Raw genomic sequence first — 288,358 nt, 5'->3', positions numbered from 1 at the left:
TTGAATAGTTAGCAGTGTGTGTGTGAGACGTGAGTTGTGGCTGTTAATTCTTCTATAGTTTTGAGTGTGCGAGGGTGAGGTTAAGCATATGAATTGAGTAGTGATTGATAAATATTGTTGCGAGTGGGTGATGGGGTGGTGTGAATTCAATAGTTGATGAGGCTAGTGCTGCAGCTGTTAGGAGAAGCCATTTGACGATTGATCCTACCTGGACAACTCTTGTCAGTTCATTGAACTGTTTCTGGCACTGCATCCAGGCGCATGGAGCCACACTCCTGGCATTCACGCAACAATCATTAAAATCAGTAGGCAGCATGAATTTAATCTGCTGCCTGCATCGCTATGAATGGGCGTGGATTAACCGCATACCGCACTGCCTGCTCACGTTTTCATGGGTTATTCAATGTAACCCTCATGGTCTCTGCTTCAATCACTAACTCTGGCAGTGCATTCCACAGCCTCACAGCCCTTTGTGTAAAAAACATTTCTCCTGCTCTCTCTACTGAACCTCTTACATTTAATTTTACACCTATATCTCCTTGTTGCAGACTCAACCACTGGAAATATTGTTTCTATTTAGTCTGTCCCATCCTTTCACAATTTAAAACACCTCTATCAAATCACCTGGTAATATCTTCTGCTCTAATGAAAACAGTGCCAGTCTTTCTTCATATTTCTATTTCCTCATAACAGGCAGCATCCTGGTGAATTTGCACTGTGCACTCACTATTGCATCAACATCCTTCCTACAATGTGGAGCTCAAAACTCACACAGTACTGTAACTGTGGTCTTACTATGTATGGTTTTAGATAGATTCACCATTAAATCTCAACTTTTATATCCTATACTTCTTGCCATAAAACCCTTTATTCCATTAGCTTTTTTTAATGTCCTTATCTATTTGAGGTGCTGCTTTTAATGTCTTGTGAACTTAAATCCTCAAATCCCTCTGTTCTTCCATATCACCCAGCTTTCCCCCATTCAAAGTATTTACTTTTTTAAAACCAAAAAGTACTGCCTCACTTTTACTGATATTGAATTCCATCTGCCACTTTTATGCTCCTTCTACTGTCTTATCAATGTTCCCTTGCAGCTTCCTTTGGTCCTCAGAATTATTTACTATGCTATTTTACTCAGAATCTATTTTACTATCGTCTGTAAATTTGGACGCAACGCTCTTAGCCCCTTATCCAAATTATTGATGTACACAGTGAACAGAAGCAATTCCAGATGTGGGATCTTGTGGGACATTGCTACCCACTTCCAACCACTCTGAGCAACTGTCCTTAACTCCTACTCTCTATTTCCTCCCTTCTAACTAGTTTTTAATCCAATTTGCTACCCTTCCCCTAATTACATACCCCTTAGTCATCTCCAATAATCTCCTGTGTGGTATCTTTTCAAAGGCTTTCTGAAAGTCCGTGTACACCAAATCCACTGCCGTTTCCCCATCCATCATATCTGTCACCTACTCAAAGAATTGGATTAAATTTGTCAACTGCAATCTTCCTTTCTGAAATCCATGTTGGTCGCATCTAATTATTTTCTCTTCATATAGATATTTATTAATTTCATCTTTAAATAAAGATTCCAAAATTTTCTCTACCACAAATATTAAACTAACTGGCCTGTAATTACATGGGTTAACTCTGTATTTTTTTTGAAAATGGGTGTTACATTGGCCACTCTCCAATCCTCTGGCACATATTCACTCTCAATAGAACTTGAAATATATGGTGCCACCACTATTTTTTACCTCATTCCCCTCAGGATCATTGGATTTATCCCATCCAGTCCTGGTAGTTTGTCCTCCTTTATCTTAACTAACTTCTCTAATATTCTCTTTTTATTCATTATAATGTCTCTCATTTAGTTTTTACCCAATTTAGAATTTACCTGCTTCCCAATATCCTTTCCTTTTGTAAAGACTGAATCAAAGTACTTAGTTAACTATCCCCATCAAGTTCTGCTTATCCTCGACTAAACTATCCTCTCCTCTCAGGGCCCTCACCTCACACTTAACAATTCTCTTTTCACTGATATACTTGTAGAATACTTTGCTGCTTTTAATATCCTTGCTTTCCTTATCCCTTTCTTAACCTCTTATTTTCTTGTATTCTGTTTTATTTTATCATACTTTTAGGCCCCATATGGCCTCTTCTTTATTTTAAGTTTCTTTCTAATCTCTTTATTTATCCACAGCATTCTGAAATTTGAAGCAGTCACTTTTTAAAAAAATAGTATATTTTTATTCTTCAATTTTGCAATCAGTTTTTTAAAAATATCCTATCGTTCATCTTCTGTGCCAGTATCTCCTTCCACCTCACTTTCGCTAGCTCACTCATCTTTCTAAAATCTGCCCTATTCCAATCTGGTGCCCTTGTTTTTGTGCTAACTTCTTCCCTTTCTATTTGGATCACAAACATTATCACAGATCACTACTCCCGAGGAGTCTAGTAATGCCTCTCCCCTGGTAGGCATATATATATACTTATTGAGAAATGTACACATTTTAACATTATTGTAATTATAATTGAAATGTCAATTTATCTATAAAAGCACCCAGAATTGAGTGCTTAAATAATTATTGCAAAATAAGTATGTAAGTTCAACTTAACTATTTGTATGAGGCTTCTGCAGAATTCCAGTCTAGACATCTCTGTAATGACATCTTATCACCAGCAGGCTGGAATTCCCTAGGCTGCACTTTTGATTTTTCTCATGGAATTGGAGCATTTATGTATTCAGAGGGGATGATGCAGCCATTTCAGAGTTTCCATATACTTTGCAGGATGTACAGGCTGTTCAATAATCGTCACTAGCACACAGAAGTATAAAATGTGACATTTGATGCAGTGGCACGTTTTAGGGTATTTTATAGAATAATAGACCACCAAATAGTAGGGAGATGGAGGAGCAAATCTGCAAGCAAATTTCATAAAGATGTAAAAGCAATAGAGTAATGATGACGGGGGACTTAAATTATCCTAATATAGATTGGGGAACAAACAGTGTAAAGGGCAAGGAGGGAGAGGAATTTCTGAAATGTGTACAGGAGAACTTTCTTCATAGAATCATCGAAAGTTACAGCACAGAAGGAGACCATTCGGCCCATCGTGTCGGTGCCGGCCGAAAAAGAGCTACCCAGCTTAATCCCACTTTCCAGCACTTGATCCATAGCCCTCTAGGTTACGGCACTTCAATTGCACATCCAAGTACTTTTTAAATGAGTTGAGGGTTTCTGCCTCTATCGCCTTTTCAGGCAGTGAGTTCCAGATCCCCACCACCTTCTGGGTGAAAAAAATTTCTCCTCAGCTCCCCTCTAATCCTTCTACCAAACACTTTAAATCTATGACCCCAGTCACTGACCCTCTGCTAACGTCACAGTAAAGGAGAAGGGGGTGAAGAAATGAAATTGGATAAAAATAGATGAAGAAGAGGTCCTTAAAAGGTTGGTAGTGCTCAAAGTAGAAAAGTAACCCAGTCCAGATGTATCCTAGGTTGCTGAGAGAAGTACAGTTGGATATAGCAGAAGCTCTGGCCATGATCCTTCAATCCTCCTTGGGTAAAGGAGCCAGGGGACTAGAGGATTGGAGATATTACAACCTTTATTCAAAAAAGGGGAGAGGGATAAACCTGGTAATCGCAGGCCAGTCAGCCTAATATCAGTGGTGGGGAAACTTCCAGAATCCATAATCCATGACAAAACTATTTGTCACTTGGAAAAACATGGGTTAATAAATGACAGCCAACATGGATTTGTTAAAGGCAAATCATGTCTGGCAAACTTGATTGAGCTCTATGATGTAATAACAGAGAGGGATGATAGTGCAGTTGTTTTGTGTATGGACTTTCAAAATAAAGTGATAAAGTGTCACCAAAATTGAAGCTCATGGGATTAAAGGGGCAATGGCAACAGGGATACGAAATTGGCTAAGAGGCAGAAAACAGAGAGTAGTGGTGAATGCTTGTTTTTCAGACTGGAGGGAAGTATACTGTGGTGTCTTCTAGGGGTCAGTATTTGATATATATTGATAACCTGGACTTAGGTATACGGGGCATAATTTCAAAGTTTGCAGATGACACAAAACTTGGAAATGTGGTTATCAGTGAAGAGGATAGTAGTATAATTCAGGAGGACAGAGGCAAACTAATGCAATTTAATGCAGAGGAGCGTGAAGTGATGCATTATAGGAGGAAGAATGAGGAGCGGCAATAAAAACAAAATGGTACAATTGTAAAGGGGGTGCAGGAACAGAGAGACCTGGGGGTTTTACATACAGTAATCTTTGAAGGCGGCAGGACAAGTTCAGCAAACTGTTAAAAAGCATACGGGATCTTTGGCTTTATAGATAGAAGCATAGAGTACAAAAGCAAGGACGTTATGCTAAACCTTAATAAATCACTGATTAGGCCTCAGCTAGAGTAATGTGTCCAATTTTGGGCACCACACTTTTAGAGTTCTTCTTAGCGCAGGGAAGATTAAGGGTAGATTTAATAGAGATGTTAAAAATTCTGAGGAGGATTGATAGAGTAAATAAGGAGAAACTGTTTCCACTGGCAGGGGGGTCAGTAACCAGAGGACACAGATTTAAGATAATTAGCAAAAGGATCAGAGGAGAGATGAGGAGAATTTTTTTTATGCAACGAGTTGTTATGGTCTGGAATGCACTGCTTGAAAGGGTGGTAGAACAGATTCAATAGCAGCTTTCAAAAGATTACTGAATATTTACTTGAAAAGGAAAAAATTGCAGGGCTATGGGGAAAGTGCAGGGAAGTGGTACTAATTGGATAGCTTTTTTAAAGAGCTGGTACAGGAACGATGGACCGAATGGCCTTCTGCTGTGCTATATGATTCTATATAACATCACCAACTGCATGTCAGGCAGCAGACAAATTAATACCTCACTAGTACTGAGTGTTAAAATGTTGATGAAATTCCTCCCACAATAAGAAAAATAATGATTGTCTCAGAAATAATAGAATTTATTTTAAGTGACCTGTTAACTTCATATTGTCTCACGCATGTTAGCTTCTTAATATCTATCTGAAACTTTTTCAAAACATCATGGTCTGTATCTCAACTAAACATTACACAGACTTTGGACATGCTGTCAGTACTCTCAACCAACACAGGTCAAAGTTCTTGGTTGTTACACCAAACTGGGTCTTGAAAGTGACAAATTTGAAATTAGTAAATGGGATAGTATTTAGAAAAGCTGGATTTCAATTTAATGTTTCTTATGTAGCAGAAAGTACAACACAGTTGTATCTTTCATCAAAGTATTCCTGTCCATGTAAATGTTTTGCATCAGTTTCTCTTTATTACAATTTGATTCATTGCCAATTTTAAAATTTCAAGCCGAAAACCATTCAAAATCAGAAGATACTACATGGACTTCTTTTTTAATCTACCCTTTTTATGTAAACTGTCTATTGGCTGTACAGTGTCTTACCAGAAGTAAAATATTTAAATATTTCAGGTGGCACCACCAATCTTTGGAATTGGCAGTTCTGGTGAAGGGTTACACCGAAAAATATTAACTTTTCTCCCTTTCAAATACTGATTGACCTGATATGCATTTCCTGTTTCAGTTTTCCAACATTTGTAGATTTTCGTTTCTTTTCTCGCGTTTCACTGCATCCGCAGAAATGGCAGATCAAGTTTTCTGGGTGCAGGACCCACCCTCACAACAATAACGCACAACAATAACTATTATAATGTCTCGAGTATAATAAACTATTTCAAGATGTTTCATAGTGGCAAAAAAAGAACTTGACACTGAGCAGTGATGGGAGAACGGCTCGGGATGATGACCAAAGGCAAGGTCAAAGAGATAGATTTTAAGGAGGTTATTGAAGGAGGGGAGAGAAGTAGCAAAGTGGAAGGGTCTGGTACTAGCATTCCATGGAGTGGGGCCGACACAGCTGAAGGCTGTATTGCCAAGGTTGGGATTGGGATGCAAAGAAGGCCATGGTCGGAAGAATGGAGGACCGATGGAGCTTGCAGAAGTAGGGAGAGTCTAGACCAAAGAAGGACTCATAAATAAAGGTAAGGACTTCGAAATTGAAATTTTGGGGATGGAGAGCCACGGAAGGTTGGCAAGGCCACAGTGATAGGGGAGCAGATTTAGTGCAGCATAAGATTCAGCTGGTGGAGTTTTGGACTAGTTGCAATTTTTTTGTACTCATTCATAGGCTGTGGGTGTTGCTGGCAAGGCCAGCATTTATTGCCCATCCCTAATTGCCCTTGAGAAGGTGCCCTCTTGAACCGCTTCAGTCCGTGTGATGAAGGTTCTCCCACAGTATTGTTTGGAAGGGAGTTCCAGGATTTTGAATCAACGACAATGAAGGAACAGCGATATACTTCCAAGTCAGAATGGTATGTGACTTAGAGGGGAATGTGCAGGTGATGCGCCTGCTGCTCTTGTCCTTTTAGGTGGTAGAGGTCCCGAGTTTGGGAGGTGCTGTCGAAGAAGCCTTGGTGAGTTGCTGCAGTGCATCTTGTAGATGGTACACGCTGCAGTAACAGTGCGCCGGTGGTGGAGGGAGTGAATGTTTAGGGTGGTGGAAGGGGTGCCAATCAAGCGGGCTGCTTTGTCCTGGATGGTGTCGAGCTTCTTGAGTGTTGTTGGAGTTGCACTCATCCAGGCAAGTGGAGAGTATTCCATCACACTCCTAACTTGTAGATGGTTGAAAGGCTTTGGGGGTCAGGAGGTGAGTCACTCGCCGCAGAATACCCAGCCTCTGACCTGCTCTTGAAGCCACAGTATTTATGTGGCTGGTCCAGTTTAGTTTCTGGTCAATGGTGACCCCCCCGGATGTTAATGGTGGGAGTTTCGGCGATGGTAATGCCGTTGAATGTCAAGGGAAGGTGGTTAGACTCTCTCTTGTTGGACATGGTCATTGCCTGGCACTTGTCTGGCACAAATATTACTTGCCACTTATCAGCCCAACCTGGATGTTGTCCACGTCTTGTTGCATATGGGCACGGACTGCTTCATTATCTGAGGGGTTGCGAATGGAACTGAACACTGTGCAATCATCAACGAACATCCCCACTTCTGACCTTATGATGGAGGGCAGGTCATTGATGAAGCAACTGTAGATGGTTGGGCCTAGGACACTGCCCTGAGGAACTCCTGCAGCAATGTCTTGGGGCTGAGATGATTGGCTTCCAACAACCATTACCATCTTCCTTTGTGCTAGGTTTGACTCCAGCTACTGGAGAGTTTTCTCCCTGATTCCCATTGACTTCAATTTTACTAGGGCTCCTTGATGCCACACTCAGTCAAACGCTGCCTTGATATCAAGGGCAGTCACTCTCACCTCACTTCTGGAATTCAGTTCTTTTGTCCATGTTTGGACCAAGGCTGTAATGAGGTCTGGAGCCAAGTAGTCCTGGCGGAACCCAAACTGAGCATCGATGAGCAGGTTATTGGTGAGTAAGTGCCACTTGATAGCACTGTCAACGGCACCTTCCATCACTTTGCTGATGATTGAGAGTAGACTGATGGGGCGGTAATTGGCCGGATTGGATTTGTCCGACTTTTTGTGGACAGGACATAACTGGTCAATTTCCACTTTGTTGGGTAGATGCCAGTGTTGTGGCTGTGCTGGAACAGCTTGGCTAGAGGCGCGGCTAGTTCTGAAGCACAAGTCTTCAGCACTACAGCCAGGATGTTGTTGGGGCCCATAACCTTTGCTGTATCCAGTGCACTCAACCATTTCTTGATATCACGTGGAGTGAATCGAATTGGCTGAAGACTGGCTTCTGTGATGCACAAGGACTGTGCGGTGATCACTCCTGCCAATACTGTCATGGACAGATGCATCTGCGACAGGTAAATTGGTGAGGACGAGGTCAAGTATGTTTTTCCCTCTTGTTGGTTCTCTCACCACCTGCTGCAGGCCCAGTCTGGCAGCTATGTCCTTCAGGACTCAGCCAGTTGTCGTGCTACCAAGCCACCCTTAGGTGATGACATTGAAGTCCCCCACCCAGTGTACATTCTGTGCCCTTGCTACCCTCAGTGTTTCCTCCAAGTGGTGCTCAACATGGAGGAGTACTGATTCATCAGCTGAGGGAGGGCGGTAGGTGGTAATCAGCAGGAGGTTTCCTTGCCCATGTTTGACCTGATGCCATGAGATTTCATGGGGTCCAGAGTCAATGTAGAGGACTCCCAGGGCTCGAATTTAGGGTCGGGTTTCCGGCGGGTTACCAGCGGGGTGGCCCCGAAAATCCCGATCTCCGGTCACGTGACCGGATCGCGACGAAATCCCGGCCACTTCCGGGTACCGCGCTGACGTGCGGGGCTGCGCGCGCAAGCCCCGCTGGTGGGAATCCCGCAGGCAATTAAAGCCAGCGGGGTTCCACTTGAGAGTACTTAACTTGCTCGTTGTGGTCAGTTAATGAGCTGAAGCAGCTGTCAAAAGAGGAAGTGTGGGATTTTAGGTTCAAGGCAGTGAGTTTCCCACACTGGGGGAAACAGTCTCCCTCCAACCAGGCGTGTTGCAGCCAGCAGCCTGTGGCAGGTGCCAAGGTGCGCTCCACGGGGGAGAGCCCTCACCCACGCAGGAGGCCACCGCGTCACATAGGGCAACCCCTGCCCTCTACCACCCCCCGCCAAGCCAGAGGACAGACCGACACAAAACCGCAGCCCCAGTCCGAGGAACCACACACCTACCCTGCACAACCCCTCAGACCAACACCTGCCAGTTGGGTGGTGTGTGGACACCCTCGGAGGACGAAGAGCATGACCAGCACCAGCAGCCTCGCAGTCCACACCGTCCGCCGCAGAGACGTGGATCCCCCCAACACGGTGTTGTTGCACGCCCACCTGCACAGCAGGAGGGAGGGCTACCGCAGAGAGAGACGCGTCGCAGAGGGCACTACCCTCGCCACAGGGTCCACAGACCGAGGCGCAGCTCCCCGGACCTCTCCGAGCAGCAGTGCACAGGGAGGCGCAGATTCGCTCGACATGTAGTCGTGGAGATCTGCAGCCTCTTTCATGCCGAGCTGCTCCTGGCTGGCCCCAGCACCAACTGCTTACCTGTCGCTGGCAAAGTCACCACTGCCCTCCACACCTTCTCCTCCGCATCCTTCCAGGGTGCAGCCGGCTACACCGCTGATGTCTCTCAGTCGTATGTGCGGACGAGCCCTGCAAATACACCTGCACCTACTCTGCAGTAACACGATGGGTGGCATCAGTGGTGGGTCCTCATAGTGATACCCAGGAGCGGGCATTATTGGACACAACGGACAGGATTCGCGGAGACATGGCAGTGGTGGTGTCAATATAATGTGTGCTGTTTGTTGCTCTGAAATTCAATATGGGTAACACCCATGACAAACCCTCAGACACCCTTGTGCACCCCCTTCATGCTGACGAGACGTTTGCCTTACGCTGCCTACTGCACATATGTGATGCATGCCCTGTGGCTGCAGCACAGGTGGTGGCAGGTTGAGTGAGGCTGGCCGTGAGGGAGATGCACGAGAGGGTGAGTATGGGATGGAGCCATGAGATTGTATGAGGATTGGGTTGCGTGTTAGTGGCAGGATTAGTACTGGCGAGGTGAGTAGGTGGAGGTAAGATGAGGACGGGGTGTGAGTGGGTATGAAGGGTGATGTGACAGAATAGTGTTGGCAGTGCCGAAGGAGATTTGGGGTGGGGGCAGTGTTGTGGCAGACGGAGTGTAGGGGAAAGACTTCGTGTTCTCACTGTGGCGGACCTACTGCGGTCATTGCAGCGCCTCCTGCACTGTATGCAGGTGGGCGATATGTTGGTGGCGCAGGTGACCCCCTCTGCCACCTCGAGCCAGGCCTTCTTGGTGGCAGAGGCAGGCCGCTTCCTCCCGCCCGCCGGGGGGAAGATCTGTGTCCTCCCCCTCCTCCTCACCCCATCTGATGATACCTGGGGTGAGGCATCATTAAACTGGGAGCAGCCTTCCCCCTGGGCTGCTCCATGCTGCAATTTGTTCTATTGGTTGCAGCATCTGTCAGTGGAGGACTGCCCCTTTAACTAGAGAGCCTCCAGCTGACAGATCGTACTGCGCATGCGCAGCCCGACCGACGCGGACCCCGGAGGAGCAGGTAATTGATTCCTATTAGTGTGTTGCCTGCTACGATCGCATGGGCAACCCACTAATTTCGCCGTCCGCGTTTTCGACGCTCCCGGAGGACCACCCGCTGGGAACCAGCAGGCCTGCTAAATTCGAGCCCCCAGGGCCACTCCCTCCTGACTGTATACCACTGTGCCACCAACTCTGGTGGGTCTGTTATGCCGCTGAGACAGGACATATCCAGGGATGGTGATGGAGGAGTCTGGGACTCTGTCATACTATGTCAGGCTGTTACTTGACTCGTCTGTGGGACAGCTCTCCCAATTTTGGTACAAGTCCCCAGAGGTTAGTGAGGAGGACGTTGCAGGGTTTGGCTTGCCTTTGCCTTTGTCGTGTCCAGTGCCTTGTGGTCCGTCCGGTTTTATTCTTATTATGACTTTTTCAAGCGGGATTGTACAACTGAGTGGCTTGCTGGGCCATTTCAGAGGGCGATTAAGAATCAACCACATTGTTGTGGGTCTGGAGTCACATATAGGCCAGACCAGGTGAGGATAGCAGGTTTCCTGATACTAGCTTTTTATTCCAGATTTTATTTAATTAACTGAATTTAAATTCCCTATCTGCCGTGGCAGGATTTGAACTCATGAACCTGGATTATTAGTTTAGGTCCCTGGATTACTCATCCAGTAACAAAGCCACTATGCTACCGTACCCAGTAATTTGCAAAGGGTAGAACTAAGGGGGCCGGTAAGAAGAGCATTGAAGTAACCTGGAGGTGGCAAAGTATTTCAGCAGCAGTAGGTTAATTGGGGACAGAGGCAGCGATGTTGCTGAGGTGGTAAGGTAGGTAGGATGGGGGGAGTTTAAAGATTAGCTCAGTTTCAAATTGGTCATTGAGCTTCCATAGCGCCAAATTCAGCCTGAGTGAGCAGCCAGGGAGAGGAATGGAGTCAGGGGTTAAGCTGTGGAGTTTTTGGTGAAAGCCAAACAGGATGGATTTGGTCTTGCCAATATTGAGTTATGCAAGATCTTGCTTATCTGGTACTTGATGTTGGCTGAAGAGTCAGACAGCACAGTGGTGGGTGTTAAAGGTGATGGCAATTGTTGCATAAACCCCAAAAAACAGCCTCCACTTATTAGTTTCCTGTAAAGAAGGCTCATTTATAGTTTTGCTGGCTGTATCTGTGTGTGGGTAGACTCAGTTGTGTTAACACAATAAGAATGGCAGAAAAATAGAATTTTGTGGTGAGATCGAAAATCTAATTAAATTATGGTCTCCTTTTGGTAAGTTTTCGTAATTTTTTAAAAAATATTTTTCTTTTTCTGGTAGGGGGAAGTTGGGAGATGTAATTCTGTGTTCATTAAGCTGAAATATATCAATCCTGGGAAATGGAAAATGTTTCCTTTTTTCTTAAGCCAGCATCAGCCTCAAGGACTCTCAGGTCAGGCACATCAAGCAGTTGTACAGTGAAGCTCCCTGCACTCTACCTCACAAGTACACTCCCTACTTCTCAAGGAAGTGTTCCCATAGCAGTCATCACTGTAGCCACTAAGTCAGCTTGCTAAATTAGCAATTCTTATTATGTGCAGTTTTGAGCTGTGGTCTCAACCCTCATGAACAGGTGGGTTGGGGGCAGGTGGGAGGTGAAGAACATAGCTTCTTGGTTTGCGACCGCAATCCGGCTCCAATGAGCCCACTACCGGGTTTAATGTGGGTGCATGTGAAGAACATGCTCGCCGAGGTCGCGTCCCCAATAAGTGCTGCCAGGCAGGTCGTTAGCGAGGCAATTAACATCGTTAGGAGACGTCAGGTAGCTTTTTTTTAAATTGAATTTAACCGAACTTCAAAAAATATTTTTCTTTTTCTGGTAGGGGGAAGTTGGGAGATGTAATTCTGTGTTCATTAAGCTGAAATATATCAATCCTGGGAAATGGAAAATGTTTCCTTTTTTCTTAAGCCATCATCAGCCTCAAGGACTCTCTAACCTCTCTAGTGTGGATTTCCCGGGGCTTCTGAATCTCGCCGGTGAAAACAGGCGAGAAGGGCGGGATCATCAAGTGAGTGCCTTTATTGCACTACTTTTGGACCAAGAGGAGCAGGAGAGTTTCCTCCCGGCCCAACAAGCTTGCCTACTGTGATCAGACACCTGCGATCAACCGACTCTTGCCCCCACCAATGTACAAGTTCACTCCCTACCTCCGATCACCTATTCTTCCACCGACCCGATCACCAACTCTTCCACAGACCCGATCACCAACTCTACCTCCGACCCGATCACCGACTCTTCCACCAACCCGATCACCAACTCTTCCACCGACCCGATCACCAACTCTACCTCCGACCCGATCACCAACTCTTCCACTGACCCGATCACCAACTCTACCTCCGACCCGATCACCGACTCTTCCACCAACCCGATCACCAACTCTTCCACCGACATGATCACCAACTCTACCTCCGACCCGATCACCGACTCTTCCACCAACCCGATCACCAACTCTTCCACCGACCCGATCACCAACTCTACCTCCGACCCGATCACCGACTCTTCCACCAACCCGATCACCAACTCTTCCACTGACCCGATCACCAACTCTTCCACTGACCCGATCACCAACTCTACCTCCGACCCGATCAGCGACTCTTCCACCAACCCGATCACCAACTCTTCATCCAACCTGATCACCAAATCTTCCACCGACCTGATCACCAACTCTTCCACTGACCCGATCACCAACTCTTCATCCAACCTGATCACCAAATCTTCCACCGACCTGATCACCAACTCTACCTCCGACCCGGTCTCCAACTCTTCCACCGACCCGATCACCAGCTCTTCCTCGGACCCGATCACCAACTCTTCCATCGACCCGATCACCAACTCTTCAATGACCCGATCACCAGCTCTTCCACCGACCCGATCACCGACTCTTCCACCGACCCGATCACCAACTCTTCCACCGACCCGATCACCAACTCCTCCTCCGACCCGGTCTCCAACTCTTCCACCGACCCGATCACCAGCTCTTCCTCGGACCCGATCACCAACTCTTCCATCGACCCGATCACCAACTCTTCAATGACCCGATCACCAGCTCTTCCACCGACCCGATCACCGACTCTTCCACCGACCCGATCACCAACTCTTCCACCGACCCGATCACCAACTCTTCCACTGACCCGATCACCAGCTCTTCCACTGACCCGATCACCAGCTCTTCCACTGACCCGATCACCAACTCTTCCACTGACCCGATCACCAGCTCTTCCACCGACCCGATCACCAACTCTTCCACCGACCCGATCACCAGCACTTCCACCGACCCGATCACCAACTCTTCCACCGACCCGATCACCAGCACTTCCACCGACCCGATAACCAACTCTTCCACCGACCCGATCACCAACTCTTCCACCGACCCGATCACCAGCTCTTCCACCGACCCGATCACCAGCTCTTCCACCGACCCGATCACCAGCTCTTCCACCGATCCGATCACCAACTCTTCCACCGACCCGATCACCAGCTCTTCCACCGACCCGATCACCAGCTCTTCCACCGACCCAATCACCAACTCTTCCACCGACCCGATCACCAACTCTTCCACTGACCCGATCACCAGCTCTTCCACCGACCCGATAACCAACTCTTCCACCGACCCGATCACCAGCTCTTCCACCGACCCGATCACCAGCTCTTCCACTGACCCGATCTCCAACTCTTCCATTGACCTGATCTCCAACTCTTCCACGGACCCGATCTCCAACTCTTCCACGGACCCGATCTCCAACTCTTCCACGGATCCAATCTCCAACTCTTCCATCGACCCAATCATCAACTCTTCCTCATACCCAATCACCAACTCTTCCACTGACCGAATCTCCAACTCTTCCTCCGACCCAATCACCAACTCTGCTCCCGAGCTGATCACTCACCACCCCCCCCCCCCGATCTTCTCCCCCGATGTCGTCCATTCCCCCTCCCCTCCCCCGCTGATGTCCTCCATGGCCCCCTCCCCACCGATCTTCTCCACGGTCCCCCACCCTCTCCCGGTGTCCTCCATAGCTACTCAGCCTCCCCCCCACCCAATCTTCTCCACGGACCTCCCTCCGAACGTTTCCACACACCCTCCCCCGATCTTCTCCTCAGCCCCCTCTATCTTCTCCATGGACCTCCCCACCCCCCTCATGTCCTTCAAGGCCCAGGATCTCTCCCTCCCTCCCTTCCTCCTCTCCGATACCAGGCTGCAGCATGCTATCACAGCCTTCTTGCTCAACAGCCAGCCAGCCAGCCTGTCAATCAGGTTGTCTGCCGGGCATGAAACCTGTAAGTAAATTAGGTCACGTTCACAGATTCTGACCAGCCAACTTTACTTCCAGGTTTCGCATCTGACTACCTTACCACCCCCCCGCTGACACTCTCCTCCCGGCTCCATGTAAAAATCAAAATCATGCCCCTTCTTACTAGAAACCAGATCGAGACTGCTCCAAAGTCATTTCACTTAGTCCTTTGTGAGAGAGGAGAGATTTATCTCATCAGTCTGGGCTGGATTCAGAGACAGGTTCTACAAGCGGGAGCACAGTGGTTGAACCTGATGTGCCATCAAATCCATAACTACTTTTAAAGTTATTGTGGTTTGATGGCCTAATTTGTCATCTAAAATAAGTAGGAACATAGCAGTAAGTTGGAGAGTGTGAATTTATGAATCCAGCAAATTTCTTTGCCATTATTGAATTTTTGAAGCTAATTTGGGTTTGCATTGTTCATTGCTGAACATAACAGGGTGACAGACTTCTTTGTTCTGCCATTTTTGTCCTTTCCCTAATTCATTGTTCTCTTGTTGCCTTCTGTCATTTTCTTTTTCTCAGTCTTCTGGCGCATTTCTGTGCTGATTTTCATTGTTTCCTACCTTTGCTGATCTCTCCCACTTCTGTTCTAGTTTTACCTGTCTTCCCATCTGCCTCCTTCGCTGCTATTATTTTTTCCCCGACTATATTTTATAATCCTCATTTTCTCCATGTTTCACTTTCCTCAGTACCTCAGTTTATACAAGTTTCTGCCCTTTTCCTGCTACCTCCCACACAATTCCTCGTCTCTGCCTTCCTGCTCAAATATTTGTGAAAGTGCAAAAACAAAATACATATGGGAAAAGTAAAATGAAATAAATTAAAATGGAGCACAAAATAAAATGGTGAAATAATTCATGCACAAAACAAAAAAAGAAAAATTTAAAATGGAATATTGCAAAGAGGAGAATAAAATGTGAACATATAAAATGTATAAAATGAATTTTAAAAATAAGGATCAGAATGCAAGAGAAAAAATTAAAGATAAAATGGAGAAATTATATATACAGATTTCATAAGGAAACTAGTAAAATAAATCTATTGACTGAATACTTAAAAAAAGACAAAGAGCAATCAGTTCCTTTTTTAATTTGCATGCTAGTGTGTGACAGTATGGGTATAGTTACATGTACCAGCTGTTATGTGTACGTGCATGTTGGTGTGCATATTTATATAGGTAACATCTGCATGCTGCATTGTGTACTTACTATTGTGTATACTTCTGAGGTCAGTGCCTTTATACCAGTATGTGTTGGATGTTTGTCAGAATGTTCTGTATGATCTTGCTGACAAGACAGTGTGTGCAGAATAGTTTTATACTAGTTCTTGAAACAGATGGTCAGACTGACTGTACATTTTATAAAGAGGCAAGGTACTGGAATTGAGATGATCTTGCTAGAACTGATGAATTTTTGTGATGCAGTTTTATAGTTGTGACCATTTTTGTATGTGGATTTTCATTGTTGCCTTGTAGAAAGAGAAGAGTCTGTAACATCACAGCTGGCATGTGCCAATTAATGAATTAAGCATGCCAGTGCACTTAAAAGCACTGCTGAGAGTGAGACGTGTTTAAAGGGAAGTCAGCAAGTAGAAGATAGAAGGAAAATAAGATTTCTTATGATACATTTCAACTTTCTGGGACAGTTCAGGAGACAGCGAATGGTATGCTGCAGAAAGAGACTGTTAATCAACCACATTGGTTCTTGAAAACAGAACATTTGATAAGAATGAATCTGGGAAAGGGCAGATTACATAATCATAGAATGTTACAGCACAGACACACCATTTGATTCATCAAATCTGTGCCAGGGGTGTTTCTCCACATGAACCACATACTCTAAACCCGCTCTTCCCCCCTTAACCTTTAATATTCTTCTTTTTCAAGCAACTATCTAATTCCCTTCTAAAAATAATTATGCACTCTGCTTCAACAATGATTTGTGAAAAGGAATTCCACATCCTAACCTCCCTCTGTATAATTCCTTGGTAACATCAAATGAATCTACAATTCCACTGTTTTTATATGAAAAATTTGCAGAGCTATGAGGAAAGAGCAGAGGCGTGGGACTAATTGGATAGCTCTTTCAAAGATACAGGCGCAATGGGTCAAATGGCCCCCTTCTGTGCTGCATGATTCTATATACTTCCTACAAAGTGATGCCCTAAACTGCACACACTTCCCCAACTACAGTATAACTAAGGTCTTGTATAAGTTCAATATTACCTCTTTACTTTTGTATTCTATGCCTGTACATATAAAACCCAAGGATTCCGTTTGTTTTTGTCACATTTAATGAACTGTGTATCTGTATACTGAGGACGCTCAGCTCTACTCCTTTTAAAATCTCACCATTTAAGTTATATTTTCTTTTCCTCTTAGTACTTCCAAAATATACTACTTTCACATTTTTTGACATTGAACTGCATCTACCACCTGTTTGCTCATCCCACAAGCCTATCTGTGTCCTTTTTCAGTCTTTCATAGTCTTCATCATAATTTGTCATCCTTCCAATTTGGTGTCATCAGCAAATGTCAATATTGTTTCATCACTCCTAAATCCAGATGCATATAACAAATAAGATTTGCCCCAGCGCAGAGCTCTGTGAAACATCACATCTTTCCAGTCAAAACTTTTTTACCCAAAGAGTGGTAAGAATGTGGAATGCGCTACCACAAGGGGTAGTTGAGGCAAATAACATTGATACATTTAAGGGGAAGCTAGACAAGCACATGAAGGAGAAAGGAATAGAAGGGTCTGCTGATAGGGTTAGATGAAGTAGGGAGGGAGGAGGTTCGTATGGAGCATAAACACCGGCATAGACCAGTTGGGCCAAATGGCCTGTTTCTGTGCTATAGTTTCAATGTAACTTGATGTAAAACACTTCTTTTTATCCCTGCCCGTTGCATCGTCAACCATCGCTTTATCCATGTAGCCTTATTACCCTCACTTCCAAGTAGCGTCGTCTTTGGTATATATTTCTTACTTGGTAACTTTTTTAATGCTTTTTGAAAATTCATATAAACCACATCCACTCATTTCCTTTATCTGTTATTTCTATAAAGAATGCCATAAGACTTGCTAAACTTATCCTGCCTTTTAAAAATCCATGCTGATTAGCCCTCATTAACTCATGTTTCTCTAAGTGCTTAAGAATTTCAATCTATATTAACTGAAGTGTAACTGAAGTAACTGTATATAACTGAAGTAATATACTGAATAACTAAAGTAAGACTAACTGGTCTATGATTTACTGTCTTATCCTTGCTTCCTTTTTTGAAGGGGGAAGTCATATTTGTCACCTTCCAATGCTCTGCACAATTTTCCTTTCCAACGAATTTTGGCAAATTATAATCAAAGCCTCCCCTAATTCTTCACAAGTTTTCCTCAGGATCCTTGAATGCCAACCATCAGATCCCAGTGATTTGTCCATTTTAAGTTTGAGTAACTTCTTTAGTACCATCTTTCTTCCACCTTTTCTGTGAAAGCTGAGGCATAATGATTATTTAGTATTTCTACCATTCCTTTCCTCTCTTAGCAGCCCTGGGCCTACCCTTACCCCAACACCTACACCTACTCCCACCCCTACCTCTACACCTACCCTACCAATAGCATGACTATCCTCTTACTACTGATGTGGCTATAGGGAGTTTTTTTATTGCTTTCTATGCTGTTTGCCCCATCTGACATTAAAAATTCCATGGCACTATTCGAAGAAGAGCAGCGGAGTTCTCATGGTGTCCTGACCAATATTCATCTGTCAATCAACATCAATAAAACAGATTATGTGGTCATGTATCTCATTTCTATTTGAGGGACGTTGCTGTGTGCAATTTGGCAGCTGCCTTTCCCTATATTACAAGAGTAATTACACTTCAAAAGTACTTCATTGGCTGTAAAGTGCTTTGGGATGTCCAGAGGTCATGAAAAGTGCTATATAAATGCAAGGCCCTTCCTTTCCTTTCGGGATACCACCAAAGTTGAAATGAATTGGAAAGAAGACCAAGTAAATTAAGAGTAATGGTTAGATGATACCAATCTTGGATTTTAAAAGTCTGTAGATTACAGGAAATGAAGAAGGAGGGAGGTAATGAGTTTCAGAATTTAAGGTCCTGGAAAAGTAGTTAGAGTACGAGATAGTGCAATGAGTCTTGATTTCAACACAGTGAGGGTGCAAGGAGGAGAAAGTTCATATAGAATGTAGGAGGAAGAAAAGAAGAAAGTTCAAAAAAGAGCTAGATGAATATCTGAAAAAGATGGGATAGAATATCTAGTATAGATATAGGTAATCAGTATGGTTCCAGTCCAGTTGGGACAGTTACTTGTGGAATGCAACAGGTTGTTGTTAACTGACATAAATTGTGATATTGTCTTGATATATTTTTTGCATGATTAACTGTAGGGCTCAGAGAGAAATTTCACAGTTTTCTCATAAAGTTGACCTGTGGTTATTCACTTTTCTCAGGGGATTAAATAGCTGCAGCAAAGACATCAGAGAATAAATTGTGTGCAATTTGTTGGAGGGAATGGTCTCAATGGGTTGAATGGCTTTCTTTTATTCCCTACTTTAAATGTAGTGACAGGAAACAGCAGAATGTAAATAAAGGTGAGTGCAAAGGAAAATACCTATCTATATATAGATGCAATATCTGGAAAAGATTTTTAGAAGACACGCCTGGTGGCTAGAATCTCTAATATAATATAACGGATAGCTAAAATGTATTAATCTTAATAATAAGGTAACATATATATTCAGAAGAAATGCTTTTTTTTTCTTGTCTCTATTAAAACTGTTATAGCTTGTGGGCAGTCTTTAACACTGTATCATGCAATGGATCATTGTCCTGAGTGACATTGATTATGCTAAGGTGCCACTTAAAACATAAACCCATTATTAGACAGGGCCACCTCTTTTTGGATGGAGGGATTTTAGGTCCCAAGTACAGAATAAAACAGGACAATAGAATTTCTCTTACAATCTATAGATCAACAGAAGCATATTCAAAGGTTAATTCCTTGACTCAGACTAGATTCGTTTTCAGGCAAGTTTAAAATATTTTAATTTCTTTGATACAATTAATAAAAAGAATGAACACGTTAAAAATAACTTGACATTTTTTCTCTGTATTTCAGGCACCGTACCCTTGCTTTTCTTGTGTCTGTGATGAAAGTATCATGGCCATTGCAAGTTGAAATGGCCTAATACAATTGAGACTTTTCTATATTTTTTCCTCTGGCCAGAGGCTTTTTGTTCTTTCTTGTAGGGCCCTAGCTTAGTTTTCTCATTTCTACTGCTCATCAATACAAAACTGATTTGACGCTGAGCTGTATAATAATAAGCCTTTCACCAGCCAGGCCTGACACTTGCCTTGTAATTAAGGCCTTGATAGTTGTGTTGATGGGAAATGAAAGAAAATGGCCTTGTTCTCATTCCAGAGAATGATTGCTGGTTCTGGTACTCACCTGAATTCGACCCATTCTGCATTGTGAACATGATTGCTGAAGTGTGAGTAATTGCAGTACAGGCAGATGACATTTTCACAAAGCATACTCCCCACTATTCCAAAGGGAATTTGCAGAATATTTGTCTGTGAAGCTCATCAAACATGTATTTAAAAATGCCTGTTTAAAAAGAGGGGGAAAATCGCAGACAAATGCTAACATTTTCTCCCTAACCTGTACTTGAAAAACACTAATCCATTGGTGTCATTTTAATATTTTTTCTCCTAAAGAAAAATCAGTGATAATGCTTGTAAGTAATATCACCAAATACAATTCCTACAATGTTTCTATCAGGTAGATGCTACATATTTTATAAAACACCTTTGAGTGGAAATGAAAATAAAATTAAAATGCATTTACTGGTCCTGGATAATTGACAATCTGGAATATTAAAGCAGCTGTTCAGGAAAAGAGTTTGAGGGAGGGAGCATAGCAAACTGCTTCCATTCCCGTAGCCCTGTCCTAACTTTCGTTAAGCCTCGATTCTAAGAAGATGGTGCTGAAATAAACAATGCCTGTCAGATCACAGATGCAGTTCCAGTGTTTGGCTGCGGCTGCTGGCCAAGGTGCTGAAAAGAAAATGTATGCTTGTATTAGGGAAGCAGTGTTTGTAGCAGCTGCAGCCGGCAAAAATAAATGAGATAAAACTTGAGTGCAGTTCTATTTTAATGTAGATTTGAAACATATTTTCCCCAAAATTTGCAAACATTTTGACAGAAGCAGCCAGTTTTGGGGGTTGCCTCTTCTGAAATCATTGTATGGTAGATAGGCAGATGGATAGTCTTGTGTGCACTTTGAACAAGGGAATAATGCTGAGATTTTACAGGAAGTATTGACTAAGTATGTAAGTAACAAAATGTGAAATTCAAAGTAGAAACCTTGAAAGTGTAAGCCTTCTAAACTTAAATATTTATTTGTGGAATCTAAAATACTAGATGTTTTTGTTAAAAAAAAATCACTATATAGTGTACTGGATACTTAGTTGCCTATTTTGTATTGTATCAAGCAGGGTTAAATAATATTTAGAAGCAAATTTGTTTCTTTCAAATCTGCAGTGGTGCTTTTCGAGCTATTAGGAGATTTATGGTAGAGCAGCTCTCCTGTGGTTGCTGATTTTAGCTGATTATAAACACCGTGCCAGGCCCCCAAGGGTCCCTTCATTTTCCTGACACACTTGACTGCTGCCCCATTAACACTTCGTCTGTTATTGCAATATACCAATTTTAATTAGTATCATTGAATTTGGAGCTTGACGTGAAAATAATGCCGTATATATTTTTTTGTTACGAAAATGATGTGACTACTTTTGCTACCATTCCTTTTTACTGGAAACAAAAGAAGTATATACACTATATATATATATTTTTTTTTTTATATTCCTTTCTGTTTGTTTTTTAACGTTATTTCCCTGATTTAGATGTTATCTTCTCACATTTTCCATAGAAAATGAATGCAGAAGAAAACTGGTGAATCGGCAGACGTGGACTCACAGCTGCTGTGACAGGCTCAGAAGAGCAAAGTGTGGACCAAAGAAAAATCACGCCACCAAACGACTTCAGGTACAGAACCATCAAATGAAAGCTCTATATGGAGACTTTGAACAGTTGAGTTTTCCTCATCTTCTTCAGCCTTTTCCTTGCATTTTTAAAAAAAATGATTGCTAACCGCTGTGATATTATCTGCTTGCTCTTTCATGAGTATTCACAGGCAGTAAAGGATCTGTATTATTTTTGCATTCACTGTCACCAGATGATTCATGGGTAAAAGGCCCCATTTGCAGTTCGATTAGATGATGCATATGCTGTTCTAGTTGCTAAAAATCACACTCCTAAGTAGAATGAGCCTTTACAGAATCATGCAGCACTTGATAAGAAAGGAGGCTAGATAAATTGTAAAGCCAGAACGAGATGGGAAGGGGATAAATCATACGCCTATCTATCTAGGCTGTTTTTTAATCAACAGTGATTGTACAATGATGGACTGGCTGCTTTCAGATGTAGTCGGCATTCAAAGAGCTATTTAATTTTTAAGCTATTTTTCAGATGCAGATTTTTGGTTCTAGGTTCTATAATTATTTTCAGTTATAGTTTTATAGAAATTTGAAGATTGTACCTTCTGAATAATGAAGTGCCTAATGCAGAGTCTATTTAAATGGATGAAGATTATAAGAGAAAATAAAAATGAGAACAAAAGAAAATCCAAAAATAATGACGTTCACATGAAACCAGCAGCTAAGTGGTTAACAGAAATCGCACACTTATGCATGAAAAAACAATGTAGTGTTTCTGTTGGTAGACAGGAAAATCCCAAGCACTGCTGCTTAGCAGGGCAGTTGCACAGACATCCTTGCAATGTAAATAATGTCTGTAATATTAAAACATTACCAAATTCCATTGAAAAGAGGGTAGGGAAAAAGGGACATGCGTTACGAATAAATTAGCTATTATAACTTAGAATGTCAAGACTATCATCATACTTCTTTACTTATAGGATGGGTTTAGTATTGTTTACCATGCAGTGCAACAAAAATGTTTTTGTAGTGTATTTTGCACATTTTTCACTGGTCTCTCCCTCTCCCCGTTTGCTGCTGTCTGCTTCTTTTGAAGAAAGCTGCACAGGCAAGGATGGAAGTGATATTAATGTTGAAGTGCCTGATGTACTAAGAATGGCAGCTTATTGTTCTATTTTTCAGGTGGTGTATCCCAGACTCTTGAGTATTTGCATTGCATACAATTTGAACCGTTGTCAACAGATCCTCTGATGGGTAATTTGGTAAATGCACCATTTTGATGTGGTACTTAGCTGTGTAGACAAGTAAAGCCCAAGGTTCATGACTGCAGTGAGAGCACTACACCAACCCTGCATTCAGGAGAGGGAAATTGGGCAGGCTCTTTGCTCTTGACTGCTATCCAGCAATGCCTGCTGGAAATGCCTGCTGGTGCCAGCTGGTGCAAAAGATGGGCACAGCTATGTCGGACACTAGGATCAAGTAATCACCCAGCACTCACTTTCTCCACTCACATGTGAAGAAACAAGAGGTTTTATAGGACCGCAGTTGCCTGTGGAACTATATTTCAGCATGAGTTGTAGCATTAAAGATAAACAGAAAAATAATGGAGAGAAAAAAAAGAACTATTTAGAGTAAAAAAGAAAAACGAAACAATACAAACTTATATCTGACATTGATAGGTCAGGTCCCCTCAAAGGTTCGTTGTACCAAATACCACCCTTTGCTGTTACATAGTGGGGAAGAAGAAATGATCGTAGAACTTGTAATGCATTTGTGACACCCCCTTGTAATGCATTTGTGACACCCCCTGGAAGAAATGCAACTGAAATTCTGGTGCACCGATGTGAACGCATGGCAGAAATGGATTCAAAATGGACAATGAATATTTATTTGGCAGCGCGAACCTGCATTTTTCATCACTAAATAGAATGGCCCAAGGCAAAGCAAGGCTCAGTGCATCAGTGTGGGTGCTAATACATTGCTGAAGAATGACATTCCGCCATGTGTTGGTTTATTTTACTGTTTTAAAAATTTATTTCTCCCCTTTTTTACTCCTCTTACTTAGTTTCCATGGCCCAGCCCCCTTCCTTTGGTGGGTGGCTGACTCCCAGGCCATTACAAATGGTGCTCCTTATCCTGGTGTGATAGGTGTGCATGAGTAACCTTAGGTTAATGCCTGTCTGATTCTTACTCTCCCTCTGTGGAGAAACACGCGCCTTCTGCTCAGCACCTTCTTACTGATCAGGAGTTAACCTTTTGGTGACCCTGTGCCCTAACATTCCGTCACACTGCTTTCCCTCTTTGTTTAGTGTCTGAAATATCCCTATATTTTATTTTTTGCTAAGGGCAATTGTTATGCTTTGACTGTTGCCCCAGATGTGATCAGCCAACTCAGTACAGACCAGAGAATCAACCTGGGACCCTGCTGTACTACATGGCTCGGTACCAGGTCACACAGTGCACTTACTGACTAAGTCATCAAGGAGTCTCTTTTAAAAAAAATTAAATCATATGCAATGCAAATATATTAGTTTTCAAGAAGCATAGAGTATTGTGCTATTTTTAAGCTTATCTCCTTGCTTGGACAATTGGAGCTTTCAAGACTGAGATAGATACATTTTTGTTAGGTAAGGGTATCAAGGGATATGGAGTTGAGGTGCAGATCAGCCATGATCTAATTGAATGGCGGAGCAGGCCTGAGGGGCTGAATGGCCTACTCCTGTTCCTAATGTTCTTATGTTGCTTAGGCACTTGAGGTCATGCACCATCCATGGCAACTGCAGCAATCAGACAATCTGCTCCCAAGCCTCTGCTAATGCCACTCTTTGTTCTGCTGCTAGGTGATGCGTAAGAATGAGCCAGCCATCGTTCAGCCTTTAATTGTCTCCTTATCACTGAGAAAATTCTTGGCTTCTACTCAGTGTTTCCCACACAACGGAGCCGATTTTGTTTTCATTATCACCCCATTTATTGGTGGGAATGGAAAGGTAGCAAGACCAAAATCATTGTGTAGTACTCACCGTTCCATTCCTGCTGATGTCTGGCACACCATATCTTTGAAGCGGGCAGGGAAATAATCTCCGAGTGCTGTTGCCATAAATGGGTGGAAACCTCAATAATCTCTGCAAATGGGAGTCCTATGACATACTTAGCATGCTTGCAATTTTAGTGTTCCAATGGGCAGCAAGCAAGCTGATCCAGTGGAACTCTACATAGAAAGGCCTAACCAGCGGTCCTTAAAGAGACGGTGGGAGACAGCTCTGAAAATGCTCCAGGTATGTTCTTTTAATGATTTTTGTGGGTTCTGAAGGAGTTCCTCCTGGCTCTACAAAAATCGTTCTGCATGCTGCTGGACTCTCAGTGGCCCTCCCCTGTGATCGCATACTGCTGGTTTGGCTCCACGGAGATGTTGCTGGATTCCCTGTGCCCCAACTCCTCCCTAATTAGCGAGCCGTTTGTCAATGCTATGTCCATCACCTGCCCAATGAGCAGAGTCACATAAAAAGAGACCATTATATGTCTAAAATTAGGAATTACTTGAGTGCGGAGGGAGAAACTAGCAGACACTGAGCCTCAGCTTCTCCGAGGCTAAGTGAGCAGTTAACGGGTGACATTGACTGCTTTGAATGGTGTCTGCCACAAAGGGAACTACGGTGCGCTACATTGATGCTGCAATACCATGTCATTAAAATATATTTTTAACAAATTAATACTAGAGTTGGTGCTATTGTAGCATAGCGTCTGATAACATGGGGTGTTATATTGGATAACCCCCAAAACCGGGCGTGGGGGTTGCGGTGTGTGATTAACCCGTGCCCGGTCGTTGAGATGCACGCAGCACATAACATTCGTGGTGATTTCTATGATTGCTGCGTGCAGCCAGCCCTACCTGCGCTGTTGAGTGGCTGCTCACCTGCAGGGGGCCCAGATATCACGAGTGGCTAGCACCACTTAAAGGCAGCTTGCACCTCTTAAAGGGAAGGTGCATTGTGGCTGCAGGAAGTGGTGGAAGTCAATTGGGAAGTGAATCTGTGCTGCAATATAGTGCAGCGTGGTGATGATGGGAACTCTGGAACTTTTAATGAGCAACAACTGGGCTGCTCAACGTTTGCAGGACTCTGATATTTCCAAAATATAAGATAAGGGTCTGCACGGAGTCTGAACGAAGATCAGAAATTGAGCATGTAAAACACAGATGCAGGTCCCGTCCCTATGTTTACAAACTGTTGAACTATTTTAAAACATTGAATAAAGGTTGCGCACTACTAAATCCCACGTCCTCCAAACTGCACGCCAGACCTCATCAATCTGCCGATCTGAATTTGTACCAGGCCTGGGAGAGAACGTGCACCAAGGTTCTCTGATGATGCACTAGAGACCTTGGTGGAAGAGGTAGACAGAAGGAAGGACACCCTAAATCCGCAGTGGGAACAAGAGGCCCTCCAGACATACGCTCCTGAGGCAGTGGGAGGCAGTAGGGGATGAAGTCATTGCCAGGCGCATAGCACCATGAACATGGATGCAGTGCAGGAAGAAGTTCAATGCTTTGACACGAGTGGTCAAGGTGAGTGAGGTCAACTGTCAAGTGGCATCTCCTACCAATTGCACCAGTAGCCTCATCCACGACTTCTCGCACTACACCTCCCATCACCCACCTACCAACAAATTCTTTCAATCAGTACTCAACTCTTCAAATCAGATGCTTCAGCTCACACTCATACATTTGATTGAGTTTTTTGAAGGGGTAACCAAGAAGATAGATGAGGGCTGTGCAGTAGACGTGGTCTACATGGACTTCAGCAAAGCATTTGACAAGGTACCGCATGGTAGGTTGTTACATAAGGTTAAATCTCATGGGATCCAAGGTGAGGTAGCCAATTGGATACAAAATTGGCTTGACGACAGAAGACAGAGGGTGGTTGTCGAGGGTTGTTTTTCAAACTGGATGCCTGTGTCCAGCGGTGTGCCTCAGGGATCGGTGCTGGGTCCGCTGTTATTTGTTATTTATATTAATGATTTGGATGAGAATTTAGGAGGCATGGTTAGTAAGTTTGCAGATGACACCAAGATTGGTGGCATTGTGGACAGTGAAGAAGGTTATCTAGGATTGCAACGGGATCTTGATAAATTGGGCCAGTGGGCCGATGAATGGCAGATGGAGTTTAATTTAGATAAATGTGAGGTGATGCATTTTGGTAGATCGAATCGGGCCAGGACCTACTCCGTTAATGGTAGGGCGTTGGGGAGAGTTATAGAACAAAGAGATCTAGGAGTACAGATTCATAGCTCCTTGAAAGTGGAGTCACAGGTGGATAGGGTGGTGAAGAAGGCATTCAGCATGCTTGGTTTCATTGGTCAGAACATTGAATGCAGGAGTTGGGATGTCTTGTTGAAGTTGTACAGGGCATTGGTGAGGCCACACTTGAAGTACTGTGTACAGTTCTGGTCACCCTATTATAGAAAGGATATTATTAAACTAGAAAGAGTGCAGAAAAGATTTACTAGGATGCTACCGGGACTTGATGGTTTGACTTACAGGGAGAGGTTAGACAGACTGGGACTTTATTCCCTGGAGAGTAGGAGGTTAAGGGGTGATCTTATAGAAGTCTATAAAATAATGAGGGGCATAGATAAGGTCGATAGTCAAAATCTTTTCCCAAAGGTAGGGGAGTCTATAACGAGGGGGCACAGATTTAAGGTGAGAGGGGAGAGATACAAAAGGATCCAGAGGGGCAATTTTTTCACTCAAAGGGTGGTGAGTGTCTGGAACGAGCTGCCAGAGGCAGTAGTAGAGGCGGGTACAATTTTGTCTTTTAAAAAGCATTTGGACAGTTACATGGGGAAGATGGGTATCGAGGGATATGGGCCAAGTGCAGGCAATTGGGACTAGCTTAGTGGTATAAACTGGGCGACATGGACATGTTGGGCCGAAGGGCCTGTTTCCATGTTGTAACTTCTATGATTCTATGATTCTATGATTACCACTGTTGCAAGCCGCACACCCACAGGTCACACGCTCTGGCAGCTAATCAACCATGACAGCCACACCACCCAAACATCTTGCAGGGCACTCACCAACACACGTCCCACTTTCTTGCAGGAGAAGGTGGTGCATAACAGGAGGCAGCAAGTGGCAGTGGCTCCATGGAACATGAACCTGCTGTCTTCTTTCAGGATGACAGCATTCCTGTCCCATCCCTGCCACTCTGCCAGTGCCCTTGCTGTTGCCTTTCAGCTAGCCAGTCCACTCCTTGTAGAGTATTGAAACTTTATTATAAGAACAGAGGAAGATAGAAACAGGAGTAGGCCATTTAGCCCCTCAAGCCTGTTCCGCCATTCAGTGAGATCATGGTTGATCTGTGACCTATCCATATACCCGCCGTAGCCTCATATCCCTTAGTACCTTTGGTTAACAAAAATCTATCAATCTCCGATTTAAAATTAACAATTGAGCGAGCATCAACTGCCATTGCGGAAGAGCCTTCCAATCTTCCACCACCCTTTGCGTGTAGAAGCGTTTTCTAACTTCACTCCTGCAAGTCCTGGCTTTAATTTTTAGGCTATGTCCTCTAGTCCCAGTATTCAAGTATAGGAGACCTCCAAAAACAGGTACAAATGCATCAGTAGCCAGAAGAAATAATCCAGCAATTAACCAGTAAATCCTGCATGATCCCTTTAAATAGCACTGGGATGGGGGGGTCTTCCATGCTGTTTATGACCTGTTCAGCTGTGGGAGGTTAAGGCGGTGCATTGTCTGGAGAGCTGAGTCCAAAAATCGCATCTGTCCCTTTAAATCAGCATCACACACTGATCTACCGTATATTCTCCCTACTTTAAATGCTGCTGGCAGTCATCTGCGCATGCACAAATGCCTTTACCAAAATGGTGTCCGGCGCATGTCACACTACAAGGCGCACATTCCGGACTACATTTTGGGTCCTTAGGAGGCCGTGTAGCGCCTACAAATCAGGCGCTACGCAGCCCAATTTATAGCCCATGATCTTTTATTTGAAAAGCAAGGATTAATACATGCAAGTATTTAAACAGTAATTATCAAAGAGCAAGGAATTATATTACTCCGTTGTCCTCTGGGTAGAGATTGTAACTTTGTCACTGCCTCGAATCCTGCCTACTTTCTTCTCGCTGAGCTGTCTGGAGCTGTCTGGCTGGAGCGTTGAGTTCCAAAATCGCATCTGTCCCTTTAAATCAGCATTGTACACTGCATGTTCTCCCTACTTTACATGGTGCCAGCGTTCGTTATCTGTGCATGTGCAAATGCCTTTAGCAATATGGCGTCCGGCGCATGTCATGCTAGAAGTGTGCGCGAGCATCGCGAATGCTATTTTAGGTCCTTAGGAGTCTGCGTAGCGCCTACACAACTGGCCCTACGTCGCCCAATTTAGACCCCATGGAATTTTGAAATATTATCGAAGTCCAAGAAGCTTTTTAAAAAAATAAGCCTTAGGGCTTGCCCATTGTTTGCATGGGCGTTCAAACTTCCATTGGAGCAAGCACTAACATGACCAGCAGAGCAGAACTTATAATTTTTGTGCTTCCATCTCATTTGCATGAATTAACAGTGACACATTGTAGGTTGAGGGGAGACTCGTCCCCTATGTTCTAAATGGTAGAAAAAGACAGTAAAGACCAACAACAAAGTATTTTAATCAAAAATGCTAATTGTAAAGGTTAATTTCAGTGGTTAGAGGTCCAATTCATTGGTACAGAAACATTTGCATAATAGAGTGAAGGAAAGTAATTTTCCCCAAATGACTTCCTTATTTCAGGTAGTCTTTCTAGGCAATTCCACATTGAAAGAGAAGAGAAATCTGACAGAGGCTGAACCTGAGCATCTCTAATGCACCTCTCAGTGACCAGTTAAAGAATGGCTTTGGCTGCTTTAAATGGTATCTGCCACAATGTGACTTAAAGAGGATGAAAGAAAAGAAAATGTTAACAAACTTTGAGAGTGGGAAATATTGGTTATTTCTCAAACGCCATAATGTACCATGAATGGAGACTTTCCAAGTAATTCTATGGGGACATTTGTGACTTTGTGCAATAGTATAAAACGGGTGACAGCGAATCAGCAGCCTGTTTTACATCTCTCTTGATTTTAATGGAAATAAATATCGGGAGAGATGTAAAATGGGCTGCCGATTCGCTATCACCCATTTTACACTATTGCACAAAGCCAAAATCTACCCCTATATGTTCTAAATTAAGCCCAAACCTAAGGGATTCTTCAAAACATTCAGCATTGTTGCAATAAAATGCATTAAACAGGCATTAAATCAACTTTGTATGTTTGAGGAAAGGGGGACAGGTAGAAGAACATTCTAGATGTTGTGGAAGTATACAATTGCCTAGAATTTCTCCTGATCTCCCAACATAACATCGGTGGATGATTGGTAGAAACACTGGAGAAACAGCGAAAACCCCACCGAAATTCTACCCCAATAACTCTTAGTTATGCCTTGAACAAGCAGATATAGGTCATCTCATTTATAGTAGAGACATTTCAATCTGCAACAGTGTTTGAGTTTCTGGGGATTCCCTATAAATCTTTAAAATCATAAAATTATTAAAAATAGCTTTCTTATTGAAACTATGCTTTTCTTCTCTGCATCCTTATTTGCTGTTCTGCATTTGTTCGTTCTCAAAAATTTGAGCCACAAAGCAGTTTCTTCCTATTATAATTATGTGTCAATTATGAAGCAGATATATAAAAACTAAAGTCTGCTGTTTTAGTGGTTCTGTAGCTTATAATTCACAAAACATAATTTGATGAATGGAATAGTTATTACCTAGCTTTTGGTTACCAAAACTGTTGAAAAAATATCACACTTGATTTTTGTTAATGTTGAGTGGGAAGAAGGACTTGCTATGACCTATGTGTAATGTGATTAGCTTGTTGTCAAAGGTCATTGGCTTTCATTAATGTTTGCTACTGAGCACAGAAATCAGGAACTGGTTGAAACAAATTAGTTGTTGGTGAGCTAATCTTGAATACCATTCTTGGAAAGAACATGACGAAAGGGGTTTCTTTTGGAGTTGTAGCCATTTGGAAGAGAATGCAAGTGAGCTTCTTAAAAGTTGTCATTTTCACAGTTTATTTCATGGAGTAATCCTTTGAATTTTATCTCAAGGATAAAAGATTCATTGTGAATGATTGTAATTTAAAATGAATAGCCATTAACATGCTTACACTTGGTGTTGCTATATATACTAAACAATGTTATTCAGTGAGAAGTGTGTATATTTCTTCCTCATTCTGTATTCTACCAGGTTGTCAATGGGGAGAATCATTACAAATGCAGCCTCATCATAATGTTTTTGATGTAAGTCATGTTGCGACATTGGGATAGTACTCACTCGACCCTTCCACTGCTGCATATAGCTCCCCCAGGGTGTTTGCATCAGTTCTTTTCCATTTCCAGCAGTCAGGCACTCCTCTGTTTTTTCTGTACTCAAAGTTCATTTCAGCAGTTTATGCTTTGTCAAACTTCAAACAATGATTTCAGTGATGTAACTGCTTTTAAAAAAAAACATTTACTTATCTCCTTGAAGATTTTAAGTATCGTATGAAGTGCTTTACAGTGATTGATATCCACAACTACTATTCGTGATACTTGTCCTGCAAGCATGATATATCTGTGCTTGGGTTTCTCCATCTGAATCTGCTGGAACTAGCTGTAGAAGTGAAAATGATCCTTCAGGAATATATTCACTATAGGAGTGTGCCCTAGGCAACAGGAAAGTTGGCAACCCTGCCAGCACTGTTTAGCTCCATGCCACTGAGATACCAGTGTGGTCTGCTCCTTTGCCAGAGAAACACTGTTGGACAGAATAAGTATTCCTACTTCCATCAGAATGGAGCTGGGGGCTTTGCTCCATTGTGGAATCAGCCAGCACCACACAAAGATCAACCTTGATGCTGGCTAGCTCTGAGCAGGATGAGCATTATATAATTGGAAGCCAGTACTAGGGGAAGTAGAACTTCTTTTCTATGTCGTATACTTTTCTTCTCTTACTTAGGTTTTTCAATTGAGCTTTGAGCCTTCATATCGTTCCTTGACCAGGAATTGTGACTACCCCCACATGATTATTTCACATCACAAGGTCAAGGAGGTGTTGATCCTATGGCTGTCCCTTCAAGTTCCAATTGTCAGAAGTTCATGACTCAAGTTTTACCTTGATGAAGGATATTTTTTGAAAGTTGGCAGGGAGCATTGCTGTCCTGATCTTTGCTATTAACAGAGTTATTTGAAAATCACAAGCTTTCGGAGGCTTTCTCCTTCGTCAGGTGAGCAAGTGTCTTGCTCACCTGACAAAGGAGAAAGCCTCCGAAAGCTTGTGATTTTCAAATAAAACAGTTGGACTATAACCTGGTGTTGTAAGATTCCTTACATTTGTCAACCCCAGTCCATCACTGGCATCTCCACATCATTAACAGAGTTGGAGAACCTCCACTGATGGTTAAGATTGGGGAACTCATCCCACTTTCTCATCATGAAATGTCTGTATCAGGTACTAGAGGGTGGTTTCTCTCAAGTGTAAGGTTGCTGAGCTTGAGCACTAACTCTCTACACTCTGCAACATCTGGAAGGGCGAGGTACTTCTGGATCACTCATTCCAGAGGGTGGCTACCTACAGAGTCAGCAAATGGTCAAGAGAGACAAAAGTTTAGGGAGAGGACATGAGTGGGTGACCATCCACAGGGAGAGCAGGAATAGATAGAGGTTCAAGAAACCGCTAGGTTCCTGGAGCAGTCTAATAGCTACATGGTTTTGGATAGCCATGGGAAAGACAGCAGCAATGACTTCGGGAGATTATTCCTGATCAACACTGTCGCACGGAGACAGTGGCTACCCAAGGGGTAGAGGGGAAAGTTATGAAGGAAAAGACAAAGATATTTGGAGTCAGGGATTCTATAATTAAAGGCATAGACAGCATGCTTTTCAGCTGTGACTGTGAATCCCACTGGTTTGACCTACCTGGTGCTACAGTGAGAGATGTCACACAATGGCCAACAAACTTCTGGCCAGGGAATGTGACCAGTCGTGGTCCTTCGTGTTAATTGTATCTATATGATTTATATCAGTAAGTGTTAATTGTATTCAGGTGATGCGTATCAATTGAGGACTCTCTTATAACCATTTATATGAGAGCTTATGTGGTGTGGTGTGTGTGATGTTGATCTCTGTGAATAAAGGCTTGGAAGCAACTGAAGACCAGGCTCTAGTATTCTATCCTTTACCACATGGCTATCCAATTTATAACACTTCATATGGAATCAATGACATAGGCAAGAGTAGGTTGAAGGTCCTGCAGTCAGATTTTCAGGAGCTAGGTGCTGGATTAAAGAAAAGGACCAATCTCTGGATTACTAGCAGTCGCACATACTGGACAATATAGGCCACATAGGATTAGACAGGTAAACGTGTGGCTAGAGATGTGATGTAGGAGGGAAGGGTTTAGATTTTTGGAACATTGGATGAGTTTTGGGAGAGGGGAAGCTGTACAAACAGGAGCTGAAGTGCACTGACAACAATCTACTGGTGGAGAGGGTAAGTAGAACAAATGGGATGGATTTAAGCTAGTATGGCAGGAGGAGGGACATTTAAAGGTCAACAAACAGACAGCATAGAATTGAACCACTCTACCATGTTCAAAGTAGCTGAATTTAGAACAGCTTAAGAATAAAAGCAGACTAAGAAAGGAGGAGAGATCAGGAGGAGTAGGAAGGACTGCATCAAGGAGCGGAGGTACATTTCTTAAAATGTTGCATATAACTGCAGGGAGCATTAAGAATGCATTAGGCAATATGGACCTCTGTGCTACGAGGATTATAATTATTCTAGGTATTACAGAGTCATGGCTAAATAAGGATGCAGAGGTGGGCGGGAGGAGAGAACGTGTCAAATGATATAGATTGATCTTTAACAATAGATAGGATAGGCCAGGAGTGTTTTTTTTATATAGAAGAACATATGAAGTTAAGGGAAATAATTAAATCTGGATTTAATATGGATAAGGTAGGCATTATGGATTGAGGTAAGGGATAATAAGGGGAACGAGCTAATTATTGGTTACTAAGTCAGAGTGAGGCTATGGATGCTGAACTGTACAAACAAATTAGGAAGGTATGTTTGAGCGTGAATATGATTGTTGCGGGGGGTATTAATCTACCGGGAGTTAACTATGAAGACTCCAGTGGGAGCAGAACAAAATAAGGGATTTAGTTTTGGGACTTAGTCATGGACTGCTTTTTGACCAAGATGGTTAATAAGGAACACATGAGGAGGAAAGAATCTCTGGATCCTTTTCTGTATAACAAACCAGAGATAATTGAACAGGTTTAGGTTTTGGGATCATTACACAATTGAATTTAGCGTAAGGCTCACAATGGATAAGAAAATACAATAAAGGACGTGAATTTATTCAGGGTTCCTCCCACGCCATCATTGTAAGGATGCTCAGTTGTTAAGTATATTCAAGGCTGAGGTCGATAGATTTTTGGACACTGAGGGAATCAAGGGATATGGGGATCAGGTGGGAAAGTGGAGTTGAGATAGAAGATCAGCCATGATCTTATTGAATGGCGGAGCAAGCTCAAGGGGCCGTACGGCTTACTCCTGCTCTTATTTCTTATGTTCTTATGTAACTTCAGCGGTCATTTGGTGGAAACCATGTTTACATGGTTAAACGGGATTTCCACTTAACTTCCACCAGAGTTATGGCTACAGAACAGTGAATACGTTGAGGAAATTTACCTTCAAGGACTCTTAACTTTAAGAAGGTGAAAATGAGGAAGCATCTAATGGAACTGGACCGGAATAGATTGTTAGAGGGGCAAAGCTTGGAGCAGAAGTGGTCATGCCAAGAGCTGAGTCAGAGTAACTATGGACTGCCTTAAGGATCAAAGCTGGGATCTTTGCTATTCATGTTGTATATCAATATTGTCAAAATTTGCTGGAGGGTATGCTTCCCTCCACTTTTTCAGAGTGGAGGGAACTATACAGTGGTGTTCCCCAGGGGTCAGTATTAGGGCCACTGCTCTTTTTGATATACATTAATGACCTGAACTTGGGTATAGAGGGTATAATTTCAAAATTTGCAGATGTCACAAAACTCAGAAATGTAGTAAAAAATGTGGAGGATAGTAACAGACTTCAGGAGGACATAGACAGATTGGTGAAATGGGCTGACACATGGCAGATGAAATTTAAGGCAGTGAAGTGTGAAGTGGTACATTTTCATACGAAGAATGAGGAAAGGCAATATAAACTAAATGGTACAATTTTAAAGGGAGTGCAGGAATAGAGAGACCTGGAGGTATATGTACACAAATCTTTGACCATGGCAGGACGAGTTGAGAAGGCTGTTAAGAAAGCCTATGAGATCCTAAGGTTTATTAATAGAGGCGTAGAGTACAAAAGCAAGGAAGTTATGGTAAACTTTTATAAAACACTGGTTAGGCCTCAGCTGGAGTATTGTGTTCAATTCTGGGCGCCACACTTTAGGAAGAATGTCAAGGCGTTAGAGAGGGTGCAGAAGAGATTTACTAGAATGATTCCAGGGATGAGAGATTGGAGAAGCTGGGTTGCTCCCTTTAGAGCAGAGACGATTAAGAGGAGATTTGATAGAGGTGTTCAAAATCATGAACGGTTTTGATAGAGTGAATAAGGAAAAACTGTTCCCAGTGGCAGAAGGGTCGGTAACAAGAGGACACGGATTTAAGGTGATCGGCAAAAGAAGTAGAGGCGACATGAGGAAACATTTTTTTACGCAGTGAGTTGTTATGATCTGGAATGCACTGCCTGAAAGGGTGGTGGAGACAGGTTCAATAGTAACTTGCAAAAGAAAATTGGATAAATACTTGAAGGGAAAAAATTTACAGGGCTATGGGGAAAGAGCAGGGGATTGGGACTAATTGGATAGCTCTTTTTGAAAGAGCCGGCACAGGCACAATGAGCTGAATGGCCTCCTTCTGTGCTGTACCATACAATGATACCAAGGTGTGAGGCATTGCAATTAATCAAGAGCAGGCTGATCAGGCACAGAAGGGTCTAGATAGATTGAAAAGTTGTGTGGTGAATGGTGAATTAAATTCAATTACGACAAGTGCCAAGTTGATTCTCCAGGATGAGAATAAGGAAGCAGAATAAGAATTGGGCCTCTAAATTCCAGAGACCTTCTAGTGGGGCACTTCAGCTGCAGCTTTGGGATCCAGATACGCTAAGTTCTGGTGTGTGTTGCCAGTATGCAAGGGGCCTTTATAGGGGTGGAACATTGGTCTACCTTTTACAAGGACACCCTGTGGGGGGGAACGCAAAGTGTTTTCTGGGAGAACCTGGCGCTGGACTGTTCAGCCTGTGGGATAAGGCGGGCACATGAGCTGTGTCCTTAGTGGTGAGGGAACCAGCCAGCTCCATGCAAACTCCCAGCATTCTCTGGAGAAGTAAGTGTCAGGATCGCAGCCTGTGGAATTTTGGGGCCTGGACCTATAAACTGAATGGTGTTAATCTACAGGATACAGCACAAAATAAATGATTTGTCAGTGTTGGTGGATAGATTTTAAACTATCTGCCCAGTGTGTGGCAGCAGTGAATAAGGTAAATAGGATCTTGGGCTCTATCACCCAAGAAGTGGAACACAAATCATAGGATGTGATACCGAGCCTATCCAAGCCATTGATTTGTCCACTTCTGGGGTATTTTGTGCAGCTCTGGTCTCCATATTACATGAAGGACATCATGGCATTGGAAAAAGTGCAGCAACGGTCCATCCATCTGATACCTGCCAACAGACACCTGAGTCACAAGGAGATAGTACAGAAACTGAGTTTGTTTACACTAGAGAAGACTGAGAGGTGATTTTTTTGAGATATTCAAGAGCCTTAATAGTAGCAACAAGTTGAACTCTGAGAAACTGTTTACCGTTTAACGATAACGTTGATAACGAGGTGGCATGGGATGAAGCTCAGCGGAAAAAAAGTGAATGGACAGAGTAGATATAACTATTTCTCACAGAGGGTGGTGAATGTTTAGACTGGAATGCCCAGGTGGTGCCTGGAGAGCCCTGTCCCAGTGATTTTCCTCAGCTTTGTGGGGTTTGCCATGCCTTGTGGACTGCTGCAGGGAGAGTGTGGCAAAGCCAAGGCCAACAATAATCTTTGGAAACTAGAATTGATGGCGTATACAGGGGTCTGCAGAGTCAACTGCTGTGGTGGACTCAAGTGTCCACCTTTCAAATACACGGAAATAATCCTATCTAGAGCAAGAACACCATACCATCAGACAAGGAGTTCACCAAGCTGTACTCTTGTGCCATAGAATCTTTGTCCAAGGAACTCAGCAAAGGCAGATTGCCTGCCATCAAATTGAGCAGGGTTTTTACAGTAAATGCTGCAGTGAATATATGGTCTGCTGCCAGGGGCATTCTAGATAGTTGTCATTTTTGGCTTTGAGGTTCCCTGTAAATCTGAAAAACAAGATTTTAGAGATGGTCATTGGCAGAAAGTCATTTTGGTAACCAGCCAGATGAACTCTTAAACTCTACAAGAGTCGTTAAATATCAAAGCTATCCAAAGGATAACTCCAAGAGTAAGGTCAAACACTCATAATCATAATCATTTCAGGACACATTTCAGGCCCACAAAGCATCAAATTAGGGGTTCAAGCATACAAGGGCTGGAGATAGCCAATATGGTGCATGGGAAAATCTGTGCTCCTAATGTCCTTGTCTAGTAAGAAAAAAACAAATTTGCATTAATATTCTGCCTTATTAAGTCCTCATAATGTCTCAAAGTTCTTCACAACCAATATATTACTTTTGAAGTGCAGTCACTGTAATTATGTCGGCAAATGCAGCAGCTAATTATGCACAGCAAGATTCCAACAAAAGCAAATGAGATGCATAACCAGATAATATGGTGGTGCTGGGTGAGGGAGGAACCTTTTCTTGGACATCCAGAGAACTCCCTGTTCTTCTTCAAAGTTGTACCATGTGCTATTTTATGTCCACCGGAATACGTTAGCAGAACCTTGGTTTAATGTCTCATCCAAAAGATGACATCTCCAGCAATGCAGAATTCCCCCAGTGCTGTACCAAATTAATGATTGGTTTCCTTTAGAGACCTATATTGGTGGGAAGGGAAACTACCATGGATCTATTATTTCCATTTTAATTTAAGATGCCAAAAACTCAAATTACTGCAGGGGTTACTCCCCTGCTGGCTCAGCAGGTGACTGCACATGTAGTGTGGCACTGGGCCATACAGACCAGGAAGGTCCTAGATTCAACCACTGATCTGTACTGAACTTGCAGATGTCAGCCAAGGCAGGAATGGTGGCACAGCAATTAATATTGCTGCCCTAGGCTAGAAAGGATAAAAATCACCCAAGGGTCAAATTCTTGGTCGCTATCCAATGATCCATGTGACTGTTAGTTGAGGACAGGATTGCCTGCCAAAAGTTAGTGCTTCGGCTCATACACAAAGGATTTGGACAAAGTGCTGGGGGATTGCATCAGTTTGATTCACCATCTTTAGGGCAGTAGATACAATGGAAAACAAAATGGAGAGATTTTTGGCAGCAGCCCGTTTGGGTGCAATAAAAGAGGTACCAATAAGCCAAAAAGTTAGGGGTATGAACACTGAACAAACTTCTCAGAAAGAAGAAGTTTAAATTGTTCAAGCAGTCAGCTAGCTGGCTGTAATAGAAGTAAAGGATGCTTACTTTCATGTAATAGTTTGGCCATTGCACAGGAACTTCTTGAGGCTGAAAGAAACAGAAGTAACCCTAGGGAAGTGCCTTGCTGCAGTGAAGGAGGAGAGAGTTCTATGGGTGCCACCCAACATCATCAGTGTAACAAATGGCTTACAGTGACTGCATCCATAATGTTTCTCCCTGTTGGTAATCTAAGTTTACTCATTTGGTGTGTGGAAGCTAGTTCATTTGAACAACGAGGATTATCCTAGAAAAGTGTGTATTCTTTTACACACAAAATGATTAAATCAAAATCAGAGATTGTTATGCAGTGCACAATGCCACAGCTGTAATGTACAAATGTGGATTAGATGTTGCTTTATTTTTGAAAATGAATACTCTATGGTAATTTTTTATTCCGTAACGTAACTGTTAGCAATGCAGCAAACATTGTTTTGTATTTCACAGTTACAAAAAAATATGCCTTTCAGTGATTGGTATGCAGACAGCCAGTGTGAGGTTATGTGGTTCAGCTGGTGACCTTTGACACATGGAGAATGTAAGGCTGTATGTAATGTGTGTTTTTTCCCCCACTTGGCATACGTGCTTTGCATGGTGTGATGTGGCTGTCAAGCCAGTGGTCAATTTGCAACTTCCTCATTGGTTAAGCATTTACGTCTGTGTTTTTCTCCTGCACGATCGGTAATTTTCTAATTTCATCTTTCACCAATCATATTCCCAATTTCAATTTTCCCCCCAATTACTTTCCAATAAAAAAATCCTCCAAGATGTAGCTGTTATACCAGCTGATCACCCAGTATATATCACTAAAAATAACATTTATCACATAACATAGATATTTTAAAAAACTACTTTCCTAGAAACTGTAGGGGTTGGTGGTGGTGTGTCAGCTTCAACTCTGACTACTGAGCGGTTCGAATCGCTCCCACTCCCTGGGTTCTAGACCTTGGACTTATTTGGGGGTTGTGACAAAGTGCAGCAGACAACTGGTTTTGGTGCAAGAAACTTTGATCGTTATTCAAGAGAGAAAATACAACACAACAATCTTAACACTCTAATAAAATGGGGAACACTTCAGTACACACGAGGGAAATTACAGTAGAAAGATACCTCACCCCTCCCAATCCCACTATCCTAGCCAAGTTGGACTCCAAAGGACCAGATATAATGTTCACCAAACAAATCCTTGACAGTAATTCACCCAGAGGTAAGTCAGAAATAGATTGTAGAGTGGAAACTTTGCGGATCTTCGGTTTTCTCCCGAGTTGATTTTCTTTGGTCGCGGTGGCCCAATATTACCCGGTTGGTTGGTGGTAATATTCGGTTGGTTGTTTCGTAAGGCCCTTGTTGCCGTGAGGTGTCTGATGGTCGCTGGGGCTGTTGCTCTGGTTTCTTCTTGTGTGTCGGCCTGCTTCTAGAGCTGCTGACCTTCTCTGTTGAACTGCTTTCCTGTTGCCCTTTCGCCTTGTTGAACTGTCGTCTCTCGAGCTGTCGAACTCCTAGCTGAACTGAACTGCTTTGCCCTTGCAGGTCTGGCTGACCGATTCTCTCATGTAGGGTTCGTTGGTTTCGCTGGAAGCTGCTCTCCTTCCAGAGACAGGCAGAACAGGAGAAGCAGAACACCAGAGCCAGCAAGAGCCAGAGAGAGAGAGGTTTCGAGTTTCCACTTCTCTATCCCTCTCTTACAATGGTCTTCGTCACTTAAAAAAAAAGGCACTTCATGCCTGTTTAAACAGTTCTTAAGAATCTTTGATGGCTTTTGATGGTTTTTCATCATGTTGCAATTGCTTTTCTTGATTTGACATTGTTAATTCCGATTTGTAGAGCTTGCCACACAAGGCTTCCTTTTGTATCCAACGTCCTAGGTGTTGATCGGTTTTGCTTTAAAACAAAGACATGGCCCCACCATGTCTGGAGCAGTTGCCTCTTTCAATGGTCTACTGCCTTTTGAATTAGTGCTGAGTTTGACCACCTGCTGTAGGTTTTGCATTAAAACAGAGACATGTCTGAAGCAGTAATTCTCCCACATTCCACTGTGTGTGTTGTTGATTCGTCTGGTGACCTCTCACCTATCCTTCCATCTTAGGATTTTAGTCAATGGCCAAAGTTTTCCATACTCAGGGAAAAGGTGAATTCCCAGAATTCTTACAGTCGCCCCTACGAGGAAGCGAGTCCCTTAAAGGACGTGGATTCCTTGAAAATTACTTTTCCCTGGTTGATGCTTCCTGGTGCGACGGTGTGTGAGTTGGCCCAATATTTTATCACCCTGAAATGGTTAGAAAAGTGTCCAAAGTCCTTTTCTTTAGGGTTTTTCTCCGAGTTTTGGGGGATCTGTGAATTTTGAGAATCTTATAAAACTAGTTTCAACAATTTGTACCTCCTCACCCTGCTGGGTGCCTGAACATCCTGGACTCTGGATAAACCATCCTCTGCATGCTCCACAATTGTAAACAATTTTACAACATCAAGTTATAGTCCAACAATTTTATTTGAAATTCACAAGCTTTCGGAGGCTTCCTCCTTCCTCAGGTGAATGTTGTGGAAATGAAATCCTCGAATCCTTCGCATTTATAAATCACAGAACAATGTCTGGTGATTACAGATAGTCTTTACAACTGCCCGTTGCCACGGCAATCACAGTGTGCAGACAGAGAGGTGTTACCTAAAAGGCCACCGAATATACAAACCACCAAAAAAAAAGAGAGAGAGGCAGAAACAAACATAGAAAAGACAGCAAATGACCCGTTATATTAAAAACAGATAACATTTGTTCGCTGGTGGGGTTACGTGTAGCGTGACATGAACCCAAGATCCCGGTTGAGGCCGTCCTCATGGGTGCGGAACTTGGCTATCAATTTCTGCTCGACGATTTTGCGTTGTCGTGTGTCTCGAAGGCTGCCTTGGAGTATGCTTACCCGAAGGTCGGTGGCTGAATGTCTTTGACTGCTGAAGTGTTCCCCAACTGGGAGGGAACCCTCCTGTCTGGCGATTGTTGTGCGGTGTCCGTTCATCCGTTGTCGCAGTGTCTGCATGGTCTCGCCAATGTACCATGCTCTGGGGCATCCTTTCCTGCAACGTATGAGGTAGACAACGTTGGCCGAGTCACAGGAGTATGAACCATACACCTGGTGGGTGGTGTCCTCTCGTGTGATGGTGGTATCTGTGTCGATGATCTGGCATGTCTTGCAGAGGTTACCGTGGCAGGGTTGTGTGGTGTCGTGGATGCTGTTCTCCTGAAAGCTGGGTAATTTACTGCGAACGATGTTCTGTTTGAGGTTGGGTGGCTGTTTAAAGGCGAGTAGTGGAGGTGTGGGGATGGCCATAGCGAGGTGTTCGTCGTCATTGATGACATGTTGAAGGCTGCGGAGAACATGGCGTAGTTTCTCCGCTCCGGGGAAGTACTGGACGACGAAGGGTACTCTGTTGGTTGCGTCCCGTGTTAGTCTTCTGAGGAGGTCTATGCGATTTTTCGCTGTGGCCCGTCGGAACTGTCGATCGATGAGTCGAGCGTCATATCCCGTTCTTACTAGGGCATCTTTCAGTGTCTGTAGGTGTCCATTGCGTTCCTCCTCGTCTGAGCAGACCCTGTGTATTCGCAGGGCCTGTCCATAGGGGATGGCCTCTTTGACGTGGTTAGGGTGGAAGCTGGAAAAGTGGAGCATCGTGAGGTTGTCCGTGGGCTTGCGGTAGAGTGAGGTGCTGAGGTGCCCGTCTTTGATGGAGATTCGTGTGTCCAAGAAAGAAACCGATTCTGAGGAGTAGTCCATGGTGAGCTTGATGGTGGGATGGAACTTGTTGATGTTATCGTGTAGTCTCTTTAGTGATTCCTCGCCGTGGGTCCATAGAAAGAAAATGTCGTCGATGTATCTGGTGTATAGTGTTGGTTGGAGGTCCTGTGCAGTGAAGAAGTCCTGCTCGAACTTGTGCATGAAAATGTTGGCGTATTGGGGTGCGAATTTGGTCCCCATGGCTGTTCCGTGTGTTTGGGTAAAGAACTGGTTATTGAAGGTGAAGATATTGTGATCCAGGATGAAGTGGATGAGTTGTAGGATGGCATCTGGAGATTGGCTGTTGTTGGTGTTGAGTATTGATGCTGTCGCAGTGATGCCGTCATCGTGGGGGATACTGGTGTAGAGTGCCGAGACGTCCATCGTGGTGAGAAGTGTTCCTGGTTCAACTGGTCCGTGGGTACTGAGTTTTTGTAGGATGCTTCACAATGAGTAAGCTCGCCAATGTAATCAAACAGAATGCACATGCACAGGGGTACATCTCCAAGGTAAAGATTTCAGTTCCCGGGTTCCACCACTCAGAACTCCCTATGATTGTGGCCCAGCCATTCACTGGTGGGGACAAAGGGAAAGCAGGAAACAAATAATGAGAGCAAGCTGTAATGGAACACGATAAAAATTATGGTTGGCTGTTAGAAGCCCCACCAGGTTATTCTATCCTGTTTTTAATTTAATTAGGAAAGAGTCTGAGAGGGAAGGAGATGTTACAAATGGAAAGCCATGTGGTGAAGGATAGAATATTAAAGCCTGGTCTTTAGTTATTTCCAAGCCTTTAATCATAGAGATTCTCCTACACACACCACACCCTAGATAAGCTCTGCTATAAAAAGGATACAAGAGTTCCCAATTGATACCCACCACCTGAATACAATTAACATTCATTGATATAAATCATACAATTAACAGGAGAGCAGCAGAAAGTTAGATAGATAGAGGCTGAGAAGATGAGTAGAGACAAGAACTGAACATGCAGAATGCTAGGGATTAGAGAATAGATAAAAACTAAAGCGAGAGAGAAAATATTACAGAAACTCCAGAGAGATAGAAGGAGATACCTTGAGAAAGAGACAGAACTTAGAACATAAACTGTAGAGAGAGAGGGAGAAGAAGATTGGGGAGAAAGAAGATAGTTTTGAAAAAGCATGGGGGGCAGAATCAAGAATAGAAAAAAAGACCCAGGTAAAAGAGGAGAAAATTTTACAGAAATTGTAGAGAGAGAGAGAGAATCAGATATCCAGGAAATGAGGGAAGAAAATATTTCAGAAATTGTAACAATAGAGAAAGAAGAAAGGAGAAAAAATGTAGAAACCAGTTAGAATGTAGAAATCAGACATTTTTTTTATTGACCTGGTATGATTCCTCACTTCCTTCACCCCACCATTGGGGGCTGTGTCTTCAGCAGTCTAGGCCCTATGTTTTGGAATTCCCTCCCTAAAGTCCTCCACATTTCTACCTCCCTATCCTCCTTTAAGACCTTAAATCTACCTCCTTGACCAAGCTATTGGTCACCTCTCCAAATATCTCCTTCCTTGGATCAGCATTCATTTTTTTACTGTATATCTTGAAGTGCATTGGGAAGTTTTCTACATTAAAAGCACTATATAAATGCAAGTTATTGTTATAGATAATAATGCAGCTCCACTACTTTGTGGGGCTCAGTAACTCCTTCAGGTTAGTTTCCCCCAGTGATCTCAATAGCAAATATAAAGTAAAATATATTTTTTTTAATATCAGCAGAAATGTATAGAAAATCAAAAGAATGCAATGATATTTTTGTTGTTTTGTTAAAATGTGTACTGATGGTGACATTCATTCTTCAGCTGTGTTGCTAGCTGAGGATATCAGCAATTATATTTTTTTTAAAAATGCAAATGCCGAAAATCTGAAATAAATGCTGGAAATAGACAGCAGGTCTGTCAGCATCTGAAAGAGAAGACATAGGTTCACTTTTGGGCAAATCCTTTGTCAGGCTGCTGTGCACATTTGTTTCAAAGAATTAGGCAAATTGTGACAAGTGGATCTCTGAACATGGCAATGGTAAAAGTCAGACACCTGCCCTTGTATGTCTGTGGTATTTAAATCAAGGAACTGGTGCCAAGTTTTGCTGTGTCATTTACGTGTACAATACATTTTCCTAAATTGAGAAAATTACCTTCATGGGATAGATAGGTTTAGTCTGCACAATTTTTTATGTAAGGAATCTTACAACACCAGGTTATAGTCCAACTCCACATCATTTTTTTTATGATTGCTTTCCTATTGAATGCTCGTCTTTCACTTGTCTTGGTCATTATTTTCGTGGCAATATTATTGACACGATTGGTGACATTGATCAAATGGCTGGTTTTTCAAACTGAATCTTTTATTTAAAATAGGTGACTAGAAGGGCTATGTCAGTACATTTTCATTATATCTGTCGGCTATGTGGTTTGGTGCAAGAATGGCGTTTGTGAGAAAAGTTAAGCTTGACTGCCTTAAAGAGGGGCAAGCCTGCAAGATCATATTGCATTTGCATATCAGATCCAAATAGCCAAATCCAGTGTTTTCCTTACAGTGAAATTTACAGGAGGATCAAATATGTTGAATCAGTTGATCGTATTCTGTAGGGGCAGTATGTCCTTTCTACTTATTCTGAAATGTATCTGTCAACTTAATACAAAAAAATTCTCCATTTCCTTTAATATAACACAGCATCTGCTTAGATTAAAGTTGGCTGCAGTTTTTAGTTCGGTGGAGTACGCTATATTTTGATTGACAGCTTTCATTGATAGTTTTTATCCAAAAAATCTTTAAACCAGAATAAATAGCATATTACATTTACATTCTAGTAAACCATAAGTATGTTGTTGGATTTATTTGTTTACAAAGATGTACCCTGTATTTAACCATCAAGGGTTTGATTCTAAATGTGTGTGAAGCTGGAAGGGAATGAAAATGATTTGACTTTGATCTGAATGATGGTTCGAGATGGATGGAGTGAATGGCCTTTCCTTCTTATTTTATGGTTGTATATTCTCAAGGGCAGTTGAATCTTAATCAGGAAACTTTGCTTCCTAACCTGGAACTGGAACGTTCTTGCGTCAGTTCACTTCACCTGTCCTCTCTTTTCCAGAAGACAGAGACGTGTGCTAGGTATGGTTCCATCAGTCCTTCAGTATCTCACACAAATAGCCTTTCTTCATGTGTGAATCTAAATAGTGAGTGTTGGCAGGCTTTTCAACCACAGAAAGCATCAGGGCGAAGCCTGATGCTCTCCTCATCCAGCATCCCCACATGCACACTGGCCTCCTGGCTGCTTTTCCCCTCCCTAGTTCAGGGCTACTCAGACTAATCTTAGCATCTCACCATTAGCTTGACCAAGATCAACCAACTCAATACAGATAAATTACTCGTGTCAAACCTGGGACTTTCTTGTCTATATTTCTTAGTGATATACCACATGGTGCATTTACTCACTTGACCATCAGTGGAATCCAGTTAATGAAAATGCAGTAAAATAATATGAAAATCTTATCACAAATTGTCTAATTACAGCACTTTTCTTTAGCAATTGTTTTGATCTAAATTAACATTTGGAATTCACTTAAAATAGTATGTTATTCTGCTTGCAAAAAAGTAAAACTTCTGTGCAACAGTATACAATCAGGAAAAGTTTCTTAAAATACATCTAACATAGGATTGAATTGCTGTGGCAACACTGCACGGCTGTGCATTGGCCTCATTTCACAATGGAAACAGAAATGTGTTGCATGCAAATAATGCATCAGATTCTTCTTCTGTGGTGTATGAGACTTGTATTGCAGCACTGAGAAGAGCATAAAATGATTTTAATGCAGCACCAAGTGTACATGCACATTTAGTTGTTAACTTGGGATGTCTCAGCATTGCCCCTGTCCTAGCCTTTATAACAGTTAGCAGCATCCAGCTCCGAAGGTATATTTACTTACGTACTTCAGCCTATCCCTGACTCATCAGTCAAGGGTTCTCAACGGGCATTGTGCCTGTCAAATTTTTTTAAAGAACAGCTCTGGCTTCTCCAACCGTGGGAGGAAATGACCTCATTATTCTTACTGTTTGATAGGAGAGAATTTCCTCCCTGGTGACCTGTAATTTCAGTATGCTGCTGTGCAAGGATGCTGGAATCTCACATAACTCATTATATTTGTTTCAATCCAACTACACAATGGGCATTTCCACCTCAAAATAAAATGCCAGTTTGAGGCTTTTTTCCCCCTTTTTCTTTGCTCGTTGAAAGAACAGATCATTCATTATTTTTTTCATAGGGAAATTAACTTTATTTGAAAGAGGCAAATTCTTGTGGTTTACTAGTCCTTTTATTTCTCCTGCCTGGAGCCATATGCTTCTGTGTTATGAAGAAATACAGTTTAGAATAATTGCACCTGGGATGCCATTCCTTTGCCTTCACCCAGTCCATTCTGGGTAAGATTCCCACAGTCACTGAACATGACTCCCATCTACTCTGATGTTTTGCTGTAAAGCTTTTCTCTTTTTTTATCCCCATTATTTTTTTTATTTGCCCTTGTCAAGATGAGGGACTTTAGTGCAGGATATTGGAACACTTTTTGCATCCAGTGTTGACATCGAGCGCGGGCACAGCATTGGTTAGATGTAGCGTACCCTGCACTCTGCTGTAGCAGCGGGCATTAAACATGCTTCAGAGCAGCACCCCTGCTGCAACAGTGTGACATTTTCATTCTGCACACCAGCTATTCATGAAGTCTTCTTGTGTAATTGCCAGTCTTTTACTAAATTGGTGCCAAATTATGGATAGTTTTGTGCTGCTGAGTGATGCTGACTAGGAACTGGATTTAGAATAGGCAAATTACTTTGACCCTTACAGCCAACAGAAAGAGGAGACTTCAATCTCACGGAAGTCTGGACTGGATTCAAATATAGATCCCAGAAGGCAGTGTTGTAATCGAGGCTGCAGCTACATAAATTGATATTTTTGAATAAAGAAAAAGAGCACATAGTATGTAAGAAATAACATTAGTTAACACTTTTTAAAAGCCTAAAATTGCCAATTCATGCTGAAATTTTACATGTTAAAATGTAAGTTTTTTTTGCTGTTTCTCGGTTGTTGCACTCTAAATGTTCCCTTCACTTTTTATTTTTCCTTTTTTTCTAATTGCAGGTCATCCGATGCTTCTATGACTTGTGAGGCTTTTTTTTCTAAAAAAAACTGGAACTATTTTAGAATCTGAGCTGCCTATTGGCAAGACTGGATGGAACCCAATCTTGCAAGACCTCTACTCAAATGGTCCCCTGAGGGATGGGGGTGGGGGTGCGTGGGGATCAGTACAAAGAGATATTATTGGGTGGTGGATGTCAGTCTAAGTAACGCTAAAAAAAAATCATAGGTGAAGCGCAAAAGAGGCATTGATAGTGAATTGGAGTGCATCCAGTGAACACTTTGCACTCATGTTCCACGCTAACCTTGGGCTCATGCCAAAGCTTGGGCAAACAGATCCTCCCTGGTGATGATCTGTCTCCTGGTCTTGCAGATGCTCATCGACTGGTTAATGTTTTAAGGGAAGCCTTTCCCCTCGGCGGCTGTACTTGCAGGCCAGGTTCTAATTGTAAACTATTAGCCAGATTACCTGATTAGTAGCAAAACTCTGTCCCATTATCCCATTGTGCAAAAGGATTTGGCAATATAAGTACTTTGGCTGTTTCTCGAAACTAGAACCTTTTTTATTGTTTCTAAAGGATTCAGAGATTCAAATGCAAGGGGTGAACAAAAAGAAGCTTTAATGGTCTCCAGGTAGAAATTCAGTATGCATTTGCAATTTTTACCAAAAAAAGTGTCCACCAATTATATTTATAATATTTTGCTGCTTTAGTTTTAAAAGGTACATCTTTGAATCAAATAGGCAGATAGAAAATCAACAGTTACATTGATTTATTGCATCACTAGAAAAATTAACCATAATGAAGGAGAAGTGCAATGTTACATGCTGGATTCCTCTACAATGCAGTAGTATGGTTCAGATACACTTGGCAGAATTTGTGAGTATATAGTTGAAAAGGTTCACCTTTTAAATAGAGCTGAGTAACCCTTTGAGATATCAATTTCTAACTAGGAGACTGGAAGCACCTATCCTAATTAATCATATTGCAATCAACATCATGGTTCTCTTGAGTGAGAAAAATTAACCCTGAAAAATTTAGCAACGTGAAGAAAAAATGTTGCATTAGCAACATCAAAAAAATCAATTGTTTTGTTTTTTTCAAACATGGACTGAACTTTTCTTTATCATTATAAATAAAAAAGAGGCATTCAAATCCTAAATGCATTAGTTTTCTGTATCAAAATATATAAGGAAGCAGGGAGAGGCTTGTTAATAAATCCTGTGGCACACTTTGACATGCTGTGTATTGAAGGTCTGTGTGTGCTGGATAAGGACACTGAATGCCTACTAATCTGTTTTCAGATGGAGGCGGATGCAGACCAGAAGCGTCACCGCACACGCTCTAAAGGTATCAGAGGTAAGGCTATTGGCTCAGTAAATCAGTCAAACCCCTGCTCAGGGTGACCTTCATCCACCAGAGCCTCTTTGCTTGTCTCATCCTGACTGTAGTTTTCATGGCAACTTACTGGCTGTAATATATGAAGAACCAGGTAATTATAAGAGATGATAAATCTGTGTTGTTTTCATTTCTCCCCAGTCCCCATAGAACCAGTAATCCAAGAACTGTTCAGGTGAGTGCTCATTGCAAAAAGAAAACTTTTCACCACATTAGCAATTTTGAAATTTCATGCCTTTTAATGGATAAAGCATGTTGTCACTTGTATTGGTGGTCGGCTCATGCTGGCTGCGCTGAAGAAATTAATTCTCCTGGGACTTGCTAATGAAAAATCCAGTATTCGGCTTCTTCTCTCCCTTTCTTACTCTATCCCTCCCACACATACACCCACAGATGTGCACACATGCGCATGTATGCACATATAAACCAGTGTCAGTGACAATTATCACAATCAAGCTTTTCTCTTTTTTTTAGTTGTCCAACTCCTGGCTGTGATGGCACAGGCCATGTTAGTGGAAAATACGCAAGGCACCGAAGGTAATTTGTGCACTTCTATTTAATTATTTTCTTTCTGAATGCTGGAGTGAGGCAAGTGCAATTAAAGTATGATGTCTGAGCTCAGGCTGTGAATGTTCTAACTATGCTGTAAAGGTTTATTTTACTTTTATAATGATGGGTAGCCCCACAAGTATGTGTGAATATCCTGACACTTTGAAGACTATCTTCGACAAAAGGAACACAGCTGAATGTCTGATATAAACTGTGAAACAGAATATTAGGAAGAACATTGCCTGCAGTAGAGGGAAAGTTCATTTAAGTAAATCATGAGGATTTTGTAATGGACACAAACTGTTTATTTTAACAATTTAAGCATCAAAACAGCAATGGAACTAAAGTGATAATTACTTTGAAAATACAAATGTACAACATTATTATGGGCACATACCAAATTTACAGAGGTTATTGGAATCCTATCTCATCTAATCTCAGATTTCAACAATTGTGTTATGGTTTGATCCAAAATTGTAACAGAAATGTGCAACAGAAATCACTAAGATTGCTTCATTGACAGAACTGGAAGCAACATTTGTTTTGGAAAGTGTAATGTTTCAGATATTGAGGTGTTGTGACATTATGCCATGGTCACTTGTTATGTTTTGTACTGCACACACTCATCAGCCTTTGCGATGCAGTAAAGACTGTATGCTATGCCCAACATATATAACTACCTTTTGGGAAAGAACAGTCCATCTTGCACTTGGCCTGTAACATGAAGAAGACATTATTATGACTTTGAGTAGGGCAAATGTGCATAAATATATAATGGTAGGGAATCCTGTTTCTGCTTTAAACCACTGATAACACATCAGGGTGAAAATTCTGAGGCTGTTTTTTTATGAAATATACAGCAAAAAAATGCAAGATACTATTCCACTGACTATCAAAAATAGCCTTTTCAAACAAAACCCCATCCTCCCTTTGAGAGATTTTTAGCCTCATGTCTGTTTGAATATTTTCTTTTGTGAATTAATGAGTGAAACATGTACAATGTAAACATTCTGAACGGTTTGATAAAATAGTTTGGTAGTTACAAAGTAAGACTCAATATTGGTAAGATTTTTTGACGAAAACAGGTGCAGAGACTGTGGCCCTTGTTTTCCTCTCCTCCTCTCCTGCCCAAGTGTAAGTTGGATGGTGCACTTTTCATAAGAGCTCAACTTGGCCTCAGCTGAACAACACCACCAACAACTTGCATTTATATAGCACCTTTAACATAGTAAAATGTCCCTAGGCACTTCACAGATGCGATTATCAAACAAAATTTGACACCGAGCCACATAGAAACATTAGGACGGGTGACCAAAAGCTTGGTCAAAGAGGTAGGTTTTAAGGCACGTCTTAAAGGAGAAGAAAGAGGCAGAGAGGTTTAGAGAGGCAATTCCAGAGCTTATAGCTTAGGCAGCTGAAGGCACGGCCGTCAATGGTGGAGTAATGAAAATCAGGGATGCGCAAGAGGCCAGAATTGGAGTAGCGCAGGTTGATTGAGGTCAAGTCCTCGGTCTGGGGAGATCATTGGCACGAGCCTGAGTCCAATACCATGGTGCAGCACATTGGTACAGCAAGGTAGTGTCCCTCTGGAATGACCCATGAAAACATACTTCAGTCATCGTACCCAGCATACTCTAATGATACTGATGATTTAATATTGATACTGATACTATGGGGTCGATTTTACCCCAACGGGAAAGGGGCATCCGATCAGTTAAAATCGCCTCTGAAAACTTACCTCCTTGTTCCCACTCCATTCCCGCCCACCACCTCTTTAACTTGGCCCTTTTTTTTGACGGCTGAGGCATCCGCCTGACTTGGGGAGCCTCGTTAATAGATGCAAATCAGGATCCTATGATGTCATTAGGACCCTGATGGCATTTTAACCGCTGACTGAACGGAATGCCCAATGGGATCCTCACCCACTCCCACCCACGAGATCCTGCCATAACCCCCTCTGTGACTTACCTGAATGCCAGCGGGTGGCCTTTGGACTGCCTGATCTTTGCCTGATGGCAGCCAGCCGGCTTCCTCTTTACACCCATTTTGGCTGGGCAGCTGGCCGGAGCGGGGCGGTGGGGGGGGATGTAAATAAGTCCTGGGAATTAAAATAGCCCGGGCCTCAAGAAGATGACATTGTCGGGGGGGGAGGGGGGGAAATGTAACGCTCGTCTCACCCGCCCAAAACCTGCTTCCAGTTAAAATCCCCCTTTATGTATTTTAAAGGTGCATTCTGAGCTAGGATTGCCATCTTTTGCCAAGTACAAAACTGGATAAAGGGTGGGTTTGGGAGTAGGGTCAGTGGTGTAGCTTAGGGAAATACTTTTGTTTAATTCTCTTAAGGCAGATTATTTCAAGTATTGTGTGGCATCAGTGTTCATTTGCTGCAGAGTGTACATGTATTTCAGTACAGATTATCTTTCTCTTACACTCTGTTTTGCAGGAAATCCTAGCTCGTGCCTCTTTGCCAGCTCTTTGTTTAGAACCTGCAGATTTAGATTTAGCACCTCTGGCTCCTTATTATTTAGTATATTTGTAATATGTTTTCTATTAATATTTGTACTTAGTTGAAGTATTAATTTCTATATATATTTGGAAGTTTCCCCTGGTGATTAGTTAAAGTATAAGGTACTTATTTGGGCTTTTGCTCTCTCTGCTTAGAATTTCTTTTATACTGTGATCGCTAGGACCAGCTTCTCCCTCAGTACTGCTGGCACTAAACATCATTTCAAGGCCTTAGTGGTTTTGCAGTTGCAGCAAGTCTGAATAAGTCCACAATTTTTATATTTTACTGCAAACGCCACAAAACTGGACAAAAAAAAAATCCAACAAGAACTGAGACCCTGGATATTCCTGCCCAGTTTACGTTAGCAATAACAACTGAACAGTCTACTCAAAAAATGGACTGTCTAGGCAAAAAACAATTAGGTGACAACTCTAAATGCAATGGGACCTTGAGCTGGTGGAAGCATTTTAAGAAGAACAAGGAGAAGAACTTTCATTTATATAGCACCTTTCAAGACCCTCAGGACATCCCAAAATATTTTTGAAGCGTAGTCAGTGTTATATTATGGGGAAACGAGGCAGCCAATTTGTGCAGAGCAAGGTCCCACAAAGAGCAATGTGATAACGATCAGATGTTTAAGTGATGTTCATTGAAGGATAAATATTGGCCAGGACACAGGGAGAACTCTCCAGCTCTTCTTCGAATAGTGCCATGGGATCTTTTACATCCACCTGAGAGGGCAGATAGGCCTCAGTTTAACATCTCATCCGATAGATGGCACTTCTGACAGTGCAGCACTCTCTCAGTACTGCGCTGAAGTGTCAGCCTGGATTATGTGTTCAAGTCTCTGGTGTGGGACCTGAACCCATGACCTTCTAACTCAGAGGCGAGAGTGCTACCACTGAGCCACGGCCGACACTTTTGGGGGTGAATTTCAACTTCGGCAGAGGCACAAAACGGATGGTAGAGGATTAGCTGCCCATTATAACTCCCGCCTGATTTCCATTGAATTCAATAGAAAGAAAAATCGAGCAGAGTGCGTTATGGGTGGTTACTGCCTATTTTGTGCCCATGTTTCAGTTGAATTTCACCCCTTTGCCTCATGCTTTAATTCTCTCTCTCGCTCTCTCTATTCAGGCAGTATAATCATGTTCAGGGACACTGTTTTATGGTGACTGAATAAGTCAAATTCTAGTTTTATTACATGGGATTCTGGGATATTTAACAGTGTTTTGGGGATCACATCTGTGATTCTGTCTATTTATAATTAGGCCCATTGGTTAACGTTGACTGAATAAGTCAAATTCCATTTTTATTACATTAGATTACAGGATTTTCCATATTTTATGATCATGTTGTTTCACTTGTATTAAACCACTGCTTTCTTTAAATGGCACATTGGTTCCTGTGCTGCAGGGACTGGGAGGAGGAGAAGGGTTGTTGCCCATAAAGGGCAGTCAGACAGTATTGAATAATGGAGATTTGCACATCGACAAATATTCTGGAGCTTTGCTTGATTGCCAAAGAGATCAGAGAGTATTTACGCAGAACTTTCCTTTAGGAGCTTAATTGGGTGGGCAGAGTCAACGATAGGGCAGACTGTACATGGTCTGTGAAAGAAGTAGGCTTAATGGACTGAATGGCATTTTCTCATTCCATATTTTCTTATATTCTTAAGTAAGCAACTTATTTGAGTCTCAGTCATCATTTGAGTTTTTACTGAGTTTTACTGGAAGAGGTAAAACTCTAATTATCCCAGCCGTTTTGCCGTATGAAAGTTGACTATTGTAAAGACCATCACAGTTTTGTATCTACTGCCTGATGTCAGTATTAAGCATTCTTAACTCAGGTAGACTAGGTCAGAGGCATCTACCATTGCCTCATTGCTCTCTTGCGATTAACTTTATTCTTTTAGTTGGAACTCTAGTTCTTATGGTTCTAACAGTCATGTAAAAGAGAAAATATTTTAATTCGCTCTAAATTGTTTTGAACTGAAAGCCAGGTCTCCAGAGATGTAGGGTAGCGACAAAGGCAACAGCTTTACTTCACTGCACCTTCTACCCTTGCAGTTATTGCACCATTACTAATCTTTGGCAAATAAGGTAGTGTTTGTTCAAATAAGAATGAACATTAGCAAAAATGGTTGAAATGAAATGCCTGCACTATTTATTTTGTTTACAGTTCAGTCACTGAACACAACAGTCTGACATATTTGATATTCTGTAATATCAGTTATTCTTGGCATTTAGGGTAAAGAAATTAATATATTCAGTTCCTAAACTCAAAGCAGCTTGCTTGTATTCTTTAAACATAGGTTTAGCCAAGAGGAATTTTATTAGTTGTAAAAAAGTGCTTTTTTGTATTTGTCTACTGTGTTGGCAAGCTGATTGTATAGTGCATTGATTGGAACTTTTTTCATTTCATGTAGTTTTGTTATTGTGCTGGAAGTAACTAGAACTTATAATGCCCTTCAATTAGCATTTTGAGTGCGACCCTTCATTGGGCTCTGACGAAGGGTGAAACCTGAAACTTTAACCGATCTTTCTCTTCCAGATGTTGACCTGCCAGTTTCAACATTTTCTGTTTTTATGTCAGATTTCCAGAAACCACACTTTTTTTCTCTGTGTCTGCTGTAAATAATGATTAGTCTGTCTTACTGATACTAAGGGAGCCTTTATAAAAAGAATACATGTTGGAGTAGTTAATTTATCCACATAAAATATTATTTCATATTTGAATATCATTCCAATGGCCTTTCTAGTTCTTTATTAATCCCAACAGTTTATTTTTTATTTTTTTTTTAGTTTTTGTCAGAGCGTTCCATTAACAATGAGGGTTGCAGCTCTGTGTGATTTCATGTACGGTATTTGTGTCGATAAAAATATGTCTTTCAAGTTCTTTGTTCCTATTTCTGTAAGTATTAGCAATGGCAATTCTTAATATGTTTATGCCAAAAACATATTTCAAGTGAGCAGTTTGAAAAAAATTTTAAAAAATATGACCAAAAATACATTTAGTTACTCAAAATCTTATGATTCCAAAGCTTTTCAGAGATGGTTAATCTGAATGTGTTTTGCTCTTCTAAAGTGTTTCCTGTCTTATGCAATAATAATTTATTACTTCCCAACATCGACTATGTATTTTTGGCAATCTATGAAAATCAGATTTTATAAATAGTTCCTCATAAAGCCACGAGACTGAATAACCCAGAGTATATATAAAAATGGCCATTGCTCTCTCTTGATAACAAATTATTGAATCTTCTCTGGCCTATTTTGCTGTATTTTATTTAAATTTTTTTTTCATTTTGTGTACCTTTTCACCCACCAGTTTGATTGCCATGGCTGCTGCAGTGGGTGAATAATTGCCTGTCTTAGCAGGAGCATGTTCTGGAGCTAAAGTCGAGTGCTTTCTTCGTGATGTATGCCTCATTTGGATTCAGCCGACAGCCTAGGGGCTGTATTATTCATGCCTTGACAGATAGCACTCACTAAAAGCATTGGACTAGGGCCAGGTACTGGCAGGGAGATTCTGGAACATTGCACCTTACTACTCAGAGTATCATCTACAAAAGGAAAGCTGCTTCATTTCCATAGCTACGTTAGCATGATAAAAATATAGAAATCCAATTTGCATTCAGCAAATAAAGTACAAAATTGTGGGCTTTTTTTGCAGCATGCATGGATTAAGATTTTTAACAAAATTTTCTACATTTAATTGCAAGGCTTATGTTTAATTAGTAAGTCACCACAAGTGAAAAATGAAGATTCACATGAATGCATATAACACAATGCAGTGACACTGAATTCACTAATTAATGTATGGCTGCTGTACAGCAGAATGCACTGTGGGATATTTATTAGAAATGCAATGCTTGAAGTAGGGCTGGCTTTAAGTATCTCTTTTCCTCCCCCGATTTTTCTATACCACATTAATGTATTTCTGCATCTGCTTGAGTTTATCTTTCAGGCATAGACTGGAGATTTCTCTTTAATGCTTGTAAGCATCCCTAAAACAACTGCATTTTTAAAAAACTCACTTCATGAGGACTAAAGTTTGCAGTCTAATTAGGAATGAAGAGGATTCTGAACACGCTGCGCATCCAGTAACATTCCGCATGTTATAAAATGCATGACTTCATTAATGCTGTTTTTGCCACCACAATACTCTTTCCTTCGTACTTGTATTTGCTGGTCTAACCCTGTAGCTGCAACAGTGGTTCAGCTGTTTCCTTTCAACCTAGCGTTAAGCATTTTTTAAAAATTCTCCCCTCCTCCCCTACCCCTCACTTAGTTTCTCCTCTCCTTTCCTAAAGCAATGATTTATTTTGGGGCACGATTCCACAGGCTCCAGCATGCTAGTCCTCACCCAAGTGTCCATCCTTCATGCACAATCTCCGCCACTGAACATAGGCAGACAAAATAGGGCATCACAGACCCTGGCTTCTGTTTACACTCTCACATTTCCAGTCAGGGTCACTGGACGGTGATCAGGAGCAGGAACCCTGACTGTCTTTTCCCCCATCCTTAGCCCAGCACCAGTGAGGCCAATTGTAGTGCCTCACCACTGCCCTAGCTGAGATCCACGATAACTAAGCACAGACCAGGGATCGAACTTGGACTTTCCTAGTCTGTATGACTCAGTACCGTGCTGGATAGTGGCTTCATTTAAATTTTTATATTCTGGAGTTTAAATGTTTGGGAGAAGGAGCCTGTTTATTTACTGATGAGGTTCCTGTAATTGATCAACCATAGCATCAGTTGATTTTATTTCTAGTTTACTGCACTGATTAAAATCTGGTAAAATTTATCACAGTATCTATTATAAAATGTAAGCCTTATCTGTACAAGCAGGAAGTGTGGAACTCCTTACCTCTCTATGTTTCTTTCCTCCTACAATCTACAGGCTTTTAAAACCCAAGGTTGGCATCAACTAATTCCCGATTTATCATTTTTTTTCACTCTTTTTTCAACTTTGCTGACACCTACATGATCGACCTTAGTCCTTTATCTTGGTTTCTCAATTCATACTCTATAATTGCAATAATGCCCATTCAACCTGTGTACCCAAGGAATATTTTCAAGATAAAAGATGTGAATAAACAAAGGCTGCCTGCCTATTATCTCTCTCAGACACATACCTATATATAAAAATGCACACTTCCTACCCATGACACTTTGTTGATTGGCTGAGTTTTCGTATTTGTAAAATAGAAACACATTTTTCTCACTGTGTTAATTATTTATATTTTCGACCCTCTAGTTGCACATTCTTGGCTATGACACCATGGGCCACCTACCCCCGGGGTCTGTGCATGCACAAATCACACAGAAATTTATTTATGGCACATTCCACTTTCTTTCCAGTTTAATTCAGCTGGAAACAAAAATCGGTCAATGTGTAAAACAGGTGGCCGATCCACTACCACCCATTTTAAAGCGAAAATTCACCCGAAAGTGCTTTAGTTTTTTGTGGTGGTTGAACATTTGTTTTTTTCCTGCTGCTCAACCACCTCCATTTCCCCACCCAACGCCCCCCCCCCCCCCCACCGAAACAGCATGGCCACTGACTCACCATGAGGATTTCCGTGGAAGAGTCTTCCATCTAGCATGTGACGGTCATACTCCAGAGGGTAGATTTGAACTTTCACCACTGAGTGATAAACTGAAATAGTGGATTAGCTACCTATTATACACTCCACCCCGATTTTCCTTTCCATTGAAATCTTTGGAAAGAAAATTCCGGTGGGATGTATAATGGGTCGCTGATCCGCTATCAGCAGGTCACTGCCCGGCGTTGAAAGTTAAAATCTACCCCTAGAAGTTATACTTTGTTACAGATGTGAAGAAAGAAAAAGAAAGCCAGGCGTTATATCCTGGGTTCTTTTGACCCAAAGCCTGAAATTTACTGACCTCTAATTGACCTCTGGATTTTACAAGCAGCTACAATTCCTTGGAATCTCAGAGAGAACGAGTAGTGGGCGTAAAGGGACAGGCCAAGTTAGCAGTTAAACATCGCACCATGCTCCAGACCCAAGACTACTAGGGTTGCCAATCCTCCAGGATTGTCCTGGAGTCTCCAGGAATGAACGATTAATCTCCAGGACACTGCTGTGAGCAACTCGGGAGAAAATTCATAGGGTAATTTAAAAAAAAATGTTTCTTTTTTAATTTTCTTTGAACACTTTTGTTTACTAGTTATAAAATATTGGTAGATGGGAAAAAAGGCTGTTTGACTGACAGTCAAGAATCATCCAAACTGGTAATGAAGAGTCTGTTCACTTTCCAATTAACATGGGAAGGCAGTGTCCTGTGAGGATAGAAGTGTCAGGTGACCAATGGTGGGAGTGTAGGGGTAAGGCCATTGGAGGTGGGAAGTCATGTGATTAAACCTCCAGGAATACATCCAACCAGAAATGGCAACCCTAAAGACTACCAATGAGCAACGCAAAGGGAGATCCACCATTTCCATAAAAATACTTCATCTTTTTTCTTAAATTATTGTTTAGTCTTCTGTAAGGTATGAATACTAGAAATATGAAATAAAAGTCAAAGTGTTGAAATGCATAACAAATCCATCAGTATAGAACTGATCAACATTTTGGGTGGGACATTTCATCGGAAGATTTTACTGTAATTTAATTCATACCTTATTAATAATTGGAACTCAGTTTGCCTATTAAATAGTATTGACTAGAGAAGTTTATGGAAAATGAAACAAGAAACGGCTGCTCAATCAGTTGAGTGCTTTGATTCCCGATCAAAAGGTCATTTGCTCAAGTCCCAGGGCCTCTGTCACTCACCCTTGTGTACATCAGTTGGTTGAGCCTTGTCAGGTATTGGCTTGGGGGAAGGGGTGAACGGGTGGTGGTAGATGGTGCATTACACAGAAGCAAAGCCTTCAATCTCAGTGAAGGACAAGAGAGGAGGAAAAACTGGCACGATCTACCTTGCATCATTTAAATCATGCCTCTTGTTAGCTGATCACAAACAGCATTATCAGCCACTGCTAGAAAAGCTGCAGCCCAGACTGTTCCACCCTTTCAGCTGGAGGAAATGTCTGCCAATGAGAAGGCTACGATGAGGTGTTATTGGGAATTAAACCAAAAAAGGGATGAATTACTTTGCTGCATGATGCTGTTATTTTAGTACAGTCCTTCAGCGCTGACTTTAAAGGTGGCATTATTTGGGACACATAATTGAATGAAATATGGTAAATTTAAATTAAACAAAATGCCTGTAATGATTTCTCTGCTTTCTTTTTACTGTAATACCTCTTACAGATAGCTACTGAAAAATGATAATAACAGGGGTTTTGCAAGTTTAATGACAAACAAAAGGAAATGTAGCCTGGAAATTATACTCTGTAATATTATGCTTGATGCATTTGTATGAATTTCCCTTGTCCTCTTTTAACAGAGCCTTTAACTTGTTCTGTTAAAATATGGACAGAAATTTGAGATGAACATGCCAAGTACTCGCACAATAATATTGCAGAGTAATTTCCAATCTTATATGCCAAACATAGTTTGTAGTCTATTTGCTTGAAGCATTTCAGAAAATAAAATCAACACAGATTCTTCAACGAGAAAGATCAGGATTATGATCAGATCACTAAATAAAAAGAAATTCCAGACATTTTTAGCCTTTAAAGTCTACAGATATAAGGGTGTTCAACTGTAGCAAATGAACAAATGTTCAGCTCATTGAAATAAACATTGCCCATAGTTTTGAATGAGATTCAAAATATTCACCAGCAACTTTGGATGATTAAATGATGATCATTCAGATAAATTCAAACTTCACATTCAAAAGTTCCAAACTTGATTTTTCTTTGAATCTGAATGCAAATTTCAAATTCTAATAAGGCTGAATTGTGAGTGACTGCCACAAGACCATCAGGAATCTGACACATATCCCCTGCCCATACGAGACCCGCTAGGTTAGACATAGACCCCCTCTCATTTCTTACCTACCCACACAGACAAACTAGACTGGCCATGAAAACATTCACAAAACACTTGATTAAAAAAAGAACCATCATAGATCACAAAGTAGCATTTTAGTGTCCTAAGGTAGTAAAATATAGATTTGCTCCCATGATTTCCACAATGTGATAAGTTCCCATTGTCATCCAGGTCATCTGAGTGAAGTGCTGAAATGGAGGCGAGAAGCTTCCCAAAGGAGAGGGACTAAGAATCAGTGTTAACATGTGCCACTCTAGTGCACCATCTAGTGGCCAAGTATATATTGACCAGCACAGGCAAAGTCTTGGGACGAGCGCTCCAGCCTAACCTGTTTTGTCAAGAAATGATGCACACTGGTGGGAGGATAGAAAGAGAAGAAAAAAATAACAAAAAAATATCAATGTTGTCTAATTGCAAGCAGACATAAAGATAATTTGAAACAGAACATGATGCTACCACTCTGTGCATATACAGTTTGTTTTTAAAGTGTGATTATATTTGATGATCTAAAATGAGCAAAATTTGTTTTCTTTAGTGTTTAATTCACATGACAGTAAAACAAAAGAGCACTGGTTCAAACAAGTCTACAGGAGATCTAGTGCTGGTGCTAGGAAGTTCTTCACACAGAGAGTGCTCAACACTAAACATGGACTTCTGGGCAGGGTAGAGGAGGGAAAACCCTGAATCATTTAAGAAATTTGAATAATTGGTTCGAGTGTTTTCCAAAATAGGTTACATTTTCTATATTCAGCCATGCAACATCACAGATATTGGGCTGCTTACCAGTGGTGCAGTTCTCCATATTAAAATGTACCTAAAGCCATTGTCTATTTATAGGAACTGCTCACTGAAGAGCAGTTCAGATTCGCTTGATCTTGGAATGACTTAACACATACATTAGCTGATGCAAAACACACAGAAGAAATTCCCAACAAGTGATACTAAAATTGGCCACATGTAAAATACTGACAATAGCTTAACTCTGGAGACATATAGTGCCAGAAATGTAATAGTTTTAATCATGATTTTAATTAAAGAAATCATTTACAGGCTAAAAGATTTGATTGATTAATAACAATGCAATAGACCTCTGAAAGCTTTTGAAGTACCCTGTGGATTGTATTTATAAAACTGTAGGCAAGCCAAAAATTATGTAAATTAAGAAATATATTTGCTTTCCAAAAACATTTTTTTTAAAAAAGGAACTAACATGTTTAATAGTTCAGAACATGCACACAGTATGAACAGAAGATACTTGGAGACAAATCACTGAATATAGAATTTATGTTCTGAGTGAAGGAAGAATATAATTACATGTGAAAGAATACAGAAGTGAGCAACAAAGGTGATTCCAGGCATCAAAATTTAAGCTATGAGGAAATTGGGTTTGTTTCCTTTGGGTTAAGAAATTGGGTTTGTTTCCTTTGGGTTAAGGAAATTGGGTTTGTTTCCTTTGGGTTACGGAAATTGGGTTTGTTTCCTTTGGGTTACGGAAATTGGGTTTGTTTCCTTTGGGTTACGGAAATTGGGTTTGTTTCCTTTGGGTTACGGAAATTGGGTTTGTTTCCTTTGGGTTACGGAAATTGGGTTTGTTTCCTTTGGAAAAGAGGAGACCTTGAAGTGTTCTAATTGATGTTTTCAAGATTGTGAAGGTGATTGACAATGTTGATCCGGGAAAGTTGTTCATTGTGGCAAAGACTCCAACTATCAGCGGCAAAGTTTATAAATAAGGAAGCATAAGTAAAAAAGAAGCAATAATGGAGCTGTTTCAGCCAGAGGATCATAGAATTGTGGAATGAGTTACCAGAGAAGGCAATAGAAGTGAACATTGACATTGAAATGGTTCCAAGAGGTATTTATAGAGAGAAAAGATTGAGGAATATGGTGAGAAAGTGAATAAATTGGATAGATCTTTGAAAAAGGGAGGGGCTTGTTGGGCTTAATGGCCTTTTCTTCCCCTGAAAATCCTTATGTGCCTATGAATGAAGTGAACCATATAACTAACTGATGGCTCAGGGAAGAGTGACTTGAAAACTGTTCCTATATTTTTATATGTAGGGAGGCTCTTCTAAAAGTTCTGTAATTTTGGTCAGGGTACAAGAAAAAGTTTGTTGTCTTTTGGGCGATTACCCTGAGACCTCTAACCTCTGACTTCTCTCACTCCATTGAATCCTTGCTCGTTTCTCCATTTTATCGACGCTACTATGGTTCTTCCCCTTCTGACCTTTTTTCTCTAGTTCCTCTTAAGCTGCAGATAAGCCATGACCTATGCTCTCCCTGCTCCCAGCATCCTCATTATTTCAAAATATAAGTCTCTTCGCAATGTCTCTGATTCAAATTCTTTCCCAAAGCTGTGTAACTCCTTATCTCCCTCGGTCTTTCTTTCCTGTTACAATCTTCAGGCTTCTAAAACCTAAACTTGGCGTCACCACTTCCTGATTTACTTTAACTGTTTTACTCTTTCCAACCTTGGTGGTATCCTGAGTTTTGACCTTTCAATTTGGTTTCTCAGATACAATAAATCATGCTCCTGTGGGCTATGAAGTGCATTTTATTTACACCATTTGTGACAAAATATGAGGATAGAATATTTTCTTTTATGATTAGATTAATTATAAACATGGAAGACACTTTAATACTTCTGGTCTCCATATTAAAAAAGAATATAGAGGCACGGGAGAAGGTGCAAAAAAGATTTACAAGGATGATACCAGAACTGAGATTTTATAACTATCAGGAAGGACTGAACAGGCTGGAGCTCTTTTCTCTAGAAAAGAGAAGGCTGAGGGGTGACCTAATAGAGGTCTTTAAAATTATGAAGGGGTTTTATATGGTATATGTAAAGCAGATGTTTCCACTTGTAGGATAGTTCAAAACTAGAGGTCAGAAATATAAGATAGTCACTAACAAATCCATTAAGGAATTAAGGAGAAGCTTCTTTACCCAGAGAATGGTTAGAATGTGGAACTTGCGACCACATGGAGTAGTTGACGTGAATAGCATAGATGCGTTTAAGAGGAAGCTAGAGAAACACATGAGGGAGAAAAGAATAGAAGGATATGCTGATAGGGTTAGATGAAGTCGAGTAACAGGAGGCTCGTGTGGAGCATAAACACCAGCATAGACCAGTTGGGCCGAATGGCCTGTTTCTGTGCTGTAAATTCTATGTTATACCTCCTATATCTCTTGCTCTTTATCCCTAGGATTTTCTCTACCATCTTGATCATTCCATTAGCAAAAATTAAAGTTAAAAAATATAGTCAGGTGTGGTCTCACTAATAATTTATTATTGAGCTAGTTTAAATTTCCAGTTATTAGTATTTTATTTGGAGCAAGATGTAAATAAATGTTATTAGGGTTACAGTCTGGCCAGAGCAAAAACCGCCAGGTTTGGAGGCATGCTCCACAATCTGATTCCTTATCAAATCGCCAATTTAAAAATAAATTTATACTAATGGTCCTAAAGAGTCATGGATAGAAATTTGCAATAAGACTGTGGCAATGATTAAAATATGCTACTTTTGGACCATTAGCTGAGGCAATTGTAAGGATTAAGTGTAGTCAACGATTGGTCCCAGTCCCTATGCTTGGTTAAGTTATGCAAATGAAAGACCATTGAATAACAGAATTGCATTCAATGATCTGTATCCCCACATGAATTGCATAGAAATAGATGGAGTGACAGATTGATGGTAGTGTCACAAGGGAATCTTATATTGAGAGATTCAGAAGGTTTCAGAAGCCACAAACTTTCAGAATCGTCCTTACCTCTTGATGGAATGACTATTTTTAGCTTATATTTGTGTTAATGTTTTATTTTATTACCATGAAATGAGGTTGCTACTGGTTGTTGTCTCTGTGAGTTTAGTATGTGGTAACATTCCTATTAGGATTAGAAAGATTGGGACAGTGATGTGGATTTAAGGATTAACAGCTGTTGGTGATGATTACTTTGAAAGGTAATGGTATCACACACAAGGCATTATCAAGTAACAATACAGCAGTGTTCAGCAGAATAGTGGAGAATAACAACACAGTGCATGTTATGTTGAAGTATTCTATAGGGGTGTGAATGACAATTTACTGGCCAGTAACATAATAATTCGCTATAGTGAAGTATCATCAAATGACCTTATCTGTGAGGCACATTCCTTAATTCATTTAAAACTTGCAAATAAGCCCCTAAGGAATAAATACAGTATGCAATATATGAAACCTTGCACTGCACTATCACTTCATCAGATTGATCTGTTTAGAATTAGATTGTCCTTTTGAGTTTGGAAAAAATATTTTCGTGAAACTCAGATACAATTTAGAAGAAAAAAATGCTTCACTGGGTGTGTGTACTTGGTTAATTTGGAAATTCATGTGTCTATTGACCAACATACAATTATATGTACTTGATCAGTACATTTATAAATGATACACTAAGAATATCTTCAATCAGTTAAAAAATGTCTTTGGAGACCATACATTTTTCCTACAGTGCTTCAAGTCTTTAAGGACAAACTGTAATAGTGGTCAGTGCTATTATTTAGGGAAAAAAGTCATATTAGAATGAAGGCCTAACTATGTGTTTCATTTGGATGAAAATTGGTACATCCGCCTGTTTTAGAGAAAGACCGTTAAAGAAGATGCCATCTTGTAACAATTGGAAGTTATAACATTTAACAGTTGAAAAATTCTTAACCAAGCATATAAGCATTGATTGAATGTGTGAAGTTGAAAACAAAAGGGCAAAATCTGAAAGTCTTAGATTTGATTATGAAAAAAATCCAGGCTGAATTCTACAGATTAATTTGTATTTTGGGAAAATAAATATAATGTCCCAGAATTTGCTGGAGCGAGGCATCTTGTGGTGTGCCCCGTGAGTTGGATTTTTTTTCCCTCACCCTTCAGCTCGAAAAATTTTTGCGCCACTAATTGCTGGAAGTGTGAGCTAATAATGGCGAGGCAAGGTCAATGGGCCATCTGGGACCTCGGTGAACAATGGGACCAACGGTGTATCTCCTTAATCTATGAAATTTAAGGATCAAAGAAACAGGAATGACAGGGAAGGAAATAGGGAGAATTAGAGTCAAATTAGATGCAGAAAGAGAAATAAAAAAGAGGGAAAGAAATATTGGATTAAGAGAGAGGAGAAAATAGTCAGAAAGGAAAAATAAGAAAAAAAAAATTAAATTTAAAATTTAAGAAGCCTTTAGGAACAATTTACTACCTGCAGGAGTGAGACTCCACAGTTTCAGTTGTTCCCTTTCTGGGCACTCCGAAGTTGAGTGGCATTGCAGGAACATAAATCTCATCATTAAAAGGGTCCTTGCGTCAAATACCAGCCCTAAGTTACTTTGACAAATTTAATTTGTATTTGTGGTGCAAATGCAGCAATTTCTTAATACTCATGGGGAAATTGACGGCAAGATCTCGTATTTGTGAGGCTAATGATGGGGCGGTGCAAATCGTCCAGCAATTTGTGGCGATTTGCAATTCACAGCGTATCTCTTCCTCGCCACAAATTGCTGGGTTTTTTACACACTAATAATGGTGAGCGCCATGAACGTGCCTTTATTTCCCCAGCAAATTCTGGGCCATTGCATTCAAAGAAGATTTTGTGGTCTACTTTTATGGTTTTCCAATGTTACATTAATGCAATATCTTTCCGTAATTAAATAAATTTATAGTGTTACATTGTTTGAAATTAAGCATTTGAACAACTAGGAGTCAGGAAAACAAAAAGGTTAAGCGGGATAATTAAGAGATTGCAATGCTGATTTTTAAGGCTAGCACATCTACCTCCAAGTAGACATTCAATTGTAGACAACTGAGTTGAACACTCAGGGGAGGGAGAATGTCAAATAAAACTCCTCACAAATTTTCAATCAAAGCCAATTATGTTAACCTTAGAGGCAGATGTCAAATGTGCGTCCATGCACATTTTTAATTAGGAATAAAATAATTAAGTTAAGCAGGACATTTGAAGGTCAGCTCGCTGATCATTTTTTAGTATATTGTTTAATTCAGGGATAACACTCCACTTTTGCTGGAAAGGAGAGAAAGTAAAATTAACAAGAATGTTTAGAGGCAGTGTGCTGAGAGGTAGTTATTTTTATAAGCCAGTCATACTGTGTCAACGTGAGACAGTTTTAGCTTTGCATCAATGCAAAATGTAAAATGAAGTTTTGGTGCAATTTCCCACAAATTGAATTTTGGCAAGTAAGATTAGGTTGTCATGCCTTCGGCTTCATTTCAGCTGTAACATAACTACAACTGGCACAAAGCAAGGAGAGTTAAATTCGATAACCCCTGATTCCGGGCGCGGGAGGTTGTGGTGTGCGATTAACCCGCGCCCGGTTGTTGCGATGCAGGCAGCACGTGAGATTTGTGCTGCCTGGTCATTTACATGATTCCGGCGCGAGCAGCCAGGCGTGGCTGCGCTGTTGAGTGGCTTTCACTAGAAGGGGGGCCCCAATATCGCGTGAGTGGCTCGCACCTCTTAAAGGCAGCCTGCACCTCTTATTTGCAAAATATAAGATATCAGTCCGCACAAAGGCTGAACGGAGATCAGACATCGCTCACGTAAAATACAGATGCAGGTCCTGTCCCTATGTTTACCAACTGTTGAATTATGTTAAAATATTGAATAAAGGTTGCGCACTACTAAATCCCACATCCTCCAATCTGCACTCCAGACCTCACCAATCTGCCGATCTGAGTTTGTACCAGGCCTGCGAGAGAGCGGCACCAAGGTTTTCTGCTGATGCTTTAGAGGCCTTGGTGCAAGAGGTGAACAGAAGGAGCGGCATCCTATATCTGCGGTGGGGTAGTTGGGGGAGGCAAGAGGCCCTCCAGACATATGCTTAAGAGGCAGTAGGGGATGAAGTCAATGCCAGGCGCATAGCACCACGAACATGGATGCAGTGCAGGAAGAAATTCAATGCTTTGACAGGAGTGGTCAAGGTGAGTGAGGTCAACTGTCAAGTGGCATCTCCCACCAACTGCACCACTAGCCGCATCCACTGCTCCACGCATTACACCCCACATCACCCACATACTAACAAACTCTTTCAATCAGTACTCAACTCTTCCAGTCAGATGCTTCCTCTCACCCTCACACATTACCACTGTTACAAGCCGCACACTCACAACTCACAGATCTCACACACTGGCAGCTATTCAATCATGACAGGCACATCACCCAAACATCCTGCAGGACACTCACTGACGCACGTCCCGCTTTCTTGCAGAAGAAGGTGGCGCATAACAGGAGGCAGCAAGTGGCAGTGGCATTTAGCCCCTTGAGTCTGTTCTGCCATTCAATGAGATCATGGTTGATCTGTGACCTAACTCCATATATCTGCCTTAGCCCCATATCCCTTAATACCGTTGGTTAACAAAAATCTATCAATCTCAGATTTAAAATTAACAATTGAGCTAGCATCAACTGCCATTTGCAGAAGAGCGTTCCAAACTTCTACCACCCTTTGCGTGTAGAAGCGTTTCTTAACTTCACTTCTGCAAGTCCTGGCTCTAATTTTTAGGCTATGTCCCCTAGTCCTAGTATTCAAGTATAGGAGACCTCCAAAAACAGGTCAAATGCATCAGCAGCCAGAAGCAATAATCCAGCAACCAACCTGTAAGTCCAGCATGGTCCCTTTAATAGCCGTCTATGACATTTTCAGCTGTTCATGGTTAAGACAGTGCGTTGGCTGAAGCTTTGAGTTCCAAAATCTTATCTGTCCCTTTAAATCAGCGTTGCACACTGATCTAACGCACATTCTCCTTACTTTACATGGTACCGGAGTTCGTTACCTGCACGTACGCAAATGCCTTGACCAAAATGGCGTCAGGCGCACCTCACGCTAGAAGCGTGAAGGAGGCTGCATAGGACCTAACAAAAAACGGGCGATACGCTGCTGAATTTATAGCTCTTCATTTTTGATTCTTTTAATGTTAACATTAAAATTTAACAGGCATTTGGATACTGGTTTTCCTGGCCTGAGAGTGATGAATAGCCCTCAATATAATTTAGCATTGATGGTGCTCATTACTCTAATCGGGTACTAGTGTCAAACAGATACCAGTCCTGTAACGATATCCATAGTGCTGCAATCTGAACTGCTTTTTGGGGAGGGGGGAGGGGGGAGGGAGGAAGTTGTTGAGCCAATAAAGATATGAAAATCTCTTTCTTACAGTGCGTTCCTCCCCTGCTGCTGCAAATAATTTTAAAAATCAAAATATTTTGATCATTGATACCATTTTGCAGATTTTTTACCACCTCAGAACCTAGGATCAGATAAACAAGTTAAATGTATGTTTTGGCTTTTCCTATCACATAAGCTAAGCTCTTGCATCACGATATTGCTCAGCTATTTGTATATTCAAAACAAGATCAAATGCAGAATTTAACCATTTTGATTTTTATTTTGGATGTTTTATTTAAAATTTTCCAGCAGATGTTAAACAAGCTGTATATTTATCACATTGGATGGGAATTCCTCAGAACTGCTCCTGCTCTGCCGCCATAACTTTGCCGGAAGTGTAGCGGTAACCCTATTTACAGCGGAGCTGAAGCAACTCTTGAGAAATTTCCCGGCCATTGAGTTGGATATAATTTGTTGGTACAATTTTATGTTTATTAGGTTTAAAAAATCCCAGTAGAAGCTGCCAGGGAGCTTCAATTAAATGTATTAAAACGAAAAGTGTATTAAGTTTAAGCAGCAGTACGACATGGTGACTTGTTAACGTCAACAATGAGTGCTTGACTCCTGACCAGGAGGTTGTAGGTTTCACCTCTCACTGATATTTAAGTGCTTTTCGGGTTAGTTATGCTAGTTCATTACCAAACCCCTCGGTGGAATGCTTTGTGCAAATGTAGCATTTCATCTTTTTTGTTGGAGGGGGTGAGGGAAAATTTAGCAATGAACCATCTTGCCCTCATCTTGATTAGCTCATACTCCATGGTGCTTGGAGGTTAATTTCAGCGGCATCTACAACCCAGATTGTCGCATGTCCTTATGAAATAGTGAGTGGTCTCAAACTAGAGAAGGCAGGAGAGGGTAAAAACTGCACTGCCACATGAATTATGAATAGACATTTTAAAATGACTGTTTGAGAAGAGCTTACTTTGCAGAAACTTAATTGACATTTTTTTTAGGGAAAGATATACCAAATAAACACACTTTTAGGCCTGGTTACCAAGTTTTGATGAGTAATAAACAATTTCAGACTTTCAATCTGTCTAAAGTTCTTTGAAAATTGGCCAAATGTTTCTGCCACCTGCTAAAACTGGTCTCTTGCTGGATTTTCCATCTGCAGAGAAAGGCTTTACAGGGCAACAGCAAACAATCTAAGGCTGTAGGGACTGTGTTTGGGACCCTTGATTAAGGTAAGATCTCCACGAACTCTTAAGAGCTGGGGATAGTAGAATATCTAATCTGTTTCGATTTAATGGAATTTAAACTTTCCCTTCAAAGCGACCACTTTATGTCATGAACACAACAGGTGAACTATGGTGCTTCTGTTGGTTCCTTCTGCTTGGACAGTTGAACCCAATTTTGTAGTAAACCTCAGACTGCTAAATAGCTCTGCTTTTCAGTGAATTTTGTACTCACCAAAGAAAGGGATATTGGTGCTGGGAAACAGAAAATTTATTTTTCAGTTTTTCCATCCAATGCAAGGATCAAGCACTCTTGGGTCAGGTTACACACAGGTTAAAGCTTGTACAAATAATAGCTGAGCCTAGGATTCAAACTGAGACCTCTTGTGCTCTACTGTCAGAGCTGCTGGGCTCCTAATCAATTTCTATTTAATATTTTTAACCATTTGTTTGAGAATCATGTTAAGGAGTGTCCACTTGATAAAGCTACTTGCTTGTATCTGTGTTCAGATTAATTGATCAACTTCTTACTGAGTTTGTCACTCTGCAAACATTTGTATTGATTAATAAAATAGATAGTTCAGAAACAAAAAGCCTGTTCCTGGCATTATTTTTAAGGAAGTAAATAATTGGATTGAAAGTGCCTATCAAGGCATCTTGAAGTCCAAACTGTAGAACTCCTTACCTTTCCCCAGTTTTCCAATCCTCGTGCCTTTTAAAAAACCATTGTCACTTAGCCGCTATTTCTTGATTTATTAAGTCTCTCCTGATCTTTTCAGTCTTGGTGGTGCCATGTAAAGAAAGAAAGAACTGGCATTTATATAGCATCTTTCACAACCTCAGGATGGCCCAAAGCACTTTACAGTCAATGACGTACTTTTTGCAGTGTGGTCACTGTTGTAAATGTAGGGAAACGTGGCAGCCAATTTACACATTGCAAACAGCAATGAGATAATGACCAAATAATTTATTTTAGTGATGTTAGTTGAGGGATAAATATTGGCCAGGACACTGGGGGAAGTGAAGTAGGTGAATAAACAGGTTAAGTGATTGGGCAAGAAGGTGGCAGATGGAGTATAATGTGGGGAAATGTGAGGTTATTCACTTTGCTAAGAAGAATAGAAAAACAGAATATTTTTTAAATGGTGAGAAACTATTAAACGTTGGTGCTCAGAGGGATTCGGGTGTCCCTGTGCACGAAACACTGAAAGTTAACATGCAGGTACAGCAAGCAATTAGGAAGGCAAATGGTGTGTTGGCCTTTATTGCAAGGGAGTTGAAGTACAAGAGTAAGGAAGTCTTGTTGCAATTGTACGCTTTGGTGAGACCACACCTGTACAGTTTTGGTCTCCTTACCTAAGGAAGGATATTCTTGCCTTAGAGGCAGTGCAACAAAGGTTCACCAGATTGATTCCTGGGATGAGAGGGTTGTCCTACGAGGAGAGATTGAGTAGAATGGACCTATATTCTCTGGAGTTAGAAGAATGAGAGGTGATCTCATTGAAACGTATGAAATTCTTAGAGGGCTTGACAGGGTAGATGCTGAGAGGCTGTTTCCCCTGGCTGGAGAGACTAGAATGAAGGGGCATAGTCTCAGGATAAGGGGTCAACCATTTAAGACTGAGATGAGGAGAAATTTCTTCACTCAGAGGGTTATGAATCTTTGGAATTCTCTTCTCCAGAGGTCTGTGGATGCTTAGTCGTTGAGTATATTCAAGACTGAGATCGATAGATTTTTGGACTCTAGGGAAATCAAGGGATTTGGGGATCGGGCGGGAAAGTGGAGTTGAGGTCGAAGAACATCTTATTGAATGGCGGAGCAAGATGGAGGGGCCGTATGGCCTATTTCTTATGTTCTTATGAGAACTCCCTAACTCTTCTTCGAGTAGAGCCGTGGGATCTTTTACATCCACCTGAAATGGCAGATTGTTGGTTTAACTTCTCATCTGAAAGACGGCTCCTCCAACAGTGCAGCACTCCCTAAGTCCTGCACTGAACCGTTAGCCTAGATTATGTGCTAAGGTCTCTGGAGTGGGACTTGAACCGACAACCTTCTGCCTCAGAGGCAAGACGGCTACCATTGAGCCAAGGCTGACACCTTTACTGTGGTCTTGGTCTTTCCACAAGGTTTCTCAAAAAAAACCAAAGATTTATAAACCAACTTTTAACTGGAAACATCTGCAAAATTGGCCGATTGAAGGAGGGATGGTAATGGTTGAACAGAACTAAAAGATTAAAATGGAATTGTAACTGTTGAAGAGAGATTTTTGAGGGAAGTCGAGAAGCGGGGGTGGGTACGGTGCATGCAGAGTCTAAGGACGTCCAGGCCTGGCTTATCTTAACGGCCGGTCATTTATATAAATGCTCCTGGAGTCCCGTCTGAACTCAGCCAGGTCCACTACCTGGCCGGCGGGCAGGAGTGGGAATTCAGTGGCAGGAGGCCACAGCTAAGGACCCCTGGGAACGGTCCACAGCAGTCACTTGAGGGGAAACAGACTCTGGAGGTGATGGGGGTGGGGGCCTTTTAGGTCAATACTTTTCCGACACTTGAATTGAAAGATAGACCTCTATGGGAAATAGAATGTTTTAAACCTATATAAGAAGCATTTACAGACACTTTAACACACTGGTATAAATGAAACAAAAATGAAGAGCGCTTTGAACTCTCTTACATTGCAAGAAGGCAAAATACCACTATGAAATGTGCAGAGTGTCTATTGACATCACTGAGTCAGCCAATAAGTTGGAGGTGGAGTGGGACTTACAGCAGCCTCACAGCAAACAGTCTATTTTACAGTAAACAAAATCTATTTACTCAGCAAATAGCAAACACGGTCTATTTAAACAGCGTACTACAGCAGACAGTCTATTTACTCAGCAAACAGAGTATATTTAAAACGAGAACCTATGAACTGCAGCAAGCAGAACTCATGGCCAAAACTACAGCAACGTCTCTCGATAAAAGCAGGATTATTTCTCCAGCAAAATGCAGTGAGTGGAGGATAGTTACATAATACAAATTATGTGCGTAAAATCAATCCCAGTCACTTACAGCAGCACAGTCTCCAGGTGTGATTGATGGGGGAATTACCCAGTCATCTCCATTCTGGCCGGGAATAGTGGTGTCACTATATGCAGCCTAAATACATTTTTTAAAAACGTGTTGACCTACACACGTACTAGATTGAGAATATTCCTGTTTAGTGAGAGGCAAGTGTGCGTGCACAGAACTCCATCCTCAATGCTGACTATATTTTAATGTTAACAAAGCTGATGAAACAGTGGGCTCTCCATTAATGTTAAAGAGGTTAAAAGGAAGTTTAAAATGTTCCCAGGCAGCCCAGTGATCATCTAGGAACTTTTTAATCTTTTTCACTGGACCCTCAAAGAGAGAGCTTCTGACTGATTTGTTAAATCCAATTAGTGTAAGTTCACTCACAAGTTATACTACCTAGTTTGTACTGATGTGAAACCAATACCAAAACTGGCCTATTAGTGTTGACTGTCTTATCATATGTAATTTGTTTCTCCACAACAAATAATATTGGTGTTCTAAATATAACTTGTTACTATAAACATTTTTCCTGTTGCACTAATGTTTCCGCTTCCTCGTTCTAGTGTTTATGGATGTCCATTGGCTAAAAAGCGAAAAATACAGGACAAGCAACCCAGTGAACCAGCTCCTAAGAGAAAACCGTTTCTGGTGAGAACAGACAACTCTTCTGTAGATGAGTGCTATGAGACTGATGGTACAGAGGAGCTGGATGAGAAAGATGATGAATACTCTGATGAAAATGATGATCAGGAGGAAGATGAAGAGGAGGAAGAGGATGTAGAAGCAGAAGAGGAAGACGAGGACGAATTAGAAGAGGAAGAAGAGGAGGATGAAGAGTATGAAGAAGATCAGAGTCATGAACAAGGTATGAATTACATTGCAGATAAACGGATTGAAACAACTATTGAATACTGCTCGGTGTTTAAACATCAAAGCAAAGATTTTCCCAGTTTGTATTCAGTTGATTTCATTTTTAGCCTGCGTTATTTGAAGATTAGTAGAGACAAATATGGCAGCTTGACTTTATTTTCAGCATTTGTATAAATTTACTGATCTCATATTCCCCGTGGTGAGCTGTGTTCGCAAGAAGCTCGGGTTGGTGATAGGGACACAAAACTGTAGCCCAGATTCATTGTGATTAATGAAGTGACCCTCTTATTATTAAATGTATTGTGAATCAGCATAAACTTGTTTTTAACACGTGATGAATTTCATTATCTGATCATGAGGCCTCATAAAAGCCACCTCTTATTCCTACATGCCAATCACGATGGGATTTTTAAAAATCTTTATTCCATGACAGGCCAATTAGTTCAAAACTTTGTCACCCAAGTAACTTTGTTAAACCTGTGAATATTCACTTGGAAACAGTAGTAATTACTATATTGTTGGGAACCAAGTGATTATTCATGTGTTAATACTGCAATTCTAACAGTAACCATGTGAGTTCAAAGAGGTATTTATTTTAATTATACAATAATTATAATCTGTATTACAAATGGATTTGAATTAGTTTTGATTTTCTGCACCCAGATGGTTGTTTAGGGCATTATTTGCTTTTATAAAAAGTAAAAATATTTTTCCTAATTAAAGATAACTGTAATAACTTCCTGTAAAGCCAGCCATTTTAATTGTTAGACTACAGTTACATTAGTCCATGAGTTAGGTTTCAGTATTGTGAGTCAGAATAAATTTATTTTTAACAGATATGATGAATTCCCATGACTTGATCATGGAGTCTTCACAAAGACACCAGTTATTCCTGCATGCCAATCATTGTGGCACCTCTCTTTTATCATTGTTCCATCACAGGCCAATAGGACTGATACTAAACTGTAGGCTGTATTGATGGTTCTATTATTAATATTCAATTACCTAGAAGAAATGGTTTATACTATGCATGCATTTATTAGTAATTATGCTCATTGTTGTTTGATAAAAGATGCATACATTTAAAATTAAACCAAGGCATTCCTGAAGACTCAGTCGATAAATGCGCCATATGATGTGGTACTGAGCCGTACGTGAAGATACCAGGTTTTATCCCTGGTCTTTGTTGATTTAGATGATCTCAGCCAGGGCAGCAGTGGGCCACAACAATTGGCCTCAGTGTTTGTTAGCTATGACAGAAGAAAAAAGGAATCACCCAGAAAAACAAAATTAGAGTTTCCACTCTTGATGGCTAGTGCTGGAACATGTGCAGAGTTTGGAGGTTCACTGAGGACAAAATTGGGTGACGCCCCCTCGTCGTAAAATAGCTTGCTGACATTCAGGCCGTGAAATTCTGTGGAGGGTCTCCTGGTGGAACCCCTGGCCAAATAGTGTAAACGGCCATTTTCAGCGTTTACGTCGTTTCTTTGGGGGTTCGTCCGGTCTCCTGCCAAAGTGATGATGGGAAATCGGAAGAACCCCCATGGAATTCTAGGGCATCGCTGTCTATGCATGAAAAATGGTCACACGTGCAAGATACCAGAGCTGTGCCTGTGCCTGTGGAACCATACTGCCACTTGAGTCATTGCCTTTAGGTGAACAGGGGGAAAATTGAGAGAGAAAAAAATTTAATGACAATAAACCATACCCATTGAATAATTTCATCTATGGGTGAAAAACAATAATTAAGCTTTGCTTTCTTGTTTTCCATTAGAAGACCTTCAAGAAGAATCTGATAATATCAGGAGAAACCAGGACATTGAGAAAGATGATAACAACAATGATGAATATGACAATTATGATGAGCTTGTTGCAAAATCATTATTAAACCTGGGCAAAATAGCTGAAGATGCAGCATTTAGGGCTATGACAGAGTCTGAAATGAGTGACAGCACGGCGCGTGGCCTGGAGGACGATAGTGACACTAACGGGAGCAGGGGTAGAAAAACAAATAAAAGTGACTCCTGCCAGCTGAGTTTGGATGTTGACAGTGATGTTGTTAGGGAAACAGTGGACTCCCTTAAACTACTGGCACAAGGACATGGTGTGGTACTTTCAGACAATGCAAGTGTTAGGGGTCGCATAGATGGTTTAATACAGAATGAAATTAGAAATGTGAACTTAGGATCATGCAAGTCCACCAATGATGGTATGGAAAAGACTGTTGATGAAAGTGATGAGGCTGTTTGCCTGAGCAGCCTTGAGTGCCTAAGGAACCAATGTTTTGACTTGGCTAGGAAGCTAAGTGAGAGTCAGCATGAGGAAAGAAACCAGCAACATCATTTTAGTGATTGTCAACAGAACAGACCTGATGATGACATCACAAGAAGGATGTCAGATCGGAACTATTCAGATATGGTTAACCTGATGAAGCTTGAAGAACAGCTTAGTCCCCGCTCTAGAGCTTTTTCTTCTGGTGTTAAGGAAGAAGAATCACATGACAGAGATGATGACACTGGCTCAGTCAAATCTGACCGGTCTGAGGAGGTGTTTGATATGACCAAGGGAAACTTGACTCTGTTAGAAAAGGCCATTGCACTGGAAACAGAGAGGGCAAAGGCGATGAGAGAAAAAATGGCAATGGAAGCTGCAAAGAGAGACTCTTCAGATCAAATTCCAAGGCATCATGTCGGAGATGAGAAGAAGTCTAGATCCTCTGATGGTCATGTTAAAAAGCCATACTACCCTAAAGGTACAACTTCTGCCTGTTTCTAACATATAAAGTAATCATCTGTTGAGAGCTATTGATTCGGCAACCTTGCCTTTAAAACTAAAGTTGCCAGATAACAATTGAACAGTATCAGAATGACTGATAACAAAAGAAAGGAGCATTGACTGCACATTAATATGTTAACATTGTGAGTTAATGGAAACCATTTACCATGCAAGGTAAAAACCGGTCCAGGGCTAGATCAATAGGTATCTATTTTAAAGTCACATTCCACTTCAATTGATTTCAACCTTTTGCAAATTGTGGCCAGGTATTATATACCGTGAGGACATACTACACAAAAAGGTGAAAACAAAACATTTAGGGGGTGACTTTCCACAGGGGTTCTCCTGCTCATCTGCCATGATTTTGGCAGAAGAGCGGCGGAAACCCCAGAAAAACGGCATATACAGTGTTTGCACCATTTTACCGCAGTTCTTCTGCCGAAGTTACGGCAGACGAGCCGGAGAACCTCAGCAGAAATTCAACCTTTAGTTTCAACATTTACTAAATGCAAACAGAAATTCATTACAGCTGAGTAACTATTTTATTACTGTGGTCTTATTACAATAATTTCACATTAATATTGTTTTGTGATTTTTGCACATAATCAGATATTAAATTATTTGCATTCTTTTTCCAGTATTTGCTTGCCAATTAACTGGTCTCTTGGGATGAACCTACTTGACACACAGTCACACAATAACATATTTAAGATCTCACAAATATAGCATAATTTGCCTATGATGTACCCAGCTATAGAATGTCTAATGGAATTGTATGATGTTAGATGGACTTGATTTCATGAGTGCTTATTGTATAAAGTCACCCAAAATAAATCAGTGGGTTCATTCAGTCTTAGAATTTAAACCTAAATGGTGTGTTTATATATGGTTTTGATGCTTTAGCTCGTAGACTGTCAGGTGGTCTGAGCAAGTTTCAGCCGCCCTGGGCTGGTCAATTTTTAATGCTTTTCAGCCTTCACAATGATGCTGAAACAAGGCCTAACATTACAATATTAAGTTATTCAAATGTAAGGAATAATTTTATGACTATAATAACTATAGAATTAAAATTACTTCTGCTTGCCCATGTTCTCTTTTCCTCCTTTCTGTCTTCTTGTCTTTCCTCTCTTCCACTTTTACTAACTATTAATTCCATTCTACTTTTTAATTTTTTTTTACATTTGCTTTGTTTTAAGTGCCTCCAAAGGTCCTATAACCCATTTTGGAGATGAGTACAACTTTGGAAAGTTTGCCCTCTAATTGGCTGAAAATCAGCTACCGAGGATAATTTTCAACCAATCAGGAGCATCAAATAGAGACTTGTTCCTCCAGGGTAATTCATCTTGTCCATGGCAGTGCAATTGAAAAGAAAGAAAGAACTTGCACATATATGGTGCCTTTCACGACCTCAGGTAGTCCCAGAGTGCTTTACATCCAATGAATTGCTTCTAGTCAATATAACATATCCAAAGCATAGGAGGGGAATATGTAATGGAACTGATAGGAGGAAGCATGTCATACATTGCTGCTTCTCAGTGAGACAAATGATAAAGAAAATTTTAAACAATTGAAATATATAACAACACTGGCAAAGGAATGAAATATGAAGCATGTTCCACTTCTAAATTTTTCTTTCCAATTTGTTTCTAATCTTTTAGTCCTTTTATACAGTCTCAATTCCCATTTTTGGAAAACAAACAAAAAAACTTGAACAAAAATATTTAAATATCCACGAGTTTTTCAAAAGAATACTGTAGACAAATTACAACGGTAGAAAATAAGGCTAAGTGATCCATTACCTAAATGGAAGTTAGGAAAGCATGTTTTTATGCAGAACCTGTAAGGATAAAATATCCAGAAGGTTCCTGGGTAAGATGGGCTACGTCCTAGAATCCACAAAGAATTAAAGAAGAAAATTCATGGGATTTGAGCCGAGATTTTCTGCTGGGGTGAAATTCTAAGTGGAAGTCGGACAATGTGTAATTTGTGCTCACCTGATGTGAAGTGGGCTAACCCACCGCAGTTTCAGGGTTAGCCTAATTGAAATAATGGCAGTGAGCTTCAGGCATCAGGAACACTACTGATTAGTAATTTACTTGTTGAGGAGCCTGCAGCAGCTTAAAGGAGCAGTCATCTAAAAAAAATAGCTGGAGAGCACATCAGCAAGGTTACTGGCAAAGTAATGTCTGTCAGAACTGCAAGAGGGCAGAAAGCCCCTAGGTTGACAGAAGGATCTGGAAATGCTGCTGGATGAAGTCATACAGAGGAAGGAGGCACTATTTGGAGCAGTGATACAGGCCCTCTAGATGAATGGCTCAGAGGCAGTTGGAAGAGAATGAGTGCCAATGCTAATATCCCATGAATGGCAACTCAGTGCAGGAAAAAGTTTAACAACCTTACCAGGTCAAGCAAGGTAGGAGGATCAATTCACACCTTCTAAGATTACACTAAGATTAAGCATATCTATGTTAAAGTGCTTGAATTGCATTCCATCAGTGCCCATGAGATAGCATGGGGCTTTTTACATCCCCAGCCTTCACCTGAAAGTTTTCTTTCACTCACAGCCTTACATGCAGTCACCATACCAAAAGCATCATGTGGAATCTAATTGTTTGTTGCAAGCACCTGTCATTACAACCACAATGGGCTGCATGCTAACATTTGGATTTTACTGCATGTCATGGTAATCGAAGGTAATTCTTATCTTGTGCATTCTTTTTTAAGGAGAAGACAGCCCATAACGCCAGAGAGAGAACTGCACCAGGTGATGAACCCCAAACCTCTTCCCTCTCAGCCCCTATGACGAAAAAGCTCTCCAAATCCTGGGTAGTGAGGCAGTAGACGGTATCAGAGATGGGGAAGTAGAATGGCAAGTGCCAGATGCAGGTTCATGATGACATTTTGCTTCTCTTCCTTCTCATCGTACTGCACTCTATTTTACTTGTAATAAAACAATATCGTGAAACCCTCATGTTACTCCTTCTACTAAAAATGACCTGTGAACTCTGCTCTTCAGCACCCATTCTAACATCTCTTCCTCTTTTCCTCCTCCAGATTTGCCAGAAGAAACAGAACCAGGCTCCTGTGGATCCAGGTCCTGCCAGAACACGTCATCGCTCACTCTCCCTTGCACACATACTCCCTCAGGAAAATTAGAGAGTGATCCAGAGAGCAGTGCACTGGATGACACACAGGGCAAGAGCAGCTAGTGGTTGATCATGAGGAGGAACATGTTAATGACTGGACGGTCAAGATATGACACCCCTTGGCTGGAGAGCCTGGGGTCCTACTTTTAAAAGAAGAATGCTTGCAGACCATCAAACATATGGAGGCACTGGTAGCCATGTTAAACAGTACACTGCAGATGGGTTACATAGAGAAGTCCACTAAACCACATATGCAGTACAATGTTAGATGGCTTTGCAGCATTGCAGTCCATCCTAGATTGTGGCAGCTCCACGGATATCTGCAGCAGAGGCCCCCAAGGCAGAGCTATGAAAGCAGTCTGTGCTTCATCTATTGATAGGCCTGGATGCCAGATTTAAGAGGGCTGTCTCTTCTGGCATCAAAAGGATTGGGGTTGGGTTGCTAACAAGCATCACACAGGGCTTCACTGATCTCATTGGTACCATTAGGTCTGTTTTCCCCCAGATCAATGGCCATGCAGAGACAGTGCCCAGTATCAGTGGCATGGCAGGAATGGGTACATGGTAGTGCTGTCTCTCTAGATGTCAGTACATGTGAGTTCCTAAGCCAGCACCCTCCAGTGCTTGCACAAGTGGTTGAAAGGACACAGAGCCAGGCTGCCTGTGCGATAGCACGAAGCACAGCCTGCAGTAGGTCAGTCTGTGGACTTAGCTACCAAGAGATGAGGACATCTCAGGCCCAAGAGGTTCTTAATGGAACATGGCAGCCAGCCACCTCCTGTGTTCCAGTCACTCATGTAGGACCGAGGAAAAGCACAAGGTTAGGCTTGAGAGTTCACACGCCACACTCTGGCACCAATAGGAAGTATGGTGGTAAGAAGCACTGATCCACAGTTATTGTTCGATATTCCGGGACTTTGCTCTGCTGCGAGAAGTGTAGCGGAACGGGATTTGCAGCTGCCTGCAGCAAAGGATGTTGACCCTGTCATAAATCCTGGGTTTATGAGGTCATTTAAATAGTTAGGTCAGGTGGCCCACAACTGTAGAGATGCTCCAGAGATCACCACCTCTAAGAAGTGACTAGAAATTGGAGCCTCACCTTGCTGCTTTGATTAGGGGAACAAGCAGCCAACAAAGAAATTTAAGGAAAAAAAATCCCTTCCCATCCAAAGTTTAAAATTGTGGTCACTCTTGCCTCAGCTGTTTGGGCCACTTAGCAGGCATGGCTTCCATTGGGCCTATTAGAGGTGCACTGGGCATAATTCCTGGAGTAGCTCAGGAATGCCTCAAACATGCCCCCAATGCTCTCAGTGAATTTAGAGAGGGCAGGTGGAAGACTCGCCTGCCCCCTCCCCCCTCCATCTAGAATTTGGGCTGCAGCATGCATTGGGCAGAAAGCAGGCAGATCCAGGTTCCACCTTACTTTTCCCACCAACCCCACCGGAATTTCAGGGTCGTTGTGCATGCAGACATTTTTCGGGGCAAGGTTTGGAAATTGCTTTCATTATGTAGTACAAATGGGAGTGGTGTGAGCTAATGCGTTTGGTGAAGGGACTGTGGATAATGGCATGTTAGTGGTGGGAAGGAGGAAGATGTACACAGCACTGTTAATGATGTAGCCAGATATGGTAGTCAATAGAAATTCTATGTGGCATAAAATACGTCCTTGAGGTATATTGGGTTGTCCTCCACATCCTCATCAATCTGCTTTTGTTTCTGCTCCTCTTCATGATCTCCTTACTTCCCATGGTGCCTTCGTCCGTTGGAGCCTCAAGAAGGAGCCCTCTTTGAAGGAAAAGTTGTGCAGCTTGCAGTACACCACCGCAATCCTTGGGACCCTACCTGGGGTATATTTCAGTATACTCCCAAATCAATCCAAGCACCTGAAGCACATCTTCAACATCCCAGTGATGTACTCAGTGATTACTCCGGTGGATAAATAGACTTCCTTATTGTGGTATCAATTGCTGTCCTGGGAATGTGTACATGCATCACATGGCTGTAGAGGATAGATTTCCAGGATCCACCCAGAGACTTGCCTTTCTGCATCAAAGAGCATTGGTACAGTTCCTTAAACTAAAAGCATCATAGAGCTCCTAGGGAATTAAGCATTCACTTGCATTGTGATTTGCTGCTGGTCGTAAACAATTGGACCCTTGAGAAAGTAAAATAATTCCCTGCTGACATAACGTTAGGCATTGATCAATGGAGCATGCAGGGTCGTGTGGATGGAATATATGCCTCCTTGGACCATGGAAAATCCTACCACTCTAAGATTGTAGTACTCTGTCGTGTTACTGTTGATTAGTCATGAGATGAAATTGCTAGCACTGGAGAACAACCTGTGAGTGGCTTAATACATCTGTGCACAGTTATTTGGCCAATATTACAGATGTCCCCAGTTGCAGCCTGGAATGACCCCGTAGCATAGAAATTAAGAGTGGTTGTGACCTTAGCCATTGGCAGAATGCTGCCAGTGGTGGAGTTGGGCTTAGGTCTCCTTGCAGCATGTGGCATAACACAGTGACGGCTTCCTTTGGAAAATGAACCCTCTCAGGCATTGCTGCTCGATCAAAGGCAGGTATGAATGCCTGTGTCTGGTTCAGGGGTACTAGTGAGTCAGTGCCATGTGCCTCTGGTGCAACCTCATCAGCCTAGCATCCCTCCAATGCTCATCCTCCTCTTCTTCCAAGAAGCTAAGATAGAGAGGAACTCCCAATAAAAAAGCTATTGGGGTAGATTTTTCTTTTCATTGCCCGGGCAGTAATCTGGCAGAGCAGATTGCTGGCCCTTTATAGAACCTACCCAATTTTTTTATAATGTGTTTTCATTCCCAGATCACTGCCCAGCCAGTGAAGATGAACATCCATCCCATTATGTGCTGTCTGAAATGGAGGTGGGAGTGATTGATAACCCCTCAGCAAATGGAATAAAAACAGTTGACAATTTGGTTTAAAAAAAGAGAAATAAACTTTTAACTGAACCTGTTAACATTATATCTAGGTCCTTAAATTCTCTTTCACCTTTTCTATGGCACCTAGCAACTCTCAACACATGCATAAAACTGGCAAGAATGTAAATCAGTGCATGAAAATGGAGTATATAATGTGACCACATTATTACTGTTTCATTTCCAGAGATAAAAAATGGTAGGCGCTCTGGTGGCTGTCAGAAATGAGGGCAGAAAATGGGCCAAGCACAAAAGTGGGTAAAGGTATCTTGTTATGGATCTCTGTCCCATTTCCCACTGCCACCTGCCCCAGTTAACATTGGGTGGTAGTCAACTAGTTATAAGAACTCTATAACTATTGGAGTAGTGCCTGATGCTTGGAGAATAATAACTGTAAATTCATTATTTAAAAGGAGTAGTGCATGACTCTGGTAATTCAGGCCAGTTAATCTAACGTCCATATTTGGAAACTGTTGCTGAATGCTATCTATGCATATTTAAAGAGCATGTGTCATAGGGAACAGCCAACATGGCTTTGGAAGTAATAGTTCATGTCTTATAAACCTATTGGAATTCATTGGGGAGGTAACTAAGCTAATTAATGAAGTACGGGTAGTTAACTTGGATTTTTAAAAGGTGCTTAACAAAGTTTCTTTTGTAAGCCTAGTATGCAAAACTAAGGCTCGTGGAATAGTTGACAACTTGATAGTTTGAGAAGTGACTTAGCAACAGGAGACAGGGGGTGATGACCAATGGGAAATGTTTTGCCTGAGAAAAAAGTTCCACAGTGTTCTGTTCTGGAACTTCTGCTGCTCACATTATTGTGAATAATGTAGAACAGGGGGATAGATTTTAACTCCAGGCATGGAATGGGTGAGCTGCACACACCCCTGTAGTGGCCCAATATCGGGTGGCCTGGATGCCGAGCCAGCCAGCAGACAGGTAGGCCTGTGCCACATGAAGGAGTATTCTTGTGCCGCTTGAAGGAGCACTCCTGCTCTTCCTGGCCACAAAAAAATATTCTGTACCTACTTTTTCTGCATCACCGCTCAGTACAACTGGACAGAGCATGCATGGTGCACTCTCCACCCAGTTGCCCCTCGAAATTGCGTCGCTGATTTGCATGCAGTAATGAGGCTGCCGTCTGTTTCAAGCGGGTGCCTGGGCTGCCCAGCAGTAGGCCCCACGAAAAATGTCAGTGTGCAGGATCGGAGCTATTTTAGTGCTGCTGCTGCCCTGTTTCCGCTGGGCCGGCTGAGTTAAAATTGGCCATAGGATGTCTTTAGAAGTATTATTGGATACGCTGATAACATGAAGCTGTGTGAGAGGGTAATTGAGTAAGTAGAAAGGAGATGGATTAACTTCAGAGAGACTTGGACTGATTTTGTAGATGAGCTGAGGTATGGCAGATGAATTTTAATGTGCATAAAGATAAGGTAATTCATGTAGGATCAGGTAACAACAAACATGTATATAAGATGAAAGGGTGCTATTTTAGATTCTATTTTGTGCATCCACTGGCAGAGACTAACAAGAAATAAGATTTGGGAGTGATCATTGATCATATCTTGAAAGCACTGCGTCAGAATGAGGAAGGTGTCAATAAGATAAATTGGCTAATGGGGTGCATGTGAATTATAGTTCCATTGTATAAATTAGTGGTGAGGCCAATACCTGGTCAATGGTGTAATGTTTTGGTGAGATGTATTCAGGCGCATTAGAAACAGCTCAAAGAAGAGTGACCAGGATGATTTCAGGCTTTAGGGCACTAAATCATGAATAAGGGCTGGAGAGACTAAAGTCCCAATTTTAAACTAGGGGCCAGTTTTTGGCAGGTGAGCAGCAGTGTGAGTGAGAAACGCACCTCTTGCTCCAGGTCCGTGATTGGGAAGGGGGAGGCCGAAGTTTTCTTTGTGGGGCCCGGAGGAGCAGGAGTGCTCCTCCGGGCCCCAGAAGGAAAGTTTAAAAACAAATTGAAACTTATCTTTTGGGGCCTCTACTGACTCCGACCCACTTCGCCACTTGGTTGGCCTGACAGGAAACTCACTGTTGCTCCCCACTCAGGCCCCCAAGTTAAAATTTCAGTCAGGCCCCGATAACGCCACGAAAGCAGGTGAAAATCTGAACCTGTCAGCTCCCGGCGGTTCTGGGGCAGGTAAGTAACTTGGGCAATTTTAACTGTCCACATGCCCGGATTCCTCCAGGTGGGTAGGTTAAATTTGCCCTCTAAATTTATGTTTCGTGGAGAAAAGATTAAGGAGAGTCATGGCATAGATCTTTAAAATAATCGACGATTGAAGTTATCAAGGCACTTAACATGGACAATGAATATAGAATCAGATGACACAAGTACAAAATTCACAAGCCTTGAAAAATTTCTGCGCCCCCTCGTCTGTCTTCCCAAGATAGTGGACATGTGGAGCGTGCTCCCAGTCAAGGTAGTTGATTCAGGGTTAATTGGTACCTTTAAAAAGGAGCTGGATCAATACCATTTAATAAGGGGATTGAAGCTGATAGCACCACTTGGAGTACTCTGTTGGCCAACATTCTTACCTCAATCAATAAGTCCAAAAATAAATTAACTGGTCATTCATCTCATTGCTGTTTCTAGGACCTTGCTGTATACAAAATGGTTACTGCATTCTCTTATATAACAATAACGAACATGCAAACATACAAACGTGTCGGACAGGAAAAGACCAACTGATCTATCCAGCCTGCCCCATACAGTCGTGATGTCTTATATATCATGATGCAGGCACTTCCTACCCATCAGGAGCTATGTAATCTCTTGGGAGAGGTGAAAAACCTGATTTAAAAACCCGGCCAATTAGAAGAAAAATTTGGAAAATTTCTCTCCAACCCCTTTAGTTCATCACAATGACCCTGCTTTATATTTCAACGTACCTATCTCTTGAACAAATTGATTTCCTCCCAGACAGAAACAGGTCCAGCTCTCTCTTGAAGGTGTACAATGAATCAGCGTTCACTGTACAAGCTGACAACCTGTTCCACAAGTCCACTATTCTCTAGGAAAATAAGAACCACCTGACATCGAACCTAGTTCTGCCCTTACGTAACTTGTAAGCATGACCCCTGGTCCTCCATCACCTATCCATTTGAAGTAAAATGACTACAATTCAAAAATAATTCATTGTCTGTGAAACATTTGTGATATCCTGATAGATATGACAAGGTATTATATAAATATAAGTTCTTTGTTTCTATAAGACATTGCTGAGACTTTTGGGGTGGGTGCCGCTCAACTTTCAGGTTTGGATCTCACTAACATTTTATCAGCAAGCTGCGGGCTCCAAGTGGATGCGGCTTTCCGGATTTGCTGACAAAATTGTCTGGCTACTCCAGCAGGCAGTGTAGGCCCCCCATGAGAACAGGCCAGCAGTGGGCTCCTGCTCCTCAAAGTCACATAAAAATCTTTAAAAAAAATATCTTATCTTTTGGAAGAGGCCTCCAGTGGTCCCCTTAAGCTGGACCTCTCAACGCCTGGAACATAGCAAAATAGGAACAGGAGTAGGATATTCCGGCCCTCGAGCCTATTCCACCATTCAGTTAGATCATGGCTGAGCTGTACTGGATATCCATTTGCCCGCCTTTGCTCAATATCCCTTGATGTTCTTACCGAACAACAATCCATCACTCACAAGTCTTGAAAATTTCAATTGATCCAGCAATCACAGCCTTTTGGGGAAGAGCGTTCCAGATTTTCACTCCTCTTTGTGTGAATATGTGCTTCCTGATTTCACTCCTAAACGGCCTAGCTCTAATTTTAAGATTATGCCCCCTTGTTCTGGATTCCCCCACCAGAGGAAATAGTTTCTTTGTGTCTACCCCATAGAATCCCTTTATCATTTTAAATACCTCAATTAGATCACCCTTCAACCTTCTAAACTCAAGGAATACAAGCCAAGTTTATCCAACTTATCTTCATAATTTAACCCTTTAAGCCCAAGTACAATTCTAGTGACCGTGCTGTACCCCTTCCTAGGCCAGTATATCTTTCCTGAGGATCAGTGCCCAAAACTGAATGCAGTACTTCAGATGGGAAGAAATGGGACTGTCATGCGCTGTGCACGCTTTGCCCATTTCTACTTGAAAGTTGCCAATCAGGGTCCTACAACAGGCTTAGGACCCCAATTTGCATATCTAAACAGCTTCTTTCCTGTTTTGGGTGGAATGTTGGGCACCCATTTAAAGGCCTGCCTAAAAGTTGTTTCAGGCTGCCAACTGGGTGTACAAGGTCCCCACCAGACTTTCAATTACCGGTCACCTGTTTTTCAGGCGAGAAACAGGAGGCCAGCAGTTGAAAGTCTCCCCCATTAGTTTTTATCCTCCATTTTAGTTTATGCCTCTCCTAGCAACATGTTTGCCTCAAAGTTTACTTCGAACAGATTACATGATACCAGACTTTCAATTACTGGAAAATGCTTAGAATTGTAGCACAGAAAGATGCTATTTTGGGTAAAGTTCTGACAATCGCAAAGTATAATTTACATTTGTTTTGTTTTTATTGTCTATTCATCTAAGTCCTCATAAATAGAATTTAGACTCTGATGTGGTTATCCTCTAACAGATCATTCCTTAATCTTTTTACACAAAATGTGTGCGTCTGATTCCTTTTCCGCTTTCACACCTAAAACAAAAATGATTTCAAAAGATATTGAGGCTGCTTTTAAAATTTACACCATTGGTCCCTGGCGTGAAGCGGCATCACCAGCGGTCCTTAAAGGGACCACTGCAGGCTGCTCCAAAAACAGCCAAAAGATTTTTGGTCCCTGTGTGACTGCCCCCCGCCCCGCCCCACACCCTCAAGGGACCGCCTCCCCACCCGTTCCGATTTCCCACCCTTCTTGTCTGATAAGCTAGCTCGGAGACCCCATTCGACGCTCACAGCTCACCCGCTGCATGCTAACCACTTTCACTTTCGGTGTGGCCGCTAAAGTAGCGGTCGCGGATTGGCGGCCTGTTATACCCACCTCGGTTTTCCTTTCCATTAACTTAATGGGCATATAACGAGCAGCCGATTCACAACCGCGATTTTACTGACACGCAAAAAGTGAAATTGGCCCTATGGTTCGGGTCTCTCACTGCTGCGGTCGTGCTGGTAGCGCGATCTCAACGCCGGTGGCTCGCCCGATTCCCGCAGCAAAACGAAAATTGTGCCCCATTATCTGTATTGTGATGCAAATTTATTTTATTCTGCCAAGGTCTTACGCAGTTTTCTGATTTTAAAAGAAGTTCTCTCATATTCACAGACTCGTCGAGGCCTGATAAGAAAGAAAGCAAGTGCCCCACACCAGGGTGTGATGGAACTGGACATGTCACAGGCCTTTACCCCCATCATCGCAGCTTGTCAGGCTGTCCACACAAGGACAGGGTTCCCCCAGAAAGTAAGTGAAAAAGAAGTTCAAAGTACAAGGTAAACAGATTTACAATTACTATCATATGTAACCTGCCATAGCTCCTGATGGACTGTCATTTTCTATCAGTTTTGGTGCAGTACTGACCTCTCTACTAATTACCAAAATGAACCATGTCATTTTATTATATTCCCTGATAAATTGCAGGAAATAAAATGCAGTAAATTATATATAGCTCAAATTTTGAACATGGTGAGGGGGTGATAGCAAATCGGCAGCTCTTTTCACACTGCATCCGATTGGAAAAGAAAAAAGAGATCGTCTTGCACTACTGGCAACGACCAGTTTTGCTCCCAATGTATTTTGTCTCTTGCGGTCATTAAATTTATAAATACCGTGCAACCGTAAAGAAAAAATTCAGATGAATGTTAAATGTGCAGCAATGCCAAAAGCTTTCAAAAACATTTATTTATGAGAAAAAAAACAGAATGGTCAAGTTAAAACATATATATTTTCCCCCCTTTCTCTATGTGATCTCTTCATGCCACGTGGCATCCTCTGTTAAGAAGGCAAATAAGTGAGCTGCTTATAGCGGCAGAACTTTCAATTTTGGTGGGGGCGTAAAACGGACATTAGTGGATCAGCCGCCCCTTATACACCCTGCCTGGTTTTCCTTTCCACTGAAGTCAGTGAAAAACAGAATCAGACGGGGTGTAGAACAGGCAGCTGATCTGTTACCGCCCGTTCAATGCCCCTGCCGGAGTTGAAAGTTCTGCCCTAGGAGTCTTGCCTGTGCCACTCCAAACTAGGGTGATCCTACTTCTAAATTTTCATCACTCCCTGTAGAGAAACAGTTTGGTCTCTTCCTTTGGGCGACCGGTGCACCCGCCTATTTCAGGCGCCAGGCCTCTTGACTTTGTAAATCAGGGTACTGTGATGTGGTTAGGACCCCGATTGCAATTTTCAGGGACACATGAGCAGAGCTGCCCGATCCAAAAACAGCCCTAAAAAGTTTCTGGGTTGTATTTAATGGAGCCTGGTGGAACATACTCCTCCTGGCTTCACAAAAATACAACGGTTTGTTGCTGGCCTGGGCTTGCCCCCCAACGTTCGTCTCCCCGCCTCCAGAATCAACCTGCAGGCTGAGGCAGTGTCCGAGCCGCCCGATATATGTGCCGGCCTGGAGCTGGCGAGCTGCAGCTGGACGCCAGTTCAGAACACGTAGCTCGCCAGCAGCATGGAAATCAGGCCCAGCCCTTCTAAATGGCTCGGGCCTCCCGCTGGTAGGAATGGACGGACGGCTTCTGTGCTCTACCGGCCTGCCACCCGAAAGTTAAAATCTACCCCAATGTCCATTCCTGATGGCAATTTCATGTATGAGCAGGTATCTTACCACTCAGCATCTCTTCCTGATGGCAATTTGTAGATAATGACAGGCACAAACCAGTATCCTACCACTCCATAATGCAGCATCCGGAGCACCAATAAGGCAGTGCCACCATGCTGCCATTAAAAGTTGAAAACAGAATAACAAAAGAGTAAAACTAGAAGCAAATAGAACGTAAGATCAGAGAAAAAACAGATACAAAAAATAGAGGAACAAAGTATAAAATTGAAAAACAGAAGATGAGAAATTAAAAATACAAAACCCTGCAATTAGAGAGTCAGTAATTTTATCACCAAGTGGCAGTACAAGTTTAGTTGTGTAATACTGCTATTTTATTCTAATGTGGGTTTAACATATACTGAAAATTTCCTCAGAGCTGCTTCTGCTCTGCTGAACTAACTTCGCCGGAAGTGTGCCGGAGACCCTGTTTATGCACGTGGCAGAACGGGAGCAGCTCCGAGGAAATCCCTGGCAATAGTAATAACATTACTGAACTAAAACAGCCAGTTCTTGGGGGTCTTTCACACTAACTTTAGCCTGGCTGTGATTTCCTTATATTTGAAAGAATTTACAACGCTTGAGATAGAACTCACTTTATTATTGCTACAGGAGCAAATAGGCAGTGTTTGGAGCTATTTGGACAATGTTTTTCCTTCCTGTAGGAGTAGTCTACACTAATCTGTGAGAAAGAGCAGAAAGAATGGGAGGAGGAGAACAAAGAGAAACCCATTTTCACATACCAGGATTTGGCATTATTGGAGGAACAGTATATAAAGAGTTTGAGGCTAACTAGAGAGATACTAACAGTTAAGTCAAATGCTGGCTCCAGATCTGGAAGTTTCCTTAGTGACTCCAACTACTGTGCCTATGGCTGTAAAAGCTACAGCAAATAGGGGCTGTTGGCCTAGTGCCTCTGGGATAACAAGGCGATAATTAGCCAGGTTTTCCACTCCTAAGTAGTGTCTAGTTATACCTGCTAGAAAGTGCACTTGCCCATCGGGGTGTAATGGGAAATGATAAGAGGTTGGCGATTACCTCATTAAATATAATTTCAATTCACAAAATCTCTCTTCTGCCAGCGACCTCAGTTCATCTTATTTTCTAGGTAGTTTTATTTTACTATTCTCAATTGACAACTAACTTCAGCTGCATAATATGTATGTATGTATTCATATAGTACAACCACATGGAATTAGGATCAAATTAGAATTAAACAAATTGAACTATATATAAAATGCTCCATAGTTTTATATGATATATACAGAGAGTGAGAGTAACCCATGACTTCTCTGTGTATTTCTTCTCTGCTGTGACCTTTGTGAATCTCCTGTGGAATTAGTGTCACTAGAGGAAGGAGTCACATTCATATGCTATGTTGGGATGTTGGAGGCATTAATGGAACTCTCTGATGTTTGTGCACTGGGGCAAGGACCATCTTAAATCATCTACATGGAGGGTGGGCAGTATCTTCAAAATGAATTACAAGGATTTGTAGCTTGGGCTGGCTAACATCACTGACCTAAGAACCAACACCCTGCCTATGATGTTCCAGTATTGAATTGGATACTCAATGCAGACATCCACCTGGCTGAAAGCAGACTGAATGACATCTTTTAACCTTACAGATGACTGTCGTCTCTCTCCATTTTGTAAGTCTTGTCCTCAGAGATGGTTGGAGAATTAATCCTGTGCCAGAAGTAACTATAATGGGAGAATTTCCCCATGTTGCTCAATCTAAGGATTGCGAAGAAATCAGTTCTAATTACTGTGTTGGTTGGCATTCCTTTTGTAGTTAACTGGACTGAAGCTAAATTCCAGCCTTCAGTATTCTCCAAAAGTTTAGAATTCGGAAACTGAATGACAACTGTACATATCCTTTTGCTGCTCCAGTGTTCTTTGCCTTGAGGATACATACCTTGGTCTCTGTACCCACCTTCTCTTCCATTTGGGCCTCAGGTTTGCAATCTATCCAATACACCAAATGGCTCTCTCCATTTCTCATTCCTCTACTGGTGTACAACATTCTTCACCACGTGGGCACTCGTATGTTAGTGAACCAACAGACTGTGTTGTTACAGGTGCCACAATATCTGTGCTGACACTTGCAAAAGTGGTATTAGTGCTTTGTGTAACAGTGTGTTTAGTGTATCTCCTTCAACTACAGATGGCTAGCTTATCTGCAGAGAGACAGAGGGGGTAAAAATCAACTTTGGCCGGTTCAAGGTTAAATCAGTGGAAAGGAAAATTGGACGGGATGTTTAACAGGCGGCCAATCCATTACCATCCATTTTGCGTCCTCACTGAAATTGAATTTACCCCCACAAAGTAGTAAATTGGACTGGATTGCGCCACCTATATAACCACATCAGACAGAAAGATGACTTAAGAGTGGCATTGATGGAGCCGTGAGAGCAGAGTGACTGTCCAACCTTTCAGTTGTGGAATTGTTGGGCAGGCAGAGTGTGGAAGTGATTGGATAAGAAAAATTAACCAGCGGTAAGGTAGATAAGTGAGAAGAAATCGGGGCGAGAAGGAGCTTAACTCACTCTTTATTATAAAACTGTTCAGAATTACATCACCTCATTTTCATTAAGTCCTTAGTTAGTTGTCCTGGTCCCTAAGGTATAGTGTGATAGCTATAGCATTCATTATGCATCAGTGTACTTGGCATCAAAGCCCTGTGCTATTTTATAAATATTTTAGCCCACGGCTTAGGCATTTATCCAACATGGTCATCTTTTAATGTATCAAACTTTCATGCATAAGCAAATATGACAAGTGAAATGCATCATGGAACATTGGGTATACAGTGAAGCTTGGGCGAGTATATGTTTGACTTTAACATAGTGCTGTTATTGTTATTAATGAAAGAAACAACTTCTCACACTAAAGTATAATATTTTCTGAAGAAAACAGCATAATGAATGTAAAATCCAAATGGAATGCTTGTTTCAGAAAGTTTGATTGCCTCGTGACACTTTTGAGATGTTCTGCACATTGTTGAACTGTGATTTATTAAAGAGGGTTGCTTGCCCTCAGGACCCCATTTAGGTTTAATTACAATATATAATTTTATTTATATTCTTGGTCATTTTAAATTCAAAGAAACATATGTGAGTGCTAATGGCCTCATTGGAGGAACACAATTGAAGAGTTACTTGGAATTGACTATGAAGAAACTTTAGTTGGTTGCACTTTCACCTCTGAGTATGGGTTCAAACCCAGTCCAGTACTTGAATACATAATCTAGACTGGCATTTCAGTGCAATACTGAGAGTGTGCCCCATCACCAGTGATGTTGTCTTTTAATTGAGATGTTAAACTGATGTCGCCTGTTGCTGGCTGTTTAGGTCAGGGGTACCCTAATCATCAATCCTAGGTCCCAAGCCCTGGCAATCTGGCCCTCGAAGCCCAAGCATCACAGTTGTGTTTGCACTGGTTTATCTTGTTTTGTGGGCCTTGAATTTCAGAAAGGGCTGCATAAAGAGCGGATGCACCATTGCTGGGTAAATCTTGAATCAGAGCATCAAAGGGTCAATTTTAACTCCTTTCACCTAGCAGGAATGGGACAGTAGTACCCCAAAAATTGCGGAGATACATTTACCTTCCCATTCCTGCCCAGGGGCCTCTGCATGGGTGGTCCAGACACTCATCTGTTTCAGGTGGGAGCCTAATTCTGATATGCTAATCGAGGTCATATGGCATACGTACATGATGCAATTTTGAGGTTCCAATGAGTGGAGCGTGTGCCATGTTGACTGGCTTTACTAGCGGCCCTTAAAGAGACCACTGCAGGTCGCTTCAGAACCTAGTAAGTTTCTGTTTTTTTAATGAATTTTGTGGGGCCAGAGGGAGCTTAACACCTGCTGCCGGTGGGCACTTAACACCCCCTCCCTTTCACCATGATTGCCTGCCGCTTCCCTTCAATTGTCCGTATGTCTTTAGCTCCTTGAATTTCATCTACACACAGTTTTCTGCTCCTGCCATTAGTGTGCTCTATGCACCTGTCCAAATCTGCACCTAGAGTGGCAAATAATTATGCAAGTTGCTGACCCTGGAGAACAGCTATTAGTACATTATGTACCACTCTGGTGAGATTTGCATCAGTTCTTAAGTATTTACATCAACAGATGGTATCAACCCTAGTTCCTCCTTTAAGGAAGTTTATCTGATGGTGTCTTCAGCACTAAAGTTTGTTCAACCCAAGGTGTTCGAAAAATCAAGAAGTAAACAAAGACGTTTCAGTTAGTTGTAATTCTTTGTAACTGTTTTATTTTTAAAAGAGGTTCCAACAGTGAAGTATTCCTCCCATGTTTAATCTGCTCTTAGTTTAAAAATACCATGCAAAGCAATAATATATTTTAGTGGCCTCATAATATATGCAGAAAAATGCACTGAATAAAATTCATGAAATGATGCTCTCTGTGGAGAAGATTTCCTCTGTGCATGAGGTGCATCAAAATCATAAAACTGTTTTTGTAAAGTGTCTGATTTTACTGCACCTAGCACACAAAGGAAATCTTCCCCTGTATGCATCAAAGCAACTTAAAACATCATTTAACTGTGCAGTATTTTTCTTCTACAAAAAATACAGCATCATTGAGATAATAATTGTATTATGATGTACTGCACTCAGCTTAAATCTATTCCCATACTCCTGAAAAAGCATTTTGATTGGTAACCTCCGTATTTACCCAATGTGGTTGCCATTTATTGAATGTTACCCTATTGCCCATCAATTTAACAACATTTATTACTGATTAATTTACATCTATTCCTATTTTGCTGTAATTATTATTCACAAACTCTGTACTAATAAATTAAAGGTAGTGATGTTGAGCTTTGTTGCCCATCTGTAGGTCCAAACAATGATTTTGCTGAAGCATTAATGGAAGATTCTAGAGCCAATAATTAATTTAACCTTGGCCAGTCAACCAAATAAACACTTTGCTGACAGTAGGTAATATATAGTGGTGGAGACAATTCAATGTATCAATAAACTTGAATCCTAATTATGCATAAGGCCATACAGGTCACCAAAATGCTCATCAGGCTACTGTTGCAGCAGTACACACAAGTTCAAAGGAATCTGTACCTTTTCTTTTAATCGTTCATGGGATGTGGGCGTCGCTGGCAAGGCCAGCATTTATTGCCCATCCCTAATTGCCCTTGCGAAGGTGGTGATGAGCCACCTTCTTGAACCGCTGCAGTCCGTGTGGTGAAGGTTCTCCCACAGTGCTCTTAGATAGGGGGTTCCAGGATTTTGACCCAGCGATGATGAAGGAACGGCAATATATTTCCAAGTCGGGATAGCGTGTGACTTGGAGGGGAACGTGCAGGTGGTGTTGTTCCCATGTGCCTGCTGCCCTTGTTCTTCGAGGTGGTAGAGGTTGTGGGTTTGGGAAGTGCTGTCGAAGAAGCCTTGGCGAGTTGCTGCAGTGCGTCCTGTAGATGGTACACACTGCAGCCACGGTGCGCCGGTGGTGAAGGGAGTGAATGTTTAGGGTGGTGGATAGGGTGCCAATCAAACAGGTTGCTTTGTCCTGGATGGTGTCGAGCTTCTTGAGTGTTGTTGGAGCAGCACTCATCCAGGCAAGTGGAGAGTATTCCATCACACTCCAGACTTGTGCCTTGTAGATGGTAGAAAGGCTTTGGGGAGTCAGGAGGTGAGTCACTCGCTGCAGAATACCCAGCCTCTGACCTGCTCTTGTAGCCACAGTATTTATGTGGCTGGTCCAGTTAAGTTTCTGGTCAATGGTGATCCCCAGGACGTTGATGGTGGGGGATTCGGTGATGGTAATGCCATTGAATGTCATGGGGAGGTGGTTAGACTCTCTCTTGTTGGAGATGGTCATTGCCTGGCACTTGTCTGGCGCAAATATTATTTGCCACTTATCAGCCCAAGCCTGGTATTGCTGCATGCGGGCACGGACTGATTCATTATCTGAGGGGTTGCGAATGGAACTGAACACTGCAATCATCAGCAAACATCCCATTTCTGACCTTATGATGGAGGGAGGGTCATTAATGAAGCAGCTGAAGATGGTTGGGCTTAGGACACTGCCCTGAGGAACTCCTGCAGCAATGTCCTGGGACTGAGACGATTGGCCTCCAATAATCACTACCATCTTCCTTTGTGCTAGGTATGACTCCAGCCACTGGAGAGTTTTCCCCTGATTCCCATTGACTTCAATTTTACTAGGGCTCCTTGGTGCCACACTCTGTCAAATGCTGCCTTGATGTCATAGGCAGTCACTCTTGCCTCACCTCTGGAATTCAGCTCTTTTGTCCATGTTTGGACCAAGGCTGTAATGAGGTCTGGAGCCGAGTGGTCCTGGTGGAACTCAAACTGAGCGTCGGTGAGCAGGTTATTGGTGAGTAAGCGCCGCTTGATAGCACTGTCGACAACACCTTCCATCACTTTGCTGATGATTGAGAGTAGACTGATGGGGCGGTAATTGGCTGGATTGAATTTATCCTGCTTTTTGTGGACAGGACATACCTGGGCAATTTTCCACATTGTCGGGTAGATGCCAATGTTGGAGCTGTACTTGAACAGTGGCTAGTTCTGGAGCACAATTCTCCAGCACTACAGCGGGAATGTTGTCAGGGCCCATAGCCTTTGCTTTATCCAGTGCACTCGGCCATTTCTTGATATCACATGAAGTGAATCGAATTGGCTGAAGACTGGCTTCTGTGATGGTGGGGATATCGGAAGGAGGCTGAGATGGATCATCCACTCGGCACTTCTGGCTGAAGATGATTGCAAACGCTTCAGCCTTGTCTTTTGCACTCACGTGCTGGGCTCTGCCATCATTGAGGATGGGGATTTTCACGGAACCTCCTCCTCCCGTTAGTTGTTTAATTATCCACCACTATTCACGACTGAATATGGCAGGGCTGCAGAGCTATTGTCGCATAGTGAGACCACACAGAAAAATCACACCTCTCAAATTGATAGTGATTGTAATAACTTTTTTGATTGGTTGTTATTAATCACTTCTCTTCAATTGGTCTGTAAAATACCATTAAGATGACCCAAGGATACCAATGAGGAGAATTGTGGAAGTGATACCTCATGAATGCCAATGTTGTCTTAATATCAGTGCCAAGCATGTTATAAGATGTTTGCCCCTCTTGGACATGTTCATTTGTCTTCTCCGTTGCCACTTTCATCTTCATCTTTTCCTGTATTCTAGTTTTGGGTTCTGCACTAACAGCCAATAAGTATTCTTTGCTTTCAGTGGACATTTCCAGTGCCTGCCCTGCATGTCATTGATCCATGGCATTGTCACATGCAGGTCCTATTTAGCCCTGAATCCATAGCCTAAAAGGTCACCTTATGATGTAGGACGTTTTCTGAAAGCAATACATTTGATCGTCCAGGGAACCTTAAAACAGTTTTGCAGGCTCAATTGTGTGCCATTTTCTCAAGTTCTGCAGCTCAGTACAGTGGTGCTGGGAGTCTTTTAGTAGGAAGTCTGGGACTTCTTCTATATTCTGAGGTTTGAGACTTCTACTGGCTCAGTACTAGTAAGGTATCTATTGCAGTGGGTCACTCATTTGCTTTTGCGTACAAGATGCAGACCCAAAGTGTTGACACCGGATTAGGTTTGACCATGGATTTAAAACTAAACTATTGAGAGGCGTGAAATTTCTCTTGACAATAATTTTAGGGATAACCAAAGTGAATATAGAAGGGAAGTTTTGACTTTTTCAGTTAGATTATCAACAGGGAGTTTTAATTCTAAAGTTAATACCCATAAAATCCAAGCAGATAAAAGATGCTTTCTCTGCTCGTAAATTGCAAGACTCTGTCTTCTGCTTTGGTGCAGCTTCCTGCCAAAAGCTCTGCATCATCAAGTGTCAACATTCAGCTGATTCCGCATCATGTTATGGTGTATAAATCCTTGCGTCCAGTCAGGTGTGTACTACAAGAACTAGAACTAGACACTATCTCAGGAAGGCAGTTCACTATTTGGACTACTTTACCCATCCATTTTATTATAAGGGAACAGCAATGCTGTAGGTGATATTGTCCATTATTGGTGTCTGTCACGATAGCAAGTTATTAACGACCTTGACTGTAATTCTCATGACTTGCATTCACTTTCAGTTAATCATCTTTTTTGTTTGGGTTTCCTCACACCATAGCTTTGACTCAGCCATCTTCTGTGGCTGGTGAATTCTTTGAGCAAACTCATCTACCTAACTTTTAAGTCCCAGCACATATTCTCCTTGTATGCAAACAGATTTGCAGCTGGCACTAGTATCCAGAGAAAGGATCAGCAAATTCTATCTTATGACAGATCAACCCTGCTTCATATAACACAGAGACAGCCCTTAATTGCTCCCAAAATAGAGTTCCAGTTCCATTTATCTCAGAAGATAAATTAGTTCCTTCCCTGCCCTCTCCCCCACATCTTATTCTTCAGAGATGGAGTGGCATTTTCATTACATGATGGCATTATAAGTTCAGAAAGCCAAGGGCTCCTGTAAACCAAGAGCCCTTGTGGAACTTTTACTGATTTCTAAACAAAGGGTGAAAAAGTGGCCAATCAACTGGCATGAAATGAAAATCTTTGGGAACAATTAAGGGTCATTCTCTCTATTCTATCAATATTTCTTGGATTAATCTCAAAGATATTAACATTCAAGGTATCTGTAAGCCCATCAAATGGAGCAATCCTTATATATTTACTATATTATTATTTAGCAGGTACTGCATGGCTTCATGCAGTACCTGAGTCCTGGAAAATCAGCCCTCAAACTCAGTCCTTTTTGTAGAAGTTACAACATGGAAACAGGCCCTTCGGCCCAACATGTCCATGCAGGTACTGCATGGCTTCATGCAGTACCTGAGTCCTGGAAAATCAGCCCTCAAACTCAGTCCTTTTTGTACGTATATCTTTTATTTGCTGGCATTTTTGAATTTTATGGGGCTGAGGATTTGAAAGAGGTTTTTTTCTCACACCAAAACTTACTAGTATCGATACTTGTCATAAATGCAAATTAATGGGAACATTCATTTAAACTTTATAGTTGTGCAATTATGTGGATCACAAAGATAAAAGCTTGGACACACCTGATTTAGATCTGTCTTGACTGTTTGTCAGTTCTGTACTTAATATAAATATTAGAAATCACCTGACAAGTCCAATCACTTCATGGGTGATGCAACTTTGTTATAACCTAGCAGTAGGTTTGAATGATGAAGAAAAATAATGTTTTTGCAGTGATTCAGTTACTAATGCACTGCTAAGCATGGAATTGAGCCATACAGACCCGGAAGGTCCCAGGTTTGGTCTGTGGTCTGTACTGAATTCACTGATCTCAGCTGGGGTAGTGCAAGGTGTGCTAACTTTTGGCCTTACAGTCACTATCTAGGCTCACACATGAAGAATTGCAACTTGAGTGAGTTACTGCAAGGCATCCATACTCACTGAACTGCAACCCTGCATTAGTTCCAGTTTTCAGAAGAGGAGAGGAGAAAGCAGGGGCAAAAAAGAACAATGGGGCAGGATTTCCACATGAGTTCACCGATCTCCTGCCGTAACTTCAGCGTAGGATCAATGGAAACCCTGGAGAAACGGCCATTTAAGACATTTCTCCCGGGTTTCTGCTGAAGTTGTGGTGAAATATCAGGAGAACCCTTGCAGAAATTACTGGTGTACTTATTTAATGGGATTCTCTTCATCCTTCGATTAGAAAGCATCCTCCATGCACCGTGCACCTGCCCAACAGGTTATATCTGACTCTTTATCATTGTTCATACTGTTCAAAGTTTTTGTACCCTGTCAATTTTTGTTTGGTAGTATATGCTGCTTTGCTTCTCCTGCAACAGAACCAGCAGTGCCCAGTAGAGGCACGCCTTTTAATATGGTGAAGGAGAGTCACACAACTAAAATTGTGACATCAAAAATGTTCAAAATATCTGTAAGGGGTGTTGCTTCTTTTTATTTTCCCTGTTGATAACCTGGGCTTATCCAAATGCCATGTTGATGTTGGAAGAATGAGAAAGGCCGTCATAGATAGCTATTAGGCATTAAGTGTCCTTGAAATGCTCATTAGTAGTCACCTTAGGGATGATATTGATCATAATTCCTTCCAATTTGATCTCACTATATTATTATATTATTTCACCTTGTTTCAAATGACAATTTGTATTTCCTGGCCCCTATGTTAGCTGATATTGTTAACGGCTCCCTCTCCTCAGATACTGTTCCCCTCCCCTTCAAATCTGCCAGCATCACCGCACCCCCCCCCCTCAAAAAACCCAACCTTGACCCCTCTGTCCTTGCAAACCTCCCTTTCCTCTCCAAAGTACTTGAATGTGTTGTCGCCTTACAAATCCGTGCTCATCTTTCCCACAACTCCATGTTTGAACCCCTCCAATCAGGTTTCCACCCTTCTCATAGCACTGAAATGGCCCTTATCAAAGTCACAAATGACATCCTATGTGATGTGACTGTGCTAATCTATCCCTCCTCATCCTTCTCAACCTGTCTGCAGTCTTTGACAAGGTTGACTACAACATCCTCCTCCGATGCTTCGCCTCTGTCGTCCAGCTGGGTGGGACTGCCCTCGCCTGATTCCACTCTTACCTATCCAGTCGTAGCCAGTGAATCACCTGCAATGACTTCTCTTCTCGTTCCTGCACTGTTACCTCTGGAGTCCGCCAGGGATCTATCCTTGGCCCCCTCCTATTTCTAATCTATCTGCTGTCCCTTGGCAACATCATCTGAAAACATGTCAGGTTTCATATATACGCTGACAACACCCAACTCTATCTCACCACCACTTCTCTCGATCCCTCCATTGCCTCGCTGCTTATCCGACATCCAGTACTGGATGAACAGAAATTTCCTTCAACTAAACATTGGGAAGCCCAAAGACAATGTCTTTGGTCCCCATCAAAACTCTGTTCCCTGGCCACCGACTCCATCCCTCTCCCTGGCCGCTGTCTGAGGCTGAAGCAGACCGTTCACAACCACCTTGGTGTCCTATTTGACCCTGAGATGAGCTTCCGACCACATATCCGCTCCATCACCAAGACCGCCTACTTCCACCTCCGTAACACCTCCCGCCTCCACCCCTTGCTTCAGCTCATCTGCTGTTGAAACCCTCATCCATGCCTTTCATAGAATCATAGAATCATAGAAGTTACAACATGGAAACAGGCCCTTCGGCCCAACATGTCCATGTCGCCCAGTTTATACCACTAAGCTAGTCTCAATTGCCTGCACTTGGCCCATATCCCTCTATACCCATCTTACCCATATAACTGTCCAAATGTTTGACTATTCCAATGCTCTTCTTGCTGACCTCCCATCTTCTACCCTCCATAAACTTGAGCTCATCCAAAACTCTGCTGTCCGTATCCTAACTCACACCAAGTCCCGTTCACCCATCACCCCTGTGCTCGCTGACCTACATTAGATCCCAAAAAGCCCTCAAATTTAAAATTCTCATCCTTGTTTTCAAATCGTTCCATGGCCTCGCACCTCCCTATCTTTATAATCTCCTCCAGCCCTACAACCCTCCGAGATCTCTGCACTCCTCCAGTTCTTGCTTCTTGCACACCCCGATTTTAATCGCTCCACCATTGGCAGCCGTGCCTTCAGCTGCCTAGGCCCTAATTCCTCCCTAAACCTTTCTGCCTCTCTACCTCTCTCTCCTCCTTTAAGACACTCCTTAAAACCTACCTCTTTGACCAAGCATTTGGTCACCCGTCCTGATATCTCCTTATGTGGCTCGGTGTCAAATTATGTTTGATAACGCTCCTGTGAAGTGCCTTGGGACTTTTTACCATGTTAAAGGCGCTATATAAATGCAAGTTGTTGTTGTTTAAAGTCATGCATTGTCCTTTTGCGTATGTATTCTGTGGCTCCATTCTGATTTATCTTTATCATAGCATAAATAAAATTGCTTCAATCTGACTTAACTTAATTAGGAATAACATTTTTGATAATGAATAACTACAGATGACTTCTGTCTTTCTGAATGTTTCAGCCTGATGCTGTTATTTTATGGCAAATAAAATATTTATTGGAAACCATAATGTGATCTTTCCTCTATTAAGATCATATGTAATCAAATAGCGTTGGAAGTCTGAACTTATTCCCTCTCTTGCCTGTGTTTTTCTTCTGTGGTCATTCTTTACTAATAGCTTCCAATCTTTTTTCTGTCAAGTTCTTGCCATGCATGAAAATGTGCTTAAGTGTCCTACACCAGGCTGCACTGGGCGAGGCCATGTAAATAGCAACAGGAATTCTCATAGAAGGTAAGCAAGGATTTTACTATACTATAGTAAGGGCTATATTCAATCATGGAAGGGCTATATTCATAGATTCAAAAATTAGCTACTTGTCATTCCCTGTCCCTCCAACTATGAGCACCATCAATAATCAATACTCTATATAACAGGAACACTTTGCTGAAAATACAGTTTGTTAATATTAGATAATAAGAAACTTGTAGGAATCTCAGGTTAATATTTTGTCAATTTCAGTATTGTTCAACTGAGCTATACGACTTCTCCCCACCTTGGAAATCAGTACTTAAGTCAATTGTCTCAATGCAGTTCACAGTATGGTGCACAGACATAATGGGCTCGATTTTACACGTAAATTGCGGGTGCATAGGTGGGGGGCTGCAAAAATTGCAGAAATGCAGAGCAGGTTCAGAAGCCGGCTCCAACTCGCCGACTTCTGAGTTCCCCACGGACGCACCTGTGTGCGTGCGGACATCCCGAATCTGGAAGTCCCGCCAACAATTAAAGCCAGCGGGACGATAGTTAAAGAGCCAAATGTACCTCGTTGAGGTACTTAAGACACTTTACTTGTGACGTATTAGTTAGTTAGAACGATTTTTAACTTACCTGGGCGGCTTTTCCACTGCTTCTGATTCACACCTGGTGAAACCAAGCATGAAGGGTCGGATCAGGCAAAAAGAAACAAAATAAATAAAAAAAACCATTACACAAAGTTAAAACACAAAATCAACCTACCTTTCCACCCAGCTCCGATGTCCGATGTCTCTCTCTCTCTCTCCGATCTCCCCCTCTTCATCCCCTCGATTTCCGCCCCGATCTTCCACTCTCCCCCCCGATCTTCTGTTCTCCCCCCCGATCTTCCGTTCTCCCCCCCCCGATCTTCCGCTCTTCCCCCCCCGATCTTCCGCTCTCCCCCCGCCCCCGATCTTCCGTTCTCCCCCCCACGATCTTCCGTTCTCCCCCCCACGATCTTCCGTTCTCCCCCCCACGATCTTCCGCTCTCCCCCCCCCCCCCCCCCCCGATCTTCCCCCCCACCCCGATCTTCCACTCTCTTCCCCCCCCCCCCCGATCTTCCCCTCTCCCTCCCTCCCCCCCCGGTCTTCCGTTCCAACGCCGGATGACGTCTCGCTCTCCCTCTTTCTCTCCGCCACCCTTCGCGTTGCAGCTCCTGTCGGCAGCCAACCTGTCAATCAGGCTGACTGCTGGGTGCGAAACCCGGAAAGAACTTTAATCGCCATCGATTATGTTGCGATCACGTTGGAAACGGTAAGTTTTGTTTATTCGGGTTTGCCACGCGCCCCTTCACCTCCCCCCACCGCTGCCAACCCGCCACCATTTCAAAATTGAGCCCAATATCTTGATGCTGTGTCTGTGAGGGAGGAAAAAGAATGGGAGCCATATTCCGTTCTCTCAAGTGGTAGATTATTGGAGTACTTTCAAACAAACCCAACATTTTTGCTGAATCGTGAATTCACTCACCTAGACTGCTTTAAAAGCATAAGAATGGAATGAGAAAAGAGCAGTTGGCCCATCAAGCTCACTTCTTCTACAGACCATGTACAGTCTATGCTGTCAAGGAATCTACCCTGGCCGCTTAACACTTGAGGTGCAGTTCTTCATGAGCACTCTCTGATTCCGGAAATAATCAAATAAAACTCCAGAATGCCGGTCCATTCTCACATCTCTACTACTGAACTCTGGCCTGTCACGCTTCACAGATAATGGTCCTCTCCCATCCCCCTCTCCTCCCCCCAAAAAGAACCCTGTAGTAGAAAACCATTGTGTCCTGCAGAGCATCTAATGCATGTTCATGAAATGGAAAGTGGAAACTATTCTATTTTCCATCAGCTTAATGAGTTCTAATTTTCTCACATCGGTCTCTGATTAGAATTTTCTTTTCATGCATATATTTAGTCAGCGCACAATAACTAAAATCACTACCTCACACTGTTTGACTGTGGACTTACATTTTGTTAAATCTTTTTCTCTTTCACCTCACTTTCTATCTAGATCTATTGGTTCCTAACCTGGCCAGCAATCTTCTAAAAATCCTTATTTTCAATTTTTGGACGATGAATAAAATATATTTACATTCAAAATAATGTTATCAGGCTGATTTTTCACAAAACCTAAGGTTAAGAACTTTACCAAAGATTATGAAAAACTCTTTAAGGTGTACTGGAAAAGACCTTGCATGTTAGAATAAAAAGCATTTTGGCCAAAAAATGCGTAGTGATCTATGTATATATGGAAGTACGGATTAGAAGCAAGTCTACATGGTTGCTTTCACATGCAATGCTTTTATTCGTATAGACTGAAGTGTATGGCTTGTTATTGTGTTGATCAAAAGCTGCACAGTTTAATTACCGTTTTTGCTTCTTTCCTGATATTTGCTACAGCTCAGAAGCAATCAGCCATTTGCTTTCAATTCCCTAATGCTTGGTCTTGAGCTACCATTCCTACTGCTGTATGAATGTTTAATTGTTTCTCTGTTCCTGCAGTCTCTCTGGATGTCCCATTGCTGCTGCAGAGAAGCTGGCTAAAGCTCAAGAAAAGCATCATGGCAATGAAGCAACAAAATCTAACCAGGGTTCAGATCGTGTATTAAGGTAGGAGAGACTTGTGTGCTAAATTCTGACAACTATGTTTAGCAGAGCTGTGTTTTCCTGCAAATAATAGAGCGCTACGTTATTGTAGTAAAGCTGAGCACCAATCCGAAGTAAATTATTTGTATTAATTCTTTTTGTCTTGGGACTTTTCCAACTTTTACAGAAAGCCATCGAGATATTGATACGCAGTACCTTTACTCACTTTACTAACCAGTTAGTTCACTCCAAATGTTTTGTGCTGGGCTGATTCATATTCAGGTTCTATAATAACTGTTTCAGAGAGGGATTGCACTGGTCACTATGTGTAGTGACATTGTTAATATAGTCTTGAAGATTTCTTCTGATCGGTATTTCTAGAGCAATCAGGAATGTGTTGAAAAAGGTGTTCCTGATTTCTCTAGAAATCTGAATCAGAGGAAATCTTCACAAACACATTTATGATGTTGCTACACTTAGCAACTAATACAATTCTTCCCCCAGTGTGAATCATATTTTGAATGTTATCAGTTATTTCAATCATTAAAGTGTAGAGCTGCTTTTAGACTATTGCATGCAGCCTCCTTTATCACGTAACATTTTCTAATGACATTGATGAATGCTAATCTTTAAAATGACTGGCTAAATACATCCAACCAACCATTAATGTGGAATAGATGATGTTGCCGTTGGTGGTGCTGAAATGTGCAGTCACAACCAATCAGGAAAAGTAGGGCTGCTAAAGCACTATTTTGATTGTTTAAACTCATGAACACTGGGTAGGGATAGTCAGCTATCCTTGTGAATTTTCCATTGAATTAATGACTTAGCTTGTAAGAAGAGGATCATGCGGGTATCTCACACTACTGATTGCAGATCATGTCGTGGAATTTTCGAAGACAGAAGTGAGGTTCTTTGACATATGGTTGTGTGTTTTATATTACAATATGCAAAGAAGATGTTTAGAACTGCAGTATTTACATTGGATCAGCATGATATCAAAAGATCAGAGATTCAAGCTTGATCTTTGTAGGCAGTGTGGGCCCTCGAATACAGTTCACTCTAAAAGCGATTTTACTTAGACCCACAAATGTCAAAATCTGAATGCAAGTTGGTCACTCGACCTGTGAACAGCAGAAAAATTTAATAAAATGGGGATAAAAATCCTATCTCTGCTTTAGAAAAACATTTTAAAAATATTTTTTCATAAGACTCAACCAACCAACAGAGTAAGGAATGGAAAGAGTTATGACATTCTGTGGAAAATTTGACTTTCAATGTATGCTTATCTCTAAAACCCTTAATCCCATTCCTAACCAGATATTTATCCAGGAACTTTTTGAAAAAATTCATCAACACAACATCGACTGCTTTTGGTTGTCACCTCCCCAGTAACGCAGCTGAAATTAAGAACTCATTATGGGATGTTTTCCACCTTTAAAAATCAGAGTGTCAATCTTGCCATGCTTTGCTTATTTTACTGACAATAAGTAGAAATGTTAGTTACATCATTTTTCATTTGGGTAAGTTTGTTGTATAGGATTTCATTAGCTTTTCAGGCAGAAACCTGGCCAGTCAGGACTCACCAGCAATAATGCCCATTTCATGCCTCTCAAGGTTTAACAGCCACTCAACTAGTCAAGTAATGGCCAAGTGCACTGATCCACCACTGGAGAGTTAAAAACTGAAGGAATTAAGCAAAGCAATGATTTTATACATTCTGATTCACTAACATGGCCATTTCCAGACTGATAGTATTTGCTCTTATGTCTGTAATCAATTTCTGGGTTTTGAAATCGGCAACAAAGAATAAACTACAATTCAAGTTTCTAAAATCAAATGCATTGTCTGATTGTGCAGTTTCTATTGAAAATTATATTTAAGTTCATTTCTTGGTTAGTTCTGGCCTTCTTTGCACCTGTAATGATTTATTTAAATATCCAAATTTTGAGTTTGTTGACTTCTCATGAAGGAATGAAAAATACAGTTGAGCAGCACTTTTCAACAGTTTACTACTCACCAGTTTGAAGTGCCCTTGAGCCGGGTGCTGTGAAGCTGAATAAATTGATGGTGAACACAGCACAGTAAGCTGTGTAAAACCTTGATAGTTGGTGAGGTGATTGCATAGTCTCCGGTGGAACCTGCACTCCCTGTCAGTTTTCTCCCAACACCAGGAATACTGAAACATTTACTGTAACAATTGCAGCAACATCCATGTTGAACATACACTCCGCCATGTATTTAGCTGCTCCATTGTTCAACTAGCTCCAACATAATGGTCAAGCTCATTTTGATTTTCCCCATGGAAATTACCGCATCTTTCTCTGAAAGGGCCTAACGAAAGTAGCAACAGATTTTTCAAAACAAGTTGTTACTAATTTCATTCCCCTGGGATAATTTTAACTTTCGGTGATGATGTGAAACAGGCGATATCGGAACGGTCACCCATTATACACCCCGCCTGATTTCCCCTTCCATTGACCTCAATAGAAAGGAAATCCAGGTAGGGAGTATAACGGGTGGCCAATCCAATATTGCCCATTTTACACTATTGCCAAAAGTTAAAATTACTCCCCCCCCACCCCCCGCCCCACTTACACACCATTTTTAGGCAAAAGACAAGAGTAGCACAAAATGGAAAAAACTGACAGCTTATCTCCCAGTTTCAATGCCTGTCTCTGCCTTTGTTGCAAATAAAGAGCAGGAAACATTTCACTTCAATATATAGAATTATACACAGAAGCGCACATCCCACCACTTTTTAACACCATATTGGGGCCCGAACATGAAACAGAAGTTATAGTCTGTACTGGGCAAGTAAATAGCATAATATGTGGTCATAAATGAAGAGGCCGATGTTTCCTTCTCAGTCATGTCAGAGTCTCAAAGATTTGGCTCAGGGGCTTTCTCAATGCCTTGCATCAGAAAATAAAAAATACAAAGCAACGGTTCATAATAGCAGAGACGTAAAAAAAGACAATTGTATGGGGGGAGAAAACTAGAAGGTAGACTGACCAAAAATGCAGAACTGTGTGTGACTTGCTCAACACGGAAATGGTTTGACTATGGCGATCTTATTGAAACATATAAGATTGTGAAGGGGCTTGATCGGGTGGATGCGGTGAGGATGTTCCCAAGGATGGGTGAAACTAGAACTAGGGGGCATGATCTTAGAATAAGGGGTTGCTCTTTCAAAACTGAGATGAGAGGAAACTTCTTCACTCAGAGGGTAGTCGGTCTGTGGAATTTGCTGCCCCAGGAAGCTGTGGAAGCTACATCATTAAATAAATTTAAAACAGAAATAGACAGTTTCCTAGAAGTAAAGGGAATTAGGGGTTATGGGGAGCAGGCAGGAAATTGGACATGAATTTAGATTTGAGGTTAGGATCAGATCAGCCATGATCTTATTAAATGGCGGAGCAGGCTCGAAGGGCCGATTGGCCTACTGCTGCTCCTATTTCTTATGTTCTTATGTTCTTATGGCAACAGCCTTCTTGGTTATCAATGAAAAGCAACAAAAGCTGCACCATATCAGCTACTTGGAGCAAAGAACAGTTTATCATGGAGTAAATTTTCATTATCACTGCCAGAACGGTAATCTGATGGAGCAGATTGGCAACCCATTGTAGAACCTGCCCAATTTTTATCCCATTTAATCAATGGGAAGAAAATCAGGAAGGTTCTACAGCATGCAGGTGATCCGCACTGCTAGATTACTGCCCGGGGTGAAGGTGAAAACTAACCCCCACATACGATTCCCTTGCCTTGCTATAAGTGATATATATTTTACAATATTATGAAAAATTGTATACATCAGAGACAGGTGGTGTTAATATTGTTGCTATCTCAAATATGTTATGCTACTTCAGAACTTGGGAACTGACTTTTAAATGCTGAATGCTCGCATTACTTTAGCTGAGACAGTAAGATCCCTAACAGATGTACATGGGGAAGGTTTTGGAGCCTCAGTGGGTTTCTAGTCAGGTTTTATAACTTTTTTTAAAATCTCAGTTATCTCAATTATTGTTGGACGTACTCAGCCATTCTCTAGAGGATGGGATTTTTATGCACTCGTCATGTTCAACCAGTGCTACGAGAATTTACAACAAGGAGGAGGAAGCTCCTATTAACCAGAAACACTACATAAAGCTGCTGATAACATTTTAGTTGAAATCTTGGCAAGGAAACTAGAAAGTGTCCTCCCAATATACTGAACCCAAAGTAAAATGAACTGAGCCTCATTTATTGCTGATTTAAAAATTGTCTCTCTCTTCGTTTAACTGTGTTTATGCTTCTTTTCCAGAGTTTAATTCTTTCTATTTCTCTCTTGGTTTTTCTTCTGGGTCCCACTCTTTTTTTCTTTCTCTCCGTATGGCTCTGTCTGTGGTGTCTGTATCTCTCTGTTTACAACTTTTCTCACTCTAAGTATCTCCTCTTTGTTTCCTGGCTCTTCCATATGTCTTTCAAACATGTCTTCACTGATGTACTCAATTTCTACATCTTAACTTTATATAGTCCAGGAAATGCAGCAAAATGAGAGGCAACACCTACTGGATTGGTGGTGGGTACCAGAATTGGGTAGGAAGAGGTGCTTCAACATTTGTGCAGCTGGGAGGGAATGGGCGCCATGATGGGAGGGACAGGGTGGCTGAGGCCAAAGGAGGTAAAGGGTTAGGGTTAGTGCATGAACGAAGGGGATGATAGCTTGTAATTGGGCCTGGGACTAATTGGGGTTCTGGGAATACTAAGGTTTGGGAGCCCTATTGCGCAGTGTGTAGAGAATGTCTCAAGTGTGGGAATACTTACGAGATAGGATATGAAGCCTTGGAGCACTTGGAAGGTCAGGCAGGGACTGGTACTTGGGAATCAGAAACACTTAAAGGGCGGGGGGAGGGGGGAATGACTGGGGACTGGGAGCACTCAAGATATTGGCGGTTTGGAGAAATGGGAGCCACCGGGATCAGGTGCATTTAGGTGAGTTTGAAGACTGGGAGCACTTGTGGACAAGATTTGGGACAATTTTGGCTGGAGTGCGGGAGCACTGGGAGGAAATGGGCTGTGGAAGCACTGGCGGGGGGGATCTGCAATGTGGTAATACTGAGCAGGAATGATGTCTTGCAACAGTGGGGGTCGCGAATGAGGCCTCGTGGCATTGAAGCAAGGCTGGGAGTTACTGACGGTTACTGTGTGAGGGAATTGAAGTACTTGAGGGGGACATGGGTACAGGTATGGGACCCCAGTACAGACCAAGTGCTGGCAGCATCCAAGAATGGTCACTGTACAAGCGTCACCCATGAGTACGTCAGAAGCACTGGGAATGGAGTGGGCCAAAAGTACCATTGGTGAATGTGGCAGAACTGCCGTACAGAACTATTGCCTGGAAGGGTGGCAGAGGTGCTGCAAGTTCTTGGAGCACAATTGAAGTTCTACCATCACCTCTCTTGAAAGAGCCAAGGGGACTGAGCTGGTAAAATTCCCCAGCCATAGATGGTGTGACTGAAAAACAGTATAATCAGCAGCTATAGTCATGCACATAGGCAGCCAATCTCCGCATCACCTCCTGAAGTCTTTGGAATTCATCTAAGGTTGGTTGATGGCTGGGTGTTGAGGACATATAGCTACTTCAATGCTTTGTGATGGAGGTCGGTTTGTGCTGCGTCACCTCTTCTCGATGTTGACATGTCTTAAATTTTCCAGTGAGCAGGAAGGAAGTGTGTCCCTGTTAACCTGTGAAGGAGCCCTGGCGATGAAACGGTTCCTGGGAGTTGTAGTCTGTTATATGGGAGGAATCCTACACACATGTAACTTGTAATTTTATATCAGCACTGTTACATGAGGCTTCCAAAAAGGAAGAGTAAGCTGACATTGAGGATATAGTGAAAAATGTGGGGATGGAACGGTTGTGCCCGGGGCCTATTTTGTTAAGTTGCCGGGCAGAGTGTCTCATGGTGTTTGTGGAAGTAGGGGAGAAAGTTACTGCAGGGAAGGTTTTTATTTTCTGAACTGTTCAATTTTTTGTGTTTAAGTTAATAGATTTTATTTTTAGGTGGGGTCATTTAGGAAGCAAAAAAAAATTGACATTTTATTGGTTGCCTTTGTGCTGCTTGCTAGTTTTCATGGCTTTTTAGCACTAAAATATTTATTGGTTACTGTTTATTGGTACATTTTTTGCAGCTTACCAATTGTTAATTGGTAGTTTTGCTGATTGTGATCATACTGAAGAATACCAGCTCTGATTGGCTGAAAAGCAACAAAGAACAACAAATCAGGAATTTTGGCCTACGGGAACTTTCCATATGTAATACTTGCATGTTTGATGGCCACTTTGCCCACATGATGTAGTGTGTTACTTTGACTATGAGGGAAACATGCTAGACACAAGACTTTTAATTCTACACTACTGCATCACCTGTGGTGTTGCACACAGGATTTAATAGTTTATAATGAAACTAGTTTATCATGTAATACAATGGCCCTAAATATCTGCAGGATCAGAGGCACAGTCCCAGTGTACATCAGCTAAGAGTGCAGCATAGTTCTAGAGAAACCGGGACTTGGGTATGCTGGGTCTCGATCCAGGTTGCTAATTTCCGACTGCCCTAAACATAGCCTATTACATCGGATGGGGTGGGGCCAGGAGAGGGAATTCCAACGCCAGGAATTTCCTCGGCCTTGGCCGCTCTATTGGCCAGCTACCTGGTTGTTGTTATGAATCCAGCATGCAAGTTGTTTGAGGGATGCAAGTGGGGCCTACATGATGGTCTGGGCCTTGGTCCTTCAGAACACCAATTGGGCAGCAAAAAAAAACTTTGCATAAGTGACCCCAAAAAGCGGCTTGCCTGCGCTGTTTCTTCCATTCTCCCCCACTATGGTGAGCGTCCAAGATACGCCCGTAGTGGTGTGGGCACGCATCACTTCAATGCAATTTAGATGACCCTGCTGTGACCCTAGATATTCTTGACAGGGTCAGAAGCGGAGACCACTAACGCTTGCCCCACAGCTCTTCCGCTGGTGGAATGGCTCCAAGGAATTTTGAACCCAATATATATTGTTCATCTCCTGTGATAATTGTTCACTGACAAAAGTAAAATGTCTATCTTTCTGTAACTGTCTCTCTGCTTTGTTCCTACTCTCTGTCCTTGTCTTCCTTTCTGATAACGGAGAAAGATAAGATTTCCAAGACAGATTCCCGAGGTACCCTAAAAATAATCTCTTTCCAGCATGAAAAGTTTTCTTTTATGGCTACCCTCTATTTCCTGGTGCATTCCAGGTATCTGTCATGCACTACATTCCCTATTCATGATTTTTTAACTTGCCTGTTAATATTCATTGTAGAACTATGCCAAATATGTTTTTTAAATCTCTCTCTCTCTCTGGTTGTCTCACACTTTTCTCATTGCTGTGTCTATTACTGTGTTGACACTTTTTTCTCATTGTTTGTCTCACTCATTCTGTAATATTCTTCCTCCTCGGTGTCCTCTCTCTCTCGTACATCACCAATATGGCTCACACACAAGTTCCTTTACTGACGTACACAATAAGGCTGATTTTATAAATGTGCAGCCCCAGAAAAGAGCTTCTCCCATTGCCTGCACGTATCGGGAAATTGTGGACCTACTGCCCACCATTTTCCGTCAAGTGGTTTTAATGGATGGAAAATTGTGGGAAACATACATGCAATTTCCTGATATGTGTGGCTGGCAGGTGGGGTTCCCTGCTGGTAATGCATATTCTAAAATTGGCCCTAATATCTCTCTGTTATATGGACTGCTCCTGAATGAGGGGACGTCTGATTCAGTTGGTAAGTACCAATGAGGAATGAGTATTAGCTTTCGATTCATTGATATTTAGTCAGTTGGACATTTGACTTTCATCACACAAGTCCTCGTTTCACTGATTATTGCCTACACATGCATGGTGCTTTGAGATGTGATGTCCCGAGATGTGATAGGCTGAAGTGTGATGTCTTTGAGAAGTGTGACACAATAGATGCATGATGGTTGCAAAACATTACTTGTATAGATTAATAATTCCCTGTTCAGTGCTAAATACAAAAGGGAATAAATTCCTCTTACTGCATAATTAGGAGTTAAATGAGTGAAATTTTTGCCCTTTTTGAATGCACTCTTAGAAACACGCAAGTTTACTTTGTGCATTCTTGAATATGTTAAAACTAGTGCACAACTGAATAACAGATCTAAACAGGCCTGCAATAATACTGCTCCGCTAACTAACCAGGCACTTAACCAGTAAAAGTAGTGTACTGTGGGGCAATCCGGCTGTGGAGCACGCAACTTATGGGCAACAAAGAAGAAAGCAGCAGGTGAAAAACAGATTCAGCAAAAACAATCTCCAAGTGATAATAGAAGGCGCGAGGATATGGAGCAGTTCTCTGTATGGTGCACAAGGCAAAGATGGGAGGCCATCGATCTGGATGTCAATGAGGGTCATGTACTTAGTAAGGCTGGAGAAATGTCCACAAGAACACGTCAGCCTTGAAGAAAAGTTCCAAGGTGAGAAATGAGGATAACCATGACTAATCATATGAGATACCATATATGTAGGAAGCCATTTTCTACTAATCAAAGTAAGTTGCAAATGTCAGGCGAATTTGCTCGAGTACCTTAGTATGCTTAATTCCAACTGATCTAGTAACCTGTTACAATTTCAACACAAAGGGAAGTAATGGTTGAGAACTAGTACACCAGGTCAAGAAGAATCAAATAAAAAGTTGCAGATGAAAAAGAATGAAGACAGACTATTATTATTCACATACAACTGATAAATAAAACAAATTCAGTCAACTCAAACGTTCTGTAGATAATGTACTTTACAATTAGGCAAGCTATGCATAAACCACTAAAACTATGTTGTAGTCTAAGATACCTAATACAACATTTCTGCTCATTCAATGCATTTTTCCTTCTTACAGAAAATGGCAGCATACAACAGAAGGCACTGAGCACAGGTAGGCAGTGGGTTTCAGCAGGTCAAACTCCTCATCCCAATAATGGAGGTCATTGGCTGGAAGGCAGTACATGGTCAGTCTAGCTCTGGTGCCAGCTGATCTCCCTGGCATCCCTCCTTTGATCTTTGTCTTCAAACATAAAAACCTGTGCTGTGGGAGCTTTGAAAACAAACCTCAAATTCATGGAAAAATGTTTTTTAAAAAGCCTGTGTACCTTTTAAGAGTTTTGCTACCCACAAGCGATAATGCTGCTGATTTTTAGTGACTACTTTCAATGGGTAGATTTACACAAGATGTAAGTCAGAATATGGCGCAATGCATATCATGAGTGGTGACCCAGCAAAATTGGTAAGTCCAGCTTTTTTGGTCTTTGCTTGCCCATTTAACACCCTTTGCAAGCTATGCAGTAGTACATTTTGGAAATGGCCAACCTCTCACGAGGGTTCAGCCTCATTATTTATTCAGTGACAAACTCCTATCCTAGACTAAGCCTGGTGCTGGGAGCTTGCTTAATGCAGAGTTTCCTTTGCAGCGGCAACTCTTAAAGGGATTTAACTGCTATTTAATCTAGTATTATTTTATTGGGCAGGCAGGGAATTGTAGGGTCAGAAACTTTGGCTCATTGGTAGTGTGCAGCACTGCCATTCCCCATTCACTAATGGAGCAGTGAAGGTGATCCTGCAGCAGGTGGAAGAAAGGAGAGTTGTCCTTTGGAGCAGAAGGGGTAAGCCATCTGCACAGTACAAAAGGGCCTCCAACGTACATTCAATCTCTGCCGTCACCAGCATGCAGAAGAACACAAGCAGATGAGGGACAAGTTTGTTAGACTCAGGAAAATTGCCACAGTAAGGCTACCCACCATTAGAATGCTGGCTGCAAGACACCACTCCAAAAAGAGCCTACATGACAATATCCTGAGCAGCATGGTGTTCTGCTGCAATCAGTGAGTGATTAAGGGGAGGAAAAATAATAGGAAAAAGATGGCACTAGCCCTGATCTTGGGAAATCACTTTTGTCTGAAAACACTTACAACCACTCCAGCCTTATCCCTCGCACTCAAGTGCTGGGCTGCACTAGCAGGAAGGTAAGACTTCACTTGCATTATTTTGTGCCTATGATCATGAAGGCCATAGGCTTTGGTGTAAGGACTCAGCTGACAATTTGAGTGGCAGCAATAATACCCAACACTTTGGGGAATATTGACTTGCAGAAAAAGTGCAATGTCCTCTCATGCTGTTGGTGGCATGCCATGGCAAAAATTATGAATGACCAACATGCCAGTCACCTGCATTGGTGCACTGCTGATTGACTGACTAGTCCCATATCCTCAGAGATGGCTTGGAGGGCTGTGAGCGTCTTCACTCCATAGGCAGAATCATCCCTGTGGTCAGTCTTGTGTAAGGTTCAGGCTCAAGGACACAGCATAACTCCATCACTGCCTCCCCATTGAAGTGCAGCCAGCAAAAGCAGATCTCCTTGGACATCTGCAGTTAGCTGTGCTTGGATCTGTAGACATTGCTGTTTAGTTGGCCCATTCACCCAAATCAATCAGAGAGAGAGGAATTTCCATCTTCTAAATTTTGGTAGCAACAACTGAAAGTTCACCTCTCAGACATTCAGAAAAGGAAAATTAAAACAAAAAAAAAATCCCAGTATACCTTTAAGATCTCAATCTATCAAAGGTCAAAATGTGCATTCCTATCATTGTCCATTTTATATTGGCTAGATCAGCACACAACACATTCCTGACAAAAAATTGGGGAAATGTAATCTTCAGGTAATTTGAATATATTTCAATAAATTTCAGTCTTTTAATGAAGCTCTTACACATTTCATGTGAGAACACAGTAGTGCGCATTTCAGATCCCAGTGGAAGATCACGCTCTGTGTATATCGGGCAGAGAGAGGGCAAAAAGGGTTGCTGTCTGATTCCTCGGCCTGTTATTGAAAATTCTGTCCTGGTAGGACTCAGCCCTTCAATTGGATAATCGGCCTGAGAATAACTTCTTGAAAAATGGAGCATATTTTGGAGACTGTCTTTATTATATTTTGATGGAAAGCTTTTAGGCCCAAGATCATACTTGACTAAAGAGTTTCAATGCTGAGTTATTTCTATAGCGGAGGTCGGAGTCTCAAGTGGCTCTTAGCATTTCCCTGCTCTGAAGGAGAGATCCTTCAAGTGATCAGGGATTTCCTGTTCTAAGCTTTTATTCTCAGAGGAATAAAGCTTTAAGAAGAATGGAAAAAGTTTCTGATTAATGATGGCAGACAGAAGAGACCAAGGCATCAGCGAACTAATTTTGGATATACTTTTGCTATTAATTTGCTAGTTGTGAGCAGAGCCTAAAAACATCCCAGAAAATCCCCTTGCTCATAATATCTGGCCTTGGTATAACCAAGAAGACAGTCAGCATAAAAGAAAATGGGGGTGATTAAATCTTGGATTAGACTAACACTTGTTTAGTCTTGGGAGAGATTCCAAAAAGCAAAGGGCCCAAAATTCCAAGTGTTTTGGTGCAAAAGTGGTGTAGTTCTGGTGTACGGAACCAGAATTTGGGGTGGAAGTCAGATACGCCAGAGTTACACCCATTCTAAAATATGTGTAAATTCCAGTCGAAGATAGCAGAAAATAAGGCTGCTCCCAAAGTGGTGCATGTATGCAAATAATAGGATAATGAGGACTAAGCAGTTTTCCAAAAGTTTTTTCGCTTCCACCAGAATTGCACCTGACTCAAGTTTGTAGAAAAGAGGGGTAAGTTACTTGCAATGACTTATCAAACCTGGAAGTGGTTGAGTTCACAGGTTCTGAGGCCTGGATTTTCCTCCACTCTTCTACCCCAAATAGCAATGGAAACAGCAAGAAAATGGGATGGTGAGGCTTACTGCCACATTCCCGCCGACCTTCATTTTCCTCCCTCCAGGGAGCTGACAGCTGCCAGTTATCCCTTCCCTCCAGGGCCTGGCAATCTGACCCATTTCCTTGCCTCTGCTTTTGCCCAGGGACTGCCTGCATAGAGGTGGCGGTAATCCCTGGGGCAGTGTCGGAATGCCTCCTTATGCCTCTTTTGGGGGCAGGGGGAAGAGGACCCCATAGTGGGCACCTCTCTCTCTCATTAGGACTCAGACCCTTACCATTTTCTGCCTCAACCAAAACTGCAGGTCCCTTCTTGATCTTCAGGGCTCTTCTGCCCCATTTAACTTGTCCTGCCTCTTTGGGCACTGCAGCAGCAGTCCCATTGCAAGACTGCTGGAATGTTCCTCAGGGGCAATGGTGTGCCCCTGCCTGCTGGTGGGAATCCTGCTGGGAGCCCGCTTTGCAAACTTAATGACTCCTGACTCAGGAAACTGGGCTGGGGTCATGGAAAGGTAGAGCAGCGGGCGGAAGTTCCACCCCAACACTCTTGGGGTAGGAATCGTAAAGTCCAGGCCTGAAAGTCTATAAACTTTGTCTAAAACATTAGCTTTGACTGAAGCGATTAGAAAAATCTTTTCTCAGCTCTGCTGCGAAGAAAGGATTCTGCAAACTGCCTCTCCGCATTTTCAGGCAGGAAAATTGATTGCTTCCCACCCTTGTGTCATGGGGCGTACAATGGGCATTCCTATATATCTCCATATAATGGAGCCAGAAGAGGAGCAGGAGGAAAATGAAAAGATAGAGAAATGTAGGATAACAAAGGAGAAGACCAACTAGGAAATATGCTTCCACCAGAGTTTACTACTATCCACTCTCTCAATGATGTTTCTGAAGAGATCTGCTTAAGGAGGCACAAGTTCAGTAAAGAGATATAGAAGGAACTCTGTCACCCGTTACAAACTGACCTCCAAACATCCTCTCAAATACAAAAAAACAAATACCAGAACATTGGTCTTCATATTACAATGCTAGTCGATCTCCTGAGAGGATGCACACAGGAAATCAGAGAACGTGGTCACTCTCTTACCTGTCTCTGATGTCTCATATTGGTGTTTTCTTTTGGTTCCATTTGTCTGTCTCATTCTCTTTCACTCTTTCCTTCTGCTTCTGTCCCCTAACTCTTCCATTTGCTTTCTCTCTGCCTTCTTCTGCTTATCTCTCTCTCTTCTTCTTTCCTTTCAGGTAGGAGGCGAAGGGGGGAATGGTGGGTGTAGTGACAAAAGGAGCCACCAATGGCTTCAGGCTACATTTGAGTGAGTGTTATGGGGAAAACATGGCCCTCAGTGCCTCCCTTCCTATCCCTTCTCTCAATCACTTGTACTTCCCCCACCCTCTCACTCCCCTTGTGTTCCCTGTCCCATGACCTTCCCACTTCCTACTTCCTTCCACCCTTTCGCTCCCATCACAAACCCTACCCATTTCCTCTGCTGTCACTTACCTCACCATTAACCCTCCACATACTCCTACTCTGCCCAAAGGCAGGTGGTGAGAGACTAGAAGCCCCCTAATCCTCAACCACTTCCTTCCTCCCCTCCCCCCTTTTTCTATTTGTTTTCCTCATAAAAGTTTTACTTGCTTTCAAAGCTCAACTTTAAAAAAAGTTCAGTAGGATGAGAGAAGAAACTGCATGTCTCTCTATTTTTCGTCATTCTCTGCTTCTCTCAACTCTTCCTTTCTCTCAATCCCTCTTTCTGAACCAATTTTTCTCAACTCCCCTCTCTCAACCTCCCATCTCTCAACCCCCTCTCACAATCCCCTCTCTTTCTCTACCATCTCTCTGCCCATCTCTCTTTCTCAACTCTCCTCTCCATTCCTTCTTCCTCTCTACCTTCCCTATTTGTTTCCGTTAAAAAAAAATTGGATTGAGGAAACTGATGCTGCACCTGTTTTACAAGTGTAAAACAGGCACCTCAGCAGCTAATATGTTAGGTGTCGTGTACGCGCATATTCCATGCCAGAAGCGCGTCACCTGCCATATTGGTAAAGGCTAGAGGTATTGGCATCCAGGGCCCATGCCTAAAACAGGTGTTAGGCTCTTTGCATATGCAACCAAAGGGCCTCATGTCTGTTTCAGGATTCCTTCCTGAAATTGGGCTGCCCTGAACACATTCGCCGCCGGGCCTGCTGCATTCAGAATAACCAGGTCTTAATGCGGCCTAACCAGCGGTCCATAAAGGGACCTTTGGAGGCCGCCACCATAAAGGCAAGTTTAAAAAAAATACAAAACTGAATGTGGAGCCTGGAGGACCAGGAGTGCTCCTCCTGGCTCCACAGCAGTCCCAAAGACTTTTGCTGGCCCCCTCCCGATTGACTCGCCTCCCCCGCACCCTGATCCCCTCCCCCGATTGCGCCTCTCCCCGATCGCCCCTCTCCCCTCCCCCCGATCGCCCATCTCCCCCTCCCCCTCCCCCCGATCGCCCATCTCCCCCTCCCCCTCCCCCCGATCGCCCATCTCCCCCTCCCCCTCCCCCTCCCCCTCCCCCCGATCGCCCATCTCCCCCTCCCCCCGATCGCCCATCTCCCCCTCCCCCCGGATCGCCTCCACCCCTCCCCCGATCGCTTCCCCTCCCCTCCCAGAACCCACCTGAGGGCCACTGCCAGCGACACAGCGGCCCAAAATCTAAATCCACTAGCCAGTGATCTGCCTGGGGATGTGCAGCAGTCGTCCGCAGCTCTCCGGTCTAATTTAAATTTAATACCCGTTCCCCGTGCGCAGTTTGGCAGGCTGCCGTTATCCAATTTCACCCCCAGTCTGCCTTTCTTTCTATTTGTACCTTTCTTTCTCTCCATCTCCATCTCTCTCTCTCTCTTTTCTCCCTCTGTCTTAAATGTGTCAAAAACAAGAACCTCTCTCTCACAGGTGTAACCCATTAGCACTGACCTTTTCTAACTGTCAACAAAAGCAGGTGGAGATAATTAGTTACCTTCTAAATCAACTAATTAGCACGAACAAAGATACTCTCTCTCACCTGCTCTCTCTCTCCTGCTTTCAACCCCTCTCCCTCCCACTGTCTCGTTTTCTCGCTCTCTCCCGCACAGAAATAAGATTTTATTGTATAATATCACAGATAGGTGACTAAGAAAGCAATTGTTTCGTCACCAATGTCGGTGCCGGTAGGGGTTATTTGGAAAGTACACTTATTGTCATGGTAACGTGATCAAATTGTGTTATGGTAGCTGCTCCTTGTCAATATATTTAATAAAGAAATTAATTCTCCAATATATCTTGCTTAGATTTGAATAAAATTATTAATAGGGGGAATGCATTGAGTGCCATACTTTAATAATTCCAGATCAAGGAAATGTATCATTGTGGCAGATAAAGAACACAGGAGCTTGTCGCTCTGGGGAGCAATGAGCTAGCTAACGTCGCTTCTGAAAATAACTGAATGATCTATGTGGAAAGGAAGTGTCAGAAAGCCTTGTGTAGAATTTTGAAGAGTTCTCACTAGGGCCATACACCTTCATGAGAGCTCGTGATATACTTTCAGTTTGTCCCTTTACCAGAATAAAACAACCATTCGCTATGGAGACGATGTTACAAGGAAGCTGCATTTGTAAGAATGGCTACATTATGGGAACTGCGAGTCTGAGTAGATCAAGCTCAAGTTTCTAGGGAGTTTGCTATGTTTAATGAAGCAAGACCATTTCCACAGCTTCACTTTTTGGATGATTACATTTGATTTTCCTCCATTTTCCCCCTGTATGAATTCTCACCATGCCACACACCTTTGTCATCCCAGGCTATTATTCAGGAACTTCATAGTCTATTTTCATTTCTCTCCTGCTTTGTGTCAACACTCTTTTTCTCTATTCCTGTTGAGAAATGACTGTGCAGTAAATGTGAGCTTAGTTCGCACAGTGTCACAGATTAACAGCTGCCTTCTTTCAAATAAGAAAATTTAGCTTTCTTTGCCTCTCTTCTTAGCTTATTTGATTTTAAAGCTGTTACCATACTGGTAGCCCTTGCTCAGCCATTTTCTGGTATCAGCCATGGCTCAATGGTAGCACACCTCGCCTCTGAATCAGAAGGTTGTGGATTGAAAATCGCAATCCAGAGACTTGAGTTTAAAGTCAATGTAAAAAAAAATTGAGCAGGGTGTAAAACAGGCGGCCGATTTACTATCGCCTGTTTTTCACCCACTGATAAAAGTTAAAATTACTCACAAGAAGTTTAATTTTAAATAAACCATCAGCCCCTTGTGTGTATCCTGTTCATTTTAATATGCTTGAAATACATTTTCAATCAGCTACGGTGTATTTTTAAATCTTTTTCAATAATTTTGGGAGACGTCGCATAATCTTGCTGTATGCGTCACCTTTCATTAAATCTGCAATAAGTGCATCTAAAATTGGTGAAAGGCTAAATAAAAATTAATGAAACTTAAACAATAATCTAATGCCTAATTTAACATATAAGTAGAAAACACACAGGGAACTGTTGATTCACAAATAAATTATCCCTGTAACTGTACTTATGAGTTATCTGCATGGCATCATTCCATAGTTTATTTTGCAGAGACCACCATTTCATAACAGATATCCTTTAAATAATAGACATCTACATTTATTACACTGAAGATATTAAGCTAATAACTCTATAATTTCCAGGACCATGCTTCTGAACTCATTTAAAAGTGAAATTATATTCAATATCTTCCAATTCACTGGTATCACCCCGTGTCTTGTACTTGCTGTTTTTACCCTGATTTTTGTTTCATACCCTCAGGTGCATTGCATCTGAGCTTGATCTATTATGAGCCTTCAAGTACTCCAGCTTCTTGTTTTCTTTTGCTCACATCAAGGTGAGGGATGCTACTGCCAGAGAAAGAGACATTTTTCACTTTTTGCATCCAGTGTCCGTGTCAAGAAATATCAGCTTAAGCAGGGAATGAATTAGATTGCTGCTCCAGCGTGATATTTACATTTTCAACATCTTGTGGCCTTGCTGAAACTGCCAATTAGTACCAAATTATGAGCAATGTAATGCTGCAGACTCATTCCCATGTTTTGAAACTGCACAGTTTGAAATGGCTCAAAAATCCTGACTGTACAAGTCCTAAGTAACAATGCAAAATTTACCATCTTCCCATTGTTTGTCCAAAGTGGGAAGAATTTTATTATCTTGCAACTCACGAAGCGATATCCCATTCTTGTTTGCACAGTATAGACCAAATGAGATTAATAAGTGCAGGAGCTGAATCTTTGTAAATAAAAAAAAAAAGTTTGTTATCCCTACTTACTGGGCAACATCATACTTGTTCCTTTTCAATATTTATCAGTGATGAACACAACAGATTTGTCCACCATTGTCCAATTGTCTGTGCACCTGTCTGAAGTCTGTAGGTGACTGCATGTCTTGCAGGTAGAAAGTTAACTAAAGAAAGAAATAAATCGCATTTATAAAGTGCCTTTCATGTCCTCCCAAAACGCTTTACAGCCAATTAAGTACTTTTTGAAATGTAGTCACTCTTTTTTTCATTCGTTCATGGGATGTGGGCGTCGCTGGCAAAGCCAGCGTTTATTGCCCATCCCGAATTGCCCTTGAGAAGGTGGTGGTGAGCCGCCTTCTTGAACCGCTGCAGTCCGTGTGGTGAAGGTTCCCCACAGTGCTGTTAGGTAGGGAGTTCCAGGATTTTGAGCCAGGGACGAGGTCAAGTGCAGCTACTCTCACCTCACCTCTGGTATTCAGCTCTTTTGTCCATGTTTGGACCAAGGCTGTAATGAGGTCTGGAGATGAGTGGTCCTGGTGGAACCCAAGCTGAGCATCAGTGAGCAGGTTATTGGTAAGTGCCACTTGATAGCACTTTCGACGACACTTTCCATCACTTCGCTGATGATTGAGAGTAGACTGATGGGGTGGTAATTAGCCGGATTGGATTTGTCCTGCTTTTTGTGGACGGGACATACCTGGGCAATTTTCCACATTGTCGGGTGGATGCCAGTGTTGTAGCTGTACTGGAACAGCTTGGCTAGAGACGCAGCTAGTTCTGGAGCACAAGTCATCAGCACTACAGCCGGGATGTTGTCGGGGCCCATAGCCTTTGCTGTATCCAGTGCACGCAGCCGTTTCTTGATATCACGTGGAGTGATTCGAATTGGCTGAAGACTGGCTCCTGTGATGGTGAGGATATTGGGAGGAGACCGAGATGGATCATCCACTTGGCACTTCTGGCTGAAGATGGTTGCAAACGCTTCAGCCTTGTCTTTTGCACTCATGTGCTGAACTCTGCCATCATTGAGGATGGGGATGTTTACAGAGCCTCCTCCTCCCATTAGTTGTTTAATTGTCCACCACCATTCACGACTGGATGTGGCAGTTCTGCAGAGCTTTGATCTGATCCGTTGGTTGTGGAATCTCTTAGCTCTGTCTATAGCATGTTCCTTCCACTTTTTAGCATGCATGTAGTCCTGTGTTGTAGCTTCACCAGGTTGGCACTTCATTTTTAGGCATGCTCTTTTACACTCCTCATTGAACCAGGGTTGATCCCCTAGCTTGTTGGTAATGGTAGAGTGAGAAATATGCCAGGCCATGAGCTTACAGATTGTGCTGGAATACAATTCTGCTGCTGCTGATGGCCCACAGTGCCTCATGGATACCCAATTTTGAGCTGCTAGATCTGTTCTGAATCTATCCAGTTTAGCACGGTGGTAGTGCCACACAACACGTTGTATGGTGTCCTTAGTGTGAAGATGGGACAGATGAATCTGCGACAGGTAGATTGGTGAGAATGAGGTCAAGTGGGTCTTTCCCTTGTGTTGGTTCGCTCACCGCCTGCTGCAGACCCATTCTGGCAGCTGTGTCCTTCAGAACTCAGCCAGCTCGGTCAGTAGTGGTGCTACTGAGCCACTCTTGGTGATGGACATTGAAGTCCCCCACCCAGAGTACATTCTGTGCCCTTGCTACTCTCAGTGCTTCCTGTAAGTGGTACTCAACATGGAGGAGGACTGATTCATCAGCTGAGGGAGTGTGGTAGGTGGTAATCAACAGGAGGTTTCCTTGCCCATTTGTGATCTGATGCCATGAGATTTCATGAGGTCTGGAGTCAATGTTGAAGACTCCCAGGGCCACTCCCTCTTGACTGTATACCACTGTACCGCCACCTCTAGGGGATCAGTCCTGCCAGTGGGATAGGACATACCCAGGGATGGTGATGGAAGAGTGTGGGACGTTGGCTGAAAGATATGATTCTGTCATACTATGTCAGGCTGTTGCTTGACTCATCTGTGGGACAGCACTCCCAATTTTGGCACAAGTCCCCAGATGTTAGTGAGGAGGACTTTGCAGGGTCGAACTGGGTTTGGTTTGCCTTTGCCTTTGTCGTGTCCGGTGCCTAGTGGTCCGGCCGGTTTTATTCTTATTGTGACTTTCTGTAGCAAGATTGTACAACTGAGTGGCTTGCTCGGCCATTTCAGCATTTCAGAGGGCGATTAAGAATCAACCACATTGCTGTGGGTTTGGAGTCACATATAGGTCAGACCGGGTAAGGACGGCAGGTTTCCTTCCCTAAAGGACATTAGTGAACCAGATGGGTTTTTATGACAATCCCGTAGTTTCGTGGCCACCTTTACTGATACTAGTTTTTTTTTAATTCCAGATTTTATTTAATTAATTGAATTTAAATTCCCCAGCTGCCATGGCGGGTTTGAACTCATGTCTCTGGATTATTAGTCCAGGCCTCTGGATTATTAATCCAGTAACATAACCACTATGCTACCGTACCCAGTGGTAATGTAGGAAACACGGCAGCCACTTTGCACATAGCAAGGTTCCACAAACAGCAATATGATAATCACCAGATATCTGTTTTTTAATTACATTGGTTGAGGGATAAATATTGGCCCTGCTCTTTTTTAAATCGTGAAATGGGATCTTTTATGTCCAGCTGAGAGGGCCTCGGTTTAACGTCTCACCCAAATGACGGCACCTAGAACAGTGCAACACTCCCTCGGTACTACACTGTAAGTGTCAGCCTAGATTATGTGCTCAAATCTGTGGAGTGGGGTTTGAACCCACAACCTTCTGGCTCAGAGGCAAGGGTGGTATCACTGAGCCACAGCTAACATCACTGCGATGTGGTATCCTATAAAGGTGATGTCACCAGCAAAGAGAACAATATCGAATAACGACTTAGACATTATTCAAGTTTAACAAATGAGCTGACAGTCCAATATTTGGTAAATCTAAACCTATGTCACTGGGCAGTCCAGTTTCAAGCACAATCAAACATGTATCAGTGGTAACAACAAAGAGTCTATTTGTGGTTGGAACCTTGCATTCTAGTTCACGCAACTGATTCCTGAAACACGTCTATTCTGCATCTAGTTACGTTCTTTATCAACCATATTTTTATTCCCAAAATCTGTACCATTGTATCAGCCTGGGAAGCCTCCTTGGCCTGCTGCTACTGATTTCCATGCTGGTTCTGGTGGGAATCCCCAATATAGGCTGGGGAGCCTGGCCCCCACATGTAAATTATCCTAGGATCTAAATACAGCCAGGGCTTGGGGCATCTCCGGGGTGGGTAAACGTTCTGCCCCATCAGAGAGGCCTCCAATTGTAAAGCCTAGGCCACTGTGTCTAACATGGTATAATGTTTCTACCCTTATAAAGCAACACACCCAATGACCTACCATGAGTAGTGCTTTGGGAGATCAGCTAGTTTGGATGAAACTTCTTTCATCATCCACCTCTTCCTTTTCAGTTTGGTGTAATCACAATCATTCTGCATCCCTAAAAAATGCAGGATTGAAGAAAAGGTATTGGTTATGCTGATCTAAATTCCAGCCATTTGGTGCACTGCCGGAAGTGCAGAGGGATGGAATTTCCAGTTCCTGCTTTGGCCCAGCCGTGACCCCATCCCACTGAACCTTCTCATGGCATGTCTGGTAGGATTCCCACAGAAGCCCAGGAAAGATCTCAGACATGCCTCAAAACTGCAGTCAGGTCACGGGGCTGGGTGGGTGGGTGCAAGAAGGACACACTAGTCCCTTAATAAGAATAATCTGTTCCAGCATTAAAGGGGCAGAAATCCTGGTCCCACACAAAATTATACTTATTTTCTTAAAATCACTCCAATTCCTGCAGAATAAATTCTCATTTGACTTCAAATCATTTATTAATTTTTTAGTTTTTCAATTTCCTGTCCATATCTCACGATAGTGACAGATTTAGCAGATCTTTAAACCCTGCTCTTTAAATTCAGTACTTGTTGAAATGTGGGATTTTAGGAATGCAAACCAATGGGTTGACTTTAACCTTATCTGCCTGGTGGGAATGGTGTGGGTGAGGGGAATATAGGAATTGCTAGACGGAAAAAAGACCAAGGTACATCTAGTTCGCCTTCGACCATCCTGGTAATCACAAGATACAATGATAATGGAGTTGCCAGGCAATGACCATCTACAACAAGAGAGTCTAACCACCTCCCCTTGACATTCAACGGCATTACCATCGCCGAATCCCCCACCATCAACATCCTGGGGGTCACCATTGACCAGAAACTTAACTGGACCAGCCATATAAATACTATGGCTACAAGAGCAGGTCAGAGGCTGGGTATTCTGCGGCGAGTGACTCACCTCCTGACTCCCCAAAGCCTTTCCACCATCTACAAGGCACAAGTCAGGAGTGTGATGGAATACTCTCCACTTGCTTGGATGAGTGCAGCTTCAACAACACTCAAGAAGCTCGACACCATCCAAGATAACGCAGCCCGCTTGATTGGCACCCCATCCACCACCCTAAACATTCACTCCCTTCACCACCGGCGCACAGTGGCTGCAGTGTGTACCATCCACAGGATGGCATTGCAGCAACTTGCCAAGGCTTCTTCGACAGCACCTCCCAAACCCGCGACATCTACCACCTAGAAGGACAAGAGCAGCAGGCACATGGGAACAACACCACCTGCACGTTCCCCTCCAAGTCACACACCATCCTGACTTGGAAATATATCGCCGTTCCTTCATTGTCGCTGGGTCAAAATCCTGGAACTCCCTTCCTAACAGCACTGTGGGAGAACCGTCACCACACAAACTGCAGCGGTTCAAGAAGGCGGCTCACCACCACCTTCTCAAGGGCAATTAGAGATGGGCAATAAATGCCGGCCTCGCCAGCGACGCCCACATCCCATGAACGAATAAAAAAAAATCAATCTCTATCAATTAGTCTACAGCTAATTGATTAATTGTTAAGATGGTGGAGGGGTTGCACCAAGCCCTGAAGCGTTAAAGCTCACCACCATCTTAACTTACCTCAGATCGGGCACGGGAGGGCCGCCCACCCCAGGAAGGCGAAGGGGCCTACTTTGCATTGAAAAGTTGGGGCCCGATTAAGTCATTGGCGCCACGACCCCACATAAACTTAAAATCATAGGAGGTCCGCACAAAACCAAACCAGCTAGCAGAGGCATTTAGGGGTCCATGTACAGAAATCACTAAAAGCTAGTGAACAGGTACATAAAATAATTAAAAGGCGAATGGGATGTTGGCCTTTATCTCAAGAGGGTTGGAATACAAAGGGGTGGAAGTTATGTTCGTTACATAGACCCCATCTGGAGTACTGTGTTCAGTTCTGGGCACTGCACCTCAGAAAGGATATATTGGCCTTAAAGGGGGTGCAGTACCATGCAGTGCAGATTCACGAGAATGATGCTGGGGCTAAAAGGGCTAAATTATGAGGACAGGTTGCATAGACTAAGCTTGCATTTCCTTGAATATAGAAGATTAAGGGGTGATCTAATTTATCTGTGTATCAAGTGCATGCACCTGCATATATTTTCTAAATGGAAGAAATTTCACCTATTTTAAAAATGTGTTATTGCCTAATCCAAAAGCTAGACATATGGATTCTAGCCCTGGAAACTTTGGCCCCGATATTTATTGGGAAACTGCGGAGAGTGCAGTAGCGCGGGGTAAATCCGGCAAGGCTGGGTTTCGCGGAGGTCCTGCCGAATTTAACGGCAGGAACTCATTGTAATTTTTTGCTTCCGTTTCCTGCCCGGAATCCGGCCAAATTGACGGGTTGGCTGGCTGCCGGGCGGGAATATCTGTGGCAGGATGTTGCAGCCGGGAAAATCTTGGAGGCGGTCCCCGGAAATCGTGAGGAGGGAGGGAGTGAGAGATCGGGGCTGGGAGGGGGTGGGGGTGGTGAGGGGAAGGGAGGCCATCGCTGGAGGAAGGGAACAAGAGATCGGGACTGGAGGGTGGGAGGTCAGCGATTGCAGCAGGGGGGAGGCCGAAGGTTTCCTTGAGGGGCAGGAGGGAGCACTCCTGCTCCTCTTGGCCCTTAGGGAGTGCTTTAAAAGGCAGTTATCTTCTTGAGCCGGCAGCTCCCGCCTCCCTTTAACTGCCAGGTTTCCTGAGCCCTGGGAAACCCACGCGGCAACTGTTAAATTTAAATCAGGCTCCCGATTGCAAACTCCTGTTTTTTAATTTTCGTATCCCCCCCCACCATCCTCTCCCGCCCATCATGGGGTAATGGGGGGGTTAATATCGAGGCCTTGATTTTTCCTGCAAGGGATTCCTAGCCGTTCCCTCCAGACCCCTATGCAGTCAATATGCATTATTACAATGACTGTCAAAGAACTTACAGCTCTCAATTGAAGGTTTCTAGACCTGGCCAGCAAATCAACCTGCCTCAAAATTGTGCTGGAAAATTCCCACTGGATTACTAAATTACATTGAAACAGATCTTCTCATTCAGACAGAAACCTGGGGCAAGATTTTAACATTGAAAAACGGGTGGGCTGGGAGCATTGAAAATCGCACCCATTTCAGACCTGCCCCCTACCCCCCTCCAAGCTGCCCATTTCCGGTTTTCACCAGAACGGGACGAGGGGTGGGCAACTAACCCACTCCTAGGAGGCCAGGTTGGTAACTAAAACCTTTCAAGGAGGCTGCGGTCCTCCATTTTTACAGATTTTGCAATTTCAATCCCCGGATGCCGGGATTCCCGGGCCTTCTCCTTCAAGCCACATGAGAGGAGGTGAGAAGGCCAAAAACGGCAGGAGGATGCCTTTCTGGCACAGCTTGTGGGCCCGGAGGAGCAGGAGTGCTTCCCCCAGGCCCAACAAGCCTACCTGCAGTGACCCCTCAATGATCGCAGACGCCCCCTCCCCATCCCCAATCTTCGACCCCCACCCCCCCCAATGATCATGGACCCCCCGATCTCCGCCCCCCCAACAATCGCAGACCCCCCCGATTACGACACCCCCCCCCCCAGTGACTGACTCCCCCCCCCCGTGACCCCCATGCCCATCAATGCCCCCATGCTTATTGGTGCTCCCGTGCCCACCCATGCCCTCTTTGACCCCCCCGCAAACCATATATTCAAAGACTTACCTGAAGTCTTACCTTTTCATGTCCTCTCCCTGGCTGCTCTCCCGTCCGACTGAGGCCAGCCTGTCAATCAGGCCGGCCAGTCGGACGGCAAACCGACAAAAATAAATAAAAGACGTCCTTACGTCAAAATCATAAACTTCCAGGTTTCCTGTCCGCAATTTGACCCCCCCCCCCCGCCCCGCCCCATTCCTGGCTCCGGGTCGAAATCGTGCCCCTGACATCTTTTGCAATATTTGGTCTCCATTTGTAATATCCCACAATTCAATTTAACAAGCAGAGCGATATCCTATCAAATCTTGCATATGTTTATATCCCTCAGTCAGGCAATACTGCACCTACATAGTGACAGTAAGGTCACTGCATTTTCATTCTAAAAATACATTAGGACTAATTTTTCTTTTAAAATTAAAATAATTTGTCTTAGAATCTTCATACCATCTATATGCCAGGTCTGAATTTCAGTTAAAAATCTGTTCTGTTTTAGATGAGTTCAGCTGTATCCTCTTGTTATACTCTCTAATGTTCAAAAATATCAGTATTGAATTATCTCAGCTTAGGTGCTCCCATTTGGCATTCAGGCCAGCAGTGATGCTGATCTTAGGGATTCCATAGAACCATTGAAATTCACAACCATGTGTGAAGCCAGGAATAAAAGTAAAAAACAGGTGGGTTAGGGGTGGGAGGCATTGAAAATTGCCACCATATCAGACCTGCCCTCAACCACATCCAACCCGCCAATTTTCGTTTTCACGGGGGTGGGACGAGCGGCGGGCGGCCAACCTGCTCCTGGGAGGTACGTCGGGCCTTAAAACTTTTCAAGGAAGCTTCAGGCCTCCATTTTTCACTAATTCCCAATTTCAACCCTGTGGGGCCGGGATTCCCGGGCCTTCTGGTTTACACCTCGTTATTGGAGGTGAGAAGGCCTGAGACTTACAGGTAAGTGCTTAGAAAGGCTTATAGGCCCGGAGGAGTAGGAGTGCTTCCCCCAGGCCCAGCAAACCTACCTGCACCGACCCCCCACCACCGCCCCCCTCCCCCCCCCCCCCCGATCGTGGACCCCTGACCCCAATCCTCCAACCCCGATCTGCCCCCTCAACGATTGCGGACCCCCGCGATGACCCCCGATCCTGCCCCCCCATGACTGCCCACCCGTGTCCCTTGCCCACCCGTGTCCCTTGCCCCCCCCGTATCCATACAAACAAAGTCTTACCTGCAGACTTACCTGAACACGTCCTCTCCTTGGCTGGTTTCCCATCCGACTGAGACCAGCCTGTCAATCAGGCCGGTCAGTCGCATGGGAAATCGACAAAAAAAAAATAAAAGACATCCTTATGTCAAAATCGTAAGGACGTCCGGGAAACCCGTACTAATGGGTTTCCTGACCTCAAATTGACCCCTCCACCCCCTTCCCGGCTCTGTTTTAAAATTGAGCCTATTGTGTCTGTGCACCTCTTTGCTAGAGCAATACAAAACTGATCCCACTGCCCCGTTCCCTCCCCATAGCCCTGTGTTTTCCTTTGCTTCAAATGTCTATTTATACTTACCTTCAAAGATGCAATGGACTCTGCCACCTTTCCCTCACTCCTGTGACAGTTTTAAATTGATGACCCCCTCATAACTGACTCCCCAGAGGAAGCAGTCTTTCCCTACTCATTCTATTAAAACCCTTCATAATTAAAAGCCTCTATTAGCCTTCTCAGTTCCAAGTATTTCAAGTCACTCCTCATACCCATAATTTCTAATTCCTGCTATTACCCTGGTATCTCCTCACTATACCCTCTTTTTGAGGGGTTACAGGAGTGAATTTCTGTAATAAGGCTCCTGTTAGACAGTTTATCGAATGCTTTCTGAAAAACTACTGCAACATTCTCTTTATCTATCGAATCAGTCACATCTTGAAAAAACTGTATTAAACATGTCAAACATGATTTGCCTCTAACAAATCCTTGCTGGCTGGCCTTGATTAACCCATGCATTTCTAAATATGCTCATTAATTTGTTCATGAATTGTGGTTTCTAGAAGTTTGCCCTTAACTAACCTTAACCTGATTGGTCTGTCGTTACCTGGCTATTACGTCTCTCCCTTTTTGAATGGATGTTTTTCAGTCGCCTGGCACAATTTGTAAAGTCTAAGGAATACACTTTTAGCATTAAAATTGCATAAGAAAGTTGATGTCACAGGATACTGCAACTTTGTAAGCCCTCTTCATCGCCCCTCCCCTCCCCTCCCCCAACACCCAACCCCCCAAAAATAGGTGCGAGGTCCAATTTCTACGCTGGTATGTCAAATTTATCAGAAATTACCATCTTAATCTGTGTAAATGAACCACAGATTAAGGCAGCAAATTCAGACCATTTCAAATGCAAATTAAATGATTAATTTAGTGGGCCAGGGTTAGAGGTTGGAAATTATGGCACAGTGCAGACACAGATGACTAAATTTCAGTGATGTGGAATACAACAAAATGAAGTGCAATCGGGAGGGGGCCAAGTAGGGGCCAGCGATGGTCTTCAGGACTGCTGTGGAGCCCGGAGGGGCAAGAGTGCTCCTTCCAGCTCCACATTCAGGTACGAATTTTTTTTAAACTTACCTTTTTGGTGGCAGCCTCCAACGGTCCCTTTAAAAACCGCTGCTTAGGCCTCATGTAGATTTGGTTATTCTGAATGTAGCAGGTCGGCGCCGACAGCGTTCAGGGCAACCCTATTTCGGGAAGGGAGCCTCAAACAGGCATGAGGCCCCGTATTTGGATATGCAAAGGGCCTAATGCCTGTTTCAGGTGAAGGCCCTGGGCGCCTACACTCTAGCCTTTACCAATATGGCTGGCAGCAAGGGATGTGTGCGTGCATGCCGCCTGCCATATTTGATGCTTAAGCGCCTGTTTTACGCCTGTAAAATGGGCACAGCGTCAACAAATTTCTAGGCCACAATGTTCATGTGACACTGTTCATGGGAAAAAAAAATTAGCTCTCTTCCTTGAAAGGATAATCTAGGCTGGCAGTCCAATGCAACGCAATGGGAGTGCTTCATTGTCAGTGGTACCATTATTTGGATGAAGCATTAATCTGAGGATCCATCTGTCTGTTTCAGTGATTCAGGTGGATGGTAAAGATCCCATGGCATTGGAGTTCTCTTAATAGCCTGGCCAACATTTCTCCTTCAACCAGCACCATATTTTATCCATATAGTATCAGCTATTGGAATTCAAAAATAATTCATTATGTGTGAAACCTTTCAAGACATTTCAACGTGATACAGTGCTATATAAATGCTAGTTTTGTTTTGTTTCTTGACTCTTTTTCTTCTTTCCCACTTGTGGGTCTATTGGAGTCCCTCTGTCTGCTTGTGTTGCACTCTTCTCTCTCTTTCTCTGTCTCTGTCTCTGTGCATGACTGTCAATTTTTTCATTGACATATCTGTCACAGTTTCTGTCTGACGCCTTTGATCATTCTTTATCCATCGCTCTTTCTATAAGTTTCTCTTTTATCTGTCTCCCCTCTCCTTTGTATGCCTCTCATACATGTTGCTTTACTAAATGTACTCAATTTATACGTCTTACTACTGTAAAGCCCAGAGTATGCAGGAAGATAGCAGCTGACGTGTAATGGAGTCAGATTGGGTCATGGGCACTCCAGCTCTGGGTGAGAACAGGCTGTGTAGTAGCTGTTGCAACATGCAGAGATGAAAGCAAAACATAGTTTTAGCCAGAAGGGAGTGGGGAACTGGGAAAAGGGTTCGTTCATGGGATGGAGTGGGTGGAGGCAGCAGGTGGCCGGCAGGGTGTGGCTGACTTGTGAAACATTTTGACTTCTGTCTTATCCTCTCAATTAATAGGTCTGAGAGTCCAGTTAGAGCAACTTTCATACTTTATTAAGCAATACGAGATTTAGTCTCTGCCTTATCTTATATTGATACATCAATCATAGTGAACACATAAGTGATATGTGTCGATACTACTTACATGTAGACAGCCCACTGGATGGAACCTTGGATGCCGTGAGCTTGAACTCCAGTGTCTCCAGTTCCAGCTGCCCACAGGCCACTAGGATACACTAATCTTTATACATTTGCTATAACACACCTAGTTTTGGTCACAAGATATGATGTAACCACAGCACCATTCTCTTTGTCTGAAAATGGTAAAAACCAGTTTTGTCCAGTCTTTCAGTACATCACTTGACCAGTCTAGCATGAATCCACTAGACAGCAGGCCCCATCTATTATTGAAGGTTTCTCTGCTCAGTACTTTCACTATACTTCTGTATCTATGATAACCCTGCTTAACTATTCTAAACTTTTATACTCCTAAAATTATGTGATACAATTTTCATCTAAGAGTCTATTGTCTACAGGAATACAGTTAAATACTTCTACACCAGCTGTCTTATCTTGCTCATCTGCAAAGAGATGTTTTAGACACATGCTGTACCTACTTTCCCTCTCTCTCTCTCACACACACACTCTAACTCATGCTGTACTCTTTATACTAGTTAACCCATGATGCTTTCTGCTCATGTCAAGTTATCCTAACTTAGTAATTTTCTATTATTATCCCTGAACCATACAGCTTGTGCTCATGTTAGGGTTTGGGAGCAGAGTGGGCAGTCTTGATCTTGGCAGCACTCCAAGGCTGGAAGCTGCCAGCATGGTAAAGGAAACTGGGAGTATCTGAAGGGTGGTCTTAACAGCACAATGTCATACTATTGTTAAAGCTCAGGGTGCACAGCAAGATAGCAGTCAATATGCCATGAGTTAGATTGAGTACTGAGAACTCCAGGGCTGGAAAGAAAGAACGTGCATTTACCTAATGCCTTTCACAACCTCAGGATGTCCCAAAGCTCTTCACAGCCAATTAAGTACTTTTTAAGTGCAGTTGCTGTTCAGCAGCCAAATTGCGCGCAACATGGTCCCACATACACCAATGAGATAAATGACCAGATTATCTGTTTTAATGATAATGGTCAAGGGATAACTATTGGCCGGGACACCGGGAGAAATCCCTTTCTCTTCTTCAAATAATGTCCACCTGAGAGGGCAGACAAGGCCTCGGTTTAACGTCTCATCTGAAAGACGGTGTAGATGAGGCTGTGGGCCACTCAAATACAGGGTACTGGAAAAACTCAGGCTAGGTTATGGTATTACTTGGAAAATGCTGGGGCCCAGCAGCACTGTGAAGAGGTTGTAACCTAGGAGTCCAGGGGACTGCCAGCACAGGAGAAGGCCGCTGTAGTCTGGTATTAATATGGAGGAAGCCTGTGGCCTAGCAGTACTTGGCGGTGGTGGTGGGGGGCGGGAGTATTAGGATCCAGCAGACACTGGAAAGAGTGTAATGGAGGATGGGATTTAATGAGAGTGGGGGGGAGAGGCTGGGACATTTGTCTGGCTTCCCCTTCTGTGCCGTAGTGAAATAAATAAAGCTGATAATTTTGTGCAGCTTGATTTTATTTTGACACCAGAGATTTCAGAAATAAATAAAGTAGCACAGTACAAACTCCCGACTTTATTTCTGAAAACTTTGCTGGTGAAATGAACAACCAAATAGATAAAATCAAGTATCATGAACTCGACTTTATTCATCGTTGCAGAGTGAGATTTTGGCAGGTGTAAAAATGGCAGCCCCCTAATTTCTACCGGCTGGAAACACCGGCTGCAGACTGAGATGGAGCATGCTCAGAGCCCCAGGAAACATCAGCAGGAAAACCTATTTAAGCAGTAGGGACCTAGTAGAACTCCAACCCCAGGCCTCAGAGAAAGGGGCAGGCCTGAGCCAAGGAAAGTTGTTTTAAGGATTGCTAAAATAAAATAAGAATGGCTGTTAACTGATTTATTTAAGAACTATTTATTTTTAATGTATTTATTATGATAATTCTTCAGACGGATATAATCAGTGACTCGAAAACGAACGTAGTCACCGAAAGTAGTAGGAGCAAAACGTTTTGAGCAATTTATTTGTTTTTTCTTTTATGGTACTTGCTTGTTCATGAATGGTAGGTTTGAAAAAAAAATGAAATGACTTGACTGGTTAGTTTTGTGGTAGTTGCTGGTTGTTAATTGGCAGCCTTTCCACCCAGCCTAGTAAACAGAAGTGGTTTTTGATCAGCTTATGTGTAGACATTTGGATATTTGAGCCAATCACCCCAGTTAGCTAAACAGGTGGTGCAGGATTATTTGTTTAATGGATACGTATCGCCTGTGACATGTGAGACTTTTGTGAGGTGTGATGCTGTGGACACGCATTGGGTGCAGGATTTTTCATTTTACAGCTGTATGTAACCCTTATTAATTACAAGTATGTGGTTTCCCATTTAACGTACAAATTAGAAAGCTCCAGCACACTGTATCTTCATTTACCACGGTGCAAGTCTCAATTTTAAAAATATTCTTCCGTATCATGCATTTTTATCTTGTGTATCCACTTGAATCCTGCTGAATTCCTGATGAAGAAAGCAGCTTGAATTTTGGAACTTGCAAAGTTCAAGATGTTGTACAACATTGTTGCAGTATTGACCTCAGTGTCCATTCAGAATAATGAAATGTAATGTAAATAATCTTATTAGCAATATTGGCCTGGAAATTGCTCATGAAATAACGGTGAGGCTAACAGGTATCACCGTTAGCGCAGGATGGACAGCTTGCCGGCTGAGTGAATGGACCAGCTCGAACTTGCTGCACTGCCCAGCTGGAAATGAACTAATCTCTCCATAAAAAAAGGTATACTGGGTTTTTTTCAGGTCTAAACTAACTTTTAACAGCGTGATAAGTATGAATGACCGGACATGAACATTATCTTTTAAAAATGTGGAGTCTCATTTCTCCCGATATTAATTGTTGTTGGACATTTTGTAAAAATAAATTTTAATTTATTAATTAAGTTTAAAATTTTATTTTTTTTACTCATTCTTTCTGTCTCTTTTATTTCTGTCTTTTAATCTTATTCGCTCTTTATTTTGCTTTCTCTAACTGATTTTATAATGAATTTACTAATCGATCCGTCACTTCCTGGTTCTTAGTCTGTGCGGCTTGTCAAGGATGCTTCAGGCTGATTGGTTGAGGGGAGAGGGAGATCCTTTCCCTGCTCTCACAGCTCAGAGAAGCCCAGGAAAGAATGCTGCAGTTGTTTAAGCTCACCACAGAAGGAAGTTGCCACCGGAAAGCCCGCAGATGCTTAGTAGGTGAGATTTAAATCTAATGAGTGGCAGGCATTGTTGGTTCGCTGCTCAGAGCAATTTCTGGGCCAATATATATATATATGCCAGCAATGTTCTTCAAAATTGAATTACATAATATATAAGTCATCAGTGCATTTTAAAAACTAATATATACTAAATTCTCTCCACCATGTAGAAAAGCAGCAAAATGTTGTCATTTGGCAAACTTAACTTGATGGTTCTGCCCCAACAAATGGCTTAGTTGCTGTTCAATATCCACCATCAGTGAGCCTTTATATTAAAAAAATCTGTCAAAAAAGGGAGTGGTAATTATTCTTAATACATTGTGAATACGTGAAATAAAAGCTAATTTTTGACCTTTTTTAGCATGCAGTCTGGAAAGCACAATTTTACTCTGATTTCTGTGATAACAGTATTATAACTGATGTGCAACCAGGCAGCCAATCAAAACTCATGTGTAATGATGGTGTCGAGTCACTCAATAACTAACAAAATAGCCACTTAACTGATATAAATAGTGCAGAGAAAGACACTCCAGCTGTGAAATGCCACTATTTTAAATGACCATGGAGCAAGAATGCAGCTGGCACAAAACCTGCTTGGCTGAGAGGCCCTGCAAATGGTACGAGGGCCTGCAGAAATATTATTTTCGGTGTGAAAGGTGAGCCCTATAATGAGCTGAGGATATAGAATGCATCTGAGGCAATCATGTAGGTGGTAAACATAGGTGTGTTTTCCAGTTGGTCTTATTGCCGGTGCTGGCAGGATCCAGGCGACTAGGGACTGGAAAATTGCATGGTTAATAGTCCAATCCAGTGCCTGCTGAAAATGCACCCCACAAATATTCCTAGTGGGGCTGTACATTGGTTTTAATCACTGCCATACCTTTTGAATGGGAGTCTTATTAAGCACGCATGAAGCATGCTAATAAAGGTAGATAAATCTCCGGGACCTGATGAAATGTATCCCAGGACGTTATGGGAGGTTAGGGAGGAAATTGCGGGTCCCCTAGCAGAGATATTTGAATCATCGACAGCTACAGGTGAGGTGCCTGAAGATTGGAGGGTAGCAAATGTTGTGCCTTTGTTTAAGAAGGGCGGCAGGGAAAAGCCTGGGAACTACAGACCGGTGAGCCTGACATCTGTAGTGGGTAAGTTGTTAGAGGGTATTCTGAGGGACAGGATCTACAGGCATTTGGAGAGGCAGGGACTGATTAGGAACAGTCAGCATGGTTTTGTGAGAGGAAAATCATGTCTCACGAATTTGATTGAGTTTTTTGAAGGGGTAACCAAGAAGATAGATGAGGGCTGTGCAGTAGACGTGGTCTACATGGACTTTAGCAAAGCCTTTGACAAGGTACCGCATGGTAGGTTGTTACATAAGGTTAAATCTCATGGGATCCAAGGTGAGGTAGCCAATTGGATACAAAATTGGCTTGACGACAGAAGACAGAGGGTGGTTGTAGAGGGTTGTTTTTCAAACTGGAGGCCTGTGTCCAGCGGTGTGCCTCAGGGATCGGTGCTGGGTCCGCTGTTATTTGTTATTTATATTAATGATTTGGATGAGAATTTAGGAGGCATGGTTAGTAAGTTTGCAGATGACACCAAGATTGGTGGCATTGAAGAAGGTTATCTAGGATTGCAGCGGGACCTTGATAAATTGGGCCAGTGGGCCGATGAATGGCAGATGGAGTTTAATTTAGATAAATGTGAGGTGATGCATTTTAGTAGATCGAATCGGGCCAGGACCTACTCCGTTAATGGTAGGGCGTTGGGGAGAGTTATAGAACAAAGAGATCTCGGAGTACAGGTTCATAGCTCCTTGAAAGTGGAGTCACAGGTGGATAGGGTGGTGAAGAAGGCATTCGGCATGCTTGGTTTCATTGGTCAGAACATTGAATACAGGAGTTGGGATGTCTTGTTGAAGTTGTACAGGACATTAGTAAGGCCACACTTGGAATACTGTGTACAGTTCTGGTCACCCTATTATAGAAAGGATATTATTAAACTAGAAAGAGTGCAGAAAAGATTTACTAGGATGCTACCGGGACTTGATGGTTTGACCTATAGGGAGAGGTTAGATAGACAGGGACTTTTTTCCCTGGAGAGTAGGAGGTTAAGGGGTGATCTTATAGAAGTCTATAAAATAATGAGGGGCATAGATAAGGTAGATAGTCAAAATCTTTTCCCAAAGGTAGGGGAGTCTATAACGAGGGAGCATAGATTTAAGGTGAGAGGGGAGAGATACAAAAGGGTCCAGAGGGGCAATTTTTTCACTCAAAGGGTGGTGAGTGTCTGGAACGAGCTGCCAGAGGCAGTAGTAGAGGCGGGTACAATTTTGTCTTTTAAAAAGCATTTGGACAGTTACATGGGTAAGATGGGTATAGAGGGATATGGGCCAAGTGCAGGCAATTGGGACTAGCTTAGTGGTATAAACTGGGCGACATGGACATGTTGGGCCGAAGGGCCTGTTTCCATGTTGTAACTTCTATGATTCTATGATTCTATGATTCTTTAGCAAACCTGTTTCACTTTCCAGTGTTTGGGTAGAAGTCCCACCTGACACCTTCTGACTGTTACAATAATGTGTGAAAAGGAAGTTACTTGAAATCCCAATTAAAGAGCAGGAGGAAAATGTTTTTAACAGCCTTTTTGAAATTTTCTTTTCCTTTTTTTCATTTAAGGTTTGCAGTCATTTTAAAAAAAAAATTCAGCTAATATTTTAAGCAATTTTCCTACGTCTTCTGAATCAGAACGTGGAGGAAATATTTCTACAATGAGAGAAGCAGCTGAATCATTGTTACCAATATCACAGGAAAATTGACCACAGAAATTCTTTTCAAGAATTCTGCAGAACAAGAATATCCTGTAAAGTGTCTTTGGCCTCCCACCATATCAATGTTTGAACCACCAAAGGGTGCACAATTGTATATAACTGGAAGAAGCTACACCAAGTTCAGTGCCCTTTGGTAAGTCACTGTTAGCTTACTGCTGAGGGGTGCTTGGAAAGCATTCCAGTCACAGTGTTTCATGCTTTGAATGGTACAAAAAGAAATAAGACATGAAAGGGAGATGAGAAGGCACCACAGCCGGATCAGCTGCTCTCACCGTGATTTCGTCAGCCATATCTGCAGGCTCCGGCACACCTACAACGGCAATAACCATGGGAAACTGGTTGAACAGGTTTCAGAACAGCACGAAGCCAGTTGGTGAGCTGCGCCATCTGTTGCAAGGACACCCGCAGCCAACCTGCGCCATAGGGTTGGCACTGCCAGTGGCAGGCAATGTTACCCATGTATTCAACTCTTCTGGCTTTCCTTCCTTCCAACCTAACCAATGCATTTCTGCACTACCAGCGCACCTTCTTCCCTCAGATCTATGAGACAACTGTATGATGCAATGGTCAGCATAACCAGCTATTTTATCTCCTTTCCCTCTGACTAGCAGTAGCTGCTCAATGTCACTGAACTTTTGTACTTCCCAAAGTACAAGGGGGCCGTTAAGGGTGATCAGTAGGTTTCTGGTCTTTCCCGACTACCACCACTTGCTCCTCACCTGTTCCTTGTGACTCCCCTGGGCCTTATCTTCGCAAGCTCGCTACCTTTTCAAGGTCAAGGATGTGTGCAGCTTGTGCTGGTGCTTGGAAACATTTTTGAGAAGGGTGCAGAATGCTATGAGGTCCTCTCTTGTCCTCTATCTTACTATCTTGACCAACATTGCTGATGGATTGCTTTATCAGATCTACAATAACAAAAAAGTGACTAACATTACAATGCTGTCTTCAAAAGACATTTTCCAGCAGAATCCATATTACACAATACTATTTGTATTGCTTGCATAGTTGCGTGCATGCATGGATGGGAGTGAGTGAGAAGGAGAGCAAGAAATAAGAACTGGATGTTAATCGTTCATGATTTTGAGGATACCTGTGGCTTCACCTTCTCTTATCCTCTCAATGCTCTTGTAGGCAAGGTTGCCCAGTTTGGCTTCCGAATCAAGGGAGTCAAGGGCTTATAATTTAAAGTCCACCTTCTGTTCGGGTCTGTTCGTTTGCATTAGGTACCATCTTGTTATGAAAGCAGAGAAGTAGTCTTGACATCTTATAAGTTGAAGGAGCACATGGATAGTGGCAGACATGCTGAAGCTGCAGTCCTTCATGATTGTTACTAAGTGACGATGCAGCAGGCAGCTAGGTTCTGTTACAGTGCTTTCCCCAATTTGGGGAATGCCTGGATCCAATAATTCCTTAAAACGATGCAGATGATGCAGAGGCAGATTGGGGGTTGTTTAAAGGATTAAATAAATTACACTTAAGCAATAGCGATTTTATATCTATTTTTCTATTGCTAGTATCACTTCAATATACAAGAGTGATATTGATATAGATGGTCAGTTTTTAAATGGCCTTCTATTTGTGCAGTGTTAAAATCCCTTCAAAGATGTGAGTATGGTGAGACTTGCAATTGTAATTTACAACTGTCCTTTGGGCATGCATTGCTACCAATGAAAGACCTTTAAGGTTGTGTGAGCTTGGCATGGGGCTATCATTAAATGTAGAACAGAATTCCTGCCAGCATTTTGTGGCATCCATAAATGTGCCATGTGGCTGGTAAATGGGACCGTTGGCATGGCAGCTTCTTTATCAGTTCCCAGGTTTTGCAGGTACTGTGCGCAGTATAGAGCCTGGCCCCACCTACTGCCAGGCATGCTGCTCTGTTGTCCTTTGGGAAGGGTTCCCTGGGATGGAAACAGAGCAACACTTCTCACATCCACTCATACAGCAGTATATCCACTTCATCAATCATCAATACAGAGCTTAAGTGCTGCTGTGTTCCATCACTTGTGCAATAAACGGTCACTGGGAATTTCTAGCCATTATTTTTACTTCAAACAACTTTTGGAAAAGCAAAATATCTGTGGCAAAATATTTCAAACCTTTTTTGAAAGACTAGGGGCTACAAATTGGGCCACTTAGCGCAGCCTTCGAAGGACCCAAAATGGCATCCAGGATGCACGCGCATGCTTCTAGCGTGAAGTGCGCCGGACGCCATCTTGGTAAAAGCGTTTGCGCACACGCAGATAATGAACGCCGGTACAATGTAAAGTAGGAAGAATTTGCGACAGATTTAAAGGGACAGATACAATTTTGGAACTCAACGCTCCTGCCAATGTACTGTCTTAACCTCGCACAGATCGTAAACAGCATGGAGGATCCCACACCAGCGCTATTTAAAAGGATCATGCAGGATTTACAGGTTAGTTGCTGGATTATTGCTTCTGGCTTCTGTTCCATTTGTACCTGTTTTTGGAGGTCTCCTATACTTGAATACTGGGACTAGGGGACATAGCCTAAAAATGAGAGCCAGGACTTGCAGGAGTGAAGTTAGGAAACTCTTCTACACGCAAAGGGTGGTAGAAGTTTGGAACGCTCTTTCGCAAACGGCAGTTGATGCTAGCTCAATTGTTAATTTTAAATCTGAGATTAATAGATTTTTGTTAACCAAAGGTATTAAGGGATGTGGGGCTAAGACGGGCATATGGAGTTAGGTCACAGATCACCCATGATCTTGTTGTATGGCAGAACAGGCTCGAGGGGCTAAATGGCCGACTCCTGTTCCTATCTGCCTATGCTCCTATAATAAAGTTTCAACATTCTACAGGGAGTGGGCTGGCTAGCTGGCAGGTAACAGCAAGGGCACTGGCAGAGTGGCAGAAGTGGGACAAGAATGCTGTCATCCTGAGAGAGGACAGCGGGTTTATGTTCCATGGAGCCGCTGCCACTTGCTGCTTCCTGTTATGTGCCACCTTTTCCTGCAAGAAAGTGGGACGTGTGCCGGTGAGTGTCCTGCAAGATGTTTGGGTGATGTGGCTGTCATGGTTGAATAGCTGCCAGTGTGTGACCTGTGAGTTGTGCGTGTACGGCTTGCAACAGTGGTAATGTGTGAGGGTGAGAGGAAGCATCTGATTGGAAGAGTTGAGTACTGATTGAGTTTGTTGGTATGTGGGTTATGGGGGTGTTTCGTGCGTGGAGCAGTGGATGCGGCTAGTGGTGCAGTTGGTAGGAGATGTTATTTGACAGTTGACCTCACTCACCTTGACCACTCGTATCAAAGCATTGAACTTCTTCCTGCATTGCATCCGTGTTCGTGGTGCTATGTGCCTGCCATTGACTTCGTTCCTGACTGTCTCCCACTGCCTCGGGAGCATCTGTCTGGAGGGCCTCTTGCCCCCCAGCGGATATAGGATGACCCTCCTTCTCTCCACCTCTTGCACCAATGCCTCTAGTGCATCATCAGGGAACCTTGGTGCATGCTCCCTCGTAGGCCTGGTACAAACTCAGATCGGCAGATTGATGAGGTCTGGCATGCAGATTGGAGGACGTGAAATTTACTAGTACGCAACCTTTATTCAATGTTTTAACATAACTCAACAGTTTGTAAACATAGGGATGGGACTTGCATCTGTGCTTTACGTGTGCGATGTCTGATCCCTGTTCAGACTCTGTGTGGACCTATATTTTGCAAGTAAGTGGTGCAGGCTGCCTTTAAGAGGTGCAGTCTTCCTTTAAGTAATGCCAACCACTCGCGCGATATCGGGGGCCCCCTACTGGTGAGCAGCCTTCGACATCGCAGCTAGGCCCAGCTACTCGCAGGAATCAGGTGAATGACCAGGCAGCACGAATGTTACCTGCTGCCTGCATCGCAATGACTGGGCACGGGTTAATCGTGCATTGCGACCCCCGCGCCTGGATTCAGGGGTTATCGAATTTAATCCCCTAGCACCTTTCTCCCACTTACTTATAAGTAGGCACATGCCTTGAAATGTTTCTATTTTCTTTATTAACAGCCCTTCAAAGGGCCAGTGTATGCTTTTGTCACACATAAAAGGATTTGCACAAGAAGGTGTCCGATCTGAAATGGTGAGATAAGATGATGAATACCTGAGCCTGTTATACACGGCTATAAGAACATAAGAAATAGGAGCAGATATAGGTCATACGGCCCCTCCAGCTATTCAATAAGATCATGGCTGATCTTCGCCCTCAACTCCACTTTCCCGCTCTATCCTCATATCCATTGATTCCCTTAGTGTCCAAAAATCTTTCGATCTCAGTCTTGAGTATACTCAACGACTGAGCATCCACAGCCCTCTGGGATAGAGAATTCCAAAGATTCACAACGCTCTGAGTGAAGAAAATTTTCCTCATCTCTGTCCTAAATGGCTGACCCCTTATCTCGAGACTATGTCCCCTAGTTCTAGAGCTCCAGCTAGGGGAAACAGTGTCTCAGCATCTACCCTGTCAAGCCCTCTAAGAATTGTATACGTTTCAATGAGATCACCTCTCATTCTTCTAAACTCCAGAGAATATAGGCCCATTCTACTCAATCTCTCCTCATAGGACAACCCTCTCATCCCAGGAATCAATCCAGTGAACCTTCGTTGCACCCCCTCTAAGGCAAGTATATCTTTGCTTAGGTAAGGAGACCAAGCTGTACACAGTACTCCAGATGTGGTCTCACCAGAGTCCTATATAATTGCAGCAAGATCTCCTTACTCTTATACTCCAACTCCCTTGCAATAAAGGCAAACATACCATTTGCCTTCCTAATTGCCTAGTGGAGTTGAGGTATCAAAGTAAGTTGCAGGTGACACATTTGATTGATTCGTTTCTCAAAGTACAAGGAGACTTAATAGTTATCCTGCATTTATCCAGTAACTTGCAACACAAAAGAAATTAATAATTATTCAGAAGTATTAGATCAGGCTACATAAAAGAAACATAGAAAATTGCCAGTAAAAACAGAAAATGCTGGAAACACTCAGCAAGTCAGGCAGCATCGATGGAGGGAGGAATATAGTTAACGTTACAGGTCAATGACCTTTCATCAGAAGTGGCGGATTGATCCAAAGTGGATGACCTCACATTTTCCCAACTTGAAATCCATCTGGCATAGTTTTTCCCCCTCACATAGTCTGTCCATATCCTTTTTTAACTTCCTGCTCCCATCTACACAAGTGACTGTGCTCCCTAACTTAGTGTCATTTGCAAATATGGATATACAACTCTCTATTGCTTCATCTAAGTCATTAATATATATAGTGAAAAGCTGAGGCCCCAGTACAGATCCCTGGGGAAAACTACTTGTCACATTCGCCAATCAGAGAACAAACTCTCTGTCTCCTATCTCCCAAAAAATTACCAACCCATATCACAAGGTTACCTCAAATTCCATGTGATCTCATTTTTGCCAATAATCTATTGTGCAGAACCTTATCAGATGCCTTTTGGAAGTCCATATAGACAACTTCCATAGAAACTCTCCTCCCCACTATTCTCGTGATCTCCTGACATAATTCAACTAGATTAGTCAGACATGACCTACCCTTCACAAATCCACAGCCAATATATAAAATATATTTTACATAAATAAAAACACAACACATCAAGTTAAAGATTTGTAGAGATTTTTAAGAACTCTTTCTAAAAGAAAACAATAGCCATAAGGGATATTAACCAAACGGATTTCGGAAAAATCCTTGAAGTCAAGCAGAAAGATTTCCAAATTCTTCAAATTTGGCTGAATATTTATTACATGGCCCTGAACAGGTCTCAAGGAAAGAACTCCTCAAACAGAACCTGTAGTTTCCTGCAGTGACTAATCTGCTTCTGCTGGCTCCTGGTTAATCACCATCCTGCTCCTGCTGTTGCAGGCTTATTGCTGTTCTGCATCCACAGTTATACTTATGCCTCTTTCTCTGGCATATTGTAGGACACCCCTGGACTGATCCAAACATTTGGCTCATTGTATAATAGGCCCAAATGTCTTTGTTGTGTTGTTCCTGCCTCTGGGATTTGTCTTATCATATACACTGTTTACTGAGTGCTGGGGAGTTGTGGTGTAATGTTATAACCATGTTTCAAGCATGTAACCCATGTCCCTGAGGGACCAACCATTCAACCTATTCTCACTCTAGAGAAGCTGCGAAGTCCATGATTCTCTTAAGCTAATATTGTGCCTAGTCCCTGGAAAATATGCATTGAATACGTAATCCTTTTTCTGTGGTTGCATGCCATTTTGAAGTTCGGAAAGTAAATCACCTTTCCTGTTGAAGAACGCATGGGATTTTGTACAGATGCTTGCATGACCAGATAGCTGCAGTAGTTGACACCCTATAGTACTGGAAATGCTGTACCTTTGGTACAAATGCTCTGGCTGTTGCTGCATCCAAGTGCTGAACTTATAATCATGAGCAGGTTAAAATATTAGATCTGTGACCTCTGTAATGTAGCAGTAATCCATGACCTGGCCAATCTTTGTGAAGTCCCATGCTGATGTAGCATAATAGCTGAGTGCTGTTGTCACTTCTACAGCTACTAGAACTGCAGTGCTGATGCTGCTTTTTGATTCCAGGAGATGACATTCACAAATGTCATCCCTGGTGAGGTGTAGCATCCTCACACAAGCTGAGATAGCTGAAATGCCTGCAGTAGACATGCTGACGGAGGTGGTAGCCGATGGCCCTTCTGTTATGGCTACTGATCTTCTCAGCCCTCCTTCTTCCTCTTCTTCCTTCTCTGACATGTCCAAAATTAGACTTGCTGCTGTATGCACTGAAACATGTTACTAGTTCTGTATTATAAAGTACATTTACAGGTGTCATGCTCCCAATGGAGTATGGGTCATAGAATTACTGTAACTCTAGGTTAGAAATTCCTCTTCTGGCCTACTTAGTACAGATCTGGGACAGGGCAGAACTTCCAGCCACACATGGATGTGCTGCTGACTATGTCCAGAATCCTGGGGTCTGGAAGCTGTGCTATTTTCAGCACTACTGGGTTGCCCGCCTCAACAAAGGATTGGAGGAATATCGCACCATAACTGCTGGTTGTGCTGGATGAAGATCTTTCAAAACAGTTCAAGCATATAATTTGGAAGCTGTCATAGGAAGCCACACAGTCCCCATGTCCATCAGGATCAGGTCCTGGCATGCTTCATGCAGGTTTACATAGCGTTGGGGGCAAGGAATGCGGAACTGACAGGGTTACTGGCAGATGGTATTGCATCAGTCCCATGACTTTCTGTGATATCCACACAGAAGAGGCGGTGGATGCAAAAAGCACGAGCCCCCACATCAGATGGAGTTTTGAAAAGGCCAAAAAAGGGGATGGATATTCAATGCAACAGCCTCCCTGCTGCCCCCCCCCCCACCCAATTCATCCCCTACCAGATAACTGTCTTGCTTCATTATGACCCAAGAATTTTGAGGCTCCTATCTCTAGCCCTTACTTCCTTGAAGCTCAACTCAGCACTGGAAGTGCAGGATTGGTGAACTTAGCATTATATCTCCTTGCTGGACCTCTGCTGGCACCCACGAATGGTGCCTTTTAATGGGTTCAATAACACGATCCGCATGCAAAGTGAAGTTTCAGGAATTTTACATGAATCACGTTAATTGCTGCTTAACAAGGACTCAACAAGCAAAACAACATGGTGCCAGATTTGTTGGTTAACTTGCACAGTAATTGTTTACGTGCAGGAGAAATTTCAAGAGAAGTGATAAAAGTGAATGCTATATTCATTAGTACTAATGCAGAACTGACTTCATTTCTAAAAGCAAATCCGCCTTCCTGAACGTTCTTTGCCACCCAGCATTAAGTCAGCATAAAGGGTCTATGCCTGAAGAAAATACAATAATTGTAAATGCACTGGTTGTAATCGTAAGCAGCAGAGCCTAGCGGGAGACCCAGAGCGGCAGAGGGGAAACAGTGGGGGAAACTCAAAATGTGACGTCATAGTGAGCGCAGAGTGAGGAGCAGTGGAACCAAGGAATTCGAGCTAATTGTTTAATTAATCATTTATCTTCAGTATTAAGAGCATAATATCATTTAGCGCCGAGGTTAAGTCAGTGTGAGTATTTAGTTTATTGGTGAGTATTTTAGAGGATTATGGTGGAAAATTCGCTGAGGGTCCGTTTTGGGCAGTGGTGTACAACCACCCCGTGCCCGACGGACTCTGCGCAGGCAGGACGCCAGTTTGGACCCAAGGGAGCACTTACCTGCAATCTGCCTTCCTTTCCAGGTCTTGCACGTGGAATCAATGCAATTTGCACTGTCCACCACCAGAGGGCACTCAATCTCTTAAAGGGAGGATGTTTCTTAGAAATCTCTTAAAGGTAGCTGGTACCTGTTATTTGCTGAAAATAACAGTCTACTGCCTGCATGGAGCCTGAACAGAGATCAGACATTGCATACCTAAAACACAGATGCAGATCCCATCCCTATGTTTACACACTGATGAGTTATGTTAAAACATTGAATAAAGGTTACGCACTACTAAATCCCACACCCTCCAATTTGCACACCAGACCGCACCAATCTGCTGATCTAAGTTGGTACCAGGCCTGCGAGAGTGCATGCACCAAGGTTCTCTGCTGATACACTAGAGACCTTGGGTGCAAGAGGTGGACAGAAGGAGGGACATCCTATATCCACAAGGGGTGGGGGCATGAGGCCCTCCAGACATATATCCAAAAGGCAGTGGGAGGCAGCGGGGGACGAAGTCAGTGCCAGGCGCACAACATCATGAGCATGGATGCAGTGCAGGAAGAAGTTCAATGCCTTGACATGAGTGGTCAAGGTGAGTGAGGTCAACTGTCAAGTGGCGTCTCCTACCAACTGCATCACGCACTACACCCCCCCATCCCCCACATACCAATAAACTCTTTCCATCAGTACTCAACTCTTTCAATCAGATGCTTCCTCTCACCCTTACACATTACCACTGTTTCAAGGCACCCACCTAAACTTACAGGCCAGTCACACTGGCAGCTACTCAACCATGACAGGCATATCACCCAGACACACGTCCCGCTTTCTTGCAGTAGAAGGTGGCACATATTAAGAGGCGGCAAGTGGCTGTGGCATTTAGCCCCTCGAGCCTATTCCACCATTCACTGAGATCATGGTGGACCTGTGACCTAACTCCATATACCCGTCTTAGCCCCATATCCCTTAATACCATTGGTTCACAGAAATCTATCAATCTCAGATTTAACATTCACAAGTGAGCTAGCATCAACTGCCGTCTGCAGAAGCGCGTTCCAATCTTCTCCCATCCTTTGCGTGTAGAAGCATTTCCTAACTTTACACCTGCACATCCTGGCTCTAAATGTTAGGTTATGTCCCCGCGTCCTAGTATTGAAGTCTAGGAGGCCTCCAAAAACAGTTACAAATGTCTCGGCAGCCAGAGGCAATAATCCAGCCATTAACCTGTAAATCCTGCATAGTCCCTTTAAATAGCTCCGGTGGGGGGTCCTCCAGGCACTCTAAAACACGTTCAGATAGTCGGAATTAAGACTGTGCATTGAGTTGAGCGTTAAGTCCCAAAATGGTGTCTATCACTTTAAATCAGTGTTGCACACTGATTGAAGCCATTTTCTCCCTACTTTACATGATTTCAGCATTTGTTATCTGAGCCTGCACTAACTCCTATACCAAGTTGGCGTCTGGCGCATGTCACACAGGAAACGTGTGTGTGCATCCAAGACGCCATCTTGGATGTCGGAGAGGCCGTGTAGCCCGGAAACAACGGGCGCTACACGGCCCAATTTAGCGCCCATTGTGTTTAGTGGTTGATAGTGTTATAAGTGATTAGAGTATTCGTGATTGTTTAGGTTTAAGGCTTTTTAACTAACAGTTTAAAAAGAGCGGGAAAACCAGAGCAGTTAAACAAACTGAGGGAAAAAAATCTCAAAAGTGACGTGATAGTCAGCACAGAGCAGGGAGCGGCAGAACCCGAGGAAATTAAACCAAGTTTGAGCACAGAGGTTGGGAAAGACACGGAGTGAACCTCTAACGGAGTGAACCTCTAACAGAGTGAGGGCATTCAGCTGGGAATTTGGTGGGTGTGGGAATTAGGTGCAGAGGGGGAAGGAGATGCTAAGTGATTTAAACTAAAGCACTATAGACTAAGACTGAGTAGAGCATAAAGGGAGCTGCACGAGGAATCAGAACAAGGCAAGGAGGAGCGCCGAGGATAAGTCGGTAAGTATTTAGTTCGTTGGTTAGTGTTTTTTAGTGGTTGGTTAGTGTTTTAGTGTCAGATAAACAGTAAAGTGCCTTACAACTAAACAAAGTTTAACTAACTGTTAGCTATCATAGCAGGACAGCTGGGGCCTGCTGCATTCACATCCTGTGTCATGTGGGAAGTCCAGAACACTTTGTGTGTCCTGGAAAACTACATGTGCAGGAAGTGCCACCAACTGCTCAAGCTCAGAGTTTCTGAGCTTGAGGGGCGGCTGGCGTCACTACAATGCATACGGAAAGCTGAGAGTTTCGTGAATAGCACATTTTAGGAGGTGGTCACCCATGCAACCACAGAGAGTTCAGCCGGAGAGGGAGTGGGTGACCACCAGACAGACTAGGAGGAACAGGCAGGCAGTGCAGGAGTCCCCTGGGAGTGTGGCACTTACAAACCGGTGTTCAGTGTTGAATGTCAGTGAGGGTGTTGACACCTCGGGGGAGTGCAGTCAGGAGCAAATCCACGGCACCGTGGGACACTCAGCTGCACAGGGAGGCAAAAGAAATGCAGTTGTTATAGGGGATTCGATAGTCAGGGGGATAGACGGGCGTTTCTGCAACCGCCGACGTGAGTCCCGCATGGTGTGTTGCCTCCCTAGTGCCAGGGTAAAGGACATCACCGAGAGGATGCAGAACGTTTTGAGGGGGGAAGGGGAGCAGCCAGAAGTCGTGGTCCATGTGGGAACCAATGACAGGAAGGAAAAGGGTCGAGGTCGTGCAGTCAGAGTTTCAGGATCTTGGGAGGAAGTTAAAAAGCAGGAACTGAAAGGTATTAACCTCTAGATTACTCCCAGTGCCACGCGCCTAGTGAGTATAGGAATAGTAGGATAAAACAGGTTAATGCGTGACTCGAGCAATGGTGCAGGAGGGAGGGCTTCAGACTCCTGGGGCATTGGGACCAGTTCTGGGGCAGGAGCGATCTGTTCAAGATGGACAGGTTGCACTTCAACAGAGCTGGGACCAATGTCCTCGCGGGGAGGTTAACTAGTGCTGTGGGGGAGGGTTTAAACTAATTTGGCAGGGGAATGGGCACCAGGAGGAAACATTTAGAGAGGAGAAACAAGGTGCACAGAGGACTAGGAGGGACAAGTAGCACTAGAGTAAAGAATAGTTCAGAAATAGTAGAGATCAGACAGGGGGCAAATGTGAGGCAGTCTGTGAGATTGGAGTGCAAGTGCATAAATGCACGTTGCGTGGTAAATAAGATTGTTGAGCTGCAGGCTCAAGTCACGACATGGGACAATGATATAGTGGCAATAACAGAGACCTAGCTCAAAGAAGGAGGGGATTGGGTACTTAATATTCCTGGCTACAGGGTATTCAGGAAAGATAGGTAAGGAAAGAAAGGAGTGGAGGGGGGTGGCAGTATTGATCAAAGAAACTATTATAGCACTGGAAAAAAATGGTGTAGATCTATTTGGTTAGAATTAAGGAACAATAGAGGAGCTACTACACTACTGGGTGTATTCTACAGGCCACCAAATAATGGGAAGAAGATAGAGGAGAACATTTTCAGGCAAATTACAGAAAGATGCAAGAACTATAGAGTAGTGATAATGGGGGACATCAATTATCCCACTATAGACTGGGACAGTAACAGTATAAAGGCCAAAGAGGGGGAAGAATTCCTGAAATGTGTTCAAGAGAACTTTCTTGATCAATGTGTTTCAAGCTTAACCAGGAAGGAAACAGTGCTGGATCTAGTTCTGGGGAATGAAGTGGAACAGGTGGAGTATGTTTCAGTTGGGGAGCATTTGGGGAACACTGATCGTAATAGCATTAGGTTTAGAGTAGTTTTGGAAAAGGACAAGGAACAATCAAATGTGAAAATGCTTAACTGGAAGAGGGCAAATTCCAGTGAGTTAAAAAGGGATCTTGCTCAGGTGGATTGGAATCAAAAATTGGTAGGCAAAACAGTAACTGAACAATGGGAGGCCTTCAAGGAGGAGTTGGTTCAGGTACAGAGTAGACACATCCCTATGAGGTGGAAAAGAAGGACATCCGAAGAGCTCCAAGTATGACTAAACACATAGAGATTAAAATGAAACAGAAAAATGAGGCTTATGATGAATAAAAGGTTCGTAATACAGTAGAGAACCAGGCTGAATACAGAAAGTACAGAGGGGATCTAAAAAAAGGGAAAAGGATGGGCAAAGAGAGAGTTTGAGAATCGATTAATAGCTAACCTAAAAGGGAACTCAAAAGTCTTTCATAAACATATAAATAATTGAAAGGTTGTCAAAGGAATCATGGGACTGATTAGAGACAAAAAAGGAGATGATCTTGTGGAGGCAGAGGGCATGGCTGGGTACTAGATAAATACTTTGCATCCGTCTTCACTAGAGAAGAGGATGCTGCCATTGTAGCAGTAAAGGTGGAGGTAGTTGCAATATTGGATAGGATAAAAATAAATAAAGAGGAGGTACATAAAAGATTGGCAGTACTCAAAGTAGAAAAGTCACCCATTCCAGATGGGATGCATCCTAGGTTACTGATAGAGGTAAGGATGGAAATTGCGGAGGCTTTGGCACAATCTTCCAATCCTCCTAGATATGGGGATGGAGCTGGAGGACTGGAGGATTGCAAATGTTACAGCCTGTTCAAAAAAGGCGAGAGGGATAAACCTGGCAATTACAGGCCAGTCAGCCTAACGTCGGTGGTGGGGAAACTTTAAGAGACAATAATCCGGGGCAAAATAAATTGGCCCTTGGAAAAGTCTGGGCTAATAAGTGAAAGTTGGCATGGATTTGTTAAAGGAAAATCGTGTTTGACTAACTTGATTGAGTTCTTTGATGAAGTAACAGAGAGGGTTGATGAAGGTAGTGCGGTTGATGTGTGTATGGACTTTCAAAAGGCATTTGATAAAGTACCATATAACAGACCTGATGGGAAAATTAAAGCCCATGGGATAAAAGGGACAGTTGCAGTGTGGATACAAAATTGAGTAGGGGGTAGAAAGCAGAGAGTAGTGGTGAACGGTTGTTTTTCAGACTGGAGGGAAGTATACAGTGGTGTTCCCCAGGGGTCAGTATTAGGACCACTGCTCTTTTTGATATATATTAATGACCTGGACTTGGGTATACAGGATATAATTTCAAAATTTGCAGATGACACAAAACTTGGAAATGTAGTAAACAATGTGGAGGAAAGTAACAGACATAGACAGACTGGTGAAATGGGCAGACACATGGCAGATGAAATTTAACACAGAGAAGTGTGAAGTGATGCTTTTTGGTAGGAAGAATGAGGAGAGGCAATATAAACTAAATGGTACAATTTTAAAGAGGGTGCAAGAACAGAGAGACCTGGGGGTTGCGCAGACACACATCTTTGAAGGTGGCAGGACAGGTTGAGAAGGCTGTTAAAAAAGCATGAGATCCTTGGCTTTATTAATAGAGACATAAAGTGCAAAAGCAAGAAAGTTATTCTAAACCTTTATAAAAGACTGGTTAGGCTTCAGCTGGAGTATTGAGTTCAATTCTGGGCACCACACTTTATGTAGGATGTCAAGGCCTTAGAGAGGGTGCAGAAGCGATTTACTAGAATGGTGCCAGGGATGAGTGACTTCAGTTATGTGGATAGACTGGAGAAGCTGGGGTTGTTCTCCTTAGAACAGAGACGGATACGGAGAGATTTGATAGAGGTGTTCAAAATCATGAACTGTTTTGACAGAGTAAATGTGGAGAAACTGTTTCCTGTGGCAGAAGGGTCAGTGACCAGAGGACACAGATTTAACGTGATCGGCAAAAGAGCCAGAGGCGACATGAGGAAACATTTTTTTACGCAGCCAGTTGTAATGATCTGGAATGCACTGCCTGAAAGGGTGGTGGAAGCAGATTCAATAGTAACTTTCAAAAGGGAATTGGATAAATACTTGAAGGGAAAAAATTTACAGGTCTATGGGAAAAGAGAGGGGGAGTGGGACTAATTGGATAGCTCTTTCAAAGACCCGACACAGGCATGATGGGCCAAATGGCCTCCTCCCATGCTGTACCTACTGTGATACTATGATATCAGAATAACATTTTTAAATATCAACCAACTGTAAATATGACCTGTCAGCTTGATCCATCACAAAAAATTAAAATAAAAGCATTAAGGATGTGTGTGGCTAGAACTTGCAATTGCCAAAGTTCATGTAAAATACTTAACAAACTCGGACTCTGTTTTTGCATAGTGTATAACCTGTTTAAAATAATCAGGTTATTGCTTGTGTAAAAATAGCAAGTATTAAGTCTCCATGCTTGAACTTTGCTGATCAGCAGTTCTACTGATTTTTCTGACAACTGTGCAATATTTCATATACAGATGACTAAAAAGGACTATAGTGACATAAACATATATCACAGTCTTGTATGCTATTTCTATTTTTAAGATTTGTACTGGTTATGAGGAGCAATTAGTCTTTACTGTAATTATGCCTTGAAATCTATCACTTTGACGCAACCCTCAGAACAATGGATTCTAAATAACTGAACATATTTGGTAACCAACAGGATTCCCTACAATTAGCCTACTGATTGCTCTGAATTTAGCCCTTGAAGTCTGGTTGCATCCATTATACCATTTAATATAACGAATGTCACACTGAAAATTTTAGAAGTCTCCATCTCCTGTTTTCATTTCTTCATCGTTCAGTATAGAGAGAAACACAATGGGGACGATTTCCACTTGGGGTTATTGGCGTTAACTGAGAGTATGGACCTCAAAGTGAGGTTGGTAGACTTACCGCTCCGTTGACACTGACGCTACAACCGCCATCACTTTGAGAGAGGCCTACCCCTGGGCGGCTGGAGTGTCTGCTTGTGGTAGGCTTCTTCCCCGCGCATATAGGGGTCCTAGTGACGTAGTTAGGACCCTGATTGCAATTTTAAGAGACACATGAGTGGAGCATGCGCCACATATGTGCCACCCATGTATGCTGCCGTTCCAATCAGGAAACAGCCAGAAATATTTAAAGAAATGTTTTTTTGTGGAGTCAGAAGGAGCCGGAGTGCTCCTTCCAGCATCACCCACCCCCCCACCCCCATCATCGAGGGCCTACTTGCGGGCCTCCATTAGCATTCCAGCCGACCAACATTCCTGAGTTGCATCAGGATGCTGGTTTGGCCTCCACAGCTCACTTGTCAAATTTAAATGAGGGCAGGGACCTCAAAATCACTGTGACCTCTTCACTGCTGGAATGGCCACCCAAAAGTCAAAATCGCCCCAAATTTTGTTATGAAGTGAAATTATGGCAGTTATAATAGAAGAGCATGGGGCACTGGATAATGCAGTGGGTTGGATATTGGTCTTTTGCATTTGGGACCAGAATTCAAATTCAGCCCACACTAATGGGATGAAAGTCTTCTCTGTCCACTGATCGTTTCGTGTCCTGTGTTAAATACGTCTCTACCCAGATCCTAATGGGCATGAGGCCATAGAACAAAAATGGCATTAATTGGCAATCTCACTTCGGATTACTGATATGGGAAAATGTTACACTAGCAGAATGGGTAGCTCTTCTGAAGTTGGAACTGAGGCGCACTGTTGCAGCAGAGCAGAGGAAACATCAAATCATGCTGTGCCTATTGCGTGATGTTGATACTGGGTACCCAAGATGATAGTGTTCCATTCCCCAGCATTAAAATTGCCTCACCTTGATAAGCACCAATTTCACACCAAAAAAATGTTTCCAAAATTAAAACCAGAAACCAGACTTTATGTTCATTTGAAAATAGTATGTAATTTATTATAACAGCAACATTCGTGGAAGAAAATCTGATGTCATTTTTTCTTAATTTTCTCCCCGTTACTCCTCAACCCACTGGATGATGCTGGAGCATGGTCCCATGAGTTCTTGGGTACATTACCCATTCTTCATATGTGACCCTTGACAGCGAGTGTTGACAAGGTATTTGCTGGGGGCATCACAGCTGAGCTCAGCCATGACCTCAGCCATCATCTATACACATGAAATTTCTAGGAGTGGGGAAGGCCACAGGATACCGATCAGGAGTGGAAACCCTGGCACATTTTTCTTCCCCCTAATTCTGGGGCACTGTGGCTAAGTGTTGCACCACAGTGTCACCACTGATGAGCTCAGCTAACTTAGAACAGATCGGTAGCTCAAACCTGGTTCTTTCCCGGCCTATGTAACTTAGAGCTGGACCGAGCAGTGCCCATTACATACTGAGCCACAAAAGAACTTTGTTTCTGATGACATATTTCACCATAAAAAATTTATCAGTGACTTTGAGCTGTATTGTAGATTTGAATTTGTGTTTCCGTTATTAAAATAATTTCGGTTAAAATAATGGCCCAGAATTTGCTGGGAAAATAACGGCAAGTTTAACGTGCTTGTGTAAATAATTCAGCAATTTGTGGTGAGGAAGAGATAGCCCATGAGTTGTGAATCGGCATAAATTGTTGGACGATTTGCGCCGCTCCACCATTAGCCTCGCAAAAACGGGATCTCGCCATCAATCTCCCCATGAATTTTAAGAAATTACTGGAATTGTGCGGTAAATATGAATTAAACTCGCCGCAGAAAGTTAGGGCTGGTATTTAACGACATAAGGGCCCTTTTAATGACATGATTTATGTTCTTGCAATGCCACTCAACCTCGGCCCAGAAAGGGAACAATTGAAACTGTGGAGTCTCTTTTAAATTTTTTTCTTACTTTTCTTTTCTGTTTCTTTTTTCTCTCTCTTAGTCCAATCTTTCTTTCCCGCTCTTTATTTCTCTTTCTGTACCTGATTTGACATTGAATTCACCCTCTCGAATTCACCATCCTTCTCAGTCCTTCTTCTGTTTCTTTCTCAATCCTTAAATCTCATTGATTAAGGAGATGCACTGTTGGTCCCGTCATTCACCAAGGCTCCAAATGTCCCGTTGCTCTTGCCGCGCCATTATCAGCTCGCACTTCCAGCAATTTGCAGCGCAAAAAATTTTCGAGCTGAAAGGTGAGGAAAAAAATCCAACTCACAGGGCACGCACCAGCAAATTCTGGCCTAACGTTGTGCCATCCAAAAAGTGCATAGAATCATGATTACGGGCTCAGTTCTTTCACTAATTATACATTGTTTAGATACTAGGGAAATGTGAAGACTATAGATTCAATTTTCTGCTCCAGGAGTCCCAGTCCGGAAACCCACCTGTCAGGAACACATATCAATAAGTCCCGCACGTGCAGCTCGTGATTTTCCATCCATTAGTTATGGACAGCAGATCACATGCCGCAGGTGCATAATTTCCCAATATGTGCTTGCAACAGGGGCAGTCCACACCGGGAGCACTGAAATAGAAAATTTTCTCTTATAATTTACACTGTAAATATCTTGTCTTGTGAACAAAGTGTAAATTCTTCCGTGACTATATAAGAAACACAGATCCTAGTAATTTACATATCTCTTTCATTTTAGGCCTATGTGTTTTGTTAAGCAGCTCGAGATCCCACAGTATGGCTACAGACACAATGTTTCCACCACCACACCTCGGTCTAACCTGGCAAAAGAGCTGGAGAAATATTCTAAGACTACATTTGAATATAACAACTACGACAACCAAGTTTTTGGAAAACGAGCTATTGCTCCCAAAGTTCAGACCAGGGATGCATCTCCCAAAGGGTATGACGGTAAGAAAAGTAATGCTTTTTAATATTTTTAATAACAGCAATAAATAATGTGTTTCACAATAACAAATTGTTTTTGATTACCAAAACGAAGCAGGCCTCTGTTTGCAGTTACATTCTGTTCGTGAGCATTACAGACAGTTCTGTCAGACTCAATACACTATACTTGGCTAAAAATACCTGTACACATAGCAACTCCTTTATGACCTTTCAAGCATAAATGAAACGGAAATTGTACATACTATTAAAACATAAAAGAGGTGAAATTGGACTTTGTTGTGCCCTTTTTCTGGGTGGAAAATGGATGCAAAGAGTTTCAATTTGGAAGGCCAGACCCCTGCACCTGAATAGGGTCGGAAACACATTCGATGCCATATTGGTACGGGCAACGTAGAGATGTCCCAGGTGGGCATCTAAAACAGGCATTAGGCCCCTTGAATATGCGAATTAGGAACCTAAACCCTGTTTTAGGACCCAAGGGGATATTGGTTTACATTGCACGCAGCAGGTAACAGGTCTGCCAGGATTACCAGGTCTACATGCGGTCTAAACAGCGCTCCTTTAAGGGACCGCTGGAGACCATTGCCAAAAAGGATACTTACCTGAATGTGGAGCCTGAAGGAGCATTCCTGCTCCTCCTAGCTCCATATTAAAACTGCAGACTGCTGCCGGCCACTGCTCGCCCCCTCTCCCGGTTTCCCACTAGTCCCGGACTCACCATAGGTTCTTGGCCCGCATCCCAGACGTCGATCTTGCTGCCTCCTCCCCACGACCGGCGAGCTGCCTCTGGAGACACAACTGGTACCTGCAGATCAGTGTTAATAAACAAATGAGCCCGGCAGACCAATCTGCTATGATCCTTCTGCTGGCCTCTTTAGGCGCGTGCAGTGTGCGTTACACCTATATTACACCCCGAATTGTGTATGGTCCAATTTCATGTGCCTTCTGCAACTTAGGATACTGAAGAAAAGCAATAATCGTGTAGAAAAGTTAAACAATTAAAAATATGAACTAATACTTGTGTATATGTCATATTTGGAAAACTTATCTTTTTTGTGATTGTATTATTATGTATTACATTATTATATAAATTAAGGAGACATCACCGAAATGTGACATTTAATAGTTTTCTGATAAGCAAACATCTTTCATTTCCGGAGGACTGTGTTATCCCAGGGACACCTGATGAAATTTGACAGCAAAAAAATGTAAGAAGGTGAACAGTGAAATGGATTTGTTGACAGCTTTCGTTTAGCCCTGGAGGAACAATACCTCTTCATAGTATAAAACTGCCAAAATATGAAATTCTTATCACTGAGACTAGAGTCAAATACAATGCAGAGTCTTTTCTGTCATGTGGTCATGATTACTTTGCCATAGCAGTCAGGTTGATGCTCATTGTGGCTGCTGGCTTCATGTATGAATCAGGTTTGATTCATTCTGAGAAGAGATTTGTATTAGAATTGTCCTGTTTCTTGAATAAATATTTACTCTTGTAAAGGAAACAAAGAACGTTGGCCAAGAGAGCAATTAAAGTGGGACAGGCTGGAGAATGGGCTGTACAACAATAAATTAGAAACAGAGAGCATAGATTTAGAAGACCCACTGACCGGGAGTGGCCTTTGCTAAATTCAGAGTTTTGTTAGGCCGGAGCAGTACGGTCCCATTGTATACTCTCTTTCTCCCAACAGAGATTGGATAAAAATGGAGACTGCACTCCCTCTGCTGCAATGGGCCTTGTACAGTCTCAATGATGTCTCATCTACTTTGGAGTTATCTAGTTCCCCTCTGTTTATGCCTATTACATCACAGTGCAGTATCCAGTGGGAGGTAACAGAGTCCCTCACATAAGAATGCTGAGGAAAGTTTCTATTTGTCATTAGAATAACAGCAATATATTTAGGAATATCACATTGTTAGGTTAAGTTTTCCTGAATCAGGTCAAAACATTAGGTGAAACCAATTGCGAGCAAATCTGTGCTGCTTTTTTCGGTATGAAATAAGAGGGAATTTCCACAATCAGAAACTTTGGCTTTAATTAGCAAAATAAATTTGGAAAAAACAAATAAAATACTTGAAATAACAAACACTTACTACAGTCTTTACAAAATACCATGCTAAAAGCAGCTGACGTGCATCACTAGCTCCATTCTTAGTACCTCCTCCCTGACGCATCTTCATTCAGCCATCTCTGTGTGATCTAGACGACTGCAGGTGCGCTCTGCATCGATGCTGCCTGTCGCAATGGAGAGAAGATGAAGCATACCCTGTGCCAAATGGAGAAAGCTGCCGCATGTATCACACCAGAACTGCAGTATGCCAACATTGACGTTTCCAGGTTTTTGTCAGGTTTAACCCTAATTTTGGAATTCATCCTTCTGGGTTGGGGGTGGGGGGGTTAATAATAATCAAATCAGAAGGATGCAGTTCACCAAGTAATCAAATGCCCTTTGAAACAAGACTTTATTACACTGCATTTTTTTCATTCAATTCGAGATAATACTATGTTAATTTACATTTTTAGTGAAAAATTAGAAATTCTCTTAATATTCTGAATCTTAAAGGAAGATCCCAAATAGGTGTTTTATCTTTGTTATGTTTAATAATACAACAGTGGAAACATACAATTATCAAATATGAATGTAAATTTTTGAGGTTGCCAGCATCCTGGATCAATGCTTTGGCTATGCCCATTTCATTGTCCTAGGGAGAGTGCCCAAGTCAATATGGACAGCTAGGAAACGAGGTCCAACATAGATATCAAACAAAGGTGGGAAGACCCGAAATGGCACATAAACATACCATGCCAAATCAGCCAAGCCCAGTGGAGGAGAATCATCTGCTCAGTAGGTTTACCCAGAAGAGGTTGAGGGCCAAGAGGGTCATGCACCCTCAGGTGCCAAGTGAGACTGGAAGAGTGATTTTAATACACGACAACACATAGCATCTGCATATTTCTGGCGTAACACCATTTTCTGACACATGTCCTCATTATGGATGGTGGTCTGAGACTCACATTTGTGCAATCAATAGGACTCTTGACAGTTGTAAAGCCTGCCATTTAATTGAAATCATAGTTGGCTTGCTGTTGCTCCTGCTGTGACCCAGGAATCTAGATACTGAGATGTGCTCGCCTGAGAGCATCTGTCAGCTAAGACATGCAGCATGACATGGATGGCTAACTGACTGAGGTTCCTTGCACTGCATGCTTATTAAACCTACACCTCCTGATGATTTGGGCACCTGTCCAATCCTGGAATATTACTGTGGTACACACCAATATGTCTGAAAGAGGGGTGTTGCTAACATTTCTCAATGCTGTTAGGTGAGCATTAAGGAAAGAAGGGTCACTTTTTGGAGAAGTTAATAAATATCAATACAATATGATTTCCACTAAATTACAGGAGCTTAAAGTTGCTATATTTGAAATTTTCACCAGATTGCAGCTTGCAGATCAGCAAGGTTTAGTAAGTGGCAGATAAAAAAACAGTTTGCATGTACCTGTTTCAGTTTGAACCCTTAATATTCATACACATCAAAACTTCTGCAGTTGAACACTATTTTCACAATTCTACAGTAGAGACCAACTCCTTTCCAGAATGGCTTCTACAAAAAAATTGCAAAAAATCCCAATTTGTGGATTTATGAATGCTTCATGAATAGGCTCCAGTTGCTATTTTAGTGCAAGAGTTGAAGCTTTTAGTGCAAAGGGTGTTTTTTTTAAATAATACAGCAATGACAAGGCAGCTAATAGATTAGCACAAGATTATCTGTGTATAGGATTGAATCAGATCAGTGGTTACAGGGAGGAAATGGGTAAAAGTAAAATGGGAAACTTCAAAACACAGAGCTGTCAATTTAAGAGGAGTTTTATAAGACTTTAGGGGAATGCTGTGCACAAGGCAAAGCAGCATAGGGCACGTTGGTGTTCATTAATAATGTAATAAGTCTTCCCGGTATATTCCGGGAGAGATTGAATCAGAAATGAAGTTATTACAGTCATGTGAAAAGAGGTGTAATGTTGAATCCGATTAATGTGGTATTTCTCTGTTTAAAAAAAAAATACATATTTGTGTGCAAAAGAAAATTGTAAGATGCAGACTGAGGTAGCGATAGGTACTTGGAAATACTGGATTTTCTTTCTCTTTGGCTAATGAGCAGTTGGAAATAGGTGAGTTGCTTGAATTGATCATAGTGATTTATAAGAAAAATACTGTAGTAGAAATAATTGAGATGGTGCTAAGGTGAACTGAGTAATGCTTGTTACACTGAAATAGTGGACTTTGCTTTTTCTAATGCATTTTGCACCTCCTTCCCTTTTATTTCAGCTTAGATGTTTAGAGTTGCAAGGAGGGTCTGCAAACAGAGGGGCTTTAAAAAGATTATTAGACTGGTTAAAACCAGGACAGTGATAAGACCACATAAAAATATATATCTGTGAGACACATATGCACTTGCCTGTTCCAATTTGTAGCATTTAGGGTGGGTTTAGCAAAGCCAGATTCAGTTTCAAGAATTTGAAGAAAAAGCGGCAAAGATTATTTGAAAATATTTGCTCTCCATTTCATCTTGTCGAATAATTATGGTTAGCTTTATAGTGCTATTGTTAGTTAAGATGTATTGAAAATGTTTATGTTGCTGGAAGATCTTCCATTGCATTGCTCACAGCTTGAGGTGTGTGCCTGGTGGAGCCAAGTGTGGGTGAATTGGGTCCACTTAGAGGCCAACACTGAGGGTTAGGGTGGCGGGGGTGGGGTGCAAGTTGAGCCTTGGAGTGGGGAGATAATTGGGGTAATTTTCACTCGAGAGCGTATCGGCCCGCCCGTTTTGGAACCCGTTCAATTTTCATCACATTGAAATCAATAGAAGTGAAAATCGGCTGGGTTTTATAATGGGCAAGAGACCCTCTACCGCTTTACCACCCAAGCGCTGAAGGGGAAAATTACCCCCAATGTGTCTGGATATTGATTGACAAAGAAAAAAAATTAAATAAAAAGAAAATTACGCCTGCAGTTGAATACCGTTGGAGCCAGTGCACGTGTAGAAGAGGTGTGGGCTCCTAAAATCAAAGTCTGAGGCTTTTGGAGACCCAGGTGTCTTTACCTCAGTACACTCTAAATGGAATTGCAGCTCTGGGTCAGAAATCTCTTCGCCAGTTTATTCCTTGAATCATATGATAATCTACTCATTTCAACTTTCACATTTAAAGGAATAGTACGATCAAAGACTTTATCAGACCAGGTGGATCATGTAGAAAATCCCATTTTGTTACAATGTTTTGATAGGGAGAAGATTGAAAATGAAGAGAAAGGTTTTGCAGAATATGGTTAGTGAATATCAAAAGTAAAAAAAAAACAATTAGAAAAGGGAAAAATATAGAGACTTAGGCAGTGAGGAAGAAGAAAATTGACACACAAGGTAGATTTTTTTTTTCTCACTGCTTGGCCTTGAAACATTGCCTGGGTTATACGCAGAGAGGAAAATTGAGCAGAAAGGAGCTCACAGCTGTAAAAGAGCATGCCCGATTTTCCTTCCATTTAAATTAATTGAAGAAAATATCGGGTGAGTTTCGTTACTGAAGTGTAACCGTCCCCATCCAATTTTCCTCTCTGCGGTCTGTCAAACCGATCCTTTACGTCGAAGGGTCGGTCATTTAAGACTGAGATGAAGAGGAATTTCTTCATTCAGAGGGTTGTGAATCTTTGGAATTCTCTACCCCAGAGGGCTGTGGATACTGAATCGTTGAGTATATTCAAGGCTGAGATCGATAGATTTTTGGATTCTAGGAGAATCAAGGGATATGGGGATTGGGCGGGAAAGTGGAGTTGATGTCGAAGATCAATCATGATCTGATTGAATGGCAGAGCAGGCTTGAGGAGCTGTATGGCCTACTCATGCTCCTATTTCTTATGTTCTTATGTAGCCAATAAAGACTCACTGGTCTTCCCATAACTTGTACCATTCCAAGGCCAAAAGGTGGCCTATTTCCAGATCTTTGTCAATGATAACAATTAGGAGGTATGCAAGAGTGGCACAGGGTGACTAGCCATCCAATTTTCCTCCCTCCCTGCCTGGCCTTCACTTGATGCCTCACAAAATGACATATTAGAGGCTGGGGACTCACCCTATGGGCAGTGCTACACTCTGTAGCATAGTGATACCCTGAGGAGCAACATGCCTCAACAGTATTCTATATGTTAAATATGTGGTTTCAAGTCCACAATTTGGGGAAATTGGGTGGCAACCGATTCGCGCGTAGCTGCTAACAGGACCAGAGACTGGGCCAAACCATTAATCGAAGCAAAATTTCAGTCTTCAAAAAGTGTGGCCCCAAATTTCCCTATAAGTTGGATAGGAATGCAGACTAATGCAAGGAAATTCAGGCAGGACCTGGAAATACCAGGTTCCAACCAAGGCTGGCAGTTTCTGAATGGCCTGGGCAGGAGGAACTTCCCCCTGCCCCAAATATGGCCCATGACATCGGAGAAGGTGGGACTGAGGGGATGGATTTCCCATGCAGGGAACATTTTTGGCCCCTGACTCCTTTCCACCCAGTGACCTGCACACCAGGAGGGATCCATCTTACAGATCTGCTAAGGAGCAGAAGTAGGGCCAACTGAGGTCTCCAGGCCAGGGTCCTGGTCTGGAACACACTTGAAATGGATCCAGATGGGCAGAAGTAGATCCCATTGAGGGAGGGGCATGAGGGTCCAGTCCCAGGAAACTGCCTGGGCTTTTGAAAACAAGCCAAATTTAAAAACAAATCAATCAGCCACCTTATGCAGGGGACTGAGGGAACATTCCATGGGGCCTGAGCTGTCCCTCCCCCTGCCCCCCCTCCCCCCACAAAGGCGGCCAGGCACACCAGTTATTCAGGCTGCATGCGGCAGACTGTGCTGGAGATGTAGCCATAATGGTGCATGTGCTTGCCAATGTCATGCAAATTAGATGCCCTCTTACTGACTCCACAAATTCCAGCAGGGTTAGCATTGGAGGGATTTCTGGGGCTTTGTCAGCCGTGGCTCAGTGATAGCACTCTCACTTCTGAGTCAGAAGATTGTAGGTTCAATTCCCACTCCAGAGACCTGAGCACATAATCTAGGCTGACACTTCAGCGCAGTACTGAGGGAGTGCTGTCTTTCGGAAGAGATGTTAAACTGAAGCCCTGTCTGCCCTCTCAGGTGGACTTAAAGGATCCCATGAAACTATTTTGAAGAAGAGCAAGGGAGTTCTCCTCAGTGTCCTGGCCAATATTTACCTGAAGGATTTCATTGGGATCCAGTAGACCGTCTTGAGCTATCTGGGACTCATTTCACAAGAAAAAATTCCAGAGTTGACATTATGCCATTCAGAATATTATGATAATACATCACTGTGATTATAGTAATACATCATGGATATAGTGGTGCTTCTTTAAAGTACAGTGTCCCCAAATGTACTTGGCAAGTTTTACACAATCTATGTGATTTGATGTTAATTGCATACTAAAGGGACAATGAAAGAACCATTTTAATGCTTACTTTTTTAGGAACCACAGACACATACAAGGACAGAGAAAAAGAGAGAGAAAACCACAGATGTACATAGTGATGGAAAGGTAGAGAGAGCTAGTGAGAACCACAGACATGCACATGGACAGAGAAATAGAGAGTGAGAGATTTACAGATCCACATGGACAGAGAAGGAGCAAGTCACAGACAAGCACAGGTACAGGGAAACAGAAAGAGAACCATAGATGCACACAGAGAGATAGAAAGGTGGAAAGAGAGAACTACAGGCACACACGAGAAGAGTGAAAGGAAAAACCACAGACACGCACAAAGAAAGAGATTGGAAACCTGTGACACACTCAGACAGAGAAAGAAGTACAGGCACATATAGGGACAGAATGAGAGAGAATCACCAAGAGTGGCTCGGTAGTACCACCACTGACCGAGCTGGTGAGTCCTGAAGGACATAGTCGTCAGACTGGGTCTGCTGCCGATGGTGAGCAAACCGACACAAGTGGAAAAACTTACTTGACCTCGTCCTCACCAATCTACCTGTTGCAGGTGCATCTGTCCATGAGAGTATTGGTAGGAGTGACCACCGCACAGTCCTTGTGGAGACGAAGTCCCGTCGATACACTGAGGACACCATCCAACGTAGTGTGTGGCACTACCACTGTGCTAAATGGAATAGATTCAGAACAGATCCAGCAGCTCAAAACTGGGCATCCATGAGGCGCTGTGGGTCATCAGCAGAATTGTATTCCAGCACAATCTGTAACCTCATGGCCCGGCATATTCCTCACTCTACCATTACCAACAAGCCAGGGGATCAACCCTGGTTCAATGAGGAGTGTAGAAAAGCATGCCAGGAGCAGCACCAGGCGTACCTAAAAATGAGGTGCCAAACTGGTGAAGCTACAACACAAGACTACATGCATGCTAAACAACGGAAGCAACATGCTATAGACAGAGCTAAGCGATTCCACAACCAACGGATGAGATCACAGCTCTGGAGTCCTGCCACATCCAGTCGTGAATGGTGGTAGACAATTAAACAACTAACGGGAGGAGGAGGCTCCGTGAACATCCCCATCCTCAATGATGGCAAAGTCCAGCTCGTAAGTGCAAAAATCAAGGCTGAGGCTTTTGCAACCACCTTCAGCCAGAAGTGCCGAGTGGATGATCCATCTCGGCCTCCTCCCGATATAACCACCATCACAGAAGCCAGTCTTCAGCCAATTCGATTCACTTCACGTGATATCAAGAAATGGTTAAGTGCACTGGATACAACAAAGGCTATGGGCCCCGACAACATCCCGGCTGTAGTGCTGAAGACTTGTGCTCCAGAACTAGCCGCGCCTCTAGCCAAGCTGTTCCAGTACAGCTACAACACTGGCATCTACCCAACAATGTGGAAAATTACCCAGGTATGTCCTGTCCACAAAAAGCAGGACAAATCCATTCCGGCCATCATCAATGACCTTCCATCCATCATAAGGTCCTTGAAGCAGCCCGCTAGCTTGGCACCCCATCCACCACCCTAAACATTCACTTCCTTCACCACTGAATGTCAAGGGGAGGTGGTTAGACTCTCGCTTGTTGGAGATGATCTTTGCCTGGCACTTGTCTGGCATAAATTTTACTTGCCATTTATCAGCCCAAGCTTGGATGTTGTCCAGGTCTTGCTGCATGCGGGCACGGACTGCTTCATTATCTGAGGTGTTGCGAATGGAAATGAACACTGTGCAATCATCAGCAAACATCCCCATTTCTGACCTTATGATGGAGGGAAGGTCATTGATGAAGCAGCTGAAGATGGTCGGGCCTAGGACACTGCCCTGAGGAACTCCTGCAGCAATGTCCTGGGGCTGAGATGATTGGCCTCCAACAACCATTACCATCTTCCTTTGTGCTAGGTATGATTCCAGCCACTGGAGAGTTTTCCTCCTGATTCCCATTGACTTCAATTTTACTCGGGCTCCTTGGTGCCACATTCGGTCAAATCCTGCCTTGATGTCAAGGGCAATCACTCTCACCTCACTCTGGAATTCAGCTCTTTTGTCCATGTTTGGACCAAGGCTGTAATGAGGTCTGGAGCCGAGTGGTCCTGGCAGAACCCAAACTGAGCATCGGTGAGCAGGTTATTGGTGAGTAAGTGCCGCTTGATAGCACTGTCGACGACACCTTCCATCACTTTGCTGATGATTGAGAGTAGACTGATGGGACGGTAATTGGCCGGTTAACAAAATGTAAAAATAAGTTAATTTTCCTCTACAGCTTCTGGATTTTGCTGCAATATAAATAAGTGTGCGCATTCTGAAAAGGAGATTTGAAGTGCCAGCCAAGTTTTAAAAATTAAGTTGAAAGTAATTTATGCTTTTTTGCTGGTCAACTAACTGCCAATTTTGGGTTTTACTGTGAAACAAAAGGCTAGAGACAGAGGAGTTTATTTTACCCCAGCTAACTGCAACCACTGCAAATGACACTTGTAGTCTCAGCTAAGCACCGCCAGGTGGGAATAATGCAGAGTATCTGAAACATTCACACCATGGATATCGTTGCTATCACTGGTTAATGACTCCTAGAGTAACTGGAGGATAAGGATGGTCTGGTCGTAAAGATGATCACAGCTATTACTTTTTACATGACTAGTACATTCCAGGTACCCATGGGATCTTTCATACATTAACCACAATCCTGTCCAGTGCTGTGTAAGAGATGTCACAGTACCTGAAGCATCAAGGTACAAACCAACAACAGCAGAGGATTGCACAATTTTATTTTCAAGTTCCCCATTGCATAGGTATCTTGGACTCTACCTCTGATGCCATTCATGTGCCTACCATAAATTCAGGGCTCAGTCATAGCACTCTTGCTACTGAACCAGAAGGTCATGGGTTCAAGCCCCACTCCAGAAACTTGAACACATAATCGAGGCTGACACTTCTGTGCAGTACTGAGTGCGTGCTGCACTGTCAGAAGTACTGTCGTTCAAATGAGTCACTAAACTGAGGCCCTGTCTGCCCTGTCAGATGGAGTACAAGATCCCATGGCACTTTTTAAAGAAAAGCAGGGGAGTTCTCCCAGTTTCCAAAAGCAGATCATCTGGTCATTTATTTCATTGCTGTTTATGGGCCCTTGCTTCGCGCAAATTGGCTGTCATGCTTCCCTACGTTACAACAGTGATTACGGACTAGATTTTGACTATCGGGTGGCTCATTACCATACCCCTGCTGAGCTGCAGGTGGAAAATGGTTGTCCTGGGGCAACCCGGAGGCCAGCCTAGGCCGGGGGTGGGGGGTGGGGGAGGAGACAAAGCCGATGCAACAGAAGCCAGGATTCTTTTTGTGCAGCCCAGATGAGCACTGCACCTCCTCCTGGCCCCACAAAAATAAATAAATAAGAACTTACCTTTGGGCTCCTCTTTGGCTGGAGTGCCAGCTAAAACTGGGTAAAGCGGACGTAGTTCTGTCCTTAAATGGCAACCGGGATTCTTTATACGAAACAGGTGGGCACTTCGGCTGCCCAGAGGTAAGCACTATTGAAGACGGCGGCGGCTGTAGCTCTATTGTAAACGGGACATAAACCATTTTCAGGCTGGGCAACCCAAGTTAAAATCTAACCCTGCACTTCAAAACAACTTTTGTTGTCCGTGAGATCATGAAAAGTGCTTTATAAATGCTAATTCTTTCTTTAATTTGCTGATTGTGCAAATGATGTGTGGAGCTGACAGAATTTCTGCATGTTAATGTTTGATTCCCAGGTGGGGATTGGGGTGTTAGTGGAGGCCATATTTCCTGGCTACTGCCTGTATAACAAGGTTACCCATTGAGAGTGGAGCCTCGCAAAATTATCCCTTATATTTATGTGATGTCAGAATTGTTACTTCAATCACTATAAGAACATAAGAGCATAAGAAATAGGAACAGGAGTAGGCCATCCGGCCCCTTGAGCCTGCTCCGCCATTCGACAAGATCATGGTTGATCTTCTACCTCAACACCATTTTCCTGCACTATCCCCATATCCCTTGATTCCTTTAATATCTTGAAATTTATCGAACTCTGTTTTGAATATACTCAATGACTGAGCCGCCACAGCCCTCCGGGGTAGAGAATTCCAAAGATTCACCACCCTCTGAGTGAAGAATTTTCTCCTCATCTCAGTCCTAAATGGCCTACCCTTTATTCTGAGACTGTGACCCCTGGTTCTAGATTCCCCAGCCAGGGGAAACATCTTCCTTGCATCTACCCTGTCGAGCCCTGTAAGAATTTTGTATGTTTCAACGAGATCACCTCTCATTCTTCTAAACTCTAGAGCATACAGGCCTAGTCTACTCATTCTCTCCGCATACGACAATCCCGCCATCACAGGAATCAGTCTGGTAAACCTTCGTTGCACTCCGTCTATGGCAAGTATATCCTTTCTTAGGTCAGGAGACCAAAATTGTACACAATACTCCAGGTGCAGTCTCACCAAGGCCCTATATAATTGCAGTAAGACATCTTTACTCCTGTACTCAAATCCTCTTGTAATAAAGGCCAACATATCATTTGCCTTCCTAATTGTTTGCTGCACCTGCATGTTAGCTTTCAGTGACTCATGTATAAGGACACTCAGGTCCCTTTGAACATCAACATTTCCCAATCTTTCACCATTTAAAAAATACTCTGCATTTCTGTTTTTCCTACCAAAGTGGATAACTTCACATTTTTCCATATTATATTCCATCTGCCATGTTCTTGCCCACTTAGTTAGCCTGTCTATATCCCCTTGAAGCCTCTTTGCATCCTCCTCACAACTCACATTCACACCCAATTTTGTGTCATCAGCAAACTTGCAAACATTACATTTGGTCCCCTCATCCAAATCATTGATATGGATTGTGAATAGTTGGGGCCCAAGCATCGATCCCTGCAATACCCCACTAGTCACAGTCTGCCAAACTGAAAAGACCCGTTTATTCCTACTCTCTGTTTTCTGTCTGTTAACCAATTCTCAATCCATGCCAGTATATTACCCCCAATTCCATGTGCTCTAACTTTGTTCACCAACCTCCTGTGTGAGACCTTATCGAAAGCCTTCTGAAAATCCAAATACACCACATCCACTGGTTCCTCCTTATCTATTCTACTAGTTACATCCTCAAAGAACTCCAGTAGGTTTGTCAAACATGATTACCCTTTCATAAATCCATGTTGACTCTGCCAAATCCTGTTATTATTTTCTAAGTGTCCTGTTATCACATTCTTTATGATCGATTCTTGCATTTTCCCTACTGCTGATGTCAGGCTAACAGGTCTGTAGTTCCCTGTTTTCTCTCTCTCTCCTTTCTTAAATAGTGGGGTTACATTTGCTACCCTCCAATCTGCAGGAACCGTTCCAGAATCTATCGAATTTTGGAAGATGACAACCAATGCATCCACTATCTCAGGTCCTTGGGATTTATTGACTTTCAGTCCCATTAATTTCTCTAATAATTTTTTTTACTAATACTAATTTGCTTCAGTTCCTTATTCTCGCCAGACCCTTGGTTCTCTAGTATTTCTGGGAGGTTCTCTAGTATTTCTGGGAGGTTTTCTTCCGTGAAGACAGACACAAAGTATTTGTTTAATTTCTCTGCAATTTTCTTGTAAATTCTCCCATCTCTATCTGTAAGGGACCCCCATTTGCCTTCGCCAGTCTTTTCCTTTTTAAATATCTGTAGAAGCTTTTACAGTCTGTTTTTATGTTTCTCGCTAGTTTACTCTCGTATTCTGTTTTCCCTTTCTTTATCAATTTCTTGGTCCTCCTTTGCTGAATTCTAAAATGCTCCCAATCACCAGGCTGACTGCTTTTTCTGGCAACTTTATTTGTCTCTCTCTTTGATTTAATACGATCTTTAATTTCTCTTGTTAGTCACCGTTGGACCACTTGGGTTTTTGTGCCTTAAAGAAATATATATTTGTTGTAAATTATATATTAATTCTTTAAATGCTAGCCATTGCCTGTCTACCATCGTACCTTTTAATGTAGTTCCCCAATCAACCACAGCCAACTTGCGCCTCATACCTTCGTGGTTTCCTTTGTTTAGATTTAAGACCCTAGTTTCAGATTGAACTACATCACTTTCAAACTTATGAAGAATTCTATAATATTATGGTCACTCTTCCCTAAAGGCTCCTTTACAACAAGATTATTAATTAGCCCTTTCTCATTGCACAATACTAGATCTAAAATAGCCTGTTCCCTATTTCGTTCCTCAACATACTGATCTAGAAAACCATCTTGTATACGTTCCAGGAATTCGTCCTCCACAGTATTAGTGCTAATTTGGTTTGCCCAATCTATATGTAGATTAAAGTCCCCCATGATTACTGTATAACCCTTGTTACATGCACTTCTAATTTCCTGCTTTAAGCCGTGCCCTGCACTAACACTACTGTTTGGTTGCCTATAAGCAACTCCCACCAATGTTTTCTGCCCATTGCTGTTTCTGAGCTCCACCCAAACTGATTCTACATCTTGATCTTCTGTGCCAAAATCCTTTCTCACTATTGTACTGATCTCATCCTTCATTAACAGCGTTACTTCACCTCCTTTTCCTTTTTGCCTGTCCTTTCTAAATGTTGAATATCCTTGAATATTCAGTTCCCAGCCTTGGTCACCCTGCAGCCACGCCTCTGTGATGGCAATTAGATCATACCCATTTACTTCTATTTGTGCCGTCAATTCATCTACCTTGTTGCGAATGCTGCATACATTCAGATAAAGTGCCTTTCATTTTGCCTTTTTAACATTTTTTCCTATTTTGACCTTATTTGCTGCTGGCCTTTGTTTCCGCTGCCTTCCAATTTCACTTACTTCTTTTCTGCCTTCCACTTCCAGCTTTGTTACTCCCACTTCTGAATCTCCTCTCAGGTTCCTATCCCTCTGCCAAGTTAATTTAAACCCTTCCCAACAGCTCTAGCAAACCTCCCCGCAAGGATATTGGTCGCGGACCTGCTGAGGTGCAACCCGTCCAGCTTGTACAGGTCCCACCTCCCCCAGAACCGGTCTCAATGCTCCAAGAATCTAAAGCCCTCCCTCCTGCACCATCTCTCCAGCCACGCATTCATCTGCTCTATCCTCCTATTTCTATATTCACTCGCGCGTGGCACTGGGAGTAATCTGGAGATTACTACCTTTGAGGTCCTGTTCGTTAATCTCTTTCCTAACTCCTTAAATTCTGCCTGCAGGACCTCATCCCTCTTTCTACCTATGTCGTTGGTACTGATATGGACCACGACCTCTGGCTGTTCACCCTCCCTGCCCAGAATGTTCTGCAGCCGTTCAGTGACATCCATGACCCTGGCACCAGGGAGGCAACATACCATCCTGGAATCACGATTGTGGCTGCAGAAACACCTGTCTGCTGCTCCCCTAACTATAGAATCCCCTATCACTATGCTGTCCTGACCTTTCTCCTCCACAACCCCCCCCCCCCACCACTCCCATACAGCTGAGCCACCCATGGTGCTGTGGTCTTGGCTTTGGCTGCACTCCACAGAGGAACCCTCTCCCGCACCTGTATTCAGAACTGAATACTGGTTAGAGAGTGAGTTGCCCTCAGGGGACTCATGCACTACCTGCCTGGTCCTCCTTGTCTATCTGGCGGTCACCCAGTCCCTCTCTGCCTGCACTTTCTTAAGCTGCGGGATGACCAACTCCTGAAACGTGCTATGTTGAAACTATGGACTGGCAACGTGGAATAGTCAACCAGATGGAACATAAGGTACACAGTGATGACATGAGGACCTGGATTGAACATCTGGTTATGAGTAAGCCTGATAAGCACCATTGGACTTGGATATCTAGAAGATCAGGGTAGGTGGCATGCTTCAAGCTGACCTGCATAAGCCTATCCACCAAGGCGGCTCACCAACACCTTTTCAAGGGCAATTATGGATGGGCAATAAATGCTGGCCTTGCCAGCGATGCCCACATCCCATGAACTAATAAAAGAAAATTGCTGAAGGCAGTTGCCCTTCATGTAGCTAATGGGGAAACTCTGAAATTTGGGATAACTACTGCTGGAAGGCATCACCTGGAGGCCAGAATCGTAACCCTAACTCATATCTCCATAGTTCAGGGTGTCCCATGATTGGGTTTTAAAGAGTAAGCACCTGCTGCTGAAACTCTGCAACTCAAACTGAAGGAAGCACCATTTGATGAGAAACGGTGTGTGCCCATGCTGTGGTGAGGTGGACAGTGGCAATGTACTCACATGTTTTATAGTGAATTGCACAAGCAGAAAAAGGGAGTGTATGACAGATGTCAGGTTGATAATACAAGTAAGAACTAGGCTGAATATAGAAAGTTCAGAGGGGAAGTGAAAAAGGAAATAAGAGGGGCAAAAAGAGAGTATGAGAAAAGACCGGCAACTAACATAAAAGAGAATCCAAAAGTCTTCTACAGGCATATAAATAATAAATGGGTAGTAAAAGGAGGGTTGGAGCCGATTAGGGAGTAAAAAGGAGAGCTACTCATGGAGGTAGAGGGCATGGCCGAGGTACTAAATGAGTACTTTGCATCTGTCTTTACCAAGGAAGAAGATACTACCAAAGTCACAGTAAAAGAGAAGGTAGTTGAGATACTGGATGGGCTAAAACTTGATAAAGAGGTGGTAACAGAAAGGCTAGCTGTACTTAAAGTAGATAAGTCACCTGGTCCAGATGGGATGCACCCTCTGCTGCTGAGGGAAATAAGGGTGGAAATTGCAGAGGTACTGGCCATAATCTTCCAAACATCCTTAGATACGGGGGTGGTGCCAGAGGACTGGAGAATTGCACCCTTGTTCAAAAAAGGGTGTAAGGATAAACCCAGCAACTACAGGCCAGTCAGTTTAACCTCAGTGATGGGGAAGCTTTTAGAAATGATAATCTGGGACAAAATTAACAGTAACTTGGACAAGTGTGGATTAATTAAGGAAAGCCAGCGCGGATTTGTTAAAGGCAAATCGTGTTTAACTAATTTGATTGAGTTTTTTGATGAGGTTGATGTGGAGTTTATGGACTTACAAAAGACGTTTGATAAAGTGCCAGATAATAGGCTTGTCAGCAAAGTTGAAGCCCGTGGAATAAAATGGGCAGTGTCAGCATGGATACGAAATTGGCTAAGAGACAGGAAACAGAGAGAAGTGGTGAACGGTTGTTTTTTGGATTGGAGGGATGTATATAGTGGTGTTCTCCTGGGGTCAGTACTAGGACCACTGCTTTTCTTGATATATACAAATGACTTGGACTTCGGTGTACAGGGCACAATTTCAAAATTCGCAGATGACACAAAACTTGGAAGTTTATTGAACAGTGAGGAGGATAGTGATAGACATCAAGAGGACATAGACAGGCTTGTGGAATGGGCAGACATGTGGCAGATGAAATTTAATGCAGAGAAGTGCGAAGTGATACATTTTGGTAGGAAGAATGAGGAGAGGAAATATAAACTAAAGGGTACAATTCTAAAGGGGGTGCAGGAACAGAGAGACCTGGGGGTATATGTACACAGGTTGTTGAAGGTGGCAGGGCAGGTTGAAAAGCGGTTTAAAAAACCATACGAGATCCTGGGCTTTATAAATAGAGGCATAGAATACAAAAGCAATGATGAACCTTTATAAAACACTGGTTCGGCCACAACTGGAGTATTGTGTCCAATTCTGGGCACTGCACTTTAGGAAGGATGTGAAGGCCTTAGAGAGGGTACAGAAAAGATTTACTGGAATGGTTCCAGGGATGAGGGACTTCAGTTATGTGGATAGACTGGAGAAGCTGGAATTGTTCTCCTTAGAGCAGAGAAGGTTGAGAGGAGATTTGATAGACATGTACAAAATCACGAGGGGTCTAGACAGAGTAGATAGAGAGAAACTGTTCCCATTGGAAGAAGGGATGAGAACCAGAGGACATAGATTTAAGGTGATTGGCAAAAGAACCAAAGGCGACTTGAGGAAAAACTTTTTTACGCAGCGAGTGGTTATGATCTGGAATTCACTGCCTGAAAGGGTGGTGGAGGCAGATTCAATCAGGGCTTTCAAAAGGGAATTGGATAAGTAGTTGAAGGGAAAAAATCTGCAGGGCTACGGGGAAAGGGCAGGGGAATGGGACTAACTGGATTGCTCTTGCAGGGAGCGCCACGAGCTCGATGGGCTGAATGGCCCCCTGTGCTGTAACCATTCTATGATTCTATGATCCTTATCTTGCTGCTGGTGAGGAACTCCTGGTACCTGCTGGCCAACTAAAGAGGATTCAAACCTGCCTTTGTCAGTTGTCTAATGAGTAACTAGTAACTCTGCTTCTTGGGTGAGTGGGGGTGGGGAGAGATAGGCAGGGTCACTTTGGGGCCGAGGTATCATCAAAGTGACATGCTCAGTGATAGAAGATTCAAACCAAGCCAATTCTCTGTTCCAGACTCAGTAATCTGATACTTAAGCTAGGCAGATCCACAGTACTCCAGGACACTGCGTGTGTGATTGGTCATTAAAGTCTATCTCTTTATTGGTACCTGGAGGAGTGGACCTGTCACTAGTAGTTGGGATTCTTTGGTAGGGTTGTCCTAGGTGGACACACAGCAGGAAGCATGTCCTCCATGCTGATAAGTTGCATGGTGTTATTTGATTAGTTAGCCGTACTCCTGCTTATAGTTGGGGGACCCTCGGCCTTGGTTCTCGACAATCTAAGCTTAATTTCTCTGAGCTTGGGTAAGTGAAGTGTGACTCTATGGAGAGAAGTGTGCACTCCATATTGGGTAAATAGACACTCTATCTGTGCAGATTTTGCAGTAGCTTGGTTTGGAGACTTAAGAGTGGTGATAGTTTTTTTCTGCATGTCAACACCCCGACGATCAAAAGAAAATGATAAATTCCTCCCTGCTGACATCTAGCAATCATATTTATATGCCTTTATACTTGTAGGTCATTTGGCATGTTAGTAGTGTGGCTATATTTTGGTTGTCTTTGTCAAATTAGACCCTGAATGCTGTGGACACGGATACAGAATTGACATTGTTGGCCATCTGCTGCCATGGTCTCTTCACCATCATTTGGGAAACCCCAAACAAAGAATGCTGTGAACCTATCCTTAGGCCTGCATAGCTTCATGCATAAACATGAGCTTGCAACTTGGGCATGAAGCCATAACTTTGCTGATTTGCATACTCCACAGCTGCACTGATAATATTTTTGCCTTTTAACCATTTCAATTGGTTGTTCAGCTGTTTGAGCAGTATAGCAGAGGTACCGATCAAAAGACAGACCTTAGGGTAATAAGTGATAAGCTTCTCAATCAGTATGAGGTAGCTATAAGGATTTTAGGTTATATTTCAAGACCATCAAGTTTAAAAGAAAGAGTATTATACTTAAGTTATATAAGGTTTTTATATGGCTGTTCTTGGAAAATTGTGTCCAGTTTCGGTCCCTACACATGACAAAGGGATCAAGGAAAAGGTGCAGAGGAAGGTGAATAGTATGATACCTAGCCTTAGGGATCTTAGTTATCAGGTTAGGCCTATTGGTGCAGAGAATATGTCTGCCTTCTTATGCCAACAGTGTTGAAACCAATTGGCACCCTCGCTGAGATCAGCAAATTCAGCATTGACTGGGAATCAGACCTAAGACCTTCTGGTCTACATTGCTTAGTACTACACCAGATTGTGCTTTTATCCATTGGCAATTGGAGGAGCTCATTTCAATGCTTCCTCGTGTTCTTCTAATATAATTTATGTTGCGGTAATGTATTTTGCGTTGGAAAATACCACACAATAACAAAAATATGATGGTATTGCAAAACCATCATTAGGTGCCTGGCAACGTTCTGACACATGGGTCTGCCCTGATGGTGATTCTCTATCTCTGGGATTGAATACTTGCACGGCTCTCTGTCAGGGATAGAGCGGTTTCTCTGCCACTAAGGATGCTGGGTAAAGAACTCCCCATTTCACAAAAGCCAGGAACTGCACCGGACAATATTACATCTCACTCCACATGAAAAACAGACACTTATTTGTGGTACCATAAGTAATGACCAACTGTTAGCCTGGCGTTGGGAGTCAGAACGAGGTTAAACCGCCTTAATTTTAAACAGAATCATTTCCTGCCTTTTCCACGGAGCTCATCACCAGCTATTGCTCGGTGCCATCACCTGCAGAGATCTGCAACTGGCCGGGAATTGGGGGCCCTGAAATCATTGGGGTGGGCCTGAAATCGCAAAGGGGGAGGGGGTGGTGGCGAAGCGGTCTGAAATCATGGACGGGGGGGGGCTCACATTGCAGGGTGGAGCTCAAAAGTTGCGGAGAGAGGGAGACTGGGGAATGGGGCTAGAGAGAGATGGAGACTAGGGAATGGGGGCTGGGTGAGAGAATGGTTTCTCTTCTTTGCCAGCTCATGGGTGACCTCCTGGTTCTTGGAACTCCTCACACAAAACAAAACCACAAATAAAGATTCGCGGCTACAGGGGATCCAACCTTTACAAGGTAAATCCAATGACATTTGTAGAAGTCATGTGATCAGGTCTGCAGGACATTAATCCCCCCCCCAATTTGGCTGGGATCCCCAGGCACCCCAGCCCTACAGCAACCACCTTGTCCTTTGCAGACTGCCAACATAGCAAATCCCAGGGTCATGACATCCCTCCCTCAATGGAAAAGGACCCCAGGATGGCAATGAACTGGGAAATCCAATGAACAGAAAATGAACTGAAATCACATCCTGCTAGCAGGGCTCCAGAATTAGGCACGATCTCAGGTGAGGGTGAAGAAAAGGAATGCTGCAGGAGATAAAGCCAATCCTGGGATATTTGGTTCATCCGGTTTACTGTACATACAATGACCATTTTGAAAATAGGGACTCCTGCAATTAAAGGACACCTGATGCAAGTCCCTTAGGTATCCCTAATTTACAGGTTTCACTGTATATCAATAATCAAGTCCAGGAACAAAAACCCAGCTCCACTCTTGCTAGATTTCCTGTGTTGTCACTTCTCCGAAGGATATTCTTGCTGCCTTTCATGAGCTGAGTTTTGTTAGCTACGAAGGGTAATCTTTCTAGTCTTTCTTGAGATTCCTGCTCCTACTTCTTTCTCTCATTTGGATGACCACATGCTTTATGCATTCTAGAAGGATAGTTTCCTCCATCACTTTACTTAATGTTCAACAGCTCCAGTTATCACATGCCACAGAAACCAAAGCCTATTATTATTGATAGCAAAGTTCTAATGTGTATTCTGTTATGCTTTATGAGGAATATATTGTGGATGTACTACTAAATAAAAGACAGGGAAAATAAAATCTGTTTGACCTGACGATGAACTGTAAGCAACCAACTAACATTTTGAAATTACTATTAATAGGGGCAGGCAGAAAGCTAATTTGGGATCAAGCATACCTGAAGCATTTCTATGTTACCTTGTCAGAAATAATGCTTCTGATGACAATTGTATAGTTTGAGATAATAACAAGAGCTTTAAATTAAACTGAACTGGCAGCTATGTCACTGGTCACCGAGTTTAGGGCAAGGTATTCTGACAGTTTTAGGAGAAGTTCTCTTCAAGCCAATTCTAAAAAGAGGACATGAAAATTAACCATCTAACAGCCCCTAGAGTTGCTAGCCATCATGTTGCTGCCAAAAGTGCAAATTCTAATAAAGAAATAATAGCTCTTGACTGCCAACCCTTGTCTATTGGAGAATGCTGGAGATTAATTAAATATATGCAACCCAGATATGCTATTAATTCCAGTTTCTGCCTTTTGTGCTCAATTATTCAAACTATTTATCAAGCTATTTAAAAGTGTTTTCAGTGATAAAGAACAAGAGAAGATTTATTTATTTTAGCTCTGACAGGTTTCCCAACTGCTCACGTAATATATGCTTTCATTTTATTCATAAGCAGAGTTGAAGAGCCGAGGTCCATAGTGCAGGGCACTATCAGGATTGAAAGAGTAGGAGAGAAGACTAGCTAAATCTAGTAGTGATTAGGTGAGGCCAAGTTTACGTTTGAATAGTCTGTAAATTGTAGGAGGAAGGGATGATTGAATTGAACTGCTCACTGACCGACCAGTGCGCATGAACTATTTGTGTGAATCGTTCCTACTGAATATTAATAGATAATGAAAATCTGACTATCATACTGAGTATCAGAAGATAAAGAAAATCTGATTGGTTTGTGAGCAAACTGTAATCCTTGGGACAGTCCCATGCAATTTTAAATTTCAAACTGATAACCATACGTATTTCACAACTGTTGTACTTAACAATGGCTATAGTGTACAGTAAGGTCAGTTCTGTTATAATAGGGGACCTCAAATTGATTAAAACATTTTGATCCACTATTGTCCTTTATAACCTCTTTGTCCCCTGTAGTAATATTAAAATATACCCAGAAGGTTGGCAACATCCATAATGGTTGACGTTTCTGTTGGATAAATGGCTCCATCGTTGGCACGAGACAAAGTGGGAACCATGTCACAGACTAAAGCATTAAATTGATGAGAGAGATGAAGGAAGGTGGTAATAATAGTGCTATGTGTTAATCAGAAAGTCATCATTGTTTATCAAATTTGTGCCAACTTCACTTGGTCTCTTAAATAGTTTTTAAACATTTTCCTTAAAATGCCGAAGACCTCAGTTGATCAAACAAAGACCCTTAAATGATTTGCGTAGGGAAATCCAAGTCATGTAGGATCATTCAGTCACAACGTCAACCATAGAGGTAATCACCTATCATCTCAACTCCTTCAAGAGTGGCCTTAGTGAAATAATGTAAATTATAAGCGACAAAAAGAGAAATGGTGACAATGACAACAGCTGATGATTGTGCTGTGTAAACTCAATTTACACAGCACAATGATGATTCAGATCACAATACCATCTCCACTATTTCTGCTTCAGGAAACTTAAAAATCAAAAGGTGTTTCTATTTTCAAATGGCAGTGAAAGACTCGGCTATCCTTCCACTGTTGTGCTATCAGAAAAGAGTCTTAAGGCCAATCAGTATTTCCTGTTCTATTCCAAATATACCCAGTGCATAAAACAGCTTACATTTCTCAGCTTCAACTTGTCTATTCTCAGTGGACTACTCATTTGGGGTCTTGAGTCAGTGGATTGAATGCTGACCATTGCTGAGTTTATTTTCTGAGAGACACAAGGACATTCAGTGATTTCAGTGCATAGAACCTTTCTGACACTCTGCTCTTGTAAATGCTAGTAGGAGTAGCTATCTTTTGGTTTGAGCTACTCTAATGATTCTAAGTTATACTGTTAGCTCCTTACTGATACACAGAAGAGAAGAGGACAAGGCAGCAAAACTGGTATACTTGACATTTTAATTGTGACAGCTGCAACAAAGGCAGTAAGAACAAATGGATGTAGGCAAATAGAGGAAGATTATTATAAATACAACTAAAGCAGCAGTACCGATTGTACTTTATGTCTTGCAAACAGTAGTAGTTTTTGAAAAATAATATTACAGTTGTGTCAACTGACAAATATGTATTTTTCTTCCCTCTGTCTGCTTTAGGCACCCCAGAGGAGGGGGGTCTAGTTGGGAAGGGGGGAGGGTTGGGGGAGGAAGAGGGCAGGGCTCTATTCAAATCAACCTTCAGGTTGAAGAGGGCAGGGCCCTATTCCAATTGACTTTCACTTTGCAATCAACTGTCAGCCACTGAATGTCAGTTGCTATTCTCCCATGAAAGAATTCCTGTCCATGTTCCCCTTGGGTGCCTAAAGCAGGCAGTGGGAAGAAAAATTCAGAGCTCAGCTTTGAGCTTTCCCTCTGGTGAGCTGTTTCCTGGGCCATCCTTTCCACCTGCACTTGCTCCTGAGCAAGTGCAGGTGGAACTGCTCACTTGTGCTCAGTGAATCACCTAGTGCAGATCCCTTTAACCCGCTATCTGTAGTACGTGGGGTGCCAATTTCTGTACTGGTGCTTGAAAGGGTGAGGGTACATCTTTGAGGGGACCCTCCTCTTCAATGCGGCTGCAGCAAGGCCTGAGACTAATGATGGACCTAGAAAGAGGTGAAAGGGACAAGGGTTAGCACATGATGGCAAGGGTAAGCAATAGTAGACAATTGGCAGCATTATGAACCAGGTTGTCATGCTGAGTGTGTGAGAGAGTTTTAAGTATAAAGAAAAAAGGAAGGGGAGAAGATTGGCAGTGGGTTGGTACTTTCCTTGTTGAAGGGTTTTGCAGACACATAAGGCAACTTAGCATAGTGCTCATGACAAGAGAAAGAAGCAGCTGGTGTGGGCAAGAGGGAGAAGTTGTTGTGAGGGCTGTGGCAGGTCCTGAGTCTGCAAGTACAAGCAGAAGGAGGTTCAGTGAAGTTTCCTGATCTGACTGGAGGAGAGGCATAGTATGGGGAGGGGGAGGAAGGATTTCTCATACTGGATCTAAAGTAGATTGGTGCAGGGCTGTGCAGAGAGTAAGAGAGATGTGAAAGGGAGTGTTACCTTAACAGTTCTGGTGAAGTTGTTAAATTTAATCCTGCATTGCTGCCATGTCCTGGCGATAATGTTCGTGGCATGTATTTGCTCTGCCACCTCTCTCCATTGCTGCTGAGAAATTTGCCTGAGCATCCAGCACCCATCATGAGGGAACAGGACCCCCTTTTTGCTGCTTATTTGCTCAATTAGCATCTCCTTAGCACCAACCGAACTTCGGGAGGTCCTGGTTGCAGTCATCTTGCCAGCAGATTCTGAAAAACCAGTGCCTGTACCCAGCGTATGAAAACTGCCCCTTCCCTTCAAGAGGAGCAGGCTGCCTTTAAATAGCAGCAGCCTGTCCGGATTTCCAATAGTCAAATTGGCAAGTTGACTATAGGGAGTGCAATTAAAACTTCCAGCTCGCTCCTTTCATTATAATCAAGCCCAACCGCAAAAATGGATCAGGCTTTCCGGCTGAAGTCATTGAGCGGGTGGAGAGGGCGCTCTGCCCACAGCCCACCCAATTCACGGGATATACGAAAATCGACCTCATGGGTAGGATGGGTATAGAGGGATATGGGCCAAGTGCAGGCAATTGGGACTAGCTTATTGGTATAAACTGGGCAACATGGACATGTTGGGCCGAAGGGCCTGTTTCCATGTTGTAAACTTCTATGATTCTATGATTCTATGGTCTCAATATGTACCACATTGTGCCATTCTCTTTGAAATATATGATCCTAGAAGAAAGAACATTCTGGAGCAAACCATGAGGCCAACAGTCCTAATACAGTTATAGTAATATTTGCTTTGGGGTAATGGGCTTTTCTTTATTCAAAAAGAAAAGAGCGGAGTTTTGAGTCATTCCATGTATTAAAAAAAACAAACGTAAGATAAAAAAGTCAATTAGAATAAAGAAAGAAAAAAAGATGATAACAAAGATGACAGGTCAGAATAACAGAAGTGAAAAAAAATTGAAAAAAACAGATATAAAAACAGATTTGGGTATATTGCCTTCTTTAGAAATAAATGTTGAAGTTCACTCAATTCTTTTTGTGAATGGACCTGCCCATCAGACTGAAGGGTTTGCCATCCTTCAGTTGGATTGTGCCTCACAGATTCAATATTCTGCCTGGTTGGAATGTCAATGAGCATGTACCTCCACTGGTCCTCATTTTCACAATTCTTATGCTGCTTAATAGCAACACTTCTGAACAGGCTGTAAATAGAACTGTACAGTTAGCAAATCACAGTGCGCATGCAGTGGCTGTTTGCAACAGTTGAAAACCCTGGTTTTCTGACTAAGATCCTTTTTGATGGCTTGCATGCCAAAAAAGATAATGTTTTTGTAAACAGTGGTGCCGTACTAGATTACTGAACGTATAACTCAAAACCCCAAAAGGCATGAAAGGCCATGAGGAAGAAATGCCGCGAATGTGGGTTAGCGATGGATTTTCAAAAGGCCTTCAATAAGGTACCGCGTAGTAGACTCATGACTAACGTCAGATCATGTGGAGTCAGGGCACAGGTAGTAGAATGAATAGCAAGTTGGCTACAAAATAGAAAACACAGAGTAGGGGTTAAGGGTATCTCCTCAGATTGACAAAAGATAAGAAGTGATGTTTCACAGGGATCGGTGCTGGGACCACTGTTGTTCACAATTTACATTAATGATTTGGATTTGGGAATTGGAAGTATAATTTCAAAATTTGCAGACACCACCAAATTCGGAGGTATACAAAGGAAGAATGCGTCAAAATGCAACAGGACATTAATAAACTTGCAGAATGGGCTCGTAATTGGCAAATGAATTTCAATATAGATAAGTGTGAGGTGGTGCATTTTGGTAGGAAGAATAAGGAGGCCACATACTGCTTGGATAATAAAAGTCTAAATGGGATAGAGGAGCAAAGGGATCTAAGGGTACACATATACAAATCACTAAAAGTAGCGACGCAGGTTAATAAGGTCATAAAAAAGACAAATCAGGCACTGGGGTTTGTTTATAGAGGGTCAGAATTGAAAAGCAGAGAAGTTATGTTAAACTTGTGTAGAACCTTGGTTAGACCACACTTGGAGTATTGTGCACAGTTCTGTTCTCCATTTTATAGAAATGATGTAGAGGCATTGGAGAGGGTGCATAAAATATTCACAAGAATGATACCAGAACTGAGATGATATACTTATCAGGAAAGGCTGAACAGGCTGGGGCTCTTTTCTCTGAAAAAGAGAAGGCTGAGGGGGTGACCTGACAGAGGTCTTTAAGATAATGATAGGGTTTGATAGGGTAGACGTAGATGAAAATGTTTCCACTTATGGGGGAGTCCAAAACTAGAGGTCATAACTATAAAATATTGCTAATAAATCCAATAGGGAATTCAGGAGAAACTTCTTTACCCAAAGAGTGGTAAGAATGTGGAACACACTGCCACAAGGAATAGTGAAGGCAAATAGCATAGGTGCATTTAAGGGGAAGCTAGATAAGCACATGAAGGAGAAAGGAATAGAAGGGTATACTGATAGGGGTAGATGAAGTAGGGAGGGAGTAGGCTCATGTGGAGCATAAACGCCGGCAGAGACCAGTTGGGCCGAATGGCCTGTTTCTGTGTTGTAGTTTCAATGTAACTCGTGTAATTACCAAGGCAATGCAGAGGTGGAACTGCAAACTCTGCAGCTATTTGCTGTACACTATTCACCAGCACCATTTGTAACTGCAGCTCATGATATTCAGTTCCTCCAAGGGTAACTGACATCCGTTGGTGGGGATGAATTTAAAGGCTTCCAAAATGCAAGCCGCACTGTCACCTGACGGTATGCTTCTGAGTGTGCCTGTTGATGAAAGGCCATCCAACAGCAGCCTCCAAGCTCAGGCAAAAAAGTGCAGTCAAATAGCCACGGTATCAATATGAGCTCTTTACCAGCACCAGACCCTGTGCAAGTTGCTTCTAGTCTGACTGCAAAAGCAAGGACCCAAGCACAGGAGACCCCTGGAACTGATGCAGGGACAAAGGAAGAAGGGGCCACTCTAGCCAAAGAGAACTCAAGAGTCTCTGGAACAATAGCAGGCCCCAATTTCTGGTCCCTTATCTAGGGAAACAGGTAGATCTGGACAAGTGACTCCATACCCACTAGTACATAGAAGTAAGCAACTCAGAGACAGTGGTAAGCATCCTAGGAAGACACATTGAAAAAGTAACACCTATGCAGTTTGGGGCAACATGCACATGAATACTACCGGAAAAAGATAAGATGAATAAAAATCCATTGTTTAATTAAATGCAGTATTCTGTAGTTATGTTACAAACAAAATGGAGTCAAACTTTACTGTTTCAAAGGAAGAAAAAATTATGGTCTTAAAAGCCACAAAAAAAAGTTATCTAGTCTGATACAAATGAAAAAATATAAGTTGTTTCAAACATTGGCAGGCCTTCTTGAAATGAAGTGAGCTACGATGCCTGGTAGATTTTTAGTGGCTTTTAAAGACCACTCCTAAAAGCGAGACCTGACTCACTACAGAGTGGAGTATGACTTTACACAAACACCATCTGTTGCTGTAGCGTTGCCCAGGGGTCAAACAGAAACCTTGTCACTGTAATTATCACATTGAATTGACACAGTCCCTTCGTGTTTTTCTAGTCTTCGTATAGCACAACGTTATGCACTCCATTCGACTGTGCAAATTAGGCTGCAAACCACAAAATTAAATTTATTATAAGTTAAAATAAATATTAGCAGAAAATTAATAAGGCAGATTTAATTTTATTACAGATGTTTAACTTATGCAAAATAATAATAAATACGCCACCCCTAACTCGGTGGTAATAGATCTGGGTCAGGGGCCCTAACATAACATGTATACATGAAGTTTTGTCTAACCACCATGGAGCCTCCAGCCTCTATCTTCATGGGCTCAGAAGAACTGAAGAGTCCTAACAAGCTGCTGAAATATCTCTCTCCAACTGCTGTCCATAAGCCTATCCCACGGAGACAGCTGGTGGGCCATCCCCTGCTGTGAAAAGCTCTGCTACTTCATGGCAGTTCTCACAGGCATCTAGACTATCAATCTACACTCTGAAATGCCACCTGGCCTGAACCACGCAATAGAGGCCAGACACAAATCTATTTTCACGTTACCAAGCATTTTACTCTGATCACTTTCATGAGAAAGCAAGTAGTTTGCGTTAAGTGGTATCTATTTGCTTTCTAATCAAAATGCAATGGGGGCTAAATTGGGCCGCGTAGCACCCGTTGTGTAGGCGCAACGCGGACTCCTAAGCTCTGAAAATGGCGTCCGAGACACTTCTGGTGTGATGTGTGCAGGAAGCCATCTTGGTAAAGGTGTTTGCGCACTTAACAAACGACGGCAGCAAGTAGAGTAGGGAGATTATGACGTTAATCAGTGTGCAACACTGATTTGAATCAGCTGGTACCATTTTTGATCTCCCCGTTCCAGCCAATGCACGGTCCTATCCTCGCACAGCTGAACAGGAGTTAAAGGGCATGAAGGACCCCCCCCCACCCCCGACCAGTGCTATTTATAGGGAGCATGCAGGAGTTACAGGTTAGTTGCTGGATTAGTGATTCTGGCTGATGGTCCAACTGTGGGTGTTTGTGGAAGTTTCCTATACTTCGAGAAAGTTGCAATATTCTATAGAGAATGGTCTGGCTGGTCGTGCAGGGGCATTTAAAATAGGGTGCTGAACAAGGTTGCTGCCAGACTTGGGTGGCCTGCTAGGGCTTCCTCTGGGAATCGAACATGACTGGGAGCATGTAGAGAGGCCACGCAGAGCTGGACAAGCTGCAAGGTGGACGAGGTGGTGCAGGGCACTCAGCAGGAGGCCATATCCAACAAGGGCCTTCAGTGACGACCATTGCATCCAACGGCTGCGGTTCACTAAAGACGTCGTGACTGAGATTTGTTAACTGCTGCAGCTCAGAGCACGGCAAGGGCAGCATTACCTGTGGCTATCAAGGTCACTGTGGTGCTTAATTTTTACTGCTCTGGCTTCTTTCAGGCTGCTGCTGGAGATATAAGCAACATCTCTCAGTTTGCAGTGCACTGCTGTATAAGGGAGGTCACTGAGGCTGTGTATGCAATGAGAAACAGATTCATCACATTCCCTCTTGAGAGAGACAAGCAGCAGAAGCGAGCACGAGAGTTTGCTCGCATTGCAGGCTTCCCCATGGTGCAGGGTGCCATTGACTGCACATATATTGCCATGCGTGCTCCACAACTGAACTCGGCCATATTCAAGAAGAGAAAAGGATTCCACTTCCTCAATGTGCAGCTGGTGTGCGACCACATGCAGTGCATCATGCAGGTCAATGCTCGCTATCCTGGCAGCAGTCATAATTCCTTCATTCTGCGGCAGTCCAACGTGCCACCTATATTTCAACCAGCACGGCAAGTCAAAGGCTGGCTACTGGGCGACAAGAGTTATCCCCACATGAAGTAGCTCATGACTCCGGTCGGGAACGCACGTACACGTGCACAGCAGGCATACAATGAGGGCCATGCTGCCACACGGAGCATCATCGAGCACACCATACGTGTCCTCAAGCAACGCTTCCGCTGACTGGACCAGTCTGGAGGAGCCCTGCAGTACTCGGCTGAGCGGGTATCAAGATTTGTCATTGTGTGCTGCATGCTGCACAACCTTGCCATTATGAGGGTAGAGCCCTTGTCACCGCCTATCCAGAGAGAACCTGAGATGGAGGAGGAAGAGGCGGAGGAGGAAGAGATGGAGGAGGAATTGGAGGAGGAGGAGTAGGAAGTGCAGCAGGAAGTGGAGGAAGAGGCAGGGAGGCAACAAGGTAGACACGCCCTGTCTGCGTGATCAGCTGATTAATAAGCAATACCAGTAACCTCAGCGACACCTCCCCATTCACCAACAGTCCCACACTCCTTCCCTTTCCTCTCGCACATGACCATCAAATCGTCCTCCTTATGATTACACATTGCTTCATTCCTCAGCTCATCGCAGAAATGAAAACCACCACCAAATGCAAATTCAAATCCAAATTTATAAATTAACACATATAATAATTCACACAAAATGAGACTCGTCACCCTTGTGCGTTCCTTTAGTGCCTGTTGTTCGTGTGCCTTTACCCATCCTACGAAGTGCTTCCCCAGTGGCTGGAGCACGGGTGGTGGAAGGCTGCTGGCCTTCAATTGAGGAGAGTGCAGACGGCCTTGGAGGATGACCTCGAGCAGTTCTGGGCCGGGAGGGCCCAGCTTCACACTGCACCATCTCAGCATGGGTTGCAGCAGTCTGGCCTGACTGGCTGACAGGCAATGGCAAGGGCACTGGTGGAGTGGCAGAGGTGGGAGCAGGAATGTTTTCATCCTGAGAGCGGACAGCAGGTTCGTGTTCTATGGCACCACTGCCACTCTCCCGGGGTAGCACCTCAGCAATCCTGATGATCTGCTGGAGAACAGATTGCTGGACTGTTGTGGCGCCCTAGAAGCCCCGTTCCACAGCGGAACCCAGAGCCACGATAGCAGCAGTCTGGGCTTGGATGGTAGATATTTGTGCTGTACCGGAAGCTGTGACATCGGTCGTCAGGCTCTGTATAATGCTGGGTTCCATAGGTGAGCTGATAGATGTGACCACCCATTCCATGTTGGAAAGGATGGGCTCCAAGCTCTGCATAAAGCCCTGCGCCAAGTTGGATCTGGACTCCTCCATGCCCCCTTGACATTGCACACAGGCATTGTGGCAGGCTTTCCATTGCACCAAACATTTGGTGTTGTACGCCCATCAGCCGTCTTCTGTAACTTGGCCCATCGAAGTCCTCATCTGACTCCTCTGCAGCAGAACGAGTGAGCGACCTCGCCCTCCCACAAGCTGGAACCTGTGGTATCCGTTCCCCCCCCTGCCCCGGCTCCTGCGCACTTGTGCTCAGTGTCTCACCACATGTAGATCCCTCCTCTATCCTAGCCTCTAACTGTACGCGCAGTGTCAGTATCTGAACTGGTGGTTGCGAGTGTAAGATCGAGCGACGGTGTGTTGGCATCATCATTGTTGTCTTCCTCTGCCTCCTGACTGTGCCGATTCCAGTTCTTTGGTATCTGAAATGACAAAGGGACACGGGTTGAGTTGTGGTGAGGGGAGAGGAGAAAGTAAGACGTGCGTGCTGACACCATCTGTAGCACGTGAGTCAGAAAAGATTGTGGGCTGAGGGAGAAGTGAGGAGCAAGAATAGGATTAGGTATGCAGAGACACTCATCATCGATCCCTCCAGCACCACCAGCAGCCACAGCCCACCCATGATCGACAGCACTGTCTCCTCCATGGGGGTGAGGATGTGTGGGCGTGCCTGTCCTCCCCCATGTCTTTCCTGCTGCCTGGTATTGTGCGCCACCTTCTCCTGCAAGAAAGAGGGAAGTGTGTCAGTGAGTGTCCTGCAAGATGATTTGGTGATGTGGCTGTCATGGTTGAATAGCTGCCAGTGTGTGTGACCTGTGAGCTGTGGCTTGTAAGAGTGGTAATGTGTGAGGGTGAGATGCAGCATCTGATTGGAAGAGTTGAGTACTGATGGAAACAGTTTGTTGGTAGGTGGGTTATGGGGGGGTGTAGTGTGTGGAGCAGCGGATGAGGCTAGTGGTGCAGTTGGTAGGATATGCCACTAGACAGTTGCAGTCACTCACCTTGACCACTCGTGTCACATGATTGAACTTCTTCCTGCACTGCATCTATGTGCATGGTGCAATGCTCCTGGCATTCACTTTGTGTGCCACTTCTTCCCACTGCCTCCTCAGCATGCATCTGGAGGGCCTCCTGCCCCACTGCGGACAAAGGATGCCCCTCCGCACGTCCACCTCTTGCACCAAGGCCTCTAGTGCGTTGTCCAAGAACCTTGGTGTATGCTCTCTAGCAGGTCCAGCCATTCTTCAGTGTATTCCAGAATAAAGTTAGTTGCCACACCAATTCCAGGTCGCCCTGCAGCCACAGTGCACCTCCCCTTTAAGAGGTGCAGGCTGCCTTTTAAATAGTGCTAGCCACTCCCGATATCAGGACCTCCTGCTGGTGCGTGCAGCCAATCAAAAGCACAAGTAGCACTGGCTGCACGCAGCAATTAATGCAATCACCAGGCAGTTCGAATGTTACGTGCTGCCTGCATCTCAACGACCGGGTGCAGGTTAATCACGCACTGTGATCCCAGCGCCTGTTTTCGGGGGTTAACCAATTTAACCCCCATGGTCTCCGTCCTGTTCTTTCACAATAGTGACTTCTAGCCACCCACAACAAATTTTGGATTTTACCCCCACCATAGGAACATTAAAATTACATCCAATAAATAGACTTTATGATTTGAAATGTGACAGAGCTTCCTATCTATCTCAACGTTAGCCTGTGTGGTCTCCAGCCACTGGTTCTTCATCATTGTCTTCATTATTCTGCTGCCCCTTCTCTTCCTGCTGCCCCTCCTCTTCCTACCCCTTATGCTGCTCCAATGTCAGGTCTCTGTCAAATGCAAAATGCAGAATAACCTTTGCACAGCAAGACCCTACCTGAGTTATCGAAACATCACAAGTTTTACTTTAGCACTCCAAAAACTTGCTCAATAGTACCCTCTTTCTGGTGCGAGTATTATCATATTGTGGCTTTCATTGAGCCTGGGGACTCAGCAATGGATTTGTCGACCATGGGGTAGTGCATATCTCTTGTTTCCCAGGTGACTACCTTCTACAAACATTTGGGTCACACTGGATTTCTCCAACACAAAGGTATCAGCAAATAAATTTTGGATCTAATCAGCCAAATATGAAAAGGGCTATTTAAAAATAAACTTGTTAATATGTCTGGGCTGTTTGCTGTATTATCCTGTATTAAAAAAATGGTGGAAACGGCTAAAAGTAGGGGATGTTGTTTCAAGTGAGGTCACGAAAACTACAGGATTGTAAAAGGCGCATCTGTGATTCTCTCTGAAGTTGTTTGGTTGCCAGCCATATTTGTGAGGGGATAAGTGGGAGCTAAGTGCAGCCAAATATAGCCAAAGTCAAAAAAGAATGTTGAATAAACAACAGTCCCGAATTTCCTTATGAATTAGGGTGAACTGGGGACGTTAGAGGTGCGGGTGGGGACTAGCAGGAGCAAAAATTGGGATTGGGACCCAGCTATGCTGCATTGGCATTTCTTGTGAAGCTGGAGGCAAACAGCTCTTGCATTAGCACCCCCCGCCCCCGCCCCCTGACTGGTGCAGCCTGATGTCAGGAATTGAGGCGGAATTGGTGAGATGAAATCACCTGCCAGAAATTCGACCTGTCCTGTTTCCGGTGCCCAGTGCCCTTGTACACCTGCAAGGGGCTGGTTTGGATCCTCTAATTTGGAAGCCCTCATTGTCTCATTCAAATGGCAGGGGTTAAGGGCAAAACAGCGGGAAGGCAGCCCACTCGAAAGGGGTGGATTTATATAAATGTTCTCCATCTTCTGGCAGACCTGCTGGCATTGAACCCTAGTCTAGGTCCCCCTCCCAGGGTACCCTAGTTACACTGATACTGACGTAGGCGCCTGCCTATTGCCCAACCCCAGGAATTCCAACTGGGTTAGACATGAAATTGACTATTTGGAAGTCCCATCCCAACATTGTTGTGGCAGCAAAGCAGGATCGTGGATTTTCAGACTCAAACTGTCCAGTCAAAAATCAGACAGGCGGCAGCTGCTTCTATTCAAAATAATTGAACAAACACGTTCCTGACATTGACAAGTGTTTAACAAGTCCTTAAGAAAGATTTTTTTTCACTCACCACTTCTGTTGATTACAGATCAGCATTTTACCATCAGCAGGAATTCACCTTTCGGCAGTAATGATGCAAGTTTTGAAGAAATTTATGAAAATGAAAACTTCCTTGCCAGTTTATGTACTGAACCTTTTTTTTGTTACAATTCATACCATGAGGAAAATATAGCCCATAATATGAGAAAAATAAAAGGGTTTGCAGGGAAGCCAGAAGAAGAAGTTATAGGAGAGGAATAACCACTCTTGCTGGGAGGGAACATGAAAAAGATAAGTTGTAAATGAGGAATGACCTCCCGCTTAGCGGAGGGCAAAAAGACAAAGGATTTGATGAGTGAGGAATGGCTTCACTTCTGAACTGGTACAGAAAAGGTTTGAGGAATTGCCTCCTGCTGTGGATAGAGAATAGCCTTGCCGGAAAGGGGGCAAGCAAAAGTTGAAAGACCTTGTGGGGGAGGAATTCCTTCCTTGTTGGGAGATTGCAAAAGTACAATTCAGTTCGCTTCCCATTGGATTTGACATGGAAAATAACAATTTTAATTGTTTGCTTCTGGCTGCCGGTTCAGTCGGCTTATGTCTGTTTGGATGAGACTGAACCAGCTATCTAAACTGAGGCCAGTTCTAATTTCCTCAGGTAACAATTGTACAAATAAACACAGCCAGTTAGCCTTTTACAAGATTCCTCTGTCCTTAAGGTCTGTCAAATACCACCTCCAGTCTATATATGTTTTTCGAAAAAAACAAATGTAAGGTAACACTACATGTGCTGAGTTACTTGCAATTTTGTATTCTGTAGAGCAACTAATTGGTACGTTGGGCTAGAAATTTGTTTCGGCCCGTTTTTGGGTGCAGAATGGTCGGCACACTGGAAGCCAGAGGAGGCCAGAGGCTTGACAGAAATTGGGCCTCAGGCCTCATTAAATATTTCCAGCGAACTGCAGATGCCAATCGGGCATCCAGAGGCAGCTCGTCGGTTTGAAGAGGACCAATTTGGGTCAGTTGTCTCACCAGCAGCAGCCCTGAGGTAAGTTCTGGGTGGAAGGAAGGAGTGGTGGGGGCTAGCACGGGCCAGCAGTGGCCGCCAATAGTGTTGTGGACCCAGGAATATCACTCCTGCTCCCCCCGGCTTCACATGAAGATAATTTTAAAAGAAAATACTTACCTTTTTGGTGGTGGCTTCCAATGGTTCATTTAAGGACCACTGGTTAGGCCACTGAAAAACCCAAAAACCTAAATAGAGCATGCCCGACACACTCCTACTCCTATTGAATTTTTGGGAGAGGTCCTGAATCAGGCGTTAGGCCCCTCGTTAGCATATGCCTATTTTAGGTGGCTGCTAGTAATGCCTGAATATCGCCCTTAGGTGGGGGGGGATTAGCACCAGGAAATTTATGCATTTTGCCCCCGTTCTGCGCCTGAAATAGGGCGGAAATGTGGTCCAATTTCTCTCCCATTGTCTTTTATACATAATTTTTGTTAGTGCATTAGTAAATTACAGAAAACGAAACTGTGATGCAGTTCTCAATATTTTCCTCTGCGTTTTTAAAAATTAATTAGTAAGCCTGTACTTTGCGAGCATGTTGATTAATTTACTAAAACTGATGCACGGAAGAAAATATTGGCAAGTATATGTATATATTAAAACATAACACCTGTCAGGGAATTTGCCACAAGGCTAGAACATGTTATGTTTTTAACACAATACTTGCCATCATTTTGGCCGTGATGTTATGCCTGGAAATATTAATATGGAACACTTAATAGGTTTGTCTGAAATCTCTTCCTCCACCATTTTATAGGAAATCATTCCCTTGTTTAAAATAAATGGGTTAAAGTCTTCACTAAGGTACTGAAGAGAGGAATTTTTAGATAAACATGTTAAGTGTTCATACATTAGTATCCAAAAATGCAATTTCAGGGCCTTTATGTTAAAAAGAAACAACTCAAAATCTCGCTGCTGACATTTGGTTAATGGAATAATTAGTGGCCATGTGTTCTCCTTATTGCTTGTTGTTACAGCGAAGCGTTTTTGCAAGAACTCCAGTTCAGCCAGCAGCACGACGAGCAGCTATGCTCCCAGCAGCAGCAGCAGCAGTATCAGCTGTGGGGGAGGCAGCAGTGCCAGCAGCACCTCAAGCAAGAGCAGCTTCGACTACACGCATGATATGGAGGCAGCACACATGGCTGCCACGGCCATTCTGAATTTGTCCACCAGGTGCCGAGAGATGCCACAGAACCTCTCGACCAAGCCTCAGGATCTATGTGCTAGGGTAAGCGATGTCCCTTTCAAAGGCCCTTTTTCAGCATGAATGGCAGACTATGGCTCCACCATCCATACAGATATGTCTGTACATGTATGCAGGCCTAAGCACAAAGAAAACTCAGATAACACCGATCAACATATAAAGCAGTGGCTTTATTGAACGGAATGGCAAGCAGTCTGGCTTAGTGTGAATATTGCATTTGATCCTGTGTTCTGTGAATCTGGGGTTGCAAAAGGGTTTTCAACTAAACTTTTTTTTTGGATAAGAATAGGCAAAAGCAGTTTTCACTCATATCCTTTTGTTTGGTCACGCCTATCCTTTTTCGGAGAGTGCAGCAATGGATAATTCCAATATGGGACTTAAATTTTTTTATTTTTGCTCATTGGGGTGGGGGCTGTCAGTACTGGTAATCTAAAGGTGTAACCGTACTGTCACTTGTGCATTGCCACGACTTCACTGTGGATGAAATAGGTGCTATCTCCTGCCACTTGGGCTTGGCTCCGCATGGAGTATAACTATAGTGCGGTGTCAAGTTCAGTTTAAAAAATGTTCATGACTTCCGGGTCCTTTATATATCTAAGCACTCTCAGAGTCTTTAAAATTTACGAGGCTGGAAATGGAGCTCCGCGCGTGCCAGTAAGCAGAGAGAACTCTCCTACTGCATCAGTTGGATTTACAGCCAGGCAGTATAAATAATGTGGTGCCAGCTATGATTCAGTATTGTAGCTACTGACCTGTGATTGGTAGCTACAGCTATAACGGCAGCCTAGCACTTTTCCATTTTTGTGTTTAGAGTCGGCATCTCTGAGATGCCTTAACCCCTGACCTCAGAAGAAGAACTCCTATTGCACCAGTGTGATTTTTTTCCATTTCTCACTCAAACCATTTTTATGACCTCTCTGACAGCTAATTTGTGCAATGGGCTCACACCCATTAAGTACTGGTTTGAGATTGACCAAAGTAATTTTTCACAGGGCCCTTATTAAAGCAGCAGAGAGAGACTATCATTCTATTAGTTCTAGAAGAGTCTGCACTGCACTATCCCGTCTGCCTGAAACACTATTTTTGAATAATCCTTCACTAGCATTACATAGACTTTACAGCACAGAATCAGGCCATTCGACCCATTACAATTAATTACTTCAAATCAGCTTTTTCCTTTTCATTTCTTGCAATCCCATTATCAAAGAAATGTGTTTTGTGCTTCTCTTCCAGCTGCATTAAAATAAAGGATTAAGGCATAGTTGATTATAAGAAAAAATAAACTGAAATAAAAAGCACAGCTCATACAGGAACATAAGAACAGGAAGGAGTAGGCCATTCAGCCCCTTGAGCCTGCTCTGCCATTCAATTAGATCATGGCTGATCCATTTTCCTGCCATATCCCTTCATACCCTTACCTAACAAAAATCTATCAATCTCAATCTTGAAAACTCCAATTGTCCCAGCATCCACTCCTTTTGGGGGAGGGAATTCCAGATTTCTACTACTCTTTGTGTCAAAAAGTGCTTGCTGACTTCCCTCCTAAATGGCCTAGCTCTAATCTTAAGATTATGTCCCCTCGTTCTTGATTCCCACACCAGAGGAAATAGTTTCTCGGTATCTACCCTATCGAATCCTTTAAACATCTTAAACACCTCGAACAGATCACCCCTCAATCTCCTATACTCAAGGGAACACAAGCCAAGTTTATGCAACCTGTCCACATAATTTAATCCTTTTAGCCCCGACATCATTCTGGTGAATCAGCGCTGCACCTCTCCAAGGCCAGTATATCTTTCTTGAGGTGTGGTGCCCAAAACTGAACGCAGTACTCCAGATGAGGTCTGACCAAGGCTCTATACAAATGAAATATAACTTCCTCCCCTTTATAATCCAGCCCCTTCGAGATAAAGGCCAATGTTCCATTAGACTTTTTGTACCTGTCTACTAGATTTAAATGATTTGTGTACTTGGACTCCCGAATTGCTTTGCTCCTCTACAGTTCCTAATTTCTCACCATTTAGAAATACTCTCATTTATCTTTCTTAGGTCCAAAGTGGATGACCTCACACTTGCCCATATTAAACACATCTGCCATATTTTGCCCACTCATCTAATCTGTCGCTGTCCCTTTGCAATTTCCTGCTCCCATCTGCACTACTTACTGACCCTCCTAATTTAGTGTTATCTGAAAACTCGGATATATAACTCTCTATTCCTTCATCCAAGTCATAAATAAATACTGTGAAAAGTTGAGGTCCCAGAACAGATTCCTGAGGAACACTACTTATCACAACCTGTGATTGAGTACATACCCTTTATCCCCAATCTCTGCCAACTAATGTTTCCTATATTACAACAGTGACTACACTTCAAAGTACTTCATTGGCTGTAAAGCCCTGAGGTCACAAAAGGCGCTATATAAATGCAAGTCTTTCTTTACTATCTCCCAACCAATTTCTAAGCCAAGTCAAAAGGCCACCTCTAATTCCTTGCGCTCTCATTTTTACCAATAATCTTTTGTGTGGAAATTTATTGACTGCCTTCTGTAAGTCCATACAGATAACATCCATTGACACTCCCTTGTCTATCTTATTAGTGGCATTAAGATGAAAGAGATTTGTAAAAGGTACCCATTGGAACTCTAGGTTCCCAAAAAAATAAACTGCCAACCAATGGACAAAGTGCCACAAGACTGAATGGTGAATGAATATGGAGTCAGGGGACAGATAGAAGAATGGATAGCAAGCTGGCTAAAAAACAGAAAACAGAGAGTAGGGGTAGCTTCTCAGACTGGTAAAAGGTGGGAGGTGATGTTCCACAGGGATCGGTGCTGGGACCACTGTTGTTCACAATTCACATTAACGATTTGGACTCGGAAATCGGAAGTACAATTTCAAAATTTGCAGACACCACCGAATTGGGAGGTGTAGTTAATACAAAGAAAGAATGCAACAAAATACAGGAAGACATAAATAATCTTGCAAAATGGGCATGTAAATGGCAAATGAATTTCAATACAGAAAAGTGTGAGGTGGTGCATTTTGGAAGGAAGAATAAGGAGGCCACAAACTGCTTGGATAATAAAAGTCTAAATGGGATAGAGGAGCAAAGGGATCTGGGGGTACAGATACACAAATCACTAAAAGTAACGACACAGGTTAATAAGGCCATTAAAAAAAGCAAACCAAGCACCAGGGTTTATTTCTAGAGGGTTAGAATTGAAAAGCAGAGAAGTTATGTTAAACTTGTATAAAACCTTGGTTAGACCACACTTGGAATACTGTGCACAGTTCTGGTCTCCATATTGTAGAAAGGATATAGACGCATTGGAGAAGGTGTAAAAAAGATTCACAAGGATGATACCAGAACTGAGAGGATATAGTTATCAGGAAAAGCTGAACTGGCTGGGGCTCTTTTCTCTGGAAAAGAGAAGGCTGAAGGGTGACCTTTTAGAGGTCTTTAAGATAATGAAAGGGTTTGATAGGATAAATGTAGAGAAAATGTTTCCACTTGTGGGGGTGTCTAAAACTAAAAGTCATAAATATATAATATAGTCGCTAATAAATCCAATAGGTAACTCAGGAGAAATTTCTTTACCAAAGAGTGGTAAGAATGTGGAATGCACTACCACAAGGAATAGTTGAGGCATTTAAGGGGAAGCTAGATAAGCATATGGGGGAGTAAGGAATAAAAGGATATGCTGATAGGGTTGGATGAAGAGGGGTGGGAGGAGGCTCGTGTGGAGCATAATCTGCGTAGACAAGTTGTGCCGAATGACCTGTTTCTGTGCTGTAGACTCGATGTAACTCGATGAGTATCCTAGTCCTAACTTAGTTGATTTATAATACCATTCAAAAAATGCATTATTATTATCCTTGATTTTCCCCCCAAAAATGGGTGTAATTTAGGTAAAGCCACCTGGAAATCAGATTAGAGAATCATTCTGCCAGTTCTCTGCCCCTTTAGTTTTCCACTTCGGTTTCCTTCTGGCGCAGTGATGCCCATAAGTTTAAGAGTTCAGATATGTTAATAAGGCTTCAATGACGTTTTCACATCCCTCATACAATTTCTTTGCATTCCCGCTAGAATAACATTTAATCAACACATCTGTGTAAAATGGGCATCCACAATTGCTAGGGACTGAGCTGTTGAAGGATTATTGCTAAAGAGCCCTGCCTGGAGACTGCAAGGAAAATTTACACGCCATTAGTTTTTTTTTCTCTTTTTCTTTTTGTTTCTCTTGCTTTCATTTAAAGCATCCAGTACTTGAAGTGCCTGAATACATCTGAGTGTATCCTGCAATACAGCCTGGCTAAAGTTTGAAGCACTGTGGTAGTGTGCTGCATGCTATGCAACGTGCCCTGCAAAGAGGCATCATCATGGAGGTCACAGAGGAAGAAGATCCTAAGTGCAGCAGAGGGACAAAAAAGAGGAACAGAAGCAGCATGAAAAGCTTGTGAAAGGGAACCAGATGCTAGTTGAGAGAACCACTTGGTATGCTCTTATTCATGACTATTAATGCAGTAGGCATTTTGAAATGTTCCCACTGCATTAACTGTCCCATTTACAGCTTCCCCATACCTTCCACAAATATTTGGCAACAATGCCTTAAGTCTTCCAAGCAAATCACAAATATCACATTCCTGCTACTTGATGAAACATGCTTGCAAATTCTTTCAAGAACACCCTTTATAAATATTCAGCTTCAGTACAACCAGATTTTTAATCCTATAACATACCGTGTGTGAGTGTCTAGTATTTGCTTCCCCTTGATGACAATTTACTCTAGTGCATCATCTAGGTGCTACCTGAGTCACTGGAGTACAGTAGAAGGATATGTTGATAGGGCGAGATGAAGTAAGATGGGAGAAGCCTCATGTGGAGCATAAACCCCAGCACAGACTTGTTGGGCCAAATGGCCTGTTCCTGTGTTATAAAATTCTATGTAAAGCCACGATAGAAGGTTACACATGTAGCAACCAGTGGATTTCTCCACACAACTGACATCTGCAGCACGCTGTTTGTTACGAACACTCATGCCTGCAGAAGAATCTTTCTTTTGAAATCAGGTCCCATGTGTTTCAGATTCCCGGGCTCATCAGCCAAAGAATGACATGGCATGAGCTGACTCTCAAGACAGCAGGTTCCTATTCCTCCTTTGGCACCAGCAGCTGCTTCAGCTCACTTGTACCCGATGCTTTCTGGGCATTCACTGCAAGCATTGACAGTAATATAAGACAGCATGGGGGGAGGTCATTTCAAGTGCGATAGGCGCTTATAACAACAACAACTTACATTTATATAGCACCTTAAACATAGTAAAATGTCCCATGGCGCTTCACAGGAGTGATTATCAAACAAAATTTGACACTGAGCTAAGAGAATGGTACAGTGTATTCTTTGATCTTGGCTGACCTAGTAAGGTCATTAAAGGGGTAATTCTGCAATCCATTGCTTCCAGTGCTGAGACATGCGCGCAGAGCGGAGATTCGGGCTACAATTTGTTCATGGAATCACTTCTCAAATTTCTTTCCTTATGTTGTTGCCACCTCCTGCCATTCTTTTTGGGCAGCTTACCTGGGGTCTTGTGGGCTCCATTCTGAAGAGAGCCCTGCCCCTGTGCCTCACTTCTTACATCAGAATTTATGTGGTCTCATCGAGGGAATGGGGCTACACTGTGTCCTGCTGAACTGCTTATAGACAATTGTGCAAACATAAGGGTGTTGCAGAGCTTTAAATCCTGAAAGCAACAGGCAATTTTCCACCCATTAATGGATAATCTCCCAGCCACAGGTGTGTCCCATGCTGGGAGCTCATTGAGATTACGCAAATTACGCTTATCCTGGAAATATGTGTGGCATTAGCACACTATAGGCCAGACAGGTGCTCTTCTTGCACTGGCTATTTCTGGCCTGATATTTATTTCAAATGGGCTAACACCATCATTAAAATAACTGACTGAGTAATGTCTTACGAATGTGTTAAGTGTTTGTTTGCTATCATCGCCAACAGTAATGTCCATCTATAGTCCTCAATCTAAATGTACATCAGCATCATTTGTAGATATTAATTCAGGTCCCTTGCACTGCTGGGCTCAGTAAATTGTCCAAGTCAGTACCCCTGAAGATGACCTCAGCTCTATATTTAAATATAAACATTTCACAAATTACCAAAACAAGGCAGTAGGATCTTCGTTTTAATCATAATTCTTTACATCATTTGACTTTTGAAATGGGTCACAATCTTAAGACTGTGATTAAGATACATTGAAAGTTTTTATTTTCCTGCTGGCAGCTTGGGTATGAATGTGAAAACCCAGAAAGGCAAATGATTCATTTGTTTGAAGCAGTGTGAACGTCACAGATCCAGACGATCAATGACAGGGTTGAGGGCAGGTAGGCAGAAATCACAGAACGAACAAAGGCGGGTAGAAAAGTAAGAGACGGGGCAGTGAAAAGGAATGCTGGAAATGTGAAGGACATGGCCAGGAAGAGAATGGATGCAGGGAAAAAGACAGACATGAAATGGACTAGAGAAGTACATAAGAAAGTGGACATTGATTGAAAGAAAAAGGTGAAAATAAAAGCAAAGGCATCTCAAAATTTACAGGAGTTCCTTTTAAGGGGGCTGGATTTGGGGTTTTTCATTTTTTAAAATTTATATGGGGACTGTATTTTTTATTGATGGCCAATTAAGATGACTTCAACTAAAGCTACTGATAGAATACTTGAATGAACCGTGTGATGCTGCACCAAATGCATGATGCAGTGTACTAGCTCTTTGAAGATAATTCCAGAATGGCATTCCTGGCAACATTAGGAGAGATCAGCCCAATAAAATACATTCTTTTAAAAAGAACCACTGTAAGTAACAAATATTTTTAGCAGATTACCCACACTTGAACTGAACATCAAATAATTTTAATTGTAGGTGTTTTTAATTATGGTCACATTTAATACTACAGTGATACCAAAAATTGTGAGGAATATATTATTCTTGCTGCTTTCCCAAATGAAAAATAGACCACTGAAAATAAAGCTGCTTTCTAATTCATAGGTGAGATACAAAATTCTAAATGTAAATCTGATACGTAATATTCATTACACTTAAGACATGTTACCTATTAAAATAACCATAGCAGGAGCCTCCTTGATGGATCAATTGTCAATTCACTAGGTGTGAAGTGGCACTTACGCACACTAATAAAGGTCTCAGCTTTAATGCTTGGTGTGTGTTGAGTCAGTGGTGGGGCTAGATTTTCAACTTACCTAGCGACAAACTGGCATTGCGAAACAGCTGCCCATTATAGAAATCAATGGGAATGAAAATTGGGTGGTTTCTATAAAGGCCAGCTGATCTGCGATGCCAATTTTATGCCCAGACGGAAAGTTGAATATTTACCTCGCAGCATCACTATAGTTGGACTTACCAACTCTGAGCTAGAGATGAGAAAAACTAGCCTTATTTCCCAGTCTGCATTGCTAATTTTGGAAGTCGCACTGTGTGGATGATTGGGTTTGGCCATATTGACTGCATCATCAAATTACTTCCCAACACAGTCTGTGCTCAACATGTGAAGATAATTAAGTCAGTGTACTCGAGAGCTATTGGTTCCCTTGAAGCTATCTCAGCAAGACTTAGCACTTTCAGGGAGGAAGGGTCAGGGGAGAAAATCAGAGGGGAGATTGGAAGAAATTAAAATAATCAAATCAATCAGAGACATCAAGAAGAGGAACGAAGTAAATTGCATTGAATGAAATGTGTGCACTGCTAACACAATTTCTGAAATCTTATCCTTAAACACATAATTTCCTGACCTAATGTCACACCCAGCTCTACCTCACCACCACCTCTCTCGACCCCTCCACTGTCCCTCATTTGTTACATTGCTTGTCCGTACTGGATGAACAAAAATTTCCTCCCAAGTAAATATTGGGAAGACCAAAGCTATTGTCTTTGGTGTTCGCCGCAAACTCTGTTCCCTAGCCACTGACTCCATCCCTCTCCCTGGCCACTGTCTGAGGCTGAATCAGACCGCTCACAACCTTGGCATCCTATTTGACCCTGAGATGAGCTTCCGACCACATATCCGCTCCATCACCAAGACCGCCTACTTCCCCCTGCCTCAGTTCATCTGCTGCTGAAAACCTCATCCATGCCTTTGTTACCTCTGGACTCCACTATTCCAATGCTTTCATGGCCGGCCTCCCACTTTCCACCCTCCATAAACTTGAGCTCATCCAAAACTCTGCTGCCTGTATCCTAACTCGCACAAAGCCCCATTCACCTATCACCCCTGGGCTCGCTGACCTACATTGGCTCCCGGTCCGCCAACACCTCAATTTTAAAATTCTCATCCTTGTTTTCAAAACCCTCCATGGCCTCGTCCCTCCCTATTTCTGTAACCTCCTCCAGCCCTACAACCCTCCGAGATCTCTGTGCTCCTCCAATTCTTGCCTCTTGTGTATCCCCGATTTTAATCGCTCCACCATCGGCGGCCGTGCCTTCAGCTGCCTAGGCCCTAAGCTCTAGAATTCCGTCCCTCAACCTCTCCACCTCTTTACCTCGCTCTCCTCCTTTAAGATGCTCATAGAATCATAGAATGGTTACAACATAAAAGGAGACAATTCAGCCCATCGAACCCGTGCTGGCTCTTTGTAAGAGCAATCCAATTAGTCCCATTCCCCCGCTCTTTCCCCATAGCCCTGCAAATTTTTTCCCTTCAAGTATTTATCCAATTCCTTTTTGAAAGCCACGATTGAATCTGCTTCCACCATCCTTTCAGGCAGTGCATTCCAGATCATAACTACTCGCTGCGTAAAAAAGTTTTTCCTCATGTCGCCTTTGGTCCTTTTGCCAGTCACCTTAAATCTGTGTCCTCTGGTTCTCGACCCTTCCGCCAATGGGAATAGTTTTTCTTTATTTACTTTATCTAAACTCTTCATGATTTTGAACACTTCTTTCAAATCTTCTCTTAATCTTCTCTGGTCTAAGGAGAATAACCCCAGTTTCTCCAGTCTATCCACGTAACTGAAGCCCCTCATCCCTGGAACCCAGTAAATCTTTTCTGCACCCACTCTAAGGCCTTCACATCCTTTCTAAAGTGCGGTGCCCAGAATTGGACACAATATTCCAGCTGTGGCCAAACCAGTGTTTTATAAAGATTCAATATAACTTCCTTGCTTTTGTACTCAATGCCTCTATTTATAAAGCCCAGGATCCCGTGTGTTTTTTGAACCGCTTTCTCAACTTGTCCCGCCACCTTCAAAGATTTGCGCATATATACCCCAGGACTCTCTGTTCCTGCACCCCCTTTAGAATTGTACCCTTTAGTTTATATTGCCACTCCTCATTCTTCCTGCTAAAATGTATCACTTCGTGTTAAATTTCATCTGCCATGTGACGGCCATTCCACCAGCCTGTCTATGTCCTCTTGAAGTCTATCGCTATCCTCCTCACTGTTTACTACACTTCCAAGTTTTGTGTCATCTGCAAATTTTGAAATTGTGCCCTGTGCACCCAAGTCCAAGTCATTAATATATATCAAAAAAAGCAATGGTCCTAGAACCGACCCCTGGGGAACACCACTGTATACCTCCCTCCAGTCCAAAAAACAATCATTCCCACTGTTCTCTATTTCCTATCACTTAGCCACTCATGTAGCCCTTAAAATGGATGCTCGTTAAAACCTACTGTCCTAATATCTCCTTATGTGGCTCAGTGTCAAATTTTGTTTGATAGCATTCCCGTGAAGTGCCTTTGGACGTTTTACTACGTTAAAGGCATTATATCAATGCAAGTTATTGTTGTTGTAGAAGGGCCGTGTCTAAATTGGCTAATTTATTTTGCTTCCCCATTAAGATCTGTAGTCTTATTTGTATACCTCCACCTCAGTTCTACTCAATTTCAACACTGTAACCTAACCCCCCCCTCACTTCTCCTCTATAATCTTCCTCACCTTCCCAGCTTTGACCTTGTCCCCTTTTTTATCTTAATTATTTCTAACTCAACCTTAATGCCATGATGCAGTCTAAAATATGCAGTCTTAATCCCTGCCTGCCTTAATCCCTGCATCACACCAGTAGTTTTCCTTTTCTGCATTTGATATATTCATTGCCAGGTGCAGAATGAACTTTGTTATCACGGGAGCAGCTGCTTCGTATCATATTATGGAAACTAATGAAGTGCTTTCCAGGTTTCACAGTTTTTCTAGGAAATGTAATTAGACTTTTCATGAACTGATAGAGCTTTTTATGCCAAGTAAAAAATCTCAAATTGTCCATCCAGGGAGCCTGGAGCATCAACTGGGGCCCCTTTGAGGAAGAATAAGCATGGGAGTATCCAAAAAGTGGAATAGTCAAGTGCTGATCCACTAGTGCTGATTTAGCTTACCTGGTTCCTCTTACATATATGTCAGGCAAAGTAGACATCACTGAGTGAGGAACAAAGTGGCTATCACGGAAGGAGTGGGAATGTACAGCTTTTGTTGGCAGATGCAGTTAGTTGACAAAAACATACATGGGGGAGAGCAGTCAGAATCATCTGGCCCCTGCAACATCTCTTCAGGGAATATACCAATGACATCTGGGTCGTATAGAGTATAATGTAGGAAGAGTTATTGTTGGCCAGTCCTAAAGCATCTGTTGTGGGGAGGGGTGAGCATCAAAGGAGTCAGTAATGCCAGAGTAGGGAATTAAGGTTTAATTGTCCAGTTCTCTGTGACATCGATGGGCCTAAACTGAGTGACCGGCCTTAGCAAATTTGTTCATCTCCAACCTGGAAAAGGTTCATTGTTCATGGAAAACTGCATATCTGTCTGTTACACATTGTCTATTCTGTAACTACAAACAATTTTAAATGTTGGATTATGGGTTTTGGTAGGCCTACAAAGAGTAGATTTCACAGCAACCAAAAAGAAAATGCAGTCTTCATTAATCACCTCTCCTCTTTCTACAGCATTTTCATAAGGTTTTTTTTGATACATGAATTTTGCCCCAGGACAAAAACTGCTGAAATTCACAGCAAAACTATACTCTTGTTTCGAGAAACCCAATATAGAAAGTATGTGAAGTTTTTTTTAGTGCAAAATATGAGAAGGGAATGTTGTGCAAGGTTTTTATTACTGCTTTTTTTAACTCATTCTATGCCAGCTAAAGAAATATTGAAACTTTAAAGAAGTAATGAAAGAAAAAATTGGTTTTCAATCAAAAAGAACATGGACCTCTTTTATGATTCCTAGCAAGCTGCAATAGTACTTCAGGGTTTAAAATCCCTCATACTTTGGAGAGTAGCTTCCTACAGCTTTGGAGGATACTTGACATTATTAACCACCCTTCAAAATTGCTGATGGGTTTAAAGTAACGCATAAAGCTATCATTAATCTAAGAACAGACTCATTAATCTAAGAACAGACTAAAATATGAGCGGTTGCAGTGTAACTGGTATGCAGTGCAAAGTCAGTTAAAAGGGATGATCTTTATTATACAGAATCCTGAGATCGAGGTGGATGAGAATGGAACCCTAGATCTGAGCATGAACAAACAGAGGCACAGGGACGGCAGCTGTGGCAGCAGCAGCACTGGCCTGCTGACTCCATTAGAGCCAATGTCCCCACAGCGACAGAACATGATGGTCAACAAGTGCTATACAATGAACGAGAGTGATTGCTGGGACTTTCCGGTAGACTACACCAAAATGAAACCTAGGACGATGGACGAGGAGGATCCCAAAGAGGTATTCGTGAAAGGCGGTTGTAAAAAAAAACAAACAGAAGATAAAACGCCTGAGTTTTACTGATTATCTATATTCATGGTGTTCAAAAATAGAATTAAGAGTTTCACCATCACTTACAAAGAATTAGGATCAATTTTAACATCCCTTTGTTTTTCCTCTGTAATTTTTGCTTTATTTCTTTCAAATATTCATCAGGGAGTATCATTGGAGAAGCAGCTCAGAGGAGCCCAATGGTACAAATTAACGTGCACATAGTTGAAGGTGAAGCACTCTGTGTTAATCATGATATCAACTGATGATAATTCAGACCCTTTACACTTGGAATCAGTAAATTCACCAATCCAATGCTCTGACAATGTCATTGGGACTCTTTTTCAACAAAGATAATGAAAAAAATAGGGGGAAAAAAGTCAAACAGATGTTCAAGTTAATCATAGCCGTTTGTGATAGCTTGATTTTTATGAAGGGAACTCTGATGGTGAGGCTCCCTCTTGAAGCTTGACTGACATTCCTGACAGAATGTGACATTCCTTCCTTGCACGTTAACTTTTTTTGAAGTTGAAGATGTACAATTTGAAAAGGAAGGCTCCAAATTGGCATTTGTGCTTAAGCCTGTATATTTATATTTGCCATCAATGGTAGAGTCACTGTTGCTTTTCACACTGCCCAGGCATTATTAAATTGCCTTTCACAGAAATAAAAAGAGAAGGATCAAACAGCATCTGAGAAAAAAAAGAACCATTAATGTTTTGGATGTGACTCTTCGATTCTGACAAAGAGTCTAAACCTTTTTTTTCTCAGCGCTGATGACTTGCTATGTATTTTCTCGACTTATTTCAGATTTCTAGCATTTGTAGTTTTTCTTTTTATCTCTTACCACGGGGAACATGTTTAGTAAGCAAGCCACACCATTTGAAGTGACCATAGTGAATTGAACAGCACATGCAGTTCCCCATATTCTTACGCTGTGGTGTATGTGTTACCTCGGACAGAGCGCACATTGGCCAGGATTATATAAATGAAAGATCATTAGCGGAATAGCAGGTGGCAATAAAAGAATTAAAAATGTTTTGTCTGAAAACAAAGGTGTTAATTCAATTTGCTGCTTTCCACCATTCCCAGGTTATCACTGGCATAGGATTTTAATTTGTCACTGTTTTGGGGCAGTGGAAAGCAGATAAGTAAGAATACATGTGACATATCCTGCACTGACAACTGTATTCTGTGATGCATTCAACAGAGCTCTTAGGATCACTTTGGAGGAGGTGTGATGATATCTATCTATTTGAATAAAAGTTTGAAGGGTGTCCGTCATACTGCAGATGTCACACTTCTACTGAAGCACCAACATATCACAGCTGAACAAATGTAAAAAGAGAAAGGAATCCTGTTGTTTCATATTGTGATGAATTAAAGGTTCTTTGCTGCCACTGGGATAGTTTGCTGATTAGCCTGCAGCTGGAAATTTATAAGCACCTAATAATCTGCAAACTTTCCTCAGCTTCATGATGAATGGTGGGGTTTTGTAGAAGAATGGTACCATAAATTACCATTGGGTTGTGTCATCAGTCCCTCCCCTTCCCCTTTCTTTCACACTGTGGAGCAAAAATAATGCTGGCAGTGCCAAATTCATGTCAGAAGAACATATAAATTATGAATTACAAATTCAACTGGGAGTGTTCAGTACAGATTATGCTAACATAAAGTAAACAGTTTTTGTACTGTAGCTTGTTATTGGCATTGACGTTACTAACAAGTTTAAAAAGTGGACTAATTGTTTTTGGCTCCTACACTAACAGAAAACCTTTAGACTAGTAAAATGATATTCCTTTCACTGGGACACACTGTGGCCTCTAAGTTCTGCACGTTATGTGAGGGAGTCTGTTGTTTGTTTCTGTCTGTCTGTCTGTCTACCTAATGAAATAGTATGTGTCTGGCCATTTCCAGACATCTGGGCCTGGATTTTTACTCCAAGGGAGCCGGGGGAGCATTTTTGGACGGGAAATCCGGAAGTATGGGTTTCCCGGACGTCCTGACTATTTTGACGTCAGGGCGTCTTTTAAATGTTTTCAGCAGGTTTCTCACCCAACAGCCAGCCAGATTGACAGGCCGGCTGCCTGTCAGATAGAAAAGCAACTAGAGAACGGATGACAGGTAAGTCTGACATTGAGGGAATTGGGACCGGACATCGGTGAGGGGGGTCAGTTATGGGGGGTCAGAAATCAGGGGGCGGGGGGGTGGCCAGAGACATTGTGGGAGGGGGGGGTCGGAGACATCGGGGGGGGAGGTCAGACATCATGGGGGGGGGAGCAGGCATTGTGGGGAGGGGGGGTTGGCGACATCGTTGGGGGGGGGGCCTGGACAGATCAGGGGGTTCAGACATGTGGGGGTCTGCCGATCGCGTGTTTCAGATTACAGTAGGTAAGCTTGTAAGCCTGTGGGAAAAGTTCCTGCTCCTCCTGGCCCACAAGCAGTTTAATAAAGGCAATTATCTGTTGATCCAGCCCTTCTCGCCTCCGCTTACGTGGCATGAATCAAAAGGCTTGGGAATCCCAGCCCCATGAATTAAAAATAAAAAATCTATTAAAATGGAGGCCTGCAGCCTCCTTAAAAGATTTTACTGACCAACCCGCCTCCTGAGAGCAGATTAGTTGCCTGCCCCTCACCTGCCTCCATTAAACCGGAAGTGGGCGGGTTAGGGTCAGGTTTTACATTTTTTGCAATTTTTACCTTCTCACCCACCCCCAACCCACCCATCTTTGGGGTTTAATTTATCCCCCTCATTGTACTGTGATAACCAGGTGACCGTTAATGTACTATCAGTCACGTGGACCAATCCCCCTACTCCTGACCTCAGCCTTCTCCCTTTGTAGCCAGTCTATTTACTTCCAGCCTTAACCTTTCTACTTCTAGCTGCTCTAGAACTTCACTGCTTCCAACTGCAGACTTGCCACTTCCATCAGAGTGTTATATAAATACATGCACCTGGAATCTCTACGTGGGTTCTCCAGTGAGAGATCAATGGAAGCCCCAGAGAAAGTGCTTTAACAACTTATGGAACTCTCACCAGCTAAAAGCTCCCCCTGTACTGGAATTTTAGATGGGATTTGGAATGAGCTGGAATCCCAGCAGAACTGGGGTCTGCTCTGAATTTGGGGCCCCTTTGCAGACCTGCCCTCGCTCTGCCAACAGGCCTGATCTGAATTTTGGGCCAGAGATTTCACAAAATTTCAGGCCCAAAAACCTTGCATATAATTCACACCTTTATATACATATTAGTTCTTGGCTGTTGGAATGACTTGTGCACTGGTGTGATTTGATGTAAGCATTGATGGGATAGCCACCAAGATTTGGAATGGTACCAGAGCTCTTGTTCATTTGGCAAGTGATCTTTGTGTATTAGATTGGCTGCTTGGAGGAAGGAGAGAGAAATCAGGAACCCATAGAAAAGAGGTAAAGAACCATCAACCCATTGAGTCCCAGAAAGAAGCAAATGGGTACTGTGTATAAGTTTAATGACTCCAAAAGTTTGCAATATTAAAAAGGGAGGAGGGAGTGATTCATATATTTTTCCAGATTTGTAGTTTATTCATCCTAAATGCCAGTTATGGGTACAATAACTTACAAATAAATTTGATTTATATGCCAGATTTTATAGTAAATTATCTTTGGGAATGCTTATTAGTGAACAGTTAGACATCTCTCGCATCATAACGTACCATTATTCTTCGCTAAATAGGAAAGGCCCCAGGTCTTACGCAGACAAAAGTAAACAATCATGGAGGGGAATCGATTACCTTAAAAATCACATATACAGACTTCCTTAGGAGCTACAGATTTCATTTCAGTATTTTCACCTTTGGTCTGGGAAGAGCCTTGGAGCACCTATAATACACATGCACTGACAGAACAAACCCATCGGAATTTCGACCCCTCTGTCTTTATACTATATTTCAAAAAATGCATTGAAATTCTAAAAAGCACAGCTCAGTGAGTGAAGAAAAATCTATAATGTTAAAAATTGTGGTATAGTGGGACTCCTTCACACCCATCGACAGGGATACAGACCACCATCCAAACTCCATTGATGGGATGATCAATATGATCGGGGCGGGTGGTCTGTATTTTAAAAGGTTCATCAGAAACATCCGCCCTGAAGCACCAGTAGAAGTGAGAGCGGCTCACAGCTGCTCCACTAGAGAGACCCCGAGGCTCTCCCCACTCCAAAAGAATGGTAAGTTACTTTTTCTTCAACTTCTAAGGGAGCCAAAAGACATTTTATTAAAAGTAATCAATCCCCTCTGGGATCAATTACCTTAAAAATCACATATACAGACTTCCTTAGGAGCTACCTTCATCTTGGAAACTTTTGGGGTCTTTCCTTGGGGCCTCAACAGAACTCAAGCCAGCTCTTTGCTGGCAACAGTTCCATTGGGCCTTACAAGGGCATAATGGGTGGAATTCCCAGGGTAGCTTTTGAATTCTCCCAGACATGCCCATTGTCAAGGGAGAGATGGAAGACTCTCCACTGCCCTGACCGGTGTGATTCCTGCACAGGGCAGAAATCTGACAATTCCAGGTTCTGCCCCAAATTTGTGTGCATGTGCTGCTTCCCCTTCCCTCCAGTGGGTGATTTGTCCTCTCTCCATCCTCCCTGACCCCAGAAATTTCAGGGCCATTAAATCCATCGGCCTTGGCTCAGTGATAGCACTCTCGCCTCTAAGTCAGAAGCTTGTGGGTTCAAGTCCCAATCAAGATACTTGAGCACATAATCTAGCCTGATGCTTCAGTGCAGTACTGAGGGAGGGCTGCACTGTTGGAGCTGCTGCCTTTCAGACGAGATGTTAAATCAAGGTCCCGTCTCAGGTAGATGTAAAAGATCCCATGGCACTACGCAAAGAAGAGCAAGGAATTCAACTGGCCAATATTTATCCCTCAACCAACATCACTAAAATAGATTATCTGGTCATTATCACATTGCTGTTTGTGAGAGCTTGCTGTGTGCAAATTGGCTGCCACGTTTCCTACATTACGACAGTGGCTACATTTCAAAAGTACTCAATTGGCTGCAAAGCACTTTGTGATGTCCTGAGGTCGTGAAAGGCGCTATATAAATGTAAGTTCTTTCTTTTCTTCTATTTCTTGCTTTTCTGCAGTCTGATCGTTCTTTTAACTGAAACTAAGAATGAAGCCTGTGTCTGCAATCTAACTGGTCAATTCACTGAAGCAAATAGCAAAGTGTAGTTTTCTGCAATTTAGTGATCTGAAGCCAACAACAAAGTCCCATTCTCTGCAATTTGATTGGTCTGTTAGTTGAAGCCAACCCTGAAACTCTGTCAACCTGTTTATAAACACAGTGTAATTATTCTCAGTGCATAGTCAATGCCTTAAATGAGAATTAAAATTGTTGCTTTTTTTTTTACACACTCACAGGAACACCTAACTTTACTTTGTGCACATTGTGGAAGCTCGAGTGTCTTAGGGTGCACTAAAAAAACATACACAACTGATGACCGTTCAGAAGTTTCTGCAAGAATTGCTGCTGAACAAACTAAACAACCATTTAACCAATATAAATAGCACACTGTTGGCTATTCCAATAGTGAAATGCACAACCTCTGTGAGAAGTGGAGGGGGAGCACAGAAGATATAAAGCATGGCTCTCTGTGAAGTGAAGAGAGTGCCCGGAGTGTGAGGCAGGTATGAGAGGTCAGCACAAGGTCACGTAGCAGGAATGTCTAGAAGAATATCCGGAAGAAGTTGTCGTACTTGAAGAAAAGTACCAAGGTGAGAAATGAGAATGAGTGTGAATAAAGGTAATCTGCCATTTTTGGAGGCAACTATACATGTAGTTAACAACTGATGCCAATCAAAGTAAATTACAGGTGTCAGGCGAGCTATCTTGAATATCGTAGTATACGTAAAGCAAATTGATCCAGTAAACTGGTGCAAATGCAACACAAAAGGAAGTAATGAACATAGTTGAGAACTAGCACAGCAGGATCAGAAAAGTAAAACCTAGAATGATGAGCTGCAGAAAGACTGAAGGCTGATTATAATTATTGACACAAATTGCTGTCAATTAAAATGCACTCAGCCACCTCTCAAACATTCTCTTACATATTTTGTAGGCAGGGTACTTTATATTCAGGTAAGCTGTGCATGAGGCCATAAAATGGTACTGTTGCTTAACATAAACAGCACAAGATAGTCACTCATTCGGTGAAAATTTACCTTCTCTTCACAGAAATTGCTGTCTTCAAACAGAAGGCACACTGTGCAGAAGGGTCAAGGAACTCAGCAGGCCAAACCGCCCACCTCTTTGAAGACGTTATCATGAAGGTCTTTGGCTGGGAAGCTGTAAACTGCATGGCTGACTCGCAAACCTATGCTCCAGGTTTGTATATTTATAATCACCTAACCTTGTCTGCATAAATGCAATTGTAAAGCTGTGACTGTGTTGTGTCGTGTAATGTGTCAAGAACTGTCTGTGTAGCAACAGCAACATATCTAACTATTTGCATTGACTTCTTGTTACAGAAAAGCCACAACCCAAAGAGCAGCAAGCCAGACCCTCTCAGCAGCAAGCCTCAACACAGCACTCAGCATAATCACCACTACAAACACCACACCAGCCAAAGACACATAATTCAGAGAGTTTTTAGTGATTTAGAAGAGGAAGCACTGAGTGAATCATTTCTCATGGTTGTGGAAAGGGCAGAGGTGGTGGCTGAGCAAGGCTGGGTTGCTGCTGAGTGGAGGCATAGTACAGTCACAGAACCTGTTGAGTCACTTCTTGACTCAGACCTCATGAGGCCAGCTTTGAAATGGAGGGTACTTCATGAGCAGGTTGGGTTCACCAGTCACTTGACTCCTTAGAGACTATGTTGCACTGCAAATTCCACTAATCAGTTGTGCATTCTCATGAAAATGGTCTGCAGATTGTCATTGAGAAGCAGGCAGCAACAGTGCATGGGAGACCTCAGCCGTGCAGATGCCAAGCACAGTTGCAGCATCTCTCAGGAGCGGTCCAATGATGATACACGGGCTTAGAGGTCTACACTTCCTGATACAGTAATGGCTGGTTAACGTGAGCTTGAAAACACTTTACAGCAGCAAACACAGAGATGGCCAATGTGAAGGCTTGTTCTCCAACAAAGACCAGTCATATCGCTGTCAAATGCTGCCAGTCCCTTACCTGCAGCTGTCATCATACCTGAACTGTGACAAGCTATTCCTGGCACATGGACAGGGCTGCATGGCCTAACAAGGACAGCTAATTCACAAGAGGATCCACAGCAGACCTCCCATAAAGTTTTCCTACCAATCTTCTCATGTAATACATCACGTAGCAGTAATAGAATAGAAACACCAGTAATTCACATACCACAACGCATCACATTCAACATGCATGCATCTCTACTATTCTAATAAAAGCACAAAATATATTTTAAATTTTGCAGTCATTCTTTACTTTTAAAATGAATGGATTCCACTACAAACAACACTACGGTGGAATGGTTGGTTATTTAAAAGCAAAGCTCCAATGAAACATAAAGGCAGGTCTTAAGGAAACTAATGCTCAGTCAGAGCTTGACAGGCCCCTGTTGTATCCCACAATGGCTGCTGAGCTTCTGCTAGCTGCACAATATCATCTACCTCTCCTATCTCTCTCTTTTCTGTGCCGTAACTTGTAGTGACTCATCTATCACATAGAGATATATGTCTGTTTTGATGGCTATGTTGTGCAGCGTGCTGCCCAGCAGTGCTATTAGAAACATAGGGAATGGAGTAGGCCATTTGACCCATTGAGCCCACCTGCCATTTTCTTAACCACGGCAGCTTTATCTTTTTTAATATCAATTTTCTACTTCCATATTCCTTAATGCCCTTACTTTCCAATGATCTATCTGCCTTTTAAACACCTCAATTAGTTTTGCATCTATGGCCTTCAGGGGTCGTATGTTCCACATTCCCATTGTGTGAAGAAGATTTTCCTGGATTAGCTTTTAATCAGTTTAGCTTGAATTCTAAGGTTATATCCACTAGTTCTGGATGCCTCTACCAGAGGGAAAAGTTGTTCAGTTGTTCCCCATCTACTTGGTCAATTCCCTTTATTATTTTAACACCTCAATCAGATTATCTCTCAGCCCCCTCATCTCCAGAGAATTTAGCCCCTAATCACCCAGTCTATCTTCGTAACTCATTTCCTTCATCCAGGTATTATTCTGGTAAATAGTCACTGGAGTTTCTTAAAGGGCAATATATCCATCCGAAGGTCAGGCACCAAAACTGAACACAATGGAGGTAAAATTCATCTTGGGCAGTAGTGCAAACTGGTGATAGTGTATTGGCAGCCCACTTTACACTCTGCCAAATTATCTTTTCCAATTCCACTGCCCCTTCTATTTTTGGTATTGGCTGCAAATTTGACTAATTTGCATTGAGGTTCTGAATCCAAGTTGTCGATGTAAATTAGAAACAGTAGTGGTCCTAATACTGAGCCTTGGGGCACCCCATTTAGTACTCCCCTACCCCCAACATCACTCCTCTCACCAATACCCATTGTTTTCTACCTGCCAGCCAATTTCTTATCCATTCCCAAGTGATACATTGAATTTCCACGACATTAAGTTGAAACCCCATAACTTTGAGTTAAATAGTAGTCTTTCAGGTAAAACTTTATTAAATGCCTTTTGGAAGTCCAAGTACATGTCATAAGGTTTACCACAGTCAACTTGGGTTGTCAGTTCCTCAAGGAAATCGTGGAGGTTGTCAGGCAGGATCTTTCCGATCTGAAGCTTTGTTGACTGTTGTTTGCTAGGTTGTTGTTGTATTGAAGATCCTCGTTTACTCCTGAAAATCAATTTAATTATTTTACATGGAATGGAAGTAAGACTAATGGGTCTGTGGTTGCCTGTGTCTATTTTGTCATCCGTTTTGAATATGGGAACCACGTTAGCTTGTTTCCAATCTACTGATAACTCCCCAATGTCCATTGACTCCCTTATAATGATTGTCGGTGCATCACAAATTTCCTCCATTGTCTCTCTGAGCACTCTGGGATAAATACCATCTAACTGGGTACTTATTTGTTGGAAGCCCTTTCAGCTTGTCTAGGACTTCGATCTCCTTTATAGCAGGGTCTTGAATCTTGCCTTGGTCCTCATTTTTTTGAGGATGTCATTCATATCTTTCCTTGTAAATACTTTAAGGAAGTAATCATTCAGAATATATGCTATTTCATGCAGTTTCAAGCCTGTTTGCATCTTTTAATGTTCTCACTCTTTTCAGAAAGACCTCTTGCTATTGTAGTACTGAATTTTTTTTACTGTCATGTTTTGCTTTTACAGCTATACGTTTTTCTAGGTCTCTCATTGCCCCTCTGATCAATATTTTGGCATGTTTCTGCATTTTCTTGTTTCATCCCAGTAAACCCCTTCCCCTTTTCCCCTGTAAATTCATTTCCCCTATTTATTTTACCTTTACAACAACAACTTGCATTTACATAGTACTTTTAATATAAAAAGAAAAGTTCCAAGGCACTTCACAGAAATGTAAAGACATTTTTTTAATTTGTTAATCCTTTTAGGATAACATTTGTTTAGTTTGATCTGGCTGATCTTAGGCATGTCTTTGTCATGCATGCTCCACATTATTCTTTTAAAGGGTTCTATTTAACTTATGCTGAAATATTGACAAACGTCCTCCTCCGATCCATTTGTTTTTGGTATAACTGAATTCCAGATCATCTTATACTTGTACTTGATCATTCTGTGGTCACTGTTCTCCAGGAGTGCTGTGACTTCCATTTCTTGTATGTTGTCTGGGTCATTTACAAATACTAGGTCAGGATGAGCACTGTCTCCCTGATGCAGTGTGTCATGTCACAATCATGTTTACATTTAGCAACTCTATCTCTAATCCTCTTGGGTTTTCCAAATTTATATTGGTTGATTGAAGTCTCCCAATAAATAATCTTCCTGTACTCACACATCCTTCTTTGTCGCTTTGTAGAGCCAACTGTTCTCCTCCTTCTTATGTCGACCTGGTGGGCTGTAGCATACCCCCAGTGCTAGCTTGAATTTTTTCATATTAGTGATATCTACCCAGAGTACTTCTTCATGTAGTTTGCTGCATCTCAGACAGTCAACTTCGTTTTCCTCCCAGTTTTCTCTGACATATCTGGCTACAACACCCCTTTTTCTGTCCCTTCTAACCTTCCGAACAATCCATATCCTTGAAATGAATATCCATACCCTGGATTTAGCCTTGTTTACACACAGCTCGCTTGCAGCATAGACCCTCTCTGCAGTCCCTTAGTAACATGATTTTTTCTGATTGCTGCCCCTTGAAAGGTTATTTCTCCCTGCGCTGTCAATTTAGTTAAAAAAGCTAAGTTTGTTGATACTCCTTTTTGTTTACTTGATCATTGAACCTACAACTATTCCTTAAGCTTTACAGAGGAAACTCTCATACGGTGAAGTATCTCAGCATTTTGTCACCAATCTCACTTTAGTTTTGCTCTGCTTTTGATAGCTCCTGATGGAATCTTTCAGACAACCTTAGATTAAGCAGTCATTCATCTGTCTTCAACATTTATGTACCCGGATGTCTTTAGATTATTTATGCATTTGTGGGAACCCTCCAAAGAAGCAGCATGCTTTCCCAAACGGTAGAATTACGCTCTTGAAACTAACTAGAGAAAGTAACTGAAAAGCTTATCCAGACCCATTAAATACTACTAAACATCCATGAAAATCAACAGAATCCAATGAGAATGTTGTTGTACTTATCTGGAACCTTGTGGTAAAAGCACAAAGTAGTTGTGATTTAAATCTACAAAAGTTTGGAATGGACTAGTTAAATGAAACCTCATGAAATTCAATTGGATCGGATTACTTACCTGAGTGTTCCAATGGTTCATCAATACTAAACAGCAATGGAACCTATCTAGAAACAGTTTAATTTTATTCAGTTGCTACTTCTATGTCTACTTTTAGTTTCAATTAAATGCATTGAAACTGGCCTCAGTTAAGATGTTTTGTGAATGGAAACCAAATTAATTTTTTCTTTAATGCTGTCTCAATGGTAAAATGATTCACAGTTTTAAAACAAGTATCAGCCTTGGCTCAGTGGTAGCACTCTTGTCTCTGAGTCAGAAGATTATGGATTCAAGCCCCAGTCTAGAGACTTGAACACATATTCTATGCCGACACTTCAGTGCAATACGGAGGGAATGCTGCACTGTTAGAGGTGCTTTCTTTGGATGAGATGTTAAACCAAGGTCCCCTCTACCTTCTCGAATAGATGTAAAAGATCCCCTGGCACTATTTAAAGAAGAGCAGTGGAATTCTCTCAGTTCTTGACCAACATTTATCCCTCAACCTATATAATTAAAACAGATTATCTGGTCGGTTATCTCATTGCTACTTGTGTGACCTTGCTGCATTCAAATGGTTTCCCTACATTATAACAAATACTACACTTCAAAAGTACTTCATTTTCTGTGAAGCACTTTGGGATGTTCTAAGGTTGTGAAAAGCACTATATAACTGCAACTTCTTTCTTCATGTCACACTGGTTATAGGAGATCATATTTATACAGGAGCTCAGTTTCCCTTATAGATCTCTCTGCTGATTTGTCCCTTTCTCTTATTTTCTTCTGTAACCTTTACTTTCACAAATTTTCACCTCTACTCGGTCCTGCTTTTTCTGCTCCCCCTGTGTTGCTTATGTTTCCTTTCAGTCTGTCTGCTTTCTCATAACTGATTTCCTGTATTTTTGAACAAAGAATAAAGTATCATTGGAAAAAAAATTCTTCCCCATCCCCCCACAAAAAAAACACAAAATAACAAATTTAAAGGAGGGAACTTAAAAGTGAAAAGTTAATAAAATCAATAGCCAAAAGCTATAGGACTGAAATGCCGAGTGTCCCACTCCTCTAGCAGCAATGTGACAGAGCGGAGCTCCTGTCCGCCCGTGGACTTGGATGCAAACCTCATCCCAAATCAGAAGGAGAGGGTCATTAACATAATCATGGATTGCAGCCTGCATGTGCTCTGTTCTGCCAACAGAAGTTAGAGCAGCACCCAGCCATTCTAATAGGGGCACTCAGAGGCCCAGGAAGGTGCGAAGATAAATGTTCCAGATTTTTTCTTCAGCTCTTAAGGTAGCTCAGGGCCATGATTTCAAAGATAATTGATCCGTGAATACCTTTAGCTCGTTTACTTTTGGGACCTTTAACAAAACTGGCGAGAGGTCCGTTGGGACTAACGGGGAGCATAGTTGGAGGAATTCCCGGAGGAGTTGGGAACTCCCCCAGACATGCCCAGTAGACATAGGAGGGGTGGGTGAAATTGCTTCCCTGGGTGATTTTCTTTGTGCTTTTGAGTTATTTTTAAGTACTTTCTGTACTCATTGAAATTATTATGTCTTCTAATTCTAATTTGTTACAAATGTAGATAGTATTAAACTACATGTAAAATTATATTTGATTTTTATTTCTTACACAAGTTACATTCTTTATCGATAATAAAGCAGCATTCATAGACTATTTGTCTAATTCCAACATGGTTGTTGTTTTGGAGCAGCGTTTTGTAACTTCCAAGGTTTGTTCTTGCACTCAAAATAATGGATGAATATGCTGTGAGACACCTTTTGGATTTCTCGATAGATGTTTAGTGACTGAAGCCTGCAATGTTAAGGGTCTAGTTATAATACTTTCAGTTCCATTTCTCTGTCACTGTAAGTGCTGTCTTCCTTTTTTTTTAGCAACATAGGAGACAGTTTGTCTACTAATGATAGCACTTTCCCAGAACAATGGAGAGGAGGCATCCAGGAAGTGGATTTTGTTCTCTGCCCAGAAGTAGACAATGCTATCCATCATAGAACCATAGAAAGTTTACAGCACAGAAGGAGGCTTTTCAGCTCATTGTGTATATTAACTCTTTGCTCGAGAAATTCAAAACTAATCCTACTGCATTACACTTTGCCTATAATCTTGTATCTTCCTGCATTTCAAATATTTATCCGATTTTCTCTTCAATGTGATGCTCTTTTAAAAAATGCGGTGCTCTCTCCCTCAACCATTCCCTATGGCAAAACACTCCATGATCCAACAACTGTCTGCATCAAGAAATTTCTCATGTATGCTAAGAAATGTGAGCCTCCTGTGAGGAAGGTAATGAGCCTTCAGGGGCCCTGAAAATGGAGCAATCTGGTATTGGATAAATATAGATACAGTGGGACAAGTACAAAGTAGTAGGCAGGACAAAGCGGGACAAAGCAGCCCACTTGATTGGCACCCCATCCACCACCCTAAACATTCACTCCCTTCACCACCGGCGCACCGTGGCTGCAGTGTGTACCATTTACAGGATGCACTGCAGCAAATCGCCAAGGCTTCTTCGACAGCACCTCCCAAACCCGTGACCTCTACCACATAGAAGGACAAGGGCTGCAGGCACATGGGAACAACACCACCTGCACGTTCCCCTCCAAGTCACACACCATCCCGACTTGGAAATATATCGCCGTTCCTTCATCGTCGCTGGGTCAAAATCCTGGAACTCCCTTCCTAACAGCACTGTGGGAGAACCTTCACCACACAGACTGCAGTGGTTCAAGAAGGCGGCTCACCACCACCGTCTCAAGGACAATTAGGGATGTGGACTAAATGCTGGCCTTGCCAGCGACACCCACATCCCATGAACGAATAAAAAAAAATCTCATTCTCCAAGATTCTGCATTACCAAGTTGAGTTTCATTTAGAGAAAATCATTGAGTATGACTTTTGTGGTTGAGTAAAATGTAAATCCAACGATCTTGCTGGGTGGTTTCATTTCCTGGCCAAGTTATTTAATCTATTTTTATCTCAGGAGAGTTTATCTCTGATGGGAGGAGCATACAAAGGAAAAAAAGGTGGATGAATGGAGGGAGGGATCCAAGCAAAACAGGTTCTTGTTCTAAGACCTCCACATGAAGGCCAAATGCTAAAAACCTCTTAATAAGAAGGAAATGCCCTCTCCATTTTGGGGCATATGTGTAGCTCTTTACTAAAGTGTTTGTAGTATTTTCTACAGGGCTCTGTTCAACAGGTGAGAATAGTAAGTGCTTGGTGGTGTATATGCTACTCCTTTGCTCTTTGCAAAGTAGGTATCTGCGCAGATCATGCTGACCCAGTTTCTGATGAATCTGAGGTGCTCTGCATTAGTGACATTGGACTCTCGAAGGATGCAGTGAGTTAAGTACTCACTTCCATTTTATTGTCCAGTTTAATTAGTTTGAGGGACATTAACTTAATTATAGTCATCATGTATTTGCATTAACACGGATATAAACATAAAGCTACGCCCACAGTTTTACAGTAGCCATTATTTTCAGCACAGGAACAGTCTAATAACAACAAATTAACCTTATGGCCTCTTTCAGTAAGATTGACAGTTGAGTGCCCCTTTCTTTCTGTGGGTTTGAACCTACTAGGAACTGAAGTGACTCATTTCACATTGAACCCTTACATTTAGGAGAGAGAAGAGACTTTACACCCATCAGTCTTGCTTGGATTCAATCTCGGGTATCGGAGGTGAAAGGGAAGTTTGCTAACCCACTGCAAAATCTAGTTGATATTCAGAGCTCAGTATGTAACCTGATAAGAATATGCACAACTTGCAGCTTCAACCAAAAAAAAATCAAATAAAAATAATAATAAAATGGAGAACAGGACATATTCTCTTCCAATGAAAAATTCTGGCCTGATCACCCTTCACTCACAAGACACGCATCTTACCATGCAGCACAAGTATTGTTCCACTTGAGAACTTTCCCACTGTTCACTTCACTGCCGTGAATAGTGACGGCTAAAATGTGCCACACGTATTTGCTGTGAATTTCCTCGGAGTTGCTCCCGTTCTGTGGTAACTTCGCCGGAAATGCAGCTAAAATGAGGTTTGGCAGCACAGGAGCGGTTCTAAGGAAATTCCCAGCCATTGGCAAGTGGTTCTGATTTTCAACGCCTATGACCCAAGGGGAGTCCCTAACTATATAAATCATAGCACTTTTATTTCTTATCTCGTACATATAAGAAATTTTTCATTTAGTCATTATGAAGTGCTAAGTCTTACTGCCCTTGATTGTATGATTATACTGCCCTTGATTAGATGAAATATGGCTTGCCAAATTTTTTTCCAAACTCATCTTTAATGCTTTCTGTGATTATCTTGAATTTGTGTCCTCTTTGTTACCATCTCAAATGTGTAATTCTCTGCCATATACCATTGTTGAAGCAGAGACCTTAAATTATTTTAAAAGGGAATTGATAATTGGTTGAAAAAGAGAAATATTTAAAGAGAGGAAACAGGAGAATGGGATTAAACTAGGAAGCTCGTAGAATCATAGAATCTTGCAGAACAGAAGGAGGCCATTCGGTCCATCATGCCTGTGCCGGCTTTTTTGAAAGAGCAATCCAGTTAGACACACTTAGTGTGTTGGGTGTTCACGAGCATCTGTGTGAACCCCCTCCTTCCCCCGCCTCAATGAATTAGGAAAACTACTTCCAAGCCAGTGAAGTTAAGTTTTTGCTTCATTTTCAGTAAAACTGGGAAGGTGCATTGTTGCACAAGGTGTTCTTGTCATGGATTTTGTGCTACGACCTGGACTGATGTTGGTGCAGATATGGATATAACCCTTGACCCGGAGATAGGATTCCTACACCTCTGGTGCAGGAAAGAACCTATAGCTCTATTTGTGTAATGAGTTTTATAGAGTATAGCACATGATAGAGCATACCTTGTTTTCTCAGCACTACTTTTCACCAGTTGTATTTCTTGCATGAAACCAGAAAATGAGGGAATGCCTGTCTATATCAGTACTATAGAAAATGCAGTTGCCTTTGATCCATGACTTCTGGAGAATTTCTCTCTTGGTCTGAATATTTAAGCAGCAACGAAAATGCTCATTCATGGTGCAGTAGGATTGCTGGAACAAGGAGTTAATGTTCTGAGACCTCTATCGATGATCAGGTCAGTGGATGTATTAATATCTACCAGGCGGCAGCATGGGGCCTGCAAAATAGAATTGAGCTACATTGGGGCAGAAATTGCTCCGAGCGGCGAGCCAACAATGCTCGCCACTCCACAGATTTATACTAACCCACTAACTTACCGCGGTCTTTTCTTCGGGAACTTCCTCGAATAGGAAGCGGAGAAGAGCTCAGCCTCAGTTCAAACGAAGCTAGGACCCTGAGAAGCAATAGGGTTACACTCTCCCCTCAACCAATCAGATCGCAGCATTTTTGACATGGTGCGTTAACTGTCCCTGCAGGTTTTAAGCCAGGAAGAAAGGTACAACATTAAAATCAATGTAAAAACAGTAATAGACAGTGAAAAAAAGAGAGGGTAAGAAATAATTGAATTAAATAAACGAGACAGAAGGGAAAAGTTTTTAAAAAAATTTAATTTTTAAAAAATAAAAATTTGTAATGACCAAAAACTATTAAAATATGGAGTAATGAGAATCCACATTTTTAAAAATTAATTTTTAGTTGTTTGGCTGTCATTAAGACTTTCCGCGCTGCTAAAACTTAATTTAGACCTGGTATTTTTAAGTGTGCCTGTTTGGTGGTGTAATTAGTAACTTTCCAGCTGGGCAGATGAGCAAGTTTGCACTTTTTCAATGAATTCTCTGATTGCAGCGTGCAATGTCCCTTTAATTCAAAGCTGTCATATCGCCAACGAACCAGGAGAAGCAAGATCCAGATTTCCTCATTTCACTGCACATGTGCGAACGCCGGAACTTGCTCCTCTCTTTCGCCAGTAACAGCGGTGAGCGCTGGTGAGCTCACCGTTATTTTGCAAGTAATTTCTGCTCCATTAGAATTAAAGGTGCATTGAAAAATGTATGATTTGGGTCTTCTCTATTCTCTAAATAATCTGGTTTAACTGCTGACAGTTGCCAGCAATGACATAGTAAAGAGGTTTAATTAATAATCCTTCATATATTGGAACATCTTATAATCCATGAGGCCTAACTGCCCTCAAACAAGTTGCAAAGTTCAGTCAATTAACATGCTATATTTTCAAACATGTCAATAATATAAATGTTGTAAGGCTCAATGTTTAAGCAACCTGAGTTCATGTTTTTAACACTGCCATAACATGAGACATTTACAAGATATTTTCAGCTATTACATTCAAAAGATAAAAGTTTGAATTTTACGCTGAATATGGAAAGTAACCAAATGGAATGTTCTAGTTAGAAATGCAGGATTTACATGTTAGTTGCTGGATTATTGCTTCTGGCTGCTGGTGGAATAGGAAGTGTGTTTTGAAGCTCCCTATTCTTACTGAGAGTTCCTACAGTACATTTGAGAGTGGTTTGGCAGGTACAGCCTTACGGTTCTGAAAGTTACAACCGTGGCTGAACAACATCCCTGGCAACCATGGGTGGTCTGCTAGGGCTCCTACTGGGCAGTGAGCAGAGAGGAAATGCACATCAGGTCAAGCTGCGAGAAGAGGGAGGACGAGGAGGCTCAGGGCACTGAGCAGGAGGCCGTATCCAAAGAGGGCCTTCCGGGACCAATTCTCTTACCTCAACATGACCGAGGAGGATTGCATCCGATGCCTGAGGTTCATCAAGGAAGCCGGGGCTGAGATCTGTCAACTGGTGCGGCCACAACTGCAGCCTCAGAGCAGGGCGAGGACAGCATTGCCTGTAGCTGTGAAGCTGACTGTGGCGCTGAATTTCTACGGCTCGGGATCATTTCAGGCCTCTGCTGGCGACATGGTGCAACATCTCACAGTACGCAGAGCATAAGGGAGTTCATAGACGCACTGTACCAGATGAGGAACAGGTTCATCACCTTCCTTCTTGACAGAGGCAATCAGAACGATTGAGCACGGGGGCTCACTCGCATTGCTGGCTTCTCCATGGTGCGGGGTGCCATTGACTGCACGCACATTGCCCTGCATATCAACTCGTCGTCTTCGTCAACCGAAAGGGCTTCCACTCCCTGAATGTGCAGCTGGTGTGCGACCACACGCATCGAATCATGGAAGTCGATGCCCGCTACGCTGGGAGCAGTCACGACGCCTTCGTCATGCGGCAATCCAACATGCCAGCTATGTTTCACCCGGCTCAACAGTCAAAGTCTGGCTACTGGGTGACAAGGGCTATCCCCTCACACCATGGCTCATGACTCCGGTCAGGAACCCATGCACACGTGCACAGCAGGCCTATAATGAGCCCTATGCTGCCACACGCAACATCGTGGAGCACACCATAGGCCTCCTCAAACAATGCTTCCACTGCCTGGACCGGTCTGGAGGAGCCCTGCAGTACTCCCCTGAGTGGGTGGGCAGATTTGTGGTGGTTTGCTGCATGTTGCACAACCTCGCCATCATGAGGGACCAGCCTTTGCCACCAATGATTGGAGAAGATCCTGAGCCAGAGGTGGAGGAAGAGGCTGAGGAGGAGGAGAGGGAGGAGCCAGAAGAGGAGGTGGAGGAAGACACAAGGGTGCAACAGGAACCACACACCTTGTCTGCAAGGGCTGTGTGTGCTCACCTGATCCGTGTCCACTCTCAATAATATCAACTACATCCCCCAACTCACCAACAGTCCTGCAAGTAGAACCATAGAACCATAGAAAAGATACAGCACAGAAGGGGACCATTCGGCCCATCGTGTCCGCGCCGGCTCGAAGAACAACCAGGTGCCCATTCTAATCCCACCTTCCAGCACCCGGTCCATAGCCCTGCAGCTTACAGCACTTTAGGTGCAGGTCCAGGTACTTTTAAAAGAGTTGAGAGTCCCTGCCTCTACCATCAATTCGGGCAGCGAATTCCATACACCACCACCCTCTGGCTAAAAAGGTTTTTCCTCATGTCCCCTCTAATCCTTCCGCCAATCAGCTTAAATCTATGTCCTCTAGTTCTTAAATTCTCCGCTAGGGGAAATAGGTACTTCCTGTCTTCTCTATCTAGGCCCCTTATAATTTTGTACACCTCAATCAAGTCTCCCCTCAGCCTCCTCTACTCCAAGGAAAACAACCCCAGCCTATCCAATCTCTCCTCGTAGCTGCAATTTTCAAGCCCTGGCAACATTCTTGTAAATCTTCTCTGCACTCTCTCCAGAGCAATTACATCCTTCCTGTAATGTGGTGACCAGAACTGCGCACAATACTCCAGCTGTGGCCTTAACAGCGTTTTATACAGTTCCATCATTACATCCCTGCTTTTGTATTCTATACCTCGGCTAATAACGGAGAGCATTCCGTATGCCTTCTTCACAACCGTATCTACCTGTACTGCCACTTTCAGGGAACTGTGCACATGCACTACAAGGTCTCTCACTTCCTCTACCCCCTCAATATATTCCCGTTTACTGCGTATTCCCTTTTACTGTTTGCCCTCCCTAAGTGCATTACCTCACACTTCTCTGGGTTGAACTCCATTTGCCACTTTTCCGCCCACTCCACCAACCCATTGATATCTTCTTGGAATCTACAGCCAATTTTTGTGTTGTCTGCAAATTTGCCAATCATGCCCCCTACATTCAAGTCCAAATCATTAATATATCCCACAAACAGCAAGGAACCCAACACTGAGCCCTGTGGCACACCACTGGAAATGGATTTCCATTCTCAAAGACATCCATCGACTTTTACCCTTTGTTTCCTGTACTGAGCCAATTTTGGATCCAATTCGTCACATTTCCCTGTATCCCATGGGCTTTTACCTTTCTGACCAGTCTGCCATGTGGGACATAGTTGAATGCCTTACTAAAATATATGTAGACAACATCCACTGCACTACCCTCATCAATCCTCCTTGTCACTTCCTCAAAGAATTCAATCGGATTTGTAAGGCATGACCTTCCCTGAACAAATCCACGCTGACTATCCCTGATTAAACCATGCCTTTCCAAGTGACAGTTTATCCTATCTCTCAGTATTGATTCTGATGGTTTGCCCACCACCAAGGTAAGACTGACCGGCCTATAATTGTTCGGCCTTTCCCTCGTACCCTTTTTAAACAATGTGTCAGATCGAGTGACTGTGTGGCTTCAGTATCCCCCTCCTCCTCCTCGGACGGTGCCATCACGTGTTCTTGGGTATCTGCAATGACAAAGGGAAACAGGTTGAGTTGTGGAGCAGGGAGAGGAGCAAGTAAGACGTGCGTGCCGGCAGCATCTGCAGCACGTGAGTCAGAAAAGATTATGGGAGGAGGGAGATGTGGGAAACAAAAAGGAGCATTGGATATGCAGAGACCCCCTTCATCGGGACCTCCAGTGCGGCATGATGTCATGGCTGAAACGACAGCCTGCTCAATGATCTAAAGCACTGTCTCCTCTAGGGGGATGAGGACGTATAGACGTGCCCGTCCACCCTCAGGTCCCTCCTGCTGCCGGCTGTTATGCACCCCCTTCTGCAAGAAAGAGGACAGTGTGTCAGTGAGTATCCTGCAAGGTGTGTGGGTGATGTGCCTGTCATGGTAGAATAGCTGCCTGTGTGCGTTACCTGTGAGTGGTGATCGTGTGGCCTGCAAGTTTGGTACTATGCGCGGGTGCGATGCAGCATGCCGAGTGCAGCATTGCGTATGGATGGGCAGTGTTTGTTGGTGGGTGGGTGACAGGGGGTCTGATGCGTGGAGCAGTAGTGCAGTTGGTTGGATGTGTCACTTGACACTTGCATTCACTCACCTTGACCACTCGTGTCAAATCATTGAACTTCTTTCGGCACTGCACCCACATGCGTGATGCCATGTTCCTAGTGTTTCCTTCCTGCGCCACAGCCTGCCAATGCCTGCGGAACTGCAGTCTGGATGGACTCCTGCCACCCTGCGGGTACATGTTGGCCTTCCTTTCATCCACCCCTTCCACCAGGGCCTCCAGTGCATCATCTGAGAAGCGTGGGGCCCTCTATCACGCCGGTCCTGCCATCCTCGCGGCCATCTTTCCCTCCTCCGAGTGGACTGTGCATGTCCCATTTAAAATGTGCACCTGCACCTTTAAGAGGTGCAGGCTGCCGACGATGTGCGCTGAGCACGCCCCATTTCCAGTTTCCTCATTCTCCGTGCGGCCTCTCAGCAGTGCGGGTAGCGCTGGCTGCACGGAGATACCATGGTAAGTAGCAGGCAGTTCGAAATTCACGTGTTGCCTGCGTAGGGGCCATAGGGTGCAGAGTAATAGCGGATCGCGCCTACCCGTGCCCGAAAATGGGCCCTATCGAATTTTTTCCCCCAGTGTTTCTGCTGAAGGAAAGTTCTAACATCCAGTCCAGAGTTGTAAGCATTGGCCTTCCATAAAAATATCTTTTTCCCATCTTGTTCTCCATGAAGGACAAAACACTATTTCTGAGGGGTGGAGAGGTGGCTGGTAAAGAAGGTTACACAAAAAAAAACCTACTCAAAGCAGTGTTAAAAGCTGCTTGGAGTTGTTCTAAAGCTGTGGGGGGAATTTGGGAGTAGATGGTGATTACCACCAATCTGCAAAGACTTATTTAGTGTGCAGTTGTGTATCTACCAATCTCAGATAGGTAGGTGTAGCATTTATTTGCAGCTTGTCGTGCCTTGTTTATCTTGCCTGATTCGGATTCTGAGGTCCAGCAGAGCGTTTGTTCATGCATGTCCGCTTTCTCAATGCTGTATATTTAAATCATCTTTGGGTAAGTTTACAAAGTGTCAAACGTATCCAACAAACTCTCTCAGCACTTTATAGACCTGGTTTGACAGTGTACTGCAGTTCTATTCCAAAGGTGTTGAACCCAAATTGTTTGAGGCTGCTTTCTGAGCACTGCTGAGATTGGACCTGTTTGCAGTTACACAGTCACTTCACAGTTCTACAAAGGTGGCAGTATAACTGCAGTCTTAGAACAGCAAGCCCTGTGGGTGCCAGGGAGAAATTGTAATACAGGCAAAGGTCAGGTACTACCAATCAGAAATTCAATGATAATCCCTTCACCAAAAGGAAAATAGGTCCATAAGTTTGCAAAGAGTCAGTAATAAAATTGGCACTGTTTGATACATAATCTTACAGAATGGATTGGAATTTCCTCGATCCGACTTACACTAAAATCACGCCGAAATTTACACTGGTTTCTGTATCAGTCTTGCCAACAACAACTTACACTAAAATTTCCTAAGTATATCCATCAGCATATACTGGAATGTAAAACAAGCAGAAAGCAGTGTTAACAAAAACAGAAAATGCTGGTAAGCTCAGCAAGTCGGACAGCATCTGTGGAGAAAGAAACAGAGTTAACGTTTCAGGTCGAAGACTTTTCGTCAGAACTGGAAGATGTTGAAGAGTTAAAGTTTTTAAACAACATCCAGGCTTGGGCTCATAAGTGGCAAGTAACATTCGTGCCAGATAAGTGCCAGGCAATGACCATCTCCAACAAGAGAGAGTCTAACCACCTCCCCTTGACATTCAACGGCATTACCATCGCCGAATCCCCCACCATCAACATCCTGGGGGTCACCATTGACCAGAAACTTAACTGGACCAGCCATATAAATACTGTGGCTACGAGAGCAGGTCAGAGGCTGGGTATTCTGCGGCGAGTGACTCACCTCCTGACTCCCCAAAGCCTTTCCACCATCTACAAGGCACAAGTCAGGAGTGTGATGGAATACTCTCCACTTGCTTGGATGAGTGCAGCTCCAACAACACTCAAGAAGCTCGAAACCATCCAAGATAAAGCAGCCCGCTTGATTGGCACCCCATCCACCACCCTAAACATTCACTCCCTTCACCACCGGCGCACTGTGGCTGCAGTGTGTACCATCCACAGGATGCACTGCAGCAACTTGCCAAGGCTTCTTCGACAGCACCTCCCAAACCCGCGACCTATACCATCTAGAAGGACAAGAGCAGCAGGCACGTGGGAACAACACCACCTGCACGTGCCCCTCCAAGTCACACACCATCCCGACTTGGAAATATATCGCCGTTCCTTCATTGTCGCTGGGTCAAAATCCTGGAACTCCCTTCCTAACAGCACTGTGGGAGAACTGTCACCACACAGACTGCAGCGGTTCAAGAGGGCGGCTCACCACCACCTTCTCAAGGGCAATTAGGGATGGGCAATAAATGCTGGCCTCGCCAGCGACGCCCACATCCCATGAACGAATAAAAAAAAACAAGTACAGAGTCAGGGAAAGCGGGGGTGGAGGGGAGGGGAGAGGAGGAAAGAACAAAAGGGAAGGTCTGTGATAGGGTAGAGGGCAGGAGGGATTAAATGCAAAAGGGATGATGGTGCAAGGTAAGGAAGGTGTTTCTTTCTCCACAGATGCTATCTCATTTGCTGAGCTTTTCCAGCATTTTCTGTTTTTATTTCAGATTTCCAACATCTGCAGTATTTCGCTTTTGAAGCAATGTAAACAATCGGGGCCTGAGGAAAGCATGGAACATACGCCATTAAGTCCCTTTTTATCTTATTGATGTTATGAAAATTAATGTTTGAAAAGCCATCAAATCATCATTTGTGCACATTAAGCGCAGATACCCTGAATTTCCGCTTTCGGCACAATTGGCAATTGGGCACAAATTGCGGGCGAAAATTGCACCAGCTGGGTTTATCGCGAGTTTCCGCTAAACTGTATTAACATAACCACAAACATAAAGTCTTCCATGAATCAGCACAATCCGGCAGCTTCATCGAGCGTAATCGTTTCTTCTTTTTCTTTCAATAAAATTGATCATTGGCGTATTCAGGAGTGGTAACCTGATGCAGTTTTATTAATACAGCCGAAAATGGGTTTATCATAAACAATAAGCATCTTTAATAAGAGTGTCTAGTCCTCCACCTATGAATAACTTGATTTTAAATCACTGAAAATGACTTTAAAAACTACACTGAAGCATTTACTACTTTCATTGGTGTACACTAGTCAGTTTCTTAGTAAATTAAATACTTTTTAATATTTAAAAACGTGCCTGCGCCCCTAAGAAAGCTAGCTTAATTTGAAGACCTTCCTTGAACGGCCGCAGGTGGGCACAGTCGGCGGAAACTCACCACCTTCGTTGTTTCGATCGGGGGGGCGTGGCCACTTTTGTGGGCGGAGCCAGCTTCAGCGCGATTTTTTTTGAGCCAGCGCAAAACATTGCAGAAACTCAAATTACGCTGGGTATAAATTACGCCAAGTGTAAATCGAAATTCCGTGATGTGTTGCGCTGATTCGGCCACATTACACTGAAAAGGCCAGTGCAAGCTGGCAGAAACTTTGGGCCAGTATGTTTCAGAAATTGCAATTGTGGAAGCTTTTCTCTTTTTAATGTAATAGATTGTGATGCCATGAAAAGCATTCAAAGGTATAGAAAATACAGTTCAGGCCTTAGTGAGGAGAAATTTTTTAAAATTGCTGCAAAACACCAGAAATACTGACTTAGGGTCCTGCTGCGCCTAAAATTGTGGATGTAAATTTATGCCCGTTCAGTACAATGCAGGAAACTCACATTCTCATATCTTTGACATAGTTGTGCTCCCATGCAAATGAGCTAAGTGGGGTTTCAATGGACGATACTCGGGAGCGGTGCAAATGATCGAGGCAATTCACGCGTAGTGATGTTTTGGCGTAAAAGTGGCGTAAATCAGTCAAGGGCAAATTTCCTTGGGGGAAGAAAGTACAACTTATGCCATCATTGCGCTGAGACTTCCAGTCAATATGTTTAAACTTTTCTAAAGAACTGCTTCTCCCAGGAGATTACTAAGCTGCGGGGGGGCGGGAGAGTGGGTGAAGGGGTAGGAAGTGTTTAGTCATGGTACTGCAGCCACCACGAGTGTGGGGCAGGCTTGATGGACCAGCTGGTCTTTTCCCGCCCGTTATTTTCATATGTCCGCAAGCAAGAATAGAAACATAAATAAATAACAACTACTCATTTTCCTATAGCCAGAAGACATGGATCCATTTCAGGAAAGCCTGGAAGAACGGAGGTATCCCGGTGAGGTCACAATACCAAGTCCCAAACCTAAATACGGACAATGCAAGGACATCAGCAAAAAAGATCTCATAACGTAAGCAGGCAGAATAGTGTCAACCACTTCTTGACTTTGTTTGCTGAATTTTTCTTTCGAATAAACTCTTTTCCGCTGTATTTTGGTAGCATGCGATACAATATGAGATATGTACTTTTTAATCTTCATTTCCCAAAACAGATAAAGTTTCTTACTTCAATTAATTTATATTAAGATTAAGTAAAACACCATTTGTGTAATTGCTTCATTTTTGCAGTTTTTCCTTAGGATGCTTAGCAAGCCATTGCAGACAGTGAAGCTAAACTGGAAACAATGAAATATAAACAAAAAAGTTTTCTAAAAACGTAATTACTATTTTTGGCTGTTTTCTTGTTTGGTGACAGATGTCCAACACCAGGGTGTGATGGGAGTGGTCATGTCACGGGTAATTACGCCTCACATAGAAGGTGTGACTTCCTTTTTCATGGTGGATACTGTCTTTTCAATTTATTGTTTTCAGCTTACCTGAACATTGCTATCAAGTGAATTGCAAAAACAAAATCTTGTACGTTAACCCTTTGACAATTGAATTTCCTTGACAGTTTGCAGCATGTATGTCACAGAAATCTTTACGATAATCAGTAAGATTTTGGGGCTGAATGCCATGAAGAGTAACAATACTATATAAGAAGAAATAATATTTCTTTATTGTCAATACTTCATGAATACACTGTAAACATTTCCCTTCGTATTGTATTTGTAAATATGATGCAAATGTTTAGTCACACATGATAGTTGTCTTGAATGTGCTGCCATTGTAAGAACATAAGAACATCAGAAATAGGAGCAGGAGTAGGCCACATGGCCCCTCGAGCCTGCTTCGCCATTCAATCAGATCATAGCTGATCTTCAACCTCAACTCCACTTTTCTGCCCGATCCCCATATCCCTTGATTCCTCAAGAGTCCAGAAATCTATCTATCTCAGCCTTGAATATATTCGACGACTCAGAATCCACAGCCCTACAGGGTGGAGAATTCCAAAGATTCACAATCCCCTGAGTGAAGAAATTCCTCCTCATCTCAGTCTTAAATGGCCGACCTCTTATCCTGTGATTATGCCCTCTAGTTCTAGACTCTCCAGCCAGGGGAAACAATCTCTCAGCATCTACCCTGTCAAGCCCCCTCATAATCTTATATGTTTCAATTAGATTACCTCTCATTCTTCTAAACTCCAGAGAGTATAGGCCCATTCTACTCAACCTCGCCTCATAGGACAACCCTCTCATCCAGGAATTAATCTAGTGAACCTTCGCTGCACCCCCTCTAAGGCAAGTATATCCTTCCTTAGATAAGGAGACCAAAGCAGTACACAGTACTCCAGGTGTGGTCTCACCAAAGCCCTGTACAATTGTAGTAAGACTTCCTTACTCTTGTACTCCAACCCTCTTGCAATTAAGGCCAACATTCCATTTGCTTTCCTAATTGCCTGCTGTACCTGCATGCTAACTTTTTGTGTTTCTTGTACGAGGACACCCAAGTCTCTCTGAACACCAACATTTAATAGTTTCTCACCATTTAAAAAATATTCTGTTTTTCTATTCTTCCTATCAACGTGAATAACCTCACATCTCCCCACATTATACTCCATCTGCCAACTTCTTGCCCACTCACTTAACTTGTCTATATCCCTTTGCAGACTCTTTGTGTCATCCTCACAGCTTACTTTCCCACCTAGCTTTGTGTTGTCAGCAAACTTGGATAATTTACACTTAGTCCCTTCATCTAAGTCATTAATGTAGATTGTAAATAGCTGAGGCCCAGCACTGATCCTCGCAGCACCCAATAATATTGTATTATAGAAATGTGATGTTGACCTTAAATATATTTTTTACGTTATTTATTGTAAAATGTGGACATCAAAGAAGCAAGCGCAGTGCTTTAACAATGAGATTTCATAACTATATAGGTTGTAGCTATGTGATAAACAAAATTTTTCTTAAATATTCAGAGGGTTAACGATTGGCATGAATCAATAGGCAATTCATCAGTGAAACCATTGCTTCTCTGCATTTGTCAAGTTGTGTCACATATGTGTATGAAAGGATGGATTGAGTTAACATGAGTTGACTTTGCTGCCTTGCGTATCTTACAGTCTATCCGGCTGTCCTTTGGCTGACAAAAGTATTCGAAGTATGATGGCCACCAGCTCACAAGAACTCAAGTAAGATTTAAGTGGCATTAATGCATGCATAAAGTCTTCATTTTGTCATTATCAATTTTAATGTTAAGGTGTTTTTTTTTACTGATATCTGGCATAGCTGATGTGAAGCCTGCAGTTAAAGAAGCTGTTTTCACATGCATGTGTGCACACACTCACATACATAAATATGATATATTGGTTTTGCTGATTTCTGTGTTGATCCATTCCTGGTTGCTTCTTTTAGAGATGACCTCGACACGTTTCTACCGTAGTGACTTTGGTTTTTTTGTATATTGCACTGTGTTCGTTGTCTCTGTGCATGAGTACTATAATTCAGCGTTGGTAGATCCATTGTATTTGGCACAAGATTGTGAATCTGTTGCACTTATATTATCCAACCTGGTTTCATATACAATACTCCAGCAACGCAAACATTTCAATCACCAACATATCTTTCTCTTTTGGTGTTATGACGTGACATTTGCCAATTCCACAAAGGTTCACTTTTAGTCACCTGCAGAGTTGGTTATTGGAAATATGAATGCCGCTAACCTGTTCGCACAACTGAGTGGAAAGAGAGAGCATCATGAAAGTGACTGGCAACGTGAGAAAGGGAAAATCTGGGGGTGGGGGGAGGAGGGGGCAGAAATCCTATAAAGCTGTTTCATTACAAATTTTGTAGCCATGCACTCATTTAAGTGACAGACATTGTTGATGATAATTGGGCAAATTAAGTGGATACCGTCTGCTGGAAGCTCCGCAAATAACGGATATGCTAGTCATGATGCTTTTATTTTTAGTTAAAATCTTTTAAAGTGATGTTGATCCATTTTCAATTATTCTAAAAAATTGTTTTACCATCCAGATATGTAAAACACAAAACACCCAGTGTATTTTGTCATGAGTACAGCTAATGTGTCACAGTTTAATATGGTATGTTGTACAATTTATTTATTTAATGTTGTATATTTGAAAATAATTTTGAGAGACTATAAACATCATTCAGCCACCAAACTGGCAGTTTTAGTCCTCTCTGTTCCCCATCTGTAAATTATATAACTCATACAAGGTGCATCTGATCAATATGTTGTTCTTACATTTTCATTGGTAGATGTCCGACCCCTGGATGTGATGGATCTGGGCATATCACTGGAAACTATGCTTCTCATAGGAGGTAGGTGGTAGACCTTTCACTTGTGTAATAATTTATTTTTTCTCCTTTTTTCCCACCGATTCTTTCCCGTCCCTCCTCCTTGCATGGAGGGGTTAACTCCTTGCTGGAGTACAGTTCCACAGGTTCCATTCACATTCCCAACTTGCCATTCTTCATGTGTAAACTTGGACAGTGAGTGGTGGCAGGCTATTTCACCGGGGGCAACATAACCAATCCAGTCCCTGTCTTGCCTCAACATCCACACACTCGGGGTTACTGGGTGCCAATCAGGAGCACGAACCCTGGCTGCTTTTCCTCTCCTAATTCATGAGTGCTGTGGGCAATTATAAAGACATTGCTGCTGTGCTGGATGAGATCAGTTAAATGGGCTCATACTGGGGATCAAACCAAGAACCTTCCTGGTGTTTATGAATCAGCTAATTACTGCCTTAACCAGCTAAACCATCAGGAAAACTTATAACGGTAGATTTTCGTCTGCCTTACTGCCAAATAGTATCTACAAAATGGGTGCAGCACAGAGGAAAAATGGGCCTTTTTTTTGCCTCTTCTGCAACTGAAGAGCACTGCACCCAAACTTACACGATGGTTTTCCTGGTGTCTGCGACTGACTGCGCATGAAGAGAGGGCAGAAATATAAATTATATACAAATTGATGTCCGAGGGCTCTGGACACAAATTTCTAGGGTGCAGATCAGGGCAGGCTGCTGCCATAAAAAATCTTTCCGAGCTGCTGTTTAGTCACGTTGGTTACTTTAGTGTCAGAATGCCACAAAACCATAAATTTCACAGCACCTTCTGAGAAAAATAATAATACTTATATTTTGACCATAAACAATTTTTTTTAAAAGCACATTATTAGTAACATTCAAGAGAAAAAAACACACTTAGTAACCTTTCCACCCCATATTCCAAAATAATTGTACAAGATATTAGGATTAGGAATAGTCCCAGGGCTGCTCCTCTCCTCCTGCACCAGCCCCTTCAATGTTACTGCTACTTGTAAGGTCCTAGAAGTGCCTCTGTGCTGTGAACCTGTACCCAATAGTGCACCCCTACTTGCACACCTGTTTTATATAAATTAGGTCCTACAGGTGTTCACGTCTAAATGATAGAAGTCTTTAAGATTATAAAAGGGTTTGATAGGGTAGACGTAGAGACAATATTTTCACTTGTGAGGGAGTCCAAAACTAGCGGCCATAAATATAAAATAGTCACCAATAAATCCAATAAGGAATTCAGGAGGAACTTCCTTACCCAGAGAGTGGTTAGAATGTGGGATTTGCTACCACAAGGAGTAGTTGAGGCGAATAGCACAGATACATTTAAGGGAAAAACACATAAGGGAGAAAGAAGGATATGCTGATAGGGTTAGATGAAGAGGGGTGGGAGGAGGTTCGTGTGGAGCATAAACATTGGCATGGACCATTTGGACCGTACGGCCTGTTTCTTTGCTTTCAATTCTATGTTCCCAGCAGAGTGCACTTGCCCAAAAAATCAGAGCAGCAGTCATATTTACTTGTTAACAACAATAATGTATATTAATACCTTCTCTAGCTTGTGAGTTATCTGTTTTTCATAATTCTTCTTTATGTTTTGAATTTATTGGTTTTATTTCTTGGGCAGGTGTACATTTTTTTTGACAATATTAACCATTGGAGTAGCAACACTACTGTGCTTTAGAAGTGTTGGTTTGAGACCAGGAATAGTCATCCAAACCGGCCAGGTGGAATTTATTTCACACACGCTGTACAAAATAAAAAAATCTTCAGAAGTTCACACTATTACTTCCTTTATCAAAGACTAATGTTGAATTGCCAATGAAACCATTGCAAGCACCTGCTGACGATTTTAGTCATGTAGAACGATTAATATTAACACAGCGGAAAGCTGTTTGTTGCTAAGTAACTGATTGTCTGATCTAAACACTAGCACAGTTCCTGCCCCATGTCAGTTTAGACAGCACTGCTCTACTTAACTACTGACACCAAAAATGCATCTTGTTTATAGTGACACTTCGAAACTAGACCACTTCCAATTTCCGAAGCGCTTCGGTTTAGAATTAATAGTATAAACAACACAGACTGTCCTGGTTCTGCCAAACCTACAATAATTGATGGTCTGCAGATCCATTTTGGTTGGATCCGGAATGTTCCAAGATCCACCCACTCTGAGAGTCAATGTGAACAGAGCATCAAGTACCAAATACACTAAAACATGGAATTGCCTACATGGATATAAGTTTAAGATCCTTAGATTGATATAACTGGGGAGCGATTCATATACTTTTAAATGCTCTATCAAAGCTGATCCATTTGAAATTCTACAATATAGGTTATATCATTCCTATAATTATTTCAAATTGTTCTAATCTTTACTGGAAGCTGTTATCGATGTAATAAGTGAGTTTGAGCCTTTGGACATCTTCAGAAGCAACTCACATATGAATCAAAATCTTTATATTCATGAGGACTCTTTCCTACCAAAAATGAGTGGGATGAAAAAATGATGGCCAAGCCATTGTATTAACATCTTGCTTGACCAGTTTGCTTCTAGCAGACAATGGTTTCAATTTTCCTCCATGGTAGGGATACAGTAGTAGGTGCAAAACTGTGTGCTCTTGTGTGCAGTTTGCCCATAGTTACAAACACACTGGGGGAAAAACATGTGCTGCCTGCTAATTATCATGATATCTCCATGCAGCCAGTGCTACCTGCACTGCTGAGAGGCTGCATGGAGGATGAGGAAGTTGGAAATGGGGTGTGCACAGCGCACGTCACCAGCAGCCTGCACCTCTTAAAGATGTAGGCACACATTTCAAATGGCAGGTACACAGCTTACTTGGAAGAGGGAAAGATGGCCACGAGGATAGTAGGAACGGCATGAGAGAGGGCTGCAGGCTTCTCCGATGATGCTCTGGAGGCCCTGGTGGAAGGCATGGACGACAGAGGGCCAACATGTACCCGCAGGGTGGCCAGAGACCCTCTAGACTGCACGTGGGTGCAGTGCCAAAAGAAGTTCAATGATTTGACACGAGTGGTCAAGGTGAGTGAATGCAAGTGTCAAGTGGCACATCCTACCAACTGCACTACTGCTCCACGCATCACACTCCCCGTCACCCACCCACCAACAAACACTGCCCATCCATACGCAATGCTGTGCTCAGCATGCTGCATCTCACCTGCACATAGTACCACACTTACAAGTCACACAAACTGGCAGCTATTCAACCATGACAGGCACATCACCCACACACCTTGCAGGATACTCACTGACACACTGTCCTCTGTCTTGAGGGAGAAGGTGGTGCATAACAGCCAGCAGCAGGAGGGACTTGAGAGTGGACGGGCACGTTTACACGTCCTCACCCCCCTAGAGAAGATAGTGCTTAGGATCATTGGGCGGGCCGTCGCTGCAGCCATCACAACATGCCGCGCTGCAGGACCCGATGAAGGGGGTCTCCGCATATCTAATGCTCCTTCTCCTTTTCCACATCTCCCTCCTCCCATAATCTTTTCTGACCCACGTGCTGCACATGCCGTCAGCGCACACCTCTTACTTGCTCCTCTCCTCACTCCATAACTCAACCTGTCTCCCTTTGTCATTGTAGATACCCAAGAACAGCATCGTCCAAGGAGGAGGAGGAGGAGGAGGACACTGAAGTCACACCGTCACTCGATCTGACACTTGCTTCCACCAGCTCAGAGACTGACACTGCGCGTCCTTTAGAGGTTAGGTTAGAGGAGGGATCTGCACGTGGTGAGATACCGAGCACAAGTGCGTAGGAGCCTTGGTGGGGGGAACGGATACCACAGGTGCTAGCTCGCCGGAGGGCAAGGCCGCTCATTAGTTCTGCTGCAGAGGAGTCAGATGAGGACTTCGATGGGCCAGGCTACAGAAGGCGGCTGATGGGTGTACACCACCAAATGGTTGGGGCACTGGAAAGCCTGCCAGAAAGCCTGTGTGCAATGAAAAGGGGTATGGAGGAGTCCAGCTCCAACTTGGCACAGGCCTTTGTGCAGAGCTTGGAGCCCATCCTTTCCAACATGGAACGGGTGGTCACCTCCATCAGTGCACCTATGGAACCCACCATGATACAGCGTCTGATGACTGATGTCACAGCTTCCATTGCAGCACAAACATCTGCCATCCGAGGTCTGACTGCTGCATTTGGAGCTCAGACGGCTGCCTTGGAAGCTCAGACTGCTGCTATCATGGGTCTGGGGACCACTGTGAAACGGGGCTTTCAGGGCGTCACAGCACTCCAGCAATCCGTTCTCCAGCCGATCACCAGGATTGCTGAGGCACCGCCCCGGGAGAGTGGCAGTGGCGCCATGGCAGTCGGACCTGCTGTCCTCTCTCAGGACAACAGAATTCCTGCTCCCGCCCCTGCCACTCCGCCAGTGCCCCTGTTGTTGCCTCTCGGCCAGCCAGACCAGACTGCTGCAGCCCACGCTGAGATGGTGCAGTCTGAAGCCGCGACCTCCCAGCCCAGAACTGCTCGAGGTCGTCCTCCAAGGCCATCTGGACGTTCCTCCATTGAAGGCCAGCAGCCTCCCACCATCCATGCTCCAGCCACTGGGAAAGCACCTCGTAGGAGCACTAGGATAGGTAAAGGCACACAAACAACAGGCACTAAGGGAATGCACAAGGGTGAATAGTTCTGTTATGTTTGCATAATTTCATTTATTCATTGATAAATGAGAGTTTGATTTTGCATTTGGTGGTGGTTTTTATGAGCTGAGAGGGACACCAATGTGTAATCAGATGGAGGGCGATTTGATTGTCTTGTGGGAGCGGAAAGGTGGAGAGTGCAGGACTGTGGTGAGTTGGGGGATGTGTGAGTTGGGGGATGTGTTTCAAATTATCGATAGCGGGCACGGATCAGGCGAGCACGCAGAGTCCTTGCGTCTTCTTCCACTTCCTCTTTCGGCTCCACCCCCTCCTCCTCAGCCTCTTCCTCCTCAGCCTCCTCCTCCTCCACCTCTGGCTCAGGGTCTTCTCCAATCATTAGTGGAAAAGGCTGGTCCCTTATGATGGCAAGGTTGTGCAGCATGCAGCAGACCACCACAAATCTGCCCACCATCTCAGGGGAGTACTGCAGGGCTCCTCCAGACAGGTCCAGGCAGCGGAAGCGGAAGCGTTGTTTGAGGAGGCCTATGGTGTGCTCCACGATGTTGCGTGTGGCAGCATGCGTCTCATTATAGACTCGCTGTGCACGTGTGCGTGGGTTCCTGACCGGTGTCATGAGCCACGGTGTGAGGGGATAACCCTTGTCGCCCAGAAGGCCGCCTTTGACTTGCCGAGGTGGGTGAAAGATAGCTGGCACGTTGGACTGCCGCATGACGAAGGCGTTGTGACTGCTTCCGGGGTAGCGGGCATCGACCTCCATGATTCGATGTGAGTGGTCGCACACCAGCTGCACGTTGAGGGAGTGGAAGCCCTTTCGGTTGACGAAGACGGCTGAGTTGATATGGGGGACACACAGGGCAGTCAATGGCACCCTGCACCATGGGGAAACCAGCAATGCGAGCAAACTCCTGTGCTCACTCGTTCTGCTTGTCTCTGTGGAGAGCTAAGGTAATGAACCTGTTCCTGATGTGGTCTGTAACCTCTCTTATGCAGCAGTGCACTGCATACTGCGAGATGTTGCACATATCGCCAGCAGAGGCCTGAAATGCTCCTGAGCCGTACAAATTCAGCTCCACGATGACCTTCACAGCCACAGGCAATGCTGTCCTCGCTGGCCGCACCAGTTGACAGATCTCGGTCATAGCTTCCTTGGTGAACCTCAGGCGTCAGATGCAATCCTCCTCGATCATGTTGAGGTAAGAGAATTGGTTCCGGAAAGCCTTCATTGGGTAGGGCCTCCTGCTCACTGCCCTGCGCCTCCTCGTCCTCCGTCTCCTTGCAACTTGACCTGCCATACGTGGCCTCTCTGCATGCTCCCAGTCATGCTCAATGCCCAGCGGGAGCCCTAGCAGACTGCCCATGGTTGGCAGGAATGTTGTTCAGCCACGGTTGTAACTTTCTGACCCGTAAGGCAGTACCTGCCAAAGCACTCTCAAATGTAGTCTAGGAACTCCTAGTAAGAATGGGGAGCATCAGAAACACTTCATACTCCACCAGCAGCCAGAATCAATAATCCAGCAACTAACCTGCAACAACTGCATGGTCCCTTTAAATAGTGCTGGTGGGAGGGTCCTTCAGGCACTGTAAGACACATTCAGATGGTCGGGGTTAAGACTGTTCGTTGAGTTGAGCGTTAAGGTCGAAAATGGTGCCTATCGCTTTAAATCAGCGTCGCACACTGATAACATGCATTTTCTCCCTACTTTACATGCTTCCAACGTTCAGTATTTGCTAACTCCTATACCAAGATGGCATCCGGTGCATGTCACGCTGGAAATGTGCGTGCGCATCCAAGACGCCATCTTGGATGTCAGAGAGGCCGGGTAGTGCCGAAACAACGGGCGCTACACGGCCCAATTTAGCGCCCACTGTTTCCCCATACGATTGTGTGCAAACTGCATACGTGAAAAATGTTGAATATATGAATCGAAATCATATTCTAAATTTGCTCAGGTTCAAGATGTAAATGAGGCTCCAATTGTAGTAAATGTGCATAATGTTATGTAGGCACCTCTGCAAAAATGCAAAAGGAGTAGCTTGAGGAAGAAGCTTTTCATCAGTCACAACGTTGAATTAATCATGAAGGCAGTAATTTTTTAAAAAAAGGTTTGGCACAAGAGACTATCTCTATCCTAAGCCATAAGAAGCTCAGCAGGCAGGTCAAGGGATGACCTAAAAATAGAATATAATCCTTGAAATCAACGAGAAGTGAAAGGAGCAGCCAGAAGTAGTGTAATAACATTAAATGGTGCACCAGATATAAGATGGGCACGACAAGGAGATTCCTCAAAGCCACAGGCTGTCCTCTGGATCAGGATAGGAAACTGACTCTGTCACACAAGATATCCTCCCAGCTCCTTTCCCCAGAAGTTGTAACTGGCCTGGGAGGCAAAAGCACAGCTGAAGTTCTTTGACTGGGTAAGTCTGCCTTCTGCTGTTTACAGTTCTTCTTTATAACTTAGTATTCTCACTGGGTAAAACATCTCCACTATCAAACATGCTTATTGTACTTTTTTTCCCTCAGTATTTGTGAAAGTTACTTAATTCAGAAGCCAAATTACAGCCATTCAAAATGTAACAGGAATACGTCCAACCACAAATGGTTTAACTTGACAGGCCATATTTTGTTTTAGTGTACAAAATAAAGGTACTTTCATTTCAACAAATACAAGTAAAATTGTTTATCAAAATTATGACCCATTTCAGTCTTCAGCTCGTTGGCCAGAACTTCAAGCTAATCCCTTGAAATTCATTTGTCACTTATTCCATCTGCCTAATTGTTAAGCATCACTTAATCGTTGCAATTAATGTCACTAGACTATATTGTAATGGTTCCCTGGTTCTTGTTCACAGATTCTATCGACTGGGCATGAACCTTCTTCAGGTCCATTTCCTGCCATGAAACCTATGGAGTGGACAGTGTTATGGTACCTCCTTGAAGTGAAAATTCAGAATTAGACTAGAAGCCACAGTGTTGGGGCTAATTCTAGTGGTTGTGAAGAACAAGTTTCTGGTGGAGAAGGCAAATGTACGTTAGGGCCTTTCGACTTTCTTGCAAAAATCAAGGATAGCAGGCAGGTGTAGGGAGGATGAGTGTTCACAAGTCCAGGCAAACAGTTACAGTTTCACTTAGCCTAAAGTTCCTGCAACTTAACAACAACAACAACAAAAACTTGAATTTATATAGCGCCTTTAACATAGTAAAACATCCCAAGGCGTTTCACAGGAGCGTTATCAAACAAAATTTGATACCGAGCCCATATTAGGACAGGTGACAGGTAGGTTTTAAGTAGCGTCTTAAAGGAGGAGAGAGAGGTGGAGAGGTAAAGAGGTTTAAGGAGGGAATTCCAGAGCTTGGGGCCTAGGCAACTAAAAGCAACGCTGCCAATGGTGGAGCAATTAAAATCAGGGATACGTAAGAGGCCAGAATTGGAGGAGCGCCGAGATATCGGAGGGTTGTAGGGCTGGAGGAGGTTACAAAGATAGGGAAGGGCAAGGTCATGGAGGGATTTGAAAACAAGGATAAGAATTTTAAAATCGAGGCGTTCCTGGGCTGGGAGCCAATGTAGGTCAGCGAGCACAGGGGTGATGGGTGAAGGGGACTTGGTGCATGTTAGGATATGGGCAGCAGAGCTTTGGATGAGTTCAAGTTTATCAAGGGTGGAAGATGGGAGACCGGCCAGGAGAGCATTGGAATAATCATGTCTAGAGGTAACAAAGGCATGGATGAGGGTTTCAGCAACAGGTGAGCTGAGGCAGGAGCGGAGATGCCCGATGTTACAGAGATGGAAGTAGAAGGTCTTGGTGATGGAGTAGATATGTGGTCGGAAGTTCATCTCGTTCAAATAGGACGCCAAGGTTGTGAACGGTTTGGTTCAGCCTCAGACTGTGTCCTGGGAGAGGGATGGAGTCAGTGGCTAGGGAATGCAGTTTGTGGCAGGGACTGAAGATTTCGGTCTTCCCAATATTTAGTTGGAGGAAATTTTTGCTCATCCAGTACTAAATGTTGGACAAGCAGTGTGGCACATCAGAGACAGTGGAGGGGTCGAGGGAGGTGGTTGTGAGGTAGAGCTGGGTTTCGTCAGTGTACATGTGGAACCTGACGTGTTTTTGGATGATGTCGCCGAGGGGCAGCATGTAGATTGGAAATAGGAGTGGGTCAAGGATAGATCCTTGGGGGACTCCAGAGGTAACGGTGCAGGAACAGAAAGAGAAGTCATTGCAGGTGATTCTCTGGCTACAACTGGATTGCTAGGAATGGAACCAGGCGAGGGCAGTCCCACTCAGCTGGATGACGGAGAGAGGCATTGGAGGAAGATGGTGTGGTCAACCCTGTCAAAGACTGCAGACAGGTTGAGAAGGATGAGGAGGGATAATTTACAGTCACATAGTCAGATTTGTGACTTTGATAAGGGCCGTTTCAATACTGTGGCGGGGGGGGGAAATCTGATTGGAGGGGTTCAAACATGAAGTTGCGGGAAAGATGGGTTCAGATTTGGGAGGTGACAACATGTTCAAGGACCTTGGAGAGGAAAGGGAGGTTGGAGATGGGGCGGTAGTCTGCAAGGGCAGAGGGGTCAAGGGTGGGTTTTTTGAGGAGGGGGGATAATGATGGCGGATTTGAAGGGGAGGGGGACGCTACCTGAAGAGAGGGAACTGTTAACAATATCAGCTAACATGGGGTCCAGAAAGGGAAGTTGGGTGGTCAGCAATTTGTTAGGAAAAGGGTCGAGGGAGCAGGAGGTGGGTCTCATGCTTGAAATTAGTGTTTTTCCAATAGGAAAGTTTTAAGATACGATGTAAACAGTTGGCCATCTGCATGGGCAGCAGTTTCTATTAATTTGGGCAATTCTTGGAGATAAATATAAAAGATTAGGGCAACAGGGCCGATGACCATTCCAATTATGTGGTTGCACTGGTTGCAAGAAGTCAAATCCATACCTTTACACAAGCAACTGGAGCAGGTCACTATGGCCTACCAAGCACCTTTGAAAAAGATTTCAGGATCTTCATGGATAAGTGGCAACCCCCCCACAAGCTGCAGCATGCCTTCTAAAAGATATTTTAAATGCTGATCAGCCTCCAGCATCAGCAATCATCCTTCAGCACTACCAGCAGACTTTATGTGCTCCCACTAAACATCAATCTCGAGCAGCCAAAAGTGACAAAGCCTTTAAAACAAAAATTAATTAACAGCATAACGCAAGTCCTGGATGTGAGGGGGGGAAATATGTAACTTGGCTTGAAATCTGTCAAGGATTGATCTCCCTATGGCAATGATGGGGATCGTAATGCAGCGTTCCAGTCTGGAAGCACAGGGTAGACATCACTTCTGTATCTCTAGGGTCTTCAGCAGCTGGGGTACTTTCTGTAAACATGTACAGACTCAGATTTGTTGTATTCTCTCACACTCAACAATAAACCTCAGCTGGTATGTATTTACAAACAGATTTGCAGGACATAAAAATGGCACCATGTTCTATTTTTCTGTACTGATACGGGCAAGCAATGAGGAAATCAGCAACCGAGCACCCTAATTGACATAGGGAACTTTGTTTTTAAAGCTGGGGCTGTATAAAGGAGAAGAATGAAGTAATTTACAATGAATACTTCCTCTTTTTAGTACTTTCTCCTCTAGGCTTGCTCTGCAAAACATTTTGCTTTTGGCGGTAAATGAAGCTATAAAGAAACTTATCTCGGGAAAAGAACACTACATTTAGAAAACATTATAGCCTTTTCTTCCACTTTTCTCGTCAATTTTCTCTCCTCCTGCTCCTGTTGAAGGCATTGACTCCTGTATGTCCTGCTCCACTCCTAGTATCTCATACAAATGCCCATTATTCATGGGTCGGCACAGTGTTTGGTCAAGAGGGCATCACAGCCGAGCACAATCCTCGTCTTACATAACATCCACACATGTGTACTTCCAGCAGAGATCCCTGGATCAGGAGCAGCAGCCCTAGCCAATTTTCCCTTCCTTAACTCAAGGGGGTTGTACAAGTTGTACAGCCTCTACAACTCTGACTAAGACCATCAAACTCAGCACAAACCAGGGATCAAATGTGAGACTATCTTAGAATGTATAGTGCAGCTACTTATTAGAAGAAAACACACTGAGCCACCGAGGGATCTATGACTTAAATGGAAAGGAAATCAGGCAGGGTATATAACGGGCAGGCTGATCTGCTACCACCATTTTAAATCCCCACCAAAGTTGAAAGTTTCACCCATTATTCCCAATTAAGTAGGCAATTACACTTTTAAACACAGTAGGTGCCTATCTAGATGCAGGGAAACATTAGAACATAAAAAACGCATTAAACAAAAGCGACCCTTCCATGCCATTCAGTCCATTCCTTTTACTTCCATTCATTCTGTGTGCAACTTTCCCTATCATGGATTCAACCCATCAGATTCCATCTCTTATGGCAAAGCTTTTCTTGAATTCTCTTCAGTCCTTAAAGTTAATCAACTGAAACTTGTCGCTTCCTATATTTCTACCATTTAACCCTGGCTGATTGCTTTCCATTATCATTGCAGGAGCATTTGATACTTAAGTCAGTCTGTAACAATCACCTCCAAGCAACCTTCAATACCATTCCTGACTAGCTATTTATCTTTTTAGAGGGAGTTAATCAAAATTGTATTAACTGCTTTAGCTGGGAGCCTGTTCCAGATATCCACTACTTTGTGGATAGGAAATAATGGGGTTGACCATATGTGGAGGGAGCACAATCCAGACTAAGTGCCAGGTAAGCCGATAGCTGACCTTGGCAGACTTTTCAGGATCGGGGAAGGTTTCCTATTTTGCATGTCATTGGTGGGCTCCTGCACTAGGAGTGAGGGGATGTCGGTGCCTTAACCCCTGGATGGTGCAAAGTTGTGCCTCAGTGGTGTATCTTGTAAAGAGGCTGCTTTACAATTAACTACAAAATGTGACCTTAAATCTTTGCGGGAGTCCAGGCCGTGATGCCAGCCTGGACCCTCTGGTGGGGCCCATTGCTGCTGTTCAGTGGCCTGGTTCACCAATGCCAAAACGCTGGGCCTCACTGAGAGCTGAGGATATGGGAAAACCCTGGTGTTGATGGCCTTGTTTAGGGGTGGATGGTGGCTGCACTTCCAACAAGGATCCTGGGAGCTTGGATATTACCCAATTTCACCCAATTTTCAGTCCTTGTGGTGCAGTCCTGCCAAAGTTACTATGGCAGTGCGCTGGAAGGGCTGCCAATTTTCAGCCCCAATTTCTTCTCATATCAGGACTCTCTTGAAGCTTATTCATTTATAATTTACCATCCAGTTCAAATAACCTATTTGCATTTACATTATTCATGTCTGTCAGCATTTTAAAGATCTGCATCGGTCTCTCTCAGTTTAATTTTCTTCAATGAAAATAATTTTAATTCTGTGCGTCTCCCTCCTTAATTTAGAACCCTTAGAGAAGAATAATCTTGACCCTTCTCTGAACCCACACAAATTCTAAACCCGGTGTCACTAATAATCTATACAAATTTGCAATAGCTTGTTTTGACTTATAATCAGATTCTCTTGAGTTGCATCCTAATACTGAATTTTCTGTTTGGTTTTTCACACTTTTTTTTCAGTTGCATTCACTCATCACTGGCCTGTAAAATTAATGATTTGTATTTTGTCCAGTTTCTTCTGCAGTGCCATTGCCCAATCATATATTTAACTATGGTTTGCCCTTCTGTGCTGCAAAGGTTCTACATCATGCTCAACGCCATTTGGTTCACTCGGCCAGATTCCAGGGATGCATCAGGTTTCTCTTTTTTTGCTCTTTGATTTCCCTGTCATTTTTATTCCATTAAACAGTGTTCAGAGTCTCTGGTACTCAGTTAGATGTCTTTTACAGTTATATATAAGAGTAACTTCACAGATATCACAGTCCCAGCAGATACCGCTTGAAGGCAGCGCAGGTTAGAGAAATGGCACCACAGTAATGTAGCCCTATCTTTGATCTTGGCTCTCTTGCAACTTAATCACATGACTTCAATTATGCTGCCCTTTATAGACTGATCCGTTGGATCCTTGACTTGACTCTTCCATGGTCGAAATAGTTTTCCTGATTTTGGAATAATATTAGACTTTGTTATCAATTGTGATGCATCTCTGCGGGCTGTTTATACACAACTTCAAATATCTATAAAACAATGTTATTCTAAATGTATTTGTGTTGCACAATAATTTAATAATAAAACAGAATTACAACATCTGTGCGAAGCAAGTTGTGCAACAATGTTTTAAAGCAGAATTTGAAAGCTGAAATGGTCAATCAAATGGTGTGGCCGTGCTCCAGTGCACTGGAAAATGTAATAACAGGATTTCTCCACATAGTGCCTTTGTGATTTCATCGCATTAAAAGGGTGATTTCTGATCTCAGCCACAGAGAGACTAAGCAAAGGTTAGGTATTTCTCCACAAAGAGGGAAAAAGATAAAGTGGAAAACTCAGATAGTCTACCCAGCCTGCCTTCATGTACCTCTTAGCAGCTGGCATTGCAGAGGCCTTGCAGTGACTTTCAAATTATACTCTCACCTTGGCAAGATACACGGCATGTGAACACTTAAAGATGGGAAAAGGAGAAATAATAACAACAACAAAAAACCTGAAGCAATCCATTGTTTGCATTTTTTGCATTTCATGAAAATATTGAACTCCAAAAAAATTGTGTCTTAATGATATACCACTTTAGAACAGAATACACTTACATCTTCAATACCAAAATAATATTTTTGGGCTTTTTGTTTGTCAGAAAATTATTATATTAATGAGTATTTTTAAAATTATGGACTCTTGCAGCTTTAAATTAAAATAGGTAAATAAAATGGCAATTTTTTAAAAATGTAAGTCAACTGCTGAGGTTGACTAATTCACATTATAACGGAAGAAAGTTCTATGGGTAAGTGCTCTGAATGTAAAGTAGCTCCTCGATAAAGTGTTCCATGTGATGCGTTTTATTTATCTAATGTATTTAGAAAATTCTAATTGAAGGCTCCTGTGTAGAGTTCAGAAGGTCATCAACACCTGCAAGAGGTCAAGAGGACATGTTCCGCTCTGGTGACATCAGCCAATGGGATCACCTGGAGTGCACTCACTGCCTAGTGTTCAAGTCGGGTTGTTCAAGGCCTATTTTTAAAAATTTGGTCCTTGATGAGATTTTGTTAAAAGAAACAGAAGACATTGTCCCCGAAATTCATTGGGGATGTGATCCTGGTAGTTGCACTGGGATCACCCCCACTAGTGCCCTCTAAAACTGACTCCACCAGAGCTTGTGGGATCAATGGGAAAGCACCTCATTTATATGGGCAGGTGGGTGCAAGTACCACTGTGGGCATATCTGCAGCACCTCCCCCCTGCCCCATTAGGGAGGAGGTGGGATGATGCCCTGACCCAAAACTGGTCATGTCCCCCTTGGCTCCCTGTGTTAGCCCCCACCCAGAAATGCGCTGGATCCAGACTGAGCCAGGCCAATAGGGAGTTCCTGCCCTTGGCTTTGCCGCCCCCCCACCCACCTTGCCCCCCCCCCTTGCCCCCTCCGCCCACCCCCCACCAAAACAACATTTGTCATGTGAGGAGTAGACAAAGTTCCTGCCCTTACTAAGCATTTCAGAAATTTCTGGAAACAGTAACCAGGTCTCTCTTAATTTCTGGGAGCGGGAGCGGAGGGTTCTGCCAATCTCCCACCAGAGTTATGGCAGGACACTGATGGAACCCAATGGAATTCATCACATTAACTGATGGAACCCAATGGAATTCATCACATTAACTGGCGTATGGTCCTGTTCATCAGCCTGAGCTGATAGAGATCACTGATTAGTTGATGCTGAACTGATGGATGTGACCTGCTCGACAGCTCTGATAGTGCAGCATGTTGGTGTTGCAAAGTGCTCGGTTGTGAAGTGGCAGGATGCAGTTTGCACCTATTGTTGAGCTCATACCACATTTGTGCTGCTGGGGAGGCGTTGAACAGAAATCAGTCATTTACTCACACGAGGGAGAGAAGATCAGAGGGTGAAATTAGCTGGTCTGCTCTTCTGCACCACTTCCCAGGCAAATTGCAAATGACACTGCAGACATTTGGGAGTTTGTTGTCAGCCTACAGTCTCACTTGGGAAATGATCTGGAGGGGAGAAGAAAGATAAATATTTAATTGGAAAAGAAGAAAGCTGGAGCTTTGAGTTTTTTCCAATGAAATATATTTACCAATTATACAGAACAATTCAATAAATTATTTTCAAGCTCACAAAAAATTGAAATATTTAAGTGATATGCTCAAAGCATGATTTGCCAGTAAAATATCTAGGAACGTCTATGAATTCAAAATGTTTCATATTCACAGAATCACTGCTTCAATACCTGCTCTGATTTGCCTCCAAGGAAATCATGTCTAATGGCACATTTTCTGGTTTTGCTTTACTTGAGCACCACCTGCTGGTCATGTGAAAAACAACATTGTCTTACTGCTTTGCACCATCGGCGTCGAGTGCCTCAGTCAAAACGAATCCAGTTAACACGGAGATAATCGAAGCAAAATAATTTATTTCAAAATAATTTTCTTAAAGAATAAAAACCCTCTGTTCATATCTCACATGCTGCAATATACAACATAGAATCATGACAACTGAGTCGGTGATATATGAAAGACAACCATGAGTGTACTTTAAAACCTCAGTACGCAAGAGGTCCCAGGTTGAATCCCCAGTCTGTGGTAAGTTTGCTGATCTCAGCTGGTTGGGATCCTCCTGCTAGCAACAGTGGCCTGGGTGAGAGAGAAACTGCCACTAGAAATGCATGTACGGACGTCGAGTGAGAGCAGAATCAGGTGACTCAAATAACCTGCTGCCACTCACTGTCAAGACTCACACATGAATAATGGACACTTGGGCGGTGGATCAGAGGGTGATGACCGTTTGTGGAACTGTACTCCAGCAAAAAGTCAACACCTTCAGAAAGGGAGTGGAGAAAATTGCCAAAAAAAATTGATGGTTACCACGCTTGTGAAAATACTATTTTTATATCATTAAATTTTATATTATTGACATATTCTGTGAGCTGTAAAGCAATTGCGATTTTGAATTAAGTAGTTTATGATACATATGTTTCTATAGTCTTTCAGGCTGTCCCCGAGCAAAGAAAAGTGGAATCAAAATTGCTCAAAGCAAAGATGATAAAGAAGACCAAGAGCCAATCAAGTAACTACAACTTTACTTAATGATAATGGTTTAACACTCAGCGTGAAAAAAAAATGGAGAAAAAGATATTAGTGTTGGACCAATTAAACTACACATTTTTGTGTTAATTCAAAACAATTTCAGGTTCACATCAACACAAGTGCACAGAATATCTAGACTGTAAAGTCACTATAATCAAATTTAGGCCAGGTTGTAAGACCACCTGGAGCAGGTAATCTCACATCACTTTGGCTTCACATTGATTGTAATATAACTGCAATTGATGTGAAGCCAAATTTTTTAAAGTTCTGAGGACATCCTTCATTTCTCACTTTTATTATAATAGCAAAGTTTCAAACCATTTGGTACCAACAGTGCAAATCTGCTTATAAAGAAATAACACAAAGGAATAAATCGCTCTTGTTAGAAATTAAAAGGTAACTTGTAGTAGAAAGGACCTTGTTGAACAGAACTCTGAGTAAAATACTGCAAAAAAGAGCAAATTGTTGCAATTTATTAAAAACACAGTTGTATCCTGTAATTATAGCAATTGGAGTAAAAGCTAAACCTGGTATTTGGTGTATAATAGTAGGAAAGATCAACATTAATTTAGTATAGATATTGGTACAGGATATCCCAGTTAAGCTTCAAAACTTATTTGCAGTAAGTTCCTGCCCAAGGCAAGGCATTACAAACACAACTGAGTGGAGAAAATGAAGTAAATAGAAGAAATATTGCATGGATTAGCATGGTACAAATTCTGATCTCTGTCCATACCATCAATTAATAATAATGTTTAATCACTTGTTTAAAAAGAGCAAAGCAAGGCAATATGAGCAATAAGTTAAATACACACACATAAAGGTCTGTTCTTTGAACAATCGCTAGGGGGCTTTCCATCGACAACAATATAGAGGTGACTGACCCAGGCTTTGAATGTCTTTGTTCTCAACTGCAAAAAGTTTTTGATAAATTTACAGTAATGATGCTCCAGACAAGATCAGTACTCTTCTCTGAATGTCATACTGCACTACTTTCAGCTGTCAATGTACCTCACAATCCTAGGGGGTAATTTTACAAACCTGGAATTCTCACTAGAAAATCCTGCAGAGTTCGCTGACCTCTGCACCCGAATCCCCAGCATGCACTCCAGACGGATGAAGTTTGGGGCCAGGAGCATGAATTTGTAAAATATACCTTCTAGTGTTTACTTAGAATTCAAAACTTCAAGACAAAATTACAAAGGAAAAAGTATGGGCCAAATTTTCAGAAGTTCTGGAATTTTTCACATATTTCTTGATCTGCGTGGAAGAAAGTTGCAGATTTCTGCAAGTGTATTTTTTTCATTTTTTAAAATGTATGTCTTTTGGTGCTTTTTCGGTCATATCAAGCTGAGGGATATGAGAGCTGGGAAATGGATCTTTTTTCCACTTTTGTCACTCAAAATCAGAATCAACCAGGTTAGGTACACCCTGGCAACATGCAAACAAAGGCGGCACTTAATCTGCCCCAAGAATCTCCCTCAACATCTGAGAAGAGCACCCTGTATTCCTTCAGTATGATTTCTTTCAGTTGTCACACAAGCCAACCTGATGGTCTTTCTGGGTGAGATTGCAACTTAATGCCAATTTGCGGACAGTTTTGACTTGTGGAGCAATAGCCAGTAGGAGCTGGGTTAAGACTGCCTAAATTTATTTCACATAGGTCCCTTACTATTAATGGAAAATATAGCTGGTTAATAATATACATAAAACCACATATCTGGAACATATCCTATTCTTGTCTGATTAATTGTATTTTCAACCTTTTTTTCTCTTGGCCACATTCTGGGTTATTTACAAAAAAATACGGTCAGTCAAGGGTGGTGTTTGTTACGTTGTTTCGATAGGTGCCCTGTTCCTGGGTGCGATGGTCAAGGTCACGTGACTGGGAAGTACGCATCTCATCGCAGTGCATCAGGATGCCCCCTAGCTGCCAAGAGACAAAAGGATGGCTACCTTAACGGATCACAATTCTCATGGAAATCTGGGAAAACAGAAGGCATGTCCTGTCCAACTCCAGGATGCGATGGTTCGGGACACGTAAGCGGCAGCTTTCTTACCCATCGCAGGTGAGAAATCTGGTAGCAGTTTATTGAAACTGTTGTCTCAAAGTTAAGGTTGCGATAGTTTTTACATTTCTGGAATTGATCGTTAAAACACTAACCATTTGATGAGTCAAATACTTGTTCAGTGGGAAATAATTACTGAACTTTTGGTAGCCAAATGTTTGTAACGGCTCAAAATTTTCAAGCTGAATTTTCAATAATGCCGCTAGATATTTTCAGAAGTTCATTCTTAGCAGATAACAGACAGTTTTTAAGTTCCCTGCTGCTCATTGCTACAGCAGATGTTGTGCTCATAATTCTGGGTGAGCACATTTCTAATCCCATCTTGTTGGCCACGGTGAAGTGTACAGCTGAGGTCAGTCACTTCCTAATAAGTGCGGAAGAAGATTAGAGACCATCATCTGAGGTTGAACATTCACACCTTCTAGAGGCTGGGTCAAGAGCAACATAGGATGATGCCTTGGATTTGGTTACTCATTTGGCACCACGGGTGGCTCTGCTGCACAGGAGGGGAGGAAGAAGAGTGGCAGGGCTATAGTGATAGGGGATTCAATTGTAAGGGAAACAGATAGGCATTTCTGTGGCCGCAAACGTGACTCCAGGAGTCACGTTTGCGGCCACAGAAACGCCTATCTGTTCCCCTTACAATTGAATCCCCTATGCTAGGGTCAAGGATGCCTCCCTGTGCTCGGGTCAAGGATGTTGTGGAGCGGCTGCAGGACATTCTGGAGGGGGAGGGTGAACAGCCAGTAGTCGTGGTCCATATCGGTACCAACGACATAGGTAAAAAAAGGGATGAGGTCCTGCAAGGTGAATTTAAGGAGTTAGGAGATAAATTAAAAAGCAGGACTTCAAAGGTAGTGGTCTCAGGATTACTACCAGTGCCACGTGCTAGTGAGTATAGGAACAGGAGAATAGACCAGATGAATGCTTGGCTGCAGGGATGGTGTAGGAGGGAGGGATTTAGATTCCTGGGATATTGGGACCAGTTCTGGGGAAGGTGGGACCTGTACAAGCGGGACGGGTTACACCCGAGCAGGACCGGGACTAATGTTCTCGCGGGGGTGTTTGCTAGTGCTGTTGGGGAAGGTTTAAACTAGAGTGGCAGGGGGATGGGAACCTGAGAGGGGAAGACCCAGGGGAAATTTACAATACAAATAGTACAAACAGTTGTTCAAGAATAAGTGAAAGGGAAAAGCGTAGAGCAGCAGAAAGAAAGTGTACTTTAGATACTACAGATAAAGTGAAAACTAGAAGGTGTAAGGCGATTAACCCAGCATCAAAGCTGAAGGTCAGGCTAGGGTGTGTGGCCCAACTAAGAGTTCTATATACAAACGCACAGAGTATAAGGAATAAATTAAATGAACTACAGGTTCAAATTCAAATTGGAGGATATGACATGATAGCTATCACTGAGACATGGCTGCTGGATGGTCAGGATTGGGAACTAAATATACTGGGTTATAAGGTCTACAGGAGAGACATGGAAAATGGAAGAGGGAGAGGAGTAGCCTTAATGATTAGAAATGAAATCACTTCAATGATAAATGAGGATATAACGAGAGGTAAGCAGCCAATAGAGACCTTATGGGTTGAATTGAGAAATAGGAAAGGATCTAAGACTACAGTGGGAGTTGTATATAGGACCCCTGGCAGTCGCTCTGAAGTGCTAGATTGTATAAATGCAGAGATTAGACAAGCGTGTAAGAAAGGCATAGTGGTCTTAATGGGGGACTTTAACCTTCACATAGATTGGGAAAAGCAGACGAGCAACTGTCAGAAAGGTAGTGAATTTCTTGAGTGTGTTCGGGATAGTTTTCTACAGCAGTATGTCCAGGAGGCAACAAGGGGGCAAGCCATACTAGGTTTAGTAATGAGTAATGAACCAGATTTTGTTAACAGCTTAACTGTACGCGAACATCCATCCAATAGCGATCATAACATGATCGAGTTCAATGTAGTGTTTGAAAGGGAAAAAAGTGAGTCAGCTGCTAAGATTCTAGACTTGGGCAAGGCCGACTTCAATGGGATGAGACAGAGACTGTCCACAGTAAACTGGGCAAATCTGTTAATGGGTAAAATGACTGATGATCAGTGGGAAATGTTTAAAGAAACATTTAACGTGATACAGAATCAGTTTATACCCATGAGGGGCAAGAACTCTACTTGCCAAAAAAAACAGCCATGGACAACTAAAGAGGTAAGGGACAGTATAAGACATAAGGAAAGGGCATACAAAAAGGCAAAAAATGGCACAGATCCTGGTGAATGGGAAAGATACAAAGATCAGAAAGGGTCACAAAACAGATAGTAAGAGCTTAAGGGATATCAAAACCAATACGAAGAACTTTTTAGTTACATTAGGAAAAAGAGGGTGGTCAGGAGCAGTGTTGGCCCCTTAAAAACTGAAAGTGGGGATATTGTCATTGACAATGGGGAAATGGCAGATATGTTGAACGATTACTTTGCGTCAGTATTTACAGTAGAAAAAGAGGATTGCATGCCGGAAATCCCAAGAAAACTAATATTGAATCGGGGACAGGGATTCAATAAAATTAACATAAGTCAAGCAACAGTAATGAAGAAAATAATAGCTCTAAAGAGTGACAAATCCCCAGGACCAGATGGTTTCCATCCCAGGGTTTTAAAGGAAGTAGGTGAGCACATTGCAGATGCCCTAACTATAATCTTTCAAAGTTCTCTAGATTCAGGAACTGTCCCTCTGGATTGGAAAACTGCACATGTCACTCCGCTTTTTAAGAAAGGAGAGAGAGGGAAACCAGGGAATTATAGACCAGTTAGCCTAACATCTGTTGTGGGGAAAATGCTGGAGTCTATAATTAAGGATAGGGTGACTGAACACCTTGAGAATTTTCAGTTAATCAGAGAGAGCCAGCATGGATTTGTGAAAGGTAGGTCATGCCTGACAAACCTGATTGAATTTTTTGAAGAGATGACTAAAGTAGTGGACAGGGAATGTCAATGGATGTTATTCATATGGACTTCCAGAAGGCACTTGATAAGGTCCCACATAAGAGACTGTTAGCTAAGTTAGAAGCCCATGGACTTGGTTAGGAAGTTGGCTGAGCGAAAGGCGACAGAGAATAGGGATAATGGGTAGGTACTCACATTGGCAGGATGTGACTAGTGGAGTCCCGCAGGGATCTGTTTTGGGGCCTCAATTATTCACAATATTTATTAACGACTTAGATGAAGGCATAGAAAGTCTCAAATCTAAGTTTGCCGATGACACAAAGATTGGTGGCATTGTAAGCAGTTAGATGAGAACATAAAATTACAAAGCGATATTGATAGATTAGGTGAATAGGCAAAACTGTGGCAAATGGAATTCAATGTAGACAAATGTGAGGTCATCCACTTTGGATCAAAAAAGGATAGAACAGGGTACTTTCTAAATGGTAAAAAGTTAAAAACAGTGGATGTCCAAATAGACCTAGGGGTTCAGGTACATAGATCATTGAAGTGTCATGAACAGGTGCAGAAAATAATCAATAAGGCTAATGGAATGCTGGTCTTTATATCTAGAGGACTGGAGTACAAGCGGGCAGAAGTTATGCTGCAGCTATACAAAACCCTGGTTAGACCGCACCTGGAGTACTGTGAGCAGTTCTGGGCACCGCACCTTCAGAAGGACATATTGGCTTAGGATGGAGTGCAGCGTAGGTTTACTAGAATGATACCCGGACTTCAAGGATTAAGTTACAAAGAGAGATTTCACAAATTGGGGTTGTATTCTCTGGAGTTTTGAAGGTTAAGGGGTGATCTGATCGAAGTTTATAAGATATTAAGGGGAATGGATAGGGTGGATAGAGAGAAACTATTTCTGTTGGTTGGGGATTCTAGGAGTAGGGGGCACAGTCTAAAAATTAGAGCCAGACCTTTCAGGAGTGAGATTAGAAAACATTTCTACACACAAAGGGTGGTAGAAGTTTGGAACTCTCTTCCGCAAACAGCAATTGATACTAGCTCAATTGCTAAACTTAAATCTGAGATAGATAGCTTTTTGGCAATCAAAGGTATTAAGGGATATGGGCCAAAGGCGGGTATATGGAGTTAGATCACAGATCAGCCATGATCTTATCAAATGGCGGAGCAGGCTCGAGGGGCTGAATGGCCTACTCCTATTCCTATGTTCCTATGTCCTGTTTGGCTGGAGATCGATGCACGATACAGGGAGAATCTAAAGAAAGGAATTATGGCCTAGAAATTGGATCATTTTTCAGGTGTGAAACAGGTGCCCAAAGGTCCAATATGGCAGATAGTGCAGTCCATCCCACGCCGGAGCTGCGTCACCTGCTATATTGGATCGGCCGCCTCCATAGGGATCCACCGCGCTCACCGGAAGTATTCATAAAGCTATTATCATATTAAAATAAGGGTACGCGCTGGCTGTAGGATCTTTTTGTGAAATTGGTCTGCTCCAGTGCCTGACTCGCCACACGATAAACTCGCCCAGCAAATCGTGGCTGTAACAGTCAGCAAGGGCCCTGTAGAAATGCTATTTGAAGTGCTCATCCCCTTCATACAGGTTAATTACTGATTTGTCCTTTTGGGCTGCTTGTCAACTTCTGGGCCTTGTTTTGTCCATTTTCTTTGTTCCACTACTGACTTGTGAGTTCTGGTAATAACTTTCTGCTGCTGCTGGACTGCCTTGCAAATATCTCATTTCACTCATGGGTGGTCTGTTACGTCTGCCTCTCGGGCTAGAGGAGGACGGGGAGCAGCAAAAAGACAGGAGAGTGCAGGAGCAGCTGGGAGAAGAGGGAGGAGGAGGGCAGTATTTGGAGGCTCTACCCACAGTGGGTCTTCAAGGAACACTTTTCGTTACCTCAACCAGACCGATGAGTATTGTGTGAGGTGCTTGAGCTTCATGAAGGAGGCTGTCAATGAGCTCTGTCACCTGCTGCAGCCACAACTGGAGCTCCAAACCAGGGCATGGAAAACACTGCTTGTGGCTGTTGAGGGCACCATGGCCCTTAAATTTTATGCCACAGGGTCGTTCCAGCTGCAGCAGGTGACATCTTGCAGTTCGCTGTTCACTGATGTGACTGAGGCACTCTATTCGAGGAGGAACATCTACATTTCCTTTCTCATGATCCAAGCGAAGCAGGATGAGAGAGCACTAGGCTTTGCACAAATTGCAGGCTTCCCCAGGCTCCAAGGGGGCCATAGGCTGCACTCATATTGCCCTTCATGCTCCCCATCACCAGCCTTGCATCTTCCTCAACAAAAAAGGATTCCACTCAGTCAACATGCAGCTCATTTACGACCACAGGTACATAAAAATATAAGAAACAGGAGCAGGAGTAGACCGTACATCCCCTCATTATTCAATAAGATCATGGCTGATCTTCTACCTCAATTCCACTTTCCCGCCCTATCCTCATATCCATTGATTCCCTTAATTTTCCAAAATCTATTGATCTCAGTTTTGATATACTCAATGACTGAGCATCCACAGCCCTCTGGGATAGAGAATTCCAAAGATTCACAACCCTCTGAGTAAAGAAATTTTTTCTCATCTCAGTCTTAAGGCCGACCCCTTATCTTGAGACTATGCCCCCTAGTTCTAGACTCTCCAGCCAGGGGAAACAACCTCTCAGCATCTACCCTGTCAAGCCCTCTAAGAACTTTAAAAGTTTCAATGAGATCACCTCTCATTCTCCACAGAATATGGGCTCATTCTACTCAATTTCTCCTCATATGACAACCCTCTCATCCTAGAAATCTATCTGGTGAACATTTGTTGCACTGCTTCTAAGGCAAGCATATCCTTCCTTAGGTAAGGAGACCAAAACTGTACACAGTACTCCAGGTGTGGTCTCACCAAAGCCCTGTACAATTGCAGCAAGACCTCCTTACTCTTATACTCCAACCTCCTTGCAATGAAGGCCAACATATAATTTGCCTTCCTAATTGCTTGCTGTACCCGCATGTTAACTTTCTGAGATCCGTGTACAAGGACACCCAAATCCCTCTGACTACCTATATTTCTTAGTCTCTCACCTTTTAAAAGAATTCTGAATTTCTGAACTTCCTACCAAAGTGGATAATTTCACATTTCCCCACATTATACTCCATCTGCCACGTTCTCACCCACTCACTTAACCTGTGCATATCCCTTTGCAGCCTCACAGCTTACTTTCCCAAGTAACTTTGTATTGTCAGCAAACTTGGATACATTACGCTCGGTCCTCTCATCTAAGTCATTGATATATATTGTAAACAGCTGAGGCCCAAACACTGATCCTTGCGACATCCCACTAGTTACAACCTGCCAACCGGAAAATGATCCGTTTATTCCTACTCTCTGTTTTTTGTCCATTAACCAATCCTCAATCCTTGCTAATATATTACCCCCAATCCCATGAGCCCTAATCTTGTGTAACAACCTATTATGTGGCACCTTATCGAATGCCTTTTAAAAATCCAAATATACTACATCCACCGGTTTCCTCCTTATCTACCCTGCTAGCTGCACTCTCAAGAAACTCTAATAGATTTGTCAAACATGATTTCCCTTTCAGGTAACACATAAAGCAGGTCTGTACCTGGTTTCCCAGCAGCAGCCATAATTAATTCATCCTGTGCCAGTCCTCTATCCCACCTCTTTTCAAACCAGACCATCAGGTCATAGGCTGGCTACTTGGCAACAAGATATATCTAGGACCATAGGACATAGGAACAGGAGTAGGCCATTCAGCCCCTCGTGTCTGCTCTGCCATTCAATTAGATCATAGCTGATCAATACCTCAAATCCATTTACTCGTCTTAGTTCCATATCCCTTGATACCCTTACCTAACAAAAATGTTATTGATCTCAATCTTGAAAGCTCCAATTGTCCCAGCTACATTCTCTTGGGGGAGAGAATTCCAGATTTCTACTACCTTTTGTGTGAAAAAGTACTTCCTGATTTCCCTCCTAAATGACTTGGCTCTAATTTTAAGGTTATGTCCTCCTTGTTCTTGATTCCCCAAACAGAGGAAATAGTTTCTTTGTATCTACCCTTTCGAATCGTTTTAACATTTTAAACACCTTGATCAGATCACCCCTCAATCTTCTGTACTCAAGGAAATACAAGCCAAGTTTATGCAACCTGTCCTCATAATTTAACCCTCTAAGCTCTGGTATCATTCTGGTGAATCTGCACTGCATCCCCACCAATGCTGATATATCCATCCTGAGGTTCGGTGACGGAAACTGAACACAGTACTCCATATGGAGTCTGACCAAGGTTCTATACATCTGAAACATAACTTCCTTCCCTTTGTAATCCAGCCCCCTTGAGAAACCAGAATTCATTTCACCTTTTTGATTGCTTTTTGTACCTGCCTACTAGCTTTGAATGATTTGTGTACTTGGACTCCCAAATCTCTTTGCTCCTCCACAGTTCCTAGTTTCTCACCATTTAAAAAATACTCCGATTTATCTTTCTTGGGTCCAAAGTAAATGACCTCCCACTTGCCCATATTGACACCGAACCTACCAATCCTTTTAAGTGATTCTCTTCATTGTGCTGGCTGGATGTAGGTTTTCACTGATAGCCTGTTGGGTTTCCGTTGGCCCTGAATCTCCTTGAGCAGCTCTTTGCAAGGGCCCTGCATGTGAGTACAGCACATCACTGTGGTGACTGGCTGGTGCTGCCTGTTTTCAGCCATCCCTTCCCATGCCTGGTGCATTGGGCGTAGAGTTGCCAACCCTCCAGGATTATCCTGGAGTCTCCAGGAATTAAAGATTAATCTCCTGGACACTGCTGCGAGCAACCCAGGTGAAAATTCATAAGGACATTAAAAAAAATTGTGTTTTTCATTTTCTTTGAATGCTTTTGTTTACTAGTGATAAAACTATTGGAGAGGGGGAAAATAGGCTGTTTGACTGGGTGGGGTGATTGGAGGCGGACAGTCATCTGATGAAACTTTCAGAGTTGGCAACCCTGATGGTGACGGAATCCAGTATGAACTCCTACTGCATAATGTTTTCCCTGCCAATTTTTTTTCCTCCTCAAAAGAATTTTTTCCTTTTGCAATTGGATTGGACCGAATACCCGGTGCCTCAAATTTGAACAATGTCATCTGACAGCTATCGTCTACTGGTTGATTTGCAATTTCTTAATTGATTTTACATTTTACACTTCATACCATTTCACACCTATCGCACTTCACTTGCAAGTCAGGTCACTGAATTGTCTAATCCTATTGATTTCAGCTCCTTAATCAGCTGGCTTTTTAGAATGCTGTCTCTGTTTTAAACATTTAAAGTGCTAATATTTACAAATTGTCACCGGGAATTTCCTCAGGGGTTCCCCTGCCCCGACACGCTAACTTCAGTGGAAGATCAGCAGAAATCCCATTTATGTGCCTATCCCGAATCACGACGGCTGATCGAGAGAACCCATCGAGGAAAACCTCCGACGTGTACCTCTTAGTGTAGTGAACAAAACCTCGACATTTCTCATTTCTAATTATAATATTTTGTCCCCTAGTTTGTTTAACATGTTAGTGAGTTAAGCGTAACAACAACTGGTTAATGTGTCTGTATGTCAATAAGAAGCACTGGCACTTTAAACAGGAGATGCGGTGTTGCATTTTTAAATTCTAATTTGAAACCAGTAAACTCATTTTGAACAGTGTTTGTTGATGCTTTATGCTTTGCTCACCATACATTTTTGTAAGTATGGGTAATTTTTTTTAAAACATTAATTTAGCCAGCTGTCACATAACACCTATGGTGAAAGATCAGGTGAGGTAGCTGGATGTTGAAAGGCAGCACCACGCACACTAAACTGCACTGGAACAATTTAGAATGTCCGATTTTTCTAAACAAAAGTAATGTTATATACAATATTTATATACAATATGTTATTTATATACAATATTTATATACAATATTTCTGAGAAAATTTATTATACCAGTTTATTGTCTGAGTCAATACCAAGTATAATCTTCAAGTGAAGCAGGGTTGGAAGGTATGGCTTTAATTGGACTGGGATGGACAGCATTAATTCAGTCCCCATTTTAAACTTATACAATATTTCCATATTTTTATGTAGTACTTTGATTCTTTTTTAGTTAAATAGCAAAACTGACGGTAGTTTAGAAAGGGGAGAAGCGAAATTGGTTGGAGCAGAGGAGATTTTGTACGGTACAGGCTGAAGAGCTGAGAGATGCAAAACTGGGATGCTAAAACACCACCACTGGCGGGAGGATGTAATTATAACATGACAAATTCACATAGGTAGTTTCCATTATAACTGTGGACATTAGAATTTATAATAGAAAATGTTGACAACATGAAGTAAGATTTTATAGTTAGGAAGTGCCCACAGATATAAGATTTTTAATATATTAGAGATAGATTGAGGTGGTATTTCAAAAATATTTATTGTTTTTTTTTATTCGTTCATGGGATGTGGGTGTCGCTGGCAAGGCCATCATTTATTGCCCATCCCTAATTGCCCTTGAGAAGGTGGTGGTGAGCCACCTTCTTGAATCGCTGCAGTCCGTATGGTGAAGGTTCTCCCACAGTACTGTTTGGTAGGGAGTTCCAGGATTTTGACCCAGCGACGATGAAGAAACGGCGATATATTTCCAAGTCGGGATGGATATTGAGATGTCCTCAACCCTGGAGAAACCTGTCACAGAATTGACATTCTCATGCCATAAAATTTGGTTGGGTTTGCCGCTGAAATTGCCCTTGACGTGCCACAGAATTCTAAGGACCCTGAATATAATTGGAAGCATATTCTGTAGGAGTGTGTATTTAAGATGTGCTTTGAGCAATTTGGAAGTATTGCTTTGAATGAGGTGTTTCGGTATGTTTAGAGATGTAACAATATATTTTCATTATATATTGAAATATAATATAGCCATAACCTATTTGCTAGCCTGATGAGTTTCTGCTTGTACTGATTGTATATCAGGCAGTTTGTATTGATGTATTATAGAAGTCATTCAAACTTATATGTGTGCAAGTTAGAGCAACCTTCAGAAAGCATTTTTTTTCAAATCGAAATCTGGTTGATGAAGGGATTAAAATGTGCCAAGTTACATGAAACATTCACTAAATGTACAGTTGTCATTATTTCTACCCATGTACAACATCTCTCAAATATTAATACGACTGGAGTTTTAAAAGACACAGTAAACATTTAAAACTAATTATACTATGTCAATGTTTATTAATAACATAATACATATACACATTTTTTAAAATTAGTCAGTAAAAAACATTTTCACTATTGGAACTCCATCCCTATAAATATCTGATCAGCATAAGACAAAGAATTAACGGTAATTGCAGATTTTAGAAGTAAAAGGCTCCCATTCAGATGTCAATCTGTCATAATTATTTTAATTATTCTGTGTACAATTATCATAAAAAAGAATTTCCTGATGCACTTGTGATAAAATTTATATATCAGTGATTTGATAAATCATGAATATCCCAACTTAATTAGTAGAAGCTGAATGAAAATGAGCACTTCAGTAAGTGTTTCAGTCCCAATGTTATAATTTTGTTAATTTAATTTGTTTCACTTTCCTGCATTTTCACGGATCCAGCCTGTCAGGATGTCCGAGAGCTACTTCTGCAATGAAGAAAGCAAGGTTGTCGGGAGAGGAAATGCTGACGATAAAGCAACGAGCCAGTAATGGTAAACAGACTTCGCTTATCTTGCAGAGCAACCCAATGTATGATATAAAGCAGATTTTCTTAAGTGAAGTTGCTACACATTTCTAAAGATTTGTCTGATAAAGCTCATCGAGCCTGTAGGAACACTAAAGATAGGCTCGTGCTCCGTTGGCAGCTGGCCACAGAAAATATATTAGAATTAAAAGGTTTCTCATCCAAAAGAACTTAATTAATTGACATCAATAAAATTGCGATTCGTAACCTTTGTTAAAAAAACATGGAAGAAAGAAACAGGCATGACATATGTCTATTTATATAGATTATAGAATTAGTCACAAAGGTTTTGAAAACTCAAAAGTTCAATCAAAACAACAATTGAAAAAATGACTTCATTGCTACACAAGAGTGGGGATATAATGTACTAGGACGATCCTTTATAGATACAGCGGCCCAGAGAAGGAAAGTAGAATAAATTAACTCTTGTGATCAATTGGACAATATAACAGAAAATACCTGTGTGAGAAGCTTTAAAACACTATTGGGTTACGGGATGGTGATACAATAGATATTGTGAAAAGGGAAAGCATGGGAGTCAGAATTAGTCAGAGTAAAACTGCTTACAAAAATCTTTTGTTGAAATGCTTCAAATATTAAGTTCTATAAAATAGGCTGAAAGGGTTTATTGTGTGCCTTGTATGTTCCCATAGATTTTATTAAAAAAATAAAGATTGTAGGAGGATCTTATAGGTGTTTTGAACATATTAGCATATTTGGTAAATGAATAGGATGATTGTGTATAGCATCAGTAAGGCAGTAAGACTAGTTAGGTACGATAGATTAAGCAATATAATAAGTAATAGGATCTCTGAAACTATCCATTGAACGATTATTGTGCTGGGCCAAAGTAGAGTGGAATGGTAAAACCAAAATAAAATGGAAACAAAATAAGTAAACAAACCAATAAAGTATTGTAGGGTATAAAAAGACTACATACAAATTGGCTGAAAAGGGGTAAAACAGGGGTAAAAAGGGGTAAAATGATCCATGCATTTTTGAAGCCTGAAAGCTCTGGATAATTTATATATTAAATAATTAAATGACAACAATGGTCCAACTGTTGGCATATCAATGAACTGTGATTTATTAGTAAGGTATAGATTTTCCCTTGTTTCCCCCACCCCCCACTATGGCAAGTTTTGAGATTGGCTTGAACAGCCAGAGCGGGTAATGAGCAGAATTTTTCTTTTTGCCACAAGGAGGGGTGGGGTGGATGGGGGTGTTCAGAGACGAAGTCACTTGCTGCAGACTACTCTCACATAAATCTGAATGGTTAGTCACAGGCCTGTCTGCCTGCCTGTATAGCTGGGAAATTGTGCACAGGGCATTTAAAAGAAGGGAGGATATTAGTAAGCAGTGGAATAAAAACATAGCACGAAATGACATTTATGTAAGATATTAGTACTTCTATAATGTGGTTAGTTAGTAATAATAGTAATAAGATAACAAAAATATGTGCTGTTGCAGCAGCCAGTCTTCCTACATTGTGGTGGAATGGTCATGGCTGCTATTACTTTCTGGTAATCAAATTAATAATCAGTTCCCCCCTCGTAATGTAATCCATTGCTGCTGATGCACCAAAATTATTCGACCTACTGTCCCATTGTGTATCAATGACATGGAGCACATTGTTAATGTGCCAGTATTATGATCCCAGTACTGAACAAAATGATTTCATGAACATTGCGATATATAATATAAAAAAAGAAATGGATATACTCATTGGTTTTAAGACTGTAATCGCACCTCAGGTCAGATTGCAGTGGTAAACAGCCCAAGTTTTGCTCTTATGGGTTATGGCATCAACATAATTCTTTACTGTCTTGGATCTAATTGCCAGCCATCTATTATATCAAATAAACAAATATATATTCTCTGATCACAATGAGACATCTCAAATTACTTCACCACTATTAATTATTTTTGAAATGCAGTGACTGTTAAGTGGGTCATGGAAAAGAAAATTGGGACAGATGTAAAATGGGCTGCGGATTCTCTATTACCCTGTTTCGCTCCACTGGTGAAGATCAGTTTCTCCCCCGCTTTGTTTTATTTATTTTAACAGCAACAAACAGAAATGCTAATCACGTCAGCTTTCTGCTGGGTGACTTTGTTCTGTAGGATTTTGTTAGCCTTACTGGCAGAAGCCTAGCCAACGAAGGCTTATCTGCAATCAAGTTCATTTCCTGCCTCTTACGTGATTTTACAGGCACTTAACTAGCCAAGTAATGACCAAGGATGTTAATCCAGCTATGGAGAGTGGGAAACGGTAGTAAATTAAGCAGAGCAGAAAATCTGGATAGCCTGTTTCATTGATTTTGAACGACTGATTCATAGATCCTTGGCACTAGAATTCAAGTAGTTGGTCTTAATGTGTGTGACCAACCTCCGAGTTTAAAATCAGAAACAAAGAGTAGACTACAGTACAAATCTTTTAAAAATTGTGTGCATTATCAGCTTGTGCAGTTTGTATTGAAAATTAATTTCTTGATTAGTTCTAGCTTTCTTTGTATCGGTAATGATTTGATTAAGCAGCCAAACCTTGAGAATTAAAACATACTTAAGTTTTTCAACAGTTCATTGCTCATCTGCATAAAGTGCACCATTATCCAAGCGCTGCTCAGCAGAGCCCACGGAACTGTATTCAAGTCAATGACTTCAAGTAAGGATGAGAGAGAAAATTGGTGGAAAATGCAGGGGTAAAAAGGAAAGATCGTGCAGGGATTTTATAAGTTTCAGCCCGGCTCAGGTTCAGCAGATTTCTGTTAGTTCTGATAAAACAAAACCAAATGTATAAACCATTGGTACTCATATTTCTGCCATTAGGCCACTTGTGGTTTATCTTCCCCTCATCTGTGGTCCTTAGGAGACCTACTGTTCTGTGTAGGCTTCCAATTACAGCTCAGCAATACAGAGTGGGAGCAGTGTCGGCCCTCACAAAGTGTTAGTGAGTAATCCTGGTGGAAACCAAGGCCATTTCAGTCATCTGTAGCTCTGCATGCATGATGTATTAATCTCACTGAACTTTGATAATGTTAGCAACCGAGTAAGATTTCAGCAGAGTTTAAGCTAAGTATCTTTGTCCCATTTTTAAATACACAAATCATGTTTTTTAATTGCACAATTATATTACATTTGCGCACCGGAACCATTTATTCTACCGTAGTCAGCTAAGATATTTTTAATCATTTCCTATTTTGTCAATATATTTTATTTAAGCATGGCTTTGTGAGGTTGCCACTTACAACAAACCACAATGCTTAAAAAACTTCCACCTTTAAACTGAGATTCAGCAAATTATTTCTTTACTGCATTCAAGTTACAGGACTGTAGCAACTATGCAGTGGCTTTTATCACTTATTAGGAGGCAAAATCATATTTGTAAATGTTTTATGTTTTGCTCTTTTATTAAAATCATCTCTGCATGTGCATAAAGTGAGAATTTTGTAGCACAAACTAAGTGTGTGGACAATGTCAATCTTTTAAAGGCTTTTCATGATTTCTGTTTGTAAAATGTGCAATTTAATTTTTTTGTTGCATTTAATATATTCTTCCCATCATTTTTCTGTAATTTTCCTGGATATTTTTCCTGGTCTCCAGGCAGGAGACCTGCTCCAACACCTCTGTTAGTGCTATCCAATAGCCAGCCACCAGGAAGTGCACAAGAGAATCTGGGTGACTTTCTTGATTTCCCCAACCTCTCTGTGTGTGGAAATACCTGGACCTGTGCTTTGTATCTCCCCATGATGTAATTTAGATCAGGAACTCACAGGAGAAACTGTGAGCAAGAACCAGTATCTTACCACTTGGTCGGGCCCCAGTGTGCTATATAATATTAAGTATTAAATAACTTATGCACTGAGCCAAAAATAAAATTAGTCCCATGTGTAGATCTATTTTACACATAATGGGGGAGGTTTAGACTGTTGACTCCATTTATAGCCAAACCCAAATAATCAAATTAACTCTGAGGTAACAGTCAGCAATTTTATGTGAACCATTGGTCCTTATTATCAGTTATTTAATGGGAGGTGCTTGTTTTCACCACTGCACAACCAATTAGTGTGCAGTGCTACAAACCTACCAATATATGGCACATAGTAACCCAAATGATTTAATGTACAACACTATGAGGTTGATTTTCACTGCTTCTTCTGGATGGGAATGAGGCGGTCATGCTCTGAAAACTGCAGCACTGAACTTACCATCTGTTCCTGCTCCTGATCCGCCTGTGGCTATTTTGTCGAGTGCCTTGTGAAAGGCGGCCAGAGTGCCCGCCTGTTTCAGGTGGGAGCCGAATTGTAATATGTAAATCAGGGTCCTATGATGTACATAGGACCCCAATCCAATTTTGAGGTATCAATGGGTGAAGCATGCGCTGTGGTTAGGCGTAGAGCGACCTAACCAATGGTACTTAAAGGGACCACTACGGGTGGCTCAGAAGAATGGAAAAGGTAAGTTTTTAAAAGATTTTTGTGGGACGAGGAAGAAAACGAATGCTGCTCCTGGCCCCACGAAAACCTTTCAGCCTACTGCCTGCACCTCCATACCACATTCCTGTGACTCCCCCCCACCACTACCAAGCCATTACTTCTGGCTCAGCTCCATGTAGGAGCCACCGGTTTTCCTTTCCCTCCCTTACCCAGAATGGCGATTGCCTGTGAAGCTCATATGCTTATCAAAATGAGGCTCGACCATTAAAATGGCTTGGGTTTCTCACCGATGACATCACCCTAGTGAAAATCAGCCCTTATTTCTCCCTAATTAGATTCCCTGATTAACATAACGGCCTGTTTCAATATTGTATCATAGAATCATAGAAAGGTTACAGCATGGAAGGAGGCCATTCGGCCCATCGAGTCCGCGCCGGCACTATGCAAGAGCAATCCAGCTAGTCCCACTCATGCGCCCTTTCCCCGTAGCCCTGCAAATTTTTTCCCTTCAAGTACTTATCCAGTTCCCTTTTGAAGGCCATGATTGAATCTGCCTCCACCACCCCCTCTGGCAGTGCCTTCCAAATCCTAACCACTCACTGTGTAAAAAAGTTTTTCCTCATGTCACCTTTGGTTATTTTGCCAATCACCTTAAATCTATGTCCTCTAGTCCTTGACCCTTCTACCAATGGGAACAGTTTCTCTCTATCTACTCTGTCTAGACCCTTCATGATTTTGAACACCTCAATCAAATCTCCTCGCAACTGTCTCTGTTCCAAGGAGAACAACCCCAGCTTCTCCAGTCTATGCACATAACTAAAGTCCCTCATCCCCGGAATCATTCCAGTAAATCTCTTCTGCACCCTCACTAAGGCCTTCATATCTTTCCTGAAGTGAGGTGCCCAGAACTGGACACAATACTCCGGTCGTGGCCAAACCAGAGTTTTATAAAAGTTCATCATGACTTCCATACTTTTGTACCCTATGCCTCTATTTATAAAGCACAGGATCCTGTATGCTTTTTTAACCACTTTCTCAACCTGCCCTGCCACCTTCAACGATTTGTGCACATATACCCCCAGATCCCCCTGTTCCTGCACCCCTTTTAGAGTTGTGCCCTCTAGTTTATATTGCCTCTCCTCGTTCTTCCTACCAAAATGTATCACTTCGAATTTTTCTGTGTTAAATTTCATCTGCCACGTGTCCGCCCATGCCACCAGCCTGTCTATATCCTCTTGAAGTCTATCACTATCCTCCTCAGTGTTTACTACCCTTCCAAGTTTTGTGTCATCTGCAAATTTGGAAATTGTGCCCTGCATACCCAAGTCCAAGTCATTAATATATATCAAGAAAAGCAGTGGTCCCAGCACTGACCCCTGGGGAACACCACTGTACACCTCCCTCCAGTCCGAAAAACAACCATTCACCACTACTCTCTGTTTCCTGTCACTTAGCTAATTCTGTATCCATGTTGCTACTGCCCCCTTTATTCCACAGCCGCAATCTTGATGATAAGCCTACCATGCGGCACTTTATCAAACGCCTTTTGAAAGTCCATATACACCACATCAACTGCATTGCCCTTGTCTACCCTCTCTGTTACCTCATCAAAAAACTCTACCAGGTTTGTTAAACACGATTTGCCTTTAACAAATCCATGCTGGCTTTCCCTAATCAATCCACCCTCATCCAAGTGACTGTTAATTCTGTCCTGGATTACCGTTTCTAAAAGTTTCCCCATCACTGAGGTTAAACTGACTGGCCTATAATTGCTGGGTTTATCCTTACACCCTTTTTTGAACAATTCTCCAATCCTCTGGCACCACCCCTGTGTCTACGGATGTTTGGAAGATTATGGCCAGTACCTCCACAATTTCCACCCTTACTTCCCTCAGCAACCTAGGATGCATCCCATCCAGACCGGGTGACTTATCTACTTTAAGTACAGCTAGCCTTTCAAGTACCTCTTCTTTATCAATTTTTAGCCCATCCAGTATCTCAACTGTATTTTTTTTTATTCGTTCATGGGATGTGGGCATCACTGGCAAGGCCAACATTTATTGCTCATCCCTAATTGTCCTTGAGAAGGTGGTGGTGAGCCGCCTTCTTGAACCGCTGCAGTCCATGCGGTGAAGGTTCTCCCACAGTGCTGTTAGGTAGGGAGTTCCAGGATTTTGACCCAGCAACGATGAAGGAACGGCGATATATTTCCAAATCGGGATGGTGTGTGACTTGGACGGGAATGTGCAGGTGGTGTTGTTCCCATGTGCCTGCTGCCCTTGTCTTTCTAGGTGGTAGAGGTCGTGGGTTTGGGAGGTGCTGTCGAAGAAGCCTTGGTGAGTTGCTGCAGTGCACCCTGTGGATGGTACACACTGCAACCACGGTGCGCCGGTGGTGAAGGGAGTGAATGTTTAGGGTGGTGGATGGGGTGCCAATCAAGCGGGCTACTTTGTCCTGGATGGTGTCGAGCTTCTTGAGTGTTGTTGGAGCTGCACTCATCCAGGCAAGTGGAGAGTATTCCATCAAACTCCTGACTTTTGCCTTGTAGATGGTGGAAAGGCTTTGGGGAGTCAGGAGGTGAGTCACTCGCCGCAGAATACCCAGCCTCTTACCTGCTCTTGTAGCCACAATATTTATGTGGCTGGTCCGGTTAAGTTTCTGGTCAATGGTGACCCCCAGGATTTTGATGGTGGGGGACTCAGTGATGGTAATGCTGTTGAATGTCAATGGGAGGTGGTTAGACTCTCTCTTGTTGGAGATGGTCATTGCCTGGCACTTGTCCGGTGTGAATGTTACTATATCTTCCTTTACTGAGACTCTGGCAGCATCTTCTTCCTTGGTAAATACAGATGCAAAGTACTCATTTAGTACCTCGGCCATCCCCTCTGCCTCCATGAGTAGATCTCCTTTATGGTCCCTAATCAGCCCCACCCCTCCTCTTACTACCCGTTTACTGTTTACATGCCTGTAGAAGACTTTTGGATTCCCTTTTATGTTGGCCGCCAGTCTATTCTCACACTCTCTCTTTGCCCCTCTTATTTCCTTTTTCACTTCCCCTCTGTACCTTCTATATTCTGCCTGGTTCTCATTTGTGTTATCAACCTGACATCTTGTCATGCGCCCCTTTTTTCCATTTCATCTTACTCACCGTCTCTTTTGTCATCCAGGGAGCTCTGGCTTTAGTTGCCCTAACTTTCCTCCTTGGGGGAATGTGCCTAGACTGTACCCGAACCATCTCCTCCTTCAATTACAGTTTTGCCTGCCAGTCTTTGATTCCAATTTACCCGGGCCAGATTTGTTCTCATCCCATTAAAATTGGCCCTCCTAAAATTGAGTATTTTACTTCAGAGTGGTCCGTGTCCTTTTCCATTGCTGTTCTAAACCTTATGGATACTATGATCGCTGCTCCCTAAATGCTCTCCCACTGATACTTGCTCCACTTGGCCCACCTCAGTCCCTGGAACCAAGTCCAGCAATGCTTCCTTCCTCGTTGGGCCGGAAACGTACTGGTTAAGAAAGTTATCCTGAACACATTTCAAAAATTCCTCCCCCTCTTTGCCCCTTATATTATTATTGTTTTCCCAGTCTATATTAGGATAGTTGAAATCCCCAGTTATCACTAGTCTATAGCTTTTTCACCTCTCTGTAATTTCCCTGCAAATTTGCTCCTCCATATCCTTCTCACTACTTGGTGGCCTATATAATACATCCAGTAGTTTAATGGCACCTCTTTTATTTCTTAACTCTAACCAAATAGATTCTGTCATTGACCGCTCCAGGACTTCTATACACCTGTAACATATATAACAAGAATGTCAATAATGGCTCAATTACTTTTTGTAAAAATGACCTTTGAAGAAGAGCAACAGTTCCTGATAGTTTAATCCTTTTCTGGCAAGGCAATCTCAGCAGGTTTTGTCTTCTTGTACTATTCCAATATCATAACTTAGTCTAACACAATGTCCCAAGCAGGGCAAGAAAAAGATCCTTTTTCTATTCATGTAACAGAATTTTGAAAGAACTTCTGAACTGTTTGAACCTTCAGCTTTTAACCCCCTAGTTCTTTTGAAGTAGGGAATTTATAGCGGAAGTTAATAGTGTTACATTCAAATATACTGTTGCCAATGCTATGTACAAATATTCAGATAAATACATTATGCAGCTGAGCTAGACAGGATTTACACTATAAACAGAAATAAATATTCTGATTTAAACATATTTAACAAGTCCCCATTAATCAATGAAACAAGTGACTTTGACACCATTTACTCTTTAATTATGACAGCCATGAGAAAGTTCACACATTTGCACTAGTATCATTAGACTCGTATAGACAATGGGTTAAGTATTCCAGATCAAACACAAAATTTAAAAAAACAACTTTGTTTTCATTTGGACTTCCTTCTTCAATTGTCAAAATGCTGTCCACCATTGGTTAGGTGTGAGGTATCTTTTTCCAGGCTTCTGACAGTGTCATTTTCAATCTGGCCTCTAGGAGGTGCATGGGAGTTACACAGAACAACATCCTCCAGCTTTGCCTTCCTCCCTGTGGGGAAGTGATTGGGCCTTACCTCGAACATCCCCTTGAAAGCCTGACCATGATTGAGAAGTCACTTTTTGGGGAATTTTGGAAGCAAAACAATGGCCTCTTACTTTGTGACATGTCACGTTGGAGGACTAATGTGTAACTACGCCATCCTCAAATAATTATCGATAGACTTTTGCTGTCCAAACCACACAACACTGAACAAAATGTATGTTTTGACTGTAGAACAGGAAAAACATGTGGCTAAAAAGAAAAATGTATGGAAGTCTGAAATAACAACAGAAGATGCTGTAAATGCACAGCATGCCTATCAATATCTGAAATAAATGTTTCATCAGAACTCTCAGGCAGGCAGGAAAGCTCCAAAATAAAAAGAGAAAGAGAGTGGAGAACAACAGGTAAAGGATTTTACAAAGAGGCAGCTGGTAGGTTTAATTGACTTTAATTGACTTTAAACAGACTTAAAATGTTGGAAAAAGGTAAATGGTGCTCAACATTATATAAAGATCACCTCAGTTAGAGTGTAAAAAGAACATGGAAAGACAAAAGGTGAGCTAAACGGCTCCGAAAAAAAGATCGCAAAGTGGTGAAGAATGCAGTGGAAAAATCAGGGCGTCAGGTTGGGTTTAAATTTATTGAGGACAGAAGGCTGCAACAGTTGGAAGGTGAGACATAGTCCCTGAAGTTTGCAATGAGATTGGTTAAAGCATTGTAGGAGGCTCAAGACAAAAGATCAAAGTTAGAATGGGAGTAGGTGAAGTACCGAGCCACAGGAAGGTCAGGATCATGCTTGAGGACAGAATGGAGATGTTTAGCAAAGCAGGAGATTACACCATGAGCAACAAATATAGTATATTAGGTTTGAATTAAGTAAGTGCATGCCTCACATGAAAACAGTGTTTGGGGCACAGGACAACAGTGTGGAATAGGTTTGCCAACCTGGTTGGACATATTCCTGGAGGTTTCATCGTGTGACCTTATGCCTCCAACCACCCCACCCTCACACTTCCGCCATCGATCGCCTAGAACACCCATCCTCCCGATTTACCGCATTCCCCCACCAATTGGAAGGCAGACAACCTCTTCGTTACCCGATTGGATGATTCTTGACTGTCTGGCAAACTGCCTTTTTTCCAATCCCTAATATTTTTATAACTAATAAATGGAGGTGTTCCAAGAAAATGAAAAAAAAAACATGTTTTTTGAATGCCCCTATAATTTTTCTCCTAGATTGTTCAAGGCAGTCTCCAGGAGATTAATCTTTAATTCCTGGAGACTCCAGGACAATCCTGGAGGGTTGGCAACCTTAGTATGGAAGGCAACAAATGGATAGGTGCTATATTTGCTGTGGTTATAGGGAAAAGTGCTTGGGGAAAAGTAGCCAGTTATAGGGTGATGGAAAAGTAAATAAAAATGTCATTCAGGGACAGGAAATGAGGCAAATGCAATCAAGGACCTTCTTGAGTACAGATGAGGGAAACCTTGTGGGGAAAAAGGAAAATGGAGTCATGAGAGGTGATATCCTGCATTTAGCATTTAAGTACCTGCAGAAAAATTGGAGACTAATCATTTGCCCCTGTTTTGTTCCCGGAAAGCACTGCAATAAAATTTCCTCTGTGTGGCTTTTCAGGAGGTTGAACCCACTGTGGCTGAACTGGGCGCAGCAATGTAAATTGCATGCAAATGAATGTCAGAGACCTTTGCACTCAGATTTCCTGCTCTACTGCCAAGTACGGTTCAGGGGCATACTGCTCCCAGAAAAAGATAACACAATGGATTCCAGAGCTACTGTTTTGGAGCTATCTGTCTTAAGGGACAGGCTGGTATTGGAAAGAATGTTCTTTATTTTTGGCATTTTGAATAGATAGGAATGCTCCCTCCCCCTGACCATACACTGGCTCCTTGCCAGCTGTAATAAGAAGAGAAGCCTTACAGTCAAACCAGCTCCCTCCTCCTGTTCCTGCACAAATATTCTTTATGTCCACACTTAAACCTACCTGCCGCTGTTCTTGAACCTACCACTTCGCACAACAGTACTGCCTTTTTACCGGTTCTTTCCAAGGCAGACTGCAGAGGTGCCCAAACGCTGCTTAGCATGTTAGTAACATCCCAGCCCACAGGCAGCATGAACTCATTCGCGGGCAATGGAACCTTTAAATTAACATGAAGGCCACTGACATGCAAACCTGGCACACATAAATTAAAACCTTACCACAAGTCATTAGAAGCTAGCACTATAAAAATACTGCCCCATTACTTTTTTTTTTACAAACATAGATTTTCTGGGTTTCTCCCGGGGCCTTGTGTACCTGCCCCTTAAATGCTATTGCTGCCTGTAAGACCCAAATTGTTCCCAATCTTAATGTCTTCACTTGTCTATACCCAATAAGAGTGCCTTCAGCAGCGCCAGAAGTCTGCCCTTTTCATTATAATGAGGGCCAGCAGGAAATCCCAGAGCCCCATTACTTCCCCGGGCGCAGCACACACATTGCCCCTGAACAGCTCCTGCCCGGGAAATTCAGCCATATGGGAACGGATATGTTGGAGATGGGAATTAAATGAAAGGGATTGAGATGATTGGAAGGGTGGGACTAAACAACAAAGGTATTGTATTCTCACAATGCCTTTTGTATTGGAATTCGTGCCTCTTTCATAGTCAATGTGAAGAATTCAGTCCATAATCTTCTGAAAAAGTGCAGTACAAATGAACAATTTATTGTGAAATTTCTCTAAATCTATGCCACTTCTCACAATGTGCCAACACATATAAAATGATCTTAAATTTGAATGTTTATGGAAAGAAACTTTAAAAAAGAACAAAATGGGTAAAACATAGGTCCAGGTTTGACATGATGATCATCATAAGTAACAGCAACAGAAGCTTACGAACCTGTGAACTATACTAAACATGACCTCCGTGTTGGTCTCCCTAGTAGCTCAGTTGGTAATGCCCCGAGTATGGATCGAAACCATCCAGACCTGAAAAATACCCAATCAATGCTGAGTTAGCTGATCTGAATTAGGATAGCAGTATCTGGTTTTATGTTATATTCTTGTTAGGGTTCCTTAAATCTAGCACTGAATGATAAAGGAAAAACAATTAAATTTATAATGGTTTTAAAGAACTTCACATTCAGCAGTTCACTGTTAGCTTACAAACTCTTCTTGTCAAGCCTTAATCTAACAGGTTGCTTAACTGCAACATCAATACAGCATTTACCTGGAATTACCTAGAATGTACAGCACAGAAAGAGGCCATTCGGCCCAACTGGTCCATGTCGGTGTTTATGCTCCACACGAGCCTCCTATCACTCCTCTTCATCTAACCCTATCAGCATAAGCTTCTATTACTTTCTCCCTCATGTGTTTCTCTAGCTTCCCCTTAAATGTATCTATTCTATTCACATCAACTACTCCTTGTGGTAGCGAGTTCCATATTCTAATCACTCTCTGGGTAAAGAAGTTTCTCCTGAATTCCATATTGGACTTATTAGTGACTATCTTATATTTATGGCTCCTAGTCTTGGACTTCTCCCACAAGTTGGAAACATCTTCTCTACGTCTACCCTATCAAACCCTTTCATAATCTCCAGGTCACCCCTCAGCCTTCCATTTTCTCGAGAAAAGAGCCCCAGCCTGCTCAATCTTTCCTGTTAAGTACAACCTTTTAGTTCTGGTATCGTTGTAAATCTTTTTTGCACCTTCTCCAGTGCCCCTATATCCTTTTTATAATATGGGAGACCAGAACTGTTCACAGTACTCCAAGTGTGGTTTAGCCAAGGTTCGATACAAGTTTAACATGACTTCTCTGCTTTTCAATTCTATCTCTCCTGGAAATGAACTCGCTGATGTTAAGTGAAAATCTCTACAATATCATACTCAAACTGATTACAGTAGGGACACTACAGTTTGCCTCAACACTCTTGGCTAGAGAAGGAAAAAAAACAGCCAAGATTTCTGCTCCTCATCCCTATCTATTGGGCCAGATCTTGCTGGCACGGAGCATCTCGTGGCATAATTAGACTTTTTCCTGCATCCTTCAGCTTGAAATTTTTTTACGCCATAACTTGCAGGAAGTGTGAGCTGATAGCAGTGAGGGCAATGGGGCATCTGGGACCTTAGTGAACAGTGGGACCAACAGTCTATCTCCTTAACCAATGAGTTCTACGGATTGAGAAAGAAGCAGAGAAGGAGAATGAATTATAGTGGGTGAGTTAGTTAAATCAGGTACAGAAAGAGAAATAAAGAGAGAAAAAGAAAGATTGGATTAGAGAGAGAAAAAAAGAGACAGAAAGGAAAAGTAAGAAAAAAAATTTAAAATTTAAAATTTGACATTTTAAAAATCTACATGCAGGAATGAGATTGAACAGTTTTAATTGTTCCCTTTCTGGGCCAGAGAGGTTGAATGGCATTGCATTAACAATTATCACGTTGTTAAAAAGGTTCTTGGTCTGTTATGTTCCAACCCTAACTTTCTGCAGTGAGTTTAATGGGCAATTAATGTGTAAATCCAGCAAGTTCTTAAAAATAATGGGGAGGCTAAGGACGAGATGCCGTTTGTGCAAAGCAAACAGAGGATCGGCGTAAATCAACCAGCAAGTTCGACAGATTCACAACTCACGCCATTTATTTTAATTCGCTGAATTTGCTGGCTGATTTGCATCTTAATAACGGCCTGCGTCGTTAACATGCCTTTAATTTTCCAGCAAGTTTCGGCCCAATGAATCAGGTGGGGAAAAGATCAGGCCCAGCTCTGATGCCCCAGAGAGTGAATTCCCCACCATGAGTCAATAGGGCCGATAGTCTGAATGGACACTCCCACTGTGGACTTTCTCCCGCCAGGATCATAAAGCAGGAAATTACAAATGTACTCACCACGATTTTCTGTCCATTAAAATGAATATTTCTTGTTTAATATTCTGCTCAACAACTAACCATTTCCTCTGACCCCTTTCTTCTGCTCCCTCCAATACCCAGTGTGAGGAGCTTATTGTTTTATTGTCTTGAAGATTGAGTCAATCTGTTCAACCTTCTCCTCCAGCCCCAGCCCTTTCCTTAACTTAGTCCCAATCTCATAGTTTCCCCCCCAGTCACTTCCCTCAGTTCTCATTAGGCTTATCTGCTCCATGAGACTCACCTCCTGAACACACAATTACCTTTCCTTGGCCCATTGCTCACGGTCATTCTCAATGGCTCCTTTCCTTAGGCATTGTTCCCTTCGCCCCATTTCAAAACTGCTGTCCTGGCTCTCCTCAAAAATTCCATCCTTAGCATCCCTGTCCTCTTCAACTGCCAGTACGTGTCTAACCTTCCTTTTCTCTCTAATGTCCTGGAATGAGATGTCCCACCCAGCTCAGCACTCGTCTATCTCATCATTCCCTGTTTGAATCCTTCAGTCCAGTTTCTGTCCAGCCCACACTACCAAGACAGCCCAAGTGAAAGTCACTAATTAAATCTTTTGTAATTCCAACAGTGGTGCACTATCCCTCCTCGTCCTTTCCACAGTTTTCAAGCCATCCACAATTGACCAAGCCATCCTCCTTGACCATCTCTCCTCTGTCATCCACCTCCATGACACCATCCTTGCTTGATCCACTCCACCTGTTTTAAAATAGCTACCACATCCCTGCAATTGCTTTTCATCCTGGTTTGGGAATGTCCCAAGATTCCATCCTTGATCTGCTATTTCTAGTCAGATGCCGCCCCTCGGTGACATCTTATGGGGTCATCTTGTAGACATGCTGACAACACCCAGGTCCATTTCAAGAGCACAGCAATGCTAGTATTTAAGGAGTAGGTTTTCAAGGCTATTGCTTGCTTCTGGTGTGGAGCCTTACTGGACAATATTTCAGGCAGGAAATTACATAGAATTACGTAGAGTTGTACAACACAGAATCATGCCATTTGGCTCAACTGGTCGATGTCGGTGTTTATGCTCCACACGAGCCTCCTCCCACCTTACTTCATCTCATCCTATCAACATATCTTTCTATTCCTTTCTCCCTCATGTATTTAGCTTCCCCTTAAATGCACCTATGCTCTTCGCCTCAACCACTCCATGTGGTAGTGAGTTCCACATTCTCACCACTTCATGAGTAAAATTTTTTTCCTGAATTCCCTATTGGATTTATTACTGACTATCTTATATTTATGGCCCCTAGTTTTGGACTCCCCTACAAGTGGAAACATCTTCTCTACGTCTACCCTATCGAACCCCTTCATAATTTTAAAGACCACTATCAGGTCACCCCTCAGTCTTCTCTTTTCTAGAGAAAAGAGCCCCAGCCTTATCAGTCTTTCCTATAGCAGTAGCCTCTCAGTTCTGATATCATCCTTGTCCATCTTTGCACTTTCTCCAGTGCGCCTATATCCTTTTTGTAATATGGAGACTGGAACTGGACTATAACAGTCTATGGTTGATTCGCCGGTAGTGTTCCACCCCCCACCCAGTATTGGTAAAAGCTCCTGTATAGGCGCCGTGCATGCTGTAGTCAGTATTCTGTGGCACTTGCCGGCCAAACCAGCGGTTCTTAAAGGGACAGGAGCCAGCCACTACTCACCCCCCCTTCCTTTAGAAGTATATATTTTGCTTAGTATTGTTGAGACCATCTGGTCTGCCTCATAGTATATGCAAAGCGTTTTGTGAGGTAGCCTCCCCCAGAATAGCAGATTGTTAATACATGGTGTAATATTCAGATCAAAGGGAGCATAGAAAAATGTGTTGCTGCTAAAAGCTTTATTTGTTACTGCTGAGGAAGAGGTGCAGTAACGAATAGAGCTTTTAGCAGCAACAGTAAGGAAAGAGGCAACTAGAAAGCATTTACAATTCTTTCTGGCCGTTAGATTGAAAAAATAGGCTTCAGTGGCATTAGCAAGGCCCTGAGTTGATGTTGATTAAAGTATATGTCATGGTAATTGGCAAAGGAACCAGAGGTAAGATGAGGAGAAGTGTTTTTATGCAACAAGTTGTTACGATCTGGAATGCACTGCCTGAAAGGATGGTGGAAGCAGATGCAATAATGGCCTAGAATTTGCTGTAGCAGGGCAATGAACAGCGTCCGCCGTTAGTTAGACTTGCCCTTGCCCGTGTAATCTCGATGATATTTCACGCTGCAAGTTGCTGAAAGTGCGAGCTGATAACGTCGCAGTGAGGGAAACAGGGCATCTGGGACCTGAGTGAACAGGGCAAGTAACTGTATCTCCTTAACCAATCAGATTGAAAGATTGTGAAGTTATCAGCACAAGGACTGAGAAAGAAGTGTAAATTAGAATGGGTGAATTCAATGCCAAACCAGGTACAGAAAGAGAAATAAAGAGAGAGAAAGAAAGATTGGAAAGAGAGAGAGAAAAAAGAGACAGGAAAAGTTGAAAAAAAATGTAACTTAAATTTTAAAAAAATCTCCAACAAGAATTAATACCTGAAGAAATGAGATGCCACACATGTAATAGTTAATTTTCAGTGCCAGAGAGGTCGACTTTCAGTAAGTAACACTAATCCCATCATTAAAAGGGTACTTAGACTGAAATGGACAAGGCTTAACTTTCTGTGACAAGTTTAGTTCATATCTACCATGCAAGTACAGCAACTTCACGCCGTTTAATGCATTTCAATGGTGAGGCAGACAGCGAGATGCCGTTTATGCAAGGCTGACGGCAGAGCGGCGCACCTCAGACAGCAACTTTTGGATTTCCGTGTTTAACCGCGCATCTGCCCTCGCCTGAAGTTGCTTTAGCATTTGCGCATAAATAACGGTGAGCGCCATTAGCCTTGCCGTTATTTTGACAGCAAATTCTGGGCCATTCCTTTCAAAAAGGAATTGGATAAATACTTGAAGGGGAAAAATTTGCAGTGCTATGGGGAAAGAGCAGGGGCACGGGACTAATTGGATAGCTCTTTCAAGAGCCGGCACAGGCACGATGGGCTGAATGGCCTCCTTCTGTGCTGTATCATTCCAAGATACTATGATTTTATGTGTAGTTATAATGGATGCTGCTCCAAGAGAAAATAATGTTGAAAAAAAGATAAAGGAAAGCCAGCAGTGATGAACATGCATTCAATTATTTTTGATTATGCCTGGATCAGACTGGCACATTTTAACACCATTACTGAATATGAATTTACAAATCAAATGATGGGTTTAAGACGGTCCGCCAATTATTTCCCCCTAACAATGTAAAAGTTTTAGTCATATTAGCACTTTCAGAAACACAGATGAGTAACAAAATAGTGTTAAGGTTAAAGAAGAAACCTCAGGTAGATATTTTTATTTTGTTTAAAACAAAATGAAACAGAAAACATCAAAATGATGGATTGTATCTGCAGTTGATATCTCGGTGAGTAAAATTTAAATTCCGAATTGTGTGTAGTAATTCAACAATTTTTGTGATTTTTAACTTGTAATTATATTCCCTAGGGATAGAGAACGATGAAGAAATCAAGCAGCTGGATGAAGAAATTAAGGAATTAAATGAATCTAATTCCCAGGTGGAAGCAGACATGATCAAGCTCAGAACCCAGGTAGCATTTTTTTTTAAATCTCAGCATTCTGTGCATGCCCAAAAAATCACCCTCCTGGCAAAAGGTGCTGCTTATTATCAAAAAAAAAATCACCTATCCCTGAATCAAATTGGATCGAGCAGACTGCTTCCTGGTCTCTCCACCGTGAACCCATCCATCCCCACCCATCCTCCACCTCCCAAACATGGGCAAGTTCTTGGACTTCCTCCTAACTGCTGCCCATCAGTACATCCAACTGGTGATAGCCAGACCCTGCCACTTGGTCAATGTGGATTGAGACAGTCCGAGAAAATCGTGCACAGACCAAAGGCAGAACCAGGTGAAATTTCTAAAAAATCTGGTCTTGGTTCCTGCCTACTGCCACTGGTTAGTTGGCAATATTATCCACATAGCTGTGTGGGACATGCTCCAACATTCACAAATGGAGCACCTCACAGAGCTGTAGCTACCTATCAGACACTGATTTATGTTGCCGTTATACAAGCTAATGGTAATTGCAGAGTGTGATTTGCAACTAGCAACGTCTGAGTTAAGCTGCAGGCTGCGAATCACCTTCTCAGGACCTGGACAGAGCTCTGCTCCTGGCCAGTAAACCTTTCAATGTTTTGAAAGTGCGTGGGAGCATCAGCTTTCTTAAAACATTGCTTAAGTTTATTTTAAAAATGCTGAAAAGGTTCAAAAGAGCAACTGGGCACTTTTTAAACCCAGTGTGACACCGCTCTGGAGTTAACCTAATGTGGGTCAAGCCCAAGTAGTGTGAGCTAGCCTCCCCAAAGTGATCTCACTGCCGTGCTCCAGAGTCAGTTCAGGTCCTGACTTGAGAGTTATACTGTCACTTTAGTGTTGCTGAAAAGGGGAAGCCACTTCACAGTGACATAAAAGTGACAATATAATGGCACCCTCAGTGATCGAGTGGATCAGCACAAATGAACACTACTACCGCTCCCATGAAATGGACTCCAAGCACATTTGCTACCCAAGTCACTATAAAACTTGTTCACTATCCCACTGTACTGTTCATATTGTATATTGTGGAACTAATGTATGATGAAGTGTTGTTGCCAAAGAATAATTGCAAAAAAAAAGTCTCGAAGTACTCCAGCTGAAATTCTCTATAATAAATTACTTGGATATTATATAACAGAAAGCATTTATTCATTTATATTTTCCCTCCTTTAGGTCCCCCACACCATGCATCAATCCCTGGCTGAGAGGGGGGTAGGTGATCTGCTGTCTTTGCCACTTTGTAACAGGCTACTCAGAGCTCTTCCGGAGTGTCCCAGGTTGACTTGCATGCTGGCGTTTAAGTCTGAGCCGGTGGGGAAGCATCTGCTGGCCTTTGCTCTGCAATTCTCACGGTTACCTGGCTGAGATCATCAGATGTAAACCCATTTACTATCACTCAGCAGTTTGGTGAATTACTAAACCAGCCCAATTTCCAACCGGAGCATCAAATGCATATTTTTGTCAATATTTAGAAACTCTGCTAAAAAGAAGGAAAGGTGTTTTTTTTTTAATTTACAAGGAATAAAGACCTTCTAAGTAGTAGCGATAATCTTCAGTGTATAAAGCATGGATGTACATTCACAATTCCCCCAATCCCCATCTCTTCTCCTGAATATATTTCATAGGAAAACACTTGCGTTACTATTTTTGTACAACCTGGGACTGGATGCAGCATTATCAGCCCATCAGCATTGCCAGACAATGTGGATACATCATCACATTAGATAACCATGAATGGGACACTCTAACTGCCAGATTGCCATTGATTAGATTCCAGTACTAAACTGTCCGAAATTGAATGCTTTCTATTGGACTACTAATCAATTACTAGGCTCCAACCACAGACAAGCACTTTTCTTTTTAGGTACTCTTACGGTGGGAAGCTGATGGCCTGATTTTCACAAAGCTGGCATAGACACAAGCTTTGAAATTACTGTTGGCGATAATAGCAGATCAACATTTAACATGTAGGTATGATATTCCTTTGTCCATTATTTTAGCACAGGCATTAATCTGTTTATTTCAAGCGGATTAACACAGCTGATAAAATAGTGGACCATGGAATGTCATAGAGATGGGTTAATTATTCGTCCGCTAATATTGCCAACACTAATTTCCAGGCTATGGAGGAGCAGTTTTCAAATGACAGGCCACCCAAACACAAAAGCAACTGAATTAGGCAAAAGTCAAGAATTTATGAATTAATCCAAGATGACCCAATTCAAGTCACCTTGGCCTTGAAATTACACTATACAAAGATTAGCAGACGAGCATTTAATGCATTTGTATGCAATTCCTTTATTCACAATTCTAATGAAGGCACTAAATCGTTTAAAATAAAGGAATTGTATAGGAGCGTGCTAAGCATTCATACACTAATCTTCACAAAGCAGAATTTCAAGGCCTTTGGCTTCTGAATTTGGTTTGGAACTTTTCCCTAATTTTTGTTTATTCAGAATTAACATTGTATTTTAATTGGCACAGTACTTTTCGGATTACCAAGTAACATTGCATATTTTAGTTTTTGGATTATTAATTGTATTATTTTTTGGATTACTAATTGATATTATATGCTTTATCTTTAAGATTGCTAATTGGTATTGTATGATTTACCTTTAGGATTACTAATGGTATTGTATGATTTACCTTTAAGATTACTAATTGGTATTGTATGATTTACCTTTAAGATTACTAATTGACACTGTATGCTTTATCTTTAAGATTACTAATTGGCAGTATCTGCTTTACCTTTAAGATTACTAATTGGCATTGTATGCTTTGCTTTGCAGATCACAACGATGGAGAATAACCTAAAAACGATAGAAGAAGAAAACAAAGCAATTGAACAACAGAACGAGTCCCTTCTGCATGAGTTGGCCAATCTTAGTCAGTCTCTGATCCATAGTTTGGCCAATATCCAACTGCCACACATGGTAAGGTCTAAAATAAAAGTATTTATATTATGCATTTATCAAAATGATGGCATGACAGAACTGCAATCATTTTACAAATTTACACAGTAAATTGCTAGAAGGTGTTGCAGCAATATTTTGACAAATCTGTTTAAAATCTACAAAGTAATATGCTAATAATTCTTATTTGTCAGAGAGAAAGTCTTTCTCCAAGATTTTGGGGTTGATTTTAAGCCCCGAGGAGGTTTTTGGCAGGGCAAGTGCGAAATGCACTCGCTGGCCTAAGTTTCAGGGCCAGGGTATTTTAATTCTCAAGCCTCATTTAAATGCCTAGGGCAGGAAGTGGGTGAGAGCAGCAGCTGGCAGGGGAAGATCTGGCAGCCAAGGGCCATCCACAAGCTTACAGGTAAATGGCAGGTAGGAAGTTTTGAGAGGGTTTCGAGGAAGGGAGAGGGGTGTCTGGGGCAGGGGAAGCCACGACTTTCCTTTGTGGGGCCCAGAGGAGGACTCCTGCTCCCCCCCCCCCCCACCGGCCTCACAAATGAATGTTTCATACCTTTGGAGGACTTCCTCTGTCTGCTGACCTGCTTCACTTGATGGGAAAGCCACAGAGGTTTCCCCACTCAGGCCCCAGTTGAAATGCAATCAAGGTTCTTTTCATGTAATAGGATTTGGATCTGTATAAGTTCATGAGGCCCCTGCCTGCTTTAGGCTGGTGCCTCATGCACCTGCATAACTTTCCAGGTTAAAATTGGAAATGGCGTGAAAGGGTCGAGTTAACAGATCCACCCAAATTTCTTTGTATGCAGAAAAACAACTGGTTGTAATTATTCTAATGCACCATTCATGTTCCTGCCATACCTTCTCTCTGTAGCTAATGATACCTTCTCAATTGCTGCTATGTTTTTTCTGGCACAGAGGCCTGCACCTCATTCATCTCCATGTTATTCACACTCGGGGTGATCTAGCCCTACCTAAACAGCAAAGATCACATAACTCACAAACATCTCCAATGAAAGTGATGGTTTTTGAGATGCGACACATTTTCTATCGAAATATTGATTGTATCACTGCCTGTTAAATAAATTGTGAAAATACCTTTCATCTGTGAAAATCTGATTTTCAATTTTTATAAAAATAATTATGAAGGGATAATTAATTCATTAGTTACCTGATACTCAGCCTTTGAAGTCTCATCTGTTAGCATGGATGGGTGTCACACGAAGAAAGACTACTGACCAGAATGAATAATGTAGGATGTGAGATTGGATAGGTATTCTGGAGTTTAGCTTGATTTACCTTTGTGGGATAGAAAGAAACAAGTAGATCCTTTACATCAGAATTTAAATGGACGAGGTAGAGGCCAGGATAGAGCAGGTTGTGCATAGTCTGTAAAAGGAATAGACTTGATGTGCCAAATGGTATAACCCATTCCACACTTTGTTGTGACCTTACATTCTTAGGTATTTTAAAAGTGCTATAAATTTTTATATTTTGAAGTCATTAAAAAATTACAAAGTCTATGATGCATTTTTGGTTTAGCTTACAATAACAGGACAAAATATGAGCTCACTTCGAAGGATGTTTGAACACAACCCCTAGTCTCAAATTTGTCCCATGCTGTTTCCTGCCAACTTCATAAGTTCAGGGTGAACTCCAGCATTGATAACTACTATACCACAATGAGATCTGAGTATACTAAAGGTATTTAGCTATAGTTCACAAAGAATACAAAATGTTAATGACAACTAGGAACATAGGAATAAGAGTGGGCCATTCAGCCCTTCGAGCCTGTTCTGCCATTCAGTTACATCATGGCTGATCCGTACCTCAACTCCATCTACCCGCATTTACCTGTTCCATATCCCTTGCTACCCTTACCTAACAAAAATCTATCAATCTCAGAGTTTAAAATTTCAATTGACCCAGCATCCACAGCTTTATGGGACAACAAGTTCCAGATTTCCACTACCCTTTGTGTGGAAAAGTGCATCCTGATTTCACTCCTAAACGGCCTAGCTCTAATTTTAAGATTATACCCTCTTGTTCTGGATTCCCCCACCAGAGGAAATAGTTTCTCTGTACCCTATCGAGTCTCTTATTGATTTTAAATACCTCAACTAGATCACCCCTCAATCTTCTAAACTCAAGGCAATACAAGCCAAGTTTATGCAACCTGTCCTCATAATTTAACTCTTTAATCCCTGGTACCCTGCTGAATCTGTGCTGTACTCCCTCCAAGGCCAGTATATCTTTCCTGAGGTTTGGTGCGCAAAACTGAATACAGTACTCCAGATAGGGTCTGACCAAGGGTCTGCACAACTGAAGCATCGCTTCCTCACTTTTATATTCCAACCCCTTTGACATAAAGTCCAACATTCCATTAGCCTTTTTGATTACTTTTTGTACCTGTGTACATTAGTTTTTTGTGATTTGTGTACATGGAAACCTAAATCCCTTTGCTCCTTCACAGCTCCTAGTCTCTCACCATTAAGAAAATATTCTGTTTGTCTTTCTCAATCCAAAGTGGATGACCTCACATCTGCCATAATTTTGCCCATTTTCTTCTAAAAATCAAATTATCATTTGAATAGGGCGCTGAAAGCTGCACATTAAAAGCCTGATTTGTTAAAACTAACTTTATGTTGCTGTTAAAGAATTAAGCCTATAAATCACACTGTGCAGTATAAATATCTGAATGTGTCTCCCATTCTTACAAGTCCAGAATTTTAATGGATGTGTTCACCTCTTTAAAATAAATAGCTTAAACCAGTTAAAATAGCAGAAAAAAGCCTCGAGATCACTCCATTAGTGTGCAAACGGAAATAGTTGTGTTTATGTAACGTTTTTGATCATAAGCAGGATTCAATCTTCTCAAAGTCAATCTTGCATGGGCTTCAGTGTACTAAACTCACCAAAGCCAATTGTAGCACTCCCAGCGTCAAACAGTTGAGAGTAGTTAACTCAATGTAGGCGTGGCCCTTCCTGGTCTATATAGCTTAGCTAATCACTATGTGAACCTGGAACCCTGTTTCACCCTTGATAAAAGCTACATAATTTGTTATATTCTGCAGCACATGGATTGGGTACAATGGATCATTTTACCTCTGGAATCTGAGTTTCAATCCAACCCAGATTAATATGATAAAAATCACTTCTTTGATGGTAGTACGGGTCCTAAATGAAATTAGTTTGGGCAGTGTAAATGTTATCCCTAGTGGGTGCACAGCACAAAACTTCCTAATTTTTTGGCACTATTTTGCAAATGTTGGCAGTCTTGCTTAGAGATCACCAAGGATTTTGGATGTGCAAAATTGAAATATCATGTTGGTGCCATGGGGTGTTCCTTTGAGGTCAAAGTCAAGGCACATTTCTAGAGATCATTTTAACCTGCTAATAACCTGGCATAACCTGGGGAATTAAACGGTATTACTCCCCAGCACTGATATCACTCACCTTGAGTACAAAATAATAGATCTGAATAATCAGTAATGGCGCAAGCAACTTTTATTGTTTTCTGATCTGTTATGTGTTAGAGAGCTTCACCGTCTACTGCCACTAAATGCTTACTTTGTATTCCTCTAACAATTATTCTGGAGTTTGGCTACATGCTTGATTTAACAAATAGAAACCATGCATAGTGCATTACCTATACAGATATACTGGAAGCTTAAATTTGAACAAGTATGCATGAAGCATAACTTTGTATGACATTTTACTGTTGAGAAAAATTAATTAGAGTAATTGAAAAATTAACTAATCAGTAAAGACTAAGAGGCTTCTTACCTGCAAGAGGATGCATTGCACTGTTTATCAGAGATTGTGTATTGTGTACAAATGTAATGGTGTGCAATACCTTTGTATCAACTATTCTTATTTGCTGCATGGCAGGGATTTTTTTCATAAGGTGCATGACAATTATTTCTTTTGTTGCATAGGATCCAATAAATGAGCAGAATTTTGATGACTACGTGACGACTTTAACGGACATGTATACAAATCAAGATCGCTATCAGAGCCCTGAAAACAAGGCCCTGCTGGAAAACATAAAGCAAGCTGTAAAAGGAATTCAGGTCTAAGGACCTCTTTCCACTTTTAAGAGAGATCTTGCTAGGATGCCTCACGTTTTTGCTGCTCTAATTTACCAGACAGTGTTGAATATCGAAACTTTATTTCTGTTACAAAAGGTGTTATGCGTAGGAGACTTCATAATGATTTTATGTCCTGCTTTGAAAATAGTAATTGCATTTAATATATAGTTTTTAAAAACATTCACATTTTGTACGTTTTCATATGAGATGACATAGTGTAATATGCCATGTAATGTTTATAGCTGCCAACGTATGCACTTTTTTTGAGTGTATACTCTTGAATGGTTGACGGAACAAAAATGAGTAGGATATGAATTCTTTCAAATGCTTTACAAAAAGGGAAGGATTTAATATTACAAATTGAATTTGACAGATAACAGAAAGCTTGGGAGCATGTGAGCTATGATCTGACTATGTATCGCTATCACTTGGATACTCTGATTTTGTGTCTCATATGGGGGATTGTGTTTTACAGAATTTAAAAAAAAAAGAATTTATGTGCATATTGTTTAATAGACAAGGATTGGTAGCGAAAATGCTCTAGTTTTGAACAACGCTTTAAAAATATTATGTGCTTTAGTTTTAAAAGGATTACAATTAGGTGGGGACACTCAAATGAAATTATTGTTTTGGGATTTTAGAACAGTGAATGAAATAATGAGTAGCTTTAAGATTGATTTAGTTAAGGTTTGGCGAATAGCCCTATGTCCTCACTATCCTGCATTACTTCTAGTTAAAAAAAGAGCAGTGGGGTTAGTGGTAAAAACAACGTAGCCCAGTGAGGGCCAAGGGCTAAACTCCAAGACAAGGTAACTTGACAGAAGGATTACTTACACACTGCACTGATTGGTGTTGTGACTTCAGCAGCCTTCTAGGCCATAAGATGCTTACAGCAATGCACTTCAATGAACATAGGACGGCCACTGAATGCCACAGCACACTTTCTGTGAAGTTAATTTGTCTTGCAGTTTACAGTACGTGTTTATCTGTACTATGGGTCTCTGTAGAAGGAAGTATGGGTTTTATACCTTATTAATAATTTCATCTGACTGGAAATTACAGGGTCACTGTCCCTATAAACCTGCCAGTTCTACTTTGCACTTACCTTGTCCTATATCCACAGTGTAATAAGGTGTGCAATTGCTGATGCCGTCAGTCACATGACACAAATCGCATGAGTCTGAACAAACGAAACACAGAAGCCAATGTGGCAGGCGTTGCGGTGATAGCCGTAATGGAAACTACTGGGTACAATGATGTCATAACAGGAAATATGATACAATGTTCAATGTGAATACATAATCCCAGCAGCACTTTATTCATAGTCGTTGTGCAAAACTTGCAAAGTTTTCCCAATGGACAAATTCTTAACTAGCTGGGAAAAGATTCTGTAATTACTCTGGGTCCGTGCAGCATTGAGCCTGCACGGTGCCCACTTTCTGTTGTGCTATTAGTTGTAGCTGCCATGTTCAGAATTGCCTTTTTGAGAGCTAAAGCAAGGTGCTTGTCTTTCACCTTATGCCATATATATACATATATACTTGCCCTAGCCTCTTTTAGGGCTTTGTTCTTCATTGACTGCATATGCCTTTTTTTCCACTGCATTGTGTCTGCAGCTTCTATGCCAATATAGTAATGCTTTTAATAGAGTAAGAGCTAGTTTGACTTTTGGATTATTACTGTTCTCACCTATGTAAATGGAAAAGGGATTTTAAGCACAAATCTGCTGCTGATCTAATGTTGGTACATAATATCGAATCAAAACGTACCTGTGACTCCGACATAGTGAACACAGACGTGTCACATATTAGAATGCTAACATTTCATAAGGATTATTGCAGATTCGTCAGAGTTTATTTATAATAACTTATTGTTCATATTCATTTCTAAGTTAATTTAAGTGATATTCATTTATTAAGACAGGATTTTGTATAAACTATTTATTGTGCACTCTGTGGAACTGAAGTTTGATTTATTTTTGTACAACACAGCATGGATTTGTTGACATTTTAATTTTGCTATAAATGTGTGAAATCACAAGTTGCTGTGATGATTCATTTTTAAATTGTGAACTTTGTACAATTTTGTCATGCTGGATGTTGACACATCTTACTATAAATAAAATCGTGTTGCCACATTTGTAGCACAGTGGTTCTCTGATCAGTGTTAACATTTTAACTTTATTGTATGTACTGGCAGCTGTGGCAAATAAATATTCAGCTAATATAATAAGTATTTCATGAACTCTGCCCTCTTATTGTCATACTTTTGCATGCCAGGCCTTAACAGGCATGGACCTCGTTTATGCATGCAATTGTGTAATCTTGGGGCTCACTATAGGCTCTATGGCCTTCCAGGGAGTTACGCCCTTGATGTTACCTCTAAAAAAGCTCCAGGAATAAGACATGAGGACACAGAAATTAGTTAAAGGACATAGCATTTTTAAAATGTAAGAAAAACAGGATAATGGAAAACCAGACTTGACCTGAGGGTAGCCTTCTCAGTGGGAAGTCAAATTAAATTAAAATAAATCTCCAAATGAGGAACCGCTCTCCTGCTGCCACAGCAGGTGGTTACAATGCCCTGGATGTCTCTGATTGCCTTGTATTATAGTCTGAGTGAGTGAGATGAGCCTATCATTTCTCTGCAAATCTTTCCTTTTACTGAAAGAGGGGCAATGCCACAGTGAATGGAAAAAAAAGTATCTTTAAATAAGAATACTTTCCACATTGTGTCAGCTTGTCAAGTAAATATTGTAATATAAAATAACGTGTTTAATTATTCAGTTAGTGGTATATAAATTATGGGCTTAATGCACCAAATGCTTTGAAGAAAAGTGTAAGATGGTTAAATTCCAGACCAATTGGAGGCATGTTGCTATGATAATCAAACCAGATGCTAAATGGATGCTGCCAGTGTGGCTTCTCTATTTTAAATTGTTTCATTGCTATGTATGTAAAATTTTCATTTGTGTTCATAAAATCACCTATGCTATACATGCAGATGAGCTATTATAGTTATAATTAGTCTTAGTTGCACACAAAGGCACAGATGTTGGGGGCATCATTGTACTAGAGATTTTAAGATATATGTACATACATTTGAAGATAAAGGTCGTTAAGCCCATCAAGCTTCCCCCATCCAGATAAGATGCAACCATGTACACCATTTATGCACCATTTAACCACTCAATCTCCTTGGAGAGGCAAAAAAGAACACAGAAAAAAATAGAAAAAGCTCTGTGGAAAGAACGGAGAGTTGGGAGGAGAGGCATAGGACATTAAAATAAAAAGCCGCTGGCAAGAACCTAATTGGACAAGTGAAAATTATATTGTTTAAGTTAGTTGCAAAGGTTGTTGATTTTGATTAAAATATAAAGTTGGTAGCAAGTACCTTCGGTGCACAAAGGAACAGTAAGGTGTTTGCAGTCATTTCTTTTTTCAATTTTTGACTTTTTAATTTTCATAGTTTTTAAATCTTTTATAAAGAGCAGCGCAGGGCATGGGGGGGGGCTGTCACTGCACCAGCGAGAGGAGACAAGGTATGACCTGAGGGTTAAATAAACAATATTTAGACAGGTAGCATATTTGGGGGGGGGGCAGGGCGATGTAGGGGAACACATATATTTATTCAAATTAAAAAGAAATTTGGGAAGTGCATCTTTTTTCAGGGACAATGTTTTGTTGAACCTCAGGAATCGGCGAAGAGAAGGCCCGCAGGAGCAGGTAGGAGCCTGAGCATGTTTAAAATTTTAGCGGGCAGGTGGGAGGCAAAAGAGTGGCAAAACTCTAAAGAAAGAGAAAAAAATAAAGTTAACATTAAGTTGTTTAAAAAAAACAAAAATAGATAAAAGTTAAAAT

General features: G+C 42.5%; 1 protein-coding gene across 2 annotated transcripts; it reads left to right on the top strand.

The window, feature by feature from the left end:
• The first annotated feature begins 48,395 nt into the window (after positions 1-48,395).
• LOC137321352 (myelin transcription factor 1-like protein) lies at positions 48,396-286,417 on the top strand. 2 transcript variants are annotated; one of them, XM_067983738.1, is made up of 22 exons: positions 48,396-48,450; positions 48,631-48,664; positions 48,964-49,026; positions 72,502-72,803; positions 74,583-75,560; positions 86,953-87,087; positions 100,637-100,727; positions 103,221-103,328; positions 155,183-155,394; positions 159,625-159,627; positions 191,070-191,320; positions 202,787-203,038; positions 227,920-228,044; positions 230,138-230,206; positions 231,297-231,359; positions 247,114-247,197; positions 249,065-249,286; positions 259,866-259,957; positions 277,386-277,492; positions 277,768-277,770; positions 280,285-280,428; positions 284,346-286,417. In XM_067983738.1, the coding sequence occupies exons 1-22, from the start codon at positions 48,396-48,398 to the stop codon at positions 284,484-284,486; spliced, it is 3,534 nt and encodes a 1,177-aa protein (XP_067839839.1). In that variant the 3' UTR covers positions 284,487-286,417. The 2 variants fall into 2 exon arrangements, with proteins under 2 accessions (XP_067839839.1, XP_067839838.1); XM_067983737.1 differs by lacking the exon at positions 277,768-277,770 and having other exon boundaries at positions 277,386-277,489.
• Positions 286,418-288,358: the final 1,941 nt, after the last annotated feature.

This window comes from Heptranchias perlo, chromosome 5 (assembly GCF_035084215.1).
Source record: "Heptranchias perlo isolate sHepPer1 chromosome 5, sHepPer1.hap1, whole genome shotgun sequence".
In the NCBI taxonomy this organism is placed as follows: Eukaryota; Metazoa; Chordata; class Chondrichthyes; order Hexanchiformes; family Hexanchidae; genus Heptranchias; species Heptranchias perlo.
This window is presented reverse-complemented; position numbering and strand designations above follow the sequence as displayed.

Excerpts from the sequence above, each read along its gene's own strand:
- LOC137321352 (XM_067983738.1), top strand. The coding sequence starts at position 48,396 with ATGGAGGCGGATGCAGACCAGAAGCGTCACCGCACACGCTCTAAAGGT. Across the intron at positions 247,198-249,064 it reads GAAGACCAAGAGCCAATCAA|GTGCCCTGTTCCTGGGTGCG; the intron begins GTAACTACAACT and ends TTGTTTCGATAG. Across the intron at positions 280,429-284,345 it reads ATATCCAACTGCCACACATG|GATCCAATAAATGAGCAGAA; the intron begins GTAAGGTCTAAA and ends TTTGTTGCATAG.